General features: G+C 46.2%; 1 protein-coding gene and 1 long non-coding RNA gene across 3 annotated transcripts; both read right to left on the reverse strand.

Annotated features, from left to right (window-relative positions):
• Positions 1–11,885: 11,885 nt before the first annotated feature.
• LOC142898770 (cadherin-4-like) lies at positions 11,886–238,224 on the reverse strand. 2 transcript variants are annotated; one of them, XM_076041967.1, is made up of 17 exons: positions 237,863–238,223; positions 236,516–236,627; positions 139,703–139,726; positions 87,254–87,465; positions 76,902–77,099; positions 53,530–53,685; positions 47,945–48,089; positions 45,736–45,908; positions 41,246–41,383; positions 35,753–35,938; positions 32,018–32,274; positions 26,258–26,400; positions 20,603–20,842; positions 19,615–19,851; positions 17,372–17,511; positions 17,112–17,276; positions 11,886–12,537 (listed from the first exon to the last, which is right to left on the reverse strand). In XM_076041967.1, exons 1-17 carry the CDS (start codon positions 237,917–237,919, stop codon positions 12,331–12,333), a joined length of 2,790 nt encoding a protein of 929 aa, XP_075898082.1. In that variant the 5' UTR covers positions 237,920–238,223; the 3' UTR covers positions 11,886–12,330. The 2 variants fall into 2 exon arrangements, with proteins under 2 accessions (XP_075898082.1, XP_075898083.1); XM_076041968.1 differs by lacking the exon at positions 139,703–139,726 and having other exon boundaries at positions 237,863–238,224.
• A 5,899-nt stretch (positions 238,225–244,123) lies between these two features.
• Positions 244,124–287,207, reverse strand: LOC142898737 (uncharacterized). The gene is made up of 3 exons (XR_012928632.1): positions 287,034–287,207; positions 267,305–267,423; positions 244,124–244,467 (listed from the first exon to the last, which is right to left on the reverse strand). It is a non-coding gene; the product is annotated as an uncharacterized LOC142898737 (long non-coding RNA).
• Positions 287,208–288,358: the final 1,151 nt, after the last annotated feature.

Here is a 288,358-nt window from a genome sequence, read left to right on the forward strand (position 1 = left end):
GTCTCCCAGCTGGAAGAGACTTTAGAAGTTCAGAAAGTCCACCGGTGGCTGAATGTAGGAACTTGCTCTGACGTTGTCCTTTGTAATAATCAAGCTGTACGAGTTCAAATGGAGACGCTGGCGGTAATGGCCATTCATAAAGCCCGGGCATTCGTATCAACTGCAGCTAAGTGACAATAAAAAGTGGAATTAGAATTAGAAGTGAAGAGGTTAATTGCCTTGGAGTGGCCGGCTGAGCAATTGAACAAAAAGGCACATTACGAGAATATGGAACTGGCGTCTTTTTTAAGAGATCTGCAAAAAACATGAGAATGTATAAATCTTGGAGGATAAGAAAATCACATAAAGTGCATCTGAGTAGAAAATGGCTTTGCATAACCAAGCAATTTTTTTTCTTTCAGAATAAATATATTTACTGTGCATAAACAAAAATATCAGACACATCTTGGTCTCCCAGCATGTCAGCCTTAAAGCTTACTTTTGGGGTTCTTATATAAATATATTTTTAACTTGTCCTTTCTGACACAATGTTTCCCAAATTCTTTAGATTTATCCCATGCCGTCGGGTAAAGAGCTCATAGAAAGAGAGAAAAGAAGACGAGAGAAAGAGGAACTTTGAAGGTAACTGGGCCAACTGTCAAATATGAATGTGCCAGATTCAAACTGGTTACTGCATGACAACGCTGTTTAGTTCAACACTAATCTCGAGCAGTTTTGCTGAAAAACTCAGACCATACGTATTTTTTCCTCTGTGTTTTTTCAGAGCTCGCCTGAGCTGAAATCCAAATTCTGCTGAGCTTCTTCTACGACGACTACATACAGCGATGCAATTAACAGGTACACTTAAACTATATCATTGATGTCATCAAAAGCTTACACTGCACTCACACTCTGTCAGAGAATCATTACATTTTCAATCAATTTTTGCAGAAACATGAAAACAAGACACAAGCTTGCAAAAAAAAAAAAAAAATGAGATGAATTATCATTACTGTTATAGCTGCATTCACATCTCTTGTCATAAAAGACGCTTTGCACCGTCTACAGAGATCCGGAATTGTTGTGTCACTGTTTTAAATTCAGTCTTAGTAAATTGCCGTCACGACGTATGCAAAGATTAATCAGTGCCGGAAGTAAAGTGTAGTTAAAGAGCTCTGTGGTAGCACAAAGCATGAAATAATTCAGGCAAAGTTAGAGGGCCAATTAGAAAAATCCTCCATAAGGGTGATAGGGAGCTCTGGAGAGCCCGTCTTCAGTGAGGATGAAGAAAACGTCAGATTCTGCAGCAACAGCGAGAGTACAACGGGGATTTGAATGTGAGCCATTTAACATCGAGCAAAACAATAAGAGCAGGACTTTTTTTTTTTTTATGTCAGGGGTTTTCTTATTTCCCATTGTGCTTCTTCCTCAATTCCCATTTCTGTATCCTCAGACATTTCATTTTAGATATTAGTTATGAAAGCCTATTTCGGTTTCTCTAAGATCTCATAAATCAAACATGTCGACTGTTTTCGTAGAAAGCATTTAGTCGAATACAAAATGGCTCGAGCGTTCTCAAGATTTTATTATTATTTCATGTTGTTATTATTATAACAGCATTCTAAATGCGGGGGAGAGAAGAAGAAGAAGAAGAAAACATTAGAGGATTTTGATCCAGAGATATCAAAATGTGCTGCCTGCGCTCATTTTTAAAAGGCTGAATTTGCCAACGCAACCATTTTTCATCGCTTGTTTTCCCTGAGCAAAACATCTGTCCCGTGAAGCCGAGCAGGCGCGCAGCGGAGAGCATGTCAGAGCAGTTTGCTAAGGCAGCAGCTCCACCACGGCTGCAGCTTCGCGCTGACAGATGGTTGGATCGTGTTGACGGTGTGCACGCATGTGACTGGTAGATAGCTACTCTGCAAATAGCCGTGGGGCGTAATATGATTTGGATGCAGGAACGGGATCTAAATCTGATTTCAGGCGGTACGACGGGCCCAGAGCTTTACTCCTTTATCTGCGTCCCTGACCGACCATCATGCGGTGAGCTGCAGCTGTTCTCTGATCAGCGAAACGCTATCACTTCCCATCTCATCCTCAGATGCCTTTATTCCTAACTGAAAAGGTCTCATATTGAGACGCCAGCCTCTCGGGTGCGTAGCTGAGACGTCCAGCGCTTCCATCTCGCCAACCTCCAATCCAACAATCCAAAACGTTTTTTCCTCCCTGGCTGTAACAAATCAGTGTTCATTTAGCTAGAAATGGAAGAAGAAGAAATGCAAATGCAAAATGCAAGTGCAAAATTTTTTATTGCAACCAATAATGTCTTGAGGAAGAAGAGAAGTTGTGGATTCTGCAGCGTAGGTGGTTTTATCAGAACTAGAGGGACTAGAAACAAGGAATGAGACTTAAACCTGGGAAAAAAATGTTTTCACTTCAATCCCAAGCCGTGCCCTCAGCAGCAACAGAAGAAAAAAAAAAGCAATTTGTCCACTTTATATAATGTGAAAGCCAGAAGTTTGGTCAAATGGTCTTTGCCATCAAGCGATTTTTCTGCAGCCTCTTTCGCAGAAGAACTGGAAGGATGCGTTGTATCCGGCAAGCCGGGTTTATTACGACACGTTCCAGCTGTCTATTGTGTTTTCTAGACAAATCAACACTCAAACTGACTGGTGAACAGGCCGGCCTCCCCAGTGTCAATGCCCCCTCCAGTGTCCGGACCCTCTCGAGACTGAACTCCACTCCTTCGCGGTCAAGTTCCTCTCCGAGGGGATTGGACGTTCACAGAGTTCACCGTGGGGGCAGTAGGCAATCTGCATACAATAGGGCCACCGCTGCTGTGAATAAATCTACAGTGATGTAAGGCAATAAAGCCAATGTGGTACGGTTATTTGTTTATCCTTATTACACGGGGCAGCGGTACACATTGCATCGTCGCGAATAAGTGCATTACCCGGAGAGGGCCCACTTCGCAGACCTACCTCCTGCCATCTTTATTTTACTCCGCGCTCCATGTTTGGGTCCAGAGGCACTCCGGCAGTCCGCCCAAGCACCCATTAGATGGATATCCAATCAGACTTGGGCCATTCCCTCCCTCCCGCATCCTCTTCGGCCCTCCTCTGGCTATCATAGACGAAATGAAAGTCACTGACGGAGAATATGAGGAAACGGTACGGATGGATGGGCCACCGGTCCGACCGCGACAGAGCCCCCCCAGAGGGGAGTGCATAAATATGCATTTGCATGTCAATCTTTTGAAAAGGACATTTCGGGGCTGGGTGTGTGTGTGTGTAGGGGGGGGGGGGCGTTTAGCCGCAGTGTGTTTTCTAATCTGAGATAATAATGAGAGCCATCTGGAACATCAGTCACATGCATATGGCCGTTTCTGACGAGGAGGCCTCCCTCCTCCAGACGAATCCGCCTCCTCTGACAGACGAGAAGTTAGTACTTGGTGTGCAAATGTTGTTGATTCCAACGTTCAGCTTCAGCTGCTACTCAAATCCAAACACCCAGACCCAGCTATGGCAGGGTGCAGAACGGACAAGTCGCTAGTTCAATCCTTTATTGGGCAAGAAACCATATCTGGTCATTTTCAGAGGTATGTTATTACACATTATAATATAATAATAAATATAACATGGGCTGTTTTCTTGCTGCTGATTACATGAGGAGGTTTAAGTGCTTTGTTTCTTACCTCCATGGAGTAACTTGGTGAAGCTCTACTATATCATGTTCTATTTGACTAATGAGAAGTACGACTGGTGTCTTATGACACAAAAATAAATAAATGTTGTTGAAATTCTAACAGTTCTATAATTTATACATACGTCTAAAAATCTTAAATTGGAACGCAGGACTAACAAACGTGTCTTGGAAATATGGGAGGAAGCCAGAGTGGCTGGAGAGAAGACAGGAAGAAACAGGAAGAACATGCAAACGCACTACGCCGAAAAAGCCACTGATGGAAAAAGTCACAGTCGCAGTCAGTCACAGTCAGCTGGCAAAGCAACATACTAAAGATGCAAGATCTACGTTAAGGCTTCAGAGCTCACCAGGACTTGCAGAAGGATGGAAAATCATTCAGGGGTAAAATTAGACACCAAACTGCACAATGCAACAGCCCGACTGTGGGCCACAACACCGACATTTAGGAAATAATTAAATAATTAAAACAGGAAACACAGAGTAGTTTTGTTAAAAGCACCACATCACATCAACCGCTTAACATCAAACATATCTAGTAGAAAAATAAGTGAACTTTAAAAAAAAAGTAAAAAAAAAAAAAGTGGTTCTAATAAGAAAAATAATCACTGCTATGTAGGGTTGGGCATCGAGCATTGAGCATCGACTGGAACCGGTTCTAAGGTTCCGATGCTCCCGGAATCGTAAGAGGCTGTATAAGATTTAAATTAAAGTTCATAGACTTGATAAATATAATGTGAGAAATTTAAAGTAAAGTTCATAAAAGTTTATACATTTAAAATTTATCAAGAAAGAACTTTTTGGCCCTGCCTCTTAAAAAGAATCGAATCGAGAATCGCTCAGAATCGGAATTGAAGCAAGGAATCGAAACTGGAATCGGAATCGTTCAAATTCAAACGATGCCCACCCCTACTGCTATGGGGTCATAAAGTCGGCCAAATTCCTCCACGTCTCACACCATTTGCTCGACTTTTACTTCATTTTACTTGACCTTTGTGCTCCGTCCGTGTCTAATTCTAGATTTCCGACTTCAAATTTGCCAAACGCCTCCTAAATCTGTGATGTTATTCAAGTAAAGGTCCCAGAGGTGAGAGCACTTTTCTTTAATTCTTAAATGTAGAATTCTCCATTAACTTCCTCTTGAAAAGTCTCAAGGACCACTCTTCATCCACTTGTCACACACAACAGCAGTTTGATGTTGAGTGTCTCAAAGTGAACGAACACCCGCAGACTCTGCACGTCCCGGCAGGGCGCTCAGAGAAGCAAGGAGCCACATCATCTGGAAACCCCCCGTAAATCCATACAGGGTCAAAATCCAGCATGGTGTAGCTCTAATAATCATGTGGCTGTTTTGTGAATTAATCCGTCCTGACCTATCCTGTCAGTCGAGGGGGGCGACTGCTGGGAGGACGGGGGCGGCTCCGGCTTCACCCTCAGTTTTCCTGGGGGCCGGAGCAGACATTTGTTTACCCGCGTGCAGCAGCGGGGTTCATTCTGTCCATGTGCACATCGGCGCACTCTGACAGGTCAATCAATGAGGGCCAGACGCAGTCAGCTGCTGGTTCATAGACCCGCTGTGCTAAAACAGAACGAGAGGGAGGGTCATCTAATTCTGCACCGCGTGCTCCACCGACCAACAGGTTGTTTCTCCTTTAAGACTTTGAACACGGAGCTTTATAGACGGTTTCTTTTTTCCCTTTTCGCTGCAGAATATTGAGTTGATCATATTTAACTGTATTAGAATAAAAAGAAATGTCTGTATTTGCGTTTCCATTACATTTTTTTTCCCGCAAAATAAAAGCAATATTTCTAACATTTCAACAAAGTACAATTGTGATTTGCAGGTGTTTCCATTGAATGGTGTGAAGCGACAAAGCCGTAATTCTTGTAGAATCTCGTCCCGCGGGACGAGATTCTACAAGAATTACGGCACAAGAATTACGCCACTTTGACGAGGATGGAGGTACAAAACACTTTGCGATAAATCAGCATTTCAATGTTGTTTGCTGTCAAGAATAGTTGTTAGATTTTTTTCGCTTTGATTACTTGAATAAAAAATGTTCCGTCTCCTCCTCCGTCCAAACATAACGCGCCATTTTCACTTTGAAGTGAACTGGTCACGTGACCCCGTACATCCTGTTTGGTGACACGTAAAGGCGAAAAAAGTGTTCCTATGACACTTTTGCGATACCTCTATATCTATACGTCTGAAAAACGTCAGAGAGCGTCAGAACGTTTTTGCCATATTCAAGAGGTCTTTCGAGGTTTTGGTGTTTCCAGTACCAGTTATTTATTGTGATATTTAGGTTTTGCGCAATTCTAGGGCTAATGGAAACGTACTGTATATGCTGATTTGAAGTGTGACGCATGAAACAAATTCATGACTTTTGTTTTCCAACAATTTCATTTGTTGTATTCATCGCTGACCATATCAAACATGCTTTTATCCTAGTGCAGTTGTAATTCAGCTTCAGAGAGTGTGGGGTGGAAAAAAAAGAGAAACACAGGGGAATCAGTACAGGAAGAATGAAACAAATCCACGTCGTTGCAGTGTTTAAACAGTGGCTCCTGTAACAGCAACATCTGTTCAAGATGTTGTTTTTTTTCTTCCCGTCGATGAAAAACACCGAAACACAGTGAGATGAAGACAGACGTTTCGGGTAACAACAGCAAATGATCGTGAGGCGGGAAAAAAAATGGAAGAAGTTGAGATGCTCTTCTTGTTGTTGTTCATACCTGGCTCGTCTGCCTTGGCAGGGAGAGACTTCATTATCTTACCTTGGAAGACTGCGGTGTCAGGCACAGTTGAAAAAACGAGAGGCCTTAATTGTGTTGATCATTTCAGCTTATGTTTGTTGTTGGCTCGCAGGGAAACTCATTCCAAACAAAAAAAGCTCACCTAAAAAAAATAAAAAAATAAAAAAATAAATGGTTGAACAAACGTCACGTCTTAATTGTCGAATCTCAGGATCCAACGCAATGGGAGTGTTTCACGTTCTGGAAGAGGAGAGAGGAGAGAGAAATAGGGTCGTACAGTGAGATGCATCCGCATCCATTGGCCTCCGTGGTGATGAGGCGCGTGCCAGTGTGCACGCTGCAAGGAGAGTGACTGTGATCAAAAGATTAAAGAAATAAACAAAAGAAAATTGTGATGTCAGTCACCAGTTCCACCGCATCCCAAAGAATCTCACTGAGAACTGACTCAGGCTACTCCGCCAGCAGCAGCAGCAGCAGCAGCAGCAGCAGCAGCAGCAGCAGCCTCATGGTGATACAATGCTGGATGGATCCAAGCTTTCAACTTGTTTACACCAAATTCTGTTTTTCCCTCTTAAAACGTCTATGACTCATCAGACATCTAAGGTCAACGCCTTCTTTAAATTTTGGTGAGACAGTCTGAAGTGTTTCTTCTGATGATGATGTCCGTCTGCTCCAAGGTGTCACAAGAGGCCATCTTCTGCAGACTGCTCCCCATCCTGTGCTGCTCACCAGATGGTTTTCTCTTTTTTGGATCATTCTCTGCAAACCCTTGAGTGATACGAGTGAAAATCCCAGTGGACCGGCAGTTTAACGGACAAGCAAGTCTGGCGCTAGTCTGGTCTTTCTTGTCTACACTTTACATCCCTAAATACATTGAGATGCTGTTATTTGATTGGTTGAAGGTTACATGTGTAAAATGTATTAATTAAATCTGAATATGGCCATAACAGGGTGCCTTTATAATAGCATGCCAGATGAAGTGGTCAGTAAGTGCGTATTTTACATATGTTGATTTCATTAAATCTGCTGTATTAGAGGCCTTCTATTCAGCAACACTCTCTCTTCACATGTAACTACATAACTATTCCTTGATCTCTGGTTATAAAGCAGATTTAGAATTACTGTAGTAATTAGTCATTTTACAGGACAAAGAGGAGTCAAACCAGTAAACACTGAAAAAAAACTTACCAGAAATTTCCCCATCCTTCAACGGTCCTGAACGACTTACAGCAGTTCTGTTCGAAACAAGCACAGGAGCAAGTGAAAGACAATGTAAGCGTGAGGAAATGCACAGTTGGCAGGGAGAAGGAAACAGACAGGAGGCGGTGTTCTTATAAGGAGGGGAAATTTTTATTTATAACACATTATGCTGACAGGGAGTCTCCAGCTCAGCGTCTATATTACAAGGTTGATCTGCAAGGCTGCGCATTTACTGTACGGTATCTGGAACCAAGATTGCAGTGGCACTATAAACACACGCTCGAAACAACAGACTCTTTCCCGTTTTGTTTTGGCTTTTTTTGGTTTTCATTTTCCATCATTTTCTTACAAAATGGTACAAACAACAATAAAAAATACTTGTGCTGTTGACAATTTACAAAAAAAGTCTCTTGACTCAATAACTGTGCAATACTTTTTTTTCAGCTTTTTTCAGTTTATTTTTTCCCCTCTCTCTCTCTCTCTCTCTCTCTCTGTCTCTTTCTCTCTCGGTCTTTCGCTTGAGACTATGCGAGTATGGTACACCAGAATCCCTTTCTGGCCAGCAACCACGGACATGCGGGCTGCAACACGTTTTTCAAATGCTGAATGGTTACTGTAATAGAACTCATCTGTCTGTTATAAAAAAGACATGCAAAAAAAGCTCCAATTGTACAGGTACAGTTTGCCTAACTCGGTCTGTTTAGCTTCAAGCAAATACTACATTATGTACACTTGGACTTGAGCAAGGTTTCTTCTTTCTTTTTTTTCTTTTTTTTTGAAACAAACTCATGTGACACGCCACCGTGGGACCTTTTTCGAAAAAGAGCAGAAGGCGGGACTGAAAAACCAAAGAAACAACCAAGACACCGGCCTCTGCTGGAGCCTCCCGTCATGCGTGCGTCCATGTTCAGGCAGTGTCCCTGGCATCCTTAAAGCAACACCAGTCGGAGAGGCGGAGGAGCCGTTTGTGTAGGTGCCGTCCCGCTCCGGTTCCAATATCATGTGCCGACTCGACAGCGCACACTACCTTTTCTTAAAATATCCCCCCCATAGGTGGCGCTCAAAGCGTTCCAGCTCGCGATTTGCCCTCTGGTGTCACAACAAGTCATTGATAACATTCATTATCCTGGCATCCGTGTCAGATGTGTTTGCATGACACAGTTACAAAAGTCTGTGTGAAATGTATGTGTGTGTGTGCGTGTGTGTGTGTACACGTAGGGAGCCCTCCGCTATATCGGGCCTGGCGAACGTACGATAAGAGAGCGTCAGCACATTTCATGACACGTCTTTATTCTGCCAACATCGTCCGGCCTTCAGTGATGAAGCAGGCCGACAGCCGCGCGGCCGCTTGCAACACGGCCCCTATAGTTATAGAACACTCACATATATACAGTAAGGCCTAGAGGATCAGTGAGTGTGCGCTAGTATAGACTTTACAGATTGGTTTTCTGAAGTGAAACCTTGTTTTCACTGTGATGAAGCGTCGACTGGAACAGCGGCACAGGTATGGCTGTAAGCTCACACAGAATCGTACAGATTCCCTTAAGATGCACATGGCTTTCGGTGGTGATGTATATACATTGCCCGGTAACAAAAAAATAAAACAACACAATAAAAAAAAAAAAAGATTATGCTGGGAGCATAGAGAGACACACACGATACATGTTACTGAATGGAAAAAAAAAAATGCTGTTCTTCACACGCGACATCTGTGCCGAAAAAGAACAACAAATGGGAGAAGGGAAACAGCTGTGTTTATTTTGTTGAGAATTTCTTCAGAAGCGTCGGAGAGAAAGGAGCTCCAGTGAGCTGTGGAAAAGGCTTCGTCTGATGACGGCGTCGGATTTTTAATCTAGGACGGCAACTATCCTCTCGCCGGTCCTCCCCTGTTTCAAGATGTAAAAGTGTTTTCAACAGTGCAACAAATGCAGCAGTTGTAACCTCACGAGTTGATGCGTGTACGGCCAGACGCCTTCCCCATTAAACCTTGTTGAATTTCACCTTCCCTTTTGTATTTATAACGAAGGAAATTTCTAAAATTGCTGGATTCCTTGAATTTCAACTCTGAATTAAACTTTTTTTTTAAACAGTCTAAAGAAAGAAGGAGAAGAAGAAGAAAGGCCACGGCAAGATATTAAGCAACTGCAGTTACGCCACCAGCGAGGTCAACGGCATATCCTAAAGTGAGTCATAAAAACAGCACTGAGGGTTTTTCTAAGCTGTTGTTTCCTGTGTCCTTTTCTTTACGACTGGCTTTGGCAAGAGTTCTGTAAAAGCAGCTCGTAATGGAGCTGTGGTTCAGGCTTTCTGATTAGATCGCTTGAAAGTGATTTGACAAATGGTTCAAGTTTTGACTCTCATCATAAAACGCTGCCTACGGGCTGACGATCCGGGATTTAGAACCAGAAGAAGGATGTAGAAAAAAAGTCAAATCAGGTTTTCACTTTTAGTTATCGTACAAGAAAAATTAAACTGTCCATTTATATCTTTTTCCCTAATTCGCCTCTCTGATGTCGAGTTCCACATGATGAGAACTAAACTTTTTTATCAACCCAGAGCAGGTGAGGACCAGCGGGAGAAAAAAAACAGAGAAATGCTGGAGCTTTCTCGTCACATCTGTAGGACGTCTTTGCCGTAATTTCCCGTCAGCACTCATCATTTCCACAATTAGAAAATCTGGTGCGTCCACGTGAAGTTTGACTACAAGTGAGGATATCACTTACCAACATCTCTCTGGTCTCGCCGTGAGACGTTTTGCATATTTAAAACATTTATTACAAAAACTAAAGCAACTCCTTTTCTTCATCACACATGAGCTGAAACATGATTACAAAAGCCCATGGGCGGCTCTGTCTCCACATATTTAAGGTCCTCTTAAAACGTCTCTCTTTCAAAGGGAGGCCATGGCTGAAGCTGCGGTTCGACTCGCTCCGCTTTGATAAAGTGCAGAACTTTCAGAGCAGACTTTCCCTTCCTCCGATTTGTTTTCAAAACCTCTTGGACTCGCAGCCAAAAGGGGAAAAAAAACATTCAGGAGGAAATTTCAGATGAATGAAATGCTGCCTGAAGAGAGACAGATTGCGAGGATGCTAAATCCCTGGCTGAAGCTCAGTTTCTGTGACAGGGACTGGCACAGAAGTTTGTATATTAAAAGTTTCTGAGACACAACAGAGAATCAGCAAAAAGGGGGAGACAAAATTGACAAAAATGAGAACATGACTTAGAGCAGGGAATCAAAACTCTGCATGTAATGCTATGGGAGCTTTCACGGTAATCCTGCGTTCACTTCATGTGTACGCAGATGATAGAATTCTCTTTGTTACGTTCACCACGCGACTAGCGCCACGTCCGTTTCCGCTGGCTTGGTTGATACCTTCTCAAAAGTGACCTTAAAAGCTCCGTAGAACAGCCTTCTTCAATACTTCACACACATTACACAACCTCAAAACAAACACAGCTGCTATTGAACAACAACAACAAAAAAAATACACACAACAGTCCTCCAAGACAATCCAGGAGGTGTTTCTGTGATTTCACCAATCACGTCGGAGGAGGCTGTGATCTAGAGAAGCGCACAAAAGCAAAAACCAATAAAAAAAGATAAACCCTTCAGAGAGACACTGTAGACTTATGTACAGCACACGTCTCCGACCAGCGCCCTGCCGAGACAGTCAGCGCTCCGAAATTGGCAATGGAACCTCCTGCAGCTATCGCATCTCTGCAGGACATGGACGGGAAAAAAAATGATGCGTGGAAGGTCGGAGTTAAAGGGTCGGGAACGGGAGGGATTTGAGTGGGGGGACGGGGGGGACGGGGGGGGGGGCACGTGCGCCCGGGACAAACGGCAACCAATCCTGAGTAAGCGGGAGTCGGCTAAAATACGCACCACTGAAGGCACTTTTTAAACAACAGTGCTTCTGTTCTAAGTGATTCAAGTTCAAGAAAGAAGAAACCGGGGGGCCCTCCGTGCAAGAAGGGCTTTCATATCTGTGTCTCTTTTTCCTCCCCCCTCCCCCGACCCCTCCACCCCCCTGCTTTTGTTCCCCTCAGACAAAGCAAACCGCTCAACCTTTACGCTTCCGCAGAGAGAAGCGGGGAGGTGGGAGGTGGTGATGGGTTGGGGGGGGGGGACGGCAGAGAGGGAAAAACGGAAAAACCCTCAGGAACAGGGAACGGCTTGGATCGGCGGGAAAGTGGGGGACAAAAGAGCGTCAGTAACTTCAATGGGGGGCTGGGGGGGTGGGGGGGAACAAAATCTGACTCCTTCAAAACAGAACAAAATCTATAAAATGAAGGAAAGACGTTAAGTGCGGAGCTGAACAGAAACCACAAGAGTTTAAAAGTACAAACGGTGCAGTTCGGAGCGCCTGCTTTGCAGTCTCTGACAGGCCTGGGAGCGGGAGAAGGCTGACGAGAGAAACCCGAGGACGGACTCACAGCGGCGGTCTTCCGTGGGGGCTAATCTGATTGGTCGGTCGGTCCGTGTCAACATGCCGTTGTTAACGCCGTGTTCAATGAGGTCGTAGCAGCCCCGTGTGTTAAAAAGGGAAGGGGCGGAGCTTGGCAGACCCGCTGACAGGACAAGTGTGTGTGTCTGCGTGTGTGTGTAGGTATGTATGTTTGTGTGTGTGTGTGTGTGTGTGTGTGTGTGTGGTTGTTTTTCCTCTAAATACGGGCGCGACGAGGTGGCTTTTAATCTTCATCGCCTCCTCCGTACATGTCGGCGAGCTTCTTGAAGCGAGGCCCCCAGTCGTTGAGGTAGTCATAGTCCTGGTCCCCCGTGCTGGACGAGTTGAGGGAGCTGACAGAGCCGGCCGTGGAGCCGCTGCCCTCGTAGTCGAACACCAGCAGGGAGTCGTACGGAGGGGCCGTGGGGTCGTTGTCAGCCGCTCGGAGACCCTAAAACAGAGGGCGGCAGGAGAGACAGTTGGCAGAGGGTCCAATCGGTGACGGTTCGTTTGCAAGTGAGAAGGTTAGAGACGCCGGTGATGCTCGACAGCCAGGCATGCGAAAGCAACACGCGTGCGCGATGAGGATGCAAAGAAAAGGGTCGGCATTGGATTGCAAATGTGCAGTCGTCCAGGTTCCTCCGTCCTCGCGATCTGAAATCCCGACTTGGAAAATGTGAGTTTTGAGTTATAATGGAACCTTAGCAATGAAGGTTTTCTGTCAGACAGTTTCTTGGAAGATAGTGTGCATAGTGTGTACAAACACTATGCACACTATTTTATTTTATTTCTTTATTTACTTTTAAATTAAATTAAAATAATTTTCCTTCTCTTTACTTTCTATATTTTTCCTGTAATTATGCAAATTTCCCCAATGTGGGATTAATAAAGACATTCTATTCTATTCTGTTCTATTCTATTCTATTCTATTCTATTCTATGTATACACAGTCAAACAGAGTTACAAATTCTTTGGTAAAAGCAGGAGCACTGATTTCATTTTTTTGCTCAAAGTCAAAGCATCAATAACTTGAACAATTCTGACTTTAATAGAGACAAACACACTGGAAACGATAAACACTGACGTCAGACCAATAGCCAGGAACAATTCTGGGAGCCAACATCAGAAGACGTTCCTCTCAAACGAGCTAGGGCCATGGAAGACGATCGTGCTGCTGCCTTTTTCCCTGCCTGCTTCTACCACGTCACAACTTGTTTGTTCTCCTCGCTGAGCAGCCGTCTTTCTTGGTTTCTCTCCTCGAACAGCCGGGGCCGCGTACCTCACTTCATCCGTTTGTCTTACAGCGACGTACGTCTGCATCAAGGGATAAGCCCAGCGGATGGACTTCTAGAGCGCCGGGGATCAGCCTGGATGATTTTGAGTGGTGCTTTCACTAATGCAACATTAAGACATTTGAGGTATTTATCTCCAAATGAATGACCAAAGTAAAAATCCATTACGGCTACTTGCTAAATTCCAACAGAATCAAAAGGCGATAGGTATTATTACTACTATAATACTAAACTACTAAACTATAATAGCTTGCCATCTCTGGCCACGTTTAAGAGTTTCCACCCTGGAAACTGAAGTATGCATATTTTAAAATATACTCCACCTCACTCACAAGTGCACCGTTACGTTTCAGCACCACAAATACTCACGCACACATTCACAAGAAAATGTCATTTTGTGGAATTTCTTTGACGCCTCCACCTTGCTGCCGTGATGTAAATGTGCCTTTTGCTGTGTCTGACTTGAAACCAGTTCCCTCCGCTTGAAATCTCCCACAAAGCGACGCGGAGAACAAAACCCTCGCGGCATCACTGACAAAAGCAACGTCACCCAAAGAGCTCATTCCTAGTGCTCTTGAAGACGTGGGGAGAAAAGGCTTTCATTGCAAAGAATGGGTCCGCTTCAAGGTGTTGATGTAAAGATTATGAAGTTTCTCCGGGGATTTAAATATCAGCCTTTTGCGACAAGTTATCATTGTGTTCAAAGCTCTATTTTTACTTCAAGTGCTGTCTGCTACTGGGTGGTTCAATGTTCAACAATATGTACGATTTTAAAAGCTGATATTTGCACGGGGGCGGGACTTATTCTGCTACTTTTGAGAGCACAATGTGGTCACGGCGAGTGTTGTGGTGTGTATAGTAGGGCCAAGTGTAAAAAGATGTCAGTAACTGACTGTTAAATAGATGTTATTCAGCAGTAAAGATCATGCAGTAACAATAAAGTTGGATGAGTTAGTTTGACTGATATCTAATAAGGACGTGAGTATAAAATCAACCGACAGCAAAAAAAAAAGAAGATTTCAGTGCCGCGGGTTAGTCTCACTAAATACAGAAAATTAAATTGGATGGTTAGAGAGCAGCAGCCGAGAGCTCATCCTTTATATTATCGTATTCTTTCCTTAGCCAGCACTTTCTGGTTATATTTAATGACCTCCACGCTCACGCTCCCTCGGCGTGTCGTGTAATTTCTTACGACTGCAAAAACCTGCAGAGGACCACTTTCATAAGCGGCCAGAGAGCGGGGACGAAGGAGAGGATCCCTCTCATTAAGTCTGACGAACACGGAGTCGTGGAGATTCACTCCGAGCATTCATCACATTCATAATTGAGTCACACACACACACTCAGTTACATCGTTAACAACACCCAAAAGGGGCGCTGCACTTCACGCGGGCTGAATTTACCCCATGTCAATATTGGACGCCGTGAATTGTGTGTATTTCTTTCTCCCCCTCAAACCCAATAATTGTTCTGTTTTCTACAGCCAGCTGACTGCATTGGCTCTGAAGAGATTTAGAAGTTCTCTGCCAGGATTGGAGCTTTCACTGTAGGGAGGAGGGGGGCTTTTTCAATGCAATGTGCTTTGGTTTTGCACGTTCTACCCATAAAACCTGGCTTTCTGTGCGGCCTCTGATGTTGGACAATATCGAGTGATGAACTTAGAACAGAGCATTGCTAATGAGACGATGAAGCCTCTCTAATTTGCCTGTTCATTCCAAATTAGGCCGACATTTCTTCTAGGCTACGTTATCATGAGCATCAAAGATAGAGCTCCACGCATTAAGATGTCCGTGTAGTTGGACAGTTAGACAGGAAGATGTGAGACATGACTTTCCTTTGTCGACGTCGGCACTCGCTGCTCGCACTAGAATAAACATTTGTTTATTGCACTTGTCCGTTAGGTTGAATATTGCATATGGCTCCTTTAAAGGACTAGCTCCTCAGAATTAGTACCATCCAATGTCATGTTAAACGGGTCACGTGTCCAGTTCACTTCAAGTGAAAATGGCGCGATACGTTTGGACGGAGGCGGAGACGTAATATTTTTTACAAGTAGTCAAAGAGAAAAAACATAACAAGCATTCTTGACATCGGTCGACATTGAAATGTAGATTTATTGCAAAATTTGTTTGTAACTCCATCCTCCTCAAAGTGGGGTCTCGCGGGACGAGATTCCACGAGAATTACGACGTGTGCACTTCACACCATTCAATGGAAGCGCTTGCAAATCACAATTGTACTTTGTCGAAATTTTAGAAAAATTGCTTCTATTTTGCGAAAAAACTGTCATGGAAATGCAGCGAGTGGATCACATTGCGATCGCCCGCTGACAATGAAAACATCCCTGCCTGCTGTGAGCGAACGACACCTCACCAGCTACAAGCTGTAGGTGAGATTGACTCAGTTGAGTTATTACAGGCAGAATCACAGAAAACATCGACGTGTGCGCCGTGTTCTACCAGGCCTGCTGCAGCGAGCTCAGGTGCACAAGGAAGAGGGGGCGGGTGGGGGGGGAGCGGAAGAGTGCGAGAGGAGGAGAGGGGAGAGACGGGGTGGGGAAGGAGGGGAGAGACGGAAGGGCGGATGGATCAAAGCTGAACAGCTGCCAACACCTCTCGAGTGTGAACGTGTTGTCACGAGTCTGTCAATCAGCATTTTCTCGCATCACTGTCCCGCCGCTCTGCCTGCCTGAGCGTGTGTGTGTGTGCACGTATGTGTGAGATTGTGCGTGAGTGGGCGCGTGTGTACATACAGCTCGCCCGGCGAGAGACAAACACAACCGGACGCCGCTTCCCCCGTCAGTGCGCTGAGGTTGAGATGGCTGAGCGTCACGCAGACGCGAATAATCGCATTAATTGTCAAATCAGCGAGAGGCGTCAGCGAGAGGACGGCTCACCGCTGGGAGGGATTGGAGGGGAAAAAAACACGAAGGAGCAGAAGAAGAAGAAATAAAGCCTCTCGGAGACAGACGGTTATGCAGTGATTTTAAAAGTGTGTGTATGTGTGTGTGTGTGTGTGTGTGTGTGTGTGTGTGTGTGTGTGTGTGGGGGGGGGTGGTCCCCAGGATAGCCACCGGGGGCGCTAGGGAGGCCACAAAATATTGTAAAGACAAGAAAAAAATGTGATTTATTGTAAATAAATAATCATAGAAATAAGGACTGAAATTATCTTTTAATTATCATCATCAAACAAAATATAATTATTGTTAAATCGTTATTATTAAATATGATCTATAATCATGTAACTGAAAAACATTCATGCCGTGTGTGTGACGTGCTGGTTTGCGCCATTCATCAAGGTGATTTGCTCCTCTAACTATCTAACCTAGGTGGTGCAAAATGGACAGTTTGTGACAAAAAGACTGAAGAAGAAGTCAAACAGCTCGGCTATAGAAGACACGTGTGCAAAAAAACTCCAAGAATTGGCCACCTAAACTAAGAAAATATGAGGCAGCGTACATTAAGAATACAGAAACATGGCCATGGTTATCGACATGTAAGTTGGCAACATTCTTATTCTCAAAAAAACCTAATAATTACTGAATAGCAACAAAAAGGAAGGAAAAACGTCTTTTTTTATGATTTAATTATCTGTTAGTTATCAAAGGGGGCCTCCAGCTAGAAGCTAATGCCGTTCGGGGGGGGGGGCTATGGAGTGGAAAAGCTTGGGAAACCCTTGACCACGTGCATGCGAGAGCGGTGCGCGCTGGTGGTGCTGCTTTATGTAAATTCACCTCGTGGATGAAGTCCCCGATGTCCCCCGGGTGAGGCACCACAGGTCGGATGGGGTACTGGGACTCGGGGATGATGGGGCGCTCGTCCACTCTGCGGACACCAGGTGGCTTGCTGATGATGTGCTCCAAGGAGTCGGGCTGCTGCAGCTGGCTCAGGTCGTAGTCCTACACGGCCACAGGGATCGGGAAAAGGTCGTGAGGGCGGGCACGCGCGCGGAAAGCACGGGTGAACGGGCGCGCCGCGACCCGCCGGACCTCACCTGGTCCTCCTCTCCTCCGCCCTCCTCGTCGTACTTGAGGATGTTGTCCCTGACGTCGTCCTCGGGGTCGATGAGCAGCTGCTTGGTCTGCCTCTCCTTCTCCCTGCGCTTGATCCACACCACAAACAGCAGCACCATGCCTGCAGAGGCGCACGTGAGAACAACAAGCAGCAGCGTCGTTTGAGGTGTGATATTAGCATGACAAACACACAGCAGCAGCCCGAGGTCTGCTGCCCGAGGTCTGCTGCCCGAGGTCTGCTGCCCGCATTAAGCTGCGCGCCAAAGGCGGCCTGCTGGCACGCTGACAATAGCATCACGCTAATTTTAAAGGTCCCGTGCTGCTCCTACGTCAATTTTCACAGCTTTGCTTGTCATCCCAGAATCCAGTGTGGTCGCTTTAAAATAACAAATTATCCAAAGTGAACTTGTTATGTACACTACCGCTCAAAAATGAGGGGTCACTGACTCGTTTTTGCATTGAACTCCATTATGAAATAATGTACTAGAATGCTCTAAAAACATCACTAGTGCACGGAAATCAGTCAGGATGTGCTGAACACATTATGGGATGGCTTTGACAGTTGTTGCCTTGCATGTCTAACTGAATGTGATCTTAGAGACGACAGAAGTTCAATGCTTCAAATTTCAAATATTTCTAAAACAAAGCTATGTATTATAATCACACTTGGCTGTATGCGTTAAACCATAAAGACAACCGAAGATTAACATAAAGATTCATGGTTTATATTTTAGGCTCTATAAAACAGGCTACTTTCAGTGTATTCACAGAATTCCGCTCACTTGGAATTCTCTCAACTACTTTTAATTAGATTCATTAATTAGCTAACCAACAACCTGAAAGGGATGCTTATTAGCCCTCTGTTTACAGACTCCTTACAAACACGCTTGGGTTTAGCTTAGTACTACCTACACATTTTAAACAGCTCACTTAAGGTTGCACCATTTCACTGCAAGAGAGGAAAATAGAACTGCAGCAACACCAAAACCGGGCCTTTCTGTATTTCCCTTCGACTGCTTGACTCATTTTCAAGTCTTTATTTTTCATAATCAACCCAAAAGACTCCTCTGATGGAGGCGTATTAAATGTGCTTCAAGGTGATTCCGCGACGAAATTCATATAATGACCAAGAGCTACGGCGTTTAGTTGAAATTCTGAACCCGTCCGTCCATTGTGGTACGTGGTACTCTGAAGAAACTTTTGCTGGATCGGTAAAAACTTTCCTGTAACTCCGTACGAGATCAGAAACTTCCAAAAAAGGTCAGAAGACCTTTCAGTTCTATTTTTTTTCTGTCTCACTCTGGGGACAGCGACGTCTGTGAAACTGCGACAAAAAGTCAGCCGGGTAGATTTTTTTCAGCCTTTCATGTTCCTTCTCCGTGTATCCTCTGGCTTCGTTGAGAGAGAAAGTTTTGGAAAAGTCGTCTGTTCCGGCTCCGTTGAATGCGAGCCGAACAATAAATAAGGTGACCTCGCTTTGGCGGGGCGAGAAATAACTCACAGAGAGAAGAAGAAACTTTTTGCACACCCGAAGGATAAAAAGGTGAAAGTTAAACGAATAAGGTTTTATTCTAGGTTTCTGGCTCTGATACCGATGAGATCAGGCACGTTGTCATATGCCGAACTTTCTTAATCAGGCAAGACTGAAACTTTGAGCCCTTCGTAACCCGGTCGACGGGGTAAAGGAAGATTTTTTTTCTCCCCTTTTTTCTTTCTTTTTTTTTGTGCTCGCGCTAACAAAAAGAAAGCGTCGTTCACGATTCACAATTCAGTGTTTTCCGGCTACGCTGGGAGACGCGGCGCGGCTCAAAGTGAATACGTCGAAAGAAGCTGTCGGTGTGAACAGTGCAAGCCGCAGCAACAAAGTCAGCCACCGGCAGGAGAATCACCCGGCAAGACAGACAGCGGCAGATATTTACCCTACCAGGGCGGGAGAAGACGAGCGGGAGACGGAAAAAGTTGCCGGGCGGCGCTGCGGAGGTTCCCAGACGTGGAGGTGATGATACATTATACAAACTTTTCCTCATGTTCTCACGTTACTGCCGCGTAAATGTTTAACGTCGGTGCACTGAGCTTCAGTTTCCTGACAGGCAGTCAAATCAAAGCCGAACACACACACACACACACACACACACACACACACACACCCTCATCTTCAACTTTTTTTTCCTTTATTCATGCATAGGCACGCTTGGGTGTGTGTCTGGCAGCGGCGGACACCTACTGAGCAGTATGATGATGCAGATGAGGATGAGGATGATGGCTCCTGTCCCCAGGCCGGCGGCCGCCACCGCCCCCAGCGTCGTGCAGTCCCCGTTCTCGTCGCAGGGACACACCTTCACCTTGATGACCGACTTGTTGGACAACGGCGGGTTGCCCGAATCCATCACGATGACGGGCACCTCGTACACGCCCGGCTCCAGGTACACCTGGTAGCGCAGCCCCAGGCGGCCGAAATTGCCTGCAATGGACGAGTGGTGAGACATGGAGTTAGCGCAAAGGAGCTAATCGGCCAATCAAGTGGTTAAAGTTGGGAATAAACTAAGCAACTCTGAAGTCAACACTGATCTGAGAGTTTCGCAATCACTTGGAGGGGTCCTAAACAGAGACGACACCTCGTGAAGCAGCACCGGAAGCTGTTACAACCCAGGTGCAGCACATGGATTCGTCATGGCACACACATGCACATTTAATCCGGTGTCGGATGTCAAGCAGGTGGTTCCCATTCATTTTCGATTGGGAGCAGAAGATCACGGTGCATCATTTATACGTTTTCGATTTATACACTTGCATAATCACGAGTTGACCTCAATTGGCGCGAGGTAAAATGAGGTATTTTAAGACCCTTTGTTACACGGTGACAGGGTAAGTTTGCTGTTCGCGTTGTGTTATTCTTCACACAAATATTCCCCAAAACTGTAGAACCAGGAAGATGTGAAAATGCTCCTGCGTCCAGTCGCGGACCTTTTTTTTAAAAAAAGTTTTTGTGGGTCTGTGACATTTGTAAAACATTTGTTTAAAGGCCAAATGAAAAAAAGAACTTATGTATGTTCCACTGGCAATATTCTCAATAGTTTTGTCAATAAAGTTTATTAGAACAACATGTGTATCTATGTCATGTCGGTACGAACTGGGTGAATAGGTAAAATAATCTGCTCGGTGGCTCAGCCGTCGGAAAGCACTGACGCTGCTCCACTCGGACGCGGCCTCACCGTTGAGGCGAGAAATGGTCCAATTGCGTCGGATGCTGCTGGGAACGCTGGGCAGCTCGAAGACGAAGGGCCCGGCGTTGGGGTCCGTGTCATCGTCGGCAGCCGTGATGTTGATGCCGTTGACGTTCCTGCTCATCCGCTCGCAGATCTGGGACTCCTTGGGTACGAGAGCCGGGGAGTTGTCATTAATATCTATCAGGTAGATCTGCAGCGTGCCGGTGCCGGTGGCGGGCGGAGAGCCTGGGAGCAGAGGAGGAAGGGAAAGGGAGGGGGTGGGGGTGGGAGGTTGGGGGTGAGGGTGGGAGAGAAAATAGCATCAAGGCGGGGAAAAAAGGCAGCGACGAGTCGGCCGAGGGAGAGGAGGGACGGGCGGCGAGGGAGGGAGGGGAGGCAAATCACGAAAGAGAAGAAAAAACCCCAAGAAACAACTTCCACACTCCTCCCAGTGAAGGTGCTTCATTCACCGCACTGGTGTTGGAGGAGCGATACGGGCGGGTGGGGCTGGCTGCCTCCGACAACCCCCCCACACCCCCAACACAAACACACACACACCTCCACCACTGCCACCCATTTTAGCTTCACAGTCAAATCGAAACCGATCGCAGTTGATGCAGATGCAGTCACAACACGCCCGGCCGGCCGCAAGCCGGCCCGGTGTCAATAACGATGACTGTAACACAATCAAACAAGTCCTTCTCTGTGGAGAGGAGTGAGAGTGTGAGAGAGAGAGAGAGAGAGAGAGAGCGAGAGAGGGAGAGTGAGCGAGAGAGGGAGAGTGAGCGAGAGAGAGAGAGAGTGAGAGAGAGAAGAGTGAGAGAGAGAGAGAGAGAGAGAGAGAGAGGAGTGAGCGAGAGTGAGAGAGTGAAAGAAAGAAGAGTGAGCGAGAGAGAGAGAGAGAGCGAGAGAGCGCTAGTTCCGGCCAACTAGTTAATCGAAGTGTTTTATGCCGAGGTGCGTCTACATGTTAGTGGTCAGTTGTTCGCTGAGGCCCCTTTTTACGGAACGATTTGCGCAGCTTTTCAATGAAGGCCTTTCCATTGATTTTTTTTACATCATTTTTATGGAAGCGGCACAATCAGAAAGGTCTGCTGACCAACGTTTGCGCGACCGCTCGAGGTGGTTTTCAGTCTTTTTAGATTCAGAGCCAACGTTCGGCATGTTTTTATCAACGTATTTGCATGTTAGATAAAGCATTTGTTGTTCACATTTCATTGTGGAGTTATAATTTGATTTGAAACAATTATTTTCTAAAATTTTCTTCTTTAGATTTTCTATTTTTTTTTTTGTCTACGATGAACTGTAGGCGTTCATAAAGGGTCCAATGGCACCTTTAATTCTTCTCAGATCTGAATGTATCTATTCCATCAATTGTGGGCGTATTCGCACGAAAACATTAGAACGCTTTCACAGGTAACACTGCAGAAACACAAGCTTTATAATGATTAGATGTCCTGGTGGACGGTTGGATGGATGGATGAAACTGCCCTGATACGATTTTCTACAGGTCTTCTATGTATTTCACCCTGGCTCGACATCGCCGCTGGCAAATAGTTTCAAACCTTCTCATGCCTTCGCCAAACCAGTGAAGGCATTTTATTCTACTACCTTGGTTTCCACCTCTGGTCCCCCCCCCTTCTGCCTAAAAAAAAACACACTGTTCTCTTTTGCCTGGTCTCCAAAAAGAAAAGCTGCACTCGGAGTCCTCGGCACATCCGCTGAGAAGACAGCGGCTGCCCCGCTTCATTGGCTTTTATGACGCGCCGCTTCATCTCACGCAAAACTCCGAAAAGATTTAGCAATATTGATGCGAGTGCAAACAAACACACGCATGCGCGCACACACACATACGTGTGTGCACAGGCAGAGTGATTAAGAAAAAAAAAAAAAAAAGAAAAGCTCAGTACTTAGCAGAATAAAGCTGAGGGCTGTTTATTGAGTGAGTGTCGGGGGGGGTGACGACCCTTGGCTGCCTCCAATTACGAGTCATTTCCCCTGCACGGCCTGCTGGCTGAGCGGCTGCTCGGAATCGGGGCGATCCCAGAGGCCACCTCTGGGACGAGATAAGCGCGGGGTAATTTACAAAGATTTATGCAAAGCTGACGGATCTGCCAATTAAATATCGCAACGGAGCAAGACGTCGGCCGACCGACGGGGAGGAGCGAGACGCCGCGATGGTCGGGGAGCGTCGTCGCCGTCGCTTTGATTAATATCCCCCCCCCCCCATTGAGTTTTCAAATGATTGATAGTAGTGGGTGGGGGTGGGGGTGGGGAGAGACAGAGAGAGGGGCGGGGGGGGGGGTCTGAAGTGATGGTTGATGGATGTGGCGACGGAGTTCATGGAGTTTGAGAGTTCCAAAATAAGGGAGGGCAGGGTTAAGAGTTTTCGATTAGAGAAAAATGAAAGTCACACCTTTGATTCTCTCATTTTACCAAGACACTTCTGTACGCTATAATCATATTCCACTCCCAAAGATAGACATCATGGATTCGGATTTAAAGTGACCAGATCACAAAACCCCTTCATTTTCAAAAAAAAAAATAAATAAAAAGTAATCATTATTTAAAACTTTGATCCATCTAATGGAATCTAACAAACTGACCGTGTCCGACTGTCACCACTTGAGGATTTAATCAAGGCCCATCATAAGAAAAATCACATTCAGAGTGTAACTGCACTGGTTCTAAATGTTATATGCTAATTCAGGCCACGTTTGGCATTAAAGCTTGCGCACTAGGTTGTGTAAAGAGGCAGGTTGAGACACACACACACACACACACACACACACACACACACACACACACACACACACACACACGCATGCACGCGCGCCCACAAACACAGGGACCTTCTCAGTCTGCTGGTTTGTTAATCCCAGCCATGTACGGGGGGACATTTGGAAGCAGCTTGCCACAGCTGATAGGCGAATTATGTGGGTTTTAACCAGCTAAATAAATTATTATGTTTGTGTAAATTCCTCAAAAGGATTTGTATGAACTCTTCTTTCTGAATTGAGCTCAGAAATGCAAGACACGGTGAAAAAAAAAGAAAAAAAAAGAAAAAAAAGTCCTAGCTGCCCACTGTATGTTTTTAAGGGGCAAATAAACAACAGTATAGGTGTGCGTCAGTATGACTGTGCCGGGCGACTGTCTAACTTGGCTTATAATACCTCTTAACATAATTCCCTCTGCGTTGCGACGTCTGCTGACGTTCCGCCGCCAACAAAATTGTCAGGCTGACGCACGCAAACCAACATCATCACTTCATCTGCCGACTTCTAATGCCTGGTGTTTGACGGGTCAGGTTCGTCAGGGGCGCGAGGTTCAGTCAAGTATCTTGTTCTATTTTTAAGGGTTCTCTCCTCGGGGGACAAGTCTTTCTTTATGCCTCCTATCATTGTTCTTCGCCCGTGATTTTTGGGAGCCTTGATTTGGTTCACCTGTCCCCCGTTAGCCTTTCCTCCTCGGGGCGTTCTATTCATCTGCCTGAACGTTCTTCGTTATTTTTTTGCCCTCTGGTCTGTGCTCGTTTAAAATTTCTCTCTGATTTGACAACCATCAATAGCGAAAAAGAACACTCTGTAACAGTGCTTGCATACTTTTGAACTTAACAACAAGCGCTGACAGGTACACAGCCCGTGTTCACTAATGAATGTGGAGTGACGAAGACTTTACTGGTGCTAGCTAATGTTGGTATCTGTTAGCTAGCTAACATGGTAGCTGTGACAACGCTTTGAAAGCAGGCATTCATGTGGTCTGCATTTTGTTGATGGATAATAAAATGTTGCCTCCAGTGTGTACGAGCAAATCACCAATAGAAAATGAAGAAGAAGAAGAAGAAGAAGAAGAAGAAGAAGAAGAAGCTAATGAACAGTTGTGTTGGTAGCTAGCTGTCGAGGGTGGCCGTGTTTTCTGTTTATTCATGCCTCTCGATTGCGTAGAGAACTTGTGCAAGGTCATGACTGATATTACTCCCACAACACCGCGGCTCAAATGTTTACGGATGCAACTCGCGGTGAGACGTGGAGGCAGTGCCGCGGCTGAGTGCGGGTGCCACTAGCTCTTTCCTCCGTACAGTGCCAAATGTTGTTTTTTTTGGAAAGGAATCAACGGGGGCTGCGAATTGGGTGCGTACATGTTTATCAGAAACACAAATAACGTGCTGAGATGACAAGCTGGAAAAGGGAAGAAGTCAACAAAATGAAGTCCAATCTGCCAACCTCTAATCCTGCCGCCTCTTGCTTCCCATTAGAAAGCTGTCTGCGTGTCACGGTGTCTGACGTTGTCAGTCATCGCAGGGGAAAAAAATAAAAATAAATTCTTGCAGATGTGTTTAAAATGATTTAATTTTCCACACAGGCGCGGAACTATATATAAAAAAAAAGCACTAGTGTTTCAAAGGCGGCTTGACTTAAGGTAAACACACCAGCACTCTGCACGTCACAGATAAGGCAATTTGGGAGGAGAAGAAAGCATTTCGCTTTCACTTGAAGAGGAGCACTCACTTCCACTTGAGAAGGCGGAAACTTATTTGTTTGCTGCGATTGCATTTGCGCTCGGTTAAACTTGAGGCAGAACAAATATATGTGCCACATTGTGAGCGGGGGGATGGGGGAGCCAGTCGTGGATAGAAGATAAGAAGAGGATCAGGAGTGTGACTAGTTGCGTGAATCCGGGATTTTCTCGACTCAAACTTTGCTGCGGCGCGCTTGGGCTCCGCAGAGCTTCCGTGTCTATATATCCCTCTAAATCCACACAAATGTCTTCATTTTCATCAAGCAGTCAGCAACAGTTTTTGACGTTTTTTTTTTTTTCTTTCCAATCCTCAACCTGCATTTCACCTCATTTCAGCCATAAATCGTTTTCTTTTTTCCTTTCCGTCCATTTCCAAACGTCTCACAATTCCAAAACCCTCCGGCTGCACAGGGGTGAACACTGAGCGCATTTTCTCAAGGGTACTTTGACTATATTTCAGTCACTCAAATGCATACCAAATTCTACAGCTGCGTTTGAGTAAATAAACTGTTAGGAGCACAGCTTTGAAGTGAGTCTGGAGGAGGTTTTCGTGTTTTAAGTGTCTGCTATTCTTCACAAGAAGACCTGGCATCTTCTAGTAAACTAGAGAGGCTATTTATGAGCCATATCGCCAGTTTTCGTTACAATTTATTACCAAGTAAAATGAACATTTTTCACCTTCATGTATTTTTCTCAATCCTTATTTACTTTGTTTGAAAAAGGAAGTTAAAAATTAGGCCGCCTAAAAAAAACCCCCAAAACTTGGTTATTGTTAAGATAGTAAGAATTCTGAATAGCAACTTGAAACACAGAAAAATATGTGCCCAAACTATCAGTAATCAAGAATCACACGTGATACTTGAATTACAACAATGTCCATTTTTTGGGGTAAAAGCATCATGAAGTTCTGCTGCAGCTTCCTCAGATTCCCCCCCTGACTCAAAGGCTTTTTTCTTTTTTTTTTGGTATTGGAATAGCAGCATGTGTACTGCAGTATTTACGGTTTCACTTTAATGTTGCAGGACTGCGCATGAAGGCTAAAGCGAGACTCGTTAGGAATGACAAAAGCAAAGTCGGGAAGCCTCATCGCGAACCAAACAGTTCTCAATAATTAGAGAGCCGCCTTTGCCAACCTGCTCTTACCAGTGTCCGTTGCGATGAAAGTGGCCTCGTATATGTTTTTCTTCACGTAGGCAGACTCCCGGTCGAGGATGGCCGTGGTAACTATCTGTCCGTTGGTCCGGTTGATGGACAACCAGTCTGCAGGGTCGTTCAGCTTGGAATACCTAAAGAAACACAAGGACAAATCGATTTTTTTCTTCCTTCCTTCGTTTACAAATCCCTGCTGAAGTTCTTTTTTTTTCTCCGCCGGCCTGTGCGCACATAGATTTCCAGCGAAAACACACGCGAGCACATTCACACACACGCACACACACACACACACACACACACACACATTTGCAAACTCCCAACAGCCTGACCTTCACACAGTTTAATTCTTCATTGACTTTTCTTCCAGAGCCCGCAGCCTACAGTCAATTTAACCTCATTTTTCACTCCTGTGTACCAGGCATCAAAGTCAATTACCTCTCTGGTTAAACACTGCTGCGGCTGCACCGCATTTGTGTGCGTTGCATGCATATATTCCGGAACGTGTTTGCTTATTCTGCGGAAGGATAAACTGCCTGACGGCCTTATATAGTGCATGCATGCGTGCACTTGCTCAGTGGTTTCCTGTGGGCGTGTTTTTGCCGGCTGTGTAATGGGCAGAGACCGAACGATAAGGTCTCAGGATTGATTGTTGATCTTGTTTTTTTGGGGCTTTTTTGGCGGCTTTCAGCTCATCCCGCGCTCTTCCGTTCGCTCTGGTCTCTCGCGACCTCTCGCGGCCGCGTCTCCTCGTCCTGCGGCAAGTTTCCCCCTCCGCATTCACATTTTCTTATGGGCCGCTTGCATCTTCTCATCCTTGTCGCGTCCCGTGTGCCAGAGTTCATCCACCTGCTGCCTCTCTTTGCATGCAGCCTCGCTCGTTGCAGAAAAAAGGAACGGAACCGCATTGAACTTCCGTGACGAGGCCTCTGCATCATCGCCTCTCTATGCGCTTTCCAGTCAGTTTGGTGCCGCGAAGGTCAGCGTTGTCGGGCAAGGTGGACTTTCAGCTCGCAAATCCATTTAAATTGAAATGTGGTTGACCCCGACCTCGCTTTTTATTTCTTATTGAATAGTGGCGTCGTTCAGCATCGGTGTACCGCTAAGTTGTTTATTAATGTCCTTCATGTATATTTCCACCTACGCGGAGGCCAAAAAAAACGGGTTGTGCTACTGGGGGAGCGTGGGGAGAGGGGCGGCGGCGGACTGAGAGCATAATCTCACTCCCGTGGCGAGCGAGGAGGTATTTTCCCAGCAGGCAGCGGGCATGATCCCAGGCGCAGCGCAGTGCGAGGGAAGAGGGATCACAGAGATGACATTCCCACACTCTTGACGGTTTCACACAGTCTGGCCCGAGCCCACTGCCGCTAACTGGCCGACTGCTAAATCACCAGCAGGAGCAGTGCGAGTCGGTCGCAGCGGGAGCCGGCGATGAAAGAGAGGAAGGCCGCTCGGGGAAAGGGCAGGAGGCGGACGGGAGGCGAGCGGGACGGGGGGAGAAGTGACATTCAGAAGTAGCAGCGCGGCCGTATGATCTGGTTTTAATACGCTCATTAAGACCGGGCTTGATATCCTCGGCTCTGCTGCGTCCAACTGCATCTCTGTTGGCCTCGCCTTGGAAGGATAACCCTCCCACTGTCTGGGCCTTGGGGAAAAAAAAAAAAAAAAAAAAAAAATCCTCTTTTCTCTGTCCAGTGGGTGTATATGACCATCACTTTGGATGGGGAATGAGAAGTAAAAACAGCCATATTCACCCAAAATATACTCATATGTTCTTTGAGAGTGCTAAATGGATGGCTTTACATTCGGGGATACATTGCGAATCTTTTGCCAACAGTGCAACCAGGGGAGAGGGACAAAAGGTATACAAGGAAACGTAATGGGTGCTTATACTAAAGATATGACTAAATAGATAAATGCAAAAAGATGCATTCACAGTCAAGCATCCAAGTGTGCAAACATGCAGCACACCAATGGAGCAATCAAAGCGTTCCAGTAACACTGGCGGTTCTATCGACCGTCTGTAAAAAGTGAAAAGATCCACGATTCGCACTTTCATGACCAAAGTAAGAAATAATGGAAGACTGAAGCATCCGAATGGATGGAAGCAAATTAGGAAACAACTCAGTTTAGCTCTCGACAAGCAGAAATGTTCTCACTCCTACAAAAAAGTACTTTATTTTGTTTGTTTTAAATAACAAACCACAGTTCTTTATCAGGCTGTGACTCCATCCAGACTCGGGTTGGCGTGTCAATTTCTCTAGCAACGACGCTAAGCTAGGCTCCACATTTATTTCCACAACGGCAAAAACTCTAAAGCAACGGCCAATTCCAAGTGACTGCTTTACATGCACAATACACTTCAACGATATCGCACCCGACGCAGTTCCATCACTTTCCGTGGCCTGAAAGAAAATATGCAAATCTACATCAACGCTCCAAACTTCTGGCAAACATTGCAAGAATGATTTTACACCCTTCAACGAAATGTGACAAACATAAATCCTGAGATATTTCCTCGATATTGACCTCTGAAATTCCGGCATTGCTCATTTTTTCTCCCCCCAGCGGCAGAATGAGCAGAATGAGCTTGTGTGTGTTCTCTGCTGACAGAAGCCATAACACAAAGGTTTGTTCACACAGCAGAGTGCGCCGTCCACCACCACCACCACCACCACACTTTAATTAAGTCTCCCAGCCACCTGAGCAGACGTAATAAACCTCATGAAGCAAGCTAACTCCTGAATGGAATGTCTCTGCAAGTCAGGCTAATTTCCAGTGCGGCGAACAGACACATTATTAGCTCTGCACTGAAGACACGGCTCCAGACAAGTAAAGGGCACAATGTGGTTGGGCTTAAAACTGTTATTTTCACTTTCACTTTTTCTCCCCCCCCCCCCCTCCCCCACTTCCTGATGGCACCCGGTAGGCCCGTTCTGGACATTGGAGTGATGGCTGCGAAAGCACTCGCACTGTTTTTGTTTACATGTCCCAACTGTCAACACTGTCGTGGGCACTTGCCAGTCCCCCACCGCCAACTTTTGAATGTTTGGCCAATTTTTGGCCTCCACGCTAAGACAAACAGTACTTGTTTACTCTACCGCCGCTTTAAAAAAAAAAAAATAAAAAAGCGAAACTCGGCGTGAGGATTTTAGTATTCCAGCCTGCCCGGTAATTCCAGTGCTTCCCTTCCAATCCTCCTCCCAAACTCGCTGCCTGGCATGCGAGTACAGATGGATATATGATTAGGCCCCCGGCGAGTTAGCAATTTGAGCAGGCGCCTGGAGAGGGATGACATTTATTTTTCAAACCCCTGACCCTGAGGATGAAAAATGCATGTCTCAGGCTCAGCCAAGGCGGCTCAGATAATCATTTATGCCAGTGTCTCCAGTCCCATGCCCCGACCTCACTGGCTGGGTGTCTGGCAAGTGATGCATGATGCCTCACTCCTCGGCTGTCCGGCTCCTGCCTGCTTTACAGCCTCCAAGACGACGGCGTCGTTCTGTCCCTGCTTTGAAAAGCACCTGTCAAATGCAAACCTTGACCTGGAGTCGGCTCGCCATCCTCAACATTTTCTTTGGTAAGCTCTGTCTCAGCCGCCTCTCAATTTACTCTGGAGTCTTTTGGTTGGCTTGTGGCGCGCTAACTATTTTTGATGGAGAGTTTGGATTATGCTGTGGCCAGCTGCACAGAATTAAAGCGATATTTTTTTAAGTACTTTTTTGGCAAATTTTCGTGCCGACTTGGGCTTGTTAGCGTAGTTTCTGATTTTGTTTAGACAGTTTTCTAATTGTATGATTTGGTATTTAGATATTAGTGATTTTAAAAAATAAAGTGCCTCCAATCATCATTGCACCTTTAAAACACATCCACACATTTCCCGAGTGCCTGAGTGGTTTGTCATTTTTCCGATTTTCGATTTAATTGTCGACTTATTTACATTTTAGACAAAGAACTACTTCTCATAGCAAAAGTCAACATGGTATTAAGGTGTTTGGTTTCAAATAATTCCAGAGCCAAAGCTTAAAGCCTTCATCAGCCAACGTGTGGCTCGCTGGCTAGCGCCGAAGATGGAAAATGGATATATGATGGACATTTAAAAGCCAACAACCCAAAGAGAGTTTTCCGCCGATTGCCAAAAATGAGTTTCTCTGAAATAATGAGAACTCAAAAGATAGGAAGGAGCAGCTGTGATCAGCGTCCTCGCGCTGCAGCGGCGGCGCACCAGACACCTTTTTGTGGAGAGTGATAGTGATCCTATCCAGATGGATTGGAATAAATGAGGTGGTGGATTTGCTATCTGCAGTCCTGCTTCCTCGAGCGCTGGAGAGCAAGAGGAAGGAGATTCGGCTTGTGTTTGTGTTAAAGAGACCGTGACAGACCGCAGTGTGCTCGTTAAAGGTCAGACTATTTCCAAGATTTAAAATGCTGCAGTCTTTGGAGGAAGGAAGGAAAGAAAAAAGAGGATGAAAGGTTGGTGGTGGGTGGTGGTTGATGGAGGGGTGTGGGGGATGGGGGGACAAATAGGGTCAAGGTTACTTCAACACTCCAGCAAGGGGCCGGTGGGGGGTTGGGGGGGCACAGAGGAGGAGACGGAACCCAGCTGGTGACTTTGGTGTCATCCGAAATTGTAACGCACAGCCAATTTACTCTCATTTGCAGGGAAATTAGCTGAGAAATTTCTTAAGATTCTTCCCAGGAGATGACGGGAAGGGAGGAGGCTACCAGAGTGTGAGTGTGAGCACACACACACACACACACACACACACACACACACACACACACACACACACACACACACACATTAACACGTTATCCTAAAGCTCTGTGTGAAATTTAGCATCATCTAATGACCAGAAAGGATAAATGCTAATCCCTGTTTTGTGATGTCACACTCGATCTAACAATTTTCTCACGCAAGCTGGAACGTCGGGGTAAAATCATCATCATCATCATCATCATCATCAAAAAACAAAAAAACAAAAAACTGCACCGCTCTTACGAATGAAAACGCTACACTGATTTATTAACCAAGAACACCTTAGACCACTAAGAACACTTTCTAGCACGTCTCATGCTGGAAGTTCCTCTGTTCATTGTTGCACTTTGGGCGATTTAACATCTATTTTTAGAGGCGGAATGCAGTTACTGCTGCTGTCAGGCAGACAGCCGGGGCCGAGGAAACCGTCTGCTGGTCGTTTAAAGGTTGGTCCACAATTAAAATCCGGAGAGGCTCGGCAGGGAGAAGGCACACTGCAGGTGGACATAATGCTGTGTCAGGTGTTTGGATTCCAGCCAGCTGCACTTTTTTCCCCTCTGTTCTTCCCCCTCCCCGCCTTGTCTCTCGCTTTTACCTCCCTCTGTGTCTACCTCTCTGTATATCCATGTGTGTGTGTGCATATCTGCATGTATGTGGCAACCCGCAGATCTGACAAACCTCTGATTAGCCCAAAGGCTGCTGCTCCCTATTAACCTCGTCCTCTCTTCCTCAGAGCTTCTCCGCAGGCCTCCTGCACAGCCAGGCTCGAGAGACGGGGAAGGTGTGGGGAGGGCGAGGGGGGCGCTCCAAAAGTGGAATGCCCTGATTGAACTCTGACCTCTAACTACTGACATGGAACCCATCCAAAAGATTTTTCTTTTGAAACTTACTCACTGATAGCACCAGACAGGCCTCTCTCCAGGTCAGGAACACCAACCCACCTGTCCTACAACCTGGAAAACGTTTAAGAATTATGATAAAAACACATTTGGTACCAGATCGTCTGCTGCATCTGTAGCCGGTCGGGGTCTGACGCCGAGAAGGTGGTCAGGCTGGTGCCGGCGGGGACGCCCTCCTCAAAGCGGATGTGCTTGGGGTTGTTGGGGAAGTACGGCGCTTCGTTGACGTCCTGGACGGATATGGTGACGCCGGCTGTGGACTGCAGCGACGACTGGATGCCGGTGGCCAGGTGGGCCTGGTTGGACACCACCACCGTCAGCATGAAGGCGCGGTTCATCTCAAAGTCCACGGGCTGAGGAGGAGGAGGGGAAGGACACGCAGAGGTGAGGGAGGAGAGCCGTAGCTACACCCGAGAGAGCAGGAACACCTTCTATCTGTCTGTCTGTCTGTCTGTCTGTCTGTCTATCCATTCATCCATCCATCTATCTGCATGTACAATACAAAAAATACAAATGCACAATTTATATATATATTTTTTTCCAGATTTCAGATTTTAAAAAAACAAAAGAAGCGAAGACAAACGTCTGAAGGTAAAAACATTAGCGCGGTGCTTGTTTTTGGACACCCTGCACGCATTACTCTAAATTAAAACCTCTAAAAGTAAAGTAAAATGTCAGCATAAAAACAAGACAAATAAAAAAAAAAGTATCCGCTCAGCCGGCGTCGACTTGAATCAACTTTTAAGCCATTAGGACCTTTTTGCTTAGTTTTTTTTTTTTTTTTTTATATCAGTCAAAATAATCCTGTTAATTGATCTGCTTCCTCTTTATGATCCTCCCTATGATCCAGCGCAACTCATATTACAAGGAAGAAATCCATAAGTGTCCGAGACATAGGCAGAACAGTGACTGGATGTTGTAGGATAAAAAAAAGAAGAAGAAAAAAAGAAAAATCTATTTTCCATTTACAGCAGTGGCGTAAATGGAAGCTTCATGTCCCACTGAGCAGAAAATTTAAACAGAAAATGCTGGAGTTACTTAGAAATAGGCCGGTATATTGATTACCATGTACCAAGGAAAAAAAAAGAATATAGTTATATAGATATATATATATGTATATATATATGTATATATATGTATATATATATATATATATATATGTATATATATATATATATATATATATATATACATATATATTTATATGGACGTATCAGAAAGCAAAAGCATGTTGTCATTGTGCTCGGTCATTTATTTTTACTGCCTCTGCTGATGTTGTAATTGTTTCTACTTTTTACGAGTTGGCCACGCCCGCCTGTTGTGTGTTGTCGGGGTGGATAGGGGAGGGGGGGCTGTTCTACTTGTGTTATGCTGATTATGGCGCTAACAGGCCCGTCAAAACGCTCGTCTTTCCGCCGGCGGCATCGGGAGTGGCGCTGAGGCCCCTTGTTGACGACGAAGGGCACGACAAACAAGCAGATGTCGTATTGAGTGGTTCCCCCCTCACGATGAATGGAAGCCGTGCGTCCGCGCATCCCGAGCGCAGCCGGCGGGCGAACGGAGAACGCGGCCCGAACCGGAGCGACGGGTCTGCGCGTTCCCGACGAAGACTGACGCCGTCGATGTTGGAACGGCGGCAAAAGCGAAGGCCACCGCCTCCAGACAAGTATCTTGCATCTCTCGGACGATGAGTGCACAGTGTAGCGCCGCCCTGCTGGTAGCAATAAAAAAAAAAAAAAGACACATTCTTAATCAGTGGGCGGCATGCGTTTCTGGAGCCGGCGGTGTAAATCCGTGCGTGAGCCCCGAGGCTTCGACTGGAAACTGGTTGACAGGCACGTCACGCTCAGGCACCCTTTGATCTGAAGCCAGCGGTATTCCGTGCACAGGGAGGGGGGTCCGCGGTCTTGCTTTAGGCTAACTGAAACACGCACGCACACGCACGCAAACACACACACACACACACGGCCTGAGGGAAGCCGGGGGGGGCGGAAGGGGTGAAAGGTCAATACTGCGGCTCACATCCTCCACCTCGGCTGCATCGTCTCTTCTGTTTCTCCGTTTCCCTTAAACACTCCGTTTCCCCCCCCCCCCGCTCTTTGTCCTCCGAAACCTGCCGTCGCATCCGCTGTCACCTCCTGCATCTGTCATAATCCCGTGATTTACGGATCTCAGCGACTGTGGGACTGTGTGTTTTCCTCATTTGCCGCTTGTCAGGATGGAAATGCATCTGGCGCCTTCCTCCCCACTTCCTCCCCCCCTCCCCCTCCCTCCCCCTCCGCCCTGGAGAGCGTCATAAATGTGTAACATGTTCTGGTTAAGACCTCGGCCTCTTGTTTACAAGGAGGCGGCGGCGCCTTGAGGGAAACTGGCGAATACCTGGCCGCCGCCTCGGCTCATTTCGCCCGGATTAGGATTAAGGTAGCGGCGCTTCTGCTGACCCTTTGACCTCAGCGGAGAGAGAGAGAAAGAGAGCGAGAGAAAGAGAGAGCGCCGCAGCTCCTCTGTTTACTGGTGGAGACGGCGTGGTGTGTTTTTTTTTTCCCCCGCTCATTCCCAGGGGGCGTCCTGTCTCTCATATCATGATTTCCTGATAACCTCCCACGGGTCTCTGCGGGAGCTCACGGCTACCGGGCCGCCTGCTGAATTTTACATCAGGGAGGGAGCAGAATGGATTACAAAAGGCAGTCATCTAGAGATAATGAAGAGAAGCGAAATGCCAACGCCGACTGCTCAGGGTACTGTGGGAATTGTGCATGTGTGCATGTGTGTGTGTGTGTGTGTGTGTGGGGGGGGTTGACGTGTTTCGAACGCGAGTTTGCCGGAACCACGACGAGACCTGCGGGTTCCGGGGTCATGCAAGCAAACAAGTTAGTTATTTATTTATTTTCTTACCAAAACGTGCAGTGCGGTGAGCTCAGACACAATGAGGGACTCGTGGATGAACAGAGGAATACAAATGCTAAAGGTCACTTCACTGGAAAACCTACCAGAGCAACGGCATTCTGAATATTCTATAGAGTCCCCCCCCCCCCCACACACACACCCCCCCTCGCGTGCGTTCAAGCCCCCGACAACTCCTGCAACCACGGGCTTGTTGTGAGACACGGCTTTGTTGTTTCTGCTGCTGACCGCCGCAGCTAGAAATATTACGAGCATACAAAAAAAAAACAAAAAAACAAATGTTGCCTTCGTAATTGAAAAATCAATACCTAATTTGCTACAGTGGTCTAGCCAACCATTGTGTTTAAGTGAGTGTGTGTGTGTGTGTGTGTGTGCGTAGCTGGCTGAACCTGCTGTTTATGAAGCAGGCGCCGCCTTCGGAGCCTGAACTCCTTTACCTCCACATTTTTCTTTTTTAGAACTGCTGTGGATCCAGAATCCATCACGGCAAACGATTCAAATTTAGAACAGCCCCCAAACCAAAACAAGAAATTTGGGCTGGGACGTCATTGTGTTAATTTGATCATTAATGGGCAAAAAAAAAATCACAGCGTTAAATAAATTGCAACGTGTTATGCTCTAGACAATGCGGAACGTTTCTTACGAGTATCTGACAAATACGGATTATAGCGGAGCACTGAGTGGCATCAGACAAGTGAAAGGTGGAACAGTAGTTGGGCCATGTAAAGTACCAGAACGAACAATAACGTAAGCACCGAACACGACCAAGAAAAGTCGCCAACCTCTAAATATTTAAATGCGATTAAAATACGATTAATCACAATTAATTGATTACAAAGGCCATAATAAATTAGATTAACTGTTAAATCAAGTCAAACCACTACAGGGAAGAATTTTTTCTTTGGACTTGGATGGAAGCCTTCTTACCTTCACCACGGTGACCATGCCGTCATTGCTGATGGGGTCGGTGCGGATGGTGAAGTGGCCCGACGGGTCCCCGCTGATGATCCGGTAGATGGCGTTCCAGTTTGGCGAGTGCGGTTGGTCGGCGTCGATTGCTGTCAGATTGGCCACCACGATGTCCACGTGGTTCTCTGGGACTTCACCGGAGAACTGAAAATCCAAATAGAATAAAAATATGAACAGACCAGCTGACAAGTGCAAAAACATCCTTCATGTTGAGACCTCTGAATGTTGCAAGCATAGTATGAACACTTTGTCCACTTCCAGGGTTTTCTCTCTCTTTTTTTTTTTTTTTGGCTTTTCCTGATTACCTTACTGGCGACTACATTTTTAAAACCTTTTCCAAAGCTAGAACGACAAAAGTGGGGGAGAGGACGGATTAGCGCGAACCAAGAACACTGAGGGGGGAGCGTTAAAACAGCTGTTTCAGCGCGCACGAGTGGCTTTCGGCTGTCCCGTTTTGTGCAAACACATGTGCTTTGTCCCGATAAGGCTGATGAGGAGTGAGCCGCTGTCTGTCATGTGTCCGTTATGGTGGGGACGGATCAAAGCCGCGCAGGCTTAGGGGATAAAACCCACAAAGACGGGCCGACAACAGCAACGACGGTGCCACAAGCCTGCTAAAAAAATAAAAAACACCCCCCGCCCCCCATACCCCCACATGCCTATTTCCCTATTAACCACCCACCAGTACTCGACCAACCACGCGGGATCAGGAGGTGAGCGGGCCGCGCCTTACGTGACTTCACGTCCGGAAGGCGACGGCCGTGCGGCGAGTAGCGGCGCGACGCTGCAGATAACAGCCGTGGAGGAGCCACTGAGCCGCTTAGGCGTCTGTACAGGATATCAAAGAGCAAAAAGCCCCCAGACCATAATACCCAGTCTGGCAACACCCCCCCCCCCCGCACCACCACCTCCCCATCCCACGCCTCACATCGCATCGCCCAGCAAACAGCTGACAGCAGCGGGCAGATTGAGAGGCGGCGGCGGCGGCGGAAACACTCGGTGACATTCTCAAGACAACGTGCGAGTCCAGGAGGTCCTGCTGCTGCTGCTGCTGCTGCTGCTGCTGCTGCTGCTGCTGCAGCGTCGGGTAAGTAGGCCGCCTGTTCACCTCGGAGTGCGTGCGTGTGTGTGTCTACGAGTGGGTGTACAAGTACGCGCGTGTTTGCACTTGAGTGGTTTATTGCTGCGGGTTCGGTTCAGGGACCGATTCAATAACGTCAACTTTCGGAGATGAGCTCTCCAGCTCCTGAGGGCCCTCGAGCGTCTTCCCTCTCAGCGCGCAGTAACGACTCCGGGGCCAGGAGTTAACAAGGTTTGATGGAACGCCGCGACGGAGTCCGTCGCTGCTCTTATTACCCCCGCATCCCAATTTAGGGCTTCGCCTCTCATTATCTCCGGAGGAGGTCGGTTTGGAAGGAAGGCCTTAAATCACGTACCATTAAGGCGAATAAATGTCAGTTATTAAATCCATCCATTTTCCACGAGGGCTCCTCCTCCTCCTCCTACAGTCGGCCTTATCCCGGCTCTCCTAGGGTGAAGGCGGGGTTGCACCCTGAACATGTCGCCGGTTTATCATTAGAGGCGGGAGGTGGGACGGAGTGCAAAATACTTTGTTCCTGTACTTTAGTAGATTCTTCAGGTATCCACACTTTGCTCGAGCATTTCTTTTTCTGACAACTTTCTATTTTTATCTGTACCTTGCACTCTGAATGTCAGAAAGACACTCTTGTTACTTTTCTGTTTGAAGGTGTTTAAAAAGAAGACGGTACTTTTACTTGTCGGTCGAAGTGGAGCTATTTGAACTATGCTATTACTCAGTTAAATACAAAAGGTTCATATTTTAGAGTGAGATTTCTTTGAATTCCTCAGCTTTGGGGTCAGATCATTCTATCACATTTTTTTTTTCATTTCTGCAAAACTATCAACGACTTACTGCTTCATCAGTGCCCCCCCCCCCCAAAAAAAAGAAATTACCTTTTGCATGCAAACTTTAACTTTTCAGACTTTTTCTTGAGTAAAGGAGTTGAATCAGTACTTTTACTTTAACCAGAGTACTTTTTTTAGTATATTAAGTATCAATGTACAGAATGTGAATACCACCTGTTTATCATGACACATAATCACGTTGGCTTCTACATGCACGTGTCTGGACTGTGGGAAGAAGCTGGAGTACAACACAGAAAGTCCCCTGGCTCGGGAATCGAAGCCACAACCTTATTGCTGTGAGGTGAGCTAACCACTGACGCCCTTCAGTTACTAAATGTCTCGCAAAGCAGCGAACGTTCATCTGTCATCGACGTGGCTGACGGGACGAGCTAACCAACTGGAGTCAACATTTGTGTGTGGCAAAGCTCCCTGGGATTGACTTTGGGTGGTTGTTTTCTTTCTGGTTTTCGCTCCCTCTATAAAAAATTCTCAGCTGAACTGACACTTAGTGGCTCTGCTCGTATACTGTAGGACTGTGGGAGTTTTGCCTCAGCTGTAAATACTGTAAATCACCGAGCTGCGTTTCTGCGGCTGGATCCGATTGCGTCTCATCGAGCAGTTGTTCTGGATTTGACACTTGGGTCTTTTTTTTGTTATTTGCAGGTCCTGGGTTGTGATTGGCACAGGGCGCAGCTGGCTCTGTCACCCTTTGCGGCTCGGCCCCACGACTTAATCCTGCCGTCACCACGCTGGCGACGGGAGAGGAGTGAGGAGGGGAGGTGAGGTGAGGACAGGGGGGGGGGAGGTAGCGGCACGCCGCCTCGTCATCACGGCAACCTTGAGAGGCTCACCGAGGGAGAGGAGAGCCGCGCCAAATCCCGTAAATACGCTTAAATTCAGGACTGTTTTTCCTCAAAACATAATTACAGACAAGCGTATACAATGCAAGATACGGCCCTGGCTGCCTTGCAGGCACAAACAAACAAAGGCGATAAGTTCCTTTAAAAAAAAAGAAAAAGACAAAATTCTCTCATCTATCTTTGTCTGAGCAATAATGCAAAGCATGTATGCATCCTTGGATAAGCAGCACAATCCTTCATACTGGTACACAGGCGCCCACTCTTTGGCGCTTTGAAAAATAGGCCAGCGTCTGATAGGCGTGATGAAATATTAATCATCAACATTAAAGGCAAATTCCCCAAACTTTAGATTTCTGGGACACGTTGAAAGATATATGGGGTTTATTGCAAACACTAAATATTTGCATAATGGCCCACATTCTCAACAAAATGGCTTTTATGTTATCTCGCTCGCCGAGAAAAACGGGTGATTTACGACGGACGAGTGGGTGAGAGGGTGGCGCGCATCCCGGGCTCCAAAACATCCACTGAAGTTTGCCATCAATATCCATGATAGTATTAACTTCCCTCTGCGCCGATGATGGAAATGCACTTAAACACGATGGAATACAGTTAGGGTAAATTCAATGTATTACCGGCCACCGTCATCAATACGGCGCCATCAGCGGGGCGTCTTAAATCAGGGCGGGGATGCCGAGTCAGGAAAGGCCTCTGATTTACAACGCAGCATGTGTGTGCTTTATCACCGCGGCGGGAGAAAAATATCTGCGGCGGCCAAATGATGCCTCGTTCTTCCTCCGTCCCCCCATCATTCTCCCATCACTTTCCCCCTCTTCATTTTTCATCCTGGAGTCGATGCGGTGGTCCACTCATCAAGTCCTCTTCCCCTCTCTTTTGTTCGCATTTTGTTCACCCCCCCGCCCCCACACACACTCCCCCAGCACCCCCACCCCTCACCCACACCTCCCTGAGTCAGACGCCCGCTGCGTGTGATGTAGCAGCCCTCTGATAAGCTTTATGGCTGACACATGCTTACGCCAGCGCTAACTCATGATCATAGGGTCTTAATAGCCCCTAGGGCAAATGCTAATGCTAGCTCTCCGCTGGAACTCAGAGGAGCCCGGCCTGCCGTCGTGCTGATACTGCTCTGGCCACTGTGAAAGCGCTTGATCTAACCAGAAAGGCCCCACTCGCACATGTTCAATGCATTTTTTTTTGCATAACATGAAGGAAGAATGGTCAGAATTTTTGTGCTTATCATTTTGATCAAGTAATAAGCATTAATTCATTAATTATCATTGCTTTAAAAGATGCTAAAAGCATTTTGAAACAAATGGCTTTAAGGTGCAATATTACCCATGCTTATTTTTTATATATATTTTCTCAACCTGGACTTGAGTGGAGCAGTCTAGCCCAATACAATAGTGATCTTCATAAAACAGCTGTTTACATTTTGCTGCACAGCATTCCTGGCTTTAGCCTCCCTCCAAAACGGATTGTTTGTTGTACTGTACACATGTTTGGAAGTGGAAAAAACAAAGAGGCTCGCTCAGAACTTGGAATGAACGCACAGTTTTGTCCCAAATCTGGAGGAGGTAACGAGATTCTCCATGACACCACAAAGGGCTCGTACTGTGTTGTGCCGCACAGTCAGTTGACGGGAGTTGATTGACAGTCTAGAGAAGCATGTTACTGCTAGAAAACATTGCTAAAGGTAGTTTTTCATAAAATGGGACCTTCACAGGCCAAATGTGCTGCACGAGCAGGGATCTATTTGCATGAAATGGAACAGGAACATACATATGCATGCCTTTTTAATTGTATACAGTTACTAAAATAGGTATCAGTTGTGTGTTTGTCTGCAACTAATATGGATTTAAATTTACATATAAGAGTGGCCATAATGTTGCTCGAGGGACTTGGCTGATGAGAGGAAAGTGATTGCAACGATGCAGAAGAAGCAGCAGCAGCAGCAGCAGCAGCAGCAGCAGCAGCAGCAGCAGCAGCAGCAGCAGCAGCAGCAGCAGCAGCAGCAGCAGCAGCCTGACTTCTGCAGGAACGCTACCTTCGGCTTTCCATTTTGGGATTGCTGCTATGATAAATATACATAGATTCAACAAATCCCCGATTCTTCCTCACCGGGCCTTTAAAATATTCAAGGCGAAGCTGAGAGTTCAAACTTAAGATCACTTAACATCCTCTGCTCGGTTAATTCACTCAGGAGAGCTGATACATTACACAGGCTGCAGTGCATTAGGTTAGACTTTTAATTTTTTAACTCAATCTCACTAATGACCCGGTGTAATGTAATCATCATTCTAAATATCACTATCACGGCAGCGATCATTACAGACGCGCTGGCTCTCGTTTCATGTTCACCAACGTCAATGATATGGATTAGTTCTCATGTGTCTGAGTGTGTGTGTCTGAGTGTGTGTGTGTGTGTGTGTGTGTGTGTGTGTGAAACAGCATCTCGCACAAAGGCGCGAGCGAGCGAGTGCCCTTTACTCTCGGCAACCCTCGCCTGTCCCACTGTAAATCTGGGCGCCTCGCAGCAAGGTTCTCCTCTCCCCCAATCCGTGACACCTCCACCCCGTCGTTTTTCTTCTCTTTCATTCCCGCCGTCCGCTCCAAAGCGCCGCCCCTTCGCTTTGCGTCAACTCACCGTCCTGGAGGTCAGCATGGGCGGGTTGTCGTTGATGTCCTTGACGGAGATGATGGCAGTGGCCGTGTTGGAGAGGCCAAAGTTCAGGTTGCCCTCCATGTCAGTCGCCTGCACGATGATGGTGTACTGTGGCACTTTCTGTAAAATGAAATAAATAAATCAATGAAAACCCAGAAAATAGTGCACAGTTATCTGCAAAGCCGTCTTTTCTTTCTCCAAAGCAACAGCCTCAGAATACTTGCCTGAAAGAGTAAGAAGTAAGAAGGAAAAAAAAATCTGTCACTCCCTTCAGCAGTTATCCACAGCCTTTTCTTTTTTTTTCATCTTTTATATGAATGACTCGAAACATCCTCGGCCGAACGCTTTCAGAATTTCACGGCATCTGAAGGCTGCACTGTGAAGCCTCCCCGAGGCAATGTCATCAAAGATACTTCTCTGGTGCCGCTGATGGACAGATGTGGAGTCACGGATCCAGCTGACAGGGATTAATGGACCTGCTAGTGCCGGGATGCGTGCCGTTTCATCGTTTAGGATGACAACAGTGTGACTTGGCTGGGGGCGGGGGGGGAGCTTCTTCCCATTAGCAATTTGCTGCTTTTGAGTTCCTTTCCCCTCCCTTTTGTTCGCCGGCATCTCCCGTCTCCTCCTCAATCCCAAGGTACAGTTAATGGGCTGCAGGAAGCGTCTAGCCCCCGGAGCTGACTGTCTGTATAATGTGCCTCGTCACTGAGATTCCCAATTACATTCCCGGGTCCCTCTCTCACCTGCTAATTACCGAGTAAATATCCCAATTAGGCCAGCGTGCCACATCAGGAGGATGAGACAGCTCCTCTCGGCTCCTCTCATCGTAATGCTAGACGAGATGCTGAACTCCAACCTTGTACTCACACTCTCATTAACACCCGTAAGCACACACAGGCACACACACATAAGCACACACACCTCCTGTTTCCCCTTATCTTGTTTAGAGGCAGCGCTTGCCTGACTGTCCCATCAGCCAGTCTATGGCGTGTACACACCACACTCTCACTAATTAGACAAGGGAGCAATTATGTGGAGTTCCTCTGAACCTCTCAGCACTGCAGCGGCAAAGGCGGCTTCCTCCGAAGGAACGTAGGTCCGCTACTGTCAACAAACTCTCCAAAAGTCCGGCGAAGAGCGGTTGGGAACCTTAAGGAGGAGAATCAGCGTGGGAGTTCGTAAAGCAAAAGGAGGAAGAGTTTCTCAAAAGCAGAGAACAGAGGAGAGGAAAGGAGACAGCAGGGGATGCAGCTGAGGCGCAAGGGAGGAGGGCTACCAAAAATAGACACCTCCGTTTCTTTTTTGTTCTATCTGACTCCTCCAACGCCAGCGTACGAGAGGGAACGGAGACGATGAGACTTTGAAAGTTTCAAAGGGCCAAAGTGCTGACTAAAAATGAACCAGGAAGGCGCCTGGTGCCCGTATGAAACCTCTCGTTATGCACAGTTTATTCTGCATGATGAGGAACTTTTAACCTGATGACAAGAGCATTTACATATGTGTGTATATGTGCAGACAGCTGTCTGTCAAGTATGTTTCAGGTTTTCTCAGCCAATAATCTCATTGATTTGGGAGTAGTATCACAGAGAAAAGACCAACTCAAATAGGTCAGTTAGTTTGTTAGCTTGGGCCAAAGGGTGACCCCAGGGTATCTGAACTCCTTCACCGATGCTGTTTCTGAACCCGATTGAGCTGGTCGTCTCCTGGTAGCCTTCATGAAGAATTTTCATGAGCTTTTCTCGTTTTTAGCCAAAGACTCGATGCTCCACGTAAAACACGATGCCCAAGTAATTGTGTATAATCTTGGTAAATTGTTAAAAAAAAAAATAAGCACAATAATATTGAACTCGGCACTGATCCCTGTGGGACCCCAGAACGACTACGAGGCAGGAAGATTTAATCCCATCAACAGTCACAAATTGTCACAGTCTGCTTTGAGAGATTACACTGACTCAACCTGAACCGTAAATCTGACACTCCTTAGAAAACTGGCCACGCAGATGCATTCATCTGCAACAAATATTTCGTCTTTTATAAAAACATGTACAACTGCCTCGGTTGAGGATTTGGTAGAAGAGAAGCATGACCGTGACTGAGATGTTTCAGCACCTTCACTGTGCATTTTTCCTGAACATTTGAATAGAAACTGTTTCCTGCACCTGTCTCAGCTCCAGGTTTGAACATCGCTGTGCTTCACATTCCTGCTGGGACAGAATCTTTAAAACAATCTCCAGTCTCCCTTGAACTGACTGATCGAACCCAATGCAATTATTGCCATATTTGGCACCATTCCATCCAATGAAGCACTCTCCTCCCTTGACGCAACCAGCTTTTTGATATCCATCTTGACAGGTGCGTAATACTGCTCAAGAGGAAATCTCCAGCATCCCCCTCACATACATTATGGATGAGAGATGTCCTCGGCTTTGTTAAAGTGGAAAGAATCAGATGCATAATAGCGGCTCCCTCAATACATTTTGTAAGGTGTAGGAACGTTTCCTTTAAAAAGCATGAACAAAGGCTGAATTCACAGGAGATTCCTGCCATTATAAACGAACACGACTGAACATCACATCACCTGACATTTTCATTATATTTAGATTATTTATATCCTTTTATTCATTAGTTTTCTAAAATTTTCCCTTTATTTGGTGTAATGTTCCAAGTATTTTTTTTTTTTTTTTAGTGTTGACCTTTTGGGTTTTTGTATTATGTCCAACTTGTTTAATTTACCATTCTGATCTGCTTTGTTTATTGTATTACCCAAATATAATTGTATAGCCTGAACTGTGACTGATTTGTGTGGTTGATTTGAAAAGTGCCAATGAAAAGAGTATAAAACAACCAAAACAAAACAACAAAATGAGACAAAAAAACATAACAAAATAACAAAAAAGAAACACGGCAATGACTGCGGGCGTCGCAGTGTTGGCAGTTTTATTACAACTGGATGGCACATTTTCATATTAAAACAAGAACAAATGGTGACGCTGAAGGCGTTTCTCTGGGCAAAGATGTTTTCGCACAGCTCCCAGTTGGCTCTGGCAAGACTTAGTGAAACCATGAGGCGCGTTTGAGTTCGCCGCCAAACAGCGACGTGTGTCATCGGAAAGCCTCGAGCTGTTCTCACCTGGCTCGTTTTTTTTTTTTTTTTTTTTTTTTTTAATGAATGGGCCTTCCATTCCTCAACATTTTCTGTTGGCCCTTCACCAAATGGACACTTGGTATAAATTTGTTCCACCTGATATCCCCGAGTTCCTCAGCTGCAGGTAACATGTCCCTGCAATACTGGTTGATTCTGTCACAACCATTTATGCTTCAGGGGCTTTCTTTGAATTAACTTGTTGAAATGACCATCGCCTTTTTCTGAAATTCACCTTCATAATCTAAACCTGCTGACCTTGTCACAAGTGAAGAATTGCAAAGTTATGGCCATTTTTAAAAATCCTTCAATATACAAGCAAATGTCTTCCGCTGCTCTCTTCAGGGGCAAATGAATCCACGTTTAGTTTGACCCTCTGACACAAATCATTTATCCAGCCTTGGGGAGCAGAACAGAGTGGAGACACCTGCATATTCTTCAATATGATTATTGTAAAAGCACTATAGCCAAAGGTAACCAAATGTTTAGAAACTGGACAGTGTGTGTGTGTGTGTGTGTGTGTTCCTGTTGATATTTGGGGTCTAGTCCTTCAGTAAGTGCAACCGGGTGCATCAACACTACGCACGGGAGATGAGAAGCGCAGACTCTTAACTTTGTTGCTTCTGTCCCTGGCACCTGTCACGTCTCCGCATCGCCACCGTCAATTTCCCTCTCGCTTCCTCCACTCTCATTTTATTACCCCCACCAGCCCAGTCCTGATGTTGTTCCGAGGCTCCCCTCAGTTTCCGTTTATTTACCCCTGAACTGCCTGTGTCTGTCTATCGAGTGTAGATGTGATTATATGCGCTTTTGTTTGTCTGACAGGTGTCAAGGGCATTTTATCTTAGATACCTCCACACTGTCGTTACGGCACGAGAGAAAAAAAAAAAAAAATGGCCAGAAAAAAACCTGAGCACGTACACACACACACACACACTGAGAAACAACACAATGTGAGCAGCCCACTGCAGCGTGATGTGTTGTTAATAGGTCTGTCAGCGGTGACAGTTTGGGAGGACGAACTGTCTCAGCGATTTCTGGGAGGAGTTGTCGCCGCCGCACCCTTGTTTTGAGAATAAACACATTTGGATCTTGTCTAAACTTTTATGGCTCCATAAACAAGGTGACCGCAGCAGAAGGCTATTTACTGTAAAGTATACTGGGCAAAAAAAAAAAGAGGTAAGAAAAGATTTAAAAGGTGTATTTGACTGTATCATCATCAAGAAGAAATGCTGTGGCGAGGCAGTGGAGCAGCTTTATCCACCCAGGCGTGGATCAAGAAAGGAGGCAACAGATGAGACAAATCTGTGCGTCTCGCCCAACTGACCTCCCGATCGAGACCCGGCGCCACGGTCACGATGTCTCCCGTCTCGCTGTTGATGGTGAACATGTTGGGGATGGGGCTGTGCGGCGTCTGAGACAGGATTCGGTAGCGCACCATTCCGTTGGCCGTCGTGTTGTCGTCGGCGTCGAAGGCCGAGACGTGCATCACGTAGGTTCCTGAAGGAGGGAAAAGCAACACTTGTGACATTTGTAACCTTGAGTAAACAATCTGTTTTGATCTTGGCAGCTTGTGTATTAGCACACAACAAATAACACTTAGACTGTTTTATTGCAAAACAATAAGGGGATCAAATCTATCTCAGCAAAATGGCTGGTAGTGTGCAGTTTAACTGACTTGAAACTATTTTCTTTACATTGACTCATTGTGGTGCAAAATATTACATGCAACTGTGTGTTTCAGGCCATGTGGCCTCCTTTTCAGGCCCCTCATCCTCCCTAGTTTAGGGAGGCGAGCTGCGAAAATCACCTGATGTTTTTTTTCTAATGTGCACATAAAAATGGATCATAAAATTTAACATACTTAAGATTAAACAGACAATAAAATTTAACATACTTAAGATTAAACAGACAATAAATTTAATTACTCACTGCCGACTCATGAAGGTGTGACAGACCTTGCTACAGGTACAAGCGCAGACAAACTATCAAACATCTATGAAACATCTTCCTCATGGCAGCGTCGTTCATGTTATACTTTAAGTTACCGGGCAGCAGCTGTAAAACTTTGTGTCACTTCCGACGTCATTCAAATTTCTACAACATCCTTGAGACTGAACTCAGTCGGCGCCATTTGCAATGGAACCGGGTCGCACAGTAAAGCAGGGCCATATAATCAGACGCTCCTCGCCGCATGAACGCACCACTTGTCCGACGCGCCTGCCGAAACTCTGTGGGATCGGCGCCTGTCACCAGATCTCACCATCGCTCTCTCCCTGGCGCGCTCCGCTTCTGCAGAGCCCCGTTCTAATTGCCGGCGATAGTGATATCATGGCAGTGACAGGCCCTGTCGGAGGATAATTGTAACCGCAGCTCCCATTTCAAACTTCATTACATTTCAAAGCAACATTTGTCAATGACTCGGCCAGAGGGAGCGCTCTGAAGGCCTCTCCGCGAGACAGGGGGGGCGGGGGTGGGGGCGGGGGGCAGGAAAGGGGAAGAAAAAGGATGGGAAAACCCGGCAGGAACAGAGCGAGGGAGGAGAAACAGAGTGGAGCCACACTCAGATTGATTCCGAGCGGAGCGGCCATCAGTCCTCCGCCCATCACTTCTTTCTTTTTTTCCCCTCCCAGAGATGGAGGAATGCGGAGAGGGAGATGAAGAATCACAATGTGTCACACATCGACGGGGGTAATTTCATTAAGCTGCGCTCTTCAGGGGTTTAATGTGGACCCTTTTGTACAGGCGTCCTAAGCTGCGCCTGACAGGATTAGGTCCCCATAATGACTCTTTAATTTGCAAACTAATTCAAGTCTGTAATTGGCCTTGCATTGAAACCGCTGGAGCTCTAAATTCTAAAAAGTCTCTCTCCCCCCCGCTCTCCTTTTTTATGAACATTGCTCAGCCGAATGTCACGCATCGCCGCAAAAAGGCTCGACTGCTGCGCGGGGGAAGGCCGGCTAAAAGGCAAGACGAAAAAAAAAGAAAGAAAAGATAAAAAAAAAAAAGCAGGGAGTAAGAACAGGAAGAGGAAGGGGCACCTGGACTCCCATTTAGATGGCCTCTGGTGCGATGAACTCCGGCTCATCGGGTTTCCCGTTCACACGCGTGAACACAGAGAGCTCATCTGTGTGACTCCCTCAGCTCTGAGGTCAGCCAAGAAAAAAAAAAAAAAAAGACCCGGTGCTGCTGGAGCATGGTATATTTAATCCCAAATCTCCTTCTCCAGCCTGAGCCCCCCTCCCCCACCCCCCTTTGGTTTCTGGCCACTGCTGAATGAAACGGCGCCGCGGGAAGAGCCAATCTGTGTCTGTCAAGACGAATTGAAAGCTCGCCGTTGCATCACCGGCAAACTCGCGACACAAAGGAGCCCCAATCTCGCCTGAAATACGAGTCGCATTTTTCCTCCACCTCATCCACAACCTCCAGACCCTCAGCGGACGCGGTTCCTTTCCCCTCCTCCTCCTCCTCCTCCTGCTTCTGAAACCTTCTCCCCTCCGCCGCCTTGCTGGCTGTTCATTTCCACATTCTCACACCTGGTTTGGAGCCCTCGTCCACGGAGCCGTTGTAGACCTGGTTCCTGAACTCGGGCCTGTTGTCGTTCATGTCGATGACGAAGATGTACAGGTCGATGGGGTTCTCCACCTGGTTGCCGTTCATGTCCACGGCGTGGGCTCGCAGCTGCAACACAGAGTTCACCAGAGTATAGTAATTGTAATACCTGCAGCGAATAGAGTCATCAACGATGAGATTGTGTCGAGGACTTTTATCAATTTTACAGATAGTTTCGTCTTTGACATATTTGATGAGAGGAAAAAAAAATCCTACAGTCCTATTCTACAAATAACGTTTCTTTTTTTTTTTTTGACGCTGAGGGGGGTAAAATCTGATTTGCTTGACTGGCAAACTGCCAAAGGCCAAACACAACAAAACAAATCTGCCAAATGTGCTCACAGAAGTTTTTGACAAACAACTAATTGTGCATTTGCAGGTTTTTTAAATGACGTTATTTACGGCTTTTAATAAAAAATACGAAAATAAATAAATAAAAATAAATACTAACTGAACATCTAATAATAAGTCGACACACCAGTTGTGACAATCATAATCAAATCAAACTAGCGGAGAAAGAAATATGTTTATAAAAGAACACTGAGCACCTTGGTGTATATATTCAAGTTTTTCACACTGTTTTTGACTGGAATTTTTACACACAACCATCTCTGGGGGTTTCAGAGAATACCAAAAGAGGGAAGAAAAAAGGAAAGAAAAGAGGAAAATGTCTTGTTGTTGTCAGGGGTCAGAGGTCAGAATGGGCCAGACTGGTTAAAGACCCAAGAAAGTAACAAATAACCAGTGGTTGCACAAGGCAGATAGAATGGTGTCTATGAACACACAACTCCGACCTTGAAGCATTGTTTGTGTGTGTGTGTGTGTGTGTGTGCGTGTGTGCGTGCGTGCGTGCATGTATTACACACATAAAATGGTTTCCTAGTGCAGTTTTGATGGCCGGCCGCAGTCAACCCCGAGCATCCAGAGATATAAAAGCAACCTGTGCGTCATTAACACCACTGTGTTCTCTGTCAATGGTGTGAAATTCAGTCGTGTGTTAATGTGTCACTTCCATTAACTTCAGCCACTGATCCTCCCCCACACCGGCTCCTTTCTTTCACAGTCGTTGCCCAAAATGCAAAATCAGTCCCCGCATGCCCTCCATAATCGCTGCGTTTTTTTTTAAAAAGAGTCTCGACTTTTGCAGGGGGACAAAACAAGGTGAGAACGAACACAAAAAAAACAACAAGCAGCCAAACAGAGGTTTGTTTTTCTTATTTGTCAAGGTGACTACTTCTGCAGCAACTTCAAGAGCGAAAAGAATACATTCGCAGCGTTCACTAAACTTGGGGTTCAACCCTGCTCATGAATACCACCGGATAATAATCAGTTCGGTTGAATTAAACATTACAAAAACTTATTTTTATGCTCACTGAACAGTCGCCAGAGCCATCATGCATTTAACTCACACTTTTTGTTTTGTCCTGTTTTTTTTTTTTTGGGTTCATCTCAACAGAGACACAAAACCAGGATGAACATTTCATTAGGAAGCTCTGCCTGTGTCTGTGTCTTCAGGATCAGTGTGTTTGATATTTGGCCAGCTGCTGTGCTGATACCTTTTCCCTCCCCTCTGATTCGGAGACACAGCCAGCCCATCCGAAATTCAGCTCAGCTGTCTTGAGATCACTGGAATCACCGACGAGGATTTCTCACAAAGTTTGGGCATGCTGCACAATAGTATTCAGTCTACCTTCTCTCTCATGGAGAGGGAGGAGGGAAATACAACAAATACAGAGGGAATAGGAAAGCCAGTGAATATCAAATTGAAAAAAAAGAAAAAAGATCTGAATAAACACTCCTGGATTCATACGTGGGGACCAAAAGGTCTGAATAAACACTCCTGGATTCATATGTGGGGACCAAACCGACAGACTGTGGTGGCATTTTACAATGTTTTCGTCAGTTCTCTCTGGTTGTTTTCTTTGACTTCTCCTGACTTGGGAATGTTTATATCCCTCGACATGACTTATTCACCGACATTCCTGCCAGCCGTAAGCATTGCGGATGTTCACCTTAGATCAGACCAAATAAAATAATAACAAAGAAAACTATCAAAAACAAAACAAAACCAAACCAAAAGAAAAAAATCAAACACCAAGGCCAGCTATCTAGATAGCTAGCTAAACGGATATGCCACCGTTTATGTTTGTCTCAGTAAATATGTATTCCGATGAAATGTTAGCAACTGTTTCCCATCAAATTATTTTCCACCTCCATGAGAAGAGTTCTTTATTGCGACATTTAGGTTTTGCGCAATTCTAGGGGTAATGGAAACGCAGCTATTGAGGGCTCTAGGCTGAACGTCGAGAGGAGCTATGAAACTTTCAATGGAAAATTTAGCTTTAGCTGTCTAAGGTCCCCCCCCAACGCCACGTATGGAGAATTATGGGAATGCTGTTTTCCCATCTGTGCAGGCCTGACGGGTGAAAATGCTACCTTGTCACAGCGACGGCATAAGAACCACATACGTTTGAAAAAAAAAAGAAAAAAAAAAAAGCCTCTGGGCTTGTTGTGGCAGGAAATCAAATAAGTAGGTTCCTCTATCAGGTGCTTCTCTTCGGAGACATGAAGATCCTCTTCAGCGCCAGCCGTCCTCCCCCTCTCCACCTTCTCCCACCCGGCGCCACCGCCAAAATTGTGTCCTCGGGTCTCTCCGAGGTTAATTTGACTTTACCGTTTTCCGCTCAATTGTCTGATCTGCCCTGCACCCAATATCCTTGTGCTGCCATCATATATCACATCTGGCTGCTGCTGTAAACTAGGAGCCAGGACCCTTATCTGTGCTCACCCCCGGTCCCTGTGTCCCGCATGCTGCCCACACCCTGATTCAATAATGAGAGGAGTCAGAGATTACCGCAATGTTTAAGCAAGGCAAAAAAATGTAATTCTGGCTTTGCGTTTAAGTTATTATCTTGAAAGGCAGGAGGAGGACAAAAAAAAAAAGGAACAAATGGAAGCAGCCAGCGTCGCGATGAAGATAACAGAGGACCCTGAAGCTCCGAGGGTTTGTTTTTTTCTTCCTCCCCCTCATAAGAATGAGTCTGGTTCGCTTGTTTTGAATTTTGTGCACCTCGTTCTTTGCAAACAAAAAGCAACTTGGCCATAACTTTGTTCTGTCCTTGCTCGAGCTGCGGGAAACAAAGGAAAGAACAGAAAGTCCGAAAGTTATTGTCTCCTGTTGCTTTATCCGCGGTTGTTGATAAAAAAAAATCTTGCCTGTCAATGTAGCTTGATTGCCTTCCTGCAGCTCGGTGTGTATCGAGCGTGCGAGGCTTGAAGTCACGCAGTAACAGCTTTCTTCATTTGCCTGCACGTACGCTATCAGTCTATCTCAGCTTCCCCCCCCCACGTTTACTCCCTGAACTGTTCTGAGCCCTTAGCAAGCAACTGCCTTTCTTAACGAATCGCCCCATTGATCGGAGTTTGTGCCTGCTGTAGGTCTGTTTAGGTTCACGTGAAGTGAAGGTCAGACTTGTTTGTTGTCGGGATTTTCACACGAGCACGTTGACGGAGGAAGTTCCACAGGCGGAGAGAACCAGCAGCGGGAACACCGAGGTGCTGCCCACTGCGTCGAAGCTCCGGGGTTCTTCATTTTATCAAAGCGAGAAAGAAAAAAAAAAAACAAAAAACAAAAACACGGCCGAGGCAACAAGACAAAGCGCTGCTTTCGTTAAAAAGATCTACAGCGCCTTGGCAAGCGTGCACTGCGAGCAATATGATGATGCTTTTGCGTGCCGATCCACTGCTGCTCATTTTGCCTGGTGCCTTTCCAACCCAACAGGTCCGTAGCTTACAGAAGGGTGTTGGGGGGGGGGTGTGAGAGCAACGGAAGAACAGGAATTACAAGTGTTTGGAAACGAGAAAGGGAAACACAAACCAATGAGGGAGAAAATTGAAGAATATTCATCCGTATATCGTTGCTGTTTTCATTTATTAACGAATTAAGCAAATGTTTAAAGTCAATTCAATTACCTGAGATGATGCTCTACAAGGTAAAGCTGCAGCTTTGCTCTGTTTATCTGTGACGGGACTTTGTGGAAGTGCTCAGTTTGTTGGCAATGCATAACGCATATATATAGTCTTAAAAATTATTGATATCTAACTTAAGTTAATCGACAAAAATAACTCGCCACGGTGTTCTGAATTCCCGCGTCTTGCAGTTATAAAGTCATATAACTTTTTATTATCCCAATCCGCCTTTTCATGCCTTGGCAAGCGGAATTGGTCTTGTCATTATGGATTAAAACCTTGTCGGCCTGATTTTGCCGACACCTGTCCCGACTCCTCAGTCGCTTGGCATTTGCTTCCCTTGGCAGATGTGCTATGCGCTGTACAATCATTTGTTGTTGACATTAAAAACAGAGCGAGGGATGTCTTTGCTTCAATATTTTGATTGGTCGTGAATGACGAACGTAGATCACGGAACTCTAACGGTGCACAGTGTGAACCAAACAAGGGAGTAGGAAGTGATGATTTGGCGCAATACTTAACAAAGGTAAAGATTATACAAATGACTTTTCCACAATAGAGGTGAAACTCAACATTAGTTTTGTTAATATAGTTATTAAGATTCTGTGCAGGTCCAAATTGCTTCGTCTCAATAAGCAGCTGTTTAATCTTGTTTTGAACACATCCAGCTTGGTTTGCTTTACATTCACTCATAACAAAAGTATACGAAAGAAAGCAGCAGCTACTTTCTTTTCTTGCATTTGACACTAATCCAAGGTTTATTTTTTTCAGCAATTTTTCTTCTAAACTTTTTTTTCCCCCTCAGAAGCAGCACTTTTTGTCGCGTGCCCTGGCTTTTGGCACGGCGGCAGCGTTTCCTCTGCCAGAAACACACAGGAACAAAGTGAGTGCGAGTCCTGGCTGAGAGCTTAATGAATCATTATCACATTCTCCGACCGACGCTTCACTGCATCGACTCAGGCTTTGAACGCAGAGATGCCGCGCCTTTGTAATTCCAAAACGTGAAAATTGGAGGTTCTGTTTTTCATTACGGTTCTATTAAAAGGTTATTGTTGCTTTACGGAGGGATAAAAAAAAAAAAAAGAAGAGAGAACAGAGAATCAAAGTGCACGAATGCAAAGACGCTCAGCGGAAGAGACTGGAAGTAATTGCAGTGAGTGCGCACGTTTGATGTTTCAGCGCAGTTCTGCCACATTCAATTTGTTGAACACATTAAATTAAGTGAAGATGATGATCACTTTGTTGTGTGGCGCAAACATTTGATACTGAAGGATTTGAAGATTACTGTCTGACAATGTAATTTTAAGTCAGGCGAGCACACAATTCACTACACATAACAAAAAAAATGTTTTTGTTTAACATAATCATAAAACATAGATCTTTTTAAATTCTACTTGCATTTTACTGTCCTGTGCGAAACCTCCGCCTGCGGTAGGACCTGACTAATTGACCCAGACACCTTTCTACTGGTGTTGCACGGTGATGGAAACGTCAAAGGGGTTAATCGGTCGTACGATTCCGGTCAGAGGCAGAGACTCACATGGTAGGAGGAGCGATGCTCCCGATCCAGAGGCTTGGTAACGAACATCTTCCCGAGCACGGGGTCGATATTGAACACCTCGTTGGGCGGCTGATCAGCGCCGACGCCCGTGATGCTGTAGCGGATCGAGATGTCTTGATCCTGGTCCGAGCGGATCTGAATAAGAACAAACGAAAGAGCGGCGATCGATCACTTCATCAGTCAATGCACCGGTCAAGTGTGTCTTTATTTTTTCAAACTTTCTCTCCCCGGGGGGGAAGGAACCAACCCAAACACATTTACCGTGGCTAAACTCCACTTAAAGGTCCTGTTTTATATTCAGCAACCGCATTTATGATACACAGCCCCCAGAGTTTAATCATTTTGTCCTTTACGCAATCCCAGAAACCTGATAGATGCCTAAAGAATGCACACCAGCAAACACACGCAGACATATATACAAACAAATACACACACATACACATACAAATAAATATATTAGATTCTTGCATTATTTCCAGCCACCGCGTATTGGAGGATTCCATTAGGTGCCGCCTGCGGGCCGAGCTGTGCCGCCGCGTTTGGGCAAAATTAGACCGCTTCAAAAGAGACATTTAATTGAATATTTCGGAGGCGGAGAAATCAAATCAACATGCATTTACCGCTGACGGTGACAGTCAGGTGGTGATTTATTAAGAATCGCTGGAGCCAGGCTGGGATTACAGGCAGGTCGGGAGCAAAGGAGGGGGTGGCGGGGGCGGGGTAGACAATTTGATTGCAAAGTGAAAAATATTTGGCTGTAATTGTTGTGTAATTACAGGGCAGGGACTGGGATGGATGTTCCTGGGCTGGAAAAGAAAATAACATCCTCCGAAATGGACGCGCACACCCAAGGAAATTTTATATATATATATATATATATTAAATAATAAGCAGAGGAGACGGGGGAGCAGCATCTTCTACTGCATGCTGGTTGTGCTTTCCTTGCCAGAAGGACAGCTAATAGGTGCATTAAGTGCACTGCTAGGCCTGTGATTTGGACCCAAGTGCTGTGTAATTGGGAATCATTTGGAGGAGTTTCAATTTAGTGCCCAAATAGAGTCCACACCTGGAAACATTCCATCTCTGCCCATTAGCTACATGACAACCAGTGGACATCCGCCGCCCACCCACCCACCCCACCTCCAAACCCCCTGGGGATCAACCTGACTCAATCACACACTCACTCCAGTAGGTGGACAGACACACACACACACACACACACACACACACTGGCCCATATTCTTCTAATCAATGACAATTTCAGTGTGTGAGTGCACCGCAGGAGCACCGCCGTCCAAAGTTTCCCAGTCCATCTTTCACCACTTGAGGATCCAATTTAGCCGCGTTTTTTTTTTTTCTTCTTCTTCTTCATCTTTTTTTGACACGCACCGAGAGCTCTGCTACGCCAACAAAACAGCTGGCGCGGCTAACAAGGACGGATGAGGGCTGGGCATCGCGGACTGAGACAGGCGTCAACTCCCCCCTCCAGTCAGAACTGCTCATCGACCACGCATCACCACACGCTCGGCATGATCCGCACATTCTGTATGTTCTGTACATTAAAATAGCATAGTATAGTCCGTTCGGTATGCATCAGTATGCACACTATGACCATCATCATAGTTTGTACGTCAATCCATATGTATATAAATCTTATATCCTTAAGACTCTAATGTCCATAAGACTATAATCTATAATCTACAATCATTTATATTTTCTCTGTGTGTATGTGTATTTATACGATGTGTGTAATGTCATTCGCACTTGCTGCTTTTGCACGTCCAGTCAGATGCCGAATTGCATTGTGTTGCGCTGTACTTGTACATGTGTCATGACGACAAAGTTGAATCAAATCTAATGTAATCCAATCTAATACATTTCCATCCAGGTGTGGCGACGGTGGTCAGTGTGGGTGGGGGGTTTCTGAGGAGCTGTCACAACATCTCTGACGCTATTTGTGCGTGTCTGTGTCTCTCTGTGCGTCTTCTTTAGGGAATACAGAGGTGTCGGTGGTGGTGGTGGTTGAGAGGATGGAGGGGAGGGTTGGGGTAGTGGGGGTGGAGGGTTGGGGGGGGACCTTGACGTCAGAATTGCTTGGCACGCATCTCGGGGAATTACCGCTGACAGCCATGATAATTAAGCAGCCACGGGGCATCGATTGCCACCACTTCAAAGAAGCCCCTCCATCCCCCCCTTTAAACCGCAAAACATCCAGCTGGCAACCGGGCTGAACTCTCGCCGCCGCTGCCGCCGTTTACCCTCCTCCTCTGCCGCTGGAGGGGAGAAAAAAAACCCAAAAAAGGCAGAGCGAAAGAGAGAGAGAGAGCGAGAGAGAGACAGAAAGAGAGCGAGAGAGCGAGGGAGTGACTCGGGCCACCTCTCCCGTCGTATTAGCGACGACCAGCCATTATTATTATTACACAACCACACCATGTGGCCCCGAGCACTCAGCCTGACGCTGACTCCTCCCCTCTCCTACGTGGCGCTTCACCCACTCCACCCCGCTCTCGTCTCTATACCTTTCTCTCCGCCGTGGCTCCGGGAGGGGGGGCAGAACGACATGCATAAAAAAAATGAAATTACCCCAATCCGTCGGCCTCTGCAGCGCTGCATAAATCCTCGCTAGTTATTGAGCGATAACTCTCTGTAATTCCATTTGGGTATCATCACCCCGCCCTGCCTTTACTTTCTGCTTGGTGGCGGCAGGCGGTGGTGTTGGTGTTTGGTGGGTGGGTAGGGGGGGGGCGGGATTCAGCAATAATTTCAACAGTCATTCCAGCCAATTAGCCCCCCAACCGCCACCACCACCGCCACCAGCCCACCTCCCTCCATCCTTCATGTAAATGCCTGCAACCAGTGAGCGACAGACGAGCTCTCCGCCCGAGTGGAGTTCATTTAAGGGAGCTCCACTTCTGCCTCGCCAGGTCTCACGCACAGATAATGGCGATGTCACACGTGGCCGGGTGCGCGTTGAAGGATCCCGCAATTAATGTCGAGGAAATTGATCTGAAGGGGCTTTTGTGGCACGTCGCTGGTACAGGATATGGTGACGATATCCCCGCTGTCTCTTTAGCATTTTTAGAATTATGGCATTGTGCTTTCAAAATGAATGATAATATAAAAAAAAAAAAGAGCTCAGCATGAGATGAGCACGGGAAGCACTTGTTACTGCAGCGGCTCTTTCTCATTCCCCCCTGATGAAAAGGGAAAATCTCCTCTGCGATCCGGCGCCTCACGCGAGTAAATACATCTCGCTCGGCTACTAACAAAGCCATTTATTAGAATAATCAGCAATCTTTTTTTATTTTCCTTTTTGCTCTCCTGTTTCACCCATTTCTTGCGATTTCCCCTCTCATTTGCCTCGATAGTAAATGCGCCCCTGGGAGAGGGTGAAAGTGGACAAGAAGCACTCAGCCGGCAGAGATTGATAGAGAGGGGCTGCGAGTGAGCGAGAGAGGAAGAAATAGAGGAAAGACTGTATCATCCGCCATCAGAAACCAGACACTGTCTAAATGACCTATTTGTCGACGGATCAAAGCAATTCCCTTCATTACTGACAACTTGTCTGCTTCTTAAGGAGATCTTATCAGCGAGCTTTGCTCCCTTCTGCCAGGCAAAACTGAATCAAATGAGAAATTATCATGCTACCGGCTCTTTGGGGAAAACAGAGACGGGGAGATGAAGGGAGGGGGATGAATAACACAGAGGCGCCGCTCCACCACTGTTACTGGGGTGCAGGGGAATTAGCTCCCGCTTGAAAATTGATGTTAACTTACTCCATCTTGAGAGAGGGAGAGAGAGAGAGAAAAAAATAGTTAACTACAACCCTGCTGATCTGTACGAGTCGCTGCACTGCAGTCGTAGGCTAAAATGATGATGTCGTACAGTGTGGAACATGGCGCTTTGGGAACCTTGAAAAGCGCTATACAAATTCAAGCCATTAATATTATTATTATTATTATTATTATTATTATAATTATTATTATAAAGCCACACACAATAGTTAAGTTTCCATATAATTAACAAAAAAAGATGCAAGTGTTATGATTCAAGTAGGTGGTTTCATGCAAATGAACAAGGCAACTATTGGAGAGAGGACTGGAGGAGCTACTGTTAGCTAGGCTAAGCTAAGCTGTAAACTCTGTTCCTGTGGTTGGGATATTAATCTAATGGATGCAGCTGTGCAGCTAGACAGGACCATATAAAAAGTGGAAACAGCTCATCGGTTACGTGAGCCAAATGTTTATTGTCAGAGTTTATTAGCAAAACCTCTTTCCGCGAATCATTATGCGCAAAAAACACCTCAAGTGACTACGCATAATGTTTCACCAAATGTGTTTTTTGTATTTTTTTATTTTGCTGTTTCCACAAATTCTAATGATCTATGACTCCAAATGTGCATTAAAATGCTCCATGGAAGGTGAACTATTGAGGCATGCCACGGAGACAACACGCGTGTTTTGCTCCTAACTGACATTATTTGACCGTGAATTGAGAGACGTGACTGCTGCAACTGCACACGTGTTCAAGAGTGTTGCTAAAATCAGCCACAATAATAGCAATTCTGGAATCAGTGTCATCAAAAAGGCTGGCTGATGTCGGCAGACGATCACAGCTGGCAGATGTTTTGAAAAGAGCAGCGGTGGCTCTGTTGTTGTCTGCATGTTTAATAGATGAAAACAAAACAAAAACATGGATTAAACAATGTAAATTTGTGACATGCAAAGTAAAACCAGCCATTGTATCTGACCACCAGGGACAATCCTATTTCTATTTCTATCAGAGGCTCCCGCTGGCTGTCCACCTGTTGGATAAGCTGTGCCTCATTTTTGCAATCTCTCCAACATCGTGTGCGCTCTCACGGCCTGAGCCAGCTCATCTGTCCGCCTAACGTCTCTCACTGTCTTCTGGGAATGCTGCCGTCAAGCTGCTGGCGCATGACACGGCCTCACCTGCGTTTTAAGCCGGCTCTAATTTGTCTGTGAAGGTTCTCAGTCGGCCGGGTCATAGAAGCACTTACTAAAGGTTAAGTGGATCATTCTGATGTTAACTTTTATTGTTCTGCGAGTGTACGGTACACTTGTATTAGTGTATTCATAGGCAATATATGAAGCTTTTACCAATATAAAAATCACACAACAAGCCAAATTCTACTTACTGGACCTTTAAGTAAATTGATCTTCAAGTAGCTCTGATTGGTTGTTGTTAGATACCCACTGAAATGCACAAATCCTGAGGATTTTCAAACCAAAGTGCCTCGGATCTGTCAGTCAGATCAGCTTTCTACATTTGTTTCGCATATCACGTCGGTCATTTGAAGTTAATATATTAGCGTCCGCCGCGCCTGCGTTGTTGGATCTGAGGACGTCGCTGAGCATATTGCCACCGCATCCGCGTGCCTCGGCGTTCAAGCCGCTCGGCCGCCCCCGCATCTCTTACCATGACAGATTAGCAGAGAAAGTCTCATAAGCAAATAAAAAGGGAGGAACACGACGAGGCTTATGGCTCGAGCCCGCGCATTTCAAAATGGAATTTGCTGTGTTAACACAAAAAACACGTCAACACCATCAACACCAGCGTGGTTATTCTGCAAGCACCCCCCCACACCCACACCCTCCCGAGAGGACAGAGGGCGCACGGTGTCGTGACAAAAGCAGAAATGCAAAGTTTGGAGATGCGTTGTGTCTCTACAAACAGGATGTTTTTCTTTCCCTTTCAAAATCAAACAGCAGCGTACGACAGGAAGAGCGATACGTTTGTGATGAATGAGGGGGAGAACTGGCGCCGTCGTGATTGATGATCTCGTGAAATAAGACACGGCTTCCATTTACAACTTCCTGTCAACACATCAATAATGTTTACCGGAAATTATTGTAATTCACAACGCAGCAGCAACAGCAACTCTAAGTCAGGCCGGTAGAAATGTATTTAAAATGGCTGCTTTAGTTCAGGCTCAGCCATGTGTATTCTAATTGCTTTTCTCTTTGCCGGTTTCATTGATGCTTTATTTTAAAATACCGTAGCTGGAAAAGACATACAATTAAAGAGAACTTCCTATTCGGTCCTTGTCCGACGCGGCATACATCCGCTAATGCATATTATAAATAATTTTGTAACATTAAAAGCGACACGGAAGAACAGGTGTGGCTGGCTGGATATAATCTGCGGTTTAGCATGTGCAGACAAACCGCAAATTACCATGCGCGGGCTGCGAAGTTCTCACAGGAGCACACAGGAAGGGGGGGGAGGGGGGTGAAGTTCAAGTCATTACCATACAAATTGTATAACAGCCTTGGCACGCTGGATTGTTGCGTTTCGATGAAAGTTAGTTCTAAGCTTCAGCTCGCGTCTGATGCGCGCGCTTTAAAAAAAATCCAGGCATCCAAAGCGTGATTGATGACTTTGGCGAAGTTAAAGCGCAGCTTCACGCTGTCAATCTGACTGGCAACGACTCAAACTGTTGTTATAAAGCAGGCAGTTAACAAAAAAAAAAAAAAAAAAAAAGAAATTGGCAAATCATTAAAAAATAATGTATACACATCAGAAAAAAAGAAAAACTTGCATAAATATCTCAACAACATGATATTCATACAAGTTACCTTTGGACTCTACAAGTGTCTATATGTATATCTTTATGTATTGTGCTTAAATTGTACGCACATATTTATGCATGTTTTTCTTCTACTGATGTGTGTATACATCATTTTGGCTGACTATATATGTGGGTGTATATATATATTTTTTATATACATATATATGTACATATAGTAACGTAATAAGTGTAAAAATGTACAAAGAGAGCAAAGTGGCCTTAAAAAACAGTGGTGGGGAATTAATGAATTCAGCCTCTTTAGCCTCCGTGTCACTGCAGAGATGAAGCAGAACGCCAACACAGGAGAGTGATAGAACAAGCCCACCATCAAAAAACTAAGCATTGCCTCAGCAGCACATGAAAGTCGAACTGGCCGGCAAACAGCATGTGACCCGGCAGTGACGGGCTGACAGGTCAGGTATGCTAGAACTTTGAAGAGACAGATTTTCTGGAGGGTAATTTTTTTTTGGGGGGCCAACATTCACTCTCTCTCTCTCTCTCTCTCTCTCTCTCTCTCTCTCTCTCTCTCTCTCTCTCTCACACACACACACACACACACACATACACAATCTGTCAAAAGAAGGCTGTTGCACGGGATAAAAAAACAGCTTGTGTGTGTGTTTTTACCGTGAGTCAGCAAAGCGGCTGTGTTAAAAGCTTTCCTGTGGCCTTTTTAAGAACACAAGACTCTTTTCTTTTTCTTGTTGAAGCTTTGAAGGTGAGCATTGTATCGCATCAAAGAACAGACTGACGTTGAACATCCCAGCCTGAAGTTAGAACTTTCATGGAAATGGTGGGAAAAAAAAATAAAAAAAATAACTCAGACATAAAACGTGACAAGTTGTCTTCATTAGCTGTTGCTGATTCCACAGCGTTGGGTTTCTTCAGAAGCGTAGTCCAAAACTGAAAATGCCACCCCAACCTCCTTTTCCCCAGAAATTATTGGCAGTGGTGTGCAAATCTTTTGGCAGTTCTCAGTCTGTATAGATTGAAGAAGTGGCCAGTTTGCCCGAATTGAGAGAATGATTTAAGACATCAGACATAATTAACATTATCGATGCTTTCTAGCAACAATGTGTCTTGATCTTGTCGATGGAAAAGAACATCTCTCTAGAAAGCAGTGATGCCGCACTGACCAGGCCATTGCGGTCTTGCGTTTCTGGATTTCTCAACATTTGGAAAGTACAGCAGAGATATTGACTCGAATTACAGGGTGAGAATGATTCTGCATCCTTAAGAAACATGGACTGGAGAAACAAACCATCTTTTTCCATGGTGGGTTAAAATGTGTTTTTATGACACAATCCTTGCATATTCAATGTTGAACAACCTGCACACAGTATTTTGCTATTTGTTCAGTCAGCACAAGTGTGCTCTAATGCTAATGCTAAAATTATGGTACAGATATTACTGTAGAAGGAGCCACGCACGCTAAATGTGGAGGGAGCCCTTAAGCCCTGAGCTATTTTGTGAAACTTTCCTCTCTAAATGAACTATAATGAGTCTCAACATACTTTGTATGTGTGCATAAACAGATGTGTGGCCCTTCTAACAACTCCACCGTTAGCTAAACACATTAGCATAGGTCACAGCAGAGTGGTAATTTCTACGTTACTGTTAGAAGCACTCCCAGTGGTCTTATAAGTTCCTATAATTAATTAATGCCTCAGCAAAGGGCTAAATACTTCCTATTATTTTACTACTTTTAGTGGGCAAACCTGAAGTTTAACAACGTTGTCTCGCGGCTTGGCGATCTTGCTATTTTGCTCAAACATAGGGCAGTGTGAGATCACCTGCGATAACTTTTCTGACCAAATACCTGCAGCCACTACTTGTTAGAGCCACGCTGCGACAGGAAGGTCCTGTTCTACCCATAGAACAAAAATAACCTGTCAGGCAAACAGAGGTGGCATGTCGTTGAGGGTTGAGCGAAGAGAGGGAGTGATGTGTCCGTCGTGTGATCGTTGCCGTAAGATGAAGATATAGCGCGGCACAATATGCCTCTTTTAACTGAGTAATAGCTACCAGAGGCCAGAGCGAGACTATTAAAAGACCTTCCTTCACATTAGCCAAAATAACACGACTAATGGAAGTTAAGAAGTCAATGATTTTTCCAATTATCGCTACGTGAAAGGAGTCTGCTATTTTTTTTAAAAAGCACTGGCTTTTGGCAAATTAGACTTCCTATTCTCCGAGGAGGTGACAATGGAGCGTACCTCTTTCTCCTCACTGCCCACTTTGGAGGCGTGGAAGAATGAAAATAAGGCGGCCATTGTAAGTGGCGGATAAAGAGCGGCCGCACCACCGCTCTATCTCCCCGTCGCCCTCTTTCACCAGCGGATTGATTAAATTGTGAAATAAGGAGCGTGCTGGATGCCTGTTTCACCGCTTGAGCCGCTCCCCCAGGGGTTGGCAAGGACAATATCAAGGAGCCCCTTCCACTCTCCTCTTACTCCCCTTCCACATTCTTGTCCCCCTCATCCCCAGGAAGCCCAATCTGGGTAATTAGACTGGAGAGTGTTGGGGACTTACTGCACAGATAGAGGGAGAGGGGAGGGGAGGGGTGGGGTGGGGTGGGGGGTGCATACAGTGGCACAAAATCTGCTGCCATTGCAATTCTCCTCATCCGAACCAGGCACCTCTACGCTGCCCTCCGTTCACGCACCTTCTTTCTCTCCCTCCACTTTTTTTAAAAAAAAAAAATAGCAAATGCAGAGTAGAAGGAAAATGTCAGAAACGACGGCACATAGTGACAGGAGTTGAGGGAGTGAGTGGGGGCGGGGGTAAAAAAAAAAAAAAAATGAAAGTGGCTGTAATTCAACTGCATCAGCACAAGTCTGCAGCGGAGCATGACCCCTCTTGGCTGCGAATCTAGAAACAGGAAGTGGAGAGAAGTTGCCGCCACTTTGAGTGTGATTGGACCGGCTACAGATTTTTTTTTTCCCACCCTAGTTTTAAATCAGACCAGACCCAAAACTCCCTGTGAGATCATGAACCGTCGGGGATTATTATTTTTTTTTTTGCTCGCATTCTAATTTTTCAATCCAGGAAAGAAAAAAACCCCCAAAAAAACACCTCACAACTGTTGGACTGCAGGCAGCTCAAAAGTTTTTTGGACCGGAGGTGTGCAGAGTTTCCCTTCCAGCTTACAGTGGCGCGCACTTCCGAGCTACCACGAGGTAAGCAGATGTTTAAAGAGCCAGATGTGAGACGGCGCGGGGGAGGAGGACACGTGTTGGGGTGGAGGCGGGGAGTGCAATGCACACTCAGAATTGACTGGAAGCCTGACAAAGGTGGGGTGGTGGTGGTGGTGGTGGGGGGGGTTGGTGGGAGTAGCTGATCCATGCCAAGGTTGCACTTGCCAAAACACAGGCAGACACGGATGAGGAGTTGGACCTACTGCTGCTCCTGCTGCAGCTCTGTGTTCAGAAAAGTTAGCAATCACATCCTAAAACAGTGGTTTTCAAAGTGGGGGCCACCAGGGGGCGCAAGAAAATTGGAGAGTGATGAAAAAAATGTCATTAAGTAAATTAATAACTTCAAATTCTTTTAAAATTTCTTGTTATCATCAAATACAATCCAATTATTGTTTTTCTTTTAGTTATTTTCTTTGTTGTTGCTGTTAATATTGTTGTCTGTTGGTTTGCACAGGGCTTCCCTGGCCAGAAGCACCACTAAAACACCCACCCAGGATCTCAAACACGAGGATTCACTGCAGGCCCTTAGCGGCTTTTCAAAACATTTCCCCGGATGTTCTGGTTCCAGCCAACTGAGCGAGTCCAGCTGTCATCTTGACAGATGAACCTCCGTAGACTGAGGGAGGTGCGTGCGCATGCGTGCGTGCGCGTGCGCGCGTGTGCGAGAGCACTCTGCCGACCCACGCCTGCGTTAGCGGACGACGACGACTCGCAGATGGCCGACGAACACGCCGTTCCTCTCCTCTCAAAAGCAGATGGCTTCACATCCTCAGATTGACACATCAGAAAAACTGCTCGTCACTTCCTGCGAAGCTCCTTCCCTCCGTGGGAGAAGAACACGTCCCACACCGGCTCTCGCTGCTGGCTGGCCGCCGAGCCCCCTTTATTGCCACAACGTCTACGACCAGCACAAATCACCCGACATAAAGAAGCGTTTTTTTCCCCCCCCTCACCTCGGGTGAACCGTAACCCAGAGCCGCCGCCGACGCCGCTGCCGCTGCCGCAAAGAGCCGCCCGTGCATCACTCTGCCTTTCACGAGCGCTGCGGGACGTTAAAGTTTTTATGGAGCTTTCGAGGAAATGTTCTTTGCTCCTGGAAATGAAAGGCAAACATAAAAAGGCCAAAAGCGTCACCGGGGGGGGGGTTAAACCGGGCTTACCGAGTGAAACCCCGCAAAAAGTTTAAGGGACCGGCGGTAAGATACGGGCGACTCTCGATCAGCCGCTAAACTGTTTATCTCGCCGCTCGCCTTATTGCGCTGCCAGGGGTTTTATTGTACAATGTTGCACGGCGGTGATGTACAGCGTGTTTGCTATTGTGCTCCACAACCGAGCCTCTGGGTGTAGGTACGCCAGCGTCACCCCCGCCCCCTCTTTTTTTTTTTTATTATTACCAACGCAACAAAAGACGAGATCACCCCGTGACGGCGTCTATTATGTCTGCGTGAAAAGAGACTGACTGAGGCCCCTTCTTGTAAATGACAGAGTAAATAGGATCACTTTATTCTGGCGAGGGGCCTTGATTCTGATTCCTCTCATATTCCAGCCTCGGGAGACAGAAAGAGATGGAAAAAAAATAATAGCAGGAAAAAAAACAAAAAAACAAGGCCGTTAAGTGGGATTAGAGGGATTGTTGAAAGGGTCATGTGACTTGCGTTGAGCCCAAGGACTTCCTACCTCGCCGTTACTCTTCTGTCTCTCCGCCACTTCGGAGTTTGTCTCGCAGGCGGAAACCGTGGGTGCAAGTGTCGCTCGCTAAGAAGAAGGCGGCTCCCCTCTCCAGCTCCTACTTCGCTGTTTGCCCGCCGCTGCTGCGGCTGCAAGCGAATCCTCTTCCCTCTGACCTTGTCCAACATCACTAGCAGCTCGCGCTAAATACCCACCTGGCACCCCTCCCCTCCCCGGTCCCCGACTCCCCGAGTCCTCTTCACAAGTGTCCTTCCTCCAATTTCCCCGCACATTGTTTTTTTTCCCGCAAGTCTTCAGAGGAAGCTCGATCCTCGGCTCTCCTTCATTCTTCTGATCGGCGCGGGTCACGGAGGCCGACCTCCCGGGGGTGGTGGGGGGTGTGGGGTGGGGTGGGACCAGGCGGAGGCTGTTTGTTAAGCTGCTATTTATCTCCTTCACGGAGTCCTCCTCATCTCCGATTAGAGAGCCCAGAACTGTTGCCCTTGACTCACACATAACTCTTGTGTCTTTTGGTGAGATGATTTACTGTTTAATTTTACACAGAGTGAACCCCCCCGGGCGTCCGGGGGCTGGGGGGTGGGGTGGGGAGCGGACGCCTGGCGCTGCCTGATGTCATATCAGCAAGGAACGTGTCAGGGTTTTATTTATTTATTTATTTATTTATTTATTTATTTATTTTTTTTGGGGGGGGGGGGGGATTTGTGAGCGTGTGTGTGTTTATCTCTGAGCATGTGTGTGTGTGAGTGTCTAAGCTGTCTGTGCGTGCGTGAGTGTGTAGGCGGCTTTTTTTTTTGCTCTTTGTTTCGCAACTACAGCCTCAGTCGTAGTAGAAGCGGCTGCTGCTGCTGCTGCTGCTGCTGCTGCTGCTGCCGCCGTGGCGGCGTACGCAAAACAGGCGCCGTCTGGAAACTCCCCCCCTGTAAAAAAATAAACCTCGGCCGAGCTCGCCTGATGAACGTGTTTACCGCGACTCGACAGCGCTAATTTTGAAATAATGAGATATTAAACAGGGGAGAATTACATTTTGGTTTCACTTCCCCGAACACCGGAGGAAAACAAAGGCCAAATGATGCCGACAAACACGGACATGTTGTGGGAATTTATTTTCCTTGACAGTGGCAGGAGATTGTTGGGGAGAGACTCCATTTCCTGGGGCTGATGAATGTAATTACATTGATCTCGCTAATTTCATTAGAGGGCAGGAAATTAAGTTGGTAAGGTATTTAATATACGCCCAGGCAGGTCTGCAGCTGCGGCTCTGAGGGCAGCAGCAGGTTGGCGGGGGCCGAGCAGGAGTCGCAGCTAAAGAGCAGTCGAAGCTGTCGAAGGGTTCATAAAGCCATTTGCTCCCTTTTTCACAGCTGCCCTCGACCATTTCCAAGCATCATATATTAATGTGCCCTTCGGGTGCCGCTCACCTCTTCTCTTGAATATCCACGCAATCGCACGCTATTCAGAAGACGATCAAATTGCTTTTATGGCCGTATGTTTCATTAATGATAGGGGCTGTCAAAAAGACAGGGCTGAGCATGTTCCTCCATCACCGGGCTCCATTAGCAGCTGTGACAATGTAAAGCACTCTGGGTCTGCACCCTGGTGTCCCACTCCATATGCCAGAAAGCTATTAAAAAAAAAAAAAAAAAAGCAGGATATTTAACCTCAGTTTCTCAGTGTTACACACTGTCCCATTTTTTTTTTAAATTCTGAATGTGTATATTTTAGGGCTGTCGAATGATACATTTTTCAAATTGAGATTAATCTCTGACATCCTGTAGTTAATTGTGATTAATTGCGTTTTGATTTTTGCGTTTAAAATTATGTTATTCTTCCTTTTTATATCCATACTTATGTAAATCAAAATAAATAAATTTTTTTTGATCCTTTGTATCATCATTTCTTTCAAAACAGTCCACCTAGAAGTTAAATGAAACAAAACATGACCCCTGTCATGAATCCAAAACAAATATGTCGGTTGGGTGTCAAGAGCACTTTTCTTATTAAATATTAACACCGCAGAACCACAAGGAGGAAGGAAAACAGTTTTTCTGTCCAAAGCTGAATGCAGCATCTTACGCAATCTGCTCCAAAAACACAAGTTCGAGTTAAAATTTGCGCTCGAAGCAGCATAACAAGGCTGCGTGTGCTCTCGGCACGTACACAAGTCCCGGCCAGTATATCACATCCTGGCGGCTGGAGGTGTGGGTGAAGTCCCAGGGTGGCCGCTACTTGTCTGTATGTGCTTCGGCCGCGTGAGGACCTGACTACGGGCGGGTAGAAGGGACAAAAGCCCTGCGATCAAAAATGAGCGCGTCATGCTTTGTAATCAATCTCATTGCGATGAGCGTGTCAATGCCGACAGCCCACGTATATATTTCTTTCATTACTACTTCACATAAACAGACTTTTGACAGTCAACAAGACGTTTAATCTGCATTGTAATGTTTCTGCGTCGACACTTCTCTAAAAATCTAGTTTACAGCCCCTTAAACGTCTCACACTCGCCCTGACTTGGACCACACTGCCTTGTATCCTGTCCAAAGTTAATCGTTGTAAATCTGTCTTCACATGCCAGTCGCACTTCCTGGAAGAGGGAGCTCATCAGTAACAAAACAGTCCAGCCAAACACGGACTTAACTGCAAATACAAGCACTGCCATTGAGCCAGTTTTTTCCGGGCCAAGGCTTCCGCAACACCATGTGCTCTGCAAACTCATTCCAATCGCGCTCCTTCTTTGTAACGGTGTAGCGGCGCAGTTTAATCACGTCTGGAGGTACAATGCAGCTATGTCTGGCTTGTGTCCTCACAAAGGGTGCTCTCAAGACGTTGGGAATTTATAAAATACTTTCAGACTATTCACAAACTCCTCCTTTGAGCGCTGCTAAGTCGAAGGCTCAAACATGACTCAATGTTATGTGTGAATCTCTCCCATGTTTTTCCCCAACACCAGCCACGTTGCAGCACACCGATGTCTCACTGGCCGACCCGCCTCAAAATGGCAGCGGCGTGTCGGGCGCAAGACCCATGATTCATCGACTTGTCACTGGGGGACAAACACAAGATATGCTCCCCGGCTATTTTAGGCTGTTTTTCTTTTAAACCCTTTAATGTGGAAAAACATAACTTTTGTCAAAATAAATATTAGTCATCAGGTATTTTTGTCTACTTTAGAAAATGTCAGAGGGAGAACTTGCGGCATAGTGTTGCGCCGCACTTAACGCATCACATCCTGCACCGGTGTGTTACCATGACAGCCTTTTCACCAATTAGCAGGACTGGTTCACATATATTCAGCTTGCAGATGTTGTTTGCAGTCGGTTCATCCAGGTTCCAAGTTGGTCATTTGGTTCCAATTTAAAGTTTTTGTGCCTTTCCTCCCTCTTTTTGGTCAAGTTACAAGTTGTGTCAAGTTGAGTCATTTTCTTTTAATTGCATCACGCAGGTGACGGCTACTTTAAAAGGTGTGCAAACTCTTAGACATAGTTAAAGAGCAATGTTTTTAGTGTTTTGTAACAAAACACTCTGAAGTCCTCCTCTGCTATATTGCTTGACTTATTAAAAACCCACCACCACATGCTAACAATAACTGGTTAAACTGATGAGCACTACCCTTAAAGAAACAAGTCTCCTGTGGTTTTTGATGCTTGTGGCATCAGAAGACGTCTGGCATCCAGCACTTCACACTTTCCCATCACACTGAGAGGTCTTAAAAGCCAAAAAAAAAGCAAAATGCAAGGGATAGAAATGATGATGACTAGATTTAATCCACAGAGCACCAGGAGCTTGTGGCACCGACCCAGTTTGACAGTCTGCCCAGTTATTTATAAATGGCAATGCCATTTAAGTTTAAAGAAAAATTAATTACTTCCAATTACAAAATAATTACTGCTGAACTTAAAAAAGATCCTTCATTTATCAAACTCACACTATAAATGAACGTGGACAATACATTTAAGTCATTGTGGCTCCAGCAATGACTTTGCGTAAGTCCAGGGATGAAAGTCTTGAAAGAGGTAACCAGAAAGGCCCTCACTCGCACAATGACTCACAGGAAGTGCACTTCTCTATTAACATGCAAACAATGATAAGGTTTCTGAGTTTTAAGCCGAGTTCAATCAAATGCTACTTGTAGCAAACAAACAAACAGACAGACAACAAAAAACAAAAAAAACAAAAAAAAACAAAAAACATTTTTTTTGCAGTGTCTGCAGAAATCTTGTGTTGGAAGAAAAAGTCGATCTTGGGTTTAAAATGAAACTTGAGTTGAATTCTTTAGCAGCTGACATGAAACAAAGCCAAGCAACTGAGAGCACACAACTTGTACACACACACACACACACACACACACACACACACACACACGCACGCACACAGAGGGAAATAAAATTAGGGAAATGAAAACATAATATGACCACGCGCGCTCTCCCACTGACCGCAGACTGTCTCTCTTCTTTCCGACTTGTCAGAATGTTTTCCACTTTCCTCCGCCCGCTTGATAAAGTTTATCCAGTGCATGTGAAAGAGGAAGAGGCTGCGTTTTGAAAATTGTGTCTGTGCCAAGTTAGAAGAAACCTCTGCAGTGAACAAGAGCTTGGAAAGAATGCAAAACACAATGTGGCCCCAACCGAAAACCTGCTTGAAAGGCCTTCATACACACTGCACACTGTCCTATATGAGGTGTTTCACCGGTCAAACTTCGGCCTGCGATAAATAAAGTTTACTCCTCATTCATTAAATGTTCCATACGGCAGCCAGCGCGGTCTCACCGAGGCCGAGCTCTGGGCTGGAGTGAGATCCCTCAATCCAGGAAGAAAGAAAAAGACCGAAGTCAAGGAGAAGACAGAATTGGAAGCTGCTTTTCCTCTTTCGTTCATTTCGTCTCTTTGTTCGGGGATGAAGCGAAAAAAAAAAACCCCGACCAAACAAAAAGCCCCCCGAAACAATGAGCGCACAGCAGAGGCAAGGAGGAGCCGCGCTCGCTTTGCTCAGCCTTTGTTGGCCGCTCGTGTACAACAAGTCGTTTAGGCCCGTGTGTGTGTGTGTGTGTGTGTGTGCACGTATGTGTTTTGTCTGGCGACCAGGTGCGTGCGAGAGGAAAATGAGGTCTGGGGATGGATGGGGGTCGGGGGGGTGGTGCAGGCTGCAGCAGCGCTGGTGCTGGCCGGGTGGGTGCTGAGGTGGCGGCGGGCGCCAGAAGGCTTCATTAGACTTGAAGGAAGGAGGCCGAGCATGGTTTTCCTTGGAAGTCTGTCAGACCTGAACACAAACACAGACACAGACCCTGCAGTCCCTCTTCTAATGCCTCCCCCCCACCCCCCCACCACCACCACCACCCTGTTGCTGTTCTTTTTCTTTGTTTTCTTTTTTACAGCCCTGCTCGCTCATTCTTCCACCTCCCCTGCACTCATCTTCCCGCCCTTCTCTCAGACACGCACCCCCCCACCACCCCCCCACCACCCCCCCACGAGCTGCTCCAGCTCCATCTCACTCTCGCATCTTCCTCTTTCACCATTTTCTTCTTTCCCGTCCTCTTCAGGTTTTTTTTGTTTTGTTTTGTTTTTTGTCCACTCCGTCTTTCTGGTGTTTTTGTTGTCGCCGCGTCTGTCGGTGAAGCGGAGCAGTCATTAATCACTGGTAAACGCACGCGGAGGAGAGAGCAGACGCCTCGGGAGGTGGGGGGTGGGGGGTGGGTCTCTCGTTCTGTCAGGAAAACACTTCTCTGAACGCGCTCCGCCGAGAGAGGGAGAGAGAGAGAGAGCGAGAGAAAGAGAGGGATAGAGAGAGAGAGAGAGAGAGAGAGGGACAGAGAGAGAGAGAGAGAGAGAGAGAGGAAGGAAACTGGAGCACAGGTGCGCGAGGGCGAACGCAGCCAGATGCAACGCAGCGCAAATCGAATCACGCACGGAAACGCCCCGCATTCCGTGCACTATTTAACACCATGTCTCCTTTTCATTTTCTTATTATCACCAGAGGTGGTAAAATATTCTCATTCTGTACTAGAGTAAAAGCACAGTGTCAAAAAATACTCTAACTAAACGTAAAATTCCATTACTCAAGTAAAAGTAAGAAAATACAAGATCTGAAAGGTACTGAAAGTTAAAAGTAAGCTTTTTTTTTCTTGTTGATGAGCCACAAACAACACAACAGCGTGGTTCAAATAGCACCACTTCAAGCAACATGTATGTTTTTTTGCATGTACTTTCCAGCGTAAGCAGTAGAAGGATAAGTAGCAGTGGAGTAAAAGCAAAAAGTCGTCAGAAAAATAAACACTCAAGTACAGATCCCTGAAAAATCCACTTAAGTACAGTCACAAAGTATTTGCACTTCCACCTCCGCTTATTGCACAACATCTAATTCCAGCTCCATTAAAATAAACTGCAGCAACAAAGTGCACAGTTAAGGTGTCTGACGTAAAATAAACTCCCTGCGGCGATCCCTCAGTCGATACGTGAAGCGGCTTTGGACAAGTACCCATTTATTTGGCTTATCGCTCTCACAGCTCCGGTTTCTCTCCTGTCAATACAATGGCCCCCGAGATCATTGAGGGATGCGGTCGCGCAGTATCGGAATATCTGGGCCTCTCCGTCTTAAGGGCAGCCTGAAGACAGAGGAATGTGCCTCTGTCCAAACATTAGTCAATATGCTCAATTTCAGTTTAGCAAAATTTGCTGTCCCTCGGTTTGGCGCTCAAACTAAATGCCCCGCCCCCGGAAAAGGATCTCTCCACCAAGCAAGGAAGGTTTGAAGCCAATCAACAAAAGGTTTTTTGGGAGGGAAGCCTGAAAGGAGGGAGCAGAAAGAGGACAACATTGATTGGATTGGGGGAAACGACAATGAAGAGGGTGAAAAGCGGCCAATGATGTGGGTAATTGGCTGGCAACTGACTTTAAGTTAATGCACCACAGGCATCCAATGAGGGACTGTTTATTTATTCATCAATTTAAAAAAAAAATAAAATGTCTCCTCCATACCTAATAGAAAATCAATGCATCGTAGGAGACAACGAGGCCGGCTTCCATACTGGAACCAAGGCATTAAAAATGAATGGCAGGGAGGAGGAAACATTTGGCTGCATACAGTCGAACTGCAACAACCTGTGATCACCTTTTGGAAAAATCCCACAACAAACCGAAACCTAAACAACAAAGCTGAAAACCTGACAATCCAAAAGGAGAAAAACAAAAGATCACATCCATCGCTCTCACTCCCACCCTCTCTGTTCTCGCTTTCCCCAGAACAAAAGAGTCAGCGAGAAGTGGGATGAAAAGAAAAGGGGCATTTCACTGGACAAACATTTATTCATAGCCCATTTGGCTCCTTGGTTAAGCTGTTTGTTTCATCAGGGTTTTCTTCATCACCCCCCCCCCCCCCCTGTTTTTCTGCTGACGGCTGCTCTAATAGGGGGTTAAGGGAGTTGGGTGGTGGTGCTGCTGCCGAGGTGGTTATGTTGAGTCTTTATTTACCCAAGCAGGAGAAATCGATGCCTTTCCGCTGTAGGAGAAGTGCGCGGATCAATGGGAGGTTTCAAAAAGCCTCTGTGAAAAATCAATGTCCCTTACATGCTATTGATGGCTGTTTGGCCGCAGAAGAAAGGGAGTGACAAAGAACACCTGTTTATTATGAAAAATTGCTCCCTCCCACTCTTTTGTTTTGGCCTCTCTAACACTCCTCGATGCTTTTGTTCTTTCCAGTGCTGTGTTCCTCTTTTCTGCTCTGGTTTTGTCAAAATGGTGCCGCAATCGTCTGCTGCAAAGGATTGAATTGCACGTTTCCTTGACTTCTTTTTTTTGTTGAATGCTTCCTCTAGGAATCACGGTAATGCAAAAAAAAAACAAAACACATCTCCGTAAATGGTTTATGTGCTCTTCATTTAAAAAACACAATTTTGAAATGGATACCTGTCATTGTTTCTGCCTTGTAGATGCGAATATACTAAACATATTACAAATGATGCTCATTTTTCACAACTTCAACGAAACAAACTGTGATCGGTTGAAAACCAATAAAGCAAAGTTTCCTGTTTATTAATCTTAACCAAATTAATCATAAAACGCTGCTCCTGTGTGAACAGGAGGGCAAAAATTCTTTGTGTTTTATCCAAAAACCACTGTCGTGCACACTGGCCTCCTCTGGTCTTGAATCTTGATAATGAACAACAACAATGGGCCAAGCAAACTGCAGACAGGACCTGCAGACAGCAGCTTCATATTGATGATTATGATGATTGTGAGTATATAGGCTTATGCCATTTCCACAACAGAATCCTGTAAACCGGCCAGTAAAAACCCGAATGTATTGCTCAAAATGGAGCATCGCTGAACTGACTGTTAGCTGACGGAACATCTCTGTCAGGGAGAGAGAGGAATGTTTACTGGGGGAGAGCACTCCCAGCGCGGTCACTAATGTATGGGAGCACTCATGCGCCACCTCACAAACACTCCTGTCCCTCGGCGAACAATTCAAACATGTCGGAGGGCGCCGGCGAGAAGCCGGCAAAAGACACAGACAAACAAACCAAACAAAGACACAAACCAAGATGCACAAAACTCATTACTCACTGCAAAAACACTGTTTCCAAAGGATTTATTTGCATCCAGTGCTGCAGTTTCTGTATGCGAGATCATTCAATGACCGTTTGAGGCCCATGTGAGAAAAGCGAGAAAAGACCCTGTGCTTGCTCAGAGTACGAAAATGTAACGTAAACCAAGAAAAAACTAAAAAACTAAAAAAACAAAAACAGATATCCAATTAATTAAAACAGTAAAATGGAAATGGTTTCATTGGAACTGGAATTGACTTCACACAAGGGTCAAACACAGTTCTAAGTCACTGGAGGTGCTACAAAGACATGACCGAAATGCTTGTTATATATAAATTCCAGCCCAGGCCTGATTTTACATTCAACCTGTGTTGAACAAAAGCATCGATGCTAAAACTGCTCAGCTATAATGAGACCGACGGTGGTTCACCTTGGTCTACACTGGAGCAGCTGTTATTCTACCTTTACGTTTTGTTTTTTTACCCTCCCAATTACATCTCGCTGAGCTCTGACACCCGCCTCGCTTTTGGAGAGCGGCGGGAGAGTTACAGCTCTGTCGAGACTCCGGCGGAGTCGACGTTCCCCTTGAGCCGTGTCAGGCCGGCCGGCTGAGGGCCTCCCGTCCCGACGCTCTGATCAAAGTGACACAGGTGAGAGCCGCTGTCACCCGCCTGTCCGACTGACGGCAACTTGGTCAGGGCACCGGCAGGAGCGGGACGCAGGCAGAGAGGGAGGGAGCGAGGGAGAGGGACGGCTCCCTGCGCGTCACTCAGTGCTATGGTGGATGACAGGGCGGCCCATTAGGAGAGGGACTGACATCACAGACCATTAGCGGAGGCATCACACAGCCACGGACGAGCACAGCCGGGACAGGAAGACAGGCAGGGCCGCTGTTCCCGGGAAAAAAATAAAAAATAAATAAAATTCCACGCCGCGATGAGGCATTAGCCTGGAGAGAGAGCGAACAACATGTTCCCACCGGCTGATGAGACCGGAGCAGCCGCGGGTTTGGAGGGAAATACCATACAAAGCAGCACAAAAGGATCCCTTCCCTTGCCTAACATATACAACACACACATACATACATATAGAGTATGTGGAACCTTCAGCACACACCAACTGAAAGAGGACGCATTGCAAGCTTGGAAAGGGATGCCAAAAGAAGAATAGAAGAGTCAGTGGGTCACAGGCTCCTTGCATTGACTGTATGCAAAGGATTCTGCAACTTCACGCTGAGTGTTATGCAATTTGTATATGTAATTTGTTGTATCTAATCTATCTCTTCCAATGCTTTTCCTTGCCCCAAAATGTGGTGTCCTGTTCCAAGTGGGCAGGACACCAATTTCCTAAATTTCCTAAATTTGGGTTTTTCGATCCAGATGTAAATGCCTGGAAATCAAAACTGGAATGTTGATCTCATGTCTCACATTTGTGTGTATATACTGTGTATATATATATATACATATACATATATATATATATATATATATATATATATATATATATATATATATATATATACATATATATATATATATATATATATGTATATATATATATATATATATGTGTGTGTGTGTGTGTGTGTGTGTATCAGAATGGCGGAGTCATTCCCATGCCGTCCCACGTCCAGAGCTGTCTCCTTGTTAAAATCTCCAGCTCAGGCCGCGGCCCCGCCTGCCCTCCAGTCATCATTAAAGAGAGACGGGAGCCGGGCAGCGGCAACAGAGGCATCAGCACGCATCACTTCTCTGCTCTTGAACGCTCCGCTCTCTGCTCCGTCCACCAGCCCCTGACGGACCTATTTACTGCACAAAGTGGATTGTGTTTGGCTGCACGCTGTACTTTCAAATCTTCATTTGATACCCCCCCCCCGCCCCCTCACCCACCCACCCACCTCCAACTCACTGTCTCTGCGGTTTCCGTCCGAGCCCGTGGAATCAGCACAACTGTCTGGACGCTTTACGGCAGGCGGAGGGGCGGAGTGGGGGATCGAGAGGGCTGAGGGGGCTCAGCGGGTTGCGATTGAAGTGGCACATTATGCTGGGCTCGACGCAGCGTGCTCACTCCAGCCGTAACTCTCACAAACTTTCCCTTTTTTTTCCTCCTCCTTCTTTGACTTTACGCTTTTGTGTTCATCTGAAAAAGTGTCTGGAGTGTGCGTGTGTGTGTGTGTGTGTGTGTGTGTGTGTGTGTGTGTGTGTGTGTGTGTGTGTGTGTGTGTGTGTGTGTGTGTTGGGGGGGAGGGTACAAAAAAACAACCAACACTTCAAGCAGCTCCCCAGGCTTCTCCCTGGGGATCGACTGTAACCCGGTAAGAAAAACAAAGAACAGAAACAAGGAAGGAGCGAGGAGGAGAAAAAAAAACAAAACAAACGCTTTCTTTTGCACAATACGGAACCCAAAAGGGATAAAGTGATGTGTTTTGTCAACAGTGAGGGAATTGTGACGCTGCTCGATGAGTTCCAGCGGAAGTGGCGAGCTCCGGCCACCAGGGCGGCGGTTCTTCTGCGGCCACCTGTGGCAGGGTCTGATTTTTGTTGTTTGAGTTGCTGTTTATCTACTTTCCGTGCGTTCAGCCGCTAACCTTCAACACGTCGCGCTCGTACCCACACGGAAGGAAAATGAAAATGAATGCGAAACGGCAAGTCGGAAACTCTCTGTGTCCTGCATTCTGCATACATAAATAGTTTAATTCATCATGTGATTAACTGACATATTCAAGCTGCAGTCATGCAGTCGTGCTCGCTGTGGCGGAGCCGGAGAACTCCTGTCCTACCACTCGGGGCCGGGGGAATTGCCCGCTTTTCAGTCTTGAATTCGGCGCCTTGGCTTCAGTAGTGCGTGACAAATTTTATTGTTATAAAAGAGCAATAGAAATGGTATTGAACTTGGGGCAACCTCTTTGAAATGGCCTGATAAAGGAAAGAAAGGATGCATGAAGGAGCAGAAATAATCATTAGTTTCACTGTGAACCCAATAGACCTCGCACTGTGTGAGAGTTTAGCCGCTTTGCTGTTCTGGAGCCCGCGCTGTGTGTGTGTGTGTGTGTGTGTGTGTGTGTGTGTGTGTGTGTGTGTGTGTAGCATATGTGTGTGTCTCTGTCAGCGGGAAACTTCTCCCACCCGCCCCGTTTCAATACCTTCAGATTTTTGCATCTATAATTACATTGCGACGTAATCACTGGAAGGGCGGCGCGGCTAATTAGCATTCAGCTAACGCTAATGAATTCGTGGCTCGACGCGTTCATCACAATCAGCGTTTTTCGGCGGCTTGAGGGCCTTGGAGAGATCGCAGCTGCCGGATCGGCCTGCCGGGCTCGAGATCTGTCACTTACGCTGACGAGCATCTGAGGGAACGGTCCTCGAGAGTTCTCCGCCACGTTGATGGGCGGGATCACCCAGTCCCTCTTCTGTCTCCGCAGACCCCTGGAGCCGTTGGCGCCGGCCCCGGAGAACCTGATGACGAGAGGCGGCGCTTGGAAGGCCCCCTTCTCTTCCTCCTTGTCCTCCTTGTCCTCCTCTTCCCTCGCGACCTTTAAGACAACACAAGGGCTTTATTTAGGAGGCTGGCGTTGATGAAAAGATGATGCGACATTTGTTTTTTTTCCTGTCTCCTGAACATAATTTCACGGTAAAATAAGCACTTTATTTGACTTTGGGGGAAGAATGAAAAGCATTTTAAACGTGACGTCTGAGGGTGGATCATCCCCTGATGCCGTCTGAAGCTCTTGTTTCTAAACCTTAAAGGTACAGTTTGCAAAATTCGGCCATCTAGTGTTCACATTTCACATTGCAGGTTGTTGGACAACACGCTCTACCTCCTGAGCAAAAGTCATACACTTTTATGATTATATTTACGGGACTTACATCTACCGATATAAAAATCATAAATCAGGCCAGATTTTACACACAGGACCTTTAATTGAGATGTTTGTTGCCAATGCCATTACTCAGGGAGCTCAGACAGGAGTAAAAATGGCTACTGCCTCATTTAACGCGATGCGGTTTTTAATAGCTGCTGCTGTAAATGGTGGCAGGTTGGATAAACCACAACCAACCAGCCGGTACGAGTTCGGAATATTTCAATCCCTGTGGTATTGTCACAGTGGCAGTGTGGAAGGAGCACCTGGGACACGATAATAGTAAATTGGAGAAGAGACAGCGGAAGGCGGCCTGCTGGGTTTTGTTTTCATCAAAGGCATCAGACTGCCGTTAACTAGCTGGACTGCAACTGGGACACTCAAAGAACAAAACCAACAGAAAAAAGGCAAGAGATGCTTTCCACTCCCAACATTTTGATAAGTCAAAATCCAAAACACTTCTAAACAGTTTGAAACATATCTGTCATCAAACAGCAAGCAGTGCAGCATTGCCGAATGACGCCCGAGTCCAGTTCGGTTCCGCAAGCAGCATCACGCATCAGACCGAGCTACACCTTCCAGCGGAGCCTCCTTGCTAGTGTGTGTGCCCGCTTCCTATATATGCGCATGCATGTGGAGGTGCTCATAAACTACAGGCTTTGTCATTTATGCTGCCAATAAAAAGTCTATTAACACAGGGCATGTCTGAAGCATGAATTTACAGCCTCCTTCGGCAGACACTGACAGTTGAATCTCACTCGTGTGTTTCAGTCATGTGCGCACAGACACACACACACATCACCAGTGGGAGAGAAATGACCACCACAAACCTGTCCGTTTGAAAGATGCCCAAATAACGAGCTTGAAAAGAAGCCCGTTTTCAATCTCCTCATGAGCATTAACTTACCCATGAGTCAGCGGGGCTACATCAAATACCCAGGCCATCAGGCCTATCACCTCTCATCTAAATGAATGTGAGCCAGTGGAAATGCCGCAATGCCAAAAGTGCGTATCTGGAGTTGAAAAGTGCAGCCCTGGGTCAAGGCAGCAACGCTAACCTGCATTAAAAACATGTTTATTTCTTTACAAACTACCAGATGGAATTCAGTCTCTTTGTTAGCTTGACAGCATTTCAGCGAGCCCGACAACGTTGCACCGGTTCTCAGAAGCCGCAGCCCCAGATTATGGGCAAACTGTTACCTGCACTGTGCACTTACTATTACCGACAACCTGCCGCTTTCTGATCCCTCCTCCACTATTTCACTCACATCACACGGCACAAACGGCTCATAAACGCTGCAAACCTCTTTACTGCCTCCCATTTAGTGCCTGTTTACAGCACAGATAACGATCTACATTAGAACGTAATGATTCCAAAAAGCTGTACAGGGCAAAACGGTACATTAATAGTGCGGCCGCGTTTATCTGAATGGATGTGCAGTAAAGGAACGGTTCCTACATTAGACTTGCTTTTTCAAGGACTTAAATGTGCATCCATCCATTCATTTTATGCCACTTAACCGAGGTTGGCTTCTTTTGACAGAATGCCGCTTTGTCACTAAGATTACTGGAAGATGTGTAATACTTGCAGCAAAGAAATCCTGGGAGCCCGTCCTGATCAGACGGTCAAACCAGCCCTGTTGAATCCTTCAGATCCCAGAGCTTCCTCTCGATGTCTTAAAGGCAAAAGACCAGACACTTTCTGAATGAACTTCATTTCGGCCACCTGCTATTGTTGGTCACCATCCAGAGTTCATGACCTTTAGAGAGGGTCATAACGTCTTGTAAATCTAGAGCTTTGTCTTGTGGCTCAGCTGTGTCCAGTGTGACTGAAGTCTTTTCTGGCCAAAAAATACCACCTGCCAATGCCTGTGATACATTTTGCAGTATTGCATTAAGAATCTCTCATAAGCCTTAGAGTACTATTTATTTTAGCACAGTCTCCCACAACCCACATGCTCACTACTGCACCAGCGCTGTTCTGTCCAGGTCCAAAAGTGGATGTTTCAATAAGACAAAACCCCTTGCCAGAAATGCAAGTGAAATGTTTTCTTATTTTGTCTTGCAAACAATAAACAAACAAGACAATATTGTGCAAATATTTTGTGACAATATTTGGGATTGTGTAAGGGTGTCTGAAAACTTTCCACTACTGTACGGCATGCTTGGTAAACTTTCTAGCGAGGAATTTTACACAAGCACCCTGATAATGAAATGACATGTTTACATCGGTATTAGCAAGACAAACCGAATGGGATTTGGCATTTCTGAGCATAATTATGCAAACGTACATCGGACGAAAATCATATATTTGCTAAAACATGTGCACGGGCAGCGACTTGCATAAAATTTGTTTTGAGGCATAATTAAAGTGCTCTTCACATTGCAAAACAATCCCCGACAGTGCGCGGCGCAGCTAATTTTCCATGCAGCGCGCGCAACATCGGCCGCGTCTTCTCATTGTCATTTCATGCGAAGCTGCGGGAGTGAAACGTATTGAATTCAGCTGCTGCAACTCAGGGCTACACGTGTAAGAATGCAGGCTCTCATGATATATTCAGTAAATATTAATTAACCCAAGGCTCATATTTTACAGTGGATTTTGGGACTGGGAGCAGCCGATGAGAAACTGTCAAGAATTCAGTCACGGACATCAGTGCAGCAGCTACGCATGGGCTGCATTCCCTGCACTCCCCTGAGCTATCCGCCCGCTCCCATGTTTCCCTTTGCCCTTCTCTCGCCGCGTTGTTGTTATTCTCCGTGTCTCCTAGCAGTCAGCGGGCCCTGACAGCTTGTCTCAATAACACGGATTCTTCCAGCACTGGGCTGTGTTAGGGTGCTGGTGCACTAGCAGGTTACAACAGCAGAACGGAGCTCCACCTTGCAAACACTTCTGCCGTCCAGGCCAAACAAATCCCCCCCACCACCAGATACGGAGGCCTTTTGTGGAGAACGGCCATACGAGCGGCGCAGCGTGAGTTTGACCGTCAAAGAATTGTTACCCCGCCTGCCGCGGAGCCCCCGGGGTCACAGCCTATCACATCTGTGCACGGTGCCGTTGCGGTTTCAATCAGCCAGTTTGAGGCATTACTGATGCAAAGTTGATGTCTGACTATAATGAGAGCACACGCGGGTCTCAGAAGGGACCGTTAAAATGCAAAAAGTCTTCCAAGCTTTGCATTAAAATGCAAATAAAGTTTGTGATGGGGAATTAAAACGGCAAGAAACTCTTTCTGATCCACACAGGTAAAAAAAAAAAGGTATCGTTTCATTTTTTTCACATTTCTTTTCTTTCAAAACACTTTCACTAATCCCATCGCGAGGTAACTATATATATATATAAAAACAAACAAACCAAACAAAAAAAAACAGCGAAAAAAACTCAAAATAAATCAATTTGATATATTTCATCCATATAAGAGGCCTTGCAGTGTAAGATAGTGGCGAGGCCCTTTTCAATACACTTGAAAAGTCATTGGGTGAAAAATTTGGCAAAAATAAAATTTAAATTACATTTGAATTTTGCGAGTTGAAAACTCAGCAATCCTTGCAAGGGAATCAACTAGTAAAAATTGTATTATTTTATTTTCATTTCCATAATTTCATTTTTTTTTCAACTAAGCATACAGTAATGCATGGACGTCAACACTAAACATGTTCTGATGTCTGGACAGACAACACTTCTTCTCATGACTCTGCAGGTTTGGGCCGACAACATTCAGCTACTCTGAGTTTTGCGTGAGGGAGGTTACAAGATGAACAGTGAACAAGAAATCGTAGCATTGGCCATCAGGCCTCCCATTGCAGATTCACACCTCCACAAACAAACTGGACTCTTCGAGCTAACAAACTGGGCTGGTGTGAATTCACCCCGAACCTTCCTCTGTGCATTTGATCCGCGGTCCAGAAGTTTCCGCAGACTGTGGAAGCGTTGAGCCAGTTGAGTTGAGTGTGCGCGCACGCAACACGTCTTGGTGCATGTGCAGACAAATGCGTGTGTGTCACTGTATGTGTCTGTGTGTGTGTGCGAGGGTGCTCTTGACAGAATAACAAAAGAATGTGGGCTCGTGAATTCACAGAGCGCACAGAAAGCAGTTCAATCACCATACATTTACATATAAAGAGGCTGCTGTTTTTTCTTTTTCTATACTGTTTCCATTCTTTTTTTTTTTCTTTTTCATTTTATATTACCTCTATCCAATACTTCCTCCTCCGCAGCTGACATTTCAGAGTAAAATACAACACAAAAGTAGCCTTCCGTGCTGGAGGAAAGGGAATGGCTCCTGGCACGCATTAAAAGTTAAGGGTCTTGTTGAACGCTTTCCATAAAAAAAAAGAAAAAAGTGTTTGTTTTTTTCTTTGTTCTCGCTGTGTTTGTTCCTGCCTGGTCAAGAACCCTCGGAGACTTGGCTTGTATCTGCCTGCAGAAACAATGCTTTTAAAAGCTGACTTCATTAGACGGACGCCCAGTCAAAATGCTTTTAAGGCTGCTTTAAAGAGGACGTGTCAAGCATCCTGCCATATGGCGTGTACGTGCTTCCCTGGACAGGTTGGGGTGCAGGGCGCAGAGGGAGCTCCGGGTGAAGGTGTCATGTTCGGTATCATCAGTCCGGCGAGCGCCGCACTTCAAGCATCTCGTACCAGGCAATGCAGGGCAACGGAGCAGAAAGGAATAGAAGAGATGCTTTTCTATTGGACGAATTACAGCGAGGCCAGGAGGAGAAAATACTTCTTTGGATTTACAAATCAAATTACGTTAATTCAAGAAATTAAACTACCCGCAGAGACCTTTATTTTGAATTTCGTTGAGTGGGATTTAAGTTGAACCTTATTGAGTTGAAGCAGTTTTGAAATCTGGTTTTAAATTCATCCCATCGTGCACAGCAGACATCGGTAAACATGCAGCAGAGCCACGGAGATGATGAACAAGACCATGATTTTCGTTCTTTGGGAACTCATCCGATGCCTGTACTCACTGAACCACAGTCAGTCAACAAGCTTGTCACTAACTTTGCCTGATTTTCATTCTCCTTTCCCTCTCACAGATCATTTGTATTGCTGCATTTTCTTTTAATTGCAACCTTTGTCCAAAAATCAATGCTATGCAGATGTGTGGTCACAAAAAAGTATAACTGAAGAGAAAACAACTGGTGAAAAGCAGCCTGCGGATGACCGATAATTACATGACTATTTGTCTATAGAGGCCTTGTCTTTTACTAATGTTCAGTTTTCATTGTTTTCACTATCTAATAATAACAGGTTTGATTGCAGTTTGGTTGCACTGGTTCACTGAAGATGAGAAATTCTGCATTGTAAGTTACTGCTTTCAAATGTAAAAAATGTAAAAAAAAAAGAAGAAAATACAGTACATTTGAAATGATAAAGTTTGTGCTGACATTGAGTTCAAATGGGACATTTAAAAAAAACTACCAAATAACTTTTGCTTAAGCCAATTCAATAATGTGAGCTAGCAATGTTTGCAGGGTGACCTGGAGGTTAGCTGCTGTCTGCAGATTCAATTCATTGCAAAATATTGTTTTTCATAGCCAAGATAATGTTTCATAACTGTCATATCTGTAAGACTACAAATTATTAAGAAAAGGCCGCACTACATTTTTTGACCATAGGTGCCACCAAATCTTACGCACTGGGCCTTTAAGTCCAGAAAAGTCTTTTAGTAGAACAGTGTCAACCAAAAAATCATCATCAAAACTATACTTTAAAAACAGTAAAATGAAACAATGTCAAAAATTGTAATAATTGTTAATCATTTCCGGGTTCTCCGGCTTCCTCCCACAGTCCAAAAACGTGCATGTGAGGTCAATTGAACATTCTAAATTGTCCGTAGGTGTGCATGTGAGTGTGAATGGTTGTCTGTTTCTATGTGGCCCTGCGATGAACTGGCCACTTGTCCAGGGTGTCACCCTGCCTTCGCCCTAAGACAGCTGGGATAGGCTCCAGCAGACCCCTGTGACCCTGAACAGGAATAAGCGGGTATAGAAGATGAATGAATGAATGAATGAATGAATGAATGTTAATCATTTCAGCAAATGCAGTAGGTGTATCTCGGCCAGTAGGGGAGCTGTGAGTCCTAAAAAGTGAAAAAAAAAAAGAAAAACCTCACGCAGCTGAGCAGCCCGCTTTCAGGCTCGTGGCGGCAAAACAACCATCAATCCATCCAGTCTCCTTGTGCGGAGTCACCAGCATGTGCGGCCGAGCGCTCAACCAAACGCGCGCGTTGCCATAACTCATGTTCACTGTACTGAAAGACAAGTTCAACAAAACATGATCCTCTGCATTCGGTCCATATTCAGGAGACCTCCCCGTGCCAAGAGAAACAACGCCTGCCTGCACAAACTGGGTTTGTCAGCAGCGCAGGACGAGGCAGATGCCCGGGTCCGGACAAATGTATTCCTTTCCTTCAGACGGGATCTGGGTGGGACGGGGGGGGGTTCACTGGGTATGACTGCAGGGGATGGTTGCCCCAAATCCCAACAGTGCAGTGATGTGAGGCAGAGGTGGAGCAAGACATGTCGAGGATGGAATAAGCTGAGGAAGTGAGGCAGGCGAGGAGGAAGCCTTTTTCACAGGCAGATGTGACCCCCATCTCCTCCCCCTGCCTAAATAAGTCATGCTCCAGATCCTTTTATCTACACATGCTAACAGGTACTCGTGAGATCCCTGGTGGAGAGACGCGGAGCGAAAAAAAGACAGAAGAGGAGGAAAAACAAAAAGGAAAAGAAGCAGCAAGAGGAAGCGGAGAGAGGGAGAGAGAGATAGAGAGAGATAGAGAGAGAGAGAGAGAGAGAGAGAGAGAGCTGTGCCCATCACCGCTGCAACAGGCTTAAGTGGGCTCTTCTCTCGCGCTGGTGTTTTTCTGATCAGACCCTGCGGCTCCAATTTACTGTCTCTTATTCACACTGGCGCAGTCACTGATGAAGTACATGCAGGTGTTGGAATCGCAGGCCCATGCACGCCCCCACAGGCTGGAGTGAAAGATGGGTTTGCAAAGAGAAGTGAAAATGGGAAACTTTTTTCCACATGTGCGAGACGTAACTTAAAAGATATTTGATTTTCACCCTGGACTGCAGCAGAGCAGCCAGAAATGATAAATCCAAATAGAAATAGTATAACACAAAAAAACACAAAAAACTTGATGGATTTCCAGAAAACAGCATGTTCGGGCCCCTTCCTTGCAGCCTCCCTCAAAGGCGTTCCAGGCAGCAAAAGCAGCAAACGGTTTCGGTGAGGTGTTAGTGCCACTTGTGACATCACAAAGGGCTGATTTCCACGACTATGTGTTTTGGCAGGAGCTGACCATGCGAAACGGTGCAGCTCCCTTCCCGGTGAAAGCTCAGTGACACGCATCGTCGGGAAGAGTGTGGCGCTAGCAGGAATTTCACATGATGTGTGTGCGGCGCCTCGCATGAGGCACAGATAAAACTAACGACTCCGCAAATGACTCTCGATGGCCCCGCTAAACAAATAAAACCAAGCACAAAATCAACATAATTCGCCGGGATCGCGCTAAATCTCTCTCTCAGAAACCAGACGCGACGTGAACAGGACTCACTGAGTGTGAAATGGATGCGGCCCACCCAGTCCCGGTGCCCTGAGCCAGCTGGCGGTGGTCCCAGCGCCCCCACTGCACCCACCACCCTCACACCCCCTGCCCTCCCCGAAAGTAAAAAAAAAAAAAAAAAAAAAAAAAAAGAAGATCAACAAAAAAACTGCATGCTTTGACATCAGCCAGCCCCCCTGGCTACACAGACATCTGGAAGTTATTATTCAACAGCGCGCGGCGCAAAGCGCCATTTCCATAATGAAACATCACATTTTTGCGTCGCGCTCTCGGCTCCCCGCTCGCGCCGCACGTTTGTACTAATGTACGTCTGTAACGCCTGTCGCGTCCTTCTGGTTTGCTCGTCTCTCCTTTACCGCGGCTCCTCTGCACCCTCGCGCAGCGGGGGGTCCCCAGATATTCCCCCCATACCAGCTCCATAAATGGTCCGCGGCACGCCGCATTTCCAGAGAGGGAACAACGAAGGCCCGTTTATGCATGTCAGTTCGCATCCTTACGTGACATCTCCACCGTCAAACGAGCTCTGGTTGGCCAGCAGCCCACTTCATTTGCTTCTACCACTCCATGGCTGACTGACTGACTGCCTCTGTGGCATCGCCGCTGCTTTTCTGGAAATGCCAAGAAATGCAGCTGAAGTCTATTTTCTAATTTTAAACGATCCCAAGAGTGAAGCTCTCAAATAGGAAAAAAAATGAGGTCAAACTGCTTTTAATTTAACCTCGCACGCATAAGAAACATTTCACATTGATTTAATATTCATCCACTGTTCTTTCCCACACACATACACACACAAACACACAGGCACACACGCACTTTCAGGTTCACGGTTTACTAAGGTTTAAGAGTAACTCAAGGCTTAGACTGATGGAGGGCCAGTTAGAAATCGTTTTTTAACCCACTGGACCTAAGGCCCCCTTTTAAAAATGCTCTCCAAAAGTTAAGCATTTTCTGAAAACGCCCCGCTAAAACCTGAGGGTCTGGAAGGGCAAAAAGAAAAAGAAAATTGACAGAATTGCCAATGCTTATTGCTTAACCTCGGAAGCAGACGGAGGCATGAAATCAAAAACAGCTGAAAGCTTCGACCTTTGGTTTTCAACGCTCGGGACTGTTTTAGCTCTAATGTTGAATGTCTAGTCTGAAAAAAAACAAACAAACGCTTGTTCCAAGACATATTTGCAATTCTGCAGATTACCATTCCAACCACAATTGTAAAAGGGTGATATCTCGGTGTAGCAGTGGTTGGGACTGTCACTGCCGCAAGGTTGTGGGTTTGATCCCCCAGGCCTTGCGCCTTAATGTGTGGGGATTGCATGTTCTCCCTGTGACTGTGTGGGTTTTCACCAAGAACCCCGACGACTTCCTCCCACAGTCCAGCGTAAATCATGACCACGGTGGGTTTTTTTTTTTTTTTCTTTTTTAGGTGTGATACGGTAACTACAGTTGGATCACCCTGACCCGCTTAGAAAACCTGCATAGTTGCTGTTGGTTTTAAAGCTTCACTCTGTGAATTATCTGTACACATGAAAACAAAGGCAACAGCAACAACAACAAAAGGGCTTCATCCATTATGCCTCATTATGACTCGGTAGCGATCGTCTGTCTCAGCCAGCGTTGACCTTATCAAGAGTTGCGTGACTCATCTGGCATGTTACTTATCAAGTTTTTGTTTGCGAACAGTGGGGCCACTAATCAGGTCTACCGCTATCATGAATCATCAACTGATTATAAACACCAATGCCGGATACCTGCGATAGGACCGGGCCTCTGCTGACAGGGGGCGCTCAATCCGCTCGCTTGAAGCCAGACCTCTGACAGCTTTTAATTTAAGGAGTCGGAGCCTGAAGACCCCAGAGGTATCCGAGCACCGGATGTTTTTTTTTTTTTTTTGCTTCCCCCCCGTTTCCAATTGCAACTTTGGGGCCGAGGGGAATCATAACCGCTCCCCCCCACAAACCCACTCCACTATTCCCTGGCAGTGTGAATCTATTGCTTTTAGCTGTGCGTTTCCTCCCCATCCTCCCCGCAGCCTCCCACCAGGCACCAGTTCTCGCCTTCTCTCCCTCTTTAAAAACCCCAAGGAGCTTTGACCTCATTCCTGACTGGCGCTATCACCAGGGCAAATGATCCCAAAAAAAAAAAAAAAAAATGAAATAAAAAATCTGTCAAAATAGATGGGAACTCTGGTGTGATGTATATTAAAGTCAGAGTGTGATTTGTGAGTTCGCGCGGATGTGTTTTGGCTCACCTGAGAGGAGGGCGGCTCTGTCAGCGCCACCTGGACCACAGTCTGCCAGACGTGCGTGTGCGGGCCGCGCGCCGTCACTTTGAACTGGGCCGGTTCGTCCAGGCTGGCTCCCCCGGCCTTGGAGAAGACCGACCCGTCCGCCCTCACGCTGAAGACGGGGTCGCTGCTCTCGAACGCCACCTCTTCGTTCCCCATGCAGTCATCAAACTTCACTGCGTGGGAGGGGAAAGAGAGAAAGGATCGATTAGAAAGTCTTGCGACAGAGTATCTGAGTTCAGCCACAATCGGGATCGAATACGCTGGCCCACTCATTTCAATGTAGTTGCTCACCCAGCGCATATGAGCGACAACGTTTTTGGCTTTCGCATTTTGCGGCCCTGAGAGCATGCACAGCAGTGTCACTTCTAAATATGCCTTTCTAAAACGTTATACATCAGGACACCAAAATTGCAGCGTCCCCATATTGCCGTTCCGATATCCAGTTCTTTTAATACATCTATGGCCACAACTGTGGACTGAACAGGCACGAAGATGCCGGGCTTTATTAAAGCGGCTTCGGCTCACGCTCAAGGGCGCACACAAGCCGTGCATCTGGAGAGCATTAATTGCCAATAGGAGAGCTGCCACTTGTAGAGCGCTTTATAGTACCTGGGCTGAAACGGCTGCTAGCCTCCGTCATTTGCAGGTCAAAGCGGCACACGGATGAGACTCTTAAAGAGCGCTGCGCTGTCAAGTCTGATCGGCGGCCGCTGAGACTTCTCCGGGGGGGACCATGAGTCGGTCCTAGTTAAGCGTCTGACTCATTTGCACGTCGGCCAAACAGAGACAATGTGAGGTAATTAACCCGCCGCCGTTACAGAGAAGAACATCGAGCCGCAATATAAATAAAAACCCCTCTGTCTATTAGCGAGCCCAGTTGTGACTCTGGAGTAACACAATACAGCGACAAAGCAAGACTGAATTACCGAATTAGTAAGTAATCTGCAAAAAACTAATTGTCAGCCCATTTGGAAAGCCATAATAATAAAAACTGAAAATGCATTGTTCTGTTAGGAACACTGATTCCTCAACAACAACCGCCTTTCAGAATAAAACTGTTTTGTTTTGTTCTGTTTTGTCCAAGGCATTAATATGCATTATAAATGGTATCAGGGCTGTAATGTGTCCAAACGGTTCGCTCGAGGAGCTGCGACATATTTGTTCACTGGTGCACCATCAGTCTTCACCCTCCACCTTCAGCCCATGAAGCCAGTGCACTGAGGGCTGCTCACTTCAGTTCACATGTTTTGCTGGTAGACAATAGAATAATAAAAAAGGGATAAGAAGAAAAAGAAAACATGCAGGAGGTGTTGGGGGCTGAAAATAAAACTAGGATTATCAGGTCTCTCTGAATAGAAATCGTTTTCCCTGACCAGAAATACAAAAGTGCAGTTAATGGAAGTCCAAATGGAAGATGAAAGTCCATTTGCAAGACGAGTGGTCGGCTCATGCGTATCAGACATAAAACACGTCTGATGTTGTGCTCCACCTTGTAGGCTCTCCCTCCTGGAGAGCCGTGCGGACGAGTTCCATCTTTCAGAGAAATCACTCCTTCTCAGAATTCTCTCCTGGGGCAGGAAAGTTTTGTGCGGATAACTCAGATACAAGAAAGTACATGTGTTGCGCCGCTGATGGGTCAGGTAATGGTGCTGCTCCCGCTGTTCCACAGTTATCATACAGTGAGATGAAAGACGGCACAGCTACGCTCTCTCCCTGCTCCGGGCTTTTCATATTAGAAGATGAGACGCCGACAAAACGTCTCGCACTGACCTCCCGTCACCCCTTTAGCGCTCCGGCACACCTTCAGACTTCCCTTCCTGGGATTACATCGTCTAGACTGCAGGGTCAGACACTGAGCTCTCCGTGCAGTATCACTTCCTCTTCTCCCAGGTGAGAAACAAGTATCCTTTTACTGAGAGGACAAAGCCAAAACACTTTTTGTGTTGTCTGCGATCGAGTCGCTGCCCCGGTCGGGCCTGAATGTCCAGACAGCTTCTCAGTGATCAGTCAGATAGGATGGCTCTTCTCTTCAACAGCACAAGTGCTTCCGGGCACTCATCAAGACTGACGGCAGTGGAGTGGGAGATGAATCACAACAGAAAAAAAAAACAAAAAAGAAAAACCTTTGCTGGTCATCACTTTGTCTTCTCTCTTTTGCCTCACGAAACATTTCCGACCCGAACAAACGTCCACAAAGCAAGACTGCTGCGCATGTTTGTCTAATCAGATCTCCTTGTTTGAAGATGAGATCTACAAAGTGGTTGTGTGTGTGTGTGTGTGTGTGTGTGTGTGTGTGAGTGTGCACTATCAAACACATGACTTAGCAAATCATGTCTCTATCCATGGAGGAAAAGTGCTGATCAAGACTTTGGAGATAAAGTACCTACATGCTTTTCTTATACTGACCACTTTTATCGTTATTACTGCCGTGTTTATAGATCACATAGGGCTTATGAAAGCCATGCATTAGCATCGTGCTGACAGTCGGAAGAAGCACGCAGGCTGAAGCTAAAAAAAAAAACAAAAAAAAAAACAAGCCTTTGAATACGGGACCTACTCCATTTTCTCTCTCAAGGATTTTCAGAACTTTCACGTCGCAAACAATCACATCAGCCAATTGTGACGGTTGCACGGGGAGGACTTCACATCCGTTTACCGCTCTGCCTCCCGATAGATGCTGTGCTCTCAGGGAAGGTAGCGTCATCTGGAAAAGTTTTTCTAAGCATCTCAGACAAGACAACCAAAAATAAGTTCCAGGCCGTCTATGAGCTGGCAAACTCCTCAACTCGCTCTGTTTTGTAAAAGTTGGTGCGAATGCGGCGCCCGGCGTGAGCAGTTTGATTCGAACATCTCAAATCCAAACTTTTGACACCTTTCTTTCGTCTTATTGTACATGGAATAAGAAAAGGCCTTGAATGTGACAACATAGGCGGCATTTAAAAACGACAACAAAAGACACTCTGGCCATCTAGTTTAGTGGGGAGTGTATTTCTGTTTGTGTGTGCGTCTGCTGTAGCTTTGATTCTGTGAAGCTTGGAGGAAAATCGAATACCGCTTGTGATTCTTTCCATCATGTCTTTGCATGATTTCACAGAAATCGTGCAACACAGTTGTTTTGTTGTTTATGTCAAGGCTTGCTTTCACCACATGTGCTTGCAGGCTTTATTCCGCTATCATTGCATTCAAGGCTCAAAAGAGGCAACCTGAGCTGCACCCAGCGCCCTGCAGGCCTCCCTCTCACACCAATTAAAGAGGAAGAAGACGGCGTCGCTTCTACTCCTCCGTCAGCAGAGCGCACGCGCGCGCACACCAGACCTCCCGCAGCTCCTCACTCACTCGGCCGGGTCGATGGCGCCATAAGAGAGATTCTAAAATCGCCCAACAACAGAGCGACGAAGGCCCGACGGCACAACGTAAAGCACATTAACAAGTCGTCTAAAAGCAGCGGAGCCGAGCTGTGCGATGATCTGGCAAATAACGCCGATGACACCCCGGCGTGCCAAGCAGCCGAGCCAGCACTTTTTCACTATCTAGTCAATGCGAGCAGTCGCACCCCCGCCGCGGTACAAATACCAAATTGCTATAAGCGCACCGCACGCCGAGAGGAAACACATTCCAATGACTTTTTTTTTTTTTTTTTTTGCGTCAGCGTCACCTCGGAGTGTGTCGGCTCTGCTGATATCACACACACGCACCAAGCGTTTTTCCACAGTTTCCTAATTAAAGTTCCCCGAGACAAGGACGGGGAGGGAGGGAAGTGTCGCCAAGGGGAGTCGCGACCTTGCCGGAGCGTCCCCTTGGTCAGCCTGACGGGAAGTAGGTGACAAGTGTTGAAAGGGAAGCGAGCGGTGGGGTGTAGGGGTGCGGCGGGGGGGTTGCTGAGGAGTGACAAGACGAAGGTGAGAAGAGAGGGACGGAAACAGGTAAAGGAGGCATTCAGAGAGGCGGCGGAATGAGTGCAAAAGACACAGAGGTGGAGGAGAGGAAACAGGAAGGGGGGTTGGAGGAGGTAGGTGGGCGGGGGCACGCAGATTGCGGTGGCACGAGGGAAACCTCGGGGGGCTTCAGTTTACGGCCGCAGCCGTTTTCTAAAAGTGTTCAAAGTGCACCTCGCCCAGACGCCTCGGATGTCACCCTGCCCTTGGAAAAACCAATCGGATCCCGGGTCCCTCGTTGCCCCTCCCTCCCCCAGCGAGGATCCGGGAAGAGCGAGGAGGAGGATGAAGAGGGGGAAGGAAGCGATGGCTGGCAGCGGAGATCCTGGCTGGGCGAAACTGGCTGGCGCTCACACAGACGCGCACAGAGAACGGATAAGATGCTCAGATGGCTGTTTAAACAGGTTAATTGGGCCGGCCCTCGGAGAGATCGGGGACAGATGGAGGGACGGGGAGAGTGAGAGGGGGAGGGAAGAGCGGGGGGCAAAAGAGTCAGGTGGGGTACAGAGTGAGGTGCGGGGGGAGGGGGGCGATGACGGAGAATCGGGGAAAACAGAGAGGAGTGCGGAGCGGTGGACGGTTTGGAGATCAGCGCGGCAGCGGCGGCGGCGGCTAATCAGAGGCACCCTGGGGAGAGTGGCGGCTAATCAGAGTAGAGCCGGCCGTCCTGGCGCATGCATGGCGTCTGGCCTGGCGATGCAGCCACCGTCCACTAGTGGGATGCAGTGAGAGCGGAATGTATGATGGAATTGTTTTAAAAGTAAAAAACAACAACAACAACAAAAAAAACAAAACAAACGTGTTTTGTCAGCCACGGACGGCAGACATCCCTCCTTCTTTTCCCTCGAGCAGATGGAAAAGGAAAGCGTTATGCAGCGAAGGAGAGGCAAATCAAGAGCCAACATGAAGCGCACGCGGCGCTCTTCGGATCTCCGTGTGCACGAAGAACTGGACAGATGGCGTTTGACTGTTTGCACACATAAGAGCACTTATGTGAAACATCGAAAAATATGCCAATCAAAGAAATAAACACGTCTCCTGATGAAAAAACAGCAAAAAAATAAATCTGACAAAATTCGTTCTGGGGCCTGAAAAAAAGCCAAGAATGTTCTCAGATCTATAATTGTGTTGTTGGGGATTGTTCAAGCTCGAGCACTTTGCTCCAAAATGTCTAATACTGACCAAAAGCGATCCATCACAGACCAGCAACCAGCTTTGATCTACTACATTTACAAAATTGGTGATATAACAGTAAAAGTGGCCCTTTGCTCCTCCAGTCTTCCCTGCTCTCAGCCGTCAAACCAAAAACTGCTCATTTCCTGTTGCCAGAAGCAGAACCTCCAAAATGAATGCCAGGCGATGTTAAGCGCCACCGTTAAGTTATTAATTTTATGAATTTCTAACATATTTATGTCTAATTTAAATTATGTTCAAGAAACTTTTTGAAAAAAGAAACAATGAGTAATATAAAAAAAATACTTAATTTCCTCCAATATAGAACCAAACATCATCACATTCAGAAGAAATGTCTAAATACTACCACTCATGATAATAATCAGAAGAACTGATCAATTTCAAAAAGGCTGTTGGCTAAAATTGTTGGGTAAAACATTCAACATTGTCTTGCTTTACATTTCACTGACTTAAAGTTTCTCTCACTGCACTTCCCTGCAGCCTTGTGCTCATACAGCACCAATGCATTGCAGAAGTTGACGATGTAGTACCACACAGTGTGTCCTGAATTTAGATGGCCTGTGGTGTCTTATGCAAAATTAAGCAGCTTTACTCTGTGTTTTGTTTGGTTGAGTGCTCATACATTTTCCTTCACTGCTCTGCTTTCTCCAAAATGTCAGGACGAGATTTGCAACAGCAGAAGGACCTTGGGAAAATTTTTTTTTAGCCTCCAAACTTTTGTCTGGTTATGTTTTTGAAAAATCTGTTACTACTTTTGTTGTACATTCAATTTTAAAGCTAGGATCCAAGTAATGTGGGGCCCACATGAACCCTTCCCATTATCAAAATGGACGTTGTGACTTTTGTGGCTGACACAATGTTGCTTATAATGCCATAGTAATTAATAGCATCGCACATTGGGTCCTTTCTGTTAATCTGCCGGCAAAGGTTGCACGTCTTGAACAAATCACTGCAGTTCTGTTAGCAGCTATGTGTTTTGTATTTATGGCACATGTTTTCACATGTTCTGATGATCACAGACTGAGCTGCTGGACCAGCCAACAAAAATCTAACGAATTTGGAAACACTTCTTTGGGCCGTTATTGGAGTATGAGCCTACCAGAAAGCGAAAAAAAAAGGGAATCCGTGGAAAAATAAAACAGATTTCACGGGGCTCCTAACATCATTAGAGTCTTGCAAGGGCCGAGCAGTGATGCCTGCCAGACAGCATTGCAATGATTCACAGTTTGAGAAAGTTGCCTGGTCTACAGGCAGCTGGAAAAGTCTGGAAAAACCTTACTGTTGTCTGTGCGTGTAATTTACACCCATGTTTATGGTTTGATATATAACATCAGGAAAAGGTGGGATTAAGCGGGAGCACACGCCAAACGTATTTCTCTCCTTGGCCGCTCCGCCACTTCCCGCTCACCTTCTCCGCTTTCCTGAGAGCAAAAACGTGCACAAGCTCGCAAATCAATAATGCACAAGGACACATGCGCATTCATACACAGATTTGCAGCCGCCGGCACGCCGACAAAGACCACAAAGTGCATGTTTCTGACTGATCAGCATCTATATAATGTCTGATTAGTATTCCGCCAAAGATGCACAGAAGTGCTTGATTAGCCGGCATCGATTCCCGGCCACCGCTCTCAGGGAGAGGAAGTGAGCTGAGCCGACATCACGGCTGCCTTTATCATTGGGGAGGGGGGGGGGACAACACTCATCGCACGTACAGACTCAAATAGCCTTACATGATCAAAACAATGCGTGAGTCATTCACACACACAAACAACCGAGATTTTGAGCAAACAAACAAACAAACAAAAAAAAACAGCACGTAGCAGAACTATAGGAGAACGCCGTTCTGCAGAAACACACATACGGCCGGATAATCAAACCCAGCTGCCTTTAGTGCTTTTTCCGTATGTGGTGAGACAAGAGGGACGTGCAAAGAGTGAGAAAAAAGAGGGAAAAATAGATGGCAGGTTTTGGCAATTAGGTCTGGCTTTAGCTGTGATTAGGGGAGAAAGCAGAGGAAGAGGGAGAAGGATCAGGCGGGGAGAAGCCTCCGCGAGGGAGAGAAAATAAAAAGCACTCTGGCGCGAGGAGGGAAGGAGCAGCGGAATAAAGCACAAACTGGAAGAACTTTTCTTTGCAGCAGTGGGTCACAAATTGAAGTGCATTTACGCTGTGAAACCACGACTCGTCTCCCCAAATCTCCATCCGCCGCCTCACAGCAGGGACTTGACCTTTGTGCCCCGCCTCTTCTGTGGTCGTGGCCGCCTGGACTTTAAAACGCCTCGCTGGCTGCGGTTTCCCTGCGTCAAATTGCTCGACGGCCAACAAATTCAATAATCCAATGCACCGCGGTATAGATTAACGTTTCGTGGCCCCAGATTTTTGAAGCGTTTTGAAGTATTTAGCAGGACGGACAAACAGCACTCAACAGACTCTATGCTTGTCATTGTCGGACAGATGAACATCAGCTTACGGAGGGTTTGCTCTCTTGAACCGACTTGACTTAGAACATTAAAGTGTCAGAAGTCTGTGTCTGCGCCAGCTCAAACCGGCTTTTAATTTATTGTCTGTTTTGTATTATGTCTGGTTTGCGTATTGCACGTAGGCCTATGTCATATTAATAGAAATCTGCATAATAGTGCTGTGTTCCGCCGCTAGGCGTTCTCGACGTTGGTCGCAGCTCAGCGCTACCGGTGGCAAAGTCCAAGAAAGAAAATCAAACCGCATTTCCTTATATTCTCTGTCGCACAATAAAATGGGACTTGACATAATATATACAATTGTCAGACAAAAAAAAGACAATGCATCCAAAGTACAGGATGAGGAAAAAAATAAAATTAAAATACAGGCTTTAACTTTGCCTTTATTTCAGAATTTGCCTGCAAGCAGCAAATTCGCTTGTTGTGAAGAAAGAAAGAAAAAAAAAAAAAGAAAGAAGTCATTTTCATATTGTTTTCTCAAGCCTCCCCAAGGAAGCAGTCTGCACAAAATTGCTTTCTCCCAACTGCTGCAGGAAATAGAGGCTGTACTTCTCAAATCTAATCAACATCTCTCCATCAAAAACCTTAAGAAAAGGCTCTGTTTTTCCAATTGTAAGGGTCAGAGCGTAAACCGGAGAGATCCCTCCAGCCTTTTAAACCGCAAAGAAAACATACATGTAATTACACAATCTGTATGAAGGATAAGGAACATGTTTCTCCAGCAGTAATGGCTTATATCACCGGGGCTTTTTCCCCCCCTTCGGGCTGTGATCGCTGAAATCCGCACGATGATGGTGGACGACCAAGGCTGAGCCATGCAATTAGCGAAGTTCCACTAAGAAACAAACTGGGCTGAAAGTTCAGGAGGCAGACAGACCAGGGACACGACTCCAAGGACGAGTTCAGCTGCCAGGAAGCAGCTTCCTGCCAACTGGAAAAAAAAACAAAAAAAAAACCTTTGTGCTCTAAATTCACTCCTTTTTCATTTACAATCTTGCGTGTTCCTTCAACCGGCACTCACTTGTTTTTATCTTCTTTTTTTTTTTTTCTTTTGAGAGCTTTCACCTCAAACCCGCTGGACAACAAAAGACACGTCCTGAGGCGGGTCATTACGTCCCGAGCCGTGCTTCACAGTCGCCAGGTGCTTCACACAATTAGAACTTGAATTCCGCACAGCCGAACTCTAAATGGGCCACAATGTGGTTATTACTGCCGCTCCCTCGGGAGCATTGGGGACGTGTGACTTGTTATATTTGGCTGCGATATTAAATAAATTGACTTGACAGAGAGAGACCAGTCCCTCTCTCAAAATAAACGCGCGTACCCCCGAACCGTGGCGAGATGCGGGGGAACTCAGCCGACGGAAACACACTGGAGGGTTCGAAAAGCAAGCCGACGGATATTCACACACATTTTCCCGAGGTCCTCGGTGTCATTACGCGTGCGGGTGTGTGGCAATTCAACACGTCGAGCCGCCTTCAGCGAGCTGGGATTACAGGGGAGTAGGCCTTGTGTTTTTTTATCCTCCCCTGAACACTGCCCCGTTGGACTGCACTCACACAAGACAGAGCGCAGCAGCTGAGCCGATGGCAGTGAATAGCTCCCAGAGGTGCGTTGCACACTAAGTAAGCGGTGTAACGCTCCACCTTTTCCCCGTCTTCCAAAGCGCGGCCCCCGCCGGGACCGCAGGACACTCGACGAGCCATTTGTACAACTGCCAGAGATGCAGCACGAACCTTCCACGCAGCTAATTGTTAGACCATCTAAAGGAGAGGAGACCACCAGCGCATTGACGGAGAGGCTCTTTGACAATGGGCTGGCTTCGTTCACAGAGAAAGACAGAGATACTGTACTTGCTTTGACAATGGCAACACATGTTTACCATGCCAATATAGCTCTTTGAATTGAACTGAATTGAAAGAGAGCGAGCAAGAGAGAGAGAACATCAAAAGTACGTGTGAACACATGTAGGAAATAATAAAGTGCAGAAAGTTGGAACGAGTAAAAAAAAAATGAATTGCTTGAGAAGGTGTGTCCAAACTTTTTACTGGTAGTGTATATACATGTATATACACTACGCTGGGATGGGCAAGTCCAACTGTTGTGCGAGAGCTACTCGTCGTACGTGGGAAATAAATTAAGCGGCGCTAGCAGGTTGCTCTGACAAGTCGAGCTAATGAGAACATTCTCCAGGGCCTTCCGGGGCCAAGAAGAGAAACCAGAGGCCGAGATCATCTGTTCAGCTGAAAGATGGCACGGAGGGAGGAAGGGAGGGAGGGAGGCTGAAGAATGGCAGAAAAAGCCCGCACAATTAGACGGCACCATCTGCAGGAGAGCCGTAAATGCGTAGCTCTAAGTTTGGATAATGATGGAGTTAAAAAAAAAAAAAAAGAAGAAGAAGCACACAGAGACACAGAGGACATCGAGTTTTACCCTAAACACTGAAAAACGGTTTGGCACCTCGGTAGGGTTTTTTGGGGAAAAGCGTACTTTGTAAAAAGAAAAAAAGAAAGAAAGAAAAAAACAACACTTTTGGCACTCAGGAGTTGCCTGTAGGCAAACATTAAGGTTTGAGATGTACTGCATTTTGGGGAGGTGAAAACTTGCCAAAGGCAGGAATGTCCCTGCCAGTTGTGTGACAGCAAGCTGTACATCTGAAGCAGAGCGGCAGAGCGCTACAACGTTGGGTCAGAAGATGCGTCAGAATCTGGCTTTCAACGCTGTGTGGTGAGATGAGTGTATGCTCAAGCGTGTGCCCACACGCACGCGACGCATCTCCTCATCTCTGTCTCATGCTCTAAACACCCCTGTGCGTGCGCCCGTCAGCAAACAAACCCGCATTTTAGGGACGGAGCTGCCAAGTTTCGCTACCTCGGTGGGGTCCAAAGCTAATTGGCTCTACTCCAGTTTTGGTGAATAGCAAAACACCAAGTGGAGAGGGCTTTAGGAATGCGCAAGGCGATTGGCTGTGTAGCATTACTGTGATTCATCTTCACAAAACTGCAAAAGCTTGTGATAATCGCTTTAGCTAATCCCTGCACGCTTTGGGCAAACAAGCATGGAGAGTGAGGAAGGGGGGGGGGTCTTCAGCCCTGGGGGGAGGACTGAACTGGTGGATGGTGTTGGAGAAACATGGTCCGGGGAGCCAGGAGTGAGGATTTATTTATTTATTTATTTATTTATTTTTTTTTCGTGTGTGTCGTACTGGTGTCAGGGTGGATGTCAAAACAGACCACCTATAGTCCTTCCAAGCAAACCCACTTTTGAGCACAATTAAAAGAGTGGAAAGCGTCTAGCGACACTACACCAGGCCAAAAAATGGCAAGTGGAGGGGGATCAAATTATATTTTATCATTACCAGTGGGAAGAAACGACAGTGTTTTGGGGTGCGAGTACGTTTCGGTGGGCGGAAGTACAGGAGTAAAGTCGACTGTCAGCGCGAACATATTTACAGAGTAATATTTTCTCGGCTTATGTCTGTGTATGCCGACACCGGCGGGCACGTCAATCCTTGCCTATCCTCCTCACTTTGACGCAAACCTCACCTCTCATTCACACCTCTGCCTGGCTGCAAAGCCTCACCTGCGCCGCGTTCTATTCCTGGACTCCGGATGCCTCCAGTGAAGTGAACGCACGCTTCACACCCCGACTGACACCTTCCTGGGATGCTGCCTATAGACGTGTCCACCGCACCGCCTCATTATAGCCATCTGCTTGCTGACTTTCCTATCCAACTTCCCCCACTTCAAAAAAAAATAATATTAAATAAAAAAAAAATGCAATAATAATAATCCAACCTCCATTTCTAAATATAGCTAAGCATCCTCTGGAGAAACTTTGAGCGGAGACCACATAGCGAGACGTCGGTCTCCGGCTTCTCCGAGTTTGCTTGCCGCGTGGGCGGTAGGACGAGCAAAGTAAACAAAAGACTTTCAGAGGAGGAAGTAATAGTTGAAAAGTGTTTGATGAGAGCTCTTAGCCTGTAGCTATAGCGCATTAGGCACAGATGAGCCACAGTCGGCTCCCACACTGTTAATGTGGAACACATTACTACTTCACAATGAGTTATGATTGCCATTAAAGAGCGGATGATTCAGACTCTGCCGCCGTTACCGCTGTGCCCTGTCCTTTCTCTTTCTGCCCACGCTGCAGCGCTTGGAAAGAAAAAAAAAATAAAAAAATCTTCTGGTGACAATCACTCCAGTCCGACTTCACATTTGCCGCCTGACGCTCCCTCCGCTCGACTGCCACAGACATTAAAACCGCCGAAGAGTCGCGACGCGGACCGCCAGTGTTTCGGCGCTTTGTTCTGCTCGCCGAGCGCTCGCGAAGGCCGCTTGGCACCTGCTCGTCCCCGCGAGGCAGACACACGATCTCAGCAAAGACCTCGACGCCGGCACCTTCAGGGGCGACGTGTCACGCCGCACCAAGGAACTGTCACCTGGATCTGGCGCGGTGGTGCCGCCTGAGGAGCAAACTGCAGGGCTGGGGGTGTGAACCTCGACTGTCCAAGCACCTGGATGCTCTGCACTTTTAATTCTGCACTTTAAACTGCTGCTTTTGCTGCACTTTTGTTTTTACCTTGGCTAGACAAGGTGAGCAAAACTTTGCCTCTCGTGAACCCTTTCTACGCTCCTCGTTTCCTTCGCTGCTAGCAGGAGCGCCGCTAATGGCGTCATACATTTCGCCAAACCATGAGGGAGCTGCAGATGGGGACAATTTGGGCAGAGAGCAGGGAGGGGAAAGGGTAGAGCGCGCAGACAAAGAGCTCTCCCTTCTTCCCGCTCCTGTCTCCTTTCCCGCCTACACTTTCCACCCCCCTCACCCGCCTCCCCACACCGGGGCCAGGAGGCTCGCTGTGAAATGAATGAGAGGAGAAGCGTGGGCAGGCGTTTCACGTTAAGATAATGACGCTGTTTTGTCAGGCCCCGGCCCTGAAGCGGCACCGCCGCTTGGCACATGAAAGAGGAGGCAGGTGGTGGGATAGCGTGATGGAGGAGAGGCTACGGGGTTGTAAACTAACAGCAACCAGCGCTCGTTTCTCAGGTCTCCAGGCATCTGCCGCGGACGGGACAGAGAGAGAGGAATGGGTCCGAGCCGTTTGATTGGTTCAAAGACGGCTAACAGGCGGAGAGAGGTTTCACACTGTGTCAAGAGTGTCAGCAGTCAGAAACCTCCACCGCCTCTCTCCATCTGCACCGCAGCGAGAGGGAAGCGCCGAGCAATTACAGGACCCAGAAAAAGTTTCCTTTTGAGAACACGTAATAAGTGTCTGAAGAAGAAGAAGAAGAAGAAGAAGAAGAAGAAGAAGAAGAAGAAGAAGAAGAAGAAGAAGACAATTCCTGCAGTCTGTTTTGACCCCATGTGAGCTGGCCTTGACCACTGTGAAGAATCTAGACGTGGATAAAAAAAATATTTTTCTTTTTTTTTTTTCTTCTTCTTCTTCTTTTTCTTCTTCTTCTTCTTCTTCTTATTAGCCTGTAAATTAAATTTCAGAACGCAAACCAAATGAAACCATCAAAGCGAGATCGGTACTAATTATCACAGCTGTTTAACATCAGACAAAGCAAACAAACAAACGAATGCGCCGCAAAAGCTGAATGCGTTCTCCACAGGCAGGGCTGAGCACTCATTTATTTCAAATTCTGCGACCGCAAAAAACAAACAAACAAAAAAAAAAGTGTCCATGCTGTGCATCAAATACCCGGCAGACGCCGAGTTCTGACTCCAGCAGCCAGGACGAGGCTTTACGGTGCAGTTGAGGCTTCGGTGGGGGTTGGGAAAAAAGAGAGAAAAAAAAAAATCAAAGATGCCTAAGCTTTGAAAAGTGATAATTAGATCTGCGACAGACAGAGAGTTACAGTGTCAGCGGGGGGGTGAAAACGGCAACATCTCGCCAGACAAAACACGATGTGGCCGTCGGAGCCTTTCCAAAATCCATCGCGCTCGGCGGCCGAGTCGCACCAGACGAGCCGCTGAGGAAAATCCATAGACGCCTCAAATTCTGGCAGATCCCGAGCCCCCACCCCCGCCCGCCCGCCCGTCCCCCAGACCACCCGTCCCCGTCACAGCCAATCACAACGTAAATAACGGCGCAGTGGGACACAGAGGCCCTGTCAGGGCCTCATTAGGTTGCTCATTAGGGAAGCTGGCTGTGTATTCAAGCCTTCTTCATGGCTGACCATTCGAGTCGAGGCTGACTCATCTCTGCAGCACTCGGCAGCGAGGCCGAGAGCTGGGAGGTCAGTGGGATCCGTCGTTATTAGTTCACTTACATTTCCTCTGACTGGTTTGGAACTAATGACCCGGCCCTGAGGTCAGACGCCCCCCTGGGCAGCCGTCTCAACGCCAAACCTCAACTTGGAGACAACCCCTCCCCCTCTCCACCCCCCCCGAGTCTCTCTGCGTTCAAGCTCATGACGAAGAGCCTCAGTCTGATCCATGAAAAAAAGTTTGGAAAAAATAGCACTTCCTTTTACTTTTCTAGAAACTTGTCACAATAAACGGTTGCCAAGGGTGACTGACTGTTTTCTTTCCTTTCTATAACCCGTCCTCCTCTCTTCTACGTCTGCACTTGATTACAGCTAACAGATTCCGACGATGTGACGGTAGTGCACTTCACTCTCTCGCACACTTTTCTCGTTATTTTTGGCCAAACGCTCCAAAGAGTCCCTGAGGATGAGATGAAAAGCAAGTGAAATAGCAGGTGAAAGTGACTTTCAAGTTCATTGAAAAGTTATTTACCCGTATTGGTAGAGAATAATCAAATGTAGAATTAAATAAGATTTGAAGCGTGAAAAAAAAAAGAAAAAAGAAGAAAAGGGTTAAAAATCAGCCAGTTGCTTTGTTTCTTCCTCTGTAGGTCAAGTCTGCAGCTTTTTTGGCAATCAAGGAGAAACATCTGAGGAGAAAGGTGAGAAAAAAACTGGAGGAACCGAACAGGAGGTGTGAATGCAATTAAAACTCAGGGTCAGACGTGAGGGAGGATTGTGGGTGATTAATGTCCAAACACTTGCAAAAAAAAAAAAAAGAAAAACAAAACAAAAAAAAAAACGCTGGCACACTCAGAGAGCACTTTGTGTTGCATTTCATTTTTATGAAAAGTGCCTTATAAATAAAGATTTGATGGATTGATTCAAACTTGAACAATAACACGGCTTCCTAAGGAATAAAATAACACAGCAATTTTTCAAACATGACTCCAGGTTGTTCCAGTAGCCTAAAAGTGCTTTAACCAGCAAACTCCATTAGGAATTGAATTATATTAGAAAACCAAATGCTGAATAGCATAGAAATGTTTTACGCCCTTAAATTACAATATTTAATAACAAACAAAACACCACGAGTCTAATTTGCATGCCCGCTTGGCTTTTTTTTTTTTTTTTTTTATCCACATTTTGCTTGGCTAATCTGCTCTTTCCCCTCACAGTTGCGTCGGAGCAGAGGCGCACACTCCCAGACATAATGAGTGTATCTCTGCACCATAATTATTGGATGTGACTCAAACTGTGGATGAGCATGAAGGAATGAGCTTCCCCGCAGACACGGGTGTCAAGAAATGTGTGCTCGACACACGACCCGAGCAGCAGCCCGACGCGCCGGTGGCAGGGCGGCCTCTCCAGCGATCGATGGCCCGTCCATTTAGCTGCTGCACAGCAGGACGCAAGATGAAGGCAGCACTTTTGTTTAAGCTGCAGTAAATGACAGGTTAGTGTTTGTGCAAGTGTGTGCGCGTGGCCAGCAAAGGCTTACATTACATCCTCCAAACAGCTACTTGTAACTCGTGAGGGAGGCGTCGACTTCGATATTAAAGTGCTTTAAGTGGAACGAGTTGAGGCTGTTAGATGAAAGATTAGACACCGACTCAATTACCAAATGAAGATTTAATGATTTTGCTGTTGAGGGAAAAAAAAAACCGAAGGGTTGCGCTTCCACAGAATGACTTTTCCAGTGGGACGGGCTACATTTAGTAAGCTGAGGAGTAACGGCCTACAACAGCTTGCAGAGCAGGTGAGAGGAAGAAGAAGCGCTGCTGATATGTTTAATGATAACACTGGCGCTGGAACTTCCGATCGATTTCAATCGACTCCTCAATTTCGCTGCTGCTGGTTCTGCTGCTTCACACTGACGCTCATTTTGACTTGTTTATCCTTTTACATTGTTTTTGATTGTTGCCCCCTTTTTTCCCCCTTATTGAGTCGAGTCGAAGAAAATAGGATAATAGAGTCCTCAATACAATCAAATTCCACTTGTAAAACTCCACTATGGTAACACATTAAGGACATCAACAAAGCATTGAGTGTTTCGCATATGGGTGAAATGTGGTGAAATATTTTTGGGTGAACTGTCCCTTTAACAGCCAGCATTTCCACATGACTGGTTTCTTAAATCAGTAAATTCTCAGAGTGAAAAAAAACACCCCTGAAAAACACGAGTGTCTCTACAAACGCGCCGGGTGCAGGATAAATAGACAAGCTATTATCTATTAGTCAGTGCTGGCTGCCCTGAAGGAATAGGGATATAATAGCAGTGCAGGGAAGGCAGCGAATCCAACCCCCTCTGGAGCCTCTGCAGGACCTGGGGGACATTTGCTAATTCAGAATAGAGCCGTCACTGACAAACTCGTCTGAACACCCAAACGAAGCACAAATAGATTCTCCCCTGCCGTCTGCAAATGGCGACTGGTAAAACGGAATAAGACGAGAAAAACAATCCAAAAAAAAAAAAAAAAGGCGCAACGAGCCGAAATCTGCTGCTCAGGAACGAAACTCGTGGGAGCCGAGGGCTGTTTGCGCTGCTTACCAACGAGGGTGAGCTCGAGCTCTGCAGCGTTTGCAGCGGGACGTGACGTGACGCCGACCTGTTGTTGTTGTTGTTGTTGTTAAAAGTAAAATATTCCTCGTTTGCCGCCAAATGATCTGCCTCAATCAAGAAGGTTGTGCTCTGACCTCCAGCGGCTCAGTGGGACGCAGGGAAACAAGGCGACCAGAGAAGGGTCAAAGTCAGACAAAACGTGCAGCAGGAGTGCCGGAGTGTAATCAGCGGGAGGGAGCGGCGCATCATTATTCAGAGAGCGAAGCCTGCTGAGGGCAGCGGAGAGGGAAGGAGGATGATGGAGGAGCCCCTGATTCTCCAGCTCTCCTCTTCTCCTGGCCCCGTCTACCCCTGTTGCATCTATCTATCTATCTATCTATCTACCTATCTATCTGTCTACGTGCATTCCTTCCTGCCTTGGTGGTGTATTGACAATTAACTGTATAAAAAGATGGACAGATCTTCCATTTTCTAAAAGGAGGCCAGCGAGGAAGTAACAAAACCTTGCATTCTGTCGTTTGGCCAGCAGGGGCCGCCAGAGTTGGTTGCAAAAAGACTAAAAAATGTCGATACATATAGAGTCCTAAATTAATAGCAGTAAAAACTGCTTCAATCATTTTTGATGGACAAAAAAAAAAAAGATTAAAGATGACCATGAAGTTGTGGGTGCGACTAAAGTTTAGTAGCCAATGCGGAGGACAACTTTCACATCCTTTGGTATGTGACAATCATTGGGGCTTTAACTTAACTGTGGTCGGCTAACAGCCGGGTGGGCGGGTGTTGGGGAACCCACTGCACTCACGCTCCAATCATTGCTCAGCTATGGTACCACCCACACATTCAAATATGGAATTCCTCCAGTTTCAAAAGGGACTGAACGCTCGAGATGCTGGCTAACACAGGCTGTACGTGCGACCCCTCCATTGACTATATCATCAGTTTTCATTAAGTGAGATATAACATAACATCCATGATCGCAACTTTAAGAAATCAGAAAGTCCATTCTGATCTTAGTTAAGAACTGAACTCTCCAACTTTCTGTCACTTCAAAGCCGCCTCGCGTTTCATCCGAGCTGTACATCCGGAGCGCCGCGCCTCACCGTTTGCCACCGCCGTCTCCGCACCCCCGACTTCAAAGCTCGCCGAGCGAGCAGATGGCTGGCTCAAATAAAAGCAGCTCCCTTCTCTATATGATGTGAACGGAGATTAATTGAAGAGATGACGCTCTTATTCATTCTTGAAGTGTCCTTGCGCCGCATCTCAGGAGCCAAAAGAATTACCGACCGCGCTGGAACAATTAAGTCTGCCTCCTGTCCAGATGCTATCTGGGCAGCGCACAGTAAACAAGAGCAGATAGGACCAGGCCCCAGGAAGTGAAATGAATCACGGAGCGCGGCTGATACTAGCGCATCTCTCTCTCTCTCTCTCTCTCTCTCTCTCTTTCTCTCTCCAGTAGAGATTAAATACACACACAGGCAACACTCACGTACTCACGCACAGCATCTGCTGCTGCCTCATGCTTCCGCTGAGCCAATGAGCTTAACTGGCCAGTTTTCAATCGACCGTTTTCTAAAAAAAATAAATAAAAAAAAAAAAAAGAAAGAAAGAAAAAATTAAAGAGAAAGATCTCAAAATGGGAATATGAAATCGGATTAGAATCAGTGGACGCTCACTCTACTAACTCAAGGTTCGATGTGTTGCACGATGTGTTGTGTGCTCAGTGGCACTATTCCACCCACCTTGGTGGTAACAGGAGCTTATTTGCGTTTCTGTTGCCTTTCCACCAACCAGCCCGCCCATTCTGACCTCTGACCCCTGACAACAACAAGGCATTTGGCGAGTTGCAGCCGTTCGATTGGTCAACTGGCTATTTGCGCTTGACAAGCAATTACACAGGTGACATGGGGGGCACCTCTTTATTGCAGTGGACGGATGTGGTTTTTTTGTTTTTTTTTACAACACAAAAGGGTCGCAGGCGCTGTGTGACGCGCTGCTCGGGAGCCAAGAAAAAGAGGAGAAGAAGAAGAAGAAGAAGAAGCAGGGGGCGAAGACGGATGACGCCTGAGCCGAGATAGACTCTGTCAGCCGAGGCGGCTATCTGCCGTCTCACAACTCTCTCCGCCGCTTCCTTCCAGATTAACTGTCTGCCCGCTCCCCAAACTGACAAACGTCACTCCAAGTGCTGTTTTGCGGCTGGAGATTGATTTCTGACAGCCGACCCCGAGCCCTCCAAGAAAAGGAAAAGAAAAAATAAATAGAAGGGAGAAGTGAACGCCCTCCGCGACAGCGGCCGCGTTTCAGATCAACCCTTTGAACCGAGTCCCGTGAATGAAGCGCCGCTTTGTCCTTGTTGTCGGCGCAAAAGGGGGAAAAAAAAAAAAAAAGAGTCGAAAAAAGAAGCGTGTTTGTTCCTTAATGCCGCCGCCACCGTCAGTGGCAACAGGGGGAAACAGGATGCACTTGCAAGACCTGTGAACTGTCATTATTTATTGAAGATGACATGTACTTTTAGCACATATCGCTCCTGGGCTTTCTCCCCTGTTGGGTTTAAACACACAACTGGGAGTGCTGAAAAAAAATCAAAAAAAAAAAAAACAAGTCGGTCTTACAGACGCTCGTAAAACACTCGTGCACGTACGTACGCGCGCTCGCAGCCTTTGATTCCGCCACATAAAACACGCTAGGATACGGATATGCGCCGCACAGACACAGACACAGACACACACACACACACACACACACACTCACACACACACAGGAGGCTGATTTAAGTGTCTCCTGGGTCGTCCTTTTCTCTACAATAATCCTTGTTAGAGATGCAGGGGCGTTGTAACGACAGCCATAACCATCCTACAGCAGTTAGTCTGAGCAGCGCCGCCTCCACCGCCGAGGCCACTTCCTGCGCGCCAGCTCTCGCTTTCACCGCTATTAGCATCTCCCTTTCATCGCCGTCGTTCCCCCCGACAAATGCGACCTCAGCAGGAATCCCCCCCCCCCTCCCGATCCCCCCCACGGCTTCCCCTCCTCTTCCACCGCACGAGGAGTGTCTGAGGGCAAGCCACGTGCGCGCGCACACACACACACACACACACACACACACACACACACACACACACACACACACACACACAAAGACAAAAAAGGAAGCAAAAACTTGCAACAATCACATTTCGTCATTTGTTTTTAAAACCAATATTTGTCAGCGTCTGCCCTCCCCCGCTCGCCTGCCGCTGAAACAGCTTAACGTTTAATGGCCTCATTCCGCCGTTTGTGAAGCTAATTATTTTGGGCATAGCTTGATTGTTTGAGTGAAAAAAAAAAAAAGCAAACAAACAAAACATTTGCTTTATTAAATATATGTGTTTGCCTTCAGCGTCAAAGGGAATTTGATTATTTTTTGCGTTTACCAAAAATCCGGAAATGCAAAATCAATTTTGTTTTCCACTTTGGGCAGGACGAGTCTGGAAAAAAAATAAAGTTGTTCAAAACAACTGGAGAATATTTGTCCACCGTGCTTCACGCTATTATTGGGACTTAATATTGGGAGAACCACTTTAATTACTCACTAATTAGCGGTCTCAGTTCGATCACCGGTTCTTGTCTCTGCTACGTGATGAGGTCTGATTAGAGCAACGTCCATGTTGACTACTGCCACCTGTCAAGCTGTCAAGCAATGTGTTTACTCAGCAGGCCTGTAATGGTTTGTGGGAAACTGATGGTGAAAGTGTTCTAAAAGTTTTGGGACAAAATTATATTATATTATGTTATATTATATTATATTTACACAAATATTTGACTTGGCTGCTTCAGAGGTACACAAACTCACACATGCTGCTATGTTTGTTGTAAAAAAAAAAAAAAAGTTATTAGACTTAGTTATTGCAAATAAATAAATAAATTATTGCATTTGTCGTGGTTTAAATATCAGGTTTTCACCTGGATGGACCAGTGCATGTGCAGAAATGACTGTATTTAGACTGAGCATTCAATACACACACAATATGTGCGGTCGAAACAGTTTTCAGTTCATTGGCCGGGTATTTTCTCGCGCTGGCGCTGATGTGGAGTTAACGGCACTATAGAAAACGACCTTGACATTTTCCACACCGGCCCGAGAGGACGTTCGATTAGCGTCCACTCGGACGGAGCCGCCCACCACGCTCTCCTGTTATTGCTCTCCCTCCGCGTGCCTGAACAATGCGAGGTATCGGTTCAAAAGTTCGCTTTAAGTCACGCAGCGGCGAGATCGATACGGAGCGATCCAGCAGCGCTGACAGGCCACCGCGCAATCCTCCCCGGACTCTTATGTCTGGCCCCTGGCCTGGTAAATGCTGAAATCCAGAAACATGACACGACTGTGATGGACAAATGTGTGCGTGCGTGCGTGCCTGTGTGTGTGTGTGTGTGTGTGTGTGTTTGGGGGAGGTTGGATGCGAGCAGAGGGAATCTTCCGGGGGCTCCTCTGATCCATCTGGGCACGGCTCTGTTAGCGAGCAGCGTTGTGCTGGATGTGGTGGTGAGGTCTAGCCGGGGCTGTATGTCTTGTATGTCTTGGATATGAGGGATATACTTCTTCCCTCCACCGCGCCGCTCTTTCATTGCCGCGAGGATTTAGAGGCGGCACGCACACCATAATCCACAAAACAGCTCTGTTCCTGTGGATCTCGGGGTGGGCGGAGGGGGAGAGGAGCATTTTTTTTTTTTTTTTTCGTTTTTCTTCTTTTTTTTCCCTCTCCGATGCAGGTGTTACGTCTGGTGTTTGTGTGATGCTGGTGTGTTTAATTGTGCATTTGTGAGAGAAGCGAAATGCAATTACAGAGAGATTAGAGCTGATCATGTGCTTGCCAGAATTGACAAACACGTAGTCGCGCACACGCGTCGGGTCTGAAGATTAAATCAGAGTTATTTTGGTGCAGTGCGTGTGTGTGTGTGTGTGTGTGTGTGAGTGAGTGCGTGTTTACAAGGGGGAGAGGTTGGTTGGGGTGGGTGGGTGGGTGGGAGGGGGGGGGGGGGGTTGGGAAGAGCGCAGTTTTTTCCCATGTTTATTTATGTGCGCTAACTTGTAGCCTTGCGTCTCCTTCACCTTTTCCCAGTTAGCAGCAAAGCAGAAGCCCAACCCCCCCACTACCACCACCACCACCACCACCACCACTACCACTAGCAAAGTGAGCACTCCAGGTAAAAAGTATAAACAGGAAGCATACATGCCAATCAAAATAGCCCTCAGTGCTAAAAGTGGATATCTGTCAACTTCTTAGTGAAGCGCTAACAACCATTAGCGTCCGAAGGCCTCGCAATTTAACAGGCCGCTGCAAGACATTTGAAGAAAACAGATGAAGAACATTTTTAAAGGGGAAAAGAAAAAAGAAATGGCGGTGAGCCTCTCTATCCGCCGCCACTTGAACTCGCTGATGAATGGACAAAATTGTCAAACATTTTTCGGCAGATTTAGATAAAAGCAATCGCAGAAGTGCACATGAAAGGGGAACGTAAGCGGCGTAAATGTGAGAAACCTCCTGGTGACGGTAAAGAATTACCTGCTCGTTCTTAAAGTAACACTAATACTGTGCTAATGCATTCACACCGCCGGATCAAATATGCAAGGTGTCAGACGAGAGGTTTAATCTTGTTATTCCGACAATTAATCTTCGACTGCGGGGTTAGTTTGCGGCGCAAAGCTCCGAAACACAACCCGGACTTGCAGGAGAGGCGGCTGAGTTTCGTCCGTTCGTTCTTCCTTCCCTCCGCCGTAAGCAAGAATTTCAGCGCCGCTGTCCGAGGGTCACGAGCTAATTTCCTAATTTACTTGTTTCTCATTTTACGGCTGGCAGTTTTAAAAAACACTTTTGGTGAATTATCACTTTCATTAATGTGAATCTGTATATCAGCGCAAGGAAGAACAGAGCAGCATCTGCCTCCACTGTGACGAGCAGGTAGCCAGAAAGCGCACGACTGCACAAAGCGAAAGGGGGGAGATTGAGTCGGTGTTTTGTTATTTCCACTGTGACATGGAGCCTCTCACAATCAATCTGGAATTCCTGATGCATATCAGCGTTTCTTCGGCTGCGGATGCCGGGGCAAAAAAAAAAGAAAAAAAAAGAAAATAAGCACATTGCACATAAACGCTCGGAATTCAAATAAAGCCCCAACAAGCACCTTTCCTCTTCAGCGCCGCTTTGCAAACAGAACATTATTTTCTTATCCGTGCCGGAGCGCTGTTGATATAAACTGTCAAGTGTGTGGAGGAGGAAGAAAAATTAAGCGCGCGCAACTCTCTCCCCGGCATCCTATTGCTGCCATGTCTTTGAAGAGGATGCTTTGTTCAGCTGTGTTATTACATTATCAGCAGACAGACAATTTGTTTGACAGTGCTTCGAGAGAGAGCGCCGCGATGTGCTGCGCATGCTACACCCTCCTTCCAATTTCAATTAACAGTTTTCTCCTCGTCATCGCAGCCTGCGCGTCTGCTTTTCTTTCCTCCTGCAGCAAATCAAGGACGGGCGGAGCGAGCCCGTCAGCCGCGTTTGCTCCGACTCATTTTGCGAAGGAGGACGACAAAAAAAAAAATGTTGTGGTGATAATTAAAAATCTCATCATCTATATTGTTTACCCTTGAAGACAACAGAAACAAACAAACAAGCGATGGTCTACTTTGAGAGAGTGCTGCATGCAGACTGTAGCCTCGGTGTACAAACGCACTGGTGAGCTAGCTAAAGTTCCATCTGTCTTTTACGTGTCGCTAAAACACGGTAGGCCTAATACCGCTAGAGCGCTAGACAGTGCGTTCGCGCGAGCAGATTGGCGTTGCATCCGGTGACAGGTGCAAGCGGTGTCGCCAGGTGGGAAACGTCGAGGCGTCGTAGCGGCGGCTTAAATTCATCGTATCTTTGAGGAAAACGATCGTGCGCGGCCGATTTGCATTCTGACGTGGCTCAGGACCATCTGCAGCGGTAACGGGTTATCATAGACCGTGCTTATTGCGGCCAATAACAGTTTCTGGCCTTTAAACAACCGAACAGAAGGGATGAAAACTGCACTTCTTGAAGAAAAATACAATCATTACTTTCTGACTAATCTTGGTGGAATTTGTACGATTTTCCCCGTTGCAGGTTTCAACATATAGCGTGGAGAACGTTGGGCGAGGCCCGAATTTCTGCAGCGCGGAACCGGATTTGTTAGTGGAAGAGATACACATTCTTCTTATGTAAGCAAAGGAACAGGAAGACCTTTGGAGGAAATTAAAAGAGAATGTCAACATGCTGGAGAAGAAGCCCGGAAAAGAAAAAAAAAAAAAAAAGATGAGGGCAGCGGGACGGATGAGCAGCGGTGAGGTCACTCTGACCGAGTCAGAGCGAGGAAGCTCAGGGGTGGAAAAGAAAGGAGCGCAGAGACGGAGATGAACACACTGACACGTAACATTTTGATTAACCAAAAGAAACAAGTTTGCATGTTTTTATTTTCATTTTTTTTGTTGCAAACGGCAACCACGTGCGCATGAGCGCCTTTGCCGATCAGCGCCTGGCTTTTCAGACGCGCCAAACAAAGACTCGGAAAAAACAAAAAAAACAAAAGAAACAAAAAAAAATGCAATTAGTGTCGGGCTTTGCAAACACACAGCGTGCACGATCAATTCCCACATTTTCCATCCACCCCTCCCGGCGCTTTTGTGGAATCCCGTTGAATATTCATGGAGGCGAACGTGCTAAATGGGCGCCGCGTGTCGTTGACGGCTGACGCGTTGACGCAGACGCACTGTTGATGCTCCCTTGTTTGTCGGGACGACGCGATTCCTCGACGACAGAACGTTCCACGACATCCCGGAACGCAGTCTGCGCTGAACGGATCATTTGAATGAGAATGGCGTCGTGTGTGTGTGTGTGTGTGTTTGGAGAACGTCGCAAAAAATTGTCCAGATGTACAGAAGACTGTGGGATGATGAGGGAGGCGATGTCATCCCAACCCCCCCCCCCTCTCGGCCAACTGACAGCCTCTGGCCTGCGGTTCAAGCGGCGTCAGGGTGTCAAAGCGCTCCAGCGCTGACGCCCGACGCTGCCCTCAGCAGAAAACACGGAGGGCAAAACCGTGGCGGAGACAGTCGCAATAAGTCAGACGAGCTCCCCAGAGAGACGAGTGGACCGCTGTCGTTTTAGGATGCCATCGTGATGTCCGAGATGAAGGTGCACGACGGGGGACGGACAGATTCTGGGCCAGATTTACTGGGATCTCGAGCACCATGCAACATCGACTGCACAGGCAAACAGACTGCATGTGCTCTTAGTTTGTGTGCTGTGGGTGACAAACTGTCACCCTGTGGGTAACTGCAGTGAGCTCTACATGTTTTTTTTTTTTTACTGTGGAGGCCATGGCAGAGCAGAGTAGAGTCTCACTCTGTACAGGGCTGCGCTGCTGGTGGCGCACGCGTTCACTCACCAGGTGCAGTCAAGGCTGCACCTGCGCGGTGGACATCAATACACTGGCAGGAGGGATTTATACCTTGAATTAAGGGATAACCATGACAAGGATGTATTTGATCAATGATCGAATGAACAAATGATCAAAAAGGAATTTCTAAAACAAAAAAAAAATCAGATCGCTTTAGCTGTGCTAAATCATATAATAATCTAATCTAGTCGCATCTTCTTCGCCCAGTATTTTGACGTTCTGTCAGAAGCGGCCTTTAGTAAATCAGGCTCCTTGTGTCTCAAGAAGGTAAAAATAAATCAAACTGTGTTTTTGAGTGAACCCCACTACCGATGGTGATTTGGTGCCTTGGTCGAGAGGAAGACTCCCTCGTGTCCCGACAGAAGAGATAAGAGAGTAGCTGACGCTCCGCTAACTCTGTAATTACGCCGCTCCAAAGTGTTGGGAGACGGCCGCTCACCGCCGTAAAGAACCGCCATGCAGCACAAGACGCACCGAGGGTTAAAGGCCTTTGGGTGTAAAAGTAATCCCAGAATATACTCTTATCACCTCTGGCATCAGCAAAAATCCTGTCAGGATGTAATGTGTGTGTCCAGGAGGATGGTATGTATGTTCTGGTGATATGGCCTATCTGTCCCTCGTGGCCCCGGCGGTTTGCGGGAATATTTGTCTCTCCGCTCTCCTCGCTGCAACGGCTCGCCGCTACAATTTTCTCCCGTGATTTCCTGCCGCCGCGCAACTGACAGCAGGGCGATTCATTGAGGTTTATCGAGGCGATTTTGTTTGCTCAGTAGGGCGCCGAGACCCCCCCAAACCAACCGTCGACGCATTTGTAATTCCTCACCGTCTCACCCGGTGCAAAGCCCACCTGAGACATGATGGGGGTGGGGGGGGGGCTGGGGGGAGGATCAGAGTAATGAGGTGCGTAGCAAACTCACAAAGGCATCAATCAGGAGACAGCAGGAGGACATGGCGAGAGAGAGAGAGGGGGAGAGAGAGAGAGAGAGAGAGAGAGAGAGAGAGAGAGAGAGAACGAAGGGGAAAAAGCCAAAGAGAGCAGGTGGGGGCTGGTGACATGAAGGAGAAACCAAAGGAGAGGCGTGAATTCAAGCGAGGGTATGAAATTCTAATGTGGACCTGAACCTGGGACGGCCATGAAATATTACGCAGCCATACATTAAGGAAATGCCGGCGACAAGAGGAAGATGAATGTGAACGGGAGAGAGGAAGGAGCGCGGACGATAATTTTAGGGCGGATGCGGCCTTTACAGGCAGAGCCTGGCTGCCTCCATGCCGAGAGCTTATTAAACTTTCATGCTGAAATGAGTCAATATGAGATGCAACGTTTTCAGGGGTGAATCACCGCGGGATGGATCTGAGGTGGGGGTTGGGGGGTGTTGGGGGGTTGGGTGGCCAATATTTTCCACTGTCACGACAAATGACCAGAGGAGTCGGAGACAGGGGGCGACGCTGCGACTGTGACGACAAATCAGCCGCTTTGATGGCAGCGGCAGCGGGATAGCGGGAAATATGAAGCGGGGCAGATTACGTTGCTGATATTATTTTTTGGGGGGGAAATTTTGAGCGAGAAACCCAGACTGGAGGCCCCAAGTGATAAATGTGGTAACAGCGTGCAACAGCCGTAGCACTCGGAAGCTAGCGAAGGCTAAGCAGTTAGCTTCATAGCAGCCACAGAAATGTTCCATTTTTTAGTACAAAATCAAGGTACACGTCAAAATTCACATCAAACATCACGTTTCATCCAATTCCGTGTCGTCTCTGTGACGAACAGGCTGCAGTGGCATTGACTAATGTGCATGAACCGTCCTCGAGTGAAAATGAATTGAAACGAGCGAGTGGAAACTCGGCAAAAAACTCAATGATTAAAGAAAAACAACAACAGACCGAGAACCCCAAAAATGTCTCTGCTGCCACTTGTTGCCATCATCGAGGTGTCTGCGAGACGATGAGCTCAATTTCTCTTCAAACGGCCTCCCGGAGAGAAGCCGCATTCATCCTGTGAGCGCTGCAAGTTAGGTGGCGCATGCACGGAGGCAGTTTTGGGGGAAAAAGAGGGGAAGAAAAAATGAAGTTGACGGCAATAGACATTTTTACCGCTGTTATGTGTTTTGGAAAATTTCACCAGAGCCTCCATTAAGATCAGGTTGAGTCGCAAAACGGGTTATATTTCCATTTTGAGTGACCTGTTCTTTCATATAGTGTTTTTAGCTCCGCAAAATTTTGACACGCAAATTCAAACTGTTGGATTCCATTTAAACTTTACAATTCCGATACATTAAACTGGACTGTTAGACACGTGGCATTACGCAAATCATCCCTTTTTACTGAGTTTTGCCGCGGAAATTCTGGCGTCTCACGCAGTTACAAAGACAGTTTTCTTTGCTTTTGGTCGTGCTGTCTGAATGGTAAAGCAGCAGGGGAGGTGATCTGCCAACAGCGAGCACACCAAAAGACAAGAGTTCTCTCTCTCTCTCTCTCAAAAAAAAAAAACAAACACAAAGAAAAGAACGCTCTTTCAGAACGGCGTCGCCACTCCGCGCAGCCGATGCATTCTTAACCTCCGCGTGCCGCCTCTGCGTCTCGCTGCTTTCATCCTGCCTCTTCCCCGCTTTTTAAACCATCTTGATCACAGGCAGCCAAAGACACAAAGTGGCTGGGATCAATCTGCTCCGTTGCACCTCCAACGGCCCCACAACGTGAGGAAATACATTATAAAAAAACAAAAAAAAACACACAATCAGCGGCGGAGACGGCTGCGGGAACGATGCCTGGGTAAATCCTCCCCTTTGAGAAGACGTGAAGAAAGCGCTCGCAGCACTTAAACACAACACCCTCCGCCGCATGCAGAATTTGTTGGGTTTGGTTTTTGAAGAAGGGTTGGCTGGCCAGCACTTTGGAGCAGGGGGGGGGGGGGGATACAGCAGCGTTTAACTTTTGAGGGAGACTAATGTCACCCTCTGCTCGTTCATCCGTGACTCCGGCTCTTCCCGTTAAACCTTTAAAAGAAAAACGTTAAAAAAAAAAGAAAGAAAAAAAAAAAAAGCCTGAAGCGAGCAGCAACACCGGAATCGACGGGCCAACAATCACAGCCCCGAACCTTTTTTTTTTTTTTTCAATTTATTTTATTTCCTGGCTTCAAGTGGGACATCAAAGGCGGCACACAAATAATTGTGGGCCGGGTGGGTTGGGTTGGGTTTGGGGGGGGGGGTGCAAGCGCGGAGCTTTAAAGGCCGAGATAAGGGGGGAGGTTAAAAGAGGAAGAAGAGAGAGACGAGAGGCTGAGAGGAAAAAAAATAAAATAATAGAGGCGGTGATTGACGGCGGATGACAGAGGTGACGGAGCTCTTCACCTCACAAAGTGGGTCACGGCGGAAACCACGGCGAGGCGGCGGCGAGTCAGAGGAATTAGCCGGCTAATTAGAGGAAACGCTTGAAAGTCTGAAACGGTCTCTCTCTTTTTCACGCCTTCATCCCGCTGAGCGCATGCACGCAAAGGCGCACACCAACCAGCGCACGTCATTAAGCTCAGGTACGACTTCCTGTGGACGAGGCCGTTTGAAATCACAGCATGACGACGACGAGCATCTCTCTTTCTCCCTTCTTTGTCTTCCCCCCAGTCCTGGCTCTGAACTGACGGCGCCGCTCGCGTTGGACGTCGCCGGACACGCAACAAAAATCTTAATCTAAAGTTGCAATTGTCGCCGGCCCGGGGCGGACAGCGGCGCCCCTTCATTCCAGCCCCTCGCCAAACTGTCCTCTCGGCGCAACTTTGATGTGCCAGTTTTAATCTACGGAGGCTGAACGCGTAGGGCAGGTTCGCAGCCCCGCCGAGCGCCACGACAAGAAGGAGGAGGAGGAGAAGAAGATGAAGAAGGAGAAGAATGAGAAGAGGAAGAAGAGGATTTTTTTTTTTTTCCCATTCAGCCGGTAGACATTTGGTGGTGGCGGAGGGCTGGGCTGCGTTTCTGAAAATAACTAACGACAGTGAGGTGAATCAGTGCTCCGTGCTGCATTAAACTGCTGGCCTGGTTTTACGTTGAGGAGGAGCGGGAGGAGGAGGAGGAGGAGGAGGAGGAGATTGTGTTAGGGCTGTAATTTCACGCCTTAACTTGCATTACTCACTCCGAGGCCAGAGAGAGAATTGTTTCCGCGGAACGAGAAAAACGTGGACGGTAAATTACAATCCCTCCAAAAGGAGGGAGGGAATTATCACAGGTGAGCAAAGACGTGCGTGGGCGCTCGTGCATGTGTGTGTGTGTGTGTGTGTGTGTGCGCGCAGAGGGGGCCGCGACGCTGCTCCTTGGCATCTCTCCTCTTTAATGAGCGTCTCTGGAGATGGCAGCTGCGTGTTCAGCCGTTCTTTTACAAGCTCAGCAGCAAACAGTCCAGTCTCCTCCCCCTCACTCACTCCCCCCACCCCCCACTGCAATTACCACTGCCCGTTCGTTCTGAAGTGACGGCGTGGGCGTGGGCGTGGACGTGCACGTGCGCGACAGCAAAAGAGACGCGATGCATTCAGTGCCATTTTCTTTTTTTTCTTAGTCATTTTTGCAGCTTTTGGACTGGATCTTCAAACCCCATTTTCATCAACAAACAAATGAATGTAATTATCTTTACTTAATAGCCCCTAAAACTGTCTTTTCATCTGTTATTTTACTTTTTTACTTTTTCTCTGCCATGCTGGCACATGGTCTCTGTGACGACGACGAGCATCTCATACTGGGGTGACTGGGAGGCCTCCGCTAAAGTCCCGGCAACCAGTAGGTGAGCACTTTTTATTATTATGTTTACTCTTTAAAGCCAGAGTGGTAGCAGGGGAAATCATCTACTCTGCTCTTGATTGCCAATTTTTTTTCCCCTCCCTTCCCTTCTTGTATTTTCTCTCCGGGCAAATTCCTTTTTTTTTTTTTTTTTTTTCTTTGTGCCTCAGTCCGTAGATAATAAATGCTTTCTGCGCAGTGCAAGGGAGGTTTTAGAGAAAAACAAATAATGAACAGAGTCGCAGTTTCGAACTTTACAAGGGAAGGAGAGTCCATTTTGGCAAGCCGAGCACTTTCATCAGCCGTTACGAGTTTTTTTCTTTTCTTACTTGGAGGTGAGTTCAGGGGGAAAGCGAAAAAAAAAAACGAAACAAAAAAAAAAAACAACATAAAAACAAAGGGTGGAATAATTGCTAAGGGTTCATCATCAGGTGTGCTCGTGCCCGTTTCGAGGGCAGGAGCGTCTGTCGGCATAGATAAATAGTAATCGGCAAGAGGCAGCAGGTCCGTCTCCAGGAGAAGGTCACCCGTCTTTACAGATTGATTACTGATTAGTTTCACAGCTTGTTATGCTAAAGCGCATCAAGGCGGAACGAGCCCGGGACCTTAAAGAGTCCATCCTCCACCTGTCCGCCGGAGAAATATATAGTGGCGGAGCCGAAAAGAAACGAAAAAAAAAAAAAAAAAACCTGGATTCCCTGAGCCGCGGATGTTTTGTGTGGGATGGTTAACCTGCTCACACGGCTGCAGGAGCACCAAAGCGCCGGGGACCATTAGCCGCCGTCGGCAGGCGCCACATCAGACGCACGCAGCCCGCGCTGCCCACCTGGTGCTCCCTCTGAGGGGGAGTTTGTGTGATTCAGCGGCGGGCGTTTCTTCTCGGCGGCTCCGGGCCGCAGTCCAGCTCTGTGTTGTCTTCCCCTGATGCCCCCCCCACCCCCCCCACTCGCCGCCCCCGCCCCCCGAGGGGCCGGCAGGGAGCTTTATTTACTGGCGCTGACACGCCGGGGGCAGCAGAGAGCCCTAATTGCTTCACGGCCTCCCCGAGCCGCGTGACGTGTCCGGATATCTTCACACGGCTGGGAATCAAGGGGGCAGTCGCAGGGAACGTTGACCGCACCACCACCACCACCACCACCACCACCTCCTCCTCCTCCTCCGCCTCCTCTTGTATGCTTTTGAAGACGAGCTCGCACGCGCTCTGAGCAACGTGCCGACACGCACGCAAAACAATGAAAAAAACCCCCACAGTCAGTCCCAGAGGTTTCTAATAGTCTGACTGGAGCAGAGGAGGGGGAGGAGCTTAGGCACCACCAGCAGTCAGCCGAGACGCAGTACTTGGCAGGTGTTTTATTTTTATTTATACATTTGCACTGCCGTTCAAAAGTTTGGGGGCCACTGACTCATTTCTGCGTTGAACTCCATTACAAGCAGCTTCATGAAATAATCTGGAAGGCTCCGACAACATAACCAGCGCACGGAAATCAGTCAGGATGTGCTGTACACATTATGGGATGGCTTTGACAGAATGTCTAATTTAACATGGTTTTAGAGGGTGAATACCAAATGTGGAATATGCAGCAACCATTACAGAAGTTGAACAAAGCTTTGTATTATAATCACACTCAGTTGTGGCAGCAAATCTAATATTTCAGCCTCTTTAAAACAGCCTATTATTAGTGTGTCCCCACAGAATTTTGCACACTTGGAATTCTCACTTTTAATTAGACATTGGAAATGGTTTTCATTAAACACTAAAATTTTCCCATACTTGTTAAGCACATCTTGACTGATCTCCACGCACTTATAATGATTGCAGAGCATTCAAGATCATTATTTCATAACACTGGTTAGAATGGAGTTTAATTCAGAAATAAGTTAGTGACCCCAAACTTTTCGGTGTGGATAGAAAGTTTTGGGTTTTTTTTATTCCCAACTCACTCTCTAAGCCGGGAGAATTTTATTTATTAAACACATTTGAACACAACACAAGCACATTCGAGACAAAAAAGAAGACGGGAGCGAGAGACGACGAGAGGATCAGTCAGAACAAAAGGCAGAGGAGAGCAGCGCGTCTCTATCTGGGCCTTACAAGACTGAAAGCATGTTAAAGGGATTTTCATCCTCAAATTAGGGCTTGCAACTGGGACGGCACAACTGTCTGTGACCTGGGAGGCTGCAGTATCGTTGCGTCCTTTGTTTTGTTTTTGTTTATGATTATATTTTTCTAACAGTAATAAAAACATTCTGTCGAGCCAGGAGGTGGGGAAGATGACGGCCTTGTTCATGCCACCAAGTGCGTTTCAAGCTGGACTCAAAGAGGAAAGAGAAGCTCACACTTCTGCGAGTGAGTCAGGAACCCCAAGACGGAGTCCTGCACAGGCTGCAGACACGAGCAGGAGGACTCACAGCCATGAGGGGATTGTAAGTTGTGCCGAGACACTGAAACAGGAGACCGAGGTTGGCAAAACTAATAAAAACTAAGTTGCAATAAGAGGGTGGGGAAAAAAGAGAAGCCGGTATTAAAATCCCATCTTGGTAACGCGTAGGCTACTAATGATTCACGGCAAAACGGAGAGACCCTGGCAGCGCGCGGTGGTCCACTCGAGCCGCTCAGACGCCGCATAAATCTCGGTTTAATCAACTCTAATTGTCGAGATTACGAGGACTTGCGCATGCTAATGCCTCGACAAACACCAAAACTGGAACACGTTCGGTCCCCCTCCGGAGGCCTCACTCGCTTTTTCCTCCCCACTTCTATTAGCGCATGATAATGTAGAAGTCAGCTCGAGACAAATATGATAATAGCCGGCGGAGTAAAATTAGAAACTTCTCCATTAAAAGTCATCCGGCTTCATTCGCCGGCTGACAGATTTTTGCGGGTTGAAGCTAGCGCTAGCTCCGCGGCAGGCTGCTAACTCAGGTGCGTTTTGAGCGAACGGCTCGCCACTCGGTGAGCTAATTGATTCGCCTCTCGAGTCGGCAACCCCCAGGAGACGCACTGACAATTACCCAGTCACTTTGCGTCTGCGCCATAGCTAAAACTTAACATTGCAGCCGCTTCCCTTTTGAGCACGCCTGTCCAAGCAGATATGCACAGCATGTGACAGCCTGATTAATAATGAAACCTCCCCTCTGTTACCCCCGGAATTCTCTCTCTCCCCCCAAAAGAGTTTCTATTAATGCTAATTGACCTCGGCTTCCTCACCACCACCGTGGCAAGACTCAACCCAATGTGCCTTTTTAGGTGCCAGTGCGGGTTAGCCGACACACGAGTGATTCCCGGTGGACATTAGCAGTAAGAAGTAGGGCAGAGGAGCCGGTGTGCGCCTCCCTTCCCACCCTCGCTCACGATCCCCCTCATCAGCCCCCTGTTAATATTTAATTATACAAGCTTCATTTCATACTCTTCGGCTGCAACCGTGAGGTAAAGGCAGAGGTGCAGGGAAATGCAAGTGGGGGACTGATGAAACAGAAAGCTGGCGGGGGGTTGAGAAGGTTGGCCAAGGATATGTGGGAAACGAGAGAAGGCCGGTAAAATAATATGGGACTGTCATCAATGCACGTTCATTCAGCCATAGCGCGGTCTTTATTAGTTGCAGAGGTTTAAACACTGTCAGAATTATTGGCCGCAGCTACGAGTTTGCCACTGACGAGATGGTAACAAACATTGCAACTCTTATGCTGTGGTTCACAGGTGGCACAGCTTCAGAAAAAAACAGCTGTAAATAGTAGAGAAGAACAAACCACAACGGAGGTGTTGGTTGTTTTTATTTTTGCCGCGTTTTGATCGATTAAACCAAACAAAATTTACATGTCGGTAGAATTCTGTTGGAGGCATGTCCGTCACTGATAGTGACACGACACAGGAACAGAAATCTGCTACCATACGCAAAATGTTCTGTCCAATAACTAAACACCTTGCATACCTTTGCAGAATATGTTCGCAGAATTTTTCTTTGGAGGGAAGTCCATCACAACAAGGCCCATTTGGAGCGTGTTTTATGCAACAGGCATGTGTTGGGTTTTTTTTCTGAAGTTGCTACGCAAAATAATCATTATTAAAAATGTCATACTGTGATTGACTCCATATATAGTTGCTGATCCAGGTCTCCTTTTTCCCTCTGAGCTGTCGGAGGAAGTGATCATTACAGTGAGCTGATAAAATATGAAGGCACTGTTGTGATTACTGCGACTGCCTTGTCTTCGTTGTCAAGTCTCCCCTCCATTTATTATAATCATCACAAACCCCCTTCATTTCAAAGGAGAAGCGACTCCCATATTCTGCATTACACTGTCGTAACTTCTCGATGCATCTGCAAACTGTCAGCCGTCAACGTTTTTCATTGTTTCCGTTGTCTGCAAATTGTTTGCCGTCAACATTTTTCATTGTTTCCCATTGTCCAGGCAATGTAGGACATCGTGAGTTATTCTCCCAAATGTTAATGGTCTGATGTCAACGCGGCTCATGGTGATTTATCGCACAATGCGCGGCAATCATTTGTTTGTCACTGATCTGTTCCGCTTAACATGCGTCACGTTGCTTTTCGCTCGCCTCCCCGGGCAAAATAAAGGCATTCGAGGCACCGCTGTGTTTGGGAACTTTCGGTGAAGTCAGAAATGCAGGCAACCCACATCGGAGCCAGTGTCTGATCTTTGACCGCCGCGTGAGTTTCAGGTAGTGCGTCGTCAACGTCAGTCAGCTGGAGGCGCTTTAATGAAACAAACAGACCAATTAGGCCAGCGGGGACACTGGGAATTCCGTTTCCTCTGCCTCCGCACTGTTTACATTTAACACGCCACCAATTGGCCTCGACTGCCCGTCAAGTTTCCAGGGACGGTGCCGGGCAGGTTTAAAGCTGATTAAACGTCCTCGCTAAGTGGCGGCGACGCAGACGGCGGCGCTGGCACATATTTTAATGTCGAATCCTAATATTAGAACCTTTGGGCTATTTCCTTTTCCGACAAATCTCGCCAAGGAGTGAGATCGTGCAAATGAAGTGGTGGAATATTAAAAATGTATGTCTGGGGCTTTTTATAGAGCGCAGCCCTGGAGAGTCATTATTCTTTTCACATTAGACCTCCAGAAAAAAGGAAAAAAAGTTTAAGTTTTAATAAATAGGTATTAAAAACTTTAACTGATATTAATAGCAGCAATTAAAGGGCACGCTGTGAAGTTATGCATCATTTCTGTACTGGTGGAGTGGAAAAACCCTGCTCCTTGGCTCCCCGTGTCGCTGACTTACTTAATCTGTCTCTCCGCCTCGCTCTCTAACTTGCACACGCACGCATCCTTTATCGCACTTCATCACTGTCTACTTCCCAAACAGAAGATAATACGCCGGGGCTGACATTTCATAGCAGGTATAGGGACGTTAACATCTGTGCAAACCTTTTAATGGCCATCATAAGGCGAAGGGCGGGCGGTCACGTCGGGGGAATGTGTGCGAGAAGCAGGTTTTTTTTTTTTTTTTTACTCCACCTCATCATTCCATAATCAATTCAGCGAACATTACGGCGGCGAGAGGACAGCGCCTGGCCATCCGTGGCTATGATTGATGAACAATTTCTCTTGTCTCCCACATTACTGTTTGCTCTAGCGTACCGGGTCAAATGGTGTGTGTTAGTCAGCCAATAATCATTCTCCTCAGTTTATGGAGTAGAACCGCTGCCGAACGCCGTTAAGTGCATTAGCACTCGCGCTTTTCGCTACAGGTGCCAGGGACACGCGTGGAAGAGGCGGCTGGGGAGTTCCAGCCTTTTTTCGCAGGTGACTGCAAGAGCTGGCGTGCATGCGTTCCGTCTCCACTGTTCTGCAGTTATACCGATGCTGTAGCAATGGCAGAGGGGCTATCTTTGTATTTTGGATGGCTCTGATGTGACATGTGCCCAGGAGACCTCAGTCGGGGGTAAGAAATAGAATAGACTCCATGGAATGATCCAATGGAGGAGCGTTTTGGAAGAACTATAATCGACTCAACAGACCGAACAGAAGAGGAAGGTGACATATAATGAGGAGAATAGAATAGAATAGAATAGAATAGAATAGTTTAGCAGTTCACAAGGCTGAACTATTCTTCTCTCTCTAGATACAAAAATAGTTGATAGATCGCTTAAATCTGGGCTTTTGTGTTGGGATCCTCTCAGCCGCTCGGCTATAGAGTCTCCTGGGCCGATCAGCACCAGCAGTCAGGGGGGTTTAAGGCGGCGGCGAAGGGAAATGAAGACGGAGATGAGAAGAGAGGGAACACGACAGGGAGAGAGAAGGGGGAGAAACGGGGAACAACGAAAGAGAAAGGCTCAGAGAGAGAAAAAAGGTTCTGCCTCCGCGCTCCCGCAATTCCCTATGAAATTGATTTCCGCGCCTCCCAAAGATCTCCCGATGCCCTCCCCGCCCTCTCCTTCGCCCCACCTCCGTTACACACCTGTCCCGCTGGATGAATGATCTACACATTAAGCACCGAGTCGCACTGACCGGGTACACGCATCGGCGCTCAGGGACTCCTCGGAGATACAGGCGGCGTGAGGGTGAACAGGGGAGGCGTGGAGGAGGTGGGAAACGGACCTGTCTGAGTGCACGGCAGGGCGACATGCAACTGGCAAAGGTGGGAGCAAAAAAAGAAAGAAAGAAAAGAAAAAGAAGGCTGTACATGTGAGGTTGACATCCGTGGAGGACAGAAATGCAAATTTGGAGAAATGAAAGTGAAGAGTTGTCGTAGAAAAAGAGAGATCAGGGACACCCCCAACAAAAAAATACGGAGGAGTGGGAAGGGGGTGAGGGGGCTTGGTGGTGGGAGGGGGTGAGGCTGAGAGCTGCGGCTGAAGGTGGCGACTGCAGCCTCAGCCACTGCTTTCCCAGGGGATAGGTGTCACTCCTGCAGCCACTTTAATGAATGGGAGCTCTCTTTCTGAGTCGGAGCAGGGAGTTATTACCTACTGAGTGCAGGCGCTAGCAAAGAGTGTCTATTTCCACCGTGGCCATCCCTGGACTGAGGAGGAGGAAGAGGAGGAGGAGGAGGAGGAGGAGAGTCACAGAGGAGGTAAGTGAGAGTTCATAACCAGTGCCTTATTTTTGCAAGAAGCTTCAACGTCTTGGACCACTGTGGGCCCGAGCAAACCCAGAAGCCTGTTGGAGCATCGCTGACGGGAGGCACAGAGTGAAGAGGGCCGCAGGAAAATCGCACAGTAATAACACCCAGTGGGAAGGCCTCAAACTGCATCCAAGCACCTCTCTCTGCATTTCTGTTAAGGAGGCGGCTGTGGGGGCTATAAAGTGTTAAAGCAGGCATCTTCTAGGTATTAAAAAATAAATAAAAAAAATACTCTGCTTCTCCCCAGCTACAAAGATTTTTGCTGGGTATGAAAGGTCATTAAAAGAATGAGCAAGTCGAGGCTGGCGAAATGTGCGGACGGCGCTATATTTTCAAAGGAGCCACAATACGTTTCACAGAAAGTAGAAGCAGCATTTTAGCTGTTGGGAGAAGAAGCAAAAAAAAGTCTCACAAAGTTAGACAGAAAAAAGAAAAAAAAAAACCTGAATGCCCTTCAGAAGAAACTTCAGCGTCCAATCGTCGATGCACCTGTCAACTTTGGAAAAGTACCCCTTTCTATACACCAAGTATTATGATGTGTTTTCGCATTTGTGGTGTCACCACAGCCCGGTCACCAAAAAAAAACAACAACACAGGTTTGAAAACACTCAAAATGCTAAAAAAAAAAGAAAAAAAGAAAAAAAAAAAGGATGCGATCCAGACAGACGAGCGTTCCAGAGATTGGTGGAGGAAGTCGGTGATGTCAAAACGCCTCCTCAGTTCACAAACAGCAGCTTCAGCTTCCTTCTTCGTGCTTAACATCCTCCACCTGCTACTAAATGACACAGTCTACAAAATAAGGTGGGGATGAGTCACCAAAATGACAAAGCGCTGAATCACAGAACCGAACAAGGCGTCCGTGTGGAACTAAGTGGTTGAATACTGCAGCAGTAACAAGAAGTGCGGCCAGTCACCACGGACGCATGGTTACTATGACGATTAATCCACCAACTATAAACATGTAGCGTGAGATTGTCTGAGGCACGTGCCAACGAACAATAAAAGACACCACACGGGGTAGAAGGACCAAGTAGTTCATGAGCCAAAATTAAATTGCTCAATAAATAGAGCAGCTGATTCCATTGATACAAAAAAAAGCAGCTCAGCCTTTCAAAACTAAATGGTAGCCAAGGAAGGTAGCTGTCCCCTGCTTGCGATACTCATTCCTATCAACCTCTGCGATTTCAAAATGATACATATCAGCAGTGAACCAACAGTTTTGGTCGACGTCTTTGATGGTCAGAAGAAGAAGCCTCCTCTTCAAACGCTTCCTCAACACAGTCGCGCCCCCACGCCGTCCCTGCGAGGTCACTGAGGCGGAAACTTCCTGGTGGCCCCTGTTCTGCTGTGCCGAGGACGAAACACTCCCACAGCGTGGACATTGTGGCGCACACCCGGCGAGTCACGCAACAACTGCCAGAGATGGGGGAGTAAAAAGAGACGGCTCGCTCCTTGAGCTCCTTCCAGTGAAGAAGCGGTTTAGTTCAGCTTCACAGCAACAACCGGATCAACTGTCTGTCAACCACTGCACTCTTCAGCAACTAATCTGGTAACAGCTTTCGCTTTTACCGCCATTGACCTTATGCACCTCCTGCAGTGGTGGAATTAAAGACACAGGTAAACACAGGTGGGGAATGCAAAGGGGGGGCTTGGAGCTGCATAGCGTTGTGTTTACGTGCGCTGCGAAGCATCCTCTGCTGAGTATTAATGAAGCGTACAAAGGCAATGATCATTAAAGTTATTAATTCATGCAAATGAATGTTCCACAAGAGATACGGGAGAAACAATAAATTAATAAACATCAGCTGTACCATCTCATAATTAACCCGCACTGATATCTCCCTTGCTGCCTGCTGTCTGCAGGTAAAGCAGAGCTGGAGGAAGAGGGGGAGAAGGAGGAGGAGGAGGAGGAGGAGGAGGAGAGTTGAGCCAGTCTAAATCCTCTGTTCTCCAACTCCGCGGGCTCTCAGAGCCGCTCGGCTCCCCGAACGCTGCCTGATGGCTTTAATTGGTCTCCGCTGGCTGGGGGCAGAGCGCAGGAATCCCACCTCGCTAATGGCGTCAATGATAACTCCGCTGCACTCACACGAGTGTGCAGGTTCGCCTCGGTTGTGACAAATACGCGGGGAGGCGCGCGCACACTTGCACACCTGCGCGAGCACAGACACGCACTTTGCGGTAAAGCAAGCATTTAATCCACCAGGGAACACACTCAGCTCTTCCTTTCTACGCAGTCCGCTGCGCGTTCAGTCATAAATCCATACGCCTGGAAACCTGCCATGGTATCAGATCCTACGTGAATATAAACACAAACTCCCTTCACAGCATGTTGGAAAAGGCTCCCGGCAGGAAGGGACTGTATAGGTTCTGGTAGTCAGCAAGGGAAAACACATTACGCTAGGTCACGTTAGCGCGATTAGCTTACTCTTTTTTTTTACATTTTTAATCATAATTTTCTTGTTTTTCCCCCTTTGATTTTTAGGTTCGACCGTGCGCTATTGCGGCAATGCTCCAAACATCAACGATAAAACAAAATCAAATACGAGGAGAGTATCTAAAGAGCTAAAGTAGCGTGCTCATTATTACTGATCACTTGAATCCTATTTGTTTTAGACGGTATCCGGCGTGCGGCGTCTGCTAATCACACATCTGTAATCCTTCTGCTGCAGTGAGAAAAAAAAAAAAAATAAGAATGTTTTCCAACTGTTGACTCTGGGGAACGATTATAGATGTTATTCTCTTGAACAGATGCTGTTTGAACTGCGCAGGCCGTCTCTGGAGTCTTCCGAAAAGCAGAGAAAAAGGGCAAAAATGAGGAAAATATACTGACGGGCGGTAACACAACTGGTGCATGCACCCTCTCTTCATCTAACCGAGCATCCGAGACCCGTCAAAGTGATTACGCCACATCTTTTAGCGTTTCAGCGGAGGGCAGCGCCGCCGCAGACGGAGAAATGCTAAAACCCACATAAACGTACTGCACACCCAGCAACTCTTCAGAGCCCCGCCATCACAAGGCCACTTTGAAACGACGCATGAAAGACGCACAAGGGGGGGGGGGGTAACGCAGAGGCTTACTGCGGGGGCTAACTCGGTCTGTAAACGGTAACTGTTCAAATGAGGAGGGTGAGCTACACCGTGTGAGCGTGAGCCACTTTAGCATTGACGCTTGGTGCGCTAAATGGCTATGGAGAGAGCTGCAGTCTCCCTGTACGAGTGAGGCGCATGAAAAATGAAGCCGACGTAAAAGATCAATCTGCGAAAAGCCGGCACATCCTATGAGCAGCTGTCACTCTAATTGCTCCCCTCTGCGGTCATCTGTTGCTTCGGTTCCATGCTAATGCTGCACCAGATAATGCCGGTTTAGGGCTCCGCACTGGATTCTTGCTTCCCTCTAATGAGCGCTGGATTTCCATACAGAGCACAGGTTTCCTTTAGGTGGCCACTAAACGGTTTGCATGTGGAATACAAGGTTGCGCACTGTGTCGGTGCCATCGTGGCACAGAGCCAATCAGGGTTCTTAATGGGCTAAGCAGTGTTTACTTTTCAAAGGCTGCAACATGAATTATTGATAGCGGTGGGCTGATTCGCTCTCGGATCTGGCTGAGAATAATCTATCTGGGCTTACCTGTCTGCCTTGGTGCCACGTCTCCCTCGGAGTAAACAGGCTGACTGGGAACTTAGAGTTTGTTATATGTGTGCGTGTTTTTTTATTTCTTTTTTTTGAAGGGTCCTGACTGAACTGAAAATACAATACCATTCCTCCAAGGTTTATATATATATGTGTTATATAGCTGAAAGCTTTTATATATTATACTGTGATATGATTGATCTTCTCCTGAAACATAAGTACATGATTCCTTTGATGTGAACTGTCAGCTCTGCCTTAAAGCTCCTTAATTAGATTTGATTGACTTCCTTCCTTCCATTTCTGATTATCCAACACGCTCGTTTCACCTCAACCAAACAAAGAATGGCCAAGGCTAACTAATGCCCGCGCCAGGCCCAGCGGACATCAACGTTGTCATGGTGATTCACTTTCCTTTAAGTTGCAGTTGACGACCTTTACCTGTGGCAACGCGAGCCAACGAGGAAGAGGGCAGAATGACTAAAGCAGCTTTTTGTTTTTCAGGTTCTGAAGCACAGAGTCAATCTCGAGACGTTTAAGATGCCGGGAGATGAGAGTGAATGGCGTGAATACCCAGTGCAGCGGATCCATCTTAAAACCTCAGACTTTATCGTCTATTTGCTTCCACCTTTATCTCTAAATTGTTCGTCAACGGAACTCCATTTTTGATTGCTTGGGGAAGGCAGTGCTAACACAGCGAGGCAATTCAAAACTGTGTGTGTGCGCGCTTGTGTGCTGGCTAACACTTTGGAATATATATAAAACTTTTGGACTGTGTGAATTGGAAGAAGAAAATTGGACAGTTTTATCAGACATGGGGAAATAAATGCTGAGAAAGAGCTGACGGAAGGCAGGACTTTCACGTTGGAGAATTTCTTCTCGCTGGGCCTGTGTGACTGGTGGTGCCAATTTGTCCAGACGCCCCGATTCATTTTCTTGGCCCTCTTTGGTGTCAGAAAATGAATGGGCTTTGCATCTGAAGTTTGGTAATAAACTCTTGGATTAGATCCATCGCTTGGACAGATATGAACCAGGGAGAACGGAGGGGGGGGGGGGGGGGGGGAGAGAGAGAGAGAGAGAGATGTTTTCTCAGCAGTCTGTCACATGCAAACGGCTCCACTTTCTTTCATTATAGCGTGTGAATCCTTTTAGGGTTTTTCTCCCCCCCCCCCAAACATTTCAACTTATTTATTTTTGGCTTGAGAATACCCATCTGCCATTGCCGTGGTGACATGCCTTTGCGCGGTTGATGAGGTCTGAGAGTGCAGCACTGCAGAGCGAAAAAGTCTGCTTAATTAGTGTGACTGAGGAGTTGGGTGATGTGTTTATCTCATTATAAAGAATCCAATGAATATTCACACGCGCCGGCAAAACAATATGCAGCAGCAAAGGGGGGAAAAAAAGTGGAGTGTTAAAGAGTGCAAACATATCTGTTGGCATCTCATGAGTAAATGTTGCAAATTACTTTTGGTCAGAGGTGCGTAGTGTTTGGATATTGACTCTTAATCTGACAGTTGTACAAGACAGATGCTGAGTGTTTTTCTTTGCTTTTTTTTCTTCTCTTAAATTTTGGGTATAGAAAGTCAGGCCAGCCGGCCATGGATCTAGATTTCTATCAGCGCTTATCCTGCACTGAGAGTCGCAGGGGTGCAGCAGCCTAAGCCAACTGTCTCGGGGCAGAGTTGGACGGCAACAACCATCCACACTCAAATGGGCAATGTAGCATGGCCAGTTATCTAAATGAGGGCGGGTCATCCAATGATTGAATGGTTGGCGGTTGAATTCCAGCTCCAACTGTCCACATGTCTACGGGTCCTTGGGCAAGACACTGAACCCCAATGGGGCTGGCAGCTCCTTGCATGGCAGCAGCCACCCATTGGTGTCTGAGTGTGTGAGTGAATGGGTGAATGAGAGGCCATTATAAAGCGCTTTGGGGTACCGTGAAGGTGCTGGAGAGCACAATAGAAATCCATTTCCCATTTCCCACTGTCTCCGTACTGTGGAAGAGGCCACGCAGACACAGGACGAACATGCAAGCGACGCAAAGAAAGAGCCTGCGCCCGGGATTTGAACCCATGACCTTCTCTCTGTTGACATGTGACAAATTACACACTGAACACTAAAGAGATGTCTGGGTGGGCGGCGACACATCAAGATTGTCGGCACCTTTTGCTCACTCGGGTATCTCTGGTGTCGCCGAAGAGATTGATGTGTCTTCCACTCCGTGTTGCTCTTCCATGTCCGTGCGTTCCCGTTTCACCCCACTGAGCTAATCCACGCCGGCCAAATCCCACCGCCGGGCAAGTCTGCATAGAAAGCGTCCTGCTGGGTGCAATATGCCACCTGCCTTCCTGGGCGATACCAGCCCTGTGGGGGCTTCGAGGCCCACTGCGGCGCCTTGTCAGGATAAAGACCGAGACGTATGCATCATCTAAGTGACTCCGAGCAGGCAGTCCTGTGACAATGACATGCTGTTGAATGCCGCACAAACAGGCGTTTTCCTCGGTGGGATTTTCGGGAGCCCGCTCATGGGCGACACTGCACAGCCAGGGGAAAAAAATTCTCCGGGCTTGCAGGCGCGCTGTAATCTTCTAGATAGCTGCCACGTGGCATCAGATACCGAGCTGATGCACCTTCTAAAAGGAGGCGTCGCGGCGGCGGCTGTGATAAACGGGAGCCTATCGCAATGTAGTCAATTACACTCGGCCTGCGCGGACAGAAAACTTCATTCAGCCTTTTTTTCCACAACCCGCCGAGCAGATCACGGGCTATCAAATGAACTCCATCCATCAATGAAACGAGCGATTTTCTCTTCCTAATTGGCATTTAAGGCTTAAGAAAAATACCCCACGCCAGAGAGCGTTGATCACTTCCTCCCCACAATGCTTTGCTTTTATCTGCGCTCAATCTTCATTTATTCATCTAGTTGTTTTTTTGCACAAAATAAGTGGCTAAAGATTTAGAAATCCTTGTTAAGTCTCAGAACCGTCCGGGCTTCCTCGCTGTGATTTCTGTCTTTACCGCTGGATAACACTCAATTGGACATGTTGCAGGGTTTAGCCTGGCAAAGCAAACACATTAGCAGCCTCTTGTGAGAAATCAGGAGCTTCACAAGGAAATAAAAAGCAGCTTTCTGCTTCACGCCCGGGTGATGTCCTCTTCCAAATTAAAGCACCTTATTATTAGCTCGCTAGTCCTGTCATCGTAGCTCCAGTTAGGCCAGCTGAGGTACCACTGATGGACTTACTGCGTCTCCTCTTGGCATTTCAACATAGCAAACCTTCAAAGTGAAACTCTCCCAAACGTTATGTCTTATTTACAAATTTTTAAGCTATGTACATATATATATGTATATATATATATATATATATATATATATATATATATATATATATATATGTATATATATATATATATATATATATATATATATATATATATGTATATATATGTATATAGAGACATTCAGTAGATATTCTGACAGACAGAATACTTTGAGCAGACTTCTTTCAGTAATGGTTGAGGCATCCAACAAAAATAACATTTTTAAAGTCCCTGTTTGTTTGAGGTCCACTTCCTGAAGAAAAAAGCCAATTCTCTCCCCATGCTTACTCTTTGTGTATTCCACAAAGTAAAGAGCACCTCATATTTCTGGGGCTCACAGAAACAAACACAATCTACTTTTACTTGCAATAGAATTCACAAGTAATCTGACCAGAACTTATTTTACATTTTCATATTATTTGTTTCATTTATGGCACCAAACGTTGATCCGGATCCAGAAAAAAAATAACTGCAAAACTGGGGAAGATGGAGCATGTTCAGAGAATTAAAGGAAGACAGAATGCTCTATTTTTACTGTTTTTGATGTTCTGCATTCGTTCTTATTGACAATTTGTCTTTGTTTATGATAAACAACTACAAGCCTGTCTTATTAGTAACAGCCAGTTAAGTAAAAACGCAGGAAAGAAAGAACTACCGATCAACAACTGCAGAAAAAAACAAAAAAAAAACATTCACATATGTCTGACTAATCAAAGGATAGCGGCAATAAAAAGTGGATTAAGTAAACAAATGACTCAATGCTGTCTTAGCATTACAAATAATGAAGACACGAAGGTCAAGGCAATTATGTTTCATCAAGTCAAATCAACAGATTCCACCCATTTATAAATACCATCGGGGGAAACAAACGGACTGAGTAATTATTAATGACTAACGCACATTGCTGCTCTGGTCCGTAATTAAAAAGGAATACATTTACAGTCCGCATAGGAAGTGTAAATACAAAAACAATGGTGAGAGTCAGTGGCACTGGACAAATGACAGGAGGCAGAGCTGAAGGTCGCAGAGATGAATAAATTGAGCTTCTCGTTGAGTGACCAGGATGGGTTGGATTCAGATATTAGTCCATCAGAGGACAGCACGTGTTATATGAGAGATAAAGCAAAGGAGCCCAGACTGAGATGGCATGTATAGAGAAGGGAGAGAGGAGATCAGGGTTATGAGGTTGCGACTGGCAGGGAGGAGGCGTGGAGGAAGAGCATAGAGAGATTTATGGATGTAGTGCAAGTGGACGTAAAGTTAGTTGGTGTGAGAAAAGAGGATGCAGAGGAAAAAAATCTGAATTAGAATTAGCCAGAGGCAGATGGTTGGCCGTGGCAACCCCTGAAGGAAAGAGGCCAAAGGAAAGGGATATTTAGCGTAGTAGCCTCAGCTACTAGCCATCTACATTTAACTCATAGTTGTGAGCTAAAATGAGTTGAAACAAGGCAACAATCACAGCTTCTGTGGTGGAGGAACTCACAAACAAATGCAGCTGCTGCTCTCAGGTGAGGCCATCCGAACCATCCACTGAGCTCCACGGACGATGATGAGATGGTAATTGCTCTCCCTCAATCCTCTCACAGATCATTATTTAAGGCCCAGACGGTGGCTAATTTGATGTTTGCAATAGTTTCTCCGAGCAACAACACAGACTCATTGCACGCTGCAGCGGTGGCGTCAACGAGGCTTTTTTTGGAGCTGGATTTAAGAGGCACGTAATGGCTGCCAAGATTATAGGAAGATTACCGCACCGTGATTGCAAATCAGCGATTTCTCGAAACCCTGATCATCTTGTAAAAATATAAGACGTTCATTCATCCGTTCACCACTGCACGTGGCTTTTATGTGTCACGGCTGGAGATGCTCCTTTTGTGTGGACATGTTCTTTGTTCTTTTTGTGCGTACGGTCAGCTTTGGTAGCCCTAAGCTAATTGTCACAGCTAGCAAAACAACACAGGCGGGGGTGGCGGTGAGGGAGGAGTGGGTAGTTAAGGTATACTATTTATAGACTTGAAACATTCCTTTGCAGCCTAAAGGCAAAAGATAACCTTCTCCACCAGTAATCAGTTTTAAACACATATTAGCTACAAGACCGCGGGGCTCAGCGAGTCCCGGCAGCTGCGAATGAGAACACATTCACACAACCAAACACATTCTATCTTAATGTGGCTGTTTCATGATCACAGCGGGGGAAAAAAAAAACAAAGCGCAACACAGGTCAGAGGATAAACAAAACAACCAAAGCTGTGCCTGCGTCCCTTCACGGTAGCTTTGATGTGATTTAACTCCCCTCCCCCCAGCCCAATTTAAAACTATACTTTCAAAAAGTTTCCCCCAGTATTTAAAAAAAAAAAAAAAAAAGTCTTTGGAGACCCGGTGATCCCGCAGAGGCTTCGAGCGGGAGCTGCAAGAGCTGGCAGAGTGTACGTTTAATTCTAATCCTGTATCTTCAGAATCCTCAACGTGAAACTGGGAGCGCTCACTTTCACTCGAGGGGGGAAATTACTGGTGAGAGGAGCGAATGCCTTGCCAATTCCGAGGCGTCACAAAGATGCTGGGGGAAAAAAGAGTGGATGGAGGCGAGGATGGACACGATGGCGTTGTTCATTGTGAGGATCTGCGTTGACAAGTAAATTAGCATATGAGGCTAATGGGGATAAAAAAGGAAAAAAAAGAAAGTGTGCGGAGCCTGGTGGGCATCCTTTCACGCTGACAGACAGGCAGAGTGAAAGAAAGGATGGCGACTCGCTGACCCAACCACAGCCTCTGTCACTCCGCTTCTCAATATTTAAACACAGAAACAAACAGCGACCGGACTTTGACACGCTGACAACACAGCGCGCGAGCCCCTGGCGCACATAAAGGAGATAGTTCTCACCAAAGTGAAATTTCGTCAGCCGCCTACCACTTTGTTGGCGCGACATCGACTGACATTTTCAATGGCACCTTAGTTTGACAGAGGTTAAACAAACCAAAACAAAACAGCCCATCTAGCAGAGGCCTCCATAGTTGCAATGTGAGGCCGTCCACCCTAGACTCAATACGGCAACGTTAAGGATGTTTTTAAAGTAGCATCTCACTGAGATGCTGGATTTTCTTCACAGAAAAGTTCAATTTTAAGCTTCAAACCACTTTCTACCACAACAGAACATACCCCGGGGCAGTGCTTCCTGATTTCTTCTAAATAAATACATTTTAAAATATATATAAACATTTTCTTGTTTAATAATTCATGTTGCTTTCATTTGCTCCACCCGTTTTTGTTTTTTTTTTTAATTGTGAGTGCCCTTACCTTGACTCTGTTAAAGAGTATTTTATGCTTTTATTGTCGTTATCATATTCCAATCAATGTCTTCCAATGAAAGATGAATACATTTTCCAAATCTTGAATGCTGACCCTTTGTTTTCGCCAGGAATTACTCTACAGCCTCCTATCCAGAAGTCATTTAAAGTTATTTCAAATACTATGATGGATAAGGGAACAAAAAAATGTTGATGGATTGTATTACGTAGGAGGAGAAGAGAGTGCACAGTCACGTGAACACTACCTCTAGGCTATGAGGTGCGGAGAAAGGAAATGTTCTTTTCATTTAGTTTTATTCATTTATTCAAAGAGGTTTAAGTAAAAGCATAACATAAATCAAATATATGTGACCATGCTTGGCAGGAGAAAAAAATAAAAACACAAATGTAAAGACAACTCTATAACAACACAACAGTTAAAAAAAACTGTTTGCTTTTTGGTGGAATCATTTGTGTCTGTGAAACTGTTACATGGATTTTTTTTTTTTTTTTAATTTCCGAGTCCTGCCGTAGTAGCAAATGGGGAAAACTTTCAACTGTGTCGGCAGCATCCCTTTAAGCTGCCAACTGTGTGCTCAGACAAGCAAAATATTGTGGATTGACAAAAAACAAAACAAAAACAAAAACATTGGTATGAGGAGGTTTTGATGGATCTCCCCTCATGTCTTGTGGGGAACAGTCTAGATCACGGCGTGCGTCTTGAAAAGAGCGCGTCGAGCGGTTATTCATTTTTTTTTTCTCCAATCTGCTCGTCAAATGTCGAGGTGAGTGGCAAAATGTCTTCACGCATCCTATTTCTCTGTGTATATTTCTTTCCCCCCTTTGTGCACACAGAAGTAATCGATAGCCACCCCTGAATGTCTCTGCCACTCACCCCCCCGCACCGCCTCCCTCCAATCACTTTGCACCAGAGCGGCGGTTACATGCCGCGTCTCGCTCATAAATCAAGGCCCCCCCTTCTCAACATGGGAGGCAGCGACGGCGCGTGTGTGTGCGCACGCCTCGCCAGGCGGACGTGCCCGCGAATTAATGTTTGTGGATGGGCGACGAGGGAGACCGCGGCTGGGTATTACCGCGTATCAGCGAGCCCCGTCTCCCCGTCGCGGGTGTCTGAATGTTTCATCTAATCATTAAACGCTGACAGGCTTCACAGAGCCGAGCCACTGATCCCCGTCAGAGGAATACGGGCCCCCGACTTCATTAGCCCTGTTAGTCCTAAGCTGCTTTACCCTCACTCACGCCTGGCTTAACCTGCGCGCCGATAAATGCGGCGCGACGGCGAGTCAGGCGGAGGGGGAAAAAAGACGGGGCGACGTGGAGGAGGCGCGGGGACAAAGGCGTTTAGACGGAAGGCGAGGGGGCGAGCGAGCGAGCGACCGTGTGAACCTCCGGCCTCCAGAGGAGGAGGTGACGCTCAAAGCGAGAAAGATCTGAAGGAGGGGAAAAGATAATATGCGCAACAATCAATCAACCTGCGTGGTCATGAAGCAATTACCTCCACGGACGGTCGGAGCGGGTCGCGGCTTGTTTGACAATCGGCGCCGACCACTGCGCAATCACGGGTGTCGCGACACAAAGGCCGCTTCTCAAAATGAAAGCTTGTCCAGACTTGTCATCTTATGGACCTGCAGAACATCATTTCCTCGCCGGCCGACTTTCTTCCAGGATCGCGCCTTGCCAGGTGCTGGGAAAGTTCAAGAATGTGATTTCCACACGTCCCGTTCCCTGCATCTTGTTGCCCCAGAGTGCCTTTGGTGCCAGCCGGTGGAGGTAGAACGAGGAGCGAAAAGCGCACACATATTCTGACACATCACTGTGTTTTTGGATTCTATTTTAAAGCCTTCATGAAGATTTTACCCCCAACAATTTCTGTGATGCAAAGTCTTGCTAGCAGTGTTCCGCTTGCACAATGACCATGGCCTGTTCCTCCTGTACCCAGAGACACACTGTACGCCTGAGACTTCACAAGTCCAATCTTCACATGCAGTTTTTTTCAGCTGCCCCTCCTCCTCCTCCTCCTCCTCCTCCCCCTCCTCCTCCACCTGCTGCTAACAGATGTGTTTGGTTGGCTTCGGCTCAGCCCCGCAGGCCCCTGAGGGACATGCCGGTGACGGATGGCAAGCAGCGCGACTCCGATTCCGTTCAGCCCATTTGATAAATTTATTGCCGGCATTTTGAAAATGAAATTAACGGGGACGTCTCACGCAGGCTGTTTTCCCAGCACAGGTGCCATAAATACACTTCCTTTGGCTGCAGAGCGGGAGGATGAGTGCAGGAGGAGGCAGGCGGGCAGGTCCTGGCAGCATCGACGTGAATCCCTTCAATGAACGGCCGTTCATGAACTCTCATTTCATATTTTGGGGAAAATGTGAACCGGACTCACTGTATTCCTGCTTGATGAATGTTTGTGAACAGCACTCTCTCGCGAAAGCACATCGCAAACAGGCGTTCGTGTGTCACCAAAAAAACACCCGACGCAAGCCAGCACAGTGGCGCCACCACATGCATCACCAAACAAAGCATGGAGGCAATAACAACTGAAGGCAGCAGCACTAGTTCAGATACAAACTAGGCCCACCATTAAGACATCTTTGCATGATTACTACTACTAACACTACTGCTACACTTCTGTTTCTGTTTTAAGAATTCCTCATTATAAAGAAAAAGTAGCACGTTTTTCCTCATGTCTTTGAGAATAAACTAAGACTGAATGGGCAGCAACAAGGTGTTAAAATATCAATGGGGGAATGCAGGTATTCTGAAGGCTGCCCCTCAATGCTAATACAAACCTTGATAATGATGATCATTTGAAAAGGATTCAAAATTGGATAGGAAAATGAGTTAAAGCTCGCAACAACATATTGAAAAGAAAATAAAGAAAATAACTCTGGACTCGCTGACTTTTGACACCATGAACTCAGTTCAAGATTTTTAATCATGAACTATGAACGGAACTGGTTCATTTAAAATGTTGTGAGCTGAACTTGGAACTAGTCCAAGCAGAAAGTGAACTTTCCCCAACACCGGCTCCTGCACGGTGGCAGCGTGATGGCGCAAACCTAAAAGCAATGGGACGGGCTTTGGGTGACGTCCATTTCGGAGCTGATGGGGCTTTTGAGGAGCTCAACTGCAGATGAGCAGAACCAAAGACTGCGGCCGCAGTGACGTAACCTCTGAACGGGGGAGGAGGGGAGGGAGGGGTGAGGGGCTCACATTGAATTATTAACATAATTGAGACTTGGCCGACATTGCCAACGCACACCAACGTCCTCCTTTCGCCATTTCTCACGCTCAAGACACACACACGTCGCAGGGCGCAGGAACTCCCCCCTCCCCCTGCCCCTCCCCCCACGAGGTTCTTCAGCAGCTGCACGCCGCAGCCATCCATAACTCACGACTTATAAATGAAGTGCACGAAGCGCAATTTTTCTCTTGGGCGCGGCGGGCGAAGCGATCCGGTCGACACTTCGGAGCGAGCGGATTTGAATCGGGACGCGGCGAGCGAGTGGGGGGGCGGCGGGCGGAGACAAGAAAGACGTATGGAAGCTCTGACGCGGACACGGCGACGGCGTTGGATAACGGTGGCGAGCGTTTCTTCAATGTCAAGGCGGCGGTTGCACTTATCTGCACGTCAGTCAAGAGCGAGCGGCGGGATGATGTACCCACACACACACCGCCGCCGCCGCCACCGCCACCACCACCACCACCACCGCCCCCTTTCAGCACTTCCATCAGAGAATGAGGCTCCCAGTCACTCAAACCACTTACCCTTATGGCCCCATGTGACAACAAGCCTGCGTCGTCAGCACTTTGGTCTCGAGTGCACGTGCCAGTGCAAGTGTGTGTGTGTGTGTGTGTGTGTGTGTGTGTGTGTGTGTGTGTGTGTGTGTGTGTGTGTGTGTGAACAGGTGGGAGACGTCTCTCCCTGAACCCAACAAGACTCTCCCTCTGCTCCGGTTCCTCGTACCTACACATTCGTGCGCACACGCTGTAGACACAGATTCAGATCTGGGTGACGACGATGCCCCACCCCCCCCCGACTTCCATGAAATGATATGATCCCCCCCTCCCCCACCCTCCGCCCCCGCCCCGACTTCTTTAACGTCAGGAATCAAAGGAAGTTTCAACAGGATCAGCGGGGAGCCCGTCCCGACTGATTGTCTGCTCCTGATTTGCCAGCGAGGGAGGGGGGCAGGGGGGCAGGGTGACCACCCCCCCCCCCCCCATTTCCCTGCCTCCACGAGGAGTAAAGAGCCGCTAGAGGTGCACACCGTCGACGCATTGTAAGAATTATAAGAAGGATACCAGACTGGCAATATGGCGGCCAATTTCTCCCAGCGGTCACTTGAGGTACTGCAGCAAAAAAAAAAATCCCATGTGCCCAAAAAGCATTTTTTGCAGGGGTGTGGTGCACACATGCACACCTGCAGGCTGTCACTCCTCCCTCCCTACAACTGCCCCCCACCCCCACCCCCACAACACTCCCCCTCCCCCAGTGCTGTTTAGACTGTTCTGCTGTACCCCTCTGTAATCTAGCGGAAAAATAAATAAATAAATAAAATAATCAAAACATCCCGCGGGCACGTTTCGTGCAAACATCTCCTCCCTCTATCCGATCTGGGTGGATCGCCTCCCCCCGACTCCCCCACCACCCACCCACCCCCGCCACCTTCCCCCGTGCGAAACAATCACCCCCCCTCGTTTTACCCAACCTCGCATTACCGCAGACACGAGAGTGCGGAGGAGTCTAAACACGAGTGTGATTAGTCGCTACGACGGGAGCGGCGCTCCAAGCTCGGCGGTGTGGGCCGCCCGCAGGCTGCGGGATAATGTCGGCGTCAGTGGGTGTCGAGCGGATGATTGACGTGGTAATCAGACAGATTGTTCTCTCAAGGAAACGCCGGATAGACTTAAATTCCAAATCAGCGACGCCTTGAAGTGTTCCTTCATCTCGTTAGCGGATGCATGTGAAGGTGGGGGACACACACAGGCATGCACACACACACACACACACAACAATAAACCCAAACTCCTTCACTAACGGAGTGGGTCTCTAACTTGTAGCGCGGCTGTGGTGGGCTCGTTGCCCTCTGATGTGTCAGACCAGTGTTCCTGTGAGGTGAGTTCAAACAGTGTGCGTTTGAGTAGGACATCAAAATTCAGACACACAGCTTGCAGAGTTGGCATAAACACTTCTTCACCAGAGGGTTTGAGACTTGAAATGAACAGGATTCAAAGCAGGTTCAAGTGGGGACCTGGAAAATGTCCCCTCTTGGCCTTCAGGTCCCCCTGTTGGTGAATGTGTAGCTACAAGTATGTCCCCAGTTGGGTATGTAGGTAAGTGCACACACACACACACACACACACACACACACACACACACACACACACACACACACAAAGGGAGGGAAAGTGTGGAAAGTTGCAGCGTCTTACCTTTTTGTGATGACACGGTTGTATCTGCGGATAAATGAGAGGAGAGACAGAAAGACGGACATGTTAGGAGCTGACAGGCTGCTGCTGCTGCTGCTGCGTCCCAGACACACAAAAACACAGGTGATGACAGCGGCGGCGGCGGTTTGCCGAGAGGGAAAACAAGCGAGCCGAGAGGATAATCAGACGGCGGCTGTAAACAAGTGAGGGGAGAGCGGCCGGGTTCTCATCTGTGAAGAATGTCCACCGCACGCTCACTGGCGCGGGACTATGCAAAGACACGGACGGAACCGCGCAGCGCAGCGCGGTGCGGCGTCGCGTCGTGTGGTGCGCACAGGCAGCGACAACAGCCCTTTGTTTTTGGCCGATTTATCGAGCGAAGCGGGAAAACAGCATCCGAGCGAACACAGCGGAAAAGACGCCTCCAGTGGAAAAGAAGTCTCCAGACTCCGATAGTGCCTTGATTGTCGAGTCTTTATTTTTACACAATTTACTAATAGTAAGCTTTCTAATAAGTGGAGGGGGGTATAATAAAAAAAAAAAAGAGAGAATCAGATCCTCTCAGTAAGCATTTCTGGGTTCCTACTGTGGCCCCTCTGGAGACACTCCTGGCCCACAAATCCTGGATCAACACCCAACAACGCTTGGAGGGAGAGATGTACCCCCACATGTTTTTCTTTCTGTTTTTTTTGTGTTTTTAAACACAACTTCGAACAGTTTCATGTAGAAAAAAAACAAAACAGTAAATTCCGCCTAATGTTCTCATGAAATATTTACCAGGACGGTGCCTACAACAGCCCCAGCTTTCATTTTTATTTAATAGACTCATCAAACCTGCAGGGACAATCTCATTTCTACTTTCTTTCTTCCTCATGTCTTTGCTTTTTTTTTTTTTTTTTAAAAGACAAAAAAAAAAAAAAAAACTTTTATAGTTTCCGCAGTTGAAATCCTTCACAACAATTCTCCACTGGCCGTTCGCCCCCCCCGAAAACAATCCCAAATGGCCGCAGACATGGGGAAGGGAATAATTGAATCCGGGTGGATTTGTGGCGTGCTGGCCTGAGGAAGTGATAATCCAAAGCTCTGCCTAATTGCCAGAGTAAAGATGGTGCCCGTTGAGGGGGTGGCGTTGGCGTTTATCAAGGCAACGTGGCGTGGGATTGGACCGAGCATTAGGCCCCTTCCACGCTTTTGTTTTCGGAGGTGTTACAGTGGATTTGTGCAAATATGGGCCCTCCGCTTATTACATGGTCTGATTGTCTGCCATACAAGTGTCTGTAAGCTCTGCATGTCGAGCCTAATCTGAGCGCCGGCTTCAAATAATTAGCCAGTGGAGCACTCTCAGTCAGCCTTATCGCTAAAACACCGCTCCTTTACACCAAGGAGTCTCAGAGCTTCGAAAACGGTTGAGGTCGCCGCATATGGTGAGAAAATATTACAAATTCGCACAATGGCATTGACACTGGTATGTATCCGCATGGCATGTCAGAATAAATTGCCCATAACCTGCTGCTTCGGTTGGCGGAACACAAAAAAGCGTCAGACTTTTAGGAAATGATCGTATTCCTGGGAAAGCAAGAAGGAGAGGCAGCTGAAAGTGATCTCTTTATGTATTTATTTTGTGCTCCATGTTGAAAAAGATGCTCCACAATGGCGCCAAACGTCAACAAAGAAAACGCTGCACAGCCGCATTGCAATGAGTGAGCCCGATGCCATCTGATAACTCTTGAAAATATATTAATAAAAAAATCCTGTAAAACATCGGCCGCACAAGTAAAAAACAACCCTGACATCTCTGTCACATTGCACTAAATGCACTATTCATCTTTTATCTATTCAAGCGCATGGGTTTCCATGTGCTTGGACTGATATGATCTAAAATTCAATTTAATCAGCAGTGAACTGTGCAGCAGTGGACCCAGAAGGAAAATTAGCATTTCAACTGCGATTAGCAAGTATGAAATAATATTAAACTCTTTATGTTACAGTTCTATGTCCTCATTAGGACTCAAAAACAACAGAAAGTGCCTCTTTGATGTCCAAAGACAAATTCATGAACATTTTGCAGTTTACCAGTTACATTTGGAAATCAAGAAAGTATCTGCAATATTCAGTGTTTGCAAAATCTTTAAAATTCATTAGCGGAGTTCAAGCAAAAATAAATTAAAGCCACAATTTTAGAAATTGGATTAACAAAGCCTGCAGCCAAAAAAAACAGTAACAAGCAGGCACCGCTGAGACACTCGTCGTGAATTACATGAATGTAAAAGAGGATTTGAGTGACGTTTATTAATGGAATAAAACATGCATAAGTTTTTGGTTTTGGTCACAAGAAAATAAATTGCTGATTTGCACTGATGTGATGTGTGTCATCATTTGCAAGTAATAAGCTTTTCTAATTACCCAAGGAACAGGCCCAGCTATCAGGAGGTGCTACAATCAATCTCTATGAACTACAGACAGGACATCAGGAAACAAGGACGGGCATCGGGGGGTCTTTCCAGGACACAGCGGCACAGAACAACAGAAGTCTTGACTGGAGTTTATCATCTGATAACATCTGAGGCATTCTCAGGTAATTTGAGAAAAAGGGCCGAGCTGCTGAAATGCACGGTGACCTCGAACTCAACACCTTCTAGTACCTAATAAAATGGCTGCTGAGTGTATCTGAGTGTGTCTGTTCAGAGATAATGTTCTGCAGACCTCCAGAGGTTGTTTACGTCGCTGTCGCCTTCCCATGGCCTCCAACGAGTCTGATATCGAGAACAGATTTTCCTCCACACAACTGCCGCTGACTGGATATTTCCTCTTTCGGGAGCCGTTGGACCCATTTGATGATCCAGTTGATCAATCAGTTTGTCACAACACTCCAACCTGCAGCCTGTCTGGCACCGACAACCACGTTCAACGTGTTCAAAGTCACTTAAATCCGTTTTCTTCCTCGTTCTGATGCTCATGCATATCATTGTTTAAATCTGTAGCAGCAGCAATTATTCTCTTATTATTTGATCACAACTTCATTTCCTTTCCCATTATCTGCAGAAGGCAGCGTCATTTCTCACTTTATTTCATTTCCACAATGCAGAGGGCGTCAAGAGGAGGAGGAAGGGTTGGGATAAATACCAACAGACATTCTCCTGAAGAATTGGCGCCCTGCACCCTTTTAGTCAGACGGACCAGCATTGCGACAGAGGACAAAAACCTCCCAACGCCTTTGAGGAGCCAGGCAAGCCGCTGCTGGCTATTGTCCAGAAACAGGGGAACCTAAACGGACAAAATGGAGTAACATTGTGCCCGGTGCATGGTTCACATCTGCGCGGGGACCTCTTTTCCAGCAGCAACCACCCAGGATCAAGCTGTTTCCTCTCGATGGGTGGAAGTGCGATCAGAGGCGGCAGAGCACATCTCACAGCTTGGCGCCCAAACGCTGTCACAGCTCAGGGGAGGTTCAGATGATCAAACCCATGTTTGCTGTTTGTTATTTAAACACGCTCACTCAGAACAGAAACCAGAAGCACGAGTATCATATATTAATTATTAATGGTATTTTTTGATAACTTTGACACAGCGTCTCTCAGCAGCACAATGCACAGATCACAATTACTGTTGTTGATATGATTATTTATTTGCTTTTTGAGTTTCTGCCATTTTGACGGCACAAGTTGTTGTTGACACGTGTTTTCTGGCAAATGATTTGACTGAACACAGGCCCGGCTCGGTCACACAGCAGCTCCACCCGCCAGGTTTACACTGGCACGTCAGCTCGTCAAAGAGGGGAACTGGGAATGAGAGAACCGCGGCAACTTTTCCCGCTTCCCGCAATGGCGGCGCGGTTGTGAGGAAACACAACCGAGGGAAGTGACAACTGTCTTGCTTATGAAAGAGCTGCAACTTTTACATCAGCCCATCATATTAGTTTTTCTTTATTATCTGGAACAATTCTGAGGAGACTGAAAGGTGAAAGCTTTGATGTGGAAAAGATGAAAATACATTGTGTGGTGCGGCTTGGCCTGATAACAAGTAACTCTGTGGCAAAAGTTTTATTTTTTTTGTTTACTGATCATTCCAGTTGTCTGGAATGCAAAAGCAATTGATTTAATCCAATCTACTTGTTCATTTCCCCAACCCGGACTACATTCTGATTAAAGATCTTTTAAAGTTGAAAATGTTGGGAATTCAAATCTTCAAATGGCGCAAAGACTGGAGAGGTTTGAGACGGCGGTTCGGTTCAGGGTCCGGGAGAACTGAAAACCCCGCAACGGTCGAGGTCAACTCCACGTGTTGAGCAGTGCGGCCCATGGGCAAAGACGACATGCCGGGCATCCCACCAGACAGCGAGTGTGCTCCTCTGTGCAAGTGGGCGTTCAGAAATCACCACGGTTGCTACTTAACATACAGCGCGCAACACAGACTGATTCAATTAGAGCGCTATTGGAAAGCTGTCTTCTATTGACCTCTTAAAGTTGTGGCCTCGCAAGCGCTCCACTTTGGGAATTGTTTTAATTACAGCTAGAAATTGGGTTCGATTTGACCCCACTTCCCCCGCTCCCCCCCATCATGAAGTCGCGAATCCTTGCAGCTAATCATCGCTTTAGCAAGACAAATGAAAAAAGAAAAAAAAAAGGAAAGAAAATGCGCGGCATCGTATGCGTATTGCTGCGTCTTCTGCCTGTAAATGTACGGAACGCGGCCGTGGGCGCAACCACCGCCCGCCGTCTCCGCGCGATTAGCCGCTATTGATGCATCATCCACCCGATGTAATCGGGGATGAATCCCAAACACGGTCGCAGTTTGTCTCCTAATTATCGCAGCCGCCGGTGGGCAGTGACGGACCATTTGTTGAAGGTTACCAACTGAAGAGTTTGGCACGTGATCGATGGTGATTCCGCTCAGTCGTGACCGTCGACCCGCTCGCCGCTGCTTCCGGTAGGACTCGGTCGCAATAGCCAAAAATAAATCATTTGAAAATCACGCCGCAGTCAAACGGAATTCAGCTGCTTCTCCGCTTCAGAGGCTCAGTCGCTGCTCTAGCGGGGGAAACAGGAAGAGGCTGCCGCACGTAGGCGAGTCCAACTGTCCGGCCCATATGATGATTCATTTGGAAGAAGTAGGCGAGGACGACGTCCCTTTTCTTCGCTGCACTCCAATCCAACCATGCAAAGGTATAAATCAGAAGCACGTGCATTTTTTTTTTCCTTTTTTGCGCCATTAACATTATCCCGCATTAGCAGTTTGCCGCGCAGGATGCCAAACGGACGCGGCGGAGAGCTCAGGTGCATAAAATACTTATGCACCATGATTCATTAAACTAATATTTTAAAAGCATCTGCCAGGGCGCGTTGCACGCGGAGGGAACACAGACACAAAATCCAACGCTAGGTTTTAATTAGCTGAGTGCGGCGCGGCGCTCGTGCGCCACATACAGCATGGGGGGGATCGCGGGGGAGCGCTGCCTTCTTGCTCATTATGCACTAATGAGTTGTCTATTAATGAAAATGGAAAGCATTTATTTTGCGAGCACAAAAGGTTCAGCTGGATTAATTACTGCACTACGGCAACAAAATGAAAACAGAAAGTGCGGCATCGCTCTTGTGTGGCACATTTCCCATTAGCCAACTGTTATCAGAGGCCGGCGAATGGCGCGGCGCAACACGGCGCGGGAAACAGGGGCGGCGCGCACGAGGGTCATTAAAACTTCATGCGAACTGCAATTTTTTATTTTCTTCCTCCGCTGCGACATACTTCCTGTGTTGCACGCGCGGACCGACCCCAAACATGATGAATCATCAAAACAGCATCTTGTCACTGAAACACTGCAGAGGCACGATGGGGGATGCTACACTGCTTTACATTTGAGGAAGAAAAGTTAATGTTTGCTTTATTTAGCACTTTTTTTTTTTTTTTTTTTCAATTTTAGGGCTTTTTTTTCTTTAAGGGGATTTACATGAAGCTGGTCGACACCTCAAATGTTTATCAACTACACCACCAGCGCTTTGCCTCGGCCTCCTCCGCACACCCTTGATCCCCCCCCCCCCTCGTCTCGAGCCTCGCAAGGACAACGCTGAGGCCACCTCATTACCATTCATTTTCTCAGGTTTCCATGTCAACTTGTGAAACGGCACGGATCTCTCGCCGGGTGTTTTGACAAGCGCATTTGCAAAGTAAGCAGATGGAAAGTGTCATCCCAACACAGCTGTCATTTTCAGTCCAGACACTCTCAGGAAAGTGGTAAAATCAGCTCATCTTTTGTGCCCACTGGCATGTTGGTTCTGATAGGAGGAGCGGATGCTTTATTTTATTTTTTTTTCTCCCAGGGGATGGGAAGACCATTGTGTCAACTAGAAAACTTTGAAATTCAATAATGCAGCAACTTTTCTATGAGATCACAGACCCGTTATTAGAATGGCAAGGCTATCTTAAATGGAGGCCCTTTAAGGCCTATGTACTCAATGCAACAATGCAACAGTAAGAAGACATGCGGTAACAGGAAACACCACTGTAATTTCATTTCAACTCACCTGTGACTGATGAAGGCCAATTATATCCCCAATGTGATTTTCCCAGAAAGTGTACAATTGCCAGGGGCCCAAAATTGTGCCCAAAATACAAAACGGTAACAAACGTCCTGCAAAGATAACCACCTGATTTTGAAATATAGACGTACTGAGAAGAAAACAAACAAACCAAACACTCATTGTCACAGTGCTGATCCAGTTTTAATGCCTCATCAAATGACGATCAGAATCACCCCAATGGCCTGTTAATGGCTCGATCTCCCTCTGGGCTCTCTATGAAGAGGTCCAGGCCATCGGCCGGCCTGTGTGTGTGTGTGTGTGTGTGTGTGTGTGGGCTCTGGCTGCCTCAGCAGATGGTTCTTGATCAGATATTAGAGTCTGGGCAGCGAGGCTCTGGCCATGGGAATTGCGCCCTGCCCGGAGGGGGTGGGGGGTGGGGGGTTAACAACCCTGTCTGAACCTCTCGGCTCCAGCTCCAGCTCCGCTTCCAGCACCACCAGACGAGCGGCTCTATGTTAGCAGCCAGGGCAGCAGGGACATCGGAGCTGCGGCAGGCTGCCGTCCCTAAGCTCAATCTGGGCAGAGCAAACTCCAAAACATGCTTTCTGCTGTAGCGCATTTTTTTTCCCCCACAGGGTGTTTGTCTAACCCTGACATGGGCTCTGCGTAGTTTGCAGAAAAACGGCTACATGATGCTATTGCTGCTGATTTCTTGCTAAGTTTTTTAAAAATGCATTTGCTGTTTAATTCATTAGGTAAATGTGTAAATGTTTAATCCATTGTGAACACAGATAGCCAATGAGCCAATCGCAATGCAGCAACTCAATGCATTGAGGTATGTAGAAGTGGTGGATGACATAGCATTAGCAAGTTGAATCTAATAAAGTGGCCGGTGAGTTTATTACAAGTAAACATACTGTCAGGAGTCTGACTTCTAGATCTGAAGTCAAAGGCTAGTACTGAGGAGTACTGATGAGAAATAAATGTGTTTTTTTTGTTTTTTTTATTATTAAACGCAATTTAACAGACGCAGAGACACCAGGGGAAGCAAGGTTACATGATGGAAGTTGAACATCAATCAGAGAGTTTCATAATTGTGCCGGTGTCCTTTAGAAATATTCGCAGACAGATTCTCTCTGAATCATCCCCTGGCATTTCTGCCTTCCATCTCCTGCCTCTCCCTCCCTCCTCCATTAACAAAGCCACAGAGAAAGCGGGGCGAATAAACACGGCGGCCTGAGCTTTATTTGTCCTTTCCCCCCGCGACAGCGGCACTCTAAAATGGCAGGGTTTTTCGGATGTGACCTTCAGTTAGAGTAGCTCTCCATCAGTCATCCCCCGCCACCCACAGATCAGGCGGTGGCTGAAAAGCTGTTGCGCGCCTCTCCTTCCTGCTCCTCCAGCCTCCTGCTCCAACCGCCCCTGCAGCTGTCTGCAAGAATTTCCCTCCTGCCTCTACCTCCACAGTCCTTCCACTTCTATTTGATTTCTCTATTCCTCTCCAACCCCCGACTGATCTTTTTATGGCACCTTCCTTTCCTCAAGCCTTTATTTCATTTTCTATTATTGCTTAAAGGGGCATGAAACCCAAAAAATATATATATTGATGATTACTGCTTTTTTATTTTATAAAAGTAGCACAGGATGAAAAGAGACAGACTGAAGAGGAAAGAACTGATGATAACAAAAAAATAACACTAATCCAAAGTAGTATGAAGATACTTTTACCTGACTGGAGTTTATATGAGTCACTTCTTGATTTTGACTCAAATGATTCATTGTGTTTGTCAACGAGAGTATGGAGAAACCCATACGCACACACAAGCTCCACCCAGCCATTAACTTGATCTATTTACACAAATGCAATTCAAATGGCAGGCGCACAATAGTGACATGTTGTGTTGTCTGCGCTAGCTAGCTAGCGGCTGCTGCAACAAGTCAATGATCTTGTTAACAGAGAAAAGGAATCATAACTCATCAGACAGTTAAATTGTGCTCTGTTGAGGAAGCGTGCATCACTAATCCGCAGGCTTTAATGAGTCATTCTCCAACATTTGATTATCATCACATTTTTTTTTCCTTTTTTTGTGGCCTCCAAAAATCTTGGTTATGATGATGAGGTTTCCTGATTGCGCCTTTGCTTCCTTTCCATTTCGGTGGAGCAGCCTTGATGAGCGGTTGAGCTCCGGGCTGATTACAGTATTCAGAGAGGCACAATGGTAAAGAATGCCCATTACAGACAATGTAGGTAGAAAACCCACACGCCCGGCCTCTCTCGCGACAACTAAATGGTGTCAGCCCCCGTCATTTGTTTGCCTTTCATAAATCTGTCTGTTTTCCATCAGCGATATTGTCAATGTGGAACACGGGATAAAGAGCGTCCACTTTACTTGATAACAGATATTTTAAGATGACACGCTCTTCCAGCACTCCCTATTACCCTAAAAGAAATAAGCAAGTAGTGGTGTGCTCTCTCGCCCACTCTCATATTCAGCACACGCACGCACGCACACGCAAAGAAAACTATGAGCTTCAACATTGGAAATAAATTAGCAGCAAAATGTTTTATTTTACTTTGGCACTTTTCAAAACAATCAAAGCTTTAAAATCATTTGTTTTGGTCTCAATGTTATGTATTTCCCCACTAGGTGTTTTTAAATATGTATGCGTGAGGGGAAAAAAGACCTTTTGAAGGAATGTATCACTCAAAACTGAAATTTTTCAAACCCCAATGTTTTTTTTATATATATATATATAGATAGATAGATGGATACACATACATATATAACTTTAATGCACTATGGACACAAATTGGAAAGAAAAATACATTACGAGTATTTTGAATGTTCCAGTAGTATAGAAACAGTGCATGTGCAGATCCTGGCTGTTTGTTTGTTCCTACGTATATTCTGGATGCAAGATCTGAATACTTTGAGATGAACTTTAGGAATTTTACATTCTATCCATCGTTTAAAAAAAAAAATGGAATCTATAAGATACATTTACATAATTCACTGCTTCGGTATGTTGCATATGCTATATGTGATACAACAACAGCAAGTTCTATATCTTTATCTTATTTCTGTCCCTTTTTCTTTTTTTTAAAGATACACACTTATACACACTCTCAGTCGTGACAGTAAAGGTTAAAGACATCCACCAGTTCCTCCCTGGGGCTCGGGCTAGCAGGCCTCTATGCATTTGGTCGGAGCACATACTGCCGCATCAAATGCCGTGAACTTCTCTCAACTGTGGAACATTTTGGAATTCGGTGCAATGCTAATGACGCATGCAAACACATGCATATTCTTGTTGGCGCAGACATGAGAAAAAGCTAAGTGAACTGCATAACAAGATGTAAAGGTCAACGATGTTGAGTGGGAGTTGCTGAATAACAAGGGGCAAGTGGTACGCAAGGCTAAGTAAGTAGCAAATTATTTCTGGTGAGAAATGCGTCTGCTCGGGGTCTCTTTTGACAAATACGGTGCGAACGGCTATCGAACAAAAATGTGGTCATATGGTCAAATAAAATATATGCTGCATGTATGAATGGCCACCATAGGTGACGGGCATCAGAATTAGTTCACAGAGATTCATCATCTATGATCTATACGTGCATGTCTTACTATACCAACCTGCAGCTTTTGAGAAGAGTGTGAAAAACAGACCCACATTAGACAGGAAGGACCAGCGAGAGATTTCCCATGGCTGCTGCGTAACTGTTCCATTCAGCACCAAGGACAGCTCCGCGCGGTGGCAGAGACAAAGCAGGCTGAGAATCTTTGTATCATGAGCGCCACGACTGGCTCTCGTAAGAATGAATCAACAAGTCATATAACGGTCCCCTCACTTCAGGGATAGCAATATCTACATGCATATATGCAATGCATGCATTTTTCTTCTGGCATCACATTGCAGCAGTAGAAAATCCTGACTGTTAAAGCATAGGTTGACTTGGCAAGCTTGCACATCAGTTTACAAACCGTTTGATCCTTCAGCATCCTCGCGAAAACATTACTGCGACAGACCTGCACCTATGATTCTAACTTAAAACCTTAGCATAATCGTGAATATATTTAAATTGGAAAACAGTAGATTGACAGAAGGTCATTATGGGCGTAAAACACCTGAAGCTAAGTTTTGTTTGGGGCAAGGGGTGTCTACTGATGATTTTTTACTCATTTTATGAGCTGATTAGTCTGAAGCACGAGTCAGGACATTGCTGCAGGAATAAGTTGCTGCGATGAATTCACAATTTTTTGAGGGGTAAAAAAAAAAAAGCAGATGCATCGTGAACATCTTCAAACCAGCGGCGACACAGAAGATTCATGCGATCAGTGCGGTTTGAAGCTGGGATACAGAGATTAAAAACAACTGATTCAGGATCTAACCACAGGCAAAATACAGCCACAAACCTCCTCCGCCTTGTGTTAATGGACTGAACCAGAGTCTAATGGACTGAACGCGTCCAGTCAGCCTGGAACACTCTTCAAACGCATTTTTGGACTCTGATTCAGAGTTCCGCTAAAGTAAATCTGAGTTCATCTGCACAGGAACAAACACAAAGCTTCAGTTTATTCCCCTACGCCCCCATCCACAAAGGTACAATTTCTGATGGAACATAAAAGGAACACCTGCCCTATTCATAAAATAATATGCACAGCGCTGATGCCAGCACACACTTGAAAAGTCTGCCCCCGTGTCTTCCGCGCGCATTTTACTCACACGCACGTAATAAACCACGCCAGCTTGTCCAGAAGTACCCCGGCGAAGCTTTTAAGCAAATGGCAGTTGTGTAAACTAAAATGGCAACGTTGAAAGTCAACTCAGTAATAACTGTGGGCTCTTAAATTATTGCCATTAACAAGGTTTTGCAATTGCGGATGAGCAGAGATGCTTTGAGAAAAATTGCAAGACCTTTAATAAAATAAAAAAATAAAAAATAAAAAATAAAGAAACACAGGTACTAACACGCACAACCTGAAATGCAAATGGAATAAAATTATGAATAATAAGGAACATGAGGAGCAGCTGTGCTATGGGAAAAGCAATAGCAACCAATTTCAGACACAAATTTAACCCGAGTCAGCGAGGGAGAAGAATGTCTTCAGAACCGACTGAAGACTGAAAGGAGTCGAGCCACCTGATCTGCAAAGACCAAATGCAGACACGGTGGAATGTTTTACCCGATATCATAGAGATAGTATGCAGCATCTTGAAATATGTCTGGCGCAAAATACAGAAAAATGGCATAAATTGCAAACTGCCGGTCTTTAATGGGTAATACAAATATTGCAATTATTTTCCAATTCTGTGTTTTCAGTTCTTGGAAATCGCAGGTAGAGTCAAGGCAGCGATTGAGCTGGCGATTATTACTACTTCCTCTTTCTACACAGTGAAGAATGTGTTTTGTTGAACTTCTCCAGTGGCAGCAACATGAGACACCTCCTATGTAAACTTTCAAATGAGCGCAGGAGCTATCATGCAACCTCTAATGCACGCAGAAATTAACAGGCCCATTTCTCTTGCACGTTCGAGGGCGAGCGAGCGTGTTGGGGGTTTGAGGGGGGAGGGGGGGGGGGGTGCTGGTGAAGGATGTGGAGGTCGTGGCTAAATGACTGATAGGCATCACTGTCGCGCGCCAGACTCCCAGCAGGTCTCTTTGGAGATAAGAACCAGCTGTCGGCTCCCAACACGCCGCCATCAAGGTCAAAAACTTGCGCGTGTAATGTAAAAAGCCACAGAATAATTAGATTATTGGGAATCAAAACAGCCCTTGTACTGGATAAGACGGAACAAATTGCTGTTTGTGGCATCAAAGTATCTTGGCAACATACACCCCTCGAGAAAAATCTGGGTTATTGTAAAAAAAAAAAAAAAAAAAATGAAAAGAAAATGTATCACTGGCGCTTCCTCTCGGAGTTAAAATAACTGTTTTCACATCAGCGAAAAACAGCGCGGATCTCATGGGTGTGCTTATTAACACTTTTGCATAATTCAGCAGCGTTTACAAAGCATCTCTCCCTTAATTTATCAAGGGAATTCAGGATGTGCGCAGCTTTTTTTTTTTTTTTTTTTTGCCGGTATGCGCTCCCTCCCTCGTCAGCATATAAGCAAGGGGAAGCTACCTGGAACGGCGCCTCATCACTGTGCAGCCTGGGATGCGACGGGTGTTGGAGGGCGGCGACATCCGGGCGCTGAGCTCCGAGGCGGCAGACGGGAGGGTAATGAGGAGGCAAATATGATGAAAACCATCTCCTCGGGCTGCCTCGGACCTGCCATTAGACCGGCGGACGCCCCTCTCGCCTGATCCATCACAATGGCGAGCTCCCACAGAGAGCAGGAGGGGCAAAACCCACCACATCCCCTCGCTCAAACACAAATAACACTCCAGGAGGCTCGCTCTTTATTAAAGATCTTTCAATGAGGCCCCAGAGCAGAGTTTTTTTTTTTTTTTTTTACTTTAGGAGTACAAGCAAGTTCACAAAAGAATTGCAGTGTAATTTTGGGAGGGAAAAAAAATAGTATTAGTGCAAAAGCCGCGCCGGGCAGTTTTTATGTCGGGAAGTAGTCAAAGGCGCGGTGCAGCCTCCCATCCTGCTCGTGAAAAATAGAAAGCCCAGAATAATTGGCTATTGGATGCAGGAGTCCCTGCCAAACACCTCAGCGTGCAGAACAACGTGTGCCAGAAACAATAAATTACACCGAAAAATTAGCATGAGATAACAAATTAAGATTTTATCAGCTACTCCATAGACTAAATCTCCTGCCAGAGAAACAGACAGGGACATCAGCGTGGTGAATCACTCCCATTGATTTGCCTTGTCTCCCCGTGACAAAACATTTCAAATGACTGGAAGTAAAAGAAGAAGAAGAAAAAAGGAGAAGAAAAAAAAACAAGAAACGGACGTGCGGCGCAATCTAATGCGAAACGCACAATGGATTTTTTTTTTTTTTCCCTTCAGGGATAATGTAGAGGGAGTTAATGTCATCTCGTGTCCGGAGCCCATCCTTAATGGGCCCTCGACTTCGCCGCTCCTCCAGGCGGACGCTCAAACGCCCCCGCGCCATCCCCTGAAGACACAAGAACAACGGAGAAGTCCGCCGGTGACTCACCGCCGAGCGCAACATGTTGTGTTGTCACGTGAAAAGCCTGCGGGATAATAATGGCGGGGGTTGGGGGGCACGGAGCACCGCGTCCCCTCCCGCCCTCCCTCCCTACCCACCTTTTAAATGAGCCCCGAGGACCTGCTGAAAGATGCTGCTGCCGCTGGTTGGTAAGGAAACAGCGGACAGTTCCATTAGGGAAACGGCACAGCGAGTCCTTTTCAGCGTCGTCTTAACAAGAAGTGCAAACGGCAGGCGGTCGTGACCGACGACGCCCCCGGACGTGCGACACCTGAACGGAAAAGTTGAGGGGCTGGCCGTCTTCTTGACGAGCAGCGGCTTCAAAAGAGGGTTTGACGCACGGAAAATGTTGAGTGCGTCTGAGTTGTTTCAGTGCTGAACACATGCTGCGTTTCATTGTCAGTGACGGGGAAAAAAGACTGAGAGATTCCAATTATTGGGAATCTTTCGGCACAACTTATACACAGCCATCATTTTCACAAAGGACAGAGGTTTTGTTAAGACTTACAACTCCCCATTTAGGAGCGGAAGCAGTGAATGGGTAATGAACATTTGTCACAGTACACACAATACTAAACTCTTATTAATAACGCAATTTTTACTGACTTTAAGGAGTTTATCTGAGCATTAGACTGATGTCAGTGTGAATAGTCACCCAATAATAGCGAATGACAGAGGAATTATTGGCAACTCTTTGATTACAGCAAGCACTCGTTGCTGTCAGAACTCCAGCAACACATCACGGGAAGCCACCAGCACAACCAAATTAAAGTCCAATTCACTGCCCAGCCTGACACCTACATTTTAGAAACTTTTTCACTGACAGACAGACAGACAGATTTGTTCTTCACAACTGTCCAAGTCCAGATCTTTGCAAAGGTCTTTCATCCACTTTAAATACAGCAGAACTCGCAGCATCCCTGCCTGGTGGGATGTGTGAAGAACTTCAGGCCAATTACTGCTTCTGGCTTCCCCCGACACTAAATGGTTAAGGAGGACAGCAGAGCTAACGGAGAACAGAGAGGACGGACAAGCTTCTCCTTTTCCCCCCTCCTTCTTGTTCCCTCAGAGCCACTGAAGTCTGGCCTTCATGTGTCTTTTTGCTGGAAGGCGTCGAGGAGCGCAAAGACGCCGAAGCCTGGCTGAGAGACATTTTTGGAACCGTGGGGACATTTATGATCTCCTCCTTCTTCATGGCAGGACTTCAGAATCAGATTTTTTTTTTTTCTGTCTTTCTTTTTTTTTTTGACAAGCCAAGTCACCTTCGTCAGAGTGAACATTATGCCACCAGCAGGCCCGTGTGAAGGGATTCAGCGGGCGGAGCGTCGGGGGGGCAGGCGGGGTGGAGGGTCCCCGGGGCCGCTCGGCTCAGTGCCACATTTTAACCTTTCGCAGCATTACGCCGATCCGAGGACGCTTTCATCTCCGCCCTGACTCGGAGAGAAATAAAAACACCAACACGTGGAAGCGTGTGCGCCGGGGAGCGTGCGCGTGCGCGCACCCCCGAGATGCCGGTTACAGTTTAATCATTTCAGTCAGGCGTCGCATTGCTTGTCCAACCGAGCATATCTCTCCATCTCCCTTTTCTATTTCTGCCTTTCTACACTCGGAGAGAAATTTCAATTTTATGTGCGTTGCCGCCGCCGCCGCCGCCTTCTCCGGGCCGTCGGCTGTCCCCCACTACCTTGGCTCGGTTTCCATGGCGACGGCGACAGAACATTTCCTCCGCGGTGATGGATTCTAAACTAACGTAGCAGCCGCGATGACACGCAAATCAAGTGGGCTGACAGCGGCGATAACTTCCTCCTCCCGAGCTTTCCGCCAAACTGTCTCTGCCCGCCGCCATTTTCTCATTTCACACGTGCATTCATTTACATGTAAACATTTCTCGCGCTGATGGATATTCATCTTTTCTTGTGGAGTCATCCGCTGGTAAAATATCGAGTCGGGGGGTAAGGGGTGTAATCTTCGCTTTTATTTATTTATTTATTTTTTCCTGCCGCGCGCCATCAAAACTGCAGGTGACAGGAAAAATGGAGTCTAAAAAAAACCCAGCAACACAGGCAGCGGTAAATAATTGTAATCCGTAGCTTTTGCCAAGACGGCCATAAATCCCGAAAGCGCGATTTCAGATTTTACAAACTCAGCTGGGCTGAAATTCTATACCGCGCGACCGACACTCACCTGCGGCGGCTGGACCCCGAGATGACCCATATGCTATTTCTCCCGGACCTAATGAATGTGCCATTATTAATTATTTCTTGAGAGCGGGAGCAGGTACAGCACAACAGCCTGCTGCAGGGCACTAATGGGGAAGACTCCACTTCACTTCCCTGCGCCTGTTCCTTTTGAAGTGGTAATGGGCTTAAGGTGCGTGTAATTTCCTGCCGATAGCGGATGCGGGTGGTGGTGGTGGTGGGGGGGGGACTACACCTGGGTGCGCAGGATAAGGAAGTAGGACTCGGGGGCACTCCCACGGGCACCGCTCACCGTCCCTGCAATCGGGGTGGCTGATAAAAGAGCAGGTGTGGCGCTGGAGTGGGGGAGCGATAATACCAGGCAGAGGCAGCGTCCTCTGGACTGTGACAAGATGAACTGGCCCGACGCCGCAGTCGGGACGCGTCGACTCGCCGGGGTTGATTAGAGCTGCCGCTGACTTAAAGTGAATGGGGGAATGAAGTTGCGCCCTGTGAGATTATGGGTGGCTACACTTTTGGGTTTGGCTTTGTTGTTGAAGGAGGCTGAGCATAACGACGATACTGGGTGACAGATTGAGAGAGTGAGAGTCATGTATAGTGAACTTTCAGGTCTTCATGATGTGGCTCCAAGTACATCAGCCTCGATCCTCAATGCCCTGCAGTGTCTGTGTACACACATGTGGGAGGGGAGGGGTCTTCTTCTTTGCTGCATGTTTCCAATTCAGAATTTTCTTTTCTTTTTATCCTGCAAAACATTTTCTCCTGCTTTCACTGCATGCAAACTGCTCCATGGATAAAGTTTGATTGACTGGTTTTTGAACCTTGGCCCGGAGCCACGTTGAGCCCAGTTTTTATTTTAAATTTCAGCACGACGATGCGAAAACACAGCCAGAGCGTCCTTGAAAGCGGCGCCCACATTCGCCTCACTAGGACGAGCAGGATGAAGAAAGACCGAAGTGCAGCCAGTGGACAGCAGCCACTGAGATGTGACTTGAACCCGAGTCGATAAAGCGACAGCGCCATTGGATGTCAGTCTCTGAAAAGAAAGTGGTCCAGTGGCCAAATCCAGTTCCGGTTGACGAGTGCTCAGTCCAGCGAGCTTCTTATTATTGCTGCGACGGAAACAAAGAAAATCAGCCGAGCTCGCAAGAATGTGGCCGCCGCACGGGCGAGAAAAAAAGAAAAGTGCACAACGAAGACAAATCCACACCGGAAAGAGATCCCGGCTCATGTGCAGGTGTGTGTAGTGTGTAGGTGGCTGGGAGGATGGATGCAGCCCCTGTGTCCTCTACGGTCTCCTGGTGCGGGCCAGAGCCGAGTTCACCTTCATCTATCAGCCGCATCGCTGTGGCCACTATAACTCATCTTCACCTACACGGCGCCGCGATGCGGCAGCTGCGTGCGGGGGTGGAGGGCGGGAGAGAGAGAGAAGATGGGGAGCCGGACACGGCGGCGGAGGGGACGCTGATTATTGGCGATCTGGTTTTTGAAAGCCATCAAGGTTGCGTGAATACAGCGTGGGCAGGGGATGTTTTCAAAAAATTGGAGACAGGGACGGTGTGAATGCTGCAGACGGACGAGGTTAACGCTCGTCATCGCAGACAAGCTGCAGAAACACACACACACACACACACACACACACACACACACACACACACACACACACACACACACACACACACACACACTGGAGGCTGGGGTTGTTTCAGAGGCTGCTCCTATTGGATTACTTGAGGACACGCCGTCTGTCTTTATTGCAGAGGTCCTTGTCGATTAAAGTTGCAGATAAATTGATTACGCCTCAAGGCCACCTGCTGGGCGCCGTCTGGCAACAAACAGGCTCAATAGCAAATCAATGTGCCATAAACTGGTTATCATAGCCATATTGACCTTATCAGAGCACGCTGGAGATAAAGAGCGCGGGATCGAAAAGTGGGCACGGCCCGAAGAAAAGGGCGGGGGTTAATTAGGTTTGAAGCGTCGCTTAGACATCACCCAAAATAAACAAGTGGTCAAAAAAAAAAAGGGGGGGGGGGTGCTTCGTTTGACGGAGTACGGGGGGTTACAGTGTGTGTGTGTGTGTGTGTGTGTGTGTGTGTATGTGTGGTGTGCGTGTGTCAGAGCAGGTGTCCCCCATCTCCTGAGGAGTGTTCTACATACAGTCACCTTGGGCTGTGTCTGTCCTGGTGCTGAACACAGTGCACTGGGACAAACTGGCTGGCTAACCAGGAGTGAAGAAGTGATGACAGGCAGATTAATGAAAAAAAAAAAGAAGAAAAAAAGAACAGCGTGAGGACGAGGAGGAGGAAGAAGGCAAACAGGTTTCAGCGTTGTGACATTTATCTCGAGCCGACAGAAAATGAAGGGTGATAAAGGAAAGGAAGTGGGGTTTGGTGGGAGGGGAGGGTGGGGAGGGGGAGGCGGAGGCGGAGGCGGAGGCGGAGCGGACAGACGGAGGGTCTCTTGCCAAGTTCGCAACTCTCACCTCCCCTGGTAGCCACGGTGCAGGAGGACGCTGGACAGTTTAATCGGTCACTGGAGCAGAAAGTTGAACGGGAGAAGTGAAGCGAAAGAGAATGCAGTAAAAAAAAAAAAAAAGAATAGAAATAAAAAAGAAAAATAAATAAAATACAACCCCACCAAACCCCTCCCCCTTTCAGGTCTTGAGCTGCCAAGTAACTGCCGCAACTTTTCGTCCTCTACGAGCAACCCGCTGAATGCACGTGCTACAGTTTGACTGACAGTGGCAGAGGTTCGCATCACGGGCTGAACCCTCAAGATCTTTTTGTTGAGTTACATTTGACAGTTGCTTTAGGTAAATGTAGAATTCAATTCAAAAAACTTTATAGCAGCTGTGATGTCAGGGTGGAAATCACAAAAAAGACAGATTTATACTCTGGGCTGCTGAGAATATACAACACAGTACAAACAATAATTTGATTTCAGTGAAGTTATTATTTTCATTCCATACTGATAAATCCTTAAATCACATCCACTGGGCATTTGAATTTACTTCCTTGTTTGATTGGAATGGAAGTTTTGATGCAAGTGTTATTGCCAATAATTGCATTAAAATGTCAAAAGATGTTATTTTAAATAAAGAACAAAAGATGCAGCTTTGCCTGTTTTTATTTGCTCTGAAGGAGAGATTCAGTGTGTCCCATATTGGCTGAACTCATTCCCTTTCGCTGTTCCAATATCGAGCTTTCATCAATAGTATATGAGTGTGTAAATACAAACCTACCACACAAACAGGGCTAAAAGCTGAACCTCAAGACACATAGAAAAAAAAAATAATTTGTTTCTGGTTTCATTTTGTTTTCGATTGGTTCTTCAATCATTTTCAATATTACAAAAACATATAATATTGTTCTTTATATATTATTCTAATAAAGACTAAATAAAAAAAAAATGGTGTGTGTGTGTACACGTGTGTGTGTGTGTGTGTGTGTGTGTGTGTGTGTGTGTGTGTGTGTGTATGTGTGGTGCGTAGAATGAGCTCACCGGGCCCTCGGAGGGAACAATGTGAAATAGACGGGATACAACAAACCAAAAAAAACAAAAAAAACAATAAGCGCTAAGCCTGGTGGAGCAGAGGGGAATTGCTGGGGAGAGAAAGTAGGTCCGTTTTAATGCAGTGAGGGCTTTGGGGCCACGACACCAATCCAAACAAAACTAAAGACTGGAAAAACGGAGTTAATGGAGCACAAACAGAAAGGAGAGAGTGTGTGTGTTTGCTCTCGCACAAACCCTCAGCCGCACTCGGATTGACACATTATTGTTGCATTAAATCACAGGCATTAGGAAGGGGGGGCGCTTTTGGGAGCTCGACAAAAGCCGGCCGAAGGGACGGATCGCTCGGACACATCAGCATCTCTGAAAAAATAAAAAAATAAAATAAAATAAAATTTCAAAGCCTTCCGCGCCGCTAACACGCGCTCTCCAAAAATAAAGCGTTTGGCTCTTTGAAGCGGCGATGACGGGCGATGAAACGATAAAGGTGAGATATCCTCCCCTCAAAGAGGAGCGCGTCCCCGAAGATGCGGCGATACGGCGGCCGTCCGACAGCGGGAGCGGAGATGCGTGGCTACCGATAAAGGCCTCCCGACGCGGGAGATTGCCACCCGCACTCAGGCCTTATCACAGAGGAGAGACGAGAGCCTTTGTCTCTGCCCCCAACACCCGTCTGATCAACAGGGATCCACGAAGGCGACCAGCACACCTGTGACATGCGGCCAGGTCTCCGTCTGGAGAGACTGGAGGAAAAGAGCAAAAAGTTGGGACGACAACTGAAAAAAAAAAAAAAAAAAAAGTGAACAGCATGGGCCTGTGTGAGAGTTGGTCTCACTCTGCCAGTCGGACACAACTCCTCACTGTCTTCTGTATGTTTCAATCTGGGCACCCGCCCGCCCGCCCTCCCTTCCTCTCTACATAATTTAGTGGCGGCTCGCTGAGAGACGGGGGTCCAAACTTCTCTCCACGCTCACAAATGACAGCTATAAAAGCAATGTGCCCCTGCCCCAGGGCAGGATTTTTTTTTTTATTTTAATGCCACACGCCTGCTCGACTTGTGCCATCTAGCGCGAGCACCTACTCCCAATTCGCCGAAACGCGATGCAAGAAAAAAAAAAAGGAAAGTAGAGGAAAAAAAACAAAAAAAACACGCCTTTTGTTATTCCATTTCCCAATTCCATTAAAAGTGACATTTCATCTAAAGCGGAAAGCTCCAGGGAGGGAAACTAAAGTGTGCGTGTGTGTGTGTGTGTGTGTGTGTGTGTGTGTGTGTGTGGGGGGGACCCCGCAAGATTTAGGTGTGTGACTGAGGCTGGATGGGGGAGGGGCCGGCGATAACTTGACTGTGGAGGCAGGCAAAAAGCGTCGGAGTGTTTTAAAAAGGCATCCCGAGCGAGTGTATTAGCTCGTGTGTGTGAGAGTGAGCGCGCGTGAGAGTGAGAGTGTGTGCGCGCCCGTACGCCCTTGGGCGGTACAAGCCATTCTTGTCCTTCCCCCGAATGAGGAAAAAAATGTCATTATTTGTAGCCATCAGTGAGAAATCAATGCAATTATGGCTTGGAGCCTCCCAACTCCGCTCTTGCCTATAATGCATAATTTGTAAAGTCATAAAAGACATTAACACATGTTCCCTCCAGAGCTCGCCTCCCTTAACCCTTGATGGTGTGATCTCCTTTGATAGGGAATTAATTATTCCGTTTGGAGACTTGAGAGCTTGTTCTACTTTCCGGCACACAGTTGACGGGCACTGGGGACCTGACACTGGGACATGCAGCGCCGAGCACCAGGACACTGGGGCCTCAGTGCCTTCCACTCTGCTCTGCCAAGGGGAGATGAGTGACGCGGGCGGAAATGCAATAAATAGTACGCAGTCGAGCCCATCCGTAGCCGTGCACAGACGCCGAGGCGAGCCGCCGCTCGGCGGGGAGAGCGGGCAACGAGCTCAGAAACACAAAGGAGACACTTGTGTTCGCTTTAAGCAAGCGCAGCGCGGTCTGTGGCTAATCCCCCCCCCCCGAAAACAACACCCCCACGAGTTTATTAGGGCCACGGTACGGAAACACGGCGGAGGCACGCCTTCTGTAAATACCCCAGGGCGAGAGCAGCCGAAGATAATGCTAAGAGAAAAGAAGGGATTTAAATACATTTGTACGAAGCTTATAAAACGGAGGCTAAAAGTTTTAATTCGGAGGAAACATGCAAAATTGCTGACAGGGTGCGATAGTATAAAACTGTCACTTGCCAACAAGCGCTGCTTTCACACCTGGATCGATTGCTCCAAGCTAACTTCTAAAAAGGGACGTCTAGGAGGGTGGCTTAGTTGTGTTGTGTGTATAAAGTAGTGCTGCAAAATAAAAACATACTTTTTTTATTTATTCCGTTTATTGGTGATTTAAAAAAAAAATAATAAAGTTTCAAGACAAAGCAAAACAAGCAAAACTATCCTGGCGTACACATCCTCATTACAGTCATGAGTCTAAATTTCTCTCTTTATTTTTTTTTTCTTTCAAAAAAACCCTGTTTCCTTACGAGTTATACCAGACACTAAAGTTTAATATGAAGAGGAATACCCTGCATGTAATAAATAAGCTAGCAAAAAGACTTTTACCATGCAGTGGCAATGGCAAAATCGTAAGCGTTAAGTCAATAAAAACTGAACAATGTAATTAATTGATTTTGTTTTCCTCAGATGATAATCAGTTGCCACAACGCTCGAGCCAAGATTTCCAAACCCAGTTTTGCTAGAATGGTTTTGATTGTTTTGTTTTTTTCTTCTTCTTGGGATTCAAATGAATCAGCCCAACCAGCTAATTGCTTTAACTCCATTGTGAGCAGCATTTCTCTTTCTTGCTTCCTCAAACTCTGACGTTGTGACTCATTGAAAAAGAGATGCTGCAACTTTACTATTGGACATATATCCCTCGGAGAGAGTTAAAGTGCCAATCAATAAAAGAGGAAACGGAGTGTAATCCTTATTTAGAGCGGCAGCAAGTCTGTGATTGTCAGAGCCACCTGTCAGTGCAAAAAAACTGAGACAATCATCCATCCATGTATTTATTTATTGTTTTGTCCAGAGAGAAGTTAAATGTAACATTGCTTGGAAAATAGAAAGTGGGAAAGCAATTTTTAAACCTAAACTTCTCATTTAACAGAAACCAAGACGGGATAGATTTACGTTTCAAAGGAAACAAACCCTGATTGGAATCTCTATCTCTCTATTAGGCTCTATTTCTGGTTGGACAAACAGGTTCAGTGCTAAAATGCAAAATAACAAGAAAAGCCAAGCTGATAAAGGCAAAATAAAAAAAGCAAATCCTTGTTGCTGCTCCCTCAAGGGGTCAGCAGCCAGAAGTGGATTTGTTTAGTTTTTAGGTCGGATGTGGTTCCCGACACAACCCTTCCATTCAACAGGGCATGAGGACCAGCACATGGAGCGGCCCCTTGATGCTGCATTTCTGCTGTGACCTTGTTGGAGGTTAAAGCCGGGACCCCCAATCTCAAGGCAGACACCCGAACACCAGGTGAAGCTACATTGATTTAAACTCAACGCTACGGAAGGTTGGAGGGTTTTTGTTTGTTTGTTAACGAGGCTCACACAACTCCACTTAACACGCGTTCTCCACGTCACTGACTCCCGCCTGCAATACTTCAATATGAAAATGAACAACCTTTCTGGTCCGTTTCAGCGCTCCTTCTCCTGAGTACAAAAAGCATCCTTGTGGAGAACGGAGCTTTCTGATGGGAGTTTCAACCAGCGCCGGAAAAAAAAATGGGCAAAGCATTCCAGATGTCAGCCACCAAAATGACCATAAAATGAGAAAAAAATAAAAAGGTGGCATCCTGTCTGCAAGACTCTCCAAGGGCACGCAGTCCCCACGGTTTCACAGGCGCGGCGGCACCACAATTTAATCATGTGGCAACAGACCCACAACTCTTTCCCACATGGGCTTCGCCCCCTTTCCTCCTCCTCCTCCTCCTCCTCCTCCTCCTCCTCATCTAGCAAGCCGCTGCAACTTGACATGAGGTCAGTGTGTCTCCGCAACCTTGACAGATTAGAGACATGCAAGCAAACACTTTAAAACCCACACCTGGCCCGGCCTCTTTATAAAAGCCACTTCGTTTCTCCACTCGGGCTGAAGGACTAAAAGGATCGCGAGGTCAACACGTTCGCCGACAATCGCACCTGTGTTCTAAAAAAAAAAAAAAAAAAAAAAAAAAAGCCGCAGCACCGTTTCTCGTTTTCTCTCTACGTGCCTCCCCTATAGCGGAGCGCTGACTCCAGTCGCCTGCTGCCTTTTGTTCCACGCAGACCGACTCTTTGGTCGCATCCCGGTCGGTGGCAAATCCACTGGGCCGGTCGAGCTCGTCGACGCGGCGTCCTTGCGAGAGCCTCTTTAAGTGCAACACGTTGGGGGGGAGGCGGCGGCGTGTGATGTCCAACTGCGGCTCTTTGATTCCTTGTGGGCGCCACAACGTTTAAGCTGCAGTTTAGATGAAGGCTCCAAGGAAGCATCCCAGCACAGCCGGACCCCCGCTAACTGCTGTCTGTCTTTGTGTGAAAAGACAATGGTATCAGGCCAGCACTGGTGGGAATGTTTATCCCTTTCATAATGAGAGTAGCTACATCGAGGCTGTGGGAACAAGTCAACGTTTTTTTTTCTCTTCTCCACCCCCCCAACATAGCTGTGACTCACTGAATAACAACCGCGAACGGTCAGACAGTGACCGATTCCTCATACAGGCGGAACGTGTTGTGTCACGGCGCAGTGGAAGGGGCTTCGTGCGGCCAAAACCCCGCGGACGTCTTCCTGAAGGCCAGACAAAAAGGAAGCACGTCACAGGTGACAGAAAACGGCGGATGAAAAGTAACTTATTTTGAGAAGACCGTGACTGAAATAAAATCAGCTGCCACTCTTGTCAACGCCCCAAAAAATAAAAATAAGAAATGGTTCCTCTGTCGTTTCTCGCGATGTCAACCTCTGACATGGCAGTGCAAATACGGCTCACCGTGACCTGGGAAAATGTTCAAAAAAAATCAACTCTGCCAAACTACACAAGAGCAATGAGTGAAAAAAGAGAAGCACACATACAGTCTTCTACTTCCAAGGCCACTTCTTGAAAAGCTCAGGCTTTGATGAATATAACCTTAAACTAAGCTCATCATTACATTTTCTTCACTCCTCTCATTTGACTGGCTGCAAGGTGACTTATGTCTGCTCTAAGGAAGGCATGATTTCTGCTGCTTTTAAAATCCCCTATAAAATAAGCAGGAGGAAAAGACTTCAAATATACACACGGTCAGAGGAAAATTTCGGGCAATCAAAGAAAATCCTCGTCAGTGAGACGATGAGCTGCGATCCCGACAGGAAACCACTGACTTGTTGAGTTCAACAAATCAAAAAATCGATGTAAATATGGGGACTTCCTATTGTGTATGGTTTGAAAAATGTTATTGAGATGCAAACGGGGACTGTGGCATGTGGCTTTGAATCGTGGCAAACTTGCAGTGGAATCAGTGCCAGGAATTTCTCACGCAAGTCGCAATTGCATTTTTTTCCTCCAAAAAATTGTAACGGTGCTTATTCTGCCGCTGTTACGCAACGTCCCAGCCAAGTAGAAACCTTCAAGTGGTAGAATCCCGCCATCACTCAAACAGTTGACACAATGAGGTTGTGAAAGCGCAACCGTTGCAATTTCTCCATTAAACATTAATCTTGGAGATGAGGACTTTGGAGACAATGTTATCTGCGTAAATGTCAAGGTTTTAACTTTCAAACCTGTGGCACCTTGTCGGGAAGGTCTGCCCCAAGTGCTTCCACACTTTGTATTTTATGGCCAGTTTGTTAAGTAGTCAAACATGCAACTTCCCTTCTTGTCGATTTAGACTGCATTTAGCTTTAGCTTTGAACATGTTGTCATATAAGCACGAACATACAAACAAACAAACAAACAAAAAAAACAATTCAAAAGATAAAAAGATTCATTTAATGAGACCAAAACTATTACATTGAATAAGTCATTTTGGAAATTGTGTTTTCCCGGAGCTCACAAAGAAAAAATGAACAAAAATAAAAACATCAAAGAGAGCCACTGTTTCCCTTTTGATGTTTCTCACCTGCACCATCGCAACTTAACAGAAACACGCAAAAATGTGATGCAAATCCAATGTTGAGGACGTATTCTCCACACTTTAAAATTGTACAACACAAAACAAAAGAGCATTTACCCAAAAAGGCCTAAATAACACAGCATGAAATACCCACACGTCTCTTCAATCATTTTTAGCATCTTTACAGCGTGACTCCCGCACACCCCCCATCTTAGTTTTGTCGAGTGTATGCTCCAACGACCGCAATCAAAGTGGTTTGCTCTACATATATGTTTAGAGAATGTTAAATGTGCTCAAAAAAAAAAAAAAAAATTCAAGTGCCTGATTTACTTGCTCTCACTGTCAAGTAATTGGCAAACGCAAAGTAGAAAGTTAGAAAAATTGCCAATGTTATGGGTTGACAGGGGCTCGCAGAGTGCAGTGGAGAGGACAAAGCAGACAAGTGCACAGACTATGAATAGTGCTGAGTGTAAGTGTGGGTCAGGGTTCAGGTCGCTCACTGAACCCTTAATGGAGGGTGAATTAGTGGATGGGGGGATGAGCTAATTAAGGGTGACTCAGACTAGCATAATTTAGCCTTAATAATTTAACCTCTTTGGTAAATTATTCATTAAAGGCTGCATGTGGCCATCCTCTTTAGTGAGGGCAGAGCGAAAACACTCGGGTGCACACAAGCACGTATACATTCGCCAAGGCAGAGGTGAGAATAACACATCAGACTGTCTGGTTATTACTGTTCAAGGTTATTATTGGTAAAAAGAAGAAGAAGAAGAAGAAGAAGAAGAAAATAGTATAGCTCAAACCTTGTGGACTCCTATAATGTCATATAAAATAGTGATCCCTCCTCCCGTCTTTCCCCATACTGCATTAGTGTCTAATAGTAAACCTTGAATGTTCCTCCCATGAATAACATGGCCATGTCTGAAAGGAAAGACCCATACTGTATCTTTGAGAAGACACCCAGCTACAATTGGCTAAGATGGTTCTCCTCGTACAAACGATGTCATGATTTGATTCAAACCTGACCCATATAGGAAGTTAAAGCAAAACATTGACAAAGTGAACTGAGGCTCTTCGCTAAGTGCACTGTGGTTGGCCAACTAGTTTGACAAGTTGGTTAAAAGGAAAACCAGCAAACGCAAACAAAATAGTTCACTGTTAAATATCAAGTAAATAAAACAACACAGATGCAACGGTGCACACGGATGACATGAAACCAACCTCAGCCAATAGCTCCCAGCTAACTGTAGCTAACGCACTGACAAGAATGACTGCTAATGTCACGAATTAGCTTGGCTACTCTGTGCACTGCAGCAACGGAGGCTACTCAGCTTTCCAACAAACTAAAACATGATTTCTATGTCTCGTCCAAGGTGTTTTTAAAAGTCACGGTGAGAGAAAGAGGTACAGCGCTATTTTCCAAAATATTCTTCTTCAAATGTCGCCGTACCATCCAAAGAAACGTCGTATCAACAGAGTCACATTCTTTGCCTTCATTTGTCTGCAGAGGCGAACACGCTCACACCTCAGCTTTCTTTGTTCCGCCCGCCACTCTCTCAAATCGCGCCTCCTAGATAACTAATGCAATCTTGCCAAAGGTTACGTCTCCAAAACAGGCGACGATATTAAAAGCTAATGGATACATAAACTCAGCAGCTCACAGGTGACGATTAATCAAGGACTGAAAGGCACTGGGTTCAAATCAGTTTAGACTGAATTAATCCCCAACCAGCCACTGTTTCCTCTCCTCAGGGCAATTTAGTGAGAAAATACAATTATGGCGTATGAGTTACACTCCACTGGTTCATATTACTTCTTCGTTTCTCTCATTGTGCCAAATCAAGCCCCCGTATTCTCACTGCCAGGCTACCACATCTCTAGTTCCGGGGCTTCTTGTGATTATAAGGAACCTTGATGCATATATTTATGAAATCCAGTCATTAGAAGCATGGAGCCAAAGCATATTCGTTTGAGAAATAACAGTTTTTTGTGATGTCCAAATCTCATCACTCAGGTTAATACGTTCTCCGGTGTGGGCGGAGGACACAGGATTTCAACCATTTCTTTAGATGTTTGAAAAAAGAAAGACTGGCTTCCTTCCTTTTCTTCGTTCGTGTTATTGTGTCGGCTCTTGCTTTAGTGCTTTCGACCACGTCCTGTGATGGCTGGGAGCTACTTTCCAACTTCCCTCTTCTCACTCTGAGTCGAACAAACTCTCGCAGCGTAAAAGCAGCACACTTCCAACTGTCTCATCCTGCACTCAGGAATCACAACTTCCCTTAATTCAGATGGGGTCAATGTGCAGAGCTCTGCCTCGAGTGTTCGCATGTGTGCATGTGCACAAAGCTATTTCAGAGTCTGGGGTATTCAAGGCATTGGAAACTACACAGAAAAAGGGTGGATTTTCTCGGAAATTTCAAAGCGGCCAAATGCTGCAGAATCAATGCAGAAGTTTTTTTTCTTATTTTTTTTTATGTCTGAAAAGACAGACATAAAAATCCAAATGTGCAGCAATAAATAGCTGTAAAAGTTTCATTCTTGGCAGTGGGACACAACCCACAAGACGACGGATGGAGTCGCGTGGTCCACAGACTGCAATGATTGTGGCGTTAGATTCAATTCAATAAATTAATGGTTCATTTACGGTGAAATAAAGTCCGAGGTTCCGCGGCACCTGACTAAACAGCATATCGATCTCGATCAAAGCAGACAGGCTGTTTTTCTTTCTCCCTCCGCCGGGTTCCCATTTCCTTCAGTAAAGCGCCGCAAATTAAGCGCATTTAATCTGTAGGAACTGTTTAATAAACGCGACATGTTGGCGCTACTGAACGCAAAATGCCGCCTGATGATGCAGCTGCATTCAACGTCTACGCAACCGTTAACAAAATAATCTCATGCCGACAGATTCGATTCCACTGTGGCAGATTTCACCGGAGAGACTCTGGACGGAGGCGACGATCCTACAACTGATTTTTCGTTGCGAGAGTTCGTTCTGAGCTGCAAAAAAAAAAAAATAAAATAAAAAAATTCTTCCGAAACGGAATCTTCATTCCAATCACAGTCAAAACAGGGTGTGGAAATGAACGAGTGGTGCTTCCCTCCTCCTGAGAGGGAGTTTTTTTTCTTTAAAGGTTTCCAGGCGAGGGCCGCTGACATGATTTATTAAAGGATGAGTGGCAGCCGGTCGACTGTCTGTCGTTCACACTCTCCACGCTGTGCCACAAAGCCCGGGAATTCTAACACTGAAATTTACTTCAAGGTAGTCAGGTAGTAACCCACACACCCCAAAAACACGCGCTGTTCTTATCGCACCCGCCGACTTGGGGATAAAGCGCGTTCATTCCTTATTCTCCTCCAAAGACGTCGCAAAAACGTATATGGCGCCGCCGACGGCCGCTCATCTGGAAATGCATTTGCGACCGACGGCGTGTGTGTGTGTGCGCGCGCGCGCGCGTGTGTGCGTTTAGGCTCGAGTGTGCACTCATTCTGTCATTCTCGCTCCCTTGTTCTCTCAGATGCCCACAGAGAGAGGCAAATCCACTCAGAGAAACAAATAGTCCCCTGTTGCGAGTGTGAAGTGGCCAAAGAGAGGAAGCAAAAACAATGGGGCAGGCAGACAGCGAAGCTGCTGGAAGGGGAGCGGCCAGTGAAAGTAAAGCAGGTACAAAGTCTTTATCTTCCGTCATCCATCTGTCCTCGGTCTCCAAGTCCGCACCTGATCCTGGGCTCCACCCGTTTTGCCTTTTTCATTTGACTGATGTGCCTCTAACGGGCGGGGGGGTTCAAAGTGGCACTGAGTCAGACAGGATGACAGTGTATATAGGCTACGGTGCAATTCAATAGCAGGCTGCTGAGGAAGGATCTTTCTTTGGAATCAATTTAGCCTTGAAGTGAAAAAAGTCAGTTTCAGATTTCTTCTAGAAACCCACTAAACGGCCGCAGCCTGGAGTTAGCATTAGCTCACGCTGCCTTCATGTCTGCGGTCACTCCCGTATCCATATTCAAATATTAGGGATTTATGGGCATTGATGTTTTTCCGCCGCGTTCTGCTGACGTGTTCAAATTCAAAACAGCCAAGACGTGATGCGGCGGCATATTTTATGGATACTGTTTGGATGTCAGAGTGAGGGAAGAGGCAGCGGCGGAGGCGGCGGCGGCGGGAGACAAAAGCGGTGGAAGGCGGCGAGCGGTGGAGGTGAGGTCGGTGAGAGGGGGAGGAAAAGATGAAGGAAGCGCCTCCCTGTCGAGGCTTCACAGGCGCAAATCATCTGGATACATGCAGATCAGCGCGGCTGCGGCGTCCGCGACCAAACAGGCTCCCTGAAACACGTCGGCTGGATCTCGGCGCTTTTCCCTAATTGCCGAAATTACCCAGCACATCCGGCAAAAGAGAGAAAGTCCTTGGCTTGGCTTGTTGAAAAAAAAGTCCAGCTTCGCTCAACTTGCAAACTCCCGTTGTGCATTTTATCAGCGGGCGACGACGTGCGGTAACCCATATTTAAAAACACATAATTGGAGTCTAATTAGAGAGGTATTAAAATCTACTGCCGACTATCACTGTTCAAATCCTGGAGAGAAGCGCACGCAAGTCCAACTTCCTCTGCTTTGTCTTTGCGCTCGCACGAAGGCAGCGCTGGCGCTGGCACGTTGACAACAGCCCACCCTCAGATCAGTTGTGTTGCTTTGAATGTTTCCGTGCCAGAGGTGAGAGTTGTTTTTTGCTGTTATTTTTCTAGAAAAGAACTCTGAGAGCTTTGTTCCGACTCACGCAGAGAGACTGCTGCCGTCAAGAGACCCGGCGCTAACTGATGTGAAGTGACCCCCGTCCAGCTGCCATCGCGGCGGCGCTTTCAGATCAGAACCCGTCGCTACGAGAGAGAGAGAAAAAAAAAAAAAACTAGCTCGTCACTCTCGGCGGATACGTTCCGTTTAAACGTGTCACACTTGGCCGTGAAGCCTGGGGATGATCACAGGGCATCCAGCTGCTCTGGAGAAAAGCCACTCCTTAGCCTTTTAACCGTGTCATTAGCGTGGGGCGGTGGTGGTGGTGGTGTAAGGTCGACGTGCCCCCAGTCAGAAGACATAGTTCTCCGTCTCCAAATCAATGTGAAACTAATGGAGTGATGCTGGCAGTGCTGTGGCGGCCATGTACAGTCGGCAAACCTCACATACACGCGGCTTTCGTTTCATCCTGTCAGCAGTAAAATGCTAACACCTTCTGCACCATGTCCCAGATTTGGACCATTTGCATAAACTGCCATCTTAAATTATTCAGAGCTGCTGTCTTGGCTTTTCTGACTAATTATATTTTGAACTTCTTCGCTTCTATATCCCCCCCTCCCCTCCCTCTACCGTTTTGACAGGGGTCCCAACACAAACTCACACACATTCGTGCACTGGATCAGCATATGAATCAATAGATCATTCCTCTTCCTGCTTTTAAACTCAGGAGTGAGTGAATGCCACCACAGAAGCTTTAAACAGAAGTTAAATTAGCTGCTATTTTACTCCCAGTTCAGAGAAGGAGCGCAGTTCCCAAAGGCCTGTTTGCTCGTGACCTCAAATATTAGTCCAACGAACAGCACGAACAGCACTCTTGCTTCACGCAAATAGTCCGGCACCCGATTTTAATCAACATCACGGAGCATTCCATGTAAATCCACTCTGCCCTCCGGACCCCAATTCCTCTCTTTGGTATTGGTAAACAGCTTATGTTAATGAAAACATGCTGCGGCGTACTGTTGGTTTGGCCGGGTGCATGAACTTAAACCCACATTTGCAAAGTGTAGGTTGGGAAATCCAGCGGCCGGGGACGTCGAGCATAGCAAATTACTTTTGTGGTCCGCGGTGATTTTGCAGGGAAAACATTTATTACGAAAATGTGGTGGGGAAAAAAATAAAAACAATATCACTTTTATTTATCACTAATAATTATTGTTCTTTCAGCCTTCTAAATATCCTTCCCAATCACAATGTTAGAGATATGAGACTCCGCTGATGGTAATAGGTTTGATAAGTTTAGTAAACATATGTATTTAAGGTAAAAACAGAAAACCAAACAGCATTTTCTTTTTACTTACTAAACAAACACAATCTAGAATCTGGTGGTTAAACCCTAACCCAGAGAACATTATTACAACTACGATATTTTGCCACACCTATCAGAAAATGCAAGTGGGAAGGGGAAATGTTACCTCTGCCTGGTGAGATCTTATCTCATACCTGATTAAAGCACAGATGAATGACCGATCAGACGGTCAGACATGTGCATTATGGGCTGTCTGGTTAGTAAGCCAGACAAATCCGCGACATGATGAAAGTGGAGGTCTGGTTATTGTAGTGCAGGGCTTCAGCAAGTGTTTGAGGTTTGGTCGCCATTGGCATGTTTACATTTTACTCCTACTACTTATATATGCGGTTCATTTTGACTGACTGATTGACTTTTAGCGACACTAAAATGCCCCCAGTGAATGTGGCTTCAATTTCCAACACAAAACAGATAAACTGTAAAGTTAGTTTCTATCCACTCAACAAAGTTGTGTCGCAGGAAACTGTGCCACACCTTTTAAAAGCTTGAAACTTTTCTTTTCTTTTCCCCAACTGACTGTTTTCTCATTACCTCCAAACCCAAGTCCGATGGTTGAATTCGACACAACTTGACAATTGCTTAATTACTATCAGGTCCTTCCTCGTCCCCCTGAGCAAATACTGATTTACACTCTCATCACAGAGCGCTCGGCCACCCAGACCCCTCCCTTCCCCTCCCTCCTTCCTGCGCATTTCCTTCCCCGACGTTCCTGCCCGCGTCCCTCGCGTGTTTGGGCGTTACTCATTATGTTTGCTGCTTCCGCACGTGATGCATCAGCGACAAATGTGCCGCTGAAGGGCATTTGTCACCATCCCGTGGAAACGACGGAGAAATGTTGGCATGGAGATACAGTGATGCCGCTGTCCCTCACGTTGAGGCGACACAGGGAAGAGCAAAGCGTATCGCCTGGATTACCGTCTTGTATTATCACGAGACTCCTTCTCTCTTTTTTTGCGAGGCAGGGATATTTGTAGAAAGAAGAAAAGAAGGAGAAAACATTGACGCTTACTCTGGCATGTAGAACCAGCCCAGTCCTTTATAGCTCTGCTGCTTTCACCTCACACTCCGTCTTGGTCCCTCGTCATTGTTACCGAGGGAGCTGTTTTGCTGAATAACTTGCCACATTTACATATTCTATTGCCTGTGCACCCGATTTGTTATGCAGGAGCCAAGCGCTTGTATTAAATATTAAACTTTAGGGCCAAGGACAGGAGATATGTCAGTCCGTCTCCCACTATAGATGTGGCTGTGTTTCTTTTTTTTTTCTAACTTAATCACTATTTTATGCATCGCTTATAACTATATGTGCATACTGTCGGTATCAGAGCAGAATAAAGGGCGGTTAAAAGAGGTGGGAGGGTGGAAAGGAGAGCGAAAATCACCTTCATAAATCACGCTGTTTACTATTGATGACATATCTCATTGGGTTGATGTAAAATGTGTCTGGGCCTGATGATGAAACTGCCGAAGTCTGGGGCATAAAATAACCTTGCGTGATTGAGCGTTAAGCGAGTCCCCGGCGGTCGCCCGCTGGTTTTGTCTTTGCCAGACTGCGTCTTCATCGGGACGCTGATCCGATGGGAGACGATGCGGGGGCTGAGGTCTGACTGGCGAGAGAAGAATCGGCAAGCATGTCTGTCACACGTCGCCGTCACCTGATGTGCTCTGACAAAAGGCCCAGCTGACGGTAAACATCCTGCCGCCACAGAGTTTGTGTTTGAGAGCCGCTTTGCCGGCTCTTCACGTCACAACTCCTCACGTTTTCTTTCTCTCTCTTTTTTTTTTTTTTTAAATCTCACTGCATTTTGCTGCAAACTCGAGACATCTGCTATGACCGTGCCTGTGCAGCAGCAGACGGGCTGGGGAAGATGGGGGGGCGGGGGATGTTGTAGCACATGGTGACAAACCTCCACGCCTCCAGTAAAGTCAGACAATTACAGTATAAAACGTTTTGATGCGCACCAGGAAGAAATGAGCATTAGAACATTTATGGAAACGGCATCTCCTTAGCTCGCATCAAGTCACTTGATGGAAACGTATGTGAAAGTATGTTTGCTTTGAAGGTCCTCTGCATTTGAAAGAAATGCACAAATTGTCATTAAAAGTTCCCAACTGGTCGATGGTAAGAATGTGGGTTTCTCTCGGCGACTCGAGGTTGTGACGCAACGTAGGTGCCGCTGGCCTCAGTTGTGAGATCTATGACAGTTTGCAGAGACAGCTGATCCAACAGCCTGTCACTGTTCACTCCGAGTGTTAGCCCGAGACAGACCCAGAAGACTAGTTTGCGGAACACACACACACACACACACACACACACACACACACACACACACACACCAGCAAACACAGTGTAATGAAGGACCACTGCGGTCATCCATGACAGCCGGACGTCTCAAAAGGCACAAACACATTGTCTTCCTCCTCTTACACTACTTCTAACCTTGATTTAAAATACTGTTGGAACAGCAACTAAGGTCAATGGAGTCACTGTCCGTGGATGTTATTAACCTGTTATTAATCTCCACCCCTGCACACTATAACGCTACACTAAGTGCATTTAATTATAATAATTCACCTCTGCATGCCAAGAAAACTAGGATTTTATGGAATTAAGGATGTTTTGTTCTGTGTTGTTCTCATTTTCTTTTTTTTTTTACAATGGTGATCTTGTTGCGATGAGTGCCGAGTTGTGGACAACTGGACATTGGACAGTTTCTTGGTAACTTGTGAGTGTTTGGTTTTCATCCTACAGGTTTCTTCAGCCTTGAACTGAAGAAGATTTCCTCTTTGTGTCCGTGGATTGTAAGTTCTCATGTGCACTGTACATTGAGAGTCCTTGAGGCTGACAAAAGACTTTACAGGCCATTACCTCTATATCTGCAAACCCTAATCACTCCACTACCATATGTTTTCAAAGGAAAATCATTGCAGAAAAAACATAATCAAATGCACCTAGTTTGTACATTGATTCAGGATGTAACACAGAAATATTTGCACATTAGTGTTGAGTATGTGCTACACCTCCTGAACACTAATGTGCAGCTATTATTTCTTGTTACATCCATGGAATTTTTTCTTGACGCAGTTGTTGAATACGATCGGTTTCTTACGATGGGGAAAAAACGTGTTTTTCTCTTTTTCATAAACCTGAACTGAATTTTTACAGATTACTTACAGATACTTGAGGCAATCATGTTTTTGTTTTGTTTTTTTTTTTGTTGGGGGGGGCTCCCACGGCTATGTGTGGACAGACTTTTTTTTTAAAACAGAGGACAAACATAAAATTTTAGAATAACATAGTGCTAAGAGTGGCGATTAGGAGGCCTGTTCTGCACATAATACTTCATTACCATCGCAGTGATTCTGCCATGATTGCATGTCCTTGCACAAACGTGGGAAAAGAGGGAACAAAGAAAAACCTTTGTATTGTTCTAATGTGCACTCAGTCCCCCTGCTAATTAGTTAGTCCACCGGGGTGCCTTTCAAACTTTCAGACAAACTCTAAATATTGGCTTTCACGCATGGCGACTGCTTCCAACGCTGTGGTCTACATAGAATTGGAGGTGGAGTAGCTGTTCCTACGCAGGGGGGGATGTGTATTTAAATCCGGCGGTCTCCAATTGAACTATCTGCGTATCGTATCGACGTGTTGGAATGCAGTTTGTGCCCACAAGTGTTGTTGTGCAGTAGTGAGAGTGGGTGTTCTGCTTTCACCTGCGCAAAATGTACAGTAAGAGAAAGCGAGATCACATTCATCGAGCGCTGGGTTCACTCTCTGCTGAACAACACCAAGCATGCGCACCTTTTAACTGTCCCAGGAAAAAAGAAAAGAAAAAAAAATAGCAACAAAAGTCACAATTTACAAGCGCATGGATGGCGAACTGCTCTGATCTTCTGAAAACAAGTGCTGCGAGCTACTCAAACTGAGGGTTATGTAAGGAGTTTTTGTTCTTGTTTTTAAAAGGTTGCGTCGGAAACTTTGGTGTACGCAGACCTGCTGTGTAACCCACTTTAGAAAAAGGAACAATGAAGAAATAACGTACTATGTAAATTCCGTACTTGCTGCGAGCTGTCATGTCAATGACGGCTCCATACAGTCTGTTAGCCATGTGCTCAAACACAAAACATCTTTCAATACTCCAACACAGTGTTTAGCCTGAAATATTGAACTCCAGTGTCCTGCGCTGGTTTGCGACAATGTTCTGTTAGCGCTGACAAAGTACATGGGTAAAATTTCAAATTGGGTGAATTTTTCCTTTCCACACACACACACACACACACACACACACACACACACACACAAACACACTTGACAGAATCAGACAGTTGTGTTTATTTCTTACCTGGTTTCCAGAAAGTCACAAGAGGTCACCACAGGAGGGGTGGGATGGGGGGGGGGGGGGTAAAAGTCATGTAAGAGAGAGAAAAAAAAAATGTCGTTAGGAAACAGAAGATTAAATGCACGTGGCCAAAAGCCTTCCAGACGAGGTCAACGGGAAAAGAAAAAGGTTTCTTTCATTTATTTTTCTCTCTCGGCTGAAAATTCTACAGAACATTGGCAACGCCGCCGCCGCAGCAAAAGATCAAGCCCCACGTCGGGTTCCCCCTCTTATTTTTCTTCTCATTTCCTGTGCCGCGCCCACCACCCCCCACCCCCTCGCTCTGCTCTTACATGCACAGATATAAGTCACATTTGCACACGGAGAGCTGTGACTGGGAATGCTCTTGCAACTCTCGAGCGTTCTTCGGCAGATAACACTTCATAGCGGCTCCTCGCCAACAAAATATCTGTGTGTCCCCTGGCACCAAACAGCCGTGCACCAAAACAGCATAAAGTACAAGTGTGAATAATTTATAAGGTGTGAATGTAAAAAAGAAAAAAAAAGAAAAAAAAAAGAAACTCCAGCAAAGTGTATGTATTGTTCCTTTCTACCATGACAGATTTTGGGGTTGCCCCATTAGCTGGCACTCGACAGATTGTGATTTACATTGGGGCAGCCATGCAGCACTGTTCTCTAGCCTGGACACAGGGCTAATGGAGGCACACAAGGAGCTTTTATTAGCTGTGAAATTCAATGCCATCAAATATTAAACACTTCATTATGGAGTGCCACTTGTCTTGTTGCAAAGAACAGCCACTTAAACCTACAACAGCCAGGAGAAAATAAGGAGAAAAGGAATATGCAGTGACAGCTGTAATTACCGGGAATCTATTTTACACCATTCTGCAGCGGTGGGAAATTGCGGTGAGTGTGCATCTGTGTGTTGGGCCTACCTTGTGCGTGTGTGCATGTGTGCATGTGAGCACGCGCAAAAAAACCTTGCACTCTTGTTCTTATCAGCCTGTCAGCCGGCAACGAGCATAATGTTGTTTGTGAATAATTAATCCTTACGTATCAAAACAACAACAGTTCTCTCAATGGAAAGAGTGGAGCGCGTTTGTAATAAAATTAAATGTTCCCATTACGCCTGACATCAAAAGCCTGCGGAAGCCCGATTAAAAGGCAGAGTACAGAGGGTGGAGTGGGCAGCGGCGGCGAGGCTAGCGTGAAATCGCAGCGTTTCCTGTTCTGTTTCCTGCACGGTCCGCTTGCAGTGACGTCGTCGACGCTGCCGCAAACTTTTGCAACGCCCAACTCTTGGTTAGCGTAGTCCCTGTCGTTGACTGTCGTGCCTCAGCAGCGCTGATAAAATGACTAAAAACCACTATAAAATGGATCCTATTATGCTAAAAAGAGGACATGAGACCCCCTTTCCATTCCATCCCATCCAGATTCCATTCTAGTTAATGTGAAACGTCCTACGGTACCACGTTGCGACAATATGTGCCAGGTTTATTTTCCAAGTGCCATTGCTCCATTGCTCCCATTTGCATCAAATCAAATCAATGGCACACAGGATCCGGTGACATTTAATACACAACAGAATTAACTGGCTTTTGTTCTGGGAGGAAAAAAAAACAGTCAGAGAGTTTTGATCCACATAAATCCCAATAAGATTCAAGACGACTAAAATTGAAAGAAATAATGAACTACGGTAGTAAACTCACTAAAATCTGTGTATTAATCAATGGATAGATAAAAGATAAATAAAGTAAAAATGTTAATTGTTGTATTATTATTCTGTTTTACATACATTTTACATGAAATTGTTGCTTATATATATCTTCTTTGTAGCTGCTATAGTGAATAGTAAGCAGTTTGTGTGATGACCGTGATCTGGAGCTGGAGGTGCACCAGGTGAGCAGCGTGTGAGGACTCGCACAGTCGCTTCACAACCGTTTTGACGGATTTTGTGGAAACTGGGGGTCACACGCTGCACTGGATTTATCACGAAAGCGGCCTGAGAGTTGGCCAGGCCCTGAACAAGAGAACGAGACAGAGACTGGAAAAGACGGCGGTGGCTAACGGGGATCGGGGGAGGAGGATGGCAGGTAAAAAAAAAAAAAAAAAAAAATGACACGGGGAATTGGAGGGGCACCAGACAGGCGGCGGTCCGAGAGCGCAGGAGTGACAGCTTCACCGATGACCTCTGAATGATTTATCCGCAGACATGCCTCCGTCCATCAGACCATCAGAAGCCATTTAAATCAGGCGACGCAGCGAGCGGCGGCCCGAGCGCAGCCTTGGCTCATCAGTCACGACTTGAAAAGCCGACCCCCAGGACGGAGGGACGCGGCCGTCCCACTTCCTCTGAAGCCCTCCTGTCCTCCAGCAAGCGCATGTCTCCCTTCGAGGGGCAAACATTCAAAGTAGAAGTCCTCCCCTTCTCGTTTTGATTCGGTCGGAAAAACTATCAAATCCTTTGAGGAACCTAAATCAGTTCTGGTCCAGCTTAAGCATCAAGCTGAGCCCAAGGAGTGAACGAGTCTGACTGGAAAACACTCCGCTACCTGGCTGAACTCACTCGCATGTGGTTTATATTCATGGATGTGTCTTTGCCTCCAATTTTAATTTCAATTCAATTCAATTCAATTCAAATAACTTCAATTATCAGTAAGGTTTCTTCATTTGCGTAAAAGCATCAGTGTTTATACAGTTAACATATATAACAGCTCAACACAAGAACAAACCACACGACGTAAAAACAAATAAAAAAGTGCTAAGTCCTTTTGGCTATAGGCCATAATAAAACTGTAAGACAGAAAATAGATAGGGGTCAACATTGATAAACTGCAGATAAAATAAACAGATAAAAATATTACTCCCAACATTCAGTATGTGATAAATACATTAAAGGCAATGATCAGAAATGTTTTAAAACGTAGATGTACAAAAACAAAAAGTTGTCTAGGATAGCGGGGCCAGAGACAAAAACCTGGCGCAAGGAATAGAAAAATCCAAAGGAGGAGGAGCAGACTCACAATGACGACAATTATCACCGTTCCTGCATTTATCAAAATGGAAGTGATTTTGTGTCAGCACGCCGCCGCGGCCTTGAGGCCCGGCGAACTGCAGCAAGCTGAGCCAAGAAAAGAGAGAGAGAGAGAGAGAGAGAGAGAGACACATCCCAGCCTCTTTGGAGCACATCCATGAAAGCCTTTTTTTTTTTTTTTTTTTTCCTCTCTGTGAACGTCTCTATGAAGTAAAGCAAAAAGGAGGCGGTCGGGGTTGGGGGTGGGGGGTGCATGGCACAGTGATAGCTGCGGCGATATCTGTTCGCGCCAGTCTCGGCTCAGAAAGAGAGAGCGAGAGCGAGAACGTCAACACTTATGCTCATGCATTTTCATCAACTCAACTCGGTGCCAACCGGCCATTAAAAACAGTAATAGGATAAAGGCAATTAAGGCCTGCAGCGTGAGGGAGATGGAGCAGCCGCAGATAAAAAAGAGCAGAAAAGAGCTATGAACAAACGACAGCAATGTTTGTTGGGAAAGCCCCAGTTGAACCCAGCTGACCCCAGTTGAACGCTTCCCAGAGGTGACAGCCGGAGATCTGAGGGGGCAGCGTAAACTACAGACATGGATAAGCAGGGGGAACGGGAGGGTTAAGATTCAATTAGCCTGGTTTGTGGTTGTGGGATGGGGAGCAGGGCGGGCAGCCGGGGGGCAGGCGAGGAGGCAGACAGGCTCGTACATCGCAGCCACCTGCGGCATCACCAGGAGGGAGAATGACCCACCTTTTTTTTTTTTTTTTATGTCCGAAATTGAACCGAGCCCGAAGCAGTTCTAGGACATCTGGAACTAATTCCCGGAGACAAACATAATTTGAGGATCAAAATAAAAGTAATCGCGATTGCAATCCGAAGAGGAAACAACAGCGGGAAATCACCTCCTCGGAGAATTGAACACATAATTGGAATGTCTCCCCACCGTCAACGAGTAATCAGCATAATGCACTGGGTCTACATGAAGTGAAAGTCGACCACCTGAGGGCACTCTCACTGAGGCTGAGGTCCGACACACCGCTGGGACCGCTGACTCACAACATGTGAGACACCAGCAACATGTGTGTTGAAAGCAGGTGGAATTATTGCTATTGGCCAATTGAGCAAACCCCTTCCGCCTCCTTCACCCAGTGGACAGAATGTGTAAAAGCGAAACTGAGTGCAAATGAAAGGCCGACGGTTTGCATTATGCAAAACATCAGTAGTCGTTACCATGGTTACGGCCTGCTTGCTGCAGTTTGCCGTGACAAATGGACCCCCACAACCAACAGGGAAGAGAAGTTTGAAGTTTTAATCTGGGAGTTCTCGCAGTCCAAACTCAAACTGAAATATTGGTTAAAAGTCGGTTTCGACCCACTGGGATCCAGCCGGCACCGTCGGACACAAGTTGGGTCTCCGCCCCGCACTGCGCTGACGAGTGAGTCCAACCGCTGATTGACTTTGTTCCCTCCAAAAAACAAACACGTCCCTTTGCTTTGAAGCGCAGGCGCTGACTGAGAGACACGGCAGCAACCGGCACAAGTCACATTAGAGTTATCGCACAGTGCAGCATGTCAAATTATTTCTGGATCACCCCACCCACCCCCCGACCGCCCAAGTCGAGCCGGATCAAACAAAATGTCAGAACTCAAAGCTGTTTTTTGTTTGTTTTTTTTTTACCTCCCACAATCGAAATGTTAGATTCCTTTGGGGAGGCAGGACTTGCAGCACCTGACCTTGGCTGAGATGCGGACATGAAGGAAACCCTTAATCATTGATGGCCAGATCGGTTCAATAGACTCCGTTGCCATTCGGCGGTTAATGATAACATAAACTGCGGGCAGCGAGACCTGACCCAAGGATGCGGTGGATTATGAGGGTCGGGCCTTGATGAAAAAAAATTTGGGCACGGCCAATAATGAAGTCATAAACTGGATCCCTCCCGATGCCCTCAGATCTGCTGTGGGAGCGAGAGGGGATGGGAACCATTGATTTTCTCCTCGGCCCAGGATGTTGTGTGGATGTTGTCTGCAGACTGCCAACTATGCGCATCGATACAGACGTGCCTCGATTCGCCAATGGCATCCTTCAAAAAAAAGCATGAGGAGGTAGAAGGAGAAGGAGAAGACGAAGAAGAAGAAGAAGAAGAAGAAGAAGAAGAAGAAGAAGAAGAAGCCTGTGTGTGTCCTGCAGTCGTCCTACAGCTTCGGTCAATGTGGAAACTGTGTCTTGAAGCTGCCGATTAGGTGCACAGGTGTAATTAACCAATGGGGGTGATGAGGATGAGAGGCTGATGTTGGTCACTTGTTTTTTTCTCATAATTTTATCAGAAAATCAGATTGTATGATGATTAAAAAAAATCACAAAATCACAACCTCGTCTACAAGTCTACAAAAAGCACACACGACATAAAAAATTATTTTCTCCCCTTTTAGCAGCGCGACTGACAACATGGCCCTTTTTTTTTTTGCTTGTGACGTCATCTTCTTCCACTCTACACGCCTTCATCTGCTCCGTCAGCACGGCGGCTCCTCTGAAAGCCTTGGAAGTTGGTTCAAAATAAATGTGAGAGGCTGATTCTGCCCTGTGAAAACTCCTTTAATGAGGCCCGATGTGCAAAGAATAAATATGTGCAATGTAAATCGCAGGCTCTAGGTTAAACTTACATTTTTTTTTTTTCATTCCAAACAACAATTTTTGGCAGTCTTTTCCAAATGAGCAGTGTGGATCAAAACCGCCAACGTATGGCCGCTCCAATGTTTGTCCTCAGTTACTCAATTATATAAACAAGCACATTCAGCCCATAAATATCTGAAGTGGTGCAGATGTGCCACCTTTACTTCTTACCTGGCATTTTGTAAACAGCTTGTGGAAGCTGATTTTGTGAGGCACTGCACTGTTTTCCAGAAGCATCTCCCACAGATCCGAGCACACGGGCAGAGCAGATTCATGAATGTTATTCCCTGGATTTAGCATCTCGGCCAGCTTGGAGAGAGGTCATCGGGGATTTATGCATCTTCACCAGAGGAAAAAGAAAGTTTGTGGACCCACGTAAAGTTGTTGTTAAAAGTCTGAGTTCCGATTCTAGATAAGCAGTGACAAATAAATGGGTTCCTATTTACATAAAAAGCATCTCTACTTAAGGAGATGGACTCTTATTTTGCCACATTTCAATGGCAGCCAAGAACATAGAGATCCATGGTGTCTTTCTTTCTCTCTTTCCTTTTTTTTTTACACTTGGTACGAGGAAGACGCAAGATCAAGAGCGACATCGGAAAACTGGAAACCAGTCATCATATCCAAAACTCAAGTCAGTGGTACTTCATGAGATAAATACATTCCAAACTGCCCACCATGCAGCTCACAGTGCAGTGTGAGGCCAAGACACGTGTGTGGTGTGTGTGTGTGTGTGTGTGTGTGTGTGTGTGACCTAGATGTCTCCAGCTGTGCGGCTGCCACACCGGACATCTTCCATTAAATCTCCAATAAAGCAGGACCAGGTAGGAGCTCGTCGCCTAATCAACCGTGTCACTTCTCACACCGCCGACGCCGGTTACCTTCTTCTATTAGCCGTCTCACTGGCACAAGGACTCGCCCAGTGTTTGTACCGACCGACCTCCCTCCCTCCCTCCGTCCCTCCATCCCTCCATCCCTCCATCCTTCACCACCCTCCCACCCCAGCTGCAATCACGCGACTGTCGCCGACGCGCCATCCCTGACGGGCATCCGGCATTAATATTAACGACGCCCTGAATCAGCCCCACACTGAGCGCCGTGACAGCAATCACCCCGCCGCAAAGTTTTTTTTTTCTTTTCTTCCTCCTGTTTTTTTTTTTCTTCATATCCCCATCCAGATCAATTCTGATTAGCATTTCAAGCGCCTGGTTGGAGCCGAGCTGTCTGTTGAACTCCTCCTCGTTCTCGCAGACAAAGGGAGCGGGCGGCGGAGCAAAACGCTGCAGACACCGAGTCAAACTCGGAGAGGCGGCGTTCGGCAGCTGGCGGCCGAGCTGGCGTGGCTTCTTCGTTGTTAAATGACAAAAAATAAAATTAAAATAAAAAATAAAAAGGATCAGGCATCGCTGGGGATAGTAATTACCACCGAGAACTTGTGCAAAGGACTATTCATCCAGTGGGAGGGTTAGAAGGTGGGGGGGAGAGTTGGAGGTGGGGGGTGCGAGACAATCGGGAGAATCAAAAGGAAAAACCAGGACAAAAGCACCTGGGTGGGAATTTGCATGTCTTTATATGAGGGAAGTGACATTCTACTGGCCTCGGAGGTGGGCCCTATGGAGGCTCCATAAATAAAAAAAATAAAAAAAAACCTTTGTGTGCACCGAGCTCCCTTTGTCTCCGCCGAAAGACAAACCAATCTGCTTATCTCGGAACCCAGAGGGAGCGAAGGCGTTTGTTTCCCGCAGATCAAAATAATACGCAGGAGGAGAGGATAGTAACCTTCCGAGCAGATGAATGGGTGGGAGGAGGCGGCGGCTTGAGCGTCAGTGTGAGTGTGTGTGTGTGTGCGTGCGTGTCGTCTGCATCGGTGTTTGCCGAGTGAGTCTACGTGTAAGAGAAAGCCTCTGCCGGCCTTGCGGCGCCCCCACAGATGTTTATTTGTAGTGACAGCGAGGTTTGTTCTCCCCGTGTTCCTATTTATCACACTGAGCTGATTGCACGGCCGCGGACGCATCCTGGAGACAGACAGAGAGAGAGAGAGAGAGAGAGAGAGAGAGAGAGAGAGGACGTCGCAGCGGCCGCGACAGACGTGCATGAGTAAGCAACGCCGCGTATCCGCGGACGTTATCCATCAGCTTGGATCAGAGCTCGAAACGTAAGTGGAGGGGCAGGGCCACGGAAAAAGTCAGCGTCGTCTTTATTTTCGTATTCCCAAGGGACGAAGTGCCGAGTCCGAGCATACATTCACTACCTCAGCCGCGTTCCAGGAGCTCAGAGTGCAGAAAAGTTTGCGTGAAAAGTTACCTCGCTGTCAATGACGAATGAACTACATTAGCCGCCATCCTGGAAAATACAGCGACAGGGATGGGGAGGGGGGGGGGGCACAGGAAGGAGCCGGTAGCCGTGACTCCTTTGGGGAACAAATGCTCTTTGCGGCTTTAGAGAAAATAATGACTCGCCAAATGGAGCACTTTAAGGAAATTCACACTCAACTCTCCCGGCTCGCTCCTCTCACACGCGCCGCTCCGCTGCTGCATTGTCCTTTTCCGCCTCCCCCGAGGAACGCGGCAAGGTTCTGAAAAGGCGCACTCGGCGCTATCGCTATCACCCCAGCGTTTGGCCGACTCGCAGGTAGGTGGCGCACACCTGCGAGTCCGCAGTGTGAGTCATGACCTTTCCGCATGAGCCGCGTTTCCTATAAATACTGGGGCATTTTTTTTTTTTGTGCAGGCTAGCTTTTCAACGTCTATATGTGGGCATGTCTCTGTCTCTAATGTGTGTGTGTGTGTGTGTGTGTGTGTTCCACTGCAGAGTTGACCTTTCCATCCCTGCTTTGTCCCAGATTAGAAGTGACACCGCCCTCTGCTACGGCCCAAACTGAAATGCATACTGACACGCAAACACACATACACACGTGTGCGCTAAAAGCCCAGAAAAATGCAAACCCTTTGAGAGTTTACAAGAATTGGCAGCATGAAAGTTTGCTTAAAGTGAAAGCAAAAAAACAAAAACAATTCTCGGGGTTCAACCCCTGGCGACGGGCTGCTCTACGGGTCGCACATCACGCCCCTGTGGCCACATGCTGTCACATCTATGAGGCTGCCACCGAGGACTTCAGCACATCTTTTTCCAAAATAATAAAACGTACGGTCGAGCGGGTTGTCCAATTACTGAAAGGTTGGCGGTTCAAATCCTGCTCCATCCCAGTCTGACGTGTCCTTGGGCAAGACACTTAACACTAAATTGATCCCAATGGCAGCGCCTTGCATGGCAGCAGCCACCCATTGGTGTATGAGTGTGTGGGTGAACGCGTGAAGGAGAGGCCAGTGTAAAGCGCTTTGGGGTACCGTGATTGTGCTGGAAAGCGCTATGTAAGTGCAGTCCATTTACCATATTTTATTTTGCTTGTTATATTTTTTATTTATTTATTTTATTTAGATGGATAAAATTAATTGGAATGCCATAATTTGTATTATGTTTAACAAACTGCTTAGTAATGCCATCACGTTTGCACAAAACAACAAAACTCAACTCTGTGTGGTGCTAAAAGAATCAAAAACACAGAGACCACAGTAGCGACAAGTAGTAATGGTGCCGAGTGTCTTTGAAATAAGTGTGTGATTTATGAGAGAAAATAGCTTGAAAGCACTTATGACATTCAGAGAAAATCAAATTTTGGAATAGGAGTTCTAAAACATGATATTGATATTGAAGTGAGAGCGGAGAAAATTACTCTTTCAAACCAACCAAAACGAAAAGTTAACCCGGCATCGATAGCGAGCCAACTGCATTGCCGTCGCTGTAAATATTAGCCACACGTGGAATAACAACGGCCAAATTTTACAAAAGTGACTCATTTACAGGGTCTCGCATTCGCAGGCGCTGCCGATCTGACTCGGAGAACTGTTCCCGCCGAGTCGCCCGACGCGTCGACAGCAGCCTCTCAGCCACGAGGACGGAGGTGCGTGACGCCGGTGGTGAAAGTGTGTCTCCCTCTCAGCGGGAGTGAGACCAGGGAATAAAGCCGCGACTGAGCCGTGCAACAACTCCATTTCACTGATCGCTGAGCAGCCTCGCTGCCTCTGCCACAGGGGGAGAAATCTCACTTACCTGCCCTGAATATGTGTTTCTATCTGTCCCCTATCCCCCCACTCCCCCCCCCCCTCCACTACCTGCCCCCACCACCACCGACCGAGCGCGCCATATTGTTTCCAATCTCTCCCACTGTGTCCCTAATACGCAGCGCACGCCTGCGTTTTTTGCAACATGCGCCGGGTGACTAAATGTTGCTGCGAGCCGGTTCTCGGCCCGCCCGTTTAACTCCAGCGCTGACCCTCATCACTCATTGGCCCTGAGAGGAAGAGGGGGAGTCAAGAACCCTGCCTCCCTTGGTGTTCGGGCAGCCGGGTGGCTTACGGCTGACCTGCGCGTGCACGTTTGTGTGTCAGAGTGAATGTGTCGCTTTCGAATTTATAGGCCAAACAGCAGCACAAGCATTGATGATTTCTAACCCACAAAAAACACACACGTCTCTCATTTCAGACACACTGTGCAACCCAATCGACAATCAAATAGTTGTTTTTTTTTTCAGGATGGGTTTGAAAAGGTTTCTATGGTGACAGATAAAAGGTCCGCTGCTCTATATACAGTGGGCAACGCACAATATACGGCAAAGTATGTTTTTCTAACAAAAGAGAAAAGTCAACGCGTTTTTACACATTGCAAGTTGTAACTTGCGATCACCAGCGGCTTTCGCGAGAATAGAGGACCTAACAAAGAGGCGCTCCAAGGTTGGACATGTTGTGCTTTCAGAGAGGCTATTCTGCAGATCTTGGTTGTAACCAATGGGTACAGGTACATTTTGACCTCTGACCCCTAAAATCAACAAGGCATTTTTTTTTTCTCCGCACAACTGGATATTTTCTCCTCCTCAGAACATTTTTTTTCTGAAAACCCACGAGATGGTTGAAGGAAGCATAACAATATTTTACCTGATGAAGTGGCTGGCAACTTTATATCATTATCCCACTCGCTGCATGTGTATAACTTCCTAAAAAAAACATAACATTTCTTTGTTGAAAGCTCATTGTTTCATCATCAATCAGATATTTATTTTTTATCATTTAAATGACGAAAGCAAAAGTTTGAGCGGCTTTTTTTTAACCAACGTCGGAGAAATTCTTTAGAAGAACGCAGGGAAAATACCTTGTGATGAGCACCATCAGGCGAAGGAGCAAAGCTCAAGATTGTCGAATGCTGGAATGTTGCTACTCCGGCAGGCGGTCGGTTGTGCATTCTGGCCCAACTGAACGTTCGGCGCGCTTGTCAGAAGCGAAAGACGCCGCCGATCCTCGCCCTCGCGGCACGACGGTGAATTCAGTTTTCTCTCTTTTATCCACCGACGGCGCCAGAAGCACGCAGGTTCATTGGCAACGGCGCCGGAGATAAAAGATTCAAACAACAACGGAAAAAAAGAACATTGGGCGAACGCTTTGCTCAGGCATCTCGCAGGCCGCCCTCGACATGCGCACCGCCACCACCGCCGCCGGAGCCATTTCCTGCCAGGGGAGGGAAGAGAGCAGCCTGAAGGAGATAATGAATAGGAGCAGCGGGGAAGTAATATGTATGAAAATGACGCGGGCAGAAAGGGGCGCGGAGAGAAAGCGCGGGCTGTCCTGGATAACGGATAGAAGGCGGATCAGAGGGCAGCGCTCGCTATACGCGCTCCAGCCCGGAGACCTGATGAACTCTTGTCGTCGCCGCGTGAGCAGATGCTGAGAATAAACAGGGGCTTTGCGAGCGGCACCCCGGAAGATCAATATCAGGGAATTATTAATACATCTGCCTCTGGTGCCCGGTGCTGGAGAGGAGCTGGAGACAGAGGGAATGAAAAATTGGCAAAGAGTTCAAATCTGACTTCAGAAGACGTGAGGAAGCGATCCTGAGAACACGGGTTTGCTCAACAATGATGCGAGACCAGCAGGGACTCGTTCTACTTCTCAGGAGAAAGTATACTTTTCTGATGCCGCGTGAGCATACTTTTACTCCCCCCCCCACCCGCCCGCCCCTTCCTTTATTTGCTTCCTGTTTTAGAATCAAACATGCGTTATCCCTTCAACTTAAATCCCCCTGACAGCGCAGCAAGTTCAGCCGACGATCCGCCAGGACGCCGCGGCAAACAGGGGAGCAAGCGCTGGGGGACGGAGTGGGAGAGGGTGGAAAAAAAAAAAAAGAAAAAAAAAGTGTGACTGATGAGGAGACCTTATGAACATGCTGATTCATTCATGTGCGAGCGCCGGGAAGCTCCTCCTTCGGGATAGAGGGGTCAAACGCATTAGCTCGCCGCATTGAGCGAGCGCACTGCTTTGAGGGGAGTGATGGAGCTCGGCAGACAGAATCGCTTCACCTCTGCCTCCTTCCCCGCCGTCTCCCAGTACAAATTGACAGGATGGAAATCAACCTCTTCTTTTTAGCCGAAGACACCCAAAGCATACTGCACCCGTTTTTTTTTTTCCGATTCTTTTATTTATTTATTTTTTTTGTTTCATTCCGGCTTCCAGCAGAGAAGCGCAAAGATCTCCAATTTCCACAGCGATCATTCTAAAAAAAAAATAAAAAAAAGTGAAGCAAGGCTCAAGAAGTGCAGGGTGGGCTTTTCTCTTTTCTGCAAGACACATGTTACAGTTGGGAAAGAGTGGCAAGGAGCCTTTTGCACAAGGAAGGAGAAAACTAAGAAATACTGCAACTCAGTGTAAACTATATAACCGCATGCGCTGCAGCTAAACTGAGTTGGTGGGGGGGGAGCAAATAACAATAAAACTGTGGTAAATAAACCTGTGTGTTCCACAGGGACTTGGGAGATTTTATTTCATTTTTTTAATTAGTGCTGTATAATCACAAATGTGCTTGTCAGTGGGATATTTCGAGCTAATAAACATTTCCCATTACTTTTATGTTGTATGTATTTTTCAGAATTCCCCACGGCCGCTGCTATCAAAGGCCTGGCGGTCCCACTAATCAAAGGCGGCTTCTTAATGAAAGCATCAATATTAATACGCAAACAGAAGCAGGGGGATCAACACAACTTAAACGCCTGCTGATACGAGTGACTTTGTGGCCGCCTCTAATTAGAGACGCAGCGCGTGGTTTGGGTTGCGCGGTGATTTTGTCCTTTAAATCGCGTGCGAGTGGAATGTGAAGATCCCTCGCGGGGCAAACGTGAAATTAAAACCGCTGAGACAAGAGGCGGGTTTTCCATTAAAACATATCGGCAAATATTAAAACTATGTTTGGACATTTGGGAAAAGAAAAAGCCGGTGCGTTCACTCTCATCCAATAGCGGGTGTGATTCACTGTTGACTGAGAAAGCAGCAGGGGGTGTGGTTTCTTTTCAAACATGTTCAACGTGTCATTTGTCAGAAAAGAAATCCCAGTTAATCAGCAGTTTGTGAAGATCTCCAACCAACTTGTCACATTCAAAGTGTACAACCACATGCCCTTATATACCAAGTTGCTGCCATGTGATTGGCTGATCAGCTATTTGTGATAACAAGCGACTGAAAATGGTACATAATAAAATGGGCGCTGACTTCACAACTAACTGGGAACTTACATTTTACCAACAGCTGGCGAATCGAAGCCCATCAGAGGCAATCTAACCCCTGACATAAAAGTGATTCCTCCTTAAAAACCGGGCTGAATTATCACCCGGGCTGTTCTGTGTCTGCACTTTGTGACGTGCACTTGAAGCCCCGTCTGGCCAGCGTCCACGTGCCACTTTCTGGCCAAATCGCTGCGAGACACAAAGCCATTTTGCGCAGCAGCCATTCCCGTCATTTCCAGCACTGATGCAGCTTCTATCACATAGAAAAAATTGGCCCAAGACGGCACATGTTCTTCGCAGAGGAGAGCAAAAGACGCTCAAAGTGTTTTGTTTTTTTTTCTTTCCTCTGTCCTATAAAATGCTCTGCGGCAGAGCTCATCCAGCTAAAAGCCCCGTCTGACAGCTACAGCAGGTTCATCTCACGTCCGGCCGCAGGTGGAGCAAGGAAATATGTTCAAAATTGCAGCCAAATTTCCCCTGCTATTTCCAGCTCGCGTCGCTCGCATCGTTCACGGTAACTTTTGCTCACGGCTGCCCTACTTCTCCGCCCGTCTGCTGTTTATAGGCACTCAAAATCTGCAGGAACGGCAGCACTCTGCCTCTGACACTTTGTCCCGAGACGCAAAACAACAGTGTGGTCCTGAAACCTATCGCCTTCTCCACGGTCTAGTGTAAGGAGGAGGCGGAGGAATGGGAGTGGGGGGGGGGGGGGGGGGGGGGGTGGGGGGGCAGGGTCCCGTGAGCAAATAGAGATGTCATTTACTGTGTCTTATTTAAATGCTTCATTCCGCCGCCGCTGTTGAAAGTGTACATAAATCCACAGGCTAGATTGCATATTGCTTTCCGAATGGCTCTCTGGAGAGGCGCAGAGGAGCGACTGCAGTCGGTGTGTCAAGAGTGTCAAGAGTGGCAGCGTGTGAGGACGGGGGAGGGAGGGAGGGGGTGACGGCTGGCGGAGGTTAGGTGAGACGAGGCAAATTCGGAATGATTCATGTTGTTTTAACGACAGCGGGTCGAGTTCCTCGAAGTCCTGACGGGATGAACGTGTTGGAACGGCGAGGACCATCACGTCACTTCCCATTTCCTGGTGTAACAGGTCCCGGAAGCAATGTTATCACAAGGCCACCGGTCGGAACGGACTTGTATAATGAACTGACAAAAAAAAAAAAAAAAATCTGCTGGAAATTGCATTTTTAATATTAGAAACACTTAATTGGCTTTTTTTTTTTTTTTTCTTACACATAAATACATAAAGTGTTGAGTGTGAAAGGTGTTGATGATTTTTTTCCCCCTCTTTGGACTCCTGGCCTGGCCGCTCCCACGCTGGCCGCCAAGCACTGCTGAGTGCCCGAAAAATGAAAAAATAAAGTAAAGAAATAGCATGCGGGCTAAAAATTTATTGGATGTGTTGACACGCCGCCTCTCAACCGGGTTTGTGGCGGAATGAAAAGGTACGAAATTAAACAAATTAATTCTGCTCTTTGGCTGGCTGCCCCCGGTGCCTGTCACTGCTGCTTAATGTGATGCTGCAGGGTGAGGAGGAGGAGGCAGGCGGTGGTGTGGGGGGGGGTGACTTCAGGAGAGGGGGAAGCCTGTGGAGGGGGAAGCCAAGGCCGGACGTGGACTGTCAAGCGTGGACGTGACGCTCAGCAGGCCCGTGGGATCCCGGCGGCGGCGACGGCTGAAGGAGCGGAGCAGACAGGAAACAGGCAGGACAAAAAGAGCGAAACAACGGAGACGGAGAGGGATGAAGGACAGACAGAGGGAAATAAGATGAGGAGGAGGAGGAGGAGGAGGTGTAAGTGCAGCACGGCATGCTGGGAGCGCTGGTGGAGGAGGGCCGTGTGTGTGTGTGTGTGCGTGTGTTCGCAGTGTTGAAGCACTTGAAATTTATTTCAAATAACCGATCCTGATGCTCCTGACGCCGTTTCAATTTCACACAACACAATTCCGCAGCTCTGGAGCAAATGTGTCCCCGTCAGCATCACTTAGTGCCTCGTGCCTGCCGTTCCCCCGCCTCACACACACCACACACATCTGCCCCGTCCCCCCACCACCCAAAACACCCTCCACTCACCCACCGACCACCCCACCCTCCACTCCACTCCTCCCTCGTTTCCTCCTGCATTTTGGGGAGAGCCTTATCGTCACCATCTCTTTTCAATGTTCTCTTAGTAAAAAAAAAAAAAAAAAATTGGTTAGGGGCGACTGCAGGCGGACGCAGATAGGGACGGGATGGGAGGGAGGGACGGAGGGAGGGAGGGAGCGGGAGGAAAGACAATGGAGGAACGAGGGGGGCGGACGAGGTGGGCGAGCCGAACAAAGAAAAGTTAACTTAAGGGAAACTTTATTTCGCTGCGCACATATCCAAGATCAGAAAGATGAAAAAAAAAAAAAGTGGAAAAGAGGGACAGGGAGGATGGGGGAGGAGACGATGGGGGGGGGAGGCGGCGTTTGTCTCAGCCAGCAGACGTTCAACAATGAGTGGAGCGGTGGCGACGGGGAGGAGGAGGAAGTCTATTAGAGCCGCAGTAATAAAAGGCTCGCTGTTCATTAGCGCGGCGACGCCAAACTGTCCTCCAGCCTTACAGACTGACAGCCCCGCCCCGCCTCACCCCCGTCACCCCCTCCCCTCACCCGCCGCAGCAGGTGAGGTAGGTCGGAGGGACACGGGGGCGATGAAGGCACAGGGCCGGTACAATATTATTCATTTGAGGCCGTGTTGTGAATAATTTATTTCCAGGATGAAGCGCGGCGCTGGATCCGTAATGAGGCCGAGGCCAGTGTTTGGAAGGCTTTCATCTCCGCCGACTTTAAAAGACCCCGGATCTGGCAGAGTAAAAGGTTCGCCGCGACCGTCCCTCACTACGTCGCGCTGCTCCGTTCGCACTCGCTGGCCCGGTTTAAAAGTTCGGTGTTAAGTGAGTCTTTTAAAACTTAATAAAAAAAAAAAAGGGTACAAATAAAAAGGAAATGGTTTGAAGTGGTCTTTTAGCTTTTGGAGGTCGAGCTCAGCCCGATTTTTCGACGGAAGGCGGAGATTTCGGTAACTTAATATTTAACTGATACTTAACAGAACTGGAAACATGTTGGCAAGTTGATTGAAGGGTTAAAATTAGCAATAGGATTTGATATTTTTTTCAGGAATGGAACTCAGGGACACTTTCCTGTTGGTCAACTGTTCTTGTTGCTAGCAGCCATATTTCCCCACATTGGGTAAAGTAGAAAAAATGCCATTGACAGTCATTGTTTGATGTCAATGTTTGCTAAATCCAAACGTCTGGATGTCTATCCACCTGCATTCCCCTTTGCATCAAGTCACCGCAAGCTCGCATAAAACACTTTTTTGTTCACTGATTAATTCGAGATATATTTTTTTTTATGAAACCAACATTTCCAGGAATACCAGCGCCACTACCTCCAGGTCCTCTGAAATGCATACAACACGTAAACCCGACCACCGACGGACTGACTGACTGACTGACTCACTCACTCACTCACTCAACAACACAATTTTGCAAAGGGCGGACGGAAAAACTGCAGCCTTTGCCGCATGCAACGCGGCCGGATTAGGCAGCAGAGGCGACGTCCAAAGCCCCGGCAGACGAGACTGAGTGGCAGGAGAGAATCAGCGAAGGAATCAGCCTGAGAGACAAGTGCTGAGGCAGGGCGAGAGAGAGAGAGAGAGAGAGAGAGAGAGAGAGAGAGAGAGAGAGAGAGAGACCCACTCAGTCTGCAGTGGTTTGATAAGAGTTATTATTTCATTATCTCTCCCTGGCCTTAGTCCTGAGCTTGCATATACAGGCACAGACACACACACACACACACACACACACACACACACGCGCACAGACACGTGCGTGCATATACTGTAGACAAAAACACACCTACCTGCATGCACACAGAGGAGATAGAGAGAGGCGGGGAAAGAAAGGGGGAAGAGGGGTGGAGAGAAGAGGCTGCAGATTAAAGACATTCTAATGAGTGGGAGAGGAAAACAGGCCACAAAGCACTTATTACCGGTTAGCGCTGAAAGTGCAGGAGAAACATCGCCAACACCTCCCCTCCCCCTCGGCCTTTAATACCACCAGCCATCTAGCGTGTTTTATCAGCGGTGCATCCGCGGCGGGACGCCACTGCGACCAGCAGGGCGGCGCTCGGGCTCCAGTTTCTCCAGCTCCCGTGGTGATCGCACCCACCCAGCCAGCTAGCCCTCTTCTCCCAGGGCTCCATCCTCAGCCACGGACCCCAACCTGAGAACACCTCTTTTATATAGAAACATATACACAGTGGTCAACGGAGAAGTGGGTATTACTCTTAATCCATGCCCTTTTTTTTTTAAGGATCTCATCCAGCAAAGGATAAAAGTAACAGTACAGACCCTCCCCAGGCATCATCCATCCTACTCTGCCTCTGATTGGCTCGTCAGTATTTGTCATGCCTAAATTTCACTTATCTAACCTTAGTCTAACCAACGAAGGCAACAAGTATTAGACAATTAGAGGCAGCGTCGGGTGGCTTATGCCCTCGCCATCCTATGAAAGAAAGAAAAAAATCGGACCACTTGGCTTGCAGACACGACTGAATGATAGGCAACAGAAGGGATTAATAAGTGGAAATATGGAATGCTGACTGAAAAATAGGTGGATATACTCCATATGCCGGCATATACCCTACACTACCACCACTGCATACACACACAAACACACATATATGTTTATGTATAAATACATAATTCCCTCCGAAATCATTTGAAAAGGTGTGACAGCTCAGAGATATTTCCCTCTCTCTACCTCTTTCTCTCTCCATCGCTCTATTTTTTTTTAATCGTCGAAAAAGAAGTTTTTGCTAGGAAAGTTAATTACCCATCAAAGTAAGTGCTGCATCAGGCGAGTGATTTTTTTTTTTCTTCCCCCCCCCACCACTCTTCCACTGTCATCAGCTTAGTCAACCAGTTTAGGAGGCCTTGGATTTGATTCAAAGTGTGGTGGGCTGTTTGATGTTAGTGCCGTATCCCCAGTGGGATGTTTGTCCCCATTAGGGATGTATTTGTCCCGCTGTCTGGCGAGGAGCCGAGCCGATGCCGCAGGCTTCTTTTCTTAAAGCTCCTAAACACCATCACTGTCAAACTTGGACAGCGTCCACAGACACTCGGAGGAATCATAAAAATAAACTTCTGGGCTTTTCTTTTTTTTTTTTTCTTCTTAATGAGCGCCCTGTACATTTCAAATATACCTTTATTTCCGTCACTCCTTTCTGATAATTTGTTGCTCCAAGTGTAGAAAAACACTCAGACATGATGAAACGCCGGCGTCTCCGGACAGGCGGGGATGATTTTGAGTGTCAGTCGCCAAAGCCAAACAGAAGTATGATGACAGATGCAAAAAAATATGCATCTTGAAAGCCGCCTCAAGCACAGTGACATGTTGGAAAATTGTCATCTACACAATATTGACGCAGAGCATCCATATGGAGTGCAAGACGCTTTCTTTTCAATGCAACATCCCTTCACGTTTTCCTTGACGATGTATTTGACGGATCAGACGGATGCATTCGTCCGTGGAGCTGCGGGAGGTTAGTCACTAGCGTGTGCGGCGCATGGATAAGAAGAGGGAAGAACACGGCTGTAATGTTCTCCATCCAATAAACTATATTTTCCTGCAATCAAGCTGGTTCAGGCTCGGCATATCTGCTGTTGAGAGGCGAGTTTCTCCAAATACGACCACGTTGCTAGAATGGAAATGATGACTCATTTCTGTGATTCTGTGGTCTGCATCAGCACCCATCCACCAAAAGCAAACACAAGCATCAGCAGCTGAATAATTAGGTGTTTTTGTTCCCAACGCTATTTGCAAAATACATTTTCCTCATATCTCCGCTTTAAGGGTTGGGTTAGGAAAGACTAGGACAATAGAAATAGCGGCTGTGTTGCGTATTGGTGGAAAGATGACAACTGAAGTCAAACCTGGGGTAGAGATGGGTCTGGTAATATCATTATTATTATTATTCTGGTATATTTTGTGGTTGAGAGCAACACTGATTTATCAAAAGTTTTAAAGTTATTAAGCTTTGCAAAGAATGAGGTTATTTGGCTTCGTTTTAATTGTTATTCAGAATATGACGCTGCTGTAGAAGCATTTCTATTTTTTTTTCTGATGGACTATCAGCCTGTGCATAGCATGCCTATATTTTTGTATATAATTCCACCGTGGTAATTAATTCTCCTTTGGCGTACCACTAATAGCAGTGTCTAATGGCATATCGGGAATATTCTGAAAAGAAATGAACACCTACACGATGATATTTGCTATGTGCGGCTGAAGGCTCAGAGCAATGATGTCACATTAACTACAGCCGTCAAAACAAAAACAAAAATCCAGAGGAACAGCACACTGAATTACACCTTCTCCCACCTTGTCAACAAATTCTATATGGAGATGAACTGTCCTGATGCTGTGCCCTGTTTTCTGGTGTCCTGCTTCACCTCACACTTTTGACAGCAGAGACTGAGAGAAAAGAGACGAAGGGAAAAGTTTGAACGCCTCTGAACGTCAGATGAATAAAAGTGACTTTATCCAACTTAATTCTCATTTCTCGTCCACTTTAATACCAACAGATCACTTTAAATGTCACAGACTGGCCGGCCTGACGGTGGCCGAGTCGACTTCACACGGTGACTGACAGTGTCAGTCAGTCGGTAAGTCAGCCAGCCAGCCAGCCAGCCAGACGTCCTCCCTTCCTGTTTCAGCCACGAGCTTCCGTTGATTATGGCAAGAGTGAGGGCCTCAGACGCAGGGAGGAGAAATCACAAACTGTGCTCGGAGAGCAAAGTAATAACACGGCAACTGTTCCACATGCACGCGCAAGCGCGTCCGTGCGCACACACACACACACACACACACACACACAGACACACACACACATGTCGACTGGGTTTGAGTGGCTGAACGGGCGCATGTGGGCACTTAAGAAGACAGGTATGTTTAAATAACAGGAAAAGAGCACGGCTGGGAGCAGGCTGTGCAAGTGATACGGTAATAGCTTTGACATTTTGCAACGCCTCTTTTGTGCAGCTCGACAAAGTTTAAGGTCCAAAGGGCTGAGAGGAGGTGAAGAAGGGCAAAGCCAAAAAAGAAAAAGAAAAACTTGTGTTTCACATCTGTACAGAGTGCGGCGCAATTATCACAAATAGCCCAGAAACACATTTCCTTGCCGTTTTCTCCTGGTGAAATTGGAGTGCGAGCACGGCCGAGCACACTCTCCCACGTTGACCCGCCCTCGCCTCCATTTTCCCCCGGGGGCAGGTGCGGCGTGCTCGGGGGAGGGAGGGAGGGAAGGGGAGGGGAGGGCTGCCGGTGCTTGGCGGGCAGCATGCGGTCATGCTCAGCCCTTCATACTTCATTAGTGTCTCCCATTTGCTCCCTCGCCCTTTATTTCACCATTACCTCCCATTCCATGGCCGCAGTCTCACAGAGAATTACATCTCCCCCGGGGACGCCGAGCAAAGGGTGAGTGCGAGCGCATGGCTTTTTTTTTTTCTTAGATTTGGGCTATGCGGCGTACCCCGCCAACCACTTCAACCCCGCCCCCCGCCAATCGCCCACCCGTCAGCTTTGTCCATCTCACGATGGAGCAAAAAACAAGAGGTTGGAAATTCACTCATGCAGCAGAGAGAAGGAAAATATTGACCAGTGATTTAGTGACATGTATATATACAGTACATATTTATACATACATATAAAAGAGCATCAGAGCAGAATGTTACGTCTGTAACATGTAAACCGTGTAATCGTTTTTCCTGTGAACGCAAGCGGCAATTCAAACTGTAATGTTTAATCAAGGCCAAAGAAATTGTATTTTTCATATTGGAACATTCTGCCTTTATTGACCCGCTGATATTTCCGCGTCGCGCTCAATGCGTCTTACAAACATGTTATTTGAGGTAAATCCGAAAATGGAAAGACATCTCCGGCGAGCGGCGTGACGCCTCCTTGTACGCGTGGAAATCAAATTTTACGCCAGGATATTGGTAGAAATTCGGCCTTTTATCTCACAGCGGCTTGATCCAACGCAGCGCTTCTCTTGACCTAACCAAGCTTGAAAAGGCTGATAATTGAATGAATGTGGCCCGGCGCTGGCCGCACAAGGAGGCAGCGGGAGGTGCTCAGAGGGTGGCGCCGGTAAAAAAAAAAAAAAGAAAAAAGAAAACTCGGTCTCAGGTTCAGGTGAAAACTCAATCATGTGAGGCAAAAAGAGCCATAAATAGTGGCTGGTTTGTGGCCGCGACGTTCCCATCTCGGAGGTTGAAGAGGGCAGATGCCCCAAGAGAAGGAGGTCACGTTTGTCTCCCTCAAAAACCCTTTCCACGCTCCGCTTAGGAACTAAGTGGCCCCTCAGAGTAGTCAATCTGGAGTTAAAGACGTGATGAAAAGCCAACTGCTCTCTTAATAGTTGAATTAAAAGCCCGGCGCGTGAGATTTAGTGGCATCTAATGGCGAGGCAGCGCGTCGCAAACAACTTCAATCAAGGCGTTTTCCTCGTGAAAACCTTTTCAGGGGCATTAAGAAGAAAGTGGCGTTGGAAATTTTATGGACCCAGCTTAATTTGGAGCGACTTCCTCCGATTGCTGTTAGGGTTAGCAAACTGGCTTGATGTGGTATTAGCCCAATCGGAGCTTATGCGCAATATGTTTGATGGAAGCTCACACAGCAAAAAGAGGCTCCGAGTCGCTGGAGCTGTGATTTGTTGAGGGCGCAACAAACATCCATCTGGTGCAAATTATGGTTAAACTTGCTGTGATAGCCGTGTGAAATCATAGCATCCTTAGCAGATCAACATGTTTGGCTACTGTGGATGCATTGTGACACCACGTGGTCAACTTCTTGCAAGGGGACCAGCCCTCGATGTCAATATACTTGCTGTTATTTTTGAATGCAACAAAAACAGTCATTCACTTCTAGTGACTTAAAAAAACTGAAAGTACAAGTCACCTTCAGCCAATCACCTGCCTCCATCTCACCCTGCGTTCTCTCCTCTCACACCAGCTAACTTTGCATCCTCTCTCACCGCATCCATAAATCTCCTCTTTGCTCCTCCTCCATCCCTCCTGCCCGACAGTTCCAACCTCGGCATCCTTCTACCCTGATACTCACTGAACCTCCTCTGTACACGTCCGAACCATCTCAGCCTGACCTCTGTGGCTTTATCGCCAAAACATCTAACCTGCACTGCTCTCCTTCTGATGGACTCACTCCCAATCACTCCCAGAGAGAAGCTCCACGTTTTACTCTCCGCTACCTGCACCTCTGCCTCCCGTCTCCACCTCAGTGCCGGTGATCACTTTAAACGTCACACACTGGGCCTTTAATTCACCCAGGGAAGTGTTACGCCGACTGGGGGAATATAGAATGGAACATATTTACTGCATCAGGTTGGTTTTGGCGGCTCTTAACGGGACTCGGGCCAAGGCCCTGTCGCTGAAGTGGATGTGATTACTGTACGAAGCAGAGCAGGGAGGCTTTTGCCCATGAGAAACAAAGACAGACGCGGAGGGAAGATCAAGGATCGTGGCAATAATAGAGTGTGTGTGTGTGCGCGTGTGTGTGTGTGTGTGTTCGGGGGGGGGGGCAAACAGATTGAAGGTGTCAGCGCCCCGCTTTACAGCAGATGGGGATTTCACTCCTCCCGCTCCCTATTTACCATTCTCCCACTTAGGCTTAGCAAGAAGCAACTCTTTAGTGGCACTGTCGTGGCTCCCTGTCTAAATACACAGGTATCCTGCTGCACGAATGGGAGCGACGACACGATCCGGCGCCCCCAGATGAATCCATCAGCCAAGTGTGAGCAGTGGGTGTGATTCTGTCCGTGGCCACTTGTGCAGCGTAGCAGGAGTAAATCAAAGATCCCCTCTGGAGGCGGCGCGGCGAAATTGCCCGAGTGTGCGAGCGCACAAACACAGTGGCCGCTCCTTGTGGATGGAGGGTTCAGGGAAAACTGACATTTGGAGCGCATTGATATAGCTGATCCAAGCCTGCCAAACGTGAATGCGTCGGCTCTTCAGAAGCCAGTTGGAGGCCAAGACGTTTTTTTAATAATTCACTTAAAAGCTAAGATCCATATATTGACATTTATCAATGACATTTATCAAACAAAGACAAGAGAATACAAAGAGTCGGCCTGAGGGTGGTTGCATTAATCAGAATCAAAGCTATTTATTAATCCCCAGGGGAAACTGCTTTACGCGCCTGCACTGTTTCAAGTAAGAAAGCAAAAAAAAAAAAACAACATGACAATGACAAAGACTCAAGAAGTAAACTAAACTAAACGCTCCGGGCAAAAATAAAAAGCGCACTCCTGAAATCGACAGCATTTACAAATTAAATCCTTGATCGTTTTCGATTTATTTTCTTCTGTCAGTGGAAGTCTGCAGTTAAACCGTTTGAATAATTAACGTCAAAGATCATCTATAGCAGCGAGAAGCAAGGTTTTTTTGTTTCTTTGAATATCCTTGCAGCTGTCTTTCTCACAAGGCGCCACGCATAGAAGTCATTGTTACGTCTAATGGCTGGATTGCGTTGCGTTTATGTGCAATATGTCTTCTTCCTTTCTCGTTTGTGTCATCCCCTAACCTGAATTCTGCCCCGAACGTCTTAAGGTTAAAAAAGAAGAAAGAGAAATGTTACTCTGGAAAGAGGCGAGAAAGAAAGAGACCCAAAGGAAAAAAAAAAGAACCTTGGAAACTCAGTTTTAATAAACTCTTCATAATCTTCGAATAAATTTTAATATGAAGATCAAAAGATTACTTTTTTTTTTCATTTCCGAGCCTTTTTGTTTCTTTATCTCTTTCACCGCTGTACCAATAAAACCTTCTCCAATACGCTTTGGTTGTGTTGTTTTATTTCCAATGCCAATGTTTTCATTTCAATGGCAAATCGTGTTTTTTTTTTTTGGTTTTGGTTTTTTTTAAGCAGTTTTGCAGGAAAACAAAGTATTTTCATTTTGGATGTTCAACATCGTAGGTTATATGGGACCCACAAAGTGAAAGATTAAAATGAAGGGGGGGTGGGGGGGTGGGGGAGAATAACAAAGTGAAATGTTCACATCAGGTTTATTAACTCTTCTCTCTTCTGACTTTGTCAGGTGTTCTGGGTGTCAGGACACAAATATGGTGGCAATCACACGTTTTATCATCATCCTGGTGGTGAGACCTCGCAGTGAGAAAATCAGGTGGTGTGCAAGCAACATTTAGTTGGCAGGTTTTTTTCTTCTCTGAACGAGGTTGATTTTGTGTCAGAGCAAAAAAAAAAAAAAGGTGGTGGGTGGTGGGGCGGGGGGAGGGGGGGGCAACGAAACAGATTTAAACAACTTCCCCATCATTTTTAAAAAAAGATGCACGCTCTAAGGCTCAATGAACGTCTCGCAACAGGAGCAGTGTTTGTTGTGGCAGGAATGTGGTTGCTCCAACCACATTCCTGCTAACCACAACTCAACACACTTCCTGAGAGCATTCAAGGCCACGGATTTATTTGGAGCAGACTTGTGACTCTCTGCTGCAAAGCACAAACATCTGCATCCCTCTGAGGTCATCATCGAGATCTGGTGCACTCGGAGTGTTCGCTCGCCGTCGGTCCTTTAGATAAGAAAGCCACACAGGGTCGTTTTATGCCAGCTGGTATCGCCTCTACCAAATCAAGCTGTTTCGAGCTATTGTTTTGAACAATAAAGTCTGGATTTAACACTTCAAAAGACTGTTTGGCAGCGTTTTCTTTTAGGAATCCAAGTCTACTCTCAGTGGGGTCAGAGTATGGTCAACTGTGCTCTGCGGATTTTAAAGAGAGCTATTTTCAGTTTAAAAATTTCTCATGAATTTCCAGAATTTAAAACGCACCATCAATTACGATTTAAAAGAGATATAAAAAGTATCACAAGACAATGTGATCCGCACCAGCAGGCTAATATTCTTATTATGTGGATGTCTAATGAACAGTATCATTATATGTGACTATAATGAAAATGCACCCCCCCCCCTCTTCATTTGATCATTTTAGGCTTTTTATTTGCCACTGCGGTGATCAGACTTTTATTTCAAATAAGGCAGCAGAGAACTTGCACAGAGAGCGACACACACCCAGGACTAAGAGACCTGCTGTGTCGGCTAACGGAGCAAAGTAGGTGTGCAGAAAGTCTGCAGGGCCAGAGGTGCCAGGAGGAACACAGTTACAGTTACATAGGAAGCACTGATTGTATAAAAAGATGGACAGAGCTTCCGAATTCAAAAGGTAGGCAGAGTCAAAAGTTCCAAAAACCTGCATTCTATTGTTTGGCCAGCAGGAAACGCTAAAGCTGGTTGCAAAAAGACTAAAAAGAAGACTGGCTGTCTGTACGGAAAGAAGCCCTGGATTCACACAGATGCAAACGAGTTGTAATCATTTATGTTGGACGAAATCACATCAAGTAATAATGTGAATTTGTTCTGATTTGGCTTATCTTTTAACAAAAATGGCCATAAAGTGATGGTCCCAGCAATAGTTTGGTAGCTAGTAGTGGTAACTGTAGTCGGCTTGCCAAGGGGTTTTGAAGCACACGCTGCACTTACACTCCAATCATTGCTCCCCTCCGCCACCACCCACTCATCCAAATATCGAATCGTCCGCTTTCAAAACCGACCGGAAGCTCAAGATGCCGCTGACCCCCGGACCCTGAAATTTCCAGGCTTCAGAACAAGTCACTGTGAAAGCCAGTGAGCAACACCCCGAAGACTCCAGCCAATTTCCCATACGTTCAAAGAAACAGCCTACACTTCTTCCCGGCTGGTGCAGTCTGGTGTACAGTGAGGGGAACAGAAGCAGAAAAATAAGGGGTGGTGCAAAAGTGGCATGATAAACGCTTTGCCCACTCACCCCTCAGCTTTCCATACCAGAAGAGCAAATGTGCATGACTCAAAAGTGACACAACCTCTAATGATGCAACACAAATCCTAATGATGCCCTCGCCTCCAACTCCGAGCATAAGGGCGACCCGCTGATCTCATCGTCTCTTTGTCTCAATCACCGGCGTGTCACCGCTGCCGCTGCCAGGTCACGCACACGCAGATTTGTCTTGTGCCCGCGCCAAAGCAAAGGTGACAGGGATGACACAGTAATAAGGATGAGTCATACCTTCCAGCCGGGGCTATGAAAACATCAGCCATTTGCATTTGCCGGCCGGAAGGTTAATTTGTTTTGACTGGTAAAATTAAAAAAAGAAGGAGGGAAAAAAAAAGCTAATAGAAAAAAAAAAAAAAAAAATGGCCTCCTCCTACATATGCTGGCCCCGCTGAAGGACACTCAGATCCTGGTGGACAGCGTGTCTCTATTAAGTGGCTCTTATTTTTAGCACTTGCAACCTCCCAGGACTAAAATTAAAATGAAAACTCATGAGGACGCTAATATCTCTCTGGACTGAGTGGTGTGCAGAGGATGCACAGGGAAAATGTATTGCAGCCTCCTGAACTCTGAAAACCCCACCCAATAACAAGGCCTGCACACTCACACACACACACTCACGCGCACACACACACTGCCTAATGTCTCGCTATCTCACCAGTGCCTCCTGGCAACCACATCTTTCCTCCAGATCGTATCTCCAGCGGAGCAGCGTCAGACTACATCAAGGCCGGCTGCAGGCATTAGCGCATGTGGCTAACCAGGGAGGCTGCCGATTGAATTACGGCTCCACCTCGCGCACGCAGGACGAGCAGAAACACATGCGTCGCCGCCGCTGATTTAATGAGCGCATTAAGCACATCAGCACGCTCGCCATAAAGCGTCTGCTGCACAGACATCTGCACGTTGTCAGGGCAAGGAATTCTCCGACTCCGGCTTTCATCGAAGACCCCGCGCATCAAGGGTTTTTTTTTTTCCCTCCTCGTCTTTTCTTCACTCTCCCTTCTTTCCGTGAGATGTCAGCTTCAGTTTGAGGCCAGGATCCCTGCTAGAGATCAGGACTGGAAATGCATTTTTTTTTTTTTTTTTTTTTTCCCTGTCAGCAATTTATGAGTGTTGTTTTTCTACAGGGCTCTGCGGTAACCACAATACTGCGCCGTTGACCTCGCCGTCGTAATTGCCATGTTGCGATTTTCCCTGTGAAGCGCGGCCGAGTTCAGAGCTGTCACGAGACGTGCCGTCTGAACGGCTGGGACGGAGGCCGTTATATCATGCGAAAGAGCACGGTTTGGAAATGAGGGCACGACTCGTTCCTTGTTGAGTCCAGAAGAAAAATCTCTGCAAACGCCTCAAAAGAAGTCAGCGTACTATTGAGAGTATTGTGCAAAATCCAAGTGTTAGAAAACTGTATCCAGCAGGAAACACTGTGGCGTTGTTTCTTCTTATCTCGTAGGCCTTTTTCATGGCTTTTGAAATGGTTGGAAACTGACAATGTTCAAGGGAAAATTCACTCAAAATGGTTCCGGAACAGCAACATGAACACCAGGTTCATCTCAACACTGTAACGTCCTAGTGGTCAACACGTTCAACTGTCAACAGATCCTCCCATTGCATGTGAGTGGTAAATGTAAATAGGTAAAAAAAAAAAAATCAATTTTTGATGACGCGCTTCCTTTTCAGGAGCCACAGCAAAACTCTTAGTATTTGTGTCTTACTGACAAGGCACACAACTGGTTCCTGCTCTGCTCACTTCTCTGCCATTCACTCCAAGGTCTCTCTTGCATTGTGATTATAATTTGTTTTGTCAATTTGGAATTCTGATAGTGAGCCTTTTTTCTATTTTCACCGGCAGAAAGAAAAAAATCTGGATCATTGTACCTTCTGTTCTCTGGCGGAAGAGAATTTAGCGATATGAAAGTTTTGGAATTGTTCCCAGATGAAGCCAAATTTTTTTTTTTTTTTCCCCATTTCATTCTTTAAAGCAAATTAAGAGATTTGAAGAGCCCAAGTCAATGTGTTTGGATTGCTTGTCTGGTCTGACAAAAGCACAAATGTCTAATTTAATTACTCAATAAATAGAGAAAAACTTCATGTCCAATCGGAAATTGATGGTGCTTGTTGATAAACGACCAAGTGTTTTTCATTCAATACAGTAATTGCTGCACTTACTATTACGACTGATAATACAAACCATTTTTCTCACTGTGCACAGCTAGCTGAATTATAAAACTGCATTGTCACATTGTACAAAGCATGCTGAGATTTAAAAGTGAACATTTCTCGGAGTACTATGAAACGGAGGCACACTTGAAGTTTGAGAAAGACATTATTTGGAAGGTTTGTGATGAACAGATGATCCCTCCAGTCACCTGCAGTTTTTCTGTAAGTATGTATTTGTTTATTTAACTGAGGCGAGCACTTTTACAATCTTCCTTCCGGCCCCTATCTCTCTGATTTACTAATGAAAAATAACTAATGAATAAATGTGAACCATTGCAACCGCTAAATAGGGTTAGTGTTGCAGTGATGCTGCAAGATTATTGATAATTCCGCATGAATTTAAAATGAAAACCTGTCTGAAGGTTATCATACAAGACAGCCACCCAACCACCAGCAGGCAACGGTGCAAAGCCAGCAGTTAGCGCTGTGCCACCATAGCCGGCGAGCTTTAGCTGATCCTGATCAATAGTTATTTACTCCATTGAACTGGCTGGGGAACATAAAAGAGAAGAGAGAAAACCCAGAAAATAGTGCTGGCATGCGAGCGTGTGTGTAAGAGATTTGCTGTGCAACAATGCAATCAATTGCAGCTGTAAAATATATTACTTTAGTCCGAGCAGAAAGAAAATTACAAAGGCATCTGAACTAAAAGGCAGCTTATAAATGTCAGACCATGTGTTATTGTATAATCACTCCATCCATCTTGCTCTGTGTATTGCGTACATTGGAAATGTGTGAGCAGTGAGGTAAAAACGTTAACTCTGGACCGGGGCGATGGGGAGAGTTGCGCGCTGCATTAAAAACAAACAGCTTTGTGGTCCAGATAGCAGAGCGATAACTTCATCGGGGCCAGAGTGTGACACTGTTTAAATGCGAATGGCCAGTAATGTGTGTGTGCTGTATGTATGTGATGGGGATCTGTGTATGAACAGTGCGGTGGAGTGACAGAGTTGTACAAATAAGACTCCACGGTGAAAGCCACTGAGATACGGAGAGGGAGGAGATAAAACCACAACAAACGGAAAGTCAGCCCAAGCAGTGTTTGTTGTTGGATAACTGTTAGATTAGCAGTCTTTTCTTCACACTTCAAGGCCCGCTGTGAGATTTACTGCCATCTAACGACAAGGAAGCATATTACGATTGTTACAATTAGTGCGTTAACACAAGAAAGAAATGTCACTGAACTTTACAGAACTATGCAGAAACAAGGCACTTTGAAACAACTTCCTCTAACTTGCGACAAAACTTGCAGCCGACCCATTCTGGGTTGAAACATGGCGGCACAATATGGCCGTCACCTTCCAAGTGGACCTAGTTTTTATGTAAATATAAAAGGTTTTTATTAGAGAATGAAAACACAGCACCCCCCTCCACCCACAACTGTTCCGCACTGGGCCGTCACAGTCAACCGGTTGCAAAGCGACTACAAGCCAGCCGAGACAGACACCAGAGGTCACCTCTCATGCAACACTCCAGCTCCCTGCTATAATTGAAATTACAGACGATGTTCAAATAATCCATCCCAGAGATCAGCGCTGACTGCTACAAGCGGAGCTCCGCGCTCTGGACTACAGTGAAACCCTTAATTACCATGAATAAATCACCTAACCAGATCTGAAGTGCCACTCCACATCGGATTTTCCCCCATACAAGGAGAGCCCAGTGCACCCTGGGATGTGACGAGGAGGACGGTGGGGTGGGGGGAGGGGGGTGGGGGTGGGCAAACAGTCCAATCACTGTCATAGACCATGAATTATACATGAGATGTAGTTTTAACGCTCTCTGCTCACTCCCCCCCGCTTTGTCACCATTAAATATTCACACCAACATCTTTGTAGGCCACTGCTAATTACTCATCACAACAACAAAAGGTCTCCGCCGGAAATTGCCGACGCCAACTTCTATTAGTATGTGCATGGAAATAGCGGAGATAGTGCAATCAGATCTGACGAGAGGGTTCCGGGAGGGGGGGCGGGAGCTCTCTTTCACACACCAAGGCCGACTGGAGGACCTGTAAACAAAAATCTGCTCTGCGAAAATGTTGCACGCTTGCGAGAAGGTGTCCATGCATTCAGAGAGACCCATCAACTCAACGGCAACACAGTTTTTTGGGGGCATTGATTGATTTTTTTTTTTTTATATATATATTTCTATTTTAGTTGTTGGTGCACAGAGTAAGGACACAGGCGGCAATAAGCACAATGGTAAACTGGTCTGTTGGCTTTTATGGATTTTACTTTGACCCCATTTCCTTCTTCTTCTTCTTCTTCTTCTTCTTTTTTGGCAGAGGAGCGGGAACGAAAGAAATCCGAAAAATGTTCTGGCTGTTTTTGAGAGTCAAGGGGCATTGATCAATCTGCACCTGCGCTCCACCAGAGTTGGCTGGGCGGCAAAAAAGAAGCACAAAAAGAAAGCAAGAATTGTGTGGCATTACACAAAAGCGCCGTGCTGGTGCCTCACAAACTCTCTGCAACCAAACACAGTCAATACGACCCTAATTGAGTCACCTGCTATCTGTTAATGCTACGAAAAGCGCTGAGCGTTTGCTTCTAATCCATGAATTATCTGGTCCCATTGACAGATGTGATTGATGCCGCAGCTGTTTTCTACTCTGCTAAACGGTTAACCCTTGTAGACCATTAAGTCAAAGAAGAAAAAACAAGTATTTACAGCAACAATGTCATTTTGTGGTTTCTTAGGTCAAAGTCGCCACTTGTCCATGTGAAAGCAACTACCGACCTACTGATAACAGCCCCTGAAGTCTGAGTCAAATGTTCACTTGCTATGTTTTCCTTGGACATTTTGATCCCCGGTATCTGCTCACGTCACGGTAACAGCGGACGAGACACCGCAAACCCTGCAAAAAAACAAAAAAACAAAAAGGCCTTTTCTGATAAAGACAGGAAGCGTCAGGGAGCTGTTTTCTACCACAGGATGACAGTTTGATGCTGTAACCCTGTTCATCCCGGGCCACACGCAACCGGGAACAATGAGTTTTGAACTCTGCTGGCCGGCTAACGAGGCTGTGAGGAAACATGGGAGAGTCACAATGTTCCAAAAAAAACAGAAAGGCGTTGAGTTTGGCCTTTTCAGAAACAACTCGACTCATCGAGCTCCACAGATACTGCATTCCCACAAACATACGGCAGAGATTTTTTTTTTTGCGTCGCCTCAGAACGCTTCCGCTCCTCCAGCCGACCACTTGCGGGAGAAAGCGTGGGCGTGTGTGGGCGTGTGTGCGGGGGGGTGGGGAGGAAGGACGGGGGGAAATAGGGGGGAGGGGGCACCGTGGCAGCCGGAGAGATGGTGTAAACACGCCAGCCTACATGGATTGGGCTAATATCCAGTTTGTTCCCCCTCGCCTCAGCTCTACGGTGGCTGCAACGCAATTTCTTCCAATTGACCTCCCTGCCACCGGCACAATCGCTCCCGGAGACGCGACGTCCCCGGAATACGGAGCAGCCAGCCAGCCAGTCAGCCAGCCAGCAAGCAAGCGAGCGAGAGAGTGAGCCAGCTCCTCGGCACTGGAGGAGGCGACTCCGAGGGAAGGCGGGGACCGAACCCGCGGCGAAGAGCGGAAATGAGATGAATTAGAGAGCGGGAGGAGGGAGGCACGCAGAGGTGAAGGAGTGAATTTATTCCGCGGCGCGGTGGCAGTGACAAAGCACAAACATTTAGAGATAGGCTGAGGAGGAAATTAGAGGCATTACGACCGGACCTGCTCGCTCCCGCCGTTCCTTTTTGTCCGACTTGAGTTTTTTTTTTTTTTTCCCAGGCTGAGTGGCACTGATGAAACAACCGAACTAAAAGGCGCCTGATGAATAAGACGGGAGGACTGGTTAAGGGAGACAAACGGCTGAGTTTAAGCCTGGTGCGAGATACAACGTCCAGGTGAACGACTTGACAAGGGGGAGCCCGGATCATGTCCATATACACACACACAGATTCACTTCAAAAAGCAACACGCCGATAACGCAAACATGTGGGAATTGCCCGAAGGCCAATAACTAGATTTTACGAGAGCAATAGCCGAGCCAAAAGGCTAAAAGGCTTTATAACACCAACGGATTTCCAATAAAAGTGAGGTTGGAGCCCTCTAACAGCGGCACTCTCAAGTAATAGGATTAGCAGAAGTCAAGAGCCGCCCTCCCCCTCGTTTTAACTCTTTATGCTGCAGAAATTGCTGAGAAGCATCTTTTTTTGGCCACGGCCGACACAGCTGCGCTGATAGCGCAGGAATAATCCGAAACCTGCTCCATGGAGCGCGGCGGCTAAAGCCCTTTGAACCTTGAACACACTTCTGCACAGGCGGACAGTTGTGCTGTCCACAATGGCGACAAAGGGGAGGAAACAAGCGCTTGGTGCTTTTGAAAGCGCCTCTGCGGCCGCGGCTCACACGCGCGCGTCCGGCGGGAGCGTTGATGAAGCGCCCAGGAGATGGGAAAAGATCCCCGCGAGCGCGTGGAGTAATGACTTGGCGGCTCGCGGCTTTATCTCTCATTTATAATCCATTCAAAGGCAAAATCGCTGACTGCACGCCGTTCCTGCTCCCTTGCCCCGTCACAGCCGCCCGACACACATCCCGTTTCTCTCAATGTTAAACGAAATTAGCTAAATGCATGGGTGACTTCATTTTTTTTTCCCCCACTGAATTAAAAAAAAGAAAAGGAATAAATCACATGGCAATCTGCTCCTGAACGTGAAAAGGCAGCACCGGGGCACCCGAAGGTCACGACACATCTCTGAGCTCACCTTGCACTTTTCTTTCGTCGGGCCCTGGAGTCGAGTCATCGATTTTTTTTTTTTTTTCCTTTCCTTGCTAGGCTGAATTTTCTTCTCTTTTTTTTTTTTGGCTTACCTTTCAACTCTGATCCTGCAGTGCAGCAGGACCACCATCATTATGCTAACGTTTGTTGCCTTGCAAGGCGTCCCGCCATGCGAGCTCTCAGTTTGCTTCCATGACCTGCGAGCAGTCACCCACAATGCCTTGCAAGCTCCTCTCTGCAACCTCTCTCAAACTCCCTAATGGGCTCCACAGGCTCCCTCCACTTCCTGTCTAAATCAGCCACTCCTGAGTCTCCGTGCACCAGTGTAACAAACAAAAAAAACAAAAAAAAAAGCACCCTTAAGCTTTCTGGGAGCACAGGCAATCTCGGAGACCCCCCCCCCCCCCCCCCCCCCCTTCACCACCACCACCACCACTGAAGCAAAACTCTGCTGCTGAAGTAGTGAACCGCCACTGGGAATTGGGAAGACAGAGGCGAGCGGCTGAATTGCGCAGAGATTTAATTCACCTCCGCGGGAGACGGAGGCCTAATGTGTATAAATGCGCTGCGTGCAAACACAATGAAGGGTGAAAGGCAGCCGCTGCGACGGAGGCAGGCAGGCCACCGCCACCGCCGCCACCACCATCTCCGAGCTAAAGAGTGGAGACGTAATACAAGATAATTCAATATATTGCGACCCGAGTACGAATGCCCGGCCCTGAACCGCAAAGTGGCAGCCGCTCGCTGCTCGCCGCTGCAGGGGGGTGTGTATGTGTGTGTGTGTGTGTGTGTAGGGAGGGGGTGTCACTGTGATTTGATCTCAAGCGACAGGAGGAGATGAGAAGATAAAAAAGTGCCTTTATTTTTCCGTTATCCAAGTTTCTTTTATTTTAAAAAAAAAATAAAACAACAACAAAACGCTGCCAGATGCAACATCTGCACGGTGGAGGGAATGTGGGGTGGGTGGGGAGGGGTGGGGGGACAGCAGATCTTTGCCTTGAAGATTCATCGTCCCTCTTTGTCGCATCGTGATGAACAGCTGGCAGTGCGCAGCTGATGCGGAGATTTGAATAAGAGAAAGGCGGCAGGGAGGGAGCGCCTGTTGGCAGACTTGAAACACGCCGATGTTTCGTTCTTTCTGCCGTCAAAGTCGGCGGCCGGCCGTAGTGACGGCCAGTCAGGGTGCACAGCCAGCGGGGGGGGGCGGAGTCTCCCTCCCTCCATCCCTGCCCCACGCCTTGTCTCGTGAGGCCGTGGAGCCTCATGTGTCAGATCTGGGGCACGCTATGACACGCCGGGGCTGAGGGAGGTCGGGGGGGGGGGGGGGGGGGGGTATGGGGGGTATTGGCTCTCCATTCCGTCCTCACACACTGACACTTTGTTCACTGTCACACTCCGCCAAGACGTGCTGGGAAAAACAAAACCGAGGCCGCCCCCCCCCCCTCCACCACCACCACCGCGTGGCCGCTTCCGCAAACACACGCACACGTGTCCGCAAATATGCACGCGCATATGCGCCCCCACCACCACCCCCCCAACACTCACACACACACTCCAGTAAACAGCTTGGCAGAAGGAAAGACGCGCCTGCGCTCCGAGGCCAAGAGCGAGAACAAGCTGCGATAAAGAAGTGAGACGACTTCGGGCCGAGCAAAAAGGCTGCACAGCCTCGTTGAGGAAAGCCAGGAGGGAGAGCTCGGAAGACCCGAGGACGGGGCGGCGGGCACGTGAAAGGAGTGATGGACACACAACAACAACAACAACAACAGCAGCAGCAGCAGCAGCAGCAGCAGCAAACAACAAGGGGCCTAGTTTACGTCTTTGTCTCCCTCTCGCTCTTCTCCAGTGTATCATGCGTGGCTACTCCACTGTGCCGGTGCGGCTGTGTCATTTGAAAGCCACTCACATCGCCGCCCGCGCCGGGCTCAAACACCCGCCCCCCCCCTCGTCCAATTCATCTTCCTCTCTCTCCCTGCTTCTCTGTCTGGGGGAAGCCGCGCCGCCTGCCACCACGGCTCATCCCGGGCTGGGGGTTGGGGAAGTTCCTGCATGTTCAAGGTGCTTTCATGCCTCCCAATCTGTCCACTCTCAATGCCTTCTTTTTTTTTATTCCTCGCCGCTGATGTGTTTATTCTCATAAAAAGCGGAGAAAACTGCTGTTGACTGGACTAAACGCACGGCCGCGGCGTCCCTAAATCTCACTTCAGCCCCGCCGACATCTAATGAAGTGGGGAAGAAGCGCTCCTGCTTTATAAAAAAAAAAAAAAAAAAGGCACGGGGTGAGTTTTTAATTAAACAATGCTAATGAGCAGCTAATTAAAAGCTTTCCGATCAAAACAAGCCAGTAATTACCTGGAGCAGAGATGGATAATGAGCACACTACAATCACTGGCAGACGGGCAAACCCGCCGAGACCCCAGCAGATCAATTCTCTTAGTATTAATGACTGCTCTCTTTTCTCCCGACTCCCTCCCTCCCTCCCGCCCGCATCTTCCTCCGCTCCAACTTTCTCAATATGTCAGACGGCCAAAGAGGATGAACGTGGGGGCGCAAATTAATCCTAAAAGAGGGAGGAAGCTCTCGAAGAAATAGTGGCGCCCGAGTGTTGACGGAAACATCAAACAGGAGCCGTGTGCCAGTGTCACTCACTCACTCACTCACTTGCGGCCTCCTTCACAGAAAAGCTGAATCTATCAAATCTGCTTTTCTTCTCGAGCCGTTCCTCAGCCTTCACACACTTTCTCCCTGAATGGCAATTAGCTTCTTTCTTTTTTTGGGGGGTGGGGGAGGTGAGCTGCCACCACTGATTTTCCTCGGCGAGGCAGCGGTCTTCATTTTCTGGCCCGACTAAGAGCAACGTCTTGCTCACAGGCTTTTCTCTCTGTTAGGGGAGAAAGAAAAGAGCCTTGACTTGGCCGATGAGGTCACTGGATGACACATAAGCGGAATCCAAAGCACCGGGATGGAACGACTGCAACGGTTTCTTCTTTTCATCCAAGGCCAGTAGATAAAAGAGCCATCTGCATATTATCAAGTAAGACACGGGGGCGATTGAAGACCGGGAACAATAAGAGTAAGTAAGATGGTGATTGTGATACACAATGACACAGGGAAACAATAAAGAGCCAGTGAGAAGAAGACAGGCCAGAGATGATGGATCCCGCAACGGGAAGTAGGAGAGATGCATCTAAAGCTTTGCAGAACCTTCTGTTTAGGAGAAGGGGGTAAGAACAGGCAGTCTTAAAATGAGGGAGAGATATCGTGGCGGGAGAAGTCACCGCGCCTTTTGTGACATCACAAAGGGTGGATATCCAGCGTTTTCGCGCACACTCTCTGCAGAGTGAAGCAAGTGAAAGAAGTAAAGGGTGGTATCTTCTCAATTCTGCGCAGTTCAGTGAGCAGTGGTGTTCGTATTGGAAAAAGCTGGCAGAGAGGATTTTGCTTAAAACTGGATGATGAAAGAAGATGATGAATGAAGAAAAAAAGAAAAACCAAAAAAAAAGTAAAAACCTGGATGATTGAATAAAGCATTTGACGCTTGTTTCACATTCGCTCTCATAACGATGCAGCAGACAAGTGAACAGTGTGAATGAATGAAATCATTGCATGTTTCCGGCACTTAAATGCACTTCACTGTGTTTAGTAATACACACCGTGACATAAAGGGACACGTGTTGTTTTTTGAAAAGAGAGGTATCAAGTGTGATGTATAAAGAGATTATTGCAGAATGTACGACCTTCAAAGAAACAATTCAAAATATTAACAAGTCTTGTTTTTTTCCCGCTGCTGTTGAATTGAATTGTAGCCTCCCTTGATCACTGTGATTCTGCCCATGTCTCGGTCGCAACAGAGTGGTTAAAGCTGTTTTATGCATTTTTTTTATTTCCAGGGTCGGCACCTGTCACCAGATTGGTACAACAACGAAAACAGCACCAGCTGTTGACTATTACTTCAGCTGAGTTGTTCTAATTTATAGAGTTAGTGGACAAACATCACAAGGTCAATGCAAAGTCAAAGTTTCAGTTGAGTTAGACAAAGACGCAGCTTCATTATTGATGATGGTCAGTTCATAAGTGTATTTGAGGAACACTTCAAGGAGATCCAAATCATTCCCCACAAACTTATGTAGATGGAGGCCGAGCGCAATACCAATTAGCATTAAGTCCCGCCCCCTTTGCTCCGATCAATCTCCAGGCTGAAGGCCGGATGATAAAGTGCGCCGCTCCCTGGATGATATGCTAATTCAAGGAGGGCGAGCCTCCGTCCAAATGAGGCAGGAAGTCGGTCGAAGAAAAACAATTTCAGCAACCATATATTTTTGTCAAGAGGCTGAAGAGACATTCTTGGCATCCAGTTTCCTCAGACTCAACGACCTCCAAACAGAAGGGAAATGTTCAAATGGTGCCGGGCTCTCGCCTCAGCTGAGACCACCGCGCAATGCGGTCCTGATAGACGAGGTTGTGAATGGACAAGGTCAGCCTTTCAGCCTCCCGCTTGGCGCGTCACACACCGCAAGTGTTGATATGCGTTATTCCACCGTCATTTCACGTCAGTCGTTTGCTACTCCTCAAGCACCTGTTGCAACAGTACTCTATGAACAATTCAAACAATCTATTCCAAGTGCAATACAGCTGACAGTCAACACTCTGATCTGAGTTTCCAATTGAATGCAGACAGCTTTCCCAAACAGACCCATGAACAAGGTAGGACTTTTTTTATATTGTTCCGCAAACACACTGTGACAGAAGTCGGCTGGAGTTGCTGCGTGGGCAGAATGGGTTATACCTGTGTCAGTATCTTCCAGTCACTTCCTTACTAGGTCATAGAGTGAGCTGAAAAAGCACAACTTTCATTTTTGCCTAGTTGGGTTTTGTCGCACACAGGCAAAGGAGCAACATTACTGTACCCCTAAAAATAGTTACGCAAAAACACAACAGACTTTCTTCCTCACAACAAAACTTTGAACATCACCTTTATGTCAGGCTTCAGCCCAGCGTAACTTCTGACGCAAGTCAGACAATGAAAGGGTTGCAAGCTTATTATTATCTTTTTAGTGACGCTTCGCAACAAGCGAAGTCACAGCCCAACACCTTTCACAAGTTTGTCTGCAGAAGCATAAACGCTGAAATGAAATGCTTGAACTGTATGCATGAATTTTGGTTTTGAATTAAGATTTGCTCGACAGGCACCACCGAACTCATTCTAAAGAAAAAGAAAAAGAAAAAAAACAGCACGCCTTATCCTACTTCCACCTACTTCCAGACATCCAAGGAAATTCCCAGGAGGCCTTGCCAAATAGCACCTCAGTGCAATTGGAGGAAACTACAGCCAATCAGAGACATCTAGCAACAAAACAGTGCTTGAAGTCTCAAAACAGCCTCTCGTAAGCCAGTGAAAAAGGTAAAGCAAATGTTAACATAGAGCAGTTTTTACACTAAACCATTTGACTATAAAAGATTGAGAAGGGATGTCAAACATGTCTTCCAGTCATCAGTTGAGAGATGAGATCTGAAAGTGTTGCCCAAAATCTGTCCCGGGTTTTTAGAAAATTAATAATCCATATGAAGGGGGAAAAAAATCATGAAAACAGTCGAGAAAAATCATTCAGATTTGCCATTTGGCGCCGGCATCTTAATTAAAACATGTTGATGTCATATTGGTGTAGACGTAACAGGCCCTATATTTACTTGATATTAGATCAATACCTTGCAGAATCTCAAACCACTACTGGGCAACGAAAACGGATAAAAGGATGAGGGAGAAATCAGACCCAAATCGGTTTATCTGCTGTGATTGGACCATCTTTAGCCAAGCAAAAATACATGTCAGCTTATTTCTTTAATCTCTTCAATGCCATGGCAGATGAGCCATCATCTATTATTTGTAATGGATCGAGCAGATACTCCACACATGTGTGCCTTTTTTTTTTGTGGTGTGGATTTTGCCATTTCCAGTTTGAATCTGCAGCCGAAATCTTTGCAGGACAAAGAAGTCGACTCTCTGGCAGACAGCCGATCGGCCCGTATGCATCCTCCTCTTCTTTCTTTCCGCCGCTCCCGTCTCCTGTCCACACTTTCTCCTCTCTCTCTCTCTCTTTTTTTCCCTCGTGTTTTTGTGAGGAGAGCAGGGAGGAAAGACAGATAAGGCTGCCTCCACAGAAATTACCTATCACAGCTTGGCAACGTGTTCAGCACTGCTGTCTGGCAAATGCTGAATTTGTCAATCCAGGTTCAACGGCGGCGAATATGTGAGCTCAATTCTGGGCCTGTCGTTTTAAATGAGTCAAGCGGAGAGGCGCAGCTATCTATAGGCGTAGCTCGGGAATATGAAACAAGTTACGTTGTGGCTGTTCATGATTTTTACATTTAAAATGAGTGAGATCACAGGGAATCCATCACCGACAGCGAAGCACACCTGATTTGTACTGACTTACAATTCCTCAGCACATATACATATAGAGTATACACATTTATATTATCACTGGAACAGTGGAAAGGTTTTCCACAGGAAACTCTCTGCAGCATTTGCAATGAAGCAGCATCGTAAATTAAAATAAAACAGCTCGGCACGACCAGCATGCTCTCTATATTGCATGCGATAGAAAAAAAGGCTAACGCACGAGCGTGTTACCTAAATGCACCATATGGTGCGTTTACTCGCTGGCCTTACTGTAAGAGAGGCCAATGTCCAAGGGAATGCAGGAGACACATTCCATTAAAGACTCCCGTCACTACCCCACATGGCAGGAAGCTCTGTCTTAAAAAAAATGAAAAACATTTTGTTTTATTTAAAAGAGATTAACCTTGAGCTATGTAGAGCTCCTCGCCTTCATCCCAACAACAGCAACGGCATCCTGTGGCGGCCGAGCCCCTCTTTCCCAGCGAGCACCTCAGGCTTCGGTTGACTAAGTGTTCATGAGAAACGTCTGTCAGCTCGACTCTGTCTCCCGTGCATGCCTGGGAGAGATGTAGTTCTGGCGTGTCGTGTTGATGCTTTATGCTCTATCTGGGACGCATCTCTTGGTAACATGCCACAGCCTAACCGGATCACAGGCAGGATGCTATGATCGGAACAGATGGTTCTAGGTTCACTTGTTGCCGCTCGGCCTGCTTTCAAAGGCCAGGAAGGGACTGTAAAGGCTACAGGGGGGAGGAAGGTGTGAGGTGTTACGGTTCAAAATGTGTAAATTACAGTCATTTTAGCTGTCGTGTTGAAAGCCTAGGCTATCGTCCCCTGAGAGAGGTGCACCACGGGGCCATAAATCTCAGAAACAACCCAATGTCATGCCCTTTTATTAAACATAGGCATTCAGAAAAAAAAAATATGAATAATATATGTGGAACAATAATCTTAACTGATTCAGTGGTTCTGCAACATCCGCAGATGATTTCCGAGGCAAGCAATTCCAATCCCCACATTCCCACATGTGCACTGCTGTAACTCCGAGTAACTCATTCCCGTTATTGTATTTCAACAGCACGACAGACGGGGAGTGCGCTCTGCAACCATCCGAGTCGCTCAAACAGAAAAAGAAGAACTTGAAAATGTTGTGCCGAGGTTGATCAAAGTGGGCCGAGCTGTCGAGCGAAACATCTGGCGCTCGAGGCCTGACTGTGACACCCAGTGCGAGGGCTCTGCCAAACAAGATGACCCTCTCCAATCAAAGGAGACATTTCAGGCGTCACGCGTGTGGAATGTAGTTCATTATTACCAACCAGCATCGTAAATGTCAGACCTAATTGGCAAAGGATGTGATTCCTAATAACGCTGATATTTTCCAAGAGCAAAACAAACGACTCTGCCAGACTCAGGAATGACTCTTTTCCTGCCTCTTTTCGTGATTTTTTTTTATTTTATGCTTAATTTTATTGCCCTTTTAGTGGAAAAGAGCATTTTCATTTTCACACAGAACGCTTAAATCTAACATTTAGAAATACTCTCCGAACAGCTCGGGGGGGGGGGGGAATTATGGTTCAAAAGCTTTTCACAGCGGTCCATAAGAATTACGAGTCACTCAACCAGATCCTTAAATCCAGCTGGAAAAATGCATGTGGTTGAAATAAATGAGTAAAACACACCAACCTAAGCTAAGCTTAAATTGCTCTAATGGAGTTGGCAAATGTTCTCTGTCGTGGCACAAATCACAGGCAGCAGCAGCAGTCTGCAAAGACCGGGATCGTCGGCATTACTCCCTCGATGCGACTCCTGGGTGACTTTACAGCGTCTTTTCCATCTTAAAACAATAGAGTATCTATTATGCAGCCGCGCTAAAAACGTCTGTGTCGGAAGAGGGCGAGCCGAAACATTGCGAAGACGTGCGATATTGATGTATGAGTTTGTTGGGGGAGGGAGGGGGGGGGGGGGAACAGCCTCTGAGCCGTGTCAAATGAGTCTTGTGGCGGCGGCCCTGAGGGTTAAAGAATAAGGTCGCGCGAAGACGTCTAACGGGCAGATGAAGGATCTTCCTAACACCCCCTACCTTCCCACCAATGGGCGTTACTATCATTAGAAATATTTCTCACAACACAGCCTTGGGACGAATAAATGAGCCTTGAGACGGAATAAATGGCCAGTCCGCCAAAAAGGCCCCGGTGTCGCCACTGGAAGAGCACGCAGCTACCGCGAGTGGCCGGCCCCCCCGAGCGGACCATGTGATTCTGAGGTCCGGCCTCCTATTGGTCGGTCGTCTTGACGGACGAGCCGCCAGAGATGGAGCCACGCCCACGGAAGGAAAAAGTGGGTTTGAAAAGACCCGAGGTCTGAGAGGATTGAAGCTGCCGAGAGTCCGTAAGAGGAGCGGCCTGCTGGGTTCGGATCCCAGAACCCCGACAAAGAGCCAACAAGCCCAGGGCAAACTCGGGCATCCCATTAGCCTTTGAGTCGAAATGTCACCGTCGCCCGGCCCAGTTCGGCAGGCTCCGGCCCCTCCCTGCCTCCAGCTGCAAAAAACACAGCGTTGGGCTCTCGATAGGAAATGAAACCTTTAATTTGTGGTCACACTACTTCTCCAATATGGTGAAAACTCAGCGGACGCACTTTGCGCCATCAAGAGAGGTTTTAAAAATAGCTCCTGCATGGTGTGATACCCGCTGCCTGGCCCTCATCATCACTGGTGCGCGTGCCTGTATGTGCTCCTGAATAGAGGAGAAAAAAGGCACGTGCGTTCATGTATGAGTGTGCGTGCCTGCGTGGGTGTTTCTTTTTTCTTTTTGGTATGTATCCACCGTGTTCCTCCCGGCAGCGGCAGCCCGGGGCCCTGCCCTGAGAACGGCCCTCCATGCCTGAGCAGCTCTGTGTGACATTTCCTCCGAAAGGCCAATGCAAACAAAAGCATCTCCGCAAGGACTTGCAACACAAATTTTCCACCTTCCTCTGCGAAATGATAACCTCGTCCTACCCCCCCACCCCCCACCCCCCACCCCCCGAGAGATCTCTTTTTAACGGCACAACAGAACCGATTCGTCTGACTGCCAATTTTCCAAACTAAAGCCTCGGCTTCAGATTTCCAGTCTCCCATCGCTTTTCCTGTTGGATCTATTCTCTGTGCTGTATTCTACCGAAGAAAAAACAAGTCTTGGGTATTATGCATTCTTGAGGTTAAACAGACCGCTTAAAGTTATTTTTTTCTTTCCCCTTAAGTTTTAAGCAAAGCCCCGAGAAGAGCGAGCCATTTAAGAAAAAAATAAAAAAAATAATGCCACAGTTGGTCTATTAGGGAACCATAAGGATGGAAACAAATGGACACTGAGGAGGACAGTCGGCGAGCCAACCGGCGGGCGCAGACCAATTTATACACTCAAAACATGGCAAGAGGAAACGAGCGGTGCCAAAGGAGCAGCGCAGCACGACGAGCGGCTCCCCAGCGCCGCCTGCGCGCTAATTGTGCGCCGAGCGTTTCAGCGTCGCGCAACTTCTCTCCAGCCAATTTGTCGGACAATGGAAGAGCATTAATCTGCATTGTTCTCTCCACCCACCCCCAAACCCAAACCCAAATCCATAACCTGAACCCCGCCCCTTCCCCTTCCCCCTCCCCCGCCGCCAAAAACATCCCCCCCTCACTCTTCCCATCACTTGTCGGTGACGCGCATTGTGCTCACCGTTGGTTGGAATTGGAAATTACCTTTCCGTCCCCACCGCTTCATTTGCAACCTTAAAATGTGGCTCATTCTCCCCTCCACCTTATCGCTCTTGGACACACGTTGATATTTAACATACAATACATGAATTGCAAAAGAATTTAATGACTCATTTTTTTCCCCTTTTTTAATATACTGGCTTGCTTTCCATTCACAATCAAAAAAGGGTAAAAGTACCGGGGCTCCGACTCCCCCTACCCCCCTCATGTTCTCAGAGGCCAATCCCCATTGCACCGCCGTATCTCGTCCTCCCCTACCAAACAGTAATTAGCCAACCCAGGGCACTATGGTCTAATCGCACCCAGCACCTCTGGCTGTGGTTCACCAGCCTCTTTGACGCACATTCCACACAACTAACCTCCTCCTCATAATGGCACCCGCCCCCACGCTCCCCCCACCTCCCCAGACTACTCTCTCCAGCACTCCTCTCAGACCGACCCATTCACTGGCGGATGCGAAGGTTGAGGCATTATCAAAAGAGACACTTTTGATAATGCCTCCTTTGAGGCCGTTTGGATGCTTACAACAAGCAAGTGCCCATTTTTTTTTGCCAAGTTTGGCCAGAGATGTTTTAGCTTTTACACAGCTAATAGCGACATCCTCCATCTCAGCATCCAGCAGGGACAGTGAGTGTGTAGTAGGATGCCAATGTTTTTTTTTTTTATTATTATTTCTTTCGCTGCTTTATTTGTAAATAATAATACCAGGTTGATATTATTAAAATCAGTTTTCAACGACGGGAATTGGCAAACTGCTGTGCCTTCAAGCTGCTGGTATTTAGAGGCGGGATTAAGGTGTTGCGACTTTAAATAAGCAACGTGAACTGAATTAAACGGGGAGGAAAAGAAAAACATACATGGAAATGAAACAACAATACTCTTAAGCTCAATTACCCCCTCTGCGACCCAACGGTAAGAGGGAAGAACACACACACACACACACACACACACGCAACGGGGCGGCGAGGGGGGAGAGAAAACGAGAGACTAAAGGACAAACGGAGACACACCGCGACTGATAAAAAATGCAGGAAGCCGGTTTAGCAGCGTGCTGCCGAAGTCGCCGGGGAATTCGTGCAATTGTTGACTTCCATGTAGTGAGAGACAATGAGTTCAGCTTCATTGACTTCCACAGAGGCAGTGAGGCACGGTAATTACCGCGGCCCAAACAGAGGAGGCGCTGCCGCCCCAAATGCAACACTGCCGCTCTGCGAAGGCGGAAAAACTGCAAACAGTCGGTCGAAAATGGTAATTCAACAGTTTTCAGTTTTCCACGCGCACAGCGGAACAAAGGAAATCATACAGGCACTTTTCCTTCAACCAAGAGGCACAAAACACACAATTTTGCGTGAAGAGCCTGGGTGACCGACATCGCAGGGGCGAGAGTATGCAACACAGTAGCGCATGAGGCCAAGAATATGAAACAAAAAAAGAGAAACGAGAATCCCCAAACAATCTAATCTGTCCTTGAGTGCCCTCCTCCTGCGGCATTGTTCTGTCGGCACTAGATAAATTGAGAGCGGCAGTAGTGAGTGAACAGAAGAAAGGAAGAAGGTGTGTGTGTGTGTGTGTGTGTGTGGGGGGGGGGGGGGGATCAATGATAAGAGTCTCCACTTGCCACAGTAAAGGACTGAGGTGGGATAAGGGGTCTGCAGGCTGAGGAGTTTAGAGGGTTTAGAGTTTAGTTTGGGACATTCTGAAGAAGAGTCAGTGGAGAAGAAGAGTGCACGCTGACAGCCCTGTCGCCAGTGTCGCAACCCTGTTCTAACAGTGCAATGACTGTTCTGAGCCCAGAGGAGCACAGTGTTGTGAGTGAACTTGTGTGAATTTGACCAAATGCCCAAGCCAGTTATAATCATGAATCATTTGTCAACTTAAGGAACCCGTATTCTTCCCTCAATCAAAGATCAAACTTTTCAAGTGAATAGCAAAATAACAAATATTATCAACTAATATTGTATACGATATATCCAAACTTTCACCAAGATGCTTTCATTTCACATCAGTTTTCTTTGTCTTGGACAGTTTGGGATTATTTGTGGGTGTTTCTGAACTCGTACTTTGTTGCGAAAGTCTGCTGATATGGAACACTGTACCATAGTAGCAGGGTGGTGTCACGTCAGTCAACAAATCAAGATGCATTGTGGGAGATGCAGTTTCTTTTAAGCAGCACAAACTTCAGTTGTTTTCCAATCCGACACCTTTAAAAGTCCACATCCGATGAATGGCAGGTCGGATCTGAGTCCGACACAAGTGATTGAAAGAAATTCTACCTCTCCTTGAAACAAGCTTGAACTTTAAATGTTCTCTGCCAGGATGGTTAATGGTTTATATTACACATACACCCAGAACTTGCTCTCCCTGTGGTGCACGAAAATCAAAGGCCGTCCCCTTTAATAATTTCGCCGAAATTTCCTCAGCCAAGTGTCTAGCCATCCCAAAAGATATGTGTAATATATACAACCTCTTGGTCTCCCACCTCAGTCCCCCAGTTAACACCCCACTTAATTCATCAAACACCACCATAAGTAGCCAAAGCTGATGGGCTTTTAATTATTTAAAAAGTGTTACAAAGATTTCTCTAAAACAATCACCTCTGAGTACAGGTATCTAAAATTATTTTTTTTTCTGCCACTGTGCCCAGACAGATTGGGCCTCCATGTTGAGAGTGTTCCCGGATAAATCTGACTGCAAACAGACGACATCATTTGCTGTCTGGTCTGTTCTGAGTTTCCTCAGCGCCACGGTGTCCAAAAGCTGAGTGGTGCGGAAAGAGAAGCATGCGTTTACATATTTACTTTCAAAAGCCTTTACGCACACTCAGATTAATTAGAACCTGATGAATTTCCAACACAGCCAATTCTTTGGTCAGGGCAGGCGATATGAAGGTGAGCCAAAAATTCTGGACTGGACCAAGAAGACTTTAAACACTGGTGAATCAGGCCAAGGACTGGTTTATGTTTTCACTGTTTGGATTACAAACAACTGAAAACATGTGCTGGCAAAACTAGGGAGAGCTGCTGAGTGATTCATTAATTAATACCGCATTTTGCTGTCACATTCCCTACTTAAGTCAGATGAGGTGGTTATACTCTTGCCAGGGGTCGTCGTTTCACAAGAAATTGTGTGCACACAGTAAATAACACCCCACTTTAAACTACATCCCTAAACTTCGTGTAGTTCTGGAAAAATGCCCACTGTCCTGCTCATAGTTTTAGTTGGGAAGAATTCACTCATTTGACCGCTAAAGAGGAAAACCCGAAAGCCAAATATAAATAGGTGTGGCCAATATATTTCAATTTCAAAAGCATTTACATTTTGAAATATCTCAACAGAAGGAGTTCGTTGAGGTCTCCGAGGTCCACCACTGTATTTGGAGGGATTTTTTTTTTTGTTTTTGAGACCCAGTTGTAGAGAAAGCTTGGACTGAACAAACAAGTCTTTACGCTGGATGTTGCTCTAAGTAGTTCAGCTGTGCTTTTTTGCATAACAATCAATTCCAGTATTGCTGTAATTCAACAGGAACGTGAACACCAAAGAGCTCAACTATACCGCTCCTACAGACATCCTGGTCACTCTTTCTAAATATTCTATCAAACATCACTTCACTCTTGGGTGGGGGGGGGATAAAAAATACACGAAACCACCTTAAGCGCAAAGACCAAACAGTAAATGATAGATCGATAGATATACGGCACACATCCAAACACAATACACACAACCAGAGCGACATGTGTAGTTAACCAGAGGGGGTTTCTTTGTTTTTTTTTGGCATAGATTAGTGCTTCGACCGTGAGGAAAGGACAGCCCAATTTGTCAACAGAGTGCATGGAGCTAATCACATCAAAGGAACTGCAACCCAGACTAATATCAGCCCACGAGCAGGAAGCCTGATTCATTAGTCGGCATCTGCGGGACAAATCAGCTCTTTGCCAACATAGAAATGCAACATAGACACACACGCAAGATCATCCCTCACGACGCTGGCAGCCAGCCGCAGACATGAGATAAACAGCCCTTAAAAACATTCGATTTGGTTAATTCAATGTTACATCATATTTAACTTTTGTGAATTGTCTTCTGCGCCGCAGCCTGCGCCATAAATCACTCCGCGGCAAAGGCGGCGCACGAGCGCGTACAGCGCGGATCGTTCGCACGCAAATACAAGCGTCTGTTTCAAAGAAAAATTGCCCCCCCCCCCCCCCCCCCTCAGGTTCTCCTCAGCTTGAATGGAAATATGGATCAAATGGTTAAAAGACGTCTCTGGCACCCTGCAGCAAAGAAGAGCAAGACTGTATATCACGAATATTCTTCCTCCTTAGCTATAACAGCATGGACTTTTGCTCTTCAATGCAGTGTCATTTATCTCCATTTCCCCCGTCCAGTGGGTATCGCATCTGACTCAGCATTTCCACGCGCACGCGCACACGCACACGCTCACGCACACTCACACTCACACTCCTCTGAGAAGACCAGCCCTCCTCAGGGGCTTTTGTGGCCACGGATGAGATGGAAGTTATTGGAGAAGACCACATCTTTTTAAACATTTGGCCTTTGAAACACTGCGTATAAACCACACCATTGAGAACGTGGCTGTGCAACGGAACTCTGACGTGGATGACAGAGGCAGAATCTGCTGCATCAAAAAAAAAAAAAAAAAAAAATGGTCTCAAGTCATTTGGTCAAGCAAACAGAGTGCAAGAAGCAGACTGGTAGACAGGGCATTGTGGGTAAACGCGACACAAACAGGTTGGACACAAAGCAGGCAGAAGGTGGAAGGTAGAGTGTTGCTATAGAAATATGATTACAAAAATATCTTTCACAACTCAACTCAACAAGCACTCTCACACCCTGCACCAACCAACAGACGAGTGAGGCGTCCTGTTCACTGTGCATTCTGACCCAGTCGGCCGAAGCCGTCCATGTCTGCACTGCCAGTACGAGGCCACAGTGGGATTCTTACATATGCTGCAAGAATCCGATGCGGTGCAGTCGAGTCACTGATTCTGTTTATTTTCAGGTACTGCAAGTGTTTTGTTGTAGCTTGATTTAGTGCCGAAGTGAACAGTGAATAGAAAAGCTAATGAGGTGGTCGCCGGTAATGAGGATGAGCAGGAGTGGAGCTAAATAAAACCTCCGTGACTGACGACCGTTTCATACTGGCGTGTGTAGCCTGTCACACGGCTGAGATGGCGCTATGGCGGCTGTGCTGTAAATCCTTTTCATCATAGGCACAGAAGAAGTTGTTGTTGTTGTTGCGCAGTCTTGTGCGCAGCCTTTTATCACCGCCGCCCTCCCTTCCCCGTGCCTTTATTCTGCTTTTCTATGTAATTTTCCTTCATTCGTTTCATTTGGTGCAAGTCAAAACAAACTTTGTCAAGTTCGCCTCACACCAGCTGGCAGCTCTGATTTCCACACCCGCTTTCGCACACACTCACGCATGGGACGATGGATAAAGGAATTAGATGCTAAAAAAAAAAAAAAAAAAAAAAACGACAACCAGCGCTGCCATGGCAAACATATTGCAGGAAGTGTCAAATTGCCCCACTATATAATCTCGCGAAACCTGTGTCAGTGGTTGAATGAGTGGCTGTAAATGAAGGGGAGGGGCTTGAATGAGTGTTTCGGTTGGAGGTAGGGGGGTGGGGGGACTCAGATAAGCTGCCAAATAAGTAACCATGACTGCCTCATCACCTTGTCCGTTACTCACTCCTATCAAAGTGCTGGGGTTTGGTCTCCGCTCTCTGCTGATGGCTCCTCTGTCTCTGCCCATGTTGACTGTGCGTGGGATCACTGGCAGCGCGACGTGACGGCGCTGCCACCAACACTCAGCGGGAGAAGGTGGCCAGACCGATTCTCGGTGGCAGAGGGGGTGTGTGCTAATGGAAATTCATTAAAAGATGAAATCGGCTGCTGTGGAGCTGGAATAGCCGCGAGCTGCTGCGCACAGCTTCCCTTCGCCTTGTTTTTTTTACACTCCGCTCGAAATAATTGACGTACGAGCGTTTTTGATTTTCTCCTCCCTCCTCCGCCGCTCATTCTCGTTTTGCACGCGGCACTGCAAATAGGTCGACGTCTACTCAATCAAGTGGAAGTTAACTAGCCGTGAGCAAAGAGACCAGTTCAAGGGCTGCAGAATCCGTCGGGGGTGCGGCGGCGATGCAGGAGGAGGAAGAAGGAGGGGGGGAAAAAAAGAAAATCACAAGCACTGGAGGCGCCCTGACTGTTGGCAGTAATCCCTTTATGCGGTCATGTCGTATCCACCCCCCCACAACCACCCCCCCCGCCCCCATCCCACCATCCACATCCACCCGGGGTGGCGTCTGCCTGGGAGGCACATCAGCATGTCTCCCGACGGTCTCTCGCCACGCCACCGTGCTGAATCAATTCTTAATAAACCATCTGAAGGCTTCCTCTGCGATACCTTTCATTTCCCCGCTCCTCAAAGCTGCAGGGCAAATTAGCCTGCCAGGAGGACGAGAGGCGGAGGGAGGCAGGCAGGGGGGAGGGGGACGGAGCTGGGCGGGGGCGACGGGGAAGAAACAAGAAAAAAAAATTGACCCCACACCTGCAATTGAATTAACCAATCACTGTTCTTAATTAATTAGGGAATTACAAGCAGGGGTGTGGCTACGGGATGTGACTGACACGACTCGGCGCTGCATGATGGCGGCGCGGGGAAGTGGAGAAGGGGTGAAGGAGGCGAGGAGAGGCAGATGAAAGCTTAATACAAGCCCTCGGAGCAGAATAGAGAGGCTGTTACTTCTACACCTGCTCCCCTCCGCGCTCTGGTTTCCCTCTTCCTCCGACTGCCTTATATCATCCTCATCATGCCTTCCTCACCCCTTCACCCAACTACATCTGTCCCCTATTAGCCTGCACCCGCTTCCTGCCTCACGTCTCCCACGCTGCCTTATCCAGGCCCCCCCGGAAAACTATGTTTGCTAATGAGACGTGATTGACAGCTGGATTACACAATCAATTTGTGATCCTTTAATTTCCGTGTTCAGGACTCGCCCTCTCCCCTTCCGTTCAGCACTGACCCCCCCCCCCCCCCCCCGCCAACCCCCACACACACAAAGACCAGGCCCTTGGCTCCTGCTTCAGAAGGCAATCTACAGCGCGCTTGCACATTTGTGGCAGCGCACTCTCAAAATGTCCATTCCCGTGCGACGATTAATTGTGCTATTAACCTTTGCCAAAGCCGCGGCAGTAAAACATTCATTATCTTCCCTATACCCCGAGACCAACAGCATGTCAATCAGCACAGAGGACCACTGACTCCTTGCAGCACAATCCGTGGACGAGGTTTTGTCCACTGAAGTCCTAGCTAAAGGGATTTCGGCAGCTACCCTTATTTCAGATCCGCTGGAGTTTGTTTTCTTCTTCTGCTGCAGTTTGTCTGGGCTAAGACGGCAGCAGAACGCCACTTTTAAAGGAAGTCTGGATGACTAGTGGATCATGATGAGCTCTGCAGTTAGTTTGTGGTGAGACTGTGATCTAACCTCAATCAGAGCCAATCCCTCCCTGCGATTTATTATAAGTTGTAGTTTGTTATTACTATAACTGTTTTTTTACTTTTTTTTCCCTCTTATTATTCATCTTATACTTTTGATATTTGTTTCTTTAATTATGTAATTATAGTACATAGAGAGCCAAGTTACTGAAATTGTAATTGGTTTTGATTGGTTTCATTCAAGTTGGTGGCTGGAGACAGTGTAATATGTGGTGACCGGGGCTCCAACCAGTGTTGTCTTCTACTCCTTCCGCCAGCTTTTAGGAAACACATTCCGAGACGCATCAATGAGTGATGCGAGTGGGTAAATGAGACTTGCACTGCTGCATTAGCTCATCAACTGAATGGGACCAGAGCAAAGAGTGCGGTGGGAGAGAGAACTGAGACACAACGGCGTAGCGCTTTGTGCCTTTGCCCCCAGACCAAATGAAAGCCAACTAAAAATGTGGAGGCACCCGCGGCAAAATGCCAGCATGCCGACCCGTCGGTGGCTCTGCATTCCCCGCCACCGCGGAGAAGAGCAAACAGTGCCTCGTCCTCTCCTCCAGCCATTCCTCCTCCATCCCTATTCCTCCCCCATCTCCCCTCGCAGGAGCCCTCTCCCTCGGCGGCCACAGGATTCGCTTTGTTTTTGATCATCCTCAGATTCCGAGGCCGACAACTTATCTACTGCTGTACATTCTCCCGGGCCCAGAGGAGGAAAGCGGGGCCTTTTATTACCCTCGCTCTTTGCCTCTTCCTGTGATGTGCTCGAAAAGACAATAGGCAGATGGGGAGAGGGAGAAGAAAGGGACTGAGGCCAGCACGCTTTATAAAGTGTGTTGGTCCCCAGGCTTGCAACAACAGGCTTTCCAGACCCTCATTTACTGTAGACACGGCCTGACTCGCATTATTACAAGGCATTTTTAGCTTTGGCGAAGATTAAAAAAAAAAAAAAAAAAAAAAAAAAATGCTGCATCACACACACACACACACACACACACACACACACGCCAATCTGCAGCTTTTCGCCTCTGGCTCGCAGTTGTGTAGTGGAGCCACACAAAGCTCAGTATTTCTGATTTTTTTTTAAAAAAGAAAGTCATTAATTACAGCTTGAGAAAAAGGTTATGAATATATATTGCTAATTTGAATTGCTGTAAACATTGAAGGTACGAAGGTAAATACAACAGAGTTTAAATGAGATACCTGCCCTGGTTCGTAATAAAATGTGAAATAACAGCACAGAGGTTACATAACAGCCAGACTGCACTGTGGATGATACTTGGCAGTCGGCAGTCAGAAGTATGATTTGCGATATCCCACATGCAACGATAACCACAACCCGCTTGGACACACATTACACCCATATTGCGCGGAGGCCTGTAAATCATATTCATGTTGCGAACGTACATCTGGTATTTTAGACATTATTCATATGCTGGTAGTTGCTCATCTCTGCGCTGTCACGACGGCGCTCGTCAACGCGGCGGAGGGTCCGCGCCGGGTTCCTGGATCGGAGGGAGTCGTACGGCGCGCGAGCCCAAACCGGTTTCATTTCATGCGGACTGAGGATTCCAGCATTTGGCAGCCGGCTCCCGACATCAACTATGCCAAAACATCCTCGAACAACAATTTAACATTCATCCGCAACCTCAGACAGTCTAACTAGCCCTCTCGCTGCCTCCAGCCACGGAGACGCCTAACGATCCCGCACCACCCCATTGGGGGAATCAATAGGCTCTGCCAGAATCTATCTTGACATAAATCACCCGACATTCTTTGCAAAGACCAGAGCTCCTCTGGAAGCACCTTTTGTTGGCCCCATATTATCGTATAGCTAGTTGGGTACCATAGGCCAAGGAGCCATGGGACTCATCATTGTCTTCTGATTAATTAAAATCACTGGCACTCTGTTTTTTGACCCCTCCGACTCAGTCAGCCCTTTCTCTCCTCCGGTCCCTTGTGCTTCTCCAAGGCCTCCTCGTTCTGGGAGAAGGATTGACTGCGGGCTGAGCTTAAGAACTTAATGGTGAACATTCGCGCCGAGTTCAGGACACAATTAGTGATTACCAGACAGCCGCGCCTTCTGAGGGCTTCCGTTCTTCGTTTCATCCTCCCTTTAACAAAGGCGAAGGATCTCCAAGCAAAAGGAATAGCATATGAGGCTGTAATGCTCGTGGATTTGTCCTGCCAACATTCTCAGACAGATCATAGGCTTAAGCTGCTTGATTAGAAAACTAGTGAGAAATGAACTAAAGTCTCTTTAATTAGCAATAATGATCTGATCTGATTTGGCGGAAAGCAGCCACGGTGGGGAGATAAAGGGGTGGCCGGGTTAGAGGTGAGAGCCACCAGCCATTTTCATTTCCCTGCCTAATGTTATATTCATATCACAGGAATCACCAGTGTTCAAAATAATGGTTGTAAATGAGCTTGAACTCTCGTGCTCTTTAATGATGTTTTGTTACAAATTATCCAAACTTAGCTCATGCATTTTTAATCGGCCCAGTGCTTTTAATGACCGCGGAGATCGAAAGTTAAAATAGTAAGATGTACGCGTATGTATGTGTGTGTGTGTGTGTGTGTGTGTGGGGGGGGGGGGGGGGGGTTCCGAAGTAACCGATGCATCAAATTGGTGTCACCCACCCGTCTTTTTCCATCACAGCGTGCTCCCCCCCGCAAAATAAAAAAAAAAACAAAGGCTGAATCATCACTCCGTCGATTGCCTCCATGATGGCTCCATTTGTAACTTTCATCAATTAGATTGTAATTAAAACGCTTACGCAGACAAAGGCCGGCGGCGGAGTAGTTGGGAGTGAGTGGGCAGGAAGAGGAGGCCACGCTGTTTGGGGCCAGGCCAGCGCTGCACTGGAGTGGCGTAGTGGAGTAGTGGGCGGCCCAGGAAGGGAGGCTGACTCCAATTTGCATGTGCTTGGCATCATGGCGTCATGTTTTTGTGTCCTATTGCGTGCAAGAGTGTGTGTGTGCGTGCGTGCGTGCGTGCGTGTCCGCCATGGCAAGTGTGCGCACATTTGCCTGAAATGAAAAACCGAGTGCCGCGGCAGCGTATGATAATGCGCTAGCTGCTTTAGGGGACAGAGCCTTATCTTGCACTTCCTTTCAGCACCCGTCGAGAAGAAAGTCTCCCCCCCTCTGCAGCCTCTCCTTCACCCTTCCTGCTCCGAGACGGGCTCAGCTGAAGGACATGGTCAGTTTGACTCTCAAGCAAAGAGGAAAATGGCCTTGTAGGCTTATCGTTGTTATCCTGCGGCTGTAATCCCTGTGGCTCCACATCCCGGCGAAAAAAGGGGAGCAGCACTGGGAGCGTCTGGCATTGCTCTCGCTCCGCCAGGCAAACTATTCCACCGCGGACCATGGGGACACCTTACAAGAGCCACCGTGGAGTTTTAATCTGACACGACCGAGGAAGAAGAAAAAAAAAAAGAAAAAGAAAGAATAAAAAAAACACCTGTGTGTGGTTGTGTGGGTTTCTGTGTGTGTGTGTGTGTGTGTGTGTGTGTGTGGGTGTGTGTGTGTTTGCAGAGGAGTGAGACAAACCATGGTGTCCCTTGTCACCTTACAGCCTTCGCGGCCCATACACACCATCTGTGCATTAAAGAGCTGGAGTCCGGGCGAAGTATTTAAACGGCTTTAATGTCTTCAGGAGGGCCATAACCTTGGTCCTGTCGGACCCCAGAAGGCCCATCACGCCGAGGCGGGAGGGCCCTTAATGTAGCGAGCAGATGACAAGGATGCAGGGTTCACACGCGCGGGAGGCTAACTCAATCTGCAGGAAGTCCCCCACGTTTGTTAATTTCCTCACCCTCCCTCCCCGTCTCTTTTGTCCCCTGCTCTCAAAACAAAGGCAGAAGATGTCAAAAAATCTCATTAAAAACTATAATCGCCACCACCTGCTTTCTTCCCTTTCTTCCGCTCCTTCTTTGCTACACACTTTTTTTTTTAATTACCAGATTGGAAAAAAAAAACTGTGCCTCGGCCACCTGCAAGGCGCACCGGACACCAACCTTGATGCGCAAAATATCGTCCTCTGTCGGGGAGGGGAGCGGGCCGCACACAGGCCAAGCACACCGCAGTTTCTCACAGTGCGGGTTCCGCAGTCTATTGCCATTAATCAAGGAGGACTCCAGCAGGTGTGATGGCCAGCCCAGCCTCCGTGGCCAATCTGGGGAAAGACGCTCGTCTGCACGCTAACTGGGGGAAGGAACGCTAACCATGTGGCTAAATGGCACATATGAGCCTCTCTGGTAAAAACCAGCAAACAGCTCTTTAAACAATCGGAGACATACATCAGGCCGGGGCTTTGACGTTTATTGTAAAAATGTGTCCATATGCTATTGGTAAGAGCTCCCCGGGGCCAGATTAGCCTCTGACATGAAGAGTAGAACGCAGCACCTCCTGCGTTCCTGCAGTGTCTCGGGCTCCCCGCGGAACCGCAGACTCACGTCAGCCTCGTGCGTCTGTGTAATTAATAACCGCGGATAACGGATGCGTCTGCGCCCCCGCGCGTCGCGTCTCCAGCGCTGGATACCCTCCCCGAAAAATTAACCGTAAACCATGTAATATTTCAAACAGATGGCGGAGCGCGAGCGAGGATTTGTGTTGTTATTTTGCATTACAATAGAGATTAGATGGTCATACGTGAGCCGGGTGGGGAACGCGGGAGTGACGGGGTGGAGGGGGGTGTGGGGGGTGGGTGGATCGAAGGGGGAGCGTGCTTCTGAGACGAAAAAGTGACGACGGCGGAGGAAACAAAGAGGGAGTTTTTGGCAGAAAACAGGAAGAAACAAAGGAGGGTTGTATTTCAACACTACCCTTCCCTCTTTCTCAGAGTCTGGCTGCTATTGACCCAGATAGACCGCTGGCTCGCCGCATCATAATATTTGGGGCGAAGCTAAACAAAAAAAAAAAATCCAAACAATCTTGACAAGGGGGAAAAAAAACAAACCTGCTGATGTATTGTCCGTCCCTGTGTGGCGCTTGAGAAGGAATCTTTTATTCCACCCTCCGTGAGTCACTCCGCAGTCCCCGAATCAGCCACAAAAGCATTGTGCGCGTGCACACGTGAAGGCAGAAAACTCCACCGGCAACTCTTGATACATTAGTTGTATATTCAGCCATTCTTTTTTTCCACACAATGCAGGCAAAATTGACACTCACCGTATATCAAATGCTGCAGTTTAAGTGATATTCAGAATACAAAGCCCGAGGCCAAATAACAGGCCGGCTATTGGATTTTGAGAAATTCTTCGCTGAGAAGCTCCGCAACCGAGGCAAGTGAGACTCATCACCCGAGGCCTTGTGAACGCCCGCTGGAGCACATTTTTTTGGAAACACTATGCGGGAAAGAAGGGGTGGGGGGTGAAAAAAAATTACAGCTCTGAACAATTCATCTTGTTGAGAACACAGGGCCTCTTACCCATTCCCCTTACTGTCTGTTTTCTTTCTTTCTCTTTCTTTCGCTCTGTCTCATAGCCAGAATGAAAAACAAGCTTGCACTGAAGGGGAGCAAGAAGGGATCTGGGTCAGCGAGGCAAGGCATAGATTTAAATGTCATCAACTGCGTGGTGAATCTCCAAATGGCAGCGGCATATGAAGACTGTGGAAAAGATACAGTGTGTGTTAGTGTGTGTGTGTGAGAGAGACAGAGAGACAGAGAGAGAGAGAGAGAGAGAGAGAGAGAGAGAGACAGAGGGAGGGTGAGAGTGAGAGGATGCAAAGTGTGCAAGGGTGAGAAAGAAGAAAAAACAAGAGTGCTTGAAGTGCAGCAAAAAAAAAAAAAAAAGTCCCGAGGAGCAAATCATCTGAGCTCCGGCCCGCAGCTTTGAGGGTCACCTAATTACCCACATCCACGCCATTTGCTCCGCTTGATGAGCGTGTGCGGAGATTTCCAAAATGAGAGCGGGCGCTCGGCTGGAGGTTTGCAAAACAGACGGACGAGCGCGGAGGGGGAAAGAGCAGCCCCGACGCTTGCTTGTCAGCACAGTTGTGTCAGACGTGTCTGAGGGAGAAAAAAAACAAAAAAAAAAGCACACAAAACAAAAACACGCAGACTGTCTGACAGTCACACAGAATCAAAAGCACTCACATCTTCTCTTTCTGTCTCTGCTGCTGCTGCTCGCACACAGGCTGGCGCTTTCCCTGAGCCCTACGGTCAGACACACTTAAACTGATGGCCGCCCAAAAAAAAAAATAAATAAAAAATCCCACCAGTAACCCAAACCGAGTCCAAGGTCAGCAGAGCCGAAACCGCCGGCACTTGGCTTTCGGATACATAGGATGAGGTTACATTCGCGCTGACTCCGTTTGCCCGGGTGAGGCTGGCCGGGGGCCCAGCTCACACTTTCCCATCTGTACAAAAAAAGAAAAAGCCGAGAAAAAAAAAAAAAAAACACTTCCAACGTTGTAACAGCATCTCCTGCCCATCCATATATCAAGACTTGGAATTATTGAAACGACCCAGTATTTTCTAAACCACTGAAACGGAGCCTGAAAACATTTTATGGTATGGTTTTACAGCCAAGAAAAACAGTTGCTGAAGTGCGTGCGTGCGTGTGTGTGCGCACGCGCGTGTCGAGGGTTAGTGTGTAATGCTAACCAGGCCTGGCACCGCTCTACCTCTAATGGTGCCCAGAGTGTGTGAGGGGGGTAAGGAAGCTGTCATAGCTCTAATGAAAGCCAGGCGCACGGTACAGCAGGGGACTTTTTGGCCCCGGCTGTGTTAAACACAGAGTGCACGTACACACGCACGCACGCGCGCGCACGCACGGTGAGCTCCAGACCCCCCATTTCAAACGCGAGTCTCCACTCCAGAAACCCCCGCTGTTGATCAGCTGTCCGTGCAACATCTTTCAGAGGGATGGGAAAACAGGAATCAATTTGCCTCGAAAAATGTAAATAGGGCCATCATCTGAATCAGCGTGATCAATATGCTGCACCATATGCACGTCAAGTTTGAGCGAGCGCCTCGGAATGCGGTTTACTGTGCTGGCGGCGACGGCGGGGAGGGGGAAAAAAAAAAAGGCGAGCAGCGCCCTTGTTTAGCGCTCGCTTCGGAGGGGTTCCCAGATCAGCACAAAGGCGATCCATTCTCCCAGCGGGGAGACGCAGGGTGCAGAACTTGTGCTCGAGGTTCTGCTCAATAAAAAAGGCTCGCCTGGCGAAGCACAGACGTTTCAGAGGAGGACAGTCAAAGCGCTGTTTAGCCAACAGCAAATGTGTTGAATGTGGAAAATGATACGTGGAAAGGGTGAAAAATAAAAAAAAGAAGTAAAATGAAGAGACTAGTCGATGCAAAATGGTGAGGAACTGCAGCTGCTGTCTGGTTTAGATAAAATAAGAAAAGACAGGAGGCAGAGATGAAACGCAGAGCTTCAGCTCTGGGAGTGACCAGGATCAGGGACGAGGACATCATAGGGACAGCAGTGCATGCTAAGCGTTTGGAGATAAAGCCAGAGAGGCTGGACTCAGATGGTCTGGACGGCAAGTATCAGGGTAGAAGGATGCTGAGGTCGGAAGTGGCAGGCAAGAGGCCCGGAGGAGGAGCAGAGAGGAGATTTATGGACGTAGCGAGAGAGGACGTGAAGCCGGTTGGTGTGAGAGAAGCGAATGCAGAGGATCAGGATGGAGATGGAGGCAGATGGTTGGCTTTTGCCACCGCTGTAGGCAACAGCTTAAAGAAGATGAAAAAGGAACAAGCAGAGGAAGAGGAGGCCGTGTAAAAGGTGAACGGATCATCGACAACAAATGTGATTTGCAGGATCCAAAGAAAATCTGTTTGGTGGCTCAAAATTGAAAAGCGGCCACGGAGAAGCCAGAATGGATGGTTTTATCATTTTTATTTTTTTGACTCTGATTTCTCTACCAGCGATAAACAATTTGCAGTTCAAGTTGACAGTTTTGTCCTAGAAAAAATATAAAAAATGTAACACATTCATCACCCCGGCTCCGTCTGGATCATCATCTCCATCATGGTCAAGGTCCCAGTTCTGTCCTGCCCAATATTCCCCCTGCGGCTAACATGTATGTACGTACGTGTGCAAGTATGTATGTATACAGTACACATACATAGATGTGTGTGTGTGTGCATGCGTGCGTATGATTGGCTGTCATTCCGCCGGCCGCCCCAACTGACGGTTTTGGGTTAAACAATGTTATTATTTAAGGCCTTCCAGCCTCCCTGCCCTCCAACACAGCGACACCCCTGCCTGCTATAAATCACTGCTTGATCCCTGTAAATCACATGCTGCGCGTGTGTGTGTGTGAGTGTGTGTGCGCGCGAGGGGGCCACTGCAGCTGTTCGTGTGTCACAGCAAAGACACCCTCATTTCACACTGCGAGATCCTTTTAAACGACACAGAAGAAAGAATGAATAAACGTGGGATCAAAAGATTCAGCGTATTTGCCTTTTAATGGGGTTACTTTTATTTTATTTTTAGGCGTCAGCATGTTTTGTGTGATTTTTGTTTCTATTTGGTCTCACAACACAGCAGCGTTTCAAGCTTTACGTGAAAGGGGAGGGGGGGAAAAAAAGGAATTGCATTGTGAAATCAAACTAAAGTATCTATTGCTTGGCGTAAATTGATTTCTTTAAACTGAAAAAAAAAATAAAACAAAACAAATGGCGTCAGACCACCGAAGATTAGTTTCTACCTGAGTGGAGACACAGAGACAATTTCATCTCCTCCAGGCCAAACCAGATAAATAACGCTCCCTGAAACAAATGGCTCCTGTGCAAGCGAGATAGCTTATTCAGTTTGTTTGTGATTGTGTTGACACCCCCTGCTGGGCTGAGGACATCACTACCGCGCAGGCGGCAGGCTTACTACTACGCGGCGCTGCCGCATCCATAATGTACCAGAGATGATGAAACTCCATGATAAATCCCTCCACTGTGGACTGACAACACCAAACGCACGGACGCGTGAAAATAAAAGATGCAAGAGATAAAACAAGGAAGAAAGGGAGACGTCAACCCTCCCGTTCTACTATTCCACTGTATACCCCCGCCTAAAGTGCCCGTGTGAGTGTGTATGTGTGTGTGTGTGTGTGTGTGCGCATAAGAGCGTGCACACTCAGGAGAGTCAGTCTAGACGGCTGTATCCCCGCCAGGTCTCTTCCTGCTAAGGAGAGTGAGAAATATATACTGTGCAGCTGCCGAAGACACAGTCGACCCACAAAAGAGCTATTGTGTGCCCACAGCAAAACAATGCATCTTAGCTGAGCTATGAGGGGGAGGAGGGAGGAAAGAAAAAAACAGAAGAAAAAAACACGGGGATCAATAGAGAATTGCAATTAGCCCACATTGGCAGGAGCAGTGCCAGATTAGACACAGGATGTCGATTCCATTTCCTGCACTATCGGGCCCTCAAAACTTGGTCGGCTCGCTGTGTAATTGGAGCGACGCGCAACGTAAACCGGGACGGGAGAGACGCCGAGGTGTGAAGGTGAGACGTGAGATCGCAGCGGCGAAGTCGGTGGTTAATTTCGGAATGTAAAAGAGGCTCTTCTTCTGGAAGAAGCAACAAAGTAAAAACTGCTGCGGCGCCACAAAGAGGCAGACCGACTCTGGGAGATACGAAAGGCCCTCGTGGTGACTATGTACTTCATTTCATGCTCCTTTGAAAAAAAAAAAAAAAAACTTCATTTCAAAACTGCATTTGGTGTAGCACGTCCCTCACTCATCCACTTCCAAAACCAGCCTTCGCGTCAGCGCCCGACACGCTGCCTTTTGAGTCGTTCTTGATGAGGTCAACTGCAATTCACCGCCGCACTTGTCTCACATAACCCTCAGCGTCAGCCTTGCAGATCCATTTTGGGAAGAAAAAAAAAGAACTGATAGAAAAAGCCATTTCTTAAAGAGGAACGAGCGAATCTTTTCAGTCACAGGGCCACAGAGTGAAAGCACACACGTCACACGTTTCCACGTCAGCCGCCTGGACAGAGCGAGCTGGAGTCGTCCCCGCCCCCGGTCGCACGCAAGGCACCATTAAGTGTGCTTAACGAAACAGAAAACAGGCCGACGGGCCAATTAGGGACTGGGGGGGGGGGGTGGTCCTACCTTTGAGGATGCGCCGGTCTTGCAGTACATCCCTTGAAACTAGGACGGAGTAGAAGCTCTGCGAGAAGCCAGCCTGGCAGGGACCTTTGGAGGCGCGCTCGCCATTATTCCTCTGCAAAGAGAGACGATACAGTGTGAGGTGTCGATACGCATGGATCCCATCGATTTCTTGCTCCTCTTTCGTGGGCCCCTCGAGAGGAACCCGCACGAGTGGGGGGGGGGGGGGGCATGCATTCAACAAGTTTATTAGCCGTCTGCTTCCCCCCGTGCACGGTCACTCACTCTTCTTCATCTGTTGGCTGCTATTTAGCAAAGGGGGTGGGGGGGGGACAACTGGACACGAGGGATGAGAGCTGCTGGGGTTTTCCCTTCTTTTCATTTTCTCTCATTCAGGGAAAATGCTCTCAGGGTCAAGTGAGCGGCCGGCACAAAGAGCACAGGTAGAATTTTCTCACTGTCTGTGAGACCTGGGTTCAAGCAACTGTGGAGGGGAAACTGAGCCGTGCGTGTGTGTGTGTGTGTGTGTGTGTGTGCGCGCGCGCGCGACAGCGCCAGCGTCAACTCGTCTGCAGAAAACTCGGCTCCCAGCAATCACTGTTGGCTAAAGTCGACCGTGCAAAAGATGCCAAGCCGTGCCAAAAAAGAAAAAAAGAGAGGACGCACGCGCGGGCGCGCACCCACACAAATCGGCGGCGATTTGGCGATGGCGAGGTGGATTTAGCGTGAGAAACGGGAAAGCGCGTTACGTTACGCACGGGATCTTCCCTGGTCGCAGGAAATAACACGGTGGTTTAGAATAATAATTATAATACTGTTAAAGAATCGAATGTGGGTTTTGCGTCACAGGAGCGGAAGGGAGCGACGACTGGTTTAATAACAGGAAGACAAGTTTAACTTAATGTAACTTGTGTTTTTGAGATGACGGCGGCGTCAGTTTGTTTGAGAATGAGGATCTCAGAACGAAGGCATCACCCCTCCACAACTGCGTCTCAACTTGTGCCGCGGATGAATCCAACGCGAGCCGGAGAGACGGATTAAAAGGGATCGTTAACTCTTTTTGTACTCCAGCAGTGTTTTCTTTTCTTCTTCTTCTTTTTTTTAATCATTGGGGAACCAATTAGTGCACTTGTAGAGAGGAAAGGACCGCAGCAGCAGCAGCAGCACAGCCATGCAGCTGACACCGGAGCCCCATCCGAGCTGACTTTTGATTCGAGCTTGTGAACGGCTGAGACAACTGCTGCCCTGTAAGCCCTCAACTCAGACCGCTACACCTAGAAAACAAACAAACAAAATAATAATGTTTTTTTTTTGGGGGGGGGGGTGGGGGGGTAATCAAACATTTCCTACCCCGATTGCCTGCAGAACACTGGCGACTACCAGGACCACGGTGAAGTCGGATCTCATCGCGGCGAGCGGGGCGAGTCTGGGATGCCAGGACCGGGTGCAGAGAAGAGAATCGAGTGGGTCTTTCTTCTTCCTCTTCTTGTCCCCTCCAAACAGCGAGTGATAATCCCCTTCCTCCTCCTCTTCTTCTTCTTCTTTCTCTTCTCACTCTCCGTCGCGTCCTTCCGTGGCGCACCGTGCACTGTGCTGCTGCTGCTGCTGCTGCGGCTCTGCTCCGACTTTCTCCGCTTGTCTCAACTGCAGGTGAGCGCTCAGCTCGGCACCGAGGCGCAGCCAGCCAGCGTCACTCTCCCACCCCTCCCCTCCCCTCCTCCCATCGCTCGATGCGGGAGGGAGAAAAAAAAAAAACTCAGCGCGCACGCACATACACACGCGCGCGCACTTAAAGGAACACCGGTGGGAGTCGGCGGTGCAGCCAGACCCCCCTGACGTCTCGCCGGTCTCTCTCTCTATTTTTTTTTTTTTTTTTTTTTTTCTTAATCCGTCTCCTCCTTTACTGCGACCCGAAGTCTCGCACGGTTTTAAACGAGGGGTCTCGGTTCGAGTGACCGTGCGCAAAAATGTGCAAGGCAAAAAAGGGGTGACGTGCACATCGCTACTTTCAAGCTCTGCGTCGACGGTGAGGCACTTGAGTCGTTCCTTTGTAAAAATAACAAATATTATACGTTGTTAAGATAAACATTTTAAAAAGATGTATTTATGAAAATGAACTGAAAGGCTCCAGTTAAGAGATTTCGATCCCAGGCCTATGAAACAATGTATCCAGAACATAATTGATTATCGGCAAAATCTTGAGACAATGTGTTTAGCCCTCTGTTTACAGCCTGTGGTATAAATGCTGGGTAAATTCAGCTCCCTGCTGAATTTGATGATTTGTCGTGTTTTTCCGTGTGGGGACAAAAAACATGTTGCAATAGGGCGCCAGCAAGGTTTCAGCACCCTTTGTGACATCACGATGGGAGGGATTCTGTAGCAGACAAAAAAAAAATGGCGCTTGCAAAAAGAATTCTGACTTCTCTCATTTCCAATTCAGCTTCACGCTCCCTTCTTTTCTTACTGCGCTTGTTTTCACGAGCATGTAGCGCACAGGTGACAAAAAACGAGCTTGAGCCAATAACAGAATAAGGAAGGCATGTCACAAGCACCTAATTATAGAGAAGAAGCACTGTCTATGATGACATTTCGCACACTGATCTACACTGAATCTATTAGTGGGTTCATTCGCGGCAGCTAAAGCGGTGATAGCCGGAGAACACCATTAGTCAGTAGGTGTGATATGCAAAGACGTAAAATGCCATTTAATGAAATATCTGTCAGCAGAGTCTCGCTGTAGCCTGAGCGGCGCTGGCTGAGCAGCGGCTTATTGGGCCGCTCGTTACAGCATTGAAATTGGATGCAAGTGACATCATCAGCAAAAGCTGCCACCACATGCAGACAAGATTTATGGTACAAATGGATGATTGATTTTTTTTTTTTCCTTCCGTCAATGTTTGATTTGTTGTCATTCTTACTACTGTTTTGGATCATTACCGTGTGATGCGGCAGTTTGCAGCATGGTTTTGATGAGTTGCCACTGCCTGATGATCACATCAGATTCCTCTCCTCCTTTTTTCTTCTGTCTTCACTAGATTGGGCCCCTACCATGTGTCCCTTAGTGCACCTAAAACACTTTTTTTTTTTGTTTTCACTGAACTATGTCTTGACCATTTAATGAATTTATATATTTGTGATTGTCAATATGCGGGCTCCTGGCTTCCCGAGTGTTTACTAAACTGAAACTTGCTTGATTTGTCGACGCAAGTTCCACAGTTTATTAATATTTAATGAAAAATAATGCCATAACCCTTCTTTCTACTGTGTTAAATGTTAGCTGCAGTACAATTCAACCTATGAAACCAATCCAAACATTTGCATGTAATGTCAGTTTTGGGCCCAAGTGGAGCCATGTAAATGAAAGCTTCTTCCAATCATTGTAGCTCTTGCCCTCAGGACAACACCTGTGGGTCTGTGAGCCTTTGTGCACCAGGCCGAGACGCTAAAGGCAAGACTTTGCACTTCAGCCGCGGATGCCAAGGGGTCTGCTGTGCATCAGTGAAGGCGTAATGGTTTGGTTAGTGACGCCAAAGGGTACCCTGCGTGTCTGGATAAGCCCGACGGTGCCTGACAAGAATGTTGCTGTACAATGGACATGAATGAGAATTGTTCCAGCTTGATGAACTCCATAAAGTCCTGGCTGCTTGTTATTTTCAAACTGCAACACTGCAAAGCTGAATGACTGTAAATATCTTGAAATAAACTCATTTCCTCGAGCTGAGCCGTACCAAAGACCTTCTCATATCTAAAAATGCTTGACTGCTTATTCACTAAGCACCATAAAGCCACCTATTACTGTTTTCCTCTGTGACCGAATACTGTCCTCTGGTGAGATAAAGTCTCTCCCTGTACATAAAACAGAATAATATGCTGGTGAGTCCATCCCTCTCTTGCCTTTTTTGCTCTAGCCACTAATGATCTTTACTTTCTGCACTCTCTGATTATCAGACTGGTTTCCATATCTGCTTATTGAGCCAATGGGCTCTAATCCTATCAAAAAGAGTATGACTCTGCATTAGTGGGCGGCTGCTCAAACAATTTCCTCCGCGCAATATCCAGACATCGTTCCTCATCTGATCCCAGTTCCTCAACCCAAGGATTAGCCTCTACAATATCCAACCCCTTTTATTAATACTACATTGTTTGATGGTCTCCAAAACAGAGTTGTTGTTTTTTTACCTTCTATGTGTTTTCCCCTCCAGTGGACTCCTCAGCATCCATGTTTTGCTCATATGGCACCTCACTACATACATAAATCAAATGTCAGTTTGGATCAAGTCTGATGTGTACAAATTCTGTGACACTGAAGAAGAAAAAAATTCAGAACTTGTCAATAGCTGGTGAAGTCATAAGCATTGAAATGCATTTGTACAGAAAAAAAGTAACACAGACTACCACCCCCTATTGACTTATGTATGACAGATTTATTTAAGTGAATAATGGAGCTCCAACACTTGTTTATGGCCTTTTGCGATCATAGAAGATAGAATATGCAGCGATCAAGGCAACCGAGAAAGTAAAACGGCTGGGAAATGACATTTTTCAGAAGTTGTGGGGATATTTTCACAGAGCTGGGTCACAGCCAAGTGCGACTATCTAAGCTGTGCTGGCAGAGTGCAGCCTTTACTCAGGTCAGCATTTATAAGGTGTTGTTTACTTTGATGATGTTTTGCTGATGTGCTAGATCACACACTACAGTGCAGCCTGTCGTCTGCATTTTGTCACCACCAACACACTTTTGGCTTTGACGCCCTGGACTTTCCCTACATTTAAAGCTAGTCTGCTGGAGCGGGAGAATTGCTGCGATTGATTCTTTGACTGTGCAAAAGATATGAAATATCTCCCTTGACAGACACAAGCTATCTGCTCTTGTAACAATCGAACTTTAAAGTTTTCTCCTTGTGAAAGTTATCTTGGTCATGTAAAGGCTACACTATCATCTGCATTTCAGGTGGTTGCAGTTTGGGCAAATTGTAGGTTGCTGTTTTTTGTTTTTTTTTCTTTCAGGATTGTTCAGAATGCATTCATAGATAATGTCATTACTTTAAAGCATTAAAGCAATTTGAATGCAGTTTAAATACAATATTTGAGACATGGTTTGAATATGCAAGCATTGGGAGTTAGTCATGTGATTTAATTTTCATCTATGAAGGCTTTTCCTTTGAAAAAAAGACATTTAAATCCGCAGGAATTGAATTGAGAAGTTGCTCTTGATTTAACGGAGGGAAAGGGAGTAAACTACACTACACTGCTTTACTCCGTCAGTTGTGACTTAAAGTGATAAGAACGACTTGAATGACATCTGCGATTTTTAATTGGTTTATTTGCAGATCAATAAACAGATATCGGGTAACATGAGTTATTTTAAGTGGTACTTCACTAACAGGAACTTGCCACCTGGGCTTTGGAGTTTAGCAGGCAGCTAAAACCTTCAGCTTACAAGGAAATTAAAAGGTACAATCACTCACCTGCAGCAAAGGATAATAAGCAGTGAAACAATAGTACACTGTTGTGAAAGAGATACAAGGGTGGTCAACTCTTAAAATACTAATCAAAAGCTTCATTACAAGGAACCGTTTACAAGAACACTGGGAAATCAGTTACTTCATTGGGTCTAGGATTTTAATCCACCTATTAAAGGACCTGCATCTGTATGTTTCAGTTTCGAATAAAGGCTTAACAACACTTTCGACATGTTGTATGCACCATGTGATCACGCCTTGGTTTGTTTTTATTTTTTATTCATAATTTATTGAATGCAAAGATTTCTTTGTTAACGGTGCTTGATTTTGAGTGGGCAAAACATAATACCTGCTTTCTATCCAGCGAGCTCAGTTTATTGAAACTACAGCAGTTTTCAGTGCTTCGGTGTGCTCTTAAAGCTGATTGAAATTCCACCAGGATATTGTCTTCCTCAAAGCAGGCCTTTATCTGCACTGAAGCTATCTTTTCCGCCATCGCTGTGTTGTAAAGACTTGATGAGTTGCCTGATTTCGCACGTAGGGTGCATTCAAAAACTTTATTAAACCCAAAGCGGTAGCAGTGGTCGTTGCTGTTGATGATATAAATATTCATGTCTCATTCAGAAATAATATCGGTTGACATCACTTTTAGAAACCTTTTGTTTGAGGCCAACACAGTGGAATGAAAAGAGCTGATAAATTAGGAAGAAAGAGTTAAAATTTTGCAGATTCCCTCAGGTCAATGTTGCAACACACACGAAAAAATACATTTAAAAAAGGCTTGTGATTGCTGCTGCTATACATTTTTTTCTGACAAACAAATCAAAGTGACACTCTGGAGGACCAGCCATTACTGGTGTTTGGGAGAGTATTTCATTGTCATAAAGCTTCTTGGCAATAAATCTTGAACCAATGTTTAGCCAGTTTATTTCCCTGTTAAATGTTGCCACAGTTGTAAGAAACATGAATTTGTGGGATTGGCAGCTGAGCTAATGTATGTGGGTTGATCCATTAGAAAATTATTCAAATTATCTCCGCAAATGACAACCGACCGTATTCTGCCACTGACACCCTGTTTATTGTTGTTTGGGGGGCATTGGTTGATTGACGTTGGACACATTTTTTGACAGTCTCGTCAACCTACTTTTGTGTCCAGTCAGCCAAAGTTGATGTTGGTCACTTAACCAATCAATCAAGTGTTGATTGTGGTTGTGGTGAGGATGAATACTGGCATCCTCTCCACTCCCAGATTCTGGAGGTATGCTCTAATAGACCAATTCCGTTGGGGTGACTCTTCTAGGAGGAGCGAGTTCAGTCCCAGACTGTGGATATATGAGACTACCTCGTTTAAGAGTCTCATCTCAATGTCTCTCTGCATTAAGCCTGTCTCTGTTGCTGACAAGCCTTGTTTTTCCAGTGAGGGAGATGCCGCCCCACCCTGTCACACCACCAAAAGATGGCGCAGTGATCAGCCCTACGTTCTCTGCGTCATGTTCACATTTTGACACTACCCTCCAGCTGCTGTAGGCAGAATCTGGACTCATCGTCTATCATAATGTTCCTCCACATGTTCAACTGCCAATCAGGCACCGGAAAGGCAGCACCTGGGGGCACCGGAGGCTCAAAACAAGAGTCAATAACAACGGCAAAATAAGCGGTTTGGCAGAGAATATTCTATTCAAATTTCTCATGGGTCCAACCCACACAATCAGCTCTGCTGCTCACCCACAAAGGCATGTTCCTACAAATGTGGCACCACCATGAAAGGGAATTAACCAGACTTTCAATTGGCATTTTCGGGCAAAATAGCAAAATGTTATTGCCAAAAAGCATTGCTATAACAAAAGGCATAATCCACCAAACCCAAATGTTCTTACTTTGGTTGGTAACTTAACTTAATTTCATTCAAAAAAAATGTTTTTTTTTACCTCATATAATTACAATTCAAATGCATTTATTGCCCAATCATCTGAACTTTTTGAGCTCTAAAATCAGGATTGTGTGGGCTTAAGCATTTGTTTTACTTTATTAATACAAGTCGTAAATATTTTGTTTCTTATTCTTTAATAATGTGACCAATCCTGAATATTGCATGATTAAATCCCAGGACTGGCAATGTTTTGTGTTAGGGGCCAACACAACACGCAAACGCGGGGATGTGACAGACAACAAATCCTACAAAGACTTGCGCTGGTATTGGGCAGAGGGTCAGGTGAGAGGGATGGGGTTTGATATTTAGGCTGTGTGACTGGATCGGCTCACGTTGGCCTTCACGCTTACCTGAGCATTCTTGTTCGTATGTGGCATTTCGAAAGCGTAACGCTGTCCGGATGTACGCCGTCAGACATAAAGCGGTCTGCACAGTCCCTGCAGATGTTGATATTGTCAACTATGCTCCATGGACCGGTGGAATCAGCTACTTGACAGACAGGAACAGAAGAAAGGCACATCAGGCTGTCCACGGCGGATCCATTTGAGTAATCGCCTGCAACACTGACACAAGAAAGAGAGACAGGGAGGCGTTCATATCAAGGCAATGCCCTTGTGCGATACAAAATACGGAGGGTCTATTGGGGAGGGAGAAAATATGTCGGCGGCCACTGTCCCCTTTGGTCCATGGATGCATTTGCGGCAATATTATGACATTCAAATTAAAAAAAAATTTAAAAATGCATAGCAAGTTGTTCATCTCCCAGGAATACCACAGTGTTCTCCAGTGTAACGAGCACTGGACCGCCACTGAATCACATGGTACAGGTATTAAAACAAAGGATACAATGGGAGCGTTGCTGTTTTCGCGGACAAAGAAGGTACATCGTATCGCAAGCCCTCGTGGCATTTTGCACGTTAATAACAATACGGCCTGTCATGTTCGCAGGCTGTGCGATTGTTTGCATAGTGGGGTGTCCATTCGCCACTGTTTGATGTTTATTGACACAGTGACAGGAGGTGGTTTCATTTTGGAGGGCAGGGAGGAAGAGGAGATTTGCATGCATAATCTCACGGTTGGGACGGCCAGTAAACAAGGAGCAGGAGAACACACACAGAGGGCGTACAGTGTCAGTGTTCACTCTAGATGCGATGACGCTGCTAATTATGTGCAAGAGAACAAACATTTGCGTTTGTCTACTGCTCATTTATCTACATTCTCTTTTATTTTCAATTTTTGAACCAGGAAGATAGACAAGGAACAGACCAATGTGTTACTTTTGTACAAGTTGTTGGTGCTGCAAGAATCCTGACAATTAGGGGTTGGCAGATCAATCTAAACCAATCAATAGTAATTACCAATACTAACATTACAATTGTTTTTAGATCAATTTTGAACTTGTGTCAACTATCCCAGCTTGCCTTTGTTTAGATGTGTGTACCACGTACTGTATGTGACTCAGCAGTTAGCGACACATATTCTGTTGATGGGCCACGTGATCACATGTGAGCAAGGAAGCAGAGCTCAGTCAAGGGTTATCTTACTGCAATAAAAAAAAAATATTGTTTCCCCTTTGTTGCAAAAGCACAAGTAGTTCTTATAAATATACTGGTGCTGGTGGTAACAGCCCTGAATTCAGTTTACAAGTGGGACTGCATGACTGTTCTCTCCATAGAGTCATGTACGATTTTGATGGTGGGATTATGTTAATATAAATCATCTTTTTTGTAGCATTTCCGACAGACTGATTTTCACTAAATTCATCCGTAAAAGACAGAACTTCTACTTTTAACTTCTACTTCCCTGGAGGGGTTGTACTTTTAACTAGTTGGACAATAGGAGACTTTCAGACTCCACTTATTATTTTTTCTTCACTCTCTCTGATTTCTGTTTCCGTGACCTACTCACATTGTGCTTCACTGCAAAGTTGAAAACATGCCTGCACAAACAAATCCATATTATCTAAAAAGTTAGCTAATAAGGAATGTTATGTTTGGAGAAAGCAGTACGCGGCATTATATCATGCTTTTTGAGGAACTCAATTTTAAATATGTGCCATGCAGTGCAGTGTCACATAATTTGTTTTGTTTTTTTCTTCTTCTGACTTTCATCCTGCGTCCTCCCTTGTTCTCAGTTGCTGCGAAAAGCATTATTCAACATTTGCCATTTGGATTTGTTTGCTGGTTTTTGCTTTCAAGGCAGACCATTAAACGTAAAAAGTTTGGACCTACTCATGATCTCAAAGGAGCTTTCATAAAAGGAGACTGCTTTGTGCCCTGGCGTGGCCCTGATCAATTACCTCTGAGCTTGTGTCCGTGTGAAACCTTGTTCAGAATTTTAAATGTTCTTTAGTGTAGGTTTACAAGGTGAGGGTAATTGTTTTTCAGGGAATAATTTTCCTTTGGGCTGTTGTGTTTTGTTTCTTTTTTGTTATTTTTACAATGCATCAAAATGGCTCTTTGACATGTGAGCAGATGGACAAGAGGCTCGATGACACAGTTGAGAAGAGGGACGTAGACAAAGGGTTAGGGTTAGCCACTAATCTCTGCCCTGCAGCATTGTGGGTAGCGACCCAAATATAGAGAATATTGATACCAATGCATCAGTAGCTAGATATTGTATATGTTTATATTGATTATCATATTGAATTACTACAGGTTGCCAGTAACTGGGAATAACACATTTTTACTTGATCTCATTGAATGAGGGTGACAAAACTCCAAGCAGAAAAAGAATGATGAAGGGCAAGAACACTGCTGCTCTTGAAGGAGAGAAAGGCATTGAATAGTGTGGGCTAGTATTTTTTTAATTTCCTGAATAGCTTTGCCAAAATTCTGTCCTGGATGTTTACTAATTAATATTACAAAGGAAAAAAAAGGTGCAGAAACATTTAAAGGTCATTGCAATTCATTCAGATTTAGCCAATTTATTGCCACAGCCACCTTAATTGAGTCGGTATCATTATTAGCAATACTGGCTGTGTATCTACTTGGTATCTGATCAATACCACAATCTTGCAGTATCGCACAAGCAGATTGTTTAAGTAACTCTACTGGTTGTTTACTGGTTGGTTATTGCTAAGTATGAAAGCAAACGGCAACACTTCCTGGGTTAAAATGGTTTGTGTAAGGATTCAGAACTTCTGCACTCATTTTTTCACTACAGTGTTTTTCCCTCGTTGCTGTGTCAGACTTAGAATGTGTCAGTCGTCTCCAAAGGAGGAGGCCACTGGCTCATTTTACACAGATACATGGATTGACTCCATCAGCGTCAGATGCTAACGCTGTTTCACAGCCGCTGTCAGACGCGTCTGCAGACATTTCCCTGCCCGCGCTGATTATCTCAGAATACCAGACTCCGTCCTCCTTAATCGGCCAAAGGACTAATTTAGTCTATCACCCTCATTCATATAAGCAAAGAAGAAGACGCTGTAATTGTGCCGCTGGATAAATATAAAACCGATTGGGCTCACTCACTCAGAAGTCAGCTGCTTTTAGAAGAGTTTGCCACGCCATTGATGCAATTCAGCTACATTTCATCCTGAAGATAACCCACAGTTAAAGAGTAGACCACTTTGTTTCTCATTTAGCATTCATGGCTGTTAAAAACTTTTTTGTTTACAGACTATCAGCTTTTTTACACTTTTATAGCACACTTGGAATTAAGCACGATAATGGCTGTGCAGGTCCCACACTACTAGCAGGGCTGAGCCATCAGGAGCCGCTGTGTCCGCAAACTAACCCGCCAATGGGACAAACTCCTCGCAAAAGCACCTACACATGTTAATCGGCATTCTGAATTAGCCAGGGACGCTGTCCGCTACGAGTGGTAGAAGCGTCATAACATCTTTCCGAAGATTTCACAACACTTCAACCATGACACAAGCCGGATGTGTTCTTCCTGTTTTCTGGCATCCTGCTCAAGGAAATGAGCAGTTTTTCTCATATTCAACTTGTCTTTTTATCTTTCTTTTTGGGACATTTTGAGGACAACGCCTGCTCCTCTCCTCATACCAAACCAGTGGAAGACAATTACTCAGGAAATAGCTCTCAAGTAGTGCTCTGAGACTTCCTACATAACTCATATACTGTAAACCAGGATGTGTGGTGAAGACAATTTCTGAGAAAAGAAGCAGCCAAAACTCCAGCGGGGATAAAGCTTTTGTATATTGCACATGTAGACTTGTATGTTGTACACAGGCCTTTCTCCATAATGAGGGTGAAATCACCTACATGAACAAAAGGTTAAACTAAAGCGTATGAAGAACATGCCCCTATAATCCAAGGGAGATTAGCACAGTCTGTGTGTCCCAGTGCAAGAAGAGCATTGTTACATGTTGTTTACATGACAATGCCTCAAATATGATCTAACCCTGTTACAATAAGAATACTGCTGCGCGCAATGTAAACATGGGCATTGAACCAAAATCATTTAATTGCTTTTAGTGCCTTAAGTCAGTCAGTGTTGTTGTTGTCCCTTTCCCAGACATGCTGTTTGGCTCCTCCTGAAATCCTAAAGCTAGAGGTGATGTACGATCCCTTCACCGACTTTTACTGCGATGCAGTCTCGCCCAATGGGATGTGCCTGAAAGACCTCCAGCAAAAGATGCCCAGGGGCCATCATAACCAGGCGCAGCACCATAAAAACCATAACTTGTTCCTCCTGAAGAGGCTCCTACTCAAGCAGCCACCAAGAAGCAAACTCCCAAATATTTACAACTGCAAACAAATACAGCAACAACCCAACTGCTTTATGTGTAATTGGATTTTATTTGACCATGGCTAAACAACAAATCTCTCTGATTCTGCTCCATACCAAGGATTAAGTAAATTCCTGTTAATTGTGCTATATTATTATTATTACCACTATTTTTTTAGCAGCATTTTTCTTGAGTAGCATTGAGAGGAAATCAAATCTTAAGGACAGATGTACAGTATATGTATATATATATATATATATATATATATATATATATATATATATATATATATATATATATATATATACATACATACATACATACATACATACATACATACATACATATATATATATATATATATATATATACATACATACATACATACATACATACATACATACATATATATATATATATATATATATATATACACACACACACACACACACACACAGGGAGGGAGAGAGAGAGAGAAAGAGAGCGAGAGAGCGAGAGATGGTCCAACTTCTGACATGTAAATCAATGAATCCTAGTTTCGCATGATCACAGAACAGACAAGTGTGAAACTGATGTCTTGAGTGTATATTATTCCAACACTGAGCAACACACGCACCGACTGCAGTTTTGGAAAAACCTCTCATCAATGTGGGAGCGAGGGAGAAATGGAAAGCTATGTTGTGTTTTTTTCCTAAAAAGAAAAAAAAATAAGCATCCATCTGCCAAAGTCCCATTGAGGCATGCCACTGTACCGTGCACGGGCAGCTTCATTATGCCATCTCCGCTTACGGTATTAAAAAATACTCAAAGTGAAGCCCAGGAAGCAGTAAACAGGCAGAAAGCCTGTGTCTAATGGCAGTAAAAGCCAGTGGAGGAGACAGCCAGCGTCTTTCAAAGTCGTCTGGAAGCATATTTTAAGGCACCAAGTCGTCATGCGTCTGATGATGACGCTTTTATTAGCCACTGGTTATGGCGGACAGGCCCATACACTAAAGTCATTAGTGATCTCCCTCCCTCCGTCTCCTTCTCACTTTCAGTAAACTGATATGGTCACTGTTGGGGCTTTAAGATTGTATTCTTGTCCCTACCTCGCCCTGAGCCCACTAATGCAAATTATACACAGAAGAAAAAAAAAAGTAAAAGTGCAAAGGCCAGAAAGTAAAGTTATTGAGCGTGGCACCGATCTCTTAATAAAAAAAAAAGAGCTAATAAATTATTCCCTTTCTGCGTTCCAGCAGGGACCTCCTCCTGCGTTACCCACAGCTAGCTCCTCCTATGTGGAAAAAAAGCATGCCCTGTGAATTTCGGGAAGAGGTCTCCTCATCTGGATGCTAAAGGAAATGATCTTATTCATTCCTTCTGCATCACACAGCCAGTGGAGTCCCTCATCCGGGCCCCCAGCATCCTGTGGCTTTTCCCAGGGTTGCCACAGGAGGCGACGCCTTCAAAGTTTGATGATAGATCCGAAGAGCCGCTGACAGCTCAGAAACAATGAAAAAGTCAGAGATCAGGGAAGTTCTGCGCTCGGAGCGTCGCAGACGACTATTGTTTGATTTCCCATCTGTAGTGGAGACAGTGTGGAAGGAAAACGCAGACAACGGATCCCCAGTGGCAACGCAATGCCATAAAAGCCGTATAATATTCGAACTTCACAGAGGCAGCTGCAAAGTGGTCAGCTGAACAATGTGGAGCAGCGGGCCCCACAGCGAGCCTGTGAAAAACACATGGCAAGCGAATAAAAATAGAAATAGTCAGGGGAATGTGGCACTCAGACATTAAAAATACAATTCTCTGGTAGATGAGTCAGTCTCACAAGAGGGCGCATGGAGAGTCACGTGATAGATAGATAGATAGATAGATAGATAGATAGATAGATAGATGAGGTTGGGCCAGCTGTAACAACACATTTTGGATAAAGTATCGGATCCCTGAAAGCCCTTGAAACTCCATTGCATCAGGATAAAGGAAAGAGACAAAAAAACGATATCTAGTATGAAAGGTGTTTTACGCTCAACCATAATTAAACATAAGCTTTCATGTGTGCCTGTCGGTGGCGTCTTTAACGCGAGTCCAGCTGGACTCTGGGAAAACACCAGAACCACAGACTCCAAACCATCTCCAATTCTCTTTCATTAACAAAAGCTCCATCATGCGCTGCTGCCAGCGTTTGGCGCACTCGCACTCGCACACACACACACACACACAAAATCACGCCTCCCATGGCTTTCATGTGCAGCAGGTATATTGCATGTGCTCTTGCTTATGAATGGGCAAACGTTAGAAGCGTGCGAGGGGAGAGGAACTAAAATGATTCCTAGGCAGGGGGAATTTTTAGCAGCTATGGGAGGCACTCGGTGGAGATGCCCCAAAGGCTGATAGCAAGCTTTGATCAGAGATGGAGGGGACACGCCTGTTAAAACAGCAGCCGCCTGTTCCCGCTCCCTTTTGCTTTGTATTCCTCTCTCCCTCCACCACTACCCCGGCCTCGCTATCCATCCTCCATTTATACCTCTTCACCTCCCGTTTGCCCTGACGTCCCTCCGTCTTTGCTGGCCATCCTCCTCCTCCCCGCTGCCGTGATAAAAGGCAGACATCCCCAATGGTCAGAGCCGCCATTCCTTCATCTAGATCCTCAGGTGCTTGCAGCTGGAGCCGCAGAACTTCCCGACGTCCTTCGAATTTGCAATCATGCGCATGCACAAGCACAGGATTAGACACGCATTTACTCCCATCGGCCACTTTGTTAGGTACGATGTTCAACTGCTTGTCCAACGTGAATATCTAATGAGCCAATGGCATGGCAGCAAGACAATGCATTTAGGCGTGTGGACGTGGCAGAGGCCGCTCGCCGAAGGTCAAACCGAGCATCATTACGGCGATTGAGGCGACTTTGAACGCGGCGAAGACGTTCGTGGGTGTCAGACACGCTGCAGATCTGATCGACTGGGATTCTGGCGGCCTCGAGACCATCTCGCGGGTTTACGGGGAATGACAAAATGAGAGGAAATATTCAGTGAGCGGCGGTTGTGCGGAAGAAAATGCCTCGTTGATGTCAGGGGTCAAAGGTCAGAATGGGCAGGCTGGTTGGAGGCCATAGAAAGGCAACAGTCAGTCAAACAACCACCGGTTACAACCAAGATAGCTAAAAAAAAAAAAATAAAAGTGTTTCCTTTATCAGAGAAGCAGTAATAGTAGCGTGTGCCTAATAAAGTGGCCAGTGATTGTGTAATCCCTGCGATTGTACAAAAGGCGTGTAATGACACAAAGCCAATGCAGGCTGGGATACAAATGCAGATCGACGCTGCGCCGTGCGGGCAGATGTTTCCGCTGCTTCGCCGGCGCAGCTCTGAGAACGCTCGACCATCGATTCAGTTTATAAGTTGCTTTATGCAATCCAGGGTCGGCGCATTGTTGGGGGGATACTCCAACACTCAGAAACACCAGTGAGTAAATTATCCCATTCAATTATCCGAGCATTTGCTCAATACAAATACCATCTGGGTGCTTGAAATAGATTAGTTTAAGGCCGTACTAAATTATTAAACTATTCCCACTGAACGAGTTCCCGTTCCCCTTTTTAAATGAGACAGACTTCGGGGTTTACACCGGGCCCCGAGGTGCCGTGACGCACGCTGAAGTTAAATCCACTCCCGCCCTCGCCCCTCCCCCGAAACACACGCAACAGGGTTCTCAGCAGAGACGTGGAAACATGGGCCACTGCACACTTGGCCTCTGCCCACTTCCAATCTTTGGGAACCGTTTATTTTCCCAGACTGAAGCATCAAAATAGGAGAGAAGCACACGAGGGATAAGTCTCACAGTTGGCAGCAACCGCGTCCAACTTCGCTGGAGTGAGATTCTTTCTCTCACGAGTCACTTAAGCCCGGGTAACGCGACCTATGGCGAAATATTTCTAATTAATTTGGGACACATTCTCCGCTAGTTAAGCCCGATCAGCGTGCGAACATATGGCAGCGCTGCAACACGCAGAGGCCGCTATCCGGTTAACTTCCGTTGCCGAGCGCCCCGGGGGCCGAGGACGCCTGAACTGTGCACACATCAACTCCCCAGCATTGCACTTGACACCAGCAAGCTTCGGGGCTGAGAATCTCTCTCTCTGTGTAGCCGGGGTAATATATTCTCCTCAAGGCGGGAACGTGTTTTCACAGTTTGGTGCACACGCAAGAGACAAAAAAAAAACCCACACAAAAACAAAAAACAAAAATGTCCGACACATCTGACAAGTCAGCGAGCGTGCTGATCATTTAGAAAATGTTTGGACAGGTGAGCAGGGGTGTTACTGTGCGTGGCTTGAAGCGCAGAATGGGGAGAAAATCACCGGGTGTCGTAACACCGCAGAGGAGGAGGTGAAATACTGACACGGTGGATGTTCTGGGGTCCTTTGTGGTTTTGTGCACTTTACAAGTTTGGGCCGTCGGAGCCACAGGCAGGAAGGTATGTATAATTTCTGTAAGACATCACTGAAAATGTCCTTGCCAAGGACTTCACCATTCAGCTTAAAACTTAACGCCTTTGTTTTAATATGAAACGCAGGAAAAACCTCAGAGAGGATGTGGAGACTTTTTTACCGTACGAAAAACAAGTTGAGGAGAAGAAAAAAAGAAAAGTTCAAAAGATGCCCCAAAGACTTGGAATGAACCGATGCGATTAAAAATGCATCTTTTTTTCTTTCCTTTTTTTTTTTTTTTTTTTTTTATACAGATGAGCAATGAAATGTTTCTCCAAAACAATGAAGGCAGGATCCAAACATTCCCTTAATAGAATCAACATGAAACGCTCTAATTGCCCCTGGCGTGCACTGTAACTGGATAAAAGCAAATCACGTTGCTTTCAAGTTTCATTTGACTGTTTATTATTCTGTTTGGAGACTGACGTTGTGTCTTCGCCTCAGTCATTACATTAATCTGACTTTCTCACACATACAACAAGGGCTTGTCCCCAGATAGTGACTTAACCTGTCTTGAAATAAGTGGTTTTTTTTTGGATTTATATATATTTTTTTTAAATCACTTTCTCTCCTTGTGCTTTGAGGCTGTTCTGGTTAAAAAGCTCCTTTTGTATACGGCGCACATACAAGACTGTGGAGATAAACGTTTCCCCTTGTGTAATTTACACCCAGACGTCTCTGAAACACTGAGAAAAATCTCTCTAAATCTTTTCGAGTCATCGTGTTTCGTGACGTGACAGCCAAGTGAAAAGAAAGACGTTACCCTTTTGCTCAGAGGTGGAAAAGATGCCACAAACTGGCCTTAAACTTGAGGACATTGTTAAACAAAAAACAAGCCTGCCTGTCGCCTCTCGCCTGCCACTGTTAGACGCTGTTGAGATTAAACTGAAAAGTTGTTTCTGTTTGCACTCGTAGACACACAATTTGTCGCGTTAGCAAGGTCTGCAAATAGATATTCCATTGCAAGAGACTTCTAGGTCTATTTGTTAGGCTCCTTCTGCGGATCGTGCGGGGCTCAGGTGTCTCCAAGCAAGGACTCTACACAGTAATATCTGTCATTCATCATCTCCACCATGCGTAGAAATGGAAACGCAGGACCAGAGTGGTGCTACTCGGGTTTTGAGAATCGGGGCTGAAACAGTCCATCAGAGTGCAAATCATCAAAAGCAGCGAAAGAAAAACAGCTTCCTCTATCTCACGGCGCATCGCAGAAGCCTTTCTTCCCCCCTCTCCCCAAGACCAAATGTAATGGAAATTATGAAAAGGCAATTTCACCCTTGGGCAGAATCGGGGGACAGTGTGTAATGCTGCCGTTTGCGCCTTGTAATGCAGTCTTGTAAACACAGAGGCAGTCCCTGCGAGCTGCTGACACACGAGCTCCGTGCATGTGGACGCCGACGTTAGGACCAGAGCCAGGAGCCACAGGTGCAGGCGGAGGAAGTAGCACGCTGCCACGCAAACACCCATTTGCTTCGCGTTAAGACAGAGAGAGATGAAGTTCAGCTTTGACTTTGGTTCACAACTCTTAATCTCAATCTTAATCCGGATCTCCAAAATGAATAAATGCATCATTGTCTCGAAATCCATTAGACGCGACAACATCTCTGGATTTTTTTTTATTTTTTTTTTTCGTTTTTTATCTGCATCTTGATTCCTAAGTAGAAAAGAAAGTCGGGGTATAAATAGAAACATGACCTCTTGTCCTTTTTGTGTTGGAAGAAACCGGCAACGAATGTTCACTTTCTATCAGTTTGCTTCAAGAACCCAGATTATGTGTCATTCCTTTAATTGTTACATTCTAACAATTACACAGTTAAAATGAACTGCTCCCTTCTGGAAATCAACCCTTTGTGATGTCATAAGTGGCCTTGCCATTTAACCAACATCACTGCCACAACCTTATGTCCCCTTCCAAGCATTCCGAAGGTCCAGAAAAGCATCATTTTCAGCAGGAAGACAGAACGACAGACAGTGAGACAGAAAGAAAATCCAAGGCATATGTACAGGATGCTGCAAACGAAGGGCTAATTGCACTGTTTTCTGGAGACCAATGGGGGTGTTTCCCCGTGTAGTGGGTAAAGATTCTAGACACTAGTGGGGGAAAAGTACACAAATAGAACATTTAAATTTCGCAAAAAAAAAAAAAATCCCAAAATGTTGTTTTACCGACGAGCGAAAAGGAATTTTAAAATCTAAAACAATTTGATCAAGTGAGACCTTCTTGTTATATCACAGTAGAGTGATTTTATTTTCTGTATTCTGACCAACATTTGATGTGCAGGAGTTTGGTGTGGTGTCAATAAAAATGTATACTGACGCAACAAAGTCTAAAACTTAAAACGCTCTATTAATTAAGCAAATCAATAATCAAATATGTGTTCTCATGTGGCCCTGCTAGCGGATTCAAACCCGTGCAGGCACAGCTTGTGTCCCAATTTATTTGCCCAGCGCTTCAACTCTCACTTAACACGCTTCAATAAATTGCCTTTATCCCGAGAGCTCCCGCTGGGCCTGATGAATTTGTTTATCAGCAGATCCATCAACATCTTGGCACTAATGAGACCGATGTAGCGTTTATGTCAATTCCTTTTCCATGAGCACACAGAATACCATATTCTCTCTCTTGCAACGGGGAAAGAGTACGTAAAAAAACAAAAGCAAAGTAGCAACAAAAGACAAATTTGTGAATATTACGACTACATTACTGACTTTGACTCTTTTTCTTCCGAGATGGTGGCACGCACAGCAAATCAGGAATGCGCAACATTCAGTCATAGATTAATGCAAAACTTGTGCAATATTCAAGAAAAAAAAGGCTTGGAACCTGCAGTGTGAGTTTAATAAAATTATCATGCACCACACTGCGTTGAGTTGTAAATGCAGTCATCATATGTGGTGGTGCTGACAGCTATTTTCCCTCATCTTCTGCAGCTCAGTATGGACATCAAACTGCTGAAGATGAAAATAAATAGACTGTGAAATAGTGTATTTAAAAAAAAAAACATACATTTAATAAACGTATAGCCTGACAGAAACTGACATGCAACTCGCAGCGTGTCCATTAAAAACAAACAGTATGCTTTGGATAGACAGATAGATTTTTTTTTTCCTTTTTTTGCTGTGAGATTGTGAACTTGGCAGTTTCAGCCAGTTAAAGTGAAATTACTCCGGCGTTGCCACCTGAGGTGAGAGTGTTCATCCTCCTCCACAACCTCTGGCTGATAACGCGGCGCTCTGGACTTAGGATGAAACTTCCCTCGGCCCCGGCTTGGATTAGCTATATCCCACATAAGCTCCCCCTGCATGTATCACCGTGCATACAAGCATGCGCTGATGTATTTTTTTTTTACACATCGCAGATCCAATTCCTGTGAATTATGCACACTGTTGTGCGGCATAAGGGCACCGCCAGCGATGCGCTCTCTTTACCGCGCTTAGCTAAGTGAGGCCAAGAGTTGAACTTTATTTTTTTTTTCTCCCCGTCTTGCACATGAATTTGAGAATTATACATGAACAGCCGTGATGCTAATTAGTACTGTGCAGTGCAGTGATGGTAAAAGTTCAATTTTCCTTTTTTTTTGGTGATGTAAAGAAAAATGTTCAACCTTGGGTCGAACATTTCAAAAATCTGGGATGTCCTTTAATCTTTTGTACTGGCAAACGCTAAATAGACACAATAACCACCATGTGATGACGGGGCCATGAAATGCAGTTGAGGCGCCTACAGAGTCTCTCTGCGTTCAACAACAAAGACGACAACATGCTTCGTGTCGTGAGGTGAGGGCGGAGAGGGCGGTCGTGGCTGAGGTCGGCACGGTGTCTCTTTGTTGAGCTTGTGGTGCGATTAACTCGCCTGACACCTGTCGCTCCGGCCCGAACTCGGGTCAACGACGCTGTTGGTAGGAGCTGTTAACCTGGCTGGCGTCTGCGACTCCGTCTATGTGACGCTTGAATGCGGATTTGTCCGACTTATTAACGCGTGGCAGCCCACCAGCTGAACGTTTATTAACGGACTGAAGGAACCGAGTCGGTTGCGTGTCGCCCTCAGCTTGGGTTTTACATTGCTCGATACGCAGATATGGGCTGCATTCCAAATCATACAGTACGCACGGTATTTGTTAATTTATTTATTTATGTATTTATTAACTGTGGTTGCACCAACCTACGGTTTAATACATTTTTTCTACATAATAAGATGACCTGCACCAGGTCAATTACCCCTCAACTACACAATGTGCAATTTTAAATACTACCCAAGTTGTATTGTATACAGTATGCATTTAAAATCAAGTACATGTTTATATTTGTATATATGTGCAGGCGCCTCTTAAGTAACCTCCCATCAGGCTTTCGCTGAACATCCAGCAAGCAATTGAACAATGTGATGCAACAATTTCAAGCAACAGCAGGTGATACAGTAAGTAGTGATATACAGTGTATTCGTATTATACATCAAAAGGTCTGTTACTGTTGCTAGCAAGATGACCGTCCCCTTTTCTTCCTGTAAATTAGAATTCTGGCTATTTCAGTACATTATGTGATTTAGTGCATTGAGCAGAGTCTGTTTGTTGTTGTTGTTTTGCTTTATTTTAGTTTTTGATTATTGACTTGGTGGTGGGAGTGTGAGGGAAACCATGGCTCTGAAGTCAGGCAGGAAGAGGAGAAGGAGCAGGACAACACACACAGAGGGCATTTGACTGATGTTATTTCTACTCTAGATGTCATGGCACAACCGGCTCCGTACAAAGTGGATTTTCTTTTTCTCCCTCCCGCAGCCTAATAAGCTGAATTTTGTGCAACGCTAGTCTAAATTCCAGCTGCCAAAGCTCTGTAAGACCGACCAAGTATGTTTCTACAGCGCTGGTGGATCAACATATCAAAGGATAGAAGAAAACAAGATTTAAAGTTTGATTGCGAATGGTTGAAAAAAAAAAAATTGTGTGGAATTGTTGGACTAAAATTGCTAAAAAGAAATGTATATATATATATACAGTATATCCCGAAAAATCTATATCTCATTTTAGCGTGAGAACCCGCAGAATCTCCCAAATTCTCTCCCCTCTCTCTATTAGCTGACTGAAGACAAAAGAAAGCATTCAAGTGCCTGAAGTGTCTGAAGAAATGATATTTGATGTTCTTAATGGATTTCACCTGAAGCCCTCGAGGATGCTCTTGAAAACCACCGTTTGCCATTTTGAAGTGATTCTCGGTTCTTCACTTTTGACACAATTATGGAGTCAAATGAAGGCGGCGTTACATGTATCCAAGCAGTCAGCACGTTTTATACGGGGAGCATGAAGAAACTGCCTGATGAATAGAAAGAATTTCAATGTGCGTCGCTGACTTTGGAAAGGCAGCGCAGAGGTTGTAGAGCAAAATACAGATCAATAAAACCTTCAATTTGGTTGAAGAAAGAAGCAGAAGTTAAACGAGGTCAAGGTTTCAATTTCCTCATAATTTTATGTTCTTTTACAAGAGTTCCGTGCTGTTACACCTGCTTCACCAGGATCTCATTTAGTGAACCCTAAAATTTACTCTGCCCATATATTTGATTTTATGTTTTGCAGGGCTTGCAAAACTTGCCTTCACTGTCTCTCCTCGTCACAGGACTGAACCTTATCACACAGTCTGATATTCTTTAGAAATTCATTTTAGAGCCATTTCAAACAAAAGTGTTTTGTGACACTCACAATCTCGTAACGTTATACCGCCCCGAAAGACAACAAGCTGTTTGGCCTTCAATAAATGAACCCCCCTTAACAGACGCATGACTGAATTCCTTGATGTTTCTGTTTGGACAGAAAGCTCACTCCAACCAGCTGCTTACAGGGCTGCTTATGAACATTTGTGTAAATAGGACATGAGCGTTTTCCATTTTAGTAAATCGGAACGCTTATTTCATCAGATAAGAACGGTTTCACATCAAATTTTAAAAAAACCAACCCCATCCAAAAATATCACTAAATTACCACATGCAGTGTGATACTGAAGACTCAGCTCCAGTGATGATGAAACAAATAAAAAAGAAAATAACACACTCTCTGCTTTAAATCTCATCTTAATCTGACACAGTTATTCGTTCACATTTATTTTATTTTTTTTCCTATTGGCAAGGTGGGCATGAGTGTCTCAACTGCAAAGGCTCACAACGTCTAAAAATATTTGAAACCCTTTTTTTAAATTAATTTTTTTTATGGAGCACCAGCTTTGTTTTTCGATAAAGTGTTTCTGGGTTCACTGCTCAGGTGAGGCAATTTATTTATGTCCCTGTCAAAATTTACCTGAATGTCTGTTCCAGAGTTTTGCTCTCAACGGCTGAACAGATGAAACTTGTTGTTGGGTTTCACACCTGCAGATTTTATTTTCTGTTTAAATCAGACCAGAGTGGAATCCACCCCCAGCCCTTTTACAGCAACACTACAACGCAAAGTGGCAAAAGGTGACGGCCTCTGTCCATTTCCCATCTGGTGACCTTCTTGCAGGAGCTGGTTCAACCACAGCCTTTCCATTAACATAATGGTAACACTTTACTTTTCACCAGAACCCAAAAATAGAGTACATTAGTAAGAAAACATGAGAATACAACACCTGCCACAATCTCAGTAATGCGTTACAATCCATTGTGTGCATTTTTTTTCCACCATCCAGTCAGATGACTGCAGAGATTCTACAATTGTTCAGTTCTACAATGGACGTACTCCCATTATTTTCACATTTTGTAGGAGAAAATTGGGGCCCCGTCATTACAGTATACCTCACTCCCTTATAATGGCTGTCTAACAAACTGCCATAACCTACATGTTAGACCTAATCACACATCTATTTGTGGAAAAGTAAGTCAAAAGCAATGCAATTGCAGTAATGCATTATTATCCATAAGTAGTTATTTTCAGCTGATATAAACCAGTCATGTATAAATCTAAAATAATTATAGAAGGCTTTGTCCTCCCAATTCAATATTTGTATGTTCTTTAGTTCACATTACAAGTGTTTTGGTACACTTAACCCTCTTTTTTTGGTTCACACTCGGCAGAGTGGGGCAAACAGATGTTGGCACGACGTCGCAGGCAGGCATTAAGGGGAGGCGAGACAGAAGGCGGGAACTTAAAGAGCCGTGGATGCGGCTGCACGAGTCACACGGCAAGTGAATGTGAGAGAAATTACAGTAGGTGCTTTTGTAAATCTGATTGAATTATTTGACCTAAACACTTAATAAAGTGGCTCCATACGTAACTACTAGCTAGACTCATCAAGCTTGTTGTGTTTCATTCTGCGCTGCATTTCGTCAAGCGAGGGACATACGCACAAAGCCCCGACGGTGGGAAACGATCCGACGTGTCGTTAGTTCGGACTCCGATCGGAAACTTGGGCCACCGAAATTTCGATCGGACCGGAACGTGTTGTCGCAACGTGATTTTAATCAGGTCGACGCTTAATCAGAGTGCTTACGGCCCATTTAACTGCACCTACTGTTTAAGAAGCATGTCCAGCCTAGACAAGAGCTTTAAAGATGGCCATTAAATCACTGGATCATTTCATTTCTCTCACTGAGACAATACGCCCTCATCTGCTCCTGCACCTGCTCCCAAAATGAAAATAATGTCCGACCCTCCTGAAAAACTTCATGAGGCAGAATAAGCCGTGCCATTGCCAATGTACTTCGGCATCTTCTGATATTTACAGAGGGTGCCTGCCCCCCCCCTCCCCCTCCCCCGCTCCCAACGCCACCGCCATCATACAGCAGAACTTCTGAGGATGACACACGAGTTTCACACACGCTCCGCTGATTTGGATTCGCGGGAGAGAGAGAGGACGAGAGAGAGAGAGAGAGAGAGAGAGAGAGAGCGAGAGAGAGAAGCGGCGAGTCAGAGTGAGGCGGGTGAGTGTGGGAGACAGGTGGGCGGTGGGTGAGGCCCGCTTTGATGTCAGGAATATCTCTTTGAAGCCTGTTAGCTTTGTAATGTGCTTTAAACGTTTCCATGCCTGAGCAGAATTTCTTACCTCTTACACTCCTCCTGCTACCCTCCGCTAACCCCGGTGTCAAGAACAAATTCCCTTAAGTCCTGTGATCCCGCAGCAACCCCGAAAGATAGCGAGCGGCGGGAGCGCACCCGCCGAAAAATTACACCATCATGCCAAAGTTTAGCAAGGAAGTCAATTTCTTTTTTTTTTTTTTTCCAAACCGCGAAACTGTGAGCGATCTCCGCTCGCTCGACCCTTGCGGCCTTATCGGCTCCCCCATCGCAGGGTCTCAGCTTTCGGCGGCACGTTACCGAGCTTCCACGTCACAAACGTTTTCAAAAATGGAGCGTCTGCCTCCCCCTGCTGCCCCCCCCCCCTCCAATCCCTGTGACCCACACTGAACGCCTAGTCACACCTGAGGCTCCGAGAGCGTGAAGAGCACAGCACAGGCTGGAGAGTGTCAGGGCGTTCTGCACAAAGTGCTCCAGTATGACAGCCTGTTCCACTTGTAATTAGTGCATCTTGCTTGGCATCATTAAATATTAATCCACCATCGGCGAGGAGCCGCTCCAGCGCTGCTAAAGGAGCAACAGCAGCCCCTCCACCCCCCCACCCCCTTTTTTTCCCCTTGCAGATTGGTAATGCATCACTGTCTTTTGTATTCCCATGTTCTCCATTTTAAACTTTTTACTTTGAAATAGTTTTTTTTTGCAACTTCAGCTGTATGCGGGGTTTTGACCTTCCAATCCATTATAGGTATGCTCCTTAGTTCACCTTACAAGCGTTTTGGCACACTTAAAACCCCTTTTTTTTGTTAATATTTAACGAGTTGGGTTCGCACTCGGCAGAGGAGGGGGGGGGGAGAACAGATGCTGGCAGACAGGCATTAAGGCGAGACGAGACGGAAGGCGTGAACTTAAACAGCCGCGGATGCAGCTGCGCGAGTCGCACGGCAAGTGAATGTGAGAGGGTGCTGAAATTCAAGGCTGAGGGATTACATCGGAGCATTACTGAGGGCGCAGGTACTGTTTAGATTAAATCTCATTTCGAGAGGAGCATTTAATATGAGCAATGGGTCCTTTTAATATACTCAGCTTTATTACACTGCCATGTCGTCGGAAAGCGGAACAAACACCTTTGAGTAAAAGGCAGCGAACAACAGGAAGCGAAAGATCACAGTGGTATTTCACATGAAATTATATTTTTGAAATAAAACAAAGCAAACAACAGCATCATATCCAACATGCTAACACCGATTAATTTCCATAACTCTCTTGACATTGCGCTGTCTAAGACGCAAAACAATGTTAACAATAGTTAATTTAAAAAATGCAGGTTTAAAAAAATGTAGTTAATATGAGCAGTGTTTTTTAAAGTGCCTTTAAAAAAAACAATGAAAGTTCCGTGCATTAGAGGCTGACCTAAAATGACGGATGAAAATATTTTCTGCCATCAGCTGTTAATTAATTTAAACTTTAGCGTTCTGTGTGTCAAAGGGATGCGATCAACCTTCAGAACGCCTTTGCAAAAACATGCACTTGTCAAATCCACTTATGCAGAAGATTATGACTACTCATCAGCTGAAAAGGAGAAAATACGAAAACAGAATATAATTAAAGGGAGCGATTTTATGTCGTCAGATTTTCAGAGGTTCAAGTGTTGGTATATCGAAAAACTGTTTTGCCGCAGTTTGCCTTGATTTACTTTATTTTTTATTTTTTTTGCTGAATTTGCATGATGCACATGTTTACCCTCATTACCGTCAAGCCTTCATTGCGCCAATCTGACGTAATGTTGCATCAAAATGTGGATGCCGGCCGCTTCCATGATATGCAAGGCTGTTTTCCCAGGGAGTGATTGCGTTTGGCAGCAGTTTGGTGAGCTGTCTGCGTGTGGGTCATTGCAAAATGTCTTGAAAACCACATGCAATATTAGGCTCAAATTTAGCAGGGGCATGTCAGTTCGCCCTTTTCACATCGTGACATCATATATTTCAAAGGCATTGTGCCGTTCAGCTCCCTCAACCCATTTATTCCATTTTTGCTGATTGTTACCCTTCACAACAACTGCAACCCTGAAAAGCACCAGCAGCTTTTTGCATTTCATATATTAGTGACCTCTATGATTTTCGATGGTGAATATCACACAAAGTTGTCCTTGTGAGACATCCGTGTTGTTTAGATTTTCCCCGTTAAATGTGGTCGGTCCTGAAACCTGAAACTGGGCCGAACATTGTCCTTGAGGAAATGGGAAAGTTGCTACAAGTGAGCTAGAGATTAAACAAAAACAATGACGTCCATCTCCTTCAGTGCCTCCAGTTCAACTTTAAATGAAGAGCATTTTACTCATGACTTTTACTCATGATAATAAACATAGCACAAATACAAAATAAAAGAAAAAAAAACGGGTTGCTGGCATGCAATCAGTACACATGCAACTCACTGCGCAACAGCTTAAGTGCAACACTGCCAACAGGACAACGCTCCATGAACGTGGCTGCTTCAGTGTGTGAACTACATCAAAGCTTGAACGGAGCATTGACTCCCTCGGACCACTCGGCTCATTGTCAACTCTAATGACTTTAACCTTTTCCTGAAACCACCTCCCCTTCTGCCTTGCTTCCTTCGAGAGGAGAGGCAAAGGTCAGAAAGTCCAAAAATAAATAAATAAATAAATAAGAAAAACTTCAGCAATGGAAACAGCGAACGTGCGGAGAAGATGTCACAGATGCCCGGACGTTGGAGCTTTTCTGGAAATCTATTTAACCAAGTATTACTCAACAGAGGGAAAGTCTGTTATGCCTGTTTTTCCTCCAAGAGGACATTTCACATCTGCACATTTTCATGCCTCAGATGTCTTTCGTAAAGAAAAAAAACATTGAACCACAAAGTGAGTTATCTTTCGGGGAATTCTTGGTATTGTAAGTGCAAGTGCAACTGATCTGTTCGGCTCGACAGAAAAAGACTGTTTGATTGGGGCAACTTGGCAGCTGGCTCCAGTCTACCCATGTCTCGGACCATCCGACCATGTGGGCCTAATCGATCGAGCGGTAAGTTGAATAACCCGATTAGATGAAACACGTGCAGCCGTGACGTCATCAGCTCCTGTTCTCTCGGACACAGCAGTGGAACGTGTCGGCTGAAGCTCCGTCCGGGGGGGGAACGTGTAATGGCTCCCCGTAAAATCCTGCCACAATTTGTGGATGCTTCAGATCAGCCGCCGCCGTGCTCGCTCCTCTCACCAGAGGGACAGATTTGAAGCGATGCTGGGAAAAAACAAACCACGCCATAAACTAAAAGTGAGAAAAATGCGAGGCCAATCTCATTAGCGCGGGGAGGGGAAGCGTTCCCGTTTTAGGCCCATTTGGATAAAGGCTTCGACATACCACAAATGTGGAATGTGCGCCATGGAGGAGATGATGAAAAGTGACTCCCACGACACGGCAGAGTGCGCGGGGTGAAAAAGACCCAGGGATGACAGGGGTTGCAGATTTAAGTCACATGCGCCGCTGTTATCATTAAAGCTGGAATTGCGCTGCCTGCATTTCAGTCGCGTTTCTCTCACAAGTGACTAAAGAGAGGTGGCACGCCGTGGCCTGTCCAGTCCAGTTCCTCGGAATGCTGCATACTGACCTCGGAAAAGTAACAAGTCGCATACATGTAGACACAGAATCTGCCGTAACGAAGGCAAAGATTCCTGTGTGAGGAGACTATCTTTAAATAAAACATGGATTATGAGCCGTTCCAACGTCAAACCACTTTTTCCAGGAAGACTGGTGCAGTGGGATTGCGGATTGTCAGGAATTTTTTAACTCTCTCTCTCCATATATGTATTATATATGATTTTTGACTTGTCACTTAATGCCGGAAGCTCTGAAGCGTATAATTCCATAATTTGGCGAATGCAAATAGCATAGCACTGCTATCTTTGGTGACACTTTCAGTATAAATTCGGCCCGAAGATTTTTTTCCCGCTCATCCGGCCTCTTGCACGCCATAATTCATAAATGCATAATTCAAATGGACACATTCTCATTGACTTCCATGGTGAATGGGTCCAAGTTCTTTCTCTCTTTTCCTCCCTTTTTGAAATAACACATTTCATAAGTTATGTCTTATTTTATAAGCTAATTTGTTTTGTGGTCCCAAAGCTTGGAAAAATTAAATCCCGGGCCAAGCCTTAAAGCACTGTTTTAGCTTTCCGCGAAATTGAACTCTGAAGTAGGAGTCAACCATATTCCATTTTTTTTTTTTTTTTTTTGCTTTTGCTTTTTTTTGCTTTTGCATTATTTGTCAAGAATTCTATTCCTCACCACAGTTGGGGGATTTTTAAGGTAACCGTGCAAAGTGTTAAGAAATAGGTATATTTTGTTTCCTCATTTCAGCCTGATTATTATTGTTGGCTGCTAAATAAAGGTGCATTAAAACTATCCTCTAAGGGCCATGATAATAGTCGACTTCGGTTGGCTGTTGGGAAATAAGCAAAAAGCAAGAGACTGTAGCGGCATTAAGTGAGGAGCTCTCTGAGGGAAGCGCTGCTCTGCTGGCTGTAATAAATTGGCTGTTTATTACGTTACAGGAAATTAAACAGTGGCCCAGGAAAGGCTGCGCATTCAATTTAAACTCCTAGGGAGAGAGAGGAAAAAGAGAGAGAGAGACAGAGAGAGAGAGAGAGAGAGAGGGGTTTTAAGGTCCAATAAAGTTATGCACGCTTCCGCCAGCAGAGAGTGAGATGCTCCAGGAGAAATTAGAGAAAAATAATCAAGACCTTTGTCCTATCGTTCATTTTTGCACTGTTTTGTTTACTTCCTCCGCATCGTAGTCCCTATTAACGATGTTGACCCGCTTAAGTCGGAGTCCAACTAATGACTCGGATGAACCAACTGATGAGCTCACGCCAGGCTGTGGGGCTCACCGTTTACAACTCCGGAGTAGAAGCCCACGTTCACTCCTGTCAATTAGCGGTCCTCCCAAAAATGAGATACAGTCCATCCTTTACTGCTGTTACTTTTCAAAAAAACATCACTTTGTGATGTCACATACCAATACACACACACACACACACACACACACACACACACACACACACACACACACACTAGGTGGTATCCATCTACATGCCTTGAGTCTCGGTTGAAAGGTAATAATCTGAAAGTGGGTATCGTACAAGAGCAAAAATAAGTTCTTCCCTGCAAGTACACACCACTAAACAAGACACGAGTTTAGCTGTGACACGGTTCTCAGAGGTGATCAGAAAATTCGCAACTGATGTGCGGTTAGAGGGAAGGGGTGGGGGGAGCAGGTGGCCAGAGCAGGATTTGCGTGGGCATCATCCGCTGACAGAGTTGTCGCGAACGCCGGCGGCTGCTGCTCTTTCCCCTCTGCGCGACTCGGTGCCGAGGGAAAACATGCACGGACAAGCGAGGTGGGTTTAAAGCAGCCGTCTTGGACGGCGCGTGAGTGGATACTTATCAAACAGAGCGGCGAAAACATGCTGTGACATTTGTCGGCTTTCTGTGCGAGAAAATCTAATCGCCGACACAAAAACAAGACACCGGGCAGGGAGAGTCCTGCGGCTGCGAACTAAGCGCTGTTTTCTCTCTTTCCCCTTCCCTTAAATCTACACGTCCCCTTCGAAATTGCACACTGTAACGCTCTGCATGTTTGCGACTAGACGGTCCTGCTTCATCGTGACACTGCACCTCAGACTCTTGGAAGAGGATCTCTGTGGAGTGTGAATATTGTATACACAGGGTGGAATTCAACAAGAAGTACATCCTGTTTAAAATGTGCTGTTCCTGCCTTAGGTAGCTCATTCAGAACCGCTAACAATGGGGTCAAAACACCCAGAAAGTTCTGTAAATCAAAAAGCGGATATGAACAAAATGTTTTCTATTGCACTAAAGAGACTGTGGAAATGTTTGCAGAAACCCTCAGATCCACTGCTGCAGACAGATTTTCAATCGCTTTGTGGTGATTTCACATCTGGAACTATTACAGACAATGTTCCAAATAAAGGGGCGGGGGGGGGGGAGGGTTCTTCTTTAGTGCTTTTCACTTGGACATATGTGAAATCAACCATTGCAGAGTGATGTGGAATGAAACTACTGGGGAGAGATCTCTTGGACGAAGCGGTCTCTGCCTAATTCCATTCAATCCCTGGGGCGATTCGTTTGCAGTTAGAACACAAGCGACCCGGTGACTGGAACCAATAGTCTTGCATGTGTTCTGCCAATCAACAAGTGTCCAAAATGGTAAAGATGCCGTCTTACCTTCATGTGTTGCCGTCTTTTTGCATGGCACTGTTCAGCAGAGGACAGACCATTGATTGTACACAAAGATGGACGTCTGATCTGGATTGTAGAGATTGATTCACAGTTGGGTTCCAGACCTTTGATAAATGAGAAGATTCCACAGTTAGATGTGTTTGGTGGTACCGGACGGGAACAATGATTGGAACCAACACCTGTTCACCCCCTGAAAATCCCACTACACTTGGCTACTAAACCTCATCTAACCCTACACCTCCAAATACTAAAAGTACCTATTTAACTTCAATTTCAACTTCAATGATTCACTACCAATTTACACCACCAAAATCTTACTTTAACCAGTTTTTAACGGTGTTTTTGCAACCGACTTTGGCGGTTCCTGCTGGCTAAATGATAGAATGCATCTTTAAGGTACATTAACATCGGCCTCCTTTTAAAAACCGGAAGCTCGGTCCATCTTCCCATACAGTCAATGGGACATATCATGAATGGAAGAGATCCCGGGGTGACCGCAAAATCCAGAAATGTGCCCTTAGCCTTCAGAGTCAAATCCAGGTGTTCGGCATATTTATCTTTGACAGAGCATAAATGGCTTTCGTTATTAAGTCATTACTTCATCGGCTGCTCTGTCCAACTTGTGTGCACTTGTGAGTTAACCTGCAACTCATTTTATGTGTTGCATTAACACAGTGTACTATAATGCAAAGCACCACTATCAATTACTGGGCAGTGATGCCAAAGGTGAGAGGAAGCCCCTGGGAAGGTGTGTAGACTTTATACTAAAGCTCCAGGACCACAAAAAATTTAAAAGAAATGTGTAAATTGATTCAGAGCTAATCAACTGTTTTTGGACAAGAGATTCAACCCAAATTATTATTTTTTTCTTCAGCCAGACTTTCCTTTAAATTATTTAAGAAAACGTTAAAATGAAACCTTCATACATACAGGATGCAGTGCAACACAGAGGCAGATTAAATTGTTTACCCTGTATAACCCGAACAGCAGTAATAAATTGTCAGTGTGCGCGCGACTAATCACTAAGTGTGCTGCTCTTAGCAGGCAACAAAGCACAGCAGGTCTGCGTTACATTGTTCAAGCGTTGCCGACACACACTCATAACTTCTGTGCAAATATCTGACCGCCGGCAGAGTGCAAATCGTGGTTCATCTGATGCGTTGGGCATCGGGAACGTGCGGCGTGTTTTTCCCTCCGTTACAGCTTGGATCGTAAATCTTTACACGTTGGTCATGCAGGTTGCCACTCATTTTGCTTCAACTCAAGGAGAACAGTAATCTCACGCTGCCTTTATTGACTGTTTACTAACCAAATTGCCTCCTGTTCAAAGGGTTGCACATGTTGCCCAGCTGGCAATAAATTAAGTCTAGTGTAAAGCAAATGCGATAGAATTACACAGGCTGTCTCCTTTTAAATGTTTTGCAGTTGTTGTTTTTTGGACGGGAAACAATTCTTTCAACTTGCTCGAGTCTGTACGACTCACTCACCATAGAGAATTGTGCTTTTGAGTCAGTTGAGTCACTGAGTCAGTCACCCAGAGTGTGCACAAATCCACATTTGTGCACAAGCTCCACCCACTCCCAGAGCAGCTGAGTGATTTGCTCATGATTCTCGAGTGGGTCTGGGCTCTAACTGAATGATGCGTTTGATCACAGCTAGTCTCACAGCGGGGAGGGACAGTGGGAGCCGAGTTGAAATAAGAAACCAAAGCTGTTGCTTTTCCCACATTACTCACACAGCCATTACCTTAACTCTATATTTACACATATGCAGCTAGAATAGCAGTCGCACAATAGTGGCATGTTGTCTCTTCTTTGTGGTTAGCTAGCTAGTGGCAGCAGCAACAAACACAGTCAATGAATTAATAGAGGCTAGCAGTCCTGACTGACGGGTTAGTATAATGACTTCTTTACACATCACCACTTAGCACTTTCACGATTAGCTTACAATTTAGTCATATTTTTTAAATGATTTTCCTCCCCCTATTCATTATGTCCAAGTTTAATGAATTTCTACTTTCTTCTTTTTGTGTCTGTTACAGGTTAGAATAGCTAATACCTTGTGTGCAGTTAGTCATTCGGCTGAAGTCAGTCTCTGATCCTGTGAAACAGTACAAAAGAAGACGGGAACTTGATGTTCTTTATATGCATATTTCCACCAAAGCATCGCAAAATAAATAAATAAATAAAAATGCTACATGTTCTAGCGCGGGTTGCAAAGTGGACCGTACACGTCGAGATTCGCTGGCAGCCAAACGAAGGTGGAATCGAAAAAGCTGGTCATGAATAAATATGACGCCACGTTTCCCCCTTCTCCTTATCAGGTGGAAAAAGGGAAGTGCGCTGATTAGTGCAACTCTGCGGCTCGCTCCGCAGACGGCAGATGTCTCGCTGATGATAGGGCGCGAGGCTACACTGAGGCAACGCACAGATCTGCAGAGAGGAGGTCCGCGGCCACTCGGCGAGAGAGACAGAGAGAGAGACAGAGAGAGAGAGATGTTGAATATTTCTGCGCTACCGGTTCGTCAGTTTGCATCCTTTGCATTTTCCCGTGTCACCGGCACTTCTTCAGCGGCACATTAGCGCGCCGGCTGTGCAGCAGAACGTGTTGTCACGCATCACAGGGTCCTTTCTAGCCAAAGTTTAATTAACAATCTTATTTTTTTTATGTTCTTGTTTTCATTTTTTTGTTTGCCCTCCCCCCACCCCTCCCATCCCCTCCCCTCCACACACACGCGCACACCCTTTTTGGTTTTCCCAACCTTAGAACGGTTCTCACATATATATAAGAATATACCTAGAGCAAGGGTCTTTCTCCTGCTTAGCTTCGAGCTTGCGCTGCCATTATTTTTTTTTTTTAATGAAACACAGAATTTAAGGAAGCCCGCTTAACAGTGCCCTAAATATGAAACGAGCTGTCAGGCAGACTTCTTTATTATTTTATCTTATGTCATTTTACACACTGGACCCTTAAATGCAGAAACCAGATTATTATTATTTTTTTAAAGCTACCTTACAGACCAACGCATCAAGATAATGCCCATGTGCATCTGTCCATCGGATCCCCTGCTGTGTCAGAGGCTTAACCGCGGCCACCTCTACTTTGCAGAATTGAACGAGTGAAAATAAATAATTAATTTTAAACAAAACAGAAAGGGGGGGGGGGGTCATATGAATCAGGTAGAGACGTAGAGGCCTTGGCTGGCAGATGAACTGTGTGAAGTAATGACAGGGTTTAACACTCAGGACGGATTTTTTTTTTTTTTTTTTTTTCGTGAGAGGGGTACAGACCCTGCTGTGACTTGCAGTGATCCTCTAATGGTTATTCTCAGCACACCGCCACTCACATCAGCACCTTTCCGCACACTCCTACACACCCGACCGCTCTCCCAATGTTTTACCTCTCCTCCCTCTTATGTCGCCTTCCTCTCCCCCTGCCCAATCTCTCCCAGATGATTGAGCAAAAGATTAATAGATTGTTGTCTTTCGCCGGGATGAGCCGAGGGGAGCGCCGTGCGGCAGTTGCCGCAGCTTAAAGACACCGTGCGTCAGGATAGCGGGAGCTGTTGATATTGGGGAACATCGGTGAGAGTTTAGCGATGTCAGGCAGTTCTGAGCGATGTTCTGCTGTCAGATTAGGTCTTGTCTGGAGGCTGGACTGCGAAGACAAAGTGACGTCTCACTTAAAGCGTCCGATTCCATCTTTTTGATCAACGAGTCTAGCGATGGGGTGGACCGTTAGCATTTATTTCAGAAGTGACTGTAGAAGCATCTCACAGTGATCTTCCTAGTATAAAAATGTGCTGTCGTCCATCGTGTCTTTGTGTGGCGTGTGTGAGAAGGCGAACAGCGGGATGTTCTCCACTGATGAGCATTTTTGTTGCCAAGCCTGATAAGGGCCTGCTTGATCCCTCAACAATGTCACTGATTCCAGGTGAGGTGCTCCTGGGAATTTTAGTGTGCATTCACACCTACACAATATCGTTCAATTAAAATTCTGGTGCGGCAATAATTGGGGGTTCCAATTGGCTTCCAAGCGCACCCAAGTTTAGATTGCACTATAGGTGTGAATACAATCCGACCCAAATACTGCCAAGAGAGCACGGGCACCGCATCAGCCTCCGCCTCTCTCTCATTAACGTCCTTTCTTCCCTTGCAGTACTCTCTCATCCATCTCATTGTAAGAACAAAAACATGCAACGTTTTGCCGTCTTAACTGCGAATATTGTTGCCGTTCTTCAAAGATATTAAATTGGTAGGTGCAGCGTATCAAAAAATTGAATTTCAAGTAGGACCGCACCGTTTCTGGGCTGCTCCATGTTGGTGCAGGAAACAGGAAGGGAAATCAGGAAGTTACGGCAAATACTGGCCAACGGACAAGCAAGTTTTGACTGGGTCACATCTCATTGTGTTTAGTGCGCTTGACAAAGTGCAATGGAAATGCTTATCGAAACAAATGCAACAACATTGCAACTTAATCCCCCAATATCACTCTTTGAGTCTACATCAAAGTAGGTGTGAAGCCGCCTGCTGGCTAGATTCACACTGTAGGAGTGGCCCATGTCTGTATCTGAAGTTTTGCAGGAGTACATCAGTCTGAACAGTCAAATGATGTCATGAATGAAACAGTCATGGCAGACAACGTGGCTCTCTGATGGCAATCAGATTGTGATCAAACCGGAATTGGGCATTAAAGATCTGCAGGGTACATGGAGCCTTTGTTCTCATGAGCAGCATAAAAAAAACAAGTTTTCCCAGAAGGGGTTTAGGTGATTTATGAAGCCATCCAGTTACTGGCAGTGGATGTGAGAGTTTATTTTCCTTCATCCATTAACCTGGGTAATCTGGGCAAAGACATGAATCAATCCAGGAAAAGAGCCTATTGAAGAAGTAATCAATCTGCAAATCTGTTTTTGTAGTCCATTCAGAATGATACAAATCGACAGGTTATTAAAGCCCTTAGCCTTAAGGGTCAATATGAGAGTTGATGGAATGATTAGTTTGTCATTTTCACCCAAGGGGGGACTTTAACAGCGGTTTGACTGTCAGTTTGAGAAGCATTGTGAAGCTTTCAAAGAACTGCACATGAGCTGAACCACATCTTTAAATGACATTAGATACTGTAGAAACTGAATAAGGTGTGTAAATGAAAACAATATTGCTCTTTCCTAGCAGGATTTAGAGTCCTGCTCGGCATATTTCTAGTGTTTTACTTGCAATAACATACTGGAATTCCTCCACGGCCAATGGGGCTGCAAAGTCTTCTCCAAATTCAGACAACCTTTCCCACATCCATCCACACTGTTGATTTCTGTTTTTTCTTTCTTCTTTTACATGACAGAAATAATCATAATGGATCCAAATCTTTGACAAGTAAGTCACAAAATGCCAAGAGTCACTGAACATGGCTTAAATGCTCAATTTACTAAACAGAATGTTTCACATAAACATGAAGAGAAACCACTTGTCGGCAAAGGATTAGAAAGGGAAGGATCCAACTAAAACCTTCTAAGGCTGCACTACAAATCCTCTCACATTGACTAAGGAGCAGTGGATACATTGGTAACAGCATCCACTGCATCTACTGCCACTTACATCTCAAAGGATTTTGATTTGTCTGACCGGCTGTAAAGACATACAAGGTCTTTTGAGAATAGGATTTAGACTTGAGGTAGAAATGCATCTTTGTTCCTGAGTTGTTAGACGCTTGCAGCCTGAGGAGGATATCTACCAGCTCTTCTTTCGACATTTACTGTATGTCTACAACATTGGCATGGGACTGTCATCTCTGGTTAGTAATACTGCTTTCAGCGTAACTCCACCAAGCTCTGAAAGATAACGTCAGGTGTTATTTTTTACTTGTGCCTCTTTGACATTCGGCTGTTCCTTCACAGTGATGTTTTCAAAACAGCTGGATTGAAGTCTCGCATTGCCATCTCATTCAGTTTTCATTCCGTATCCCACAAAAGCGGGTGAAGTGGACGGATTCACCATCCAACCCCCCCGTCTGAAAATGTATTCTTCATCTCCCTTCAGCCCTACTTGAATGCAAATGTATAAATCGGCGCTGCTAATCTTTGTTCTCAGCATCGGCGCAGTGTGCAGGTAGCCGCCAAATCTCTGATCCTGGCGGGGAATCGGGAGGAAAGCCCTAATCATCAGTCTCCCGGCTAGATTAATGTTGCTGTGGAGTAATACCATCCTAAAACTCCGATGTGAGTAAGAGGGTGATTTCCATAAGGAGCGCACGTCTAAGAGAAAGCGTTACATTAGTTTCTCTCGTATTAGCTGGGAATTGAGAAGGATAGCGGTAGTTTCTCCTGCCTCCTGCGAATGATCCAGCTGGACCCTCCTGGATAGTTGTCCATCCCCGTCTCTGGGTCTGAGGCACAACCTCAATTATCTAAAGTAAGTACCAACTACGCTGTCTGCCTGAGCATTAGCTCCTGTCTTAATTATCTTCCACAGAGAAGCAGACGTCACTCTTAAAAAGGAAACACCAAAATGTATGTCACTATCAGCTAACAAGGGTTGGCATTTTTCAGACTTGGGCTCTTGTTATGCTTCTCTATCTCATACATTTAGCTGGAAAATTTCTCCAACTGAAGTTTGATATCTATTTACAAAATTTGCAGCAACAAGCTATTTAAAAAGGTCACTCAATGGGCTCCAGAAATTTTGAAAATAAATTGAAGTATTTCCAACTTTTGCACTGAACACTGGTAAAAGCAGGATGTGAGCCAAGTTCTTGTACCGTCATTGTGCCTGTCGACTCAAATATAAACCGCAGAAAAGAGGATGTTCCAGTTTTTCAAATTAGGGTTTGAATGAGGAATAACTCATTCCTCTCCATTTTCAATGCACACAGAGAACAAATAGGAATGGCATAGACATTATCTGGCCCCCTGGCCAGCAAGTGGTTAATCACAGCGACTGGCAAAACAATCATTACTGAACAACCATTTAATGCCAATAAAACACGAACATCTCTAAGAACAAAATGTTGAAAACACAAAAAAGCCTTTCATTCAGTGAAATTGCATTTTCAACCATTTTATTATCCATTTTACTTTATTTTTTTTCCAATAAATCTCAATCCGCAATATATTGCTTCTTTTTTTTAAGCTGTATTAAAACCCTTTGAAGAACAGCCTGTCTTGAGAAACACTAACTGTGCTCTTCTCGGCATCCCAATTTGGACATAAGTTTCCTGGAGTGTGCAGGACCTGTGACCAATTTTACACAGCAGTAAGTAAGTCAGAGCAAAAAGAGAAAGAAAAAGAACAAGAGATGAGAGTCACAATGAGGGATCAGATGCTAAAACGCTGCTGTCCACTCACCAGAAAAATGCCCGGTGACAAGATTGCCATGGCACGTGGGGTCTAAGTGTAATACCCCATCCTGAAAGATTGACCTTAAATCATTCACCCGGACTTGTCGCTTGGCAGTTGTTTTACCTCTTGCTTATGTCTCTGTGGGACAGCACGGGGACTACAGAGGTCTTGCTGTTTCACAAAAAGAAAGGTATTATTTGAGAGCGGAAGCCACTGGCTCTGTCGTGGGTGCAAAAAGAGAGAAAAAGAAGTGATGAAATTACAAAGCTCACTCTAACATAGACAACTCTTTTCCTCAGGTTTGTTCACAGCGATGCTCCGGAGAGATCAGGCCGGGGAGACACTTTTAGTTCTGCAAAAACTCCATTAGTCATCCATATCAAAACAGAGGGCAGAGCGACGGAGGTTGAAAAAGAAAAGAGGCACTGGTGTGGAACAAATAGTTTTGGGGTTTTTTCTTTTTTTTTCATTAGCCTGAAGCAAACAAAGGGTCATTTTGATGGAAAATAGACGAAAACGCTGAAGTAATATTACAGTGGCATGCCAAGGGCAGAGCAGTCTCCAAAAGTGGGTTTTTCTATGGTCATCTTTTGAGGGGCCGGTGGTGGTGGTGGGCCAGGGGGTGGGGGATGTCGATGTGCACAATATGTTAATTACAGAGAGTCAAATTTTAAATCAGGGCTAAAGAGGGGGATGTTATCGCGCCACAATGGGAGGGTTATTAATATCCCATCTTCAAAGCAGAGGGCTGACTGCACGGTCCTGAGGAATACAGAATCTCCACATTACTGCAGCTGTACGAGGGAGTAGCCTCCTAATGATGGCGCCAGGCCGGGTAAATAGGAAAACTGGCTGACATCAAATAAGCCACAAATTGATTTTTCACCCTCGGCAGGACTCCCTCCTGTCCCCGCCCCCCTGCCACCGACGGCTGATTTGCGGAACGTATCGGCATCAGTTTCATCCGCAGAGTTTTGAGGGAGTCGAGGGCACCTTATGAGGCAGATGAAGTGTCTCGATTGCGCCGGCCTCAGATACCTATGACCACTCACCGAGACACCCCGACAGTCACACGGAGATCTGAGGATAGCTTAATTGTGCAGACTCGAGCACACGGCAACGCACTCGAGCTCCAATTATCCGCACTCCTCCTCTGCCAGCCAGTTGCTAATAGCTTTAGCTTATTGTTCATTATAACTGCCAGTTCGGCTCCCCTTCGAGCGGAATGAAAGGCAGAGTCGGCCTTTTGCACGTGCAAAACGCTCAAGGAAAATTCATTTTGAAGCCAAACTCCCTCTCTTTTGAGTAAGATGTCTCTTTGACTTCCGCGCACACCTATTCAGCAGCGCCTGCCAGATGAAAGCCGAGGTATGTGCTTGTCAAGCGCCGTTAATGCAGAGCAAAAAAAAAAAGCAATTATGTTGGCAGTGCTTTGAAAACAAAACTGCAGCCGTGAAGGCCTTTAAATATTAGCAATAACCTGTTTCTACATGTGGGCTACTGCCTTGTGTTAAAAAAGTTAAATGAGACGAGCTGCCAGTTTAGAAGCGGCCATTTAAAATGTGGATGATATTTAATAGCATTTACTAGTATGGGGGGGGGGTGGGGGTCCCAAGGTCCAAACATTGCTTGTTGTTTGCTGAGGTCTCATTTGATCTGACACCTCTTTACACCAGCAGTGATGGCAAAGTAAAAATCATGAATCTCTGAGCACGTCCCCAATAAATTCTTATTATTAGTAAATTAGAACATAAATCATTTACTTTTAGTGAATTAGCACTAAAATCATTAATATGTATTTTGTATTTCTTTCCATGCAAATAGATAGAATAGATTTATTTTTCACACACACACACACACACACACACACACACACACACACACACACACACACACACACACACACACACACACACAGGTTTCACTGAGACCAATTATTTTCTACATTTACGAATGATTAAGTATGGAACTGAAAAAAAAAAAAATCAAAGACCTATGATGGAAATTACACCGATCAGCAGCAACAGTGAAACTGCTGACCGGCGATGTTTGTAACACCAGACAATTTCAATGCGGTGCAGTATCGCTGCTTGGATCCAGCATCGATGTGGAACGTCGGCAAAAAACCATCCATCCAAACAGCCAATAAGCAGCCGTCCCCTCCTCCGACACTGGTCCTCAGCAGGAGAAATATGACCAAAGGCACAAACGTGACCTCAAAATGCCCTGAATCCAAATCGAGCCGAGCTATACGTGCTAAATTATTACCGTCCACGTTGCCATTCAGACCGCGTGGAGGACCCGTGATCAGCGACACTCCAGTCGTCTGTCAGTGCCTCAGCGCTGGGCCTGACTGACACAAATTGGTGTTAAAGATGTAGAAGCAGAGATAAGTGACTGTCGATTTAAACAGAGAACTGCCGCTTTTTAAAAATGAATGAGTGCCCACTAAGAGACGCGCGGCTCGGCCCCCGGCCACTTATCTCTCCCTGCATCAGGAAGCACAAGGCAAGTAATAAGGTCAGGTATTGACAGAGGCGGGTATCCATGGCTGTGTATTGATCACCGTGAATGGACTTTTAAGCCTGTTGTGTGTTATTGTTTGTTTTGTAAATCCCTCACATTTGAAAACGTAAGGTTATGCAGCGTCATCTTTTCATTCATAACCTTCTCAGTTCTTTATCGCAACATGACTCCGTACAATCTGTGCCAAGCGTAAGCAAAAAAAAAAAAAAAGAAAAAGAAATCACCCTCATCCTTTTCAGTATGACCCTTCTTGCACAAGCATGCCTGAAACGTCTACCTGGTTTGAAACTGTTTTTAGAACCATTTTTCTTTTATTCGTCAGTCCTTTCATTACAGATTTGTTTAAAGAAAATAAATTTAAGACGCAGTAAAGGAGTCCGCCAGAAGATATGATTTCCCCTTAATGATTTAGCCTTAGTCATTTCCCTAAATTAGTATGATTTCATCCTGTTGTCAAAATTCGGTTGCATAATGTGTTTTGTCTACGAGATCTGCACTTTCCAATTAGCCCAATCATTTGTTTGTTTTTTCTTAGACAGTCTTGTTAACTTGGTTGACACTTCAGAGAAGCAACAATAGCAATCTGTTTTTTTGGCAGCATCTTCAAATTTATTTAAGTGTTTATTGGGGGGTGAGAAATTTTTTTTTTTTTTTTTTTGTTACGTGCACCATCTCTTGATCTTTCACTGATACCGCTTCTTTCATTGCATAATACAATAGAGAATCACTTCGCATACAGCTTGCACTGTTTTAAACTGTGTTGCACTTCAGCCGCACATTCATTATCAATCACGAGAGTTCTGTCTTTATTTCTTTCGCTCTTCGACTGGCCTACTTTGAGTTCTCCTTTATTTATTAACTGAGAAAGTTTGCCATTAGCTTCATTTATCGGAGGCAATAATATGATCCTTTCATCTCTCCTCCTCTCTGGACGTTGTTTCTTTATTAATTGCCATCCTTTGATTTATTTGCCATTGTCTTTAATTTGCATCATGGTTTAAGAGGCTCAGTTAATGCATTAGCCAACGCTGGAGTTTGACTGTTCCCCAGTTGCATTTTTGTGTATGAAAGGTTTTTCAAACAGACTGTCAAAAGGGTGTAGCTTGTCCCCAATACAAACATTCATACATTACCACTATTTTCTAGCAATAATGCTTCTATATTGATGAACTCTCCAGAAATACAAAAAATGTATCTTTCCATAACTTGCTCCACTTTTAGAAATTCTTTGTTTAAAAAAAACAAACAAAAAACACAAATCGGACTTTTGCAAACTCATACGTCAATACATATTACAATACGTATTGATCTCAAAGATTAGAAAAGTCCCATAAGAAAAACCTAGCCTACTTTCAAAACCAAAACGCTGGACCCAGCATCTTAGTGACAAGTAACAGCTAGCAATGCCAGTGACTATATGATTTACCATAGGAACCAGATAGGAATGCCCTGGCAACTGTTACTGTTGTACCAAAACATTGTGACAACCCACAACAACTAAGCAATTGCCTAGCAACGGCTTGGTGACCAAGATCACCATGGCAACCACCTAGCAATACCCCTTGGAGCGAGGCCTTAATGCCATGAGTGTTTTCAGACTGTTGCTGTGATGTCATCCAGACCAGTACGCACATTTAGAAATCCTTCCACATGGGGTGTGAGGTTGTTCCACTCTGTAATAAACTGAGACATTACGTGCGATGATCATTTGAAAATGGGCAACCAATTGCAGCTTTTCATATTGCGTGCTTCTTTGGAGAAACCTGCCACTGAAAACTTAAGAGACTTATTTTTTGGGGTCTGTAAACTCTAAGAAGTTAAGTGTTCCTGAGGTTACACATGCACACAGAGGAGAAGCTGTCTCATAGGCTACTTATCACCGCGGCATCAACGGACAAGACTTCTGTCACATTGATTTCGTCCAAGTCGGTGCGGCGCAATGAGGGCCATCTTCCTCAAAACAATCAGAGGTGGAACATCGTCCGCGGCCGGAGACTCGGTACCGACTGAACTTGTTTTTCACTCTCCGGCCGTCAAGTGTGTCTCTTCTGATCGCCCTTTCGCTCATGCGTTGATGTGTTCATTTATTTATGGGTCTGGTGAGGCAACCCACAGAGAATTCAGTTCAGCCCGCCTCACGAGGAGCCCTGTCACATCTACATATTTTTAATAGCTCATAACTCAGCCAGTCCTGGCTTGACACGGTCCATCAAATCACTTCGACCGACATCCAACTCTCCTCTCCATGATTCTTCAGAATATCCATCATTAACCCTACGCTGTCCAGGAATCAAAATCGTGTCAACGTAAAGTACGGTGGGTTCAAAAATAGCAATTAGATATGGTGCAGGCAGTCTTCAGCTTTATGATATTGTTTGAATGGATTAGTTCAGGAGAATGGCTGCATCACTTGAGATTATTAACTCAGGATCAGACGCAATTATTTATTCTATTAGAAGATGGAGCTTGCACTCTCATATGTGCACCATCAACAGTTGGGTCGTTGCCATATATTTATGTGTGTGCTTCTTCATTGCTTGGGTAAAACATTTTTAACAGCCAAACGAATCTGTGATGCAAGTGCTTCGTGCCAGCCCTGATTTTAAGTCAATATTTACTTTCAAGTTTAAGGTAATCGAAAAGCAGTGGCAGCAGCAGCTGCAGTAGCAGCAGCAATTACACAGAGGATTTAGCTTTGGCACACACAACACAGTTCTTTTAAAAAAAAAAAAAGTATAGCAGCAGCTTTAAAGAAACGAATCAACAAAAGGTCATGCAGCCTATAAAAAGTAAAAAAAAAAAAATAGTTGGATGAAAAAACGGAGAACACAGCGGACGACTGCATCAGTCTTACAGACGTTGGGCCCATTTGTTATTTTGCGAAAGCTGCTCACTTTTCTGCTCTCAGCCTCTGTGCCACTTCAGTTAACAAGGCTGCGGTATTAGCTTGTATGTGCACAATGTGACCTGGTTGCTCAGACTTTCACCTTGCAGGGACGATGCCCAAAGACTCGGGTTGTTGGCTTAAAAACAAGAGATTTATAAGGCAACATGTTTTATTCATACAAGCTTCACTCGCTGAACATCGTTGAATGTCCGTTTACCGCAAGTGCGGCAATCAAACGGCAGAACAATGACTAAGACGCAGAGCGTTTCATTCTTTGGTTTGTGATTGTGGGAGAACAATGCAAGGGTATCCTTTTCTACACTGTTGCAGCGGTTCAGCTGGAGAACTATCGCCTGCAATTGATGGAAAACGAAGTGGCATCTACTTCAAACTGGGAGATGAAAAGCAGCAGACGACTCGCTGCAATTACCTCAATTCCTCAGGTTTTCTGTGGAGCTCTTTATTCCAGATACGTCACCTTGTGAACTCAAAATTCCACATTTTGACTATGCTCTTCATGCCGCATTTTTTATTTATTTTTTATTTATTTATTTGTAAAGTTGCTCCACCAACTAGAGATGAAACAGGCACCTGATGGCGTTAGGCCAGCACCTGCGCAGGTCCCGAAAGCCTTTGTCCAACAAATGTCATCTTTCTGGATTTGTGATAAATCAACAGAATTATTCAGCGGGTCTTATATTCAAAGGCCTTCCTAGATAATCACCTGGATACCATCAGATACAATCAAACACATTTGCCTCATTATGATCGGAGGGAATTAAAATGTCACCTGACGCTGATGAACCCACACCGTTAGCGCGTCTCCACTAAAACTATCAGGAACTGAATTCGAAGTCGAGTGAAGCTTTTTTTGGGGGAGAGGAGTAGCTACATGGGAACTAAATGTAGACCTTGGCTCCTGAGTGATAAGGCGCTTTGAACGTAGTGGCCCCTCCCCTGACCCCGAGGGCCCCAGCTGTGGCTGGATGATTGACTGCATGCTCTACTTCTGCTTTTTCATTCCGATGTGCCTCTCGGTCAAGTGCCACCAGGATCCCGTAGCTATAGCGCTGATAAAATTAGAAAGGAAAGAGTAAAGGGGGCGGGGGGATCTATTTGTTCGTCCAATTACTTTTAAGCCTCAGAAAATGGGGGAACTATGCATACTAATAGTTTTAATGTACACACGGCAATTGCAATATTTCTGCTCAATCCCCCTAAATTAAAAGCCAAAGTCTACACTCCAATCACATCTCCACTGATTCATCTTTAACTCGCTGTGTCTTTATACAAAGGACATTTTGAACTTGCCTGTGAGAGCGTGCCACCCATGGCCCGGCATTTATTCCACCTCTCTGCAATAGTGAATCGAACGTTACATCCTTCCTGTCTCACAAAAAAAAATAGTAATTTGTGGATTTGTGCAAACGTGCAATTTGTGCATTTAACGGCCAAACAAACAAGCCGCGCTGAACACGGAACACGGTGCCTCACGTCTGGTTGTCATGGGAATGCACTTTCAGGCTTCATCCCCCTCTTGATCAGCCAGCATATGTGAGTCTGACAGGGGAGAGTTATGAGCTTCTTTGACTTTTATCTATTGCAACCGCACAAACATCGACTGACCTTAATTTCTGTGCTCAACGCTTCGCCCTGCAAGGTGTCAGAGTCGGGTCCCAGTTTTTTTTTCTTTCCCCCTCCCTCCCGTTGCCCGTCTTCTGTCTTCTTCCTCGCTATCTCGGCAACCTGCTGCCCGTCGTTTGTCACGGCGAACACAGAGGCTGGATAAGTTAATGGCATCATGCGGGTGGGCGACTCCGTTTTGCGCGCACCACCGCCAAGATCTACGCAAAAAGTGCTTCACCTCAACATTTTCGTTATCCTTTGATGACGTTTTGAAAAATGTGCATCGCAGCGGAATATAACTCACAGGAGCCAGCTTAAGTTGCATATTCATGATATATACCCAAGTGTCCTTGAAGAGGCATTAAAAAAAAGTTATACTTCCTTGGGCATATGCCATATCCAGTGCAATACTGAGAAAAAGGCATTAAGAAATAAAGGCAAATATGGTGTCTTTTTTTATGGCAGAATGAGGCAGCAAAAAGGAGAGAATCTGGCTGCCACTGTAGGAACCAATCGTCTTTCACAAACAAAAACTGAGCTGTGAATGCCAGAAATATCCTTTCATTAAAAAGCTCGAAGGGTGCTCTCAGGAATCCCAAATGAAGTGCAATAAAAAAGAGAAAAGGCAAAAAAATAAAAATAGTAACGCGCAGAGACATAAAGCCTGGGGATAATTCGACAGTGATCATTTAGTGATCATCTGCGAAACAAAATAGAACAACATCATATCCGATTTTCTTCTGCAGGCAGCTCTGGTCGCTGCCATTTGTCATATCAGATTCATGTTTTTGTGATAAGTGGTTAAAAGGATAACTAACTGGATGTTATGAGGGGAACCATTTAAAGTTTGGCTGCATCCATATGGCGGAGTTGAACTGTCAGTTTAAATTTGCTGGTGGATTATTTCAATGTCATCTTTCTGTTTTTGTGTCCTCGTCATTTAACGAAGCGTATGAATTTAACTTTAAAGAAGGACTTTTAAGCAAAGCCAGGCAACTTCAATGACTGGCAAACACTGAACTCTGGACACTGGCACTGACTGGAGAATGCTAATAAGATTAAGCCTTGAGAATAGTGCAGGTGATATTTATTTATTTACTTGAGTTGTACTTAACCTTGTGCTTCTTGTTTGTTTTTTGAGACACAAGGGGAATAAATGAGAGGAGATGGGGTTTTGTTTGGACAAAAACTGCTCATCCATCAGTGTATTTTTAGCAGGCTGCGGGAGGTTTGGTAGTTTACTTGGTAAACGGTCACATTGGTCACTGTAGTCAGTCATAATGGCTGGTCAGTTGAGGTTAGCGAGCAGCTATTCACTAAAGATGGTTTCACGTTATCCGCAAACGCTAATCTGTCAAGACATTGTGTCTTTTCCTGGACAAGAAAAAGGACATGCAGCCAGGTTTTTGTGCACAGGTGCAGTTTTTGGTGGTGAGACTTCACTGATGTTTCGTGGCTGAAAAGCTGTGAAGTCGTGTGCAATGCTGACAATCTCTGTGTATAAGATTTTCAGCATATGAACTCTCAAAAACCAGCGTGAGGCAGCTGAAATTGCCGAATGTGAGCAATTACTGCTGGTGCACTCAATTTAAAGCATTTTGAGCTAGCGTAGCGCTAATGTTGTTGAAACTGTGGCACCGTTCGCTGAGCATTTTGGCAGCTAACGTGAAGTGCAGTAACCAACAGCTTCAAACACAATGACAAAAGCTCTGGCAGCCTGTGTTAGCGGCCGTCAACAGCTGGAGCTCCAGCTTGCATCTGCCTCAAAAGGCCTTGGCATCACCTGACCGCACGTGAGCCAAGCTCGGCCCAGCCACCTCGGTACGCTCCATACAATGTGTGCTGTTGCCAGATGTCTGTCTCTAAAATGAATCCCTCCATCTACATTACAGCTTTGGCACCAAGACTTCAAAATAAAAGCACATGCACAGAAAAAAAAAAAAAAACAAAAAACCCCAAAAAAACTCTAGTGTAAATCTATTCATCACAATATGAAAATGTGGTGAAATAGAGTGACCAAAGTCTTGATCCTTCACCGCACCCTTCATTGTATCATTTGTATTATGAAATGTGCATTTAAAGCAGCGTTCGTCCAATAAAGTTCAGAAAAAAAAAGTCAACAGCAAAACTATCTCATCATCTGATACAGAAAATATGAATAATATAATTCTATCAAAATTGATAAAAGGGTTGTTTTGTATTTCAAAGTACATTTTGTATATTTTGTGTTTGTATTCAGTCAATGAAATGCTTCATTATCAGTCACACTGAGGTAAAGTAATAAATAAAAAAAATAAAAAAAATAAAATCTCAAAGGAGTCCAATGTTAAACGCCTTCCCACAGGTTTAATTATGATATATGGGAACAGCGGAAATTTTAACCTGTGCAGGTCAATGACAAAAAAACAAACTTGGCAAATATTCTTTTTTTCCTCCATCGAGTGCAAAGGCTGACAATTCACTCTGTTCGTCGAGGATGCAACAACGTGATGCTAATCGCCAAAGTCATTTATTTGCCTCAAACGCCGGAGCCAGCTGGAAGCCGCAGCAATAACAGCTCTCTGATAGCGAACTCTCGCAGCCACTCAATCAGGATATTAATCGGCCAGCTCCGTCCCCTCTGTTATCAATCTCTACCTATCATGCTTTATTAAATAAAGACGCTCCCTCTCTCTGGCGCACAACAGCGCACAACTGTGGACTTTGTCGGGCATGTCCAGTCACCGAGTCGGCCACCGGCACAAAGATGATCAGACTGGGACTCTGAACGAATGCTTTCTAATTGAAAATGCTCTTGTTTCTGTCTTTGCACCAGAATTCTTTTTTTGTACTGAAGCTCCAAGAAGAAAAAGAAAGAAAAAAAAAATGTCCTTGACATTTGAAAACACTGTTTAATAGTTGCCCACCTCAATTTATGTACCCCACTATACTGTTGTTAGTCCAGCCCACATGGGATGAGTCAGTGGCTCGTGGGCTGCCGTGGAGACTCTTTCAAGTCGGATCCTTTCGGTTGATCAGATCCAATTGCAGCCAACGCACAAATTTATGGAACATCTCACAAAAGACTGACTTTGGTTTGTTGCATAATGTGGGCCAAAAAAAAGAGGGGGGGGGAATTAAGCAAACCTTGATGACGGTGGATTGTGAGAGTGGAAACTTCTTCCTTAGTTTCGGAGGCTGGAAAGTGGCTGGAGAGGGCGGGTTTAATTAATGCCGTCGAGAGCGGCATGGGGATCGAGCCGTGGCAAAGTGTGTGTGTATGTGTGTGGTGAAAGGCCACCACACACACACACCCACACACCCACACACACACACCGAGCCCTATCAGTCATGCACAGCAGTTTACCGTTTCATTCTGTTTACTTGTTTCTCTCCCGTTTTTGCCTTGAGCCACAGCCTGACACTATACATCACAGGGAGTACAGTGAGGCCAAGCAACATCAAGTGCAATGCACATTTTCTTTTCTTAAAGTTCAATCTGGCCTTGTGAAGAAATTGCACTGAACAGATTTTTTCTTTTTTTTTTTTTAAGGTGAGGCCGCTCTAATCATTATCAGTGAAATGATTTCACTCAACACAGACAAAAAAAAAAAAGAGAGAAAAGAAAACGGTGAATGCTGGCACAAATTAATTGCCTTCACACTGCTATCATCCTCCCACTGAGAGGCTTTTATCAAAAACCGTTATCTAATGGCAGGGAAACTTCTGGTTAAAGCTCGCACAGCCAGCAACAGCTCACTCGTATTCGGTCTCATGAAAGCGTAAATGACCCACATCCATTTTCCTCCCACACCCTTCCCTTCCTCTCTGACACCACAGTTAACATAACGCTGCGGCACATTATCCAACAGCGCGGCGGCGGCACAAAGAAGAAGAATCAGAAGGAGCCGATATGTTACCGACTAACCGTGTCAGGGTTCATTTGTCACTGCGCTGGCCCTCCCACTCACCTTGTATTCTGTGCGCAACCCCCCCCCAACCCCTCCAAAGTGTCAATCGCCGACCGGGTGCAGCATTACCCACTGCAGCCAATCACGGTGTCTGCTTTTAAATCACTCGAAGACTGCCCTGCCTTTGAACCTAGCGATGAGGGTCAACCCATAACGCATTCCCGGATTCTGAATAATTTCGAAGCCTTCGTCTGTCACACGGCCATCTGCGAGGAGCGTGCCGTCCTCTTCAGCGCACCTCGCCGTGAACTGGCTAACAGTGAGCTTTTAGCTTGAGAACTGGCAGAGATCCCTCGACCTCTCCTGACCTCTGGTTCAGCCTTTAATTGCTCCCCGACACGCGTGAGGGCGGGCAGCTAACACAGGTCACATTATGTAACACTGAGTGGGACCCGCATTGGAGAAACACAGCGGCAAGAGAGGGGAGTTCTCTGAACAAGAGGTCACTTCACAGCAGATTTTCACTATTGTTGACACACCTTTTAGGTCCATTGTGAACTCCTGCGCGTCAGTATGTACAACATGTTTCTAAACGAGCAAAAGCAGTGGGAGAAATAATGGAACACGTTTGACAGCTGAATGGACCGTTGTTATCACAGGGGTGAGAAACAACAGTGCAGTGAATCATTCATTGTGCTTGGCTCACCTTCACTGGGCAGCGTGTATTGTAACATTAATGTATTGGGATTAAGCTTTTATGATTGTGTGTCCATTAAAGCACAAGTCACGGGCTGTGGTGATGGTGGCGGACCTTCTACTGTATGTGTAATTCTCAGCAGTGGCTTGGAAGCAGGTTTACACTTCATGAAATAATAAATGGAAATGCATTTGCTTTGAAACAAACAACCCAGTCCAGAGGAGAAAATGAGCCGTCTAAATTTCTGTGGCCCTGAAGCAACCACTGAAACCCAAAAATGATCATTTTGGTACCATTGTGTCATCAGTGTGGTTTTAATTTGAGTCTTCAAAATACCCATTTCAAAGTGTTTATTATATTATTATGGAAAGGAAAGTTATCCACAAATCTATAGATTTCCATGAAATAGCTCTCTGTTTGATTCAGCGTCCAACTAAAGCTTAAGCAGCACCCTGTGTGACATCACAAGGGGCAGGAGACGTTTGTAATTTCTGAAGAGTATGAAAGCCTGGACACGGTGAGATCACAAATAGTTTCTTTTTGCCAGACTTGGTGCATAATACGATTGATTTCTTGTTTGATATGTTTTGCCTTAAACCTTCAAAGCCACTACTGCTCTCTTGGCAGAATGCTGACAGGCTTTTTTAAAACATATAATGTGCATTGAATTCAATTTAGTGTCCCATACACACAGTGCTGCCTTCAAAAGATTACGCAAAGTGTAAGAATTGTTCAAACAGTTCTGTTTTCCTTACCGGTGTTGGTGAAGCTCGAAGGTCTAAATCCAGAGTTAGTTGAGAATTATACTCCAAAAATGAGCAGGGGTAAATTCCAAAAACAAAGTCCACCAAGGTTACATCAAAAATGCCCTAATTGGGGCTTAAAATATGTAACTCTGCAAATACACACACAAGGAAAAGGAAGACATGTGCTTGATCCAAAAGGACTAGGGAGACACAGCTGCAGCAAATCAGGGCAGAGACAAGGGAGGGCAACTTGACATGACACAGGGAACAGAAGAAGAGACTTCTGAAAAGCAAAGTAAAACAGAAAGTTCAGGGGAAACAGCAAGACAAGACAAGAAAGAAAAAACTTTTAAACAGACTTTACCTCGCTTAAGTATAATCGGAATCAAAATACTAACAAAAGTATGTGTTGGGGGAAGACTTAAAGTAAAGTGGCAATGACAATGCCACCTTTGGAATTGCACACTATGAAATATCAGTTAGCCTGTGACTACTAAAATGTAGATAATAATGCAGTCTGCTTTGTTACTGGCCAGACAGACATTTTAAATGAAAATGAAATGTTTTATTCCCAGTGATCAAAGGTTAACTGAAAGACTAAAGCTGCTGTGAGGGAGTGAGAGAACAAACCATACAACTAGTAAAGTAAATTCAATTGGTGCCATAATAAACAAAGTCTGACTTGGCATGACCATTTAAAATACTACTGTCGGTAGCCAAAATAAACTGAACTGCACCCAGGCCAACGGGAGAGAGGCAGAAAACTATGATGGGATAATACCTCTACTGGCTCGAGAGTATGGCTTATAGTATGGCTGATTTGACAGCAAATACATTGTGTCTATATTGTGTCCCTGTGCTCTTAACCCACATCTACAAAGTAGTTGCTTCACTATGGATGCACTCTGGGATGCACCTGGGATGGCAAAGAAGAAATGTATCCTGCCCTGACAATACAAAAGTTAAGTATGCTAGTTTCGAGTGCATTTGCCAGCCAATGCATTAGCTTTATCTCCAGCATTATACAGTGGAGAGGAGAGGAGAGGAGGGCGCAATTGTGCCCACAAAAACAATCATGTCTGATGTGAAAACGGCCTCGGGAAACAGTAGGACTTTCTGCCCTGCGTATATGCTCAGCGCTGAAACTTCTCTGTTCCACTCAACACAGGGCTACACAGAGTCAGACTCATTAGGAGTAAAAGAGTCATGACGGGAAAAAGCTGACAGGGCCAGAGCCTCGTCTGTTCCACCTGGGTTTTGTCAGCTCTCACTGTCACATTTACAAAACACAGCTTTTGACCGAAATGTATTTATTCCAGTAGGAGGTCTGTGTA

Source organism: Nelusetta ayraudi, unplaced genomic scaffold (genome assembly GCF_046127955.1).
Source record: "Nelusetta ayraudi isolate G7.1 ecotype Tasmania unplaced genomic scaffold, CSIRO-AGI_Nayr_v1 ptg000070l, whole genome shotgun sequence".
Classification (NCBI taxonomy): Eukaryota; Metazoa; Chordata; class Actinopteri; order Tetraodontiformes; family Monacanthidae; genus Nelusetta; species Nelusetta ayraudi.

Excerpts from the sequence above, each read along its gene's own strand:
- LOC142898770 (XM_076041967.1), bottom strand. The coding sequence starts at position 237,919 with ATGAGATCCGACTTCACCGTGGTCCTGGTAGTCGCCAGTGTTCTGCAG. Across the intron at positions 236,628-237,862 it reads GTGTTCTGCAGGCAATCGGG|AGGAATAATGGCGAGCGCGC; the intron begins GTAGGAAATGTT and ends CTCTCTTTGCAG. Across the intron at positions 87,466-139,702 it reads AACCGTGTCATCACAAAAAG|TGAAGTTTGATGACTGCATG; the intron begins GTAAGACGCTGC and ends CCTCCCACGCAG.